At 39.5% G+C, this 286,263-nt stretch overlaps 6 protein-coding genes across 33 annotated transcripts; 3 read left to right on the top strand and 3 right to left on the bottom strand.

The window, feature by feature from the left end:
• Positions 1–22,195: 22,195 nt before the first annotated feature.
• LOC114462057 (gastrula zinc finger protein XlCGF8.2DB-like) lies at positions 22,196–56,517 on the top strand. Of its 8 annotated transcripts, XM_028444652.1 has the most exons (7): positions 22,196–22,431; positions 22,528–22,732; positions 23,508–23,604; positions 24,317–24,368; positions 28,131–28,196; positions 45,360–45,417; positions 53,712–56,517. In XM_028444652.1, the coding sequence occupies exons 5-7, from the start codon at positions 28,146–28,148 to the stop codon at positions 55,832–55,834; spliced, it is 2,232 nt and encodes a 743-aa protein (XP_028300453.1). In that variant the 5' UTR covers positions 22,196–22,431; positions 22,528–22,732; positions 23,508–23,604; positions 24,317–24,368; positions 28,131–28,145; the 3' UTR covers positions 55,835–56,517. The 8 variants fall into 8 exon arrangements, with proteins under 8 accessions (XP_028300453.1, XP_028300451.1, XP_028300452.1 ...); XM_028444650.1 differs by lacking the exon at positions 22,528–22,732; XM_028444651.1 differs by lacking the exon at positions 24,317–24,368.
• Positions 35,255–39,421, top strand: LOC114462060 (zinc finger protein 28 homolog). 2 transcript variants are annotated; one of them, XM_028444663.1, is made up of 4 exons: positions 35,255–35,298; positions 35,416–35,736; positions 36,756–36,810; positions 37,068–39,421. In XM_028444663.1, exons 2-4 carry the CDS (start codon positions 35,557–35,559, stop codon positions 38,183–38,185), a joined length of 1,353 nt encoding a protein of 450 aa, XP_028300464.1. In that variant the 5' UTR covers positions 35,255–35,298; positions 35,416–35,556; the 3' UTR covers positions 38,186–39,421. The 2 variants fall into 2 exon arrangements, with proteins under 2 accessions (XP_028300464.1, XP_028300463.1); XM_028444662.1 differs by having other exon boundaries at positions 37,056–39,419.
• Positions 56,518–96,115: 39,598 nt separating the features above from the next.
• Positions 96,116–125,412, top strand: cherp (calcium homeostasis endoplasmic reticulum protein). The gene is made up of 20 exons (XM_028444635.1): positions 96,116–96,286; positions 98,808–98,981; positions 104,885–104,923; positions 105,278–105,450; positions 106,604–106,741; positions 109,991–110,142; positions 111,154–111,265; positions 115,063–115,152; positions 115,284–115,470; positions 118,138–118,301; positions 118,873–119,145; positions 119,613–119,808; positions 120,602–120,843; positions 120,910–121,043; positions 123,379–123,465; positions 123,928–124,068; positions 124,150–124,257; positions 124,341–124,444; positions 124,525–124,710; positions 125,210–125,412. Exons 1-20 carry the CDS (start codon positions 96,262–96,264, stop codon positions 125,245–125,247), a joined length of 2,763 nt encoding a protein of 920 aa, XP_028300436.1. The 5' UTR covers positions 96,116–96,261; the 3' UTR covers positions 125,248–125,412.
• Positions 125,413–129,399: 3,987 nt separating this feature from the next.
• tdrd5 (tudor domain containing 5) lies at positions 129,400–171,911 on the bottom strand. Of its 4 annotated transcripts, none has more exons than XM_028444637.1 (18): positions 171,781–171,911; positions 169,181–169,451; positions 168,791–169,002; positions 166,971–167,274; positions 166,742–166,896; positions 166,548–166,631; positions 165,690–165,746; positions 165,149–165,308; positions 162,197–162,387; positions 161,760–161,977; positions 161,466–161,675; positions 161,308–161,374; positions 159,744–159,938; positions 154,008–154,145; positions 143,715–143,774; positions 143,371–143,553; positions 143,082–143,285; positions 129,400–129,679 (listed from the first exon to the last, which is right to left on the bottom strand). In XM_028444637.1, the coding sequence occupies exons 2-17, from the start codon at positions 169,407–169,409 to the stop codon at positions 143,103–143,105; spliced, it is 2,646 nt and encodes an 881-aa protein (XP_028300438.1). In that variant the 5' UTR covers positions 169,410–169,451; positions 171,781–171,911; the 3' UTR covers positions 129,400–129,679; positions 143,082–143,102. The 4 variants fall into 4 exon arrangements, with proteins under 4 accessions (XP_028300438.1, XP_028300437.1, XP_028300439.1 ...); XM_028444636.1 differs by having other exon boundaries at positions 143,108–143,285; XM_028444638.1 differs by lacking the exon at positions 154,008–154,145 and having other exon boundaries at positions 143,108–143,285.
• Positions 171,912–175,684: 3,773 nt separating this feature from the next.
• On the bottom strand, positions 175,685–194,025 carry axdnd1 (axonemal dynein light chain domain containing 1). Of its 3 annotated transcripts, none has more exons than XM_028444616.1 (25): positions 193,830–194,025; positions 192,641–192,777; positions 192,299–192,402; positions 192,116–192,206; positions 189,618–189,703; positions 189,447–189,503; positions 189,199–189,307; positions 187,175–187,296; positions 186,870–187,010; positions 186,606–186,710; positions 186,306–186,426; positions 185,908–186,009; positions 185,639–185,805; positions 185,480–185,549; positions 182,941–183,175; positions 182,652–182,874; positions 181,705–181,798; positions 181,360–181,547; positions 181,140–181,230; positions 180,923–181,063; positions 180,553–180,579; positions 180,078–180,179; positions 179,886–179,977; positions 176,336–176,475; positions 175,685–176,227 (listed from the first exon to the last, which is right to left on the bottom strand). In XM_028444616.1, exons 1-25 carry the CDS (start codon positions 193,897–193,899, stop codon positions 176,112–176,114), a joined length of 2,931 nt encoding a protein of 976 aa, XP_028300417.1. In that variant the 5' UTR covers positions 193,900–194,025; the 3' UTR covers positions 175,685–176,111. The 3 variants fall into 3 exon arrangements, with proteins under 3 accessions (XP_028300417.1, XP_028300419.1, XP_028300420.1); XM_028444618.1 differs by having other exon boundaries at positions 192,641–192,768; XM_028444619.1 differs by lacking the exons at positions 192,299–192,402; positions 192,641–192,777; positions 193,830–194,025 and adding an exon at positions 190,487–190,522 and having other exon boundaries at positions 192,116–192,171.
• A 116-nt stretch (positions 194,026–194,141) lies between these two features.
• On the bottom strand, positions 194,142–278,707 carry LOC114462050 (epidermal growth factor receptor substrate 15-like 1). 15 transcript variants are annotated; one of them, XR_003673907.1, is made up of 28 exons: positions 278,566–278,688; positions 270,641–270,682; positions 270,464–270,553; positions 268,621–268,668; positions 268,381–268,476; positions 268,207–268,272; positions 261,625–261,750; positions 254,687–254,746; positions 253,307–253,549; positions 245,486–245,643; positions 245,129–245,285; positions 242,798–242,860; positions 236,720–236,805; positions 233,625–233,657; positions 233,187–233,259; positions 230,023–230,184; positions 229,733–229,930; positions 225,796–225,975; positions 218,597–218,702; positions 217,163–217,213; positions 213,807–213,943; positions 213,350–213,416; positions 209,767–209,915; positions 206,549–206,642; positions 200,764–200,922; positions 199,654–199,670; positions 196,939–197,143; positions 194,142–194,157 (listed from the first exon to the last, which is right to left on the bottom strand). XR_003673907.1 is itself a non-coding variant. In XM_028444628.1 (27 exons), the coding sequence occupies exons 1-27, from the start codon at positions 278,665–278,667 to the stop codon at positions 196,997–196,999; spliced, it is 2,835 nt and encodes a 944-aa protein (XP_028300429.1). In that variant the 5' UTR covers positions 278,668–278,707; the 3' UTR covers positions 195,807–196,996. The 15 variants fall into 15 exon arrangements, 14 of the variants coding, with proteins under 14 accessions (XP_028300429.1, XP_028300434.1, XP_028300421.1 ...); XM_028444628.1 differs by lacking the exon at positions 194,142–194,157 and having other exon boundaries at positions 195,807–197,143; positions 278,641–278,707; XM_028444633.1 differs by lacking the exon at positions 194,142–194,157 and having other exon boundaries at positions 195,807–197,143; positions 213,350–213,413; positions 225,811–225,975; positions 278,641–278,707.
• Positions 278,708–286,263: the final 7,556 nt, after the last annotated feature.

The raw sequence follows: 286,263 nt of genomic DNA, 5'->3' as shown, positions 1-286,263 counted from the left end.
TGTTTGATTTGTATTCAATACACTTTGATAACAGTTACTGCATGTTGTTAATTGATTCCTATTAAAAACCCTTATTTTGAGTGATCTAATTCCTAAACATGCAGAAAGAACTAACATTTAAAAAAACATATTAGGCAAAAAGTGTGATTTTAACTATTGTTTTACATAAGAATCATAGATATCTCTGTTAGCTTGTAGAGTAAAAATACACCTACTCTTTGTAGATGACATGGGAAGTTGAAGACAGATGGGGTCGCACCATCTCTAAGCCTGACAACCTGACCCGTACTGTCAAAATGATGAAGTATGAAGTGCTCACTACAGAGCACTGATGAATTAGTAGAAACTAAACCCTCCCATCTTAAAACAACTTCCCATTGTCTTCTCAAGCCTGTATTACTGGGAAACCTTCAAAATGTGAAGAAAAAAACAGAAAGATACAATGAGAGTAGCAGTTCCCCCTTTTACACAGATAACATTAGTTACGATGACACAATATTATAAATGGTAAAATACCCAACAGTATTGTTCAATCTTACTTGTGAAAGGTAATCTGACGAGACTTGGTTTCAATACTGTGCTGGTTATTGCAACCAAATGCTGCACAACACCGGCATAGTTGCTCTCTCGTGCTAGCGTAGAGTGAGGAGACCTCTCCAATATGGCAGCAACATTTGATGCGTTCCAGCACATCATGAGGGGTCTACATATATAATGTCTATGTGAGAAGCTGCTCTACATCTTTAAAGCTGATTATTGGCAGTCAAACTCCTTTAGATCATGTGTGTGTGTGAGCAGGTGTGGAGCGCCTGGAGAAGTTTGAGTGCATTTGGAAGTGGTTTTTAAACATTTTCTCTGGGATCTTTTCACTTTCTGGTGCTTCCAATGAAAAAAGTAAGGGGAGTTTAATTCATCAGAAGAGCCAAAATAAAGTTGTTGTTTTTTAGTAGTGAGGGATATTTCGCATGAGAAGTGTGACATTCCATTGTTCCTTTGTGTTACTTTGGGAGTTGCTGATTCAACACCCTGATTTACAGTACCTGATAAGCCAAAGGGCAGTTTTGAACGTCAGCCAGCCAATCGCCAACATGCTGGAGTTTGGGTGTGAAAAACCCAAGAAGTTACCTGTAGTGCTGGAAGTTGGTATTGAGGCTTTCTAGAGCCTGCAAACTGGCAGCATTGAGAGCAGCATGCTTTCCTCAGCCCAGAATTTTCCCAGCTTCCTACCACCTGCATGTGTGTAGGGGCTGGTTGGTTGTAAGATTTTACTTGTGTCTAACTCGATTAGAAATTAGAAATACCCTTGTCATATTTCCTTGAAGCTGATCATCAAAGAGCTGGGAATTGGTGCTGTGACCCAGATGGCTGACTTCCAAAGATTGCTGACATTTAGGATTTGCTGAATTGAGGTTTTTTTTTTTTTTCACTTTTGAGGACAAGATGGCTGACTCTGAGGATTGTCTCTCTTTTTGGGACAAGATCAAAAACAGCGACATGCTCCAGAGGCTCATTTAACTCGAGACAATAGTGCGAAGAATAGAAGAGAAGGTAACTGGACATTCTTGATTTCATGGAACTGAAACTACTGTGCCACTGTTTGGAAACAGTGAAGAAAACGGAGTGAGCTCTTCATTAAACAGCTCAGATGATTGTGTTCACAATGAGAGGCTACGAGATGTGAGACCTGCTTGGAACACGCTTGGATCTGTACCAAGGACAGTTGAGAGACTTACAGGGAGACCACAGTGTGCTGAGATCAGTAGCTGCTGACCCTCACTCTCTCCTCAACAAAGAAGAGCTTCGGATTCAACTAACTTTTCTGCACAGACACAGGAGTAGAGTTCTGTGAAAGGAAGAAGACTCACAGAACCACAAGCCCGGTTCCATGTAGAATTGGAAAATAGATTTGCTCCATTGGTGAATGCACAAAAGTTTTTTTCTTAATGAGAAGAGGAACACAAGCTCACAGCACAGCGAGGACAAAGAGAACATCTAGAAAACAAAAGCTGCATGGTAAGCCAAAGAGGAAACTGGACACTTTTATCATTGGAGCTGTGACTGTAAAAAATGCTCCGAAAATGTTTGGCAAAAATGTGAAAGTGATCTGCTTACAGAATGACATGGTATCAAACTTGGCTGACAAGATATTGCGCATTGTGGAGGAAAATTTCCCGGATGTGAGGAATGTTGGGATTCATTTTGGAATAAATGATGTCAGGAATGAGCAGTCAGAGGTGTTGAAACAGAATTTCATGCGTTTGTTGAAAATTGTGAGCGGTTTACAGAAAAAAAGTGTATATCAGTGGTCTAATTCCTCCAGTCCACCAAGAAGACCTGATATTCTCAAGAATGTATGTCTGCTGCATGTGCTGAGCATTCACTGAGTTTTGTAGAAAACTTGAATGTGTTCTGGGGTTGCTGACACCTTTTTAAAGCAAATGGGCTGTGTCTGAATAAGAATGGAGGGAAACTTCTCAAATCGAACCTGTTCTACTTAACAAATGGCTCTGTGAGTGCTGATGAAGACAAAAGAGAGCATGCAACACATGAGGACAAACAGAAAACTACAAAGTTGGAAGACAACATGGAGAAACAGCTGCCTTCAAAGGAGAAGAAGAATGTGGATTGTGGGGAACACAAGGAGCTTGTCCCACCTCACATCTCTGAGGGTGACCAAACCCCCTTCTCTGAAATTGCATCACCTGCACCAAGTGTCCCACTCTCAGCTGAATCTAAAACCTTGGATTTTGTTGACCGGAAAGGAGAAATGGTTCTTGATGAGATTTTTTTGCCTCATCAAGAACCAGTCTAGGTTTATATCCAGACAAGTGCGCACCGATCATGGTGTTTGCTCGTTCACTGTTTTAGCATAAGTCTACGGAGGGCCCACGGTGTCCACCATGTTGTAAACAAAGCTCTGAGCTGCTACGGGAAGCAAGAAGGTCAAATGTCATTGAGCTGCTGAACTCCTTTAAAACTTTTTAACTTGGTTTTATTTTGTGAACCTTCGCATTTTATATGCCAATTTTCTTTTTAATTTCCTAGTCACTGTGTTTTTTGACACTTAAAATAAATGTATTTTATGTAGATTATATTAAGAATTGGGGAAAAGGTCCCTATAAAGGTTGCTATATTTCTCACAGAAACATGGCTGTTTGTTCCATTCGTTCCAGATGAGGCGGTTAGCATTGAGGGGCTAACACTGTTTTGGTCAGACAGGAGCAGTGAGCTAGTCTCATGTCACTGTAGAACTACTGACTATAAAATGCAGACATGGTTCTCCCTGATTTGTTATAAGTTTTTGAAGTCTATAAAACTCCAAATGTTTTTCACGGTCTGACCGATTGGTACAGCCAAAAACATGGCAATATTTCACCTCGAAATTCGGGATTTGCTTGTGTATGACGCGGTTGATGGCGCGCCATGAAAACCCTCTATTATCTGCAATAGTCAACTGCTCACTTCTGGGGAACGATTTGAGGCTCCATGAAAAAAAAAAAACGAACCATTGGAGTGAACGGAGTTGTCGCTACTCTCTCTAAACAGTTCTGGGAGGAACTATTCGGACGCAGCCGATACAGAGAATATAAGTACCCAGTGAGGTGAGGAACACACATTGGAGGAATGCAGTGAAGACGTGCAGCTAAAATGCAGCAACTGTGGAGGAGAGTATCGAGTTATGGACAGAAAATGTGAAATAAGAAAGAAAGCAGAGGAAGTGGAGAAAGTAAAAATGTTTAATGACATCAGCTATGCTGAAGCAGTGAAAAGAGAACAGAAGAAAAAAAAGAAGAGAGGTAATGGGAAAGATTGTAACAGTAGCAGACAGTGCTGGAGCAGAGAGAGGAGAAGGTAAAAACTAACAATAGTGATCAATCAGAGAAAGGAGGATATCAGTAGAACATTCCTTTGGATAGGTTTACCAAGATGGCAACCAGAGTGCATGGCTTGTAAGCGCTTTCCTACCTGAAAGCATTATTCTGTGAACAAAGTTGATTTCTTACAATATTATCACCTGAGAACTTTGGTACATCAAGGAACCATGTCAAAGACCACCAGAAACAAAAACCAAAATGATCCAGAAACCGTCAAAGAGCTGAACGTACATAAGAAGGAAGGCACCGACACAGCGTTTGGCACGGCCGATTTACTCAAAGAACTGAGAGCTTTCCGCACAGAAACATCTTTAGTAATGTTTAGTAATTTGGGCTATGAAACGCACAAAATGCTAACACTTTCAAACTTATAGATACTGTAGGCTATTTGAAATGGAAAAATAAACAATGTATAATTATATTATATTTAAAACAAATAATCAAAATATCAATTCCCCTTGGGTTAGGCACTGCCTACCTTGCCTACCCTGACGGCACGTCACTGGTGATGATTCACGTTGCATGTGCAAAAGCAGTTGAAAGAAAAATGCAAGGATTTGGAAAGTCACTCAAGAAGAAAAAGCATAAGGATTTATTCAGTGCCGGAGATAAAGTGAGGGAAATAACATGATTGAATTTGTGGCGAAACTGATTCGGTAGAAACTGGATGTCACCATTCAGCTCCACGTTGAGCATGTGTAAACGGCGTCAGACCGAGGGGAATCTGAGTGGCCACATGTGATACACAGGCTGGAGAGCACTGTGGACCTGTAGGTGAATCGAGAGAGACGTGGATTATAGTCTTGATCGAGTCAGCGCCATTTTAATTCTGAGAATAAATCATGCACATGCACACAGAACACCAGCGCCAAAACAAGGGCAGAATCCTCGTCCCCGCTCAAAAGTGTTTCCAGAGTTATGTCACAAAATAAAATGAGAATTGCAAAAGTTTCTATGCAAACATAAATAAAATTGATGAATAATTGAATACGTTGAAATATCAGTTTAATGTCATCGCTTTTTCTGAGACTTGGTTAGATATGGAAAAGGCTGCGGATGTAGGTTTAAATGGTTATAAATTGTTTCATGTTTATTTATTCATAAGGATCCCCAATAGCTGCAGCTTAGCTGCAGCTACTCTTCCTGGGGTCCACCGAAAAACATTTTACATACAAAAAAAAAAATCACACTTCAAGCAAACAAAAACAATATAAAACAGTCAAAGTACAACAAAAAAACACAATCAATGTTATTCTCATTACCGCTACCTCCTTCCCAACCAACCGCCCAACCAACCACCTCACCCTACAAGTCCGTAAACATTTGAAGAACAAAATAGGCCACACAAACACAGGGTACACAGATGGACAACAACCCCACTATATACACACAAACCAAACCCAGACCACCCCTTAACCCAACAGATGCAGTTTAACAAGTCTTTTGAATTTATCCACATTTAAAGTGAGTTTGATTTGACCAGGCAGTAAAATCCAGTCTTTCATACCCCTAAAAATTACAGTTTTTTATGGCATTTGTTCTAGAAGTTGGTAGTGCAAAATTTCCCATCACTGCATGTCTGGTCATATATCCATGATTATCCGTGCTAAAATAAAGATTCCTGAACAAAATAAAATGTGATCTAGTGACAACAATATTTCTGGTGAAAATGATTAATGAATACAAAAGTCTGTCTTTGACAAATAACCAGTTTAGACTTTTATGCATTGTGATAATATTTGTCCTGTAGTTGCATTTAAGTACTGTACGAGCAGCTTTATTTTGCATAAGTTGTGCAAGGCGCGATAATATTAATGCTTTGATAGCCGAATTCATTGTACTACACCTTAAATACCTCATATGTCTAATCATAATCAATATACCCCTACCCATTTTTGCAATAATATTGTCTCTATGTTTTTTCCATAATAATTTTGAGTCTACCATTACACCCAGCAGCTTGGTCTCATGTACTCGATTTACTGTAATGTCATTAATTTGAATGTTTAATACAGGATTTTTATAAATAGTGCAACTGGAGCCAATAATCATACAGTTTGTCTTTGCTGTATTTAGCACTAACTTATTTGATGTTACCCAGTCAATTTTTGGTCCAGTATTTAAAACAGCTTCTAATTCATTGTGTATGTGTGCTGATGTGTATATGGTGGAATCATCAGCATACATCACTACATTAGCTTTATCTATAATATATGGCAAATCATTTGTGAAAATTGTGAACAATAATGGACCAAGGCAACTCCCTTGTGGCACTCCACATGTTACGTTTCTGATGCTAGAGAAGCTGCCATTAAAAAACACTGTCTGTGTTCTGTTGGATAGATAGCTAAAAAACCAGGTAAGTGCTGATTGCTCAAAGTCGTAGCAGGCAAGTTTTTCTAACAAGTCATGGTCAATTATATCAAAAGCAGCAGAGAAATCAAGAAACACTGTGCAAACTATATTCTGTTTTTCAATCTCTCTAAGCCAATCATCAGTTTCTTATTTTTTGTTAATGGAATCATTTTGGCCTGTTTCCATGCTTGTGGACATGTACTGCAAGTAAAACTGAGGGTATATGGGTTAAAACAGGAGCAATAAAGTCTGATGCCCAATGTCAAGGCCATCAACACCCGGGGGTTTTTCTTTACAGGATTTCAGGTATTCTTTTACCTTATTAGTACTTGCTTTCTCTAATTTGAACCTGATGTTTTTATTTTTCATAATTTTATTTTCTATGGATGAATAAGATTTGATATTACTTAGATTAGGCATATTTTCTCTTAATTGATCTAGTTTGCGTATAAAATAATCATTGATATAATTAGCAATGTCTACAGGCTTTGTTATAAATGTATTATCTACCTCAAGAAAGGATGGATTAATTTTGTTATTCTTACCCGTCAGCTGATTTAAAAAGTTCCATAGTTTTTTACTATCATTTCCTGCCTTCTGAACTCGATCTTCAAAATAAATGTTCTTTTTCTTTTTATTAAGTTTGGTGACAGAGTTCCTCATTTTACGAAAGAGGTTCCAGTCAGATTCCCGTCTTTTTCATTTGAGTCTTTAATTTCGTCATCTAACCAGGGTATGACTTTATTTTTTACAGTAAATTTCTTCAGCGGAGCATGACTTTCAACCAAAGTCAGGAATAAATTATTAAATCTTGAAAGTGCAATTATGGGATTGTGAATAGATAGTACCTCAGCCAAAGGAATGGCTTTCACATCATCAACAAATTTCTCATTATTAAACATTTTATATGACCTTTTAAATATTACTGTGGGTCCAGGTCTACCCACCATAGTGGTAATTACAATTATGATCAGATTATAATCACTGCAGCCAATGGGAACAGAAATTGCTTTGCTGCACCGCTAAGGCGAGTTGGTGAAAATGTGATCAATACATGTTGAAGTTCTAAGACCGTTATTGTTAACATATATTCTTGATGGTTCATTAATAACCTGAGTGAATCCACATGTGGTAGTGGCAGTAAACAACTTGTTTTTCAAATGGCAGTTATGAGCGAACCAGTCAATGTTAAAATCACCCGTAAAGTAAATATTCTGACCCACAGCAGTATTGTTATCTAACATCAGAATCAGAATCAGAATCAGCTTTATTGACCAGGTACAGTTTAGAACAATACGAGGAATTTGACTTGGTAGTTGCAGCGAAAGAATACACATCAACACACCGGAGCAGCCGTTTGCGGCGCCCACATATTTAGGTGAAAAAGGGATCAACAACAGGAGGAGAGGAGGGGTGAGGGGAAAAAAAACTGCCAGTTTGAAACTGATTTCCCTAAACAGAGAAAGCAGTGTGAAACCAGGAAAAAAAACCACCTCTGCAAACATAAATGTAAGCATGACACAGTCAAACAACTCGAGACAAGGCATGTGGGAAGGGTTGGGTGGGAGGTTGGCTGGGGGAGGGGGTCAGGTGGGAAGAGCAGCAGGATTCCAACCGTTTTGGGGACATGGGCGTGCTGCCAATGGGCGCTGCAACCACGCCTCCATGCAGCTGCGAATGGGAGGTGGGGAAAGATGGCCAACGAGGCATTTGAAGTTGAAGACCTGTAGCTGCGTTACTGACAACCAGATGACGTGTGGAAAAGTTCAGCATCAACAGTTCCAGGTGGGAATGTAGGGAAGGAGCGGGGGGAGGGAGTGGGGGTAAGTATGTGTTGTGATGTGATTGTAGTCATAAAAGATAAGAGCGCCAATAAATTTTTGTGTCATCATATCTTTAAGTTCAGAGATTACTTAGGAGTGCTGGAGTGAGGACGGATGATAAGCTTGTCGTGTCTGAGATAGGCGATGTCGCCTCTCTCGCGTGCCGCTTTCAGTTTTGGCATTAGTTCTTTTCTTTTCAAGGGCACAGCGTCAGTGTAGTCTTCATTAATAAATATTATTGTGCCTTTAAGGTTCTTTGCTTGCTTCAAAATTGCAGCTTTGTCCTTGAAATGCATTAATTTGACGACAATAGATCACAGTCTGTCTACAGAAACTCCTGGTTGGCCTGTGCAGCATACACGCTCCACCTCCATCTCCCCTTGTAGATTCACCAGGGGATTCAGGTATTCTACAATTACAATGTTATTTCGTCTCGTTTGACCTTCTAGGTAGTCTTGTTTATCAAGGATGACCTGTAGACTCTGACACACTTTCAGAGATCTTGAAATGTTCAGACAGTTTGGCTTGAGTGGTGGTAGCTCCAGCTGTAGCCTGGCCTGGTGGTGGTAGCTCCAGCTGTAGCCTGGCCTGGTGGTGGTAGCTCTAGCTGTAGCCTAGTCTAGTGGTGGTAGCGCCAGCTGTAGCCTGGCCTGGTAGTGGTAGCTCCAGCTGTAGCCTGGCCTGGTGGTGGTAGCTCTAGCTGTAGCCTAGTCTAGTGGTGGTAGCTCCAGCTGTAGCCTGGCCTGGTGGTGGTAGCTCTAGCTGTAGCCTAGTCTAGTGGTGGTAGCGCCAGCTGTAGCCTGGCCTGGTGGTGGTAGCTCCAGCTGTAGCCTGGCCTGGTGGTGGTAGCTCCAGCTGTAGCCTGGCCTGGTGGTGGTAGCTCTAGCTGTAGCCTAGTCTAGTGGTGGTAGCTCCAGCTGTAGCCTGGCCTGGTGGTGGTAGCTCTAGCTGTAGCCTGGCCTGGTGGTGGTAGCTCTAGCTGTAGCCTAGTCTAGTGGTGGTAGCTCCAGCTGTAGCCTAGCCTGGTGGTGGTAGCTCCAGCTGTAGCCTAGCCTGGTGGTGGTAGCTCTAGCTGTAGCCTGGCCTGGTGGTGGTAGCTCTAGCTGTAGCCTAGTCTAGTGGTGGTAGCTCCAGCTGTAGCCTAGCCTGGTGGTGGTAGCTAGCTGCTCACTGCTGCTCGACCAGAGAAAAGAGCTGGCGGTGTAGCATTGTGCATTGACCAAACACCTAAATTTAAAATGGTGGATCATTTGTCTTTTGCAATTGAAGGCCATATGGAATGTGTACCTGTAGAAATCAAAGTGAGATGAAACAAAATGTGATTATTGTCTGTGTCTACAAAGCTCCAGGCTCAAATATTGAATAATTTAAAGAGAAGTTTACTGGATTAATTGATTGTAACTCACCAAACAAAACAATGCTGTTATGTGGCGACTTTAATATTGATTTTATAAATCCACACAATCAATTATTTCTTGAACGAAGTGCACAGTAGATGCTTGTTTCCAGCAATAATCCAGCCCACCAGAGTGTCATGCACTGCTGCGACACTAACTGACAATATCTTTTTTAATGATATTAATACCATCCTTCATAGCCATTTATTAGTAACAGATCTCAGTGACCACTTGCCTATTTTCATTGTTTGTAGAGTAAAGTCAATAAAAGAACAGAAGTACTAATGATAAACCTAAATGCATGCGAACAAGAACAGAGGAGGAAATAAACTCATTTAGAAATTACCTATGCAACCAAGATTGGGGAAAGGTGTATGTGCCAGATGTAAATGAGTCTTGCAATGAATTTGTAAACACTTTTGTAAATCCCTATAATAAATCCAACCATGGAGAACCCCTAAGCTACAAAGATCATGTCAAAAGAAAAATAAAATGTACAGAGTACATGAAATACAGAACCCAAATTCTTGACACTAAATACAAAACTTACAAAAATAAGTTAACAACCATATTGAGATGGGCAGAGAAAGACTATTACAAAAATAAATTGGAAGACAATAAGAACAATTTAAAAGAAACCTAAATAAGGTAATGATACCAAATGCCCAATCACAGAAGCTACCACAATATTTTATGCACAATGGCAAATAATTAAATAATGATGTTGATATAGCTAATGAGTTTAATTCCTTTTTTGTGAATGTGGGAGCCAACATTGCAAACAGATCAGACAAACATAACCCTGCTCCTCACCCTGACCCTGACCCCAAGCCCAACTAAACAATCATAAATGACAGTGCCGATAGTGGAGGGAGTAAGATTCTACAATGGACCTTAACAAAATCACATAAAGTGAGATTTTCACCATTGTACAAAAATGTAAAAATAAGTCTTCAGTGGACTGTGATAGGCTAGACATGATTACAGTAAAAAAAAAAGACAATAGACCGTGTCCTCACTCCTCTGACATACATTTTTAAACTTTCTTTCAGCACTGACATTTTCCCTCAAAAAATGAAAACTGCCAAAATAATACCATTATTCAAAAAAGGCGATGATCATGTATTTAATAACTATAGATCAGTGTCATTACTGTCTCAGTTTTCCAAAATCATAGAGAAATGATTCACACAGAAACTGGACTCATTTTTAGAGACAAATCATTTACTTTTTCAACACCAGTATGGATTCAGATCAAATAGATCAACTTCTCTTGCACTTACTCATTTAACAGATGAAATATTAGCAGGAATTGATAAAAGACAATATATAGTTCGTATTTTTTTAGATTTACAGAAAGCATTTGATATTGTAAATCATAAACTAATGTTGGCAAAACTAAATAATTATGGTATAAGAGGGCAGGTGTATAAATGGTTGGAAAACTATCTAAACAACAAATAACAATATGTTCAAATAAACAATCAGAAATCTGAGTGTAAAGCAATAATATCGGGAATTCCACAAGGTTCAGTAATTGGGCCAAAACTTTCCATTTTATTTATCAATGACATCTATGAGATTACCAAAAACATGGATTTTCTTTCATTTGCAGATGACACTACCGTGTACAAAACCAGATCTGATCCAGAATCACTAATCAATGATATGGGAACTGAAATTACAGATTTAAAAACATGGTTTGACAGGAATGATCTGTATTTAAATTGGAAAAAAAACAAAATGTATGATTTTTGGGACAAAAAAGCATGGGGATCAGAAAGAGATTACCATCGGATCATTTATACCATCATTTATACTAATCACAGATGAAACCAGCAGGACGAAAGGAAACTTTTGTGTACCATTTGCTTGCACTTCACTAAAACAGAGAGGTTTTGTTGTCACTGGGATCAGGTTGTGGAACTCATTGGATGACAATTTAAAAACATGTCATACTGTTGTTCAAATTAAACGTATAGGGGTGGGCGATATGGGAAAAATATCATCCATCCATCCATCCATTTTCATACCCGCTTATTCCCGTTTATCAGGGTCGCGGGGGGTCTGCCGGTGCCAATCTCCGGCTGGAAAAATATCATATCACAATTTTTTCTTTGTGAAATCACGATCACGATTTTTTTTATTCAAATCATTTAGACTATTTTAAAGTTATTTACCAATAAAACAAACCAAATCACCTACTTAAAATAATCACCCTAAACAGAAAAAAGGAATAAAAGATAATTTAGAACAAGGTTTTTTTAAATTGTATGTAAGCAATTCATCAAACTGGTTTCTAGTACAATTAACATCAAACAAAAAGGCTGACAAGTTATTTTAGTCACACACAGTCTTTTTACTTTGTTTAACTAAAGTAATGTAGCATTAGCATCACTTGCTACATAACAAGGCATCATATCAGTCTAGTGATTTCTATTTGTTATTGAGGTAACACTCATATTAATAAAATCCTATTTTAAACAGTGTTTGAACGCCTCATTTCACACAGTTTATACAATCATATCCTTTACAAGATAAAACGTTACTGTTTTGGTTACATTAGACCAGTATTCATATCTCTATACTTTTCCTCAAAATGGCAATAGGTGATATAAACTCCATTTATTTATTTCAATAGTTTTACAAGAAAAACAATAATGGGTCAACATCAGTGGAGAAAAATGTCACAAAGACCCTTTTATTAATCACTAGCAGCACAATAACAACATTTAGTATCACTTTTGACTTTTTCCTTCATTAAGGCTGAAATGTGATTCAATTATGTCGTGTTGCTTTTTTCAGGGCAGCTCTGAGTTGATGAAAGTAGTTTTTAAAGTAAATCACATTCAGGACACTGTCTCTTTAAGAATATGGAAACAGCGTACTTCTGCCCCGTTTAAGCGCTTAATAATCTGTAATGTCTGTAACGCTGACATGCTGACTAGCAAATGGTGTGATTTGGCAGAGAAAAAAAAACTTTGGATGTTCTGTGTATGGATCACAGACATATGACGCAGATACGGCACCGTGAGGGTTAAAATCTGAACTACAGACAATTCTACGATCTCTGTGATTTGGGAGATCGTTGTAATCCTTAACGCTCTAATATCGTCAGATCGCACACCCTTAAACGTATGTATAAAAAGTTGTTGATTGAAAACTACAGACATCTGTAAATGAAACAGTACAAGATAATCATTAATATTGCTTAATTAATATATCATTATCATTAATATTGCTTAATATTCACATACTGTAACACACAGTTATACTATCAAGCAATCCTTAACATACACAAAGTGGCTAACAATGTAAGCTAAAACAGAAACCTTTGAGGAAAAGCTAATAATAAAAGTTACATTCTCCTTAGCACTAGCTTAACAAACACGTTCATAAACACATCCAAACACATTGTGAAAGTAAATGCCTTGTTCTCACTCCAGCTTAAAAGTATATACACGAGTTATAACCCTGAGAAAACGCCATTCATTTGCCGAGTTTCTTTGCCTCTGTCAATATTCCGTCTAAAGTGCGCGCCACAAACTAAAACCGAAAGTACTATATACTTTCTGTGTTCTGAGATGGATGAGTGGATTCCTTTAATAACAGAGTTCTGATGTACAGCTGCTGCGAGAGGTTCAACAAATATTGCAAAAAGCAAAGGTGAGAGTGGGCAACCTTGTCTCGTTCCCCTCTGCAGTGTGAAGCTTTGGGATGTTATTTTGTTTGTGGTTACTGAGGCCTTAGGTTTAGAGTATAGGGTGGAGATCCATTGTATGAATGAATCTCCAAAGCCAAATTTGCCAAGGACAGCAAGGAGGAATGACCAGTTGACTCTATCGAATGCTTTTTCTGCGTCTAGTGACAAGATTATTGTTTTCCTTTTTAGAATTCTGTGCCATGTTGATCAAATTAAACAGCCTTCTAACATTGTCTGTGGAGTGTCTATTTTTAATAAATCCTGTCTGGTCTTGGTATATAATTGACTGTACGACTTTCTCTAACCTGGAAGTGAGTGCTTTGGAAATAATTTTTATGCCTGTGTTAATAAGTGAGATGGGACGATAACTTGAGGGTAACATGGGGTTTTTGTCTGGTTTAAGTAGTAATTTAATGTTTGCTGTATTCATGTGACCTCCTACATAACCTTTATTTTTAATCTCTGTTACTACTCTGAAAAAGAGCGGAGCCAGCATTGACCAGAAGTGTTTTAGGAATTCAGCAGGGAACCCATCTGGACCTGGTGCTTTGCCTGTTGACATGCTATCCAAAGCATTTTGTAGTTCTTGTAAGGTTAATGGTGAGTCTAAGGTGGTTTTCTGATCTATAGTGAGCTGTGGTAGGTTTAAGTTATTGAGGAAGGTTTTCATATCATCAGGGTCAGGGTTTAAGTTTGATGAGTATAGGTTTTGATAGTAATCATGAAAAACCTTATTAATGTCCTGAGGTAAGTTTAAAGTTTGACCTGAATTATCAGAAATTGCTGCTATGAAATAGTTTTCTTTGTTGTGTTTAAGCTGATTTGCTAAATATTTGATTTATTGTTGTAGTCAAAGTTTTTGTACCGTAATTGCTGTAAAATAAAATCCGTTTTTTTAGATCAAATTATGTCCAGATTAAGTTTTGTATTTTGGAGTTTTTTCCATAAAAGTTCAGACGGGTTAGCTGCGTATTCTTCCATAAGTTTCTTAATTTTTTCTTCAATCGTTTTTTCTGCTATCTGTTCCTGTTTTTTCTTATAAGAAGAGTATGATATAATCTTCCCTCTGATGACAGCCTTGCCGGTTTCCCAGAGTAAGGACGGTGACACTTCCAGATAATCGTTTGTTAATAGAAAGTCCTCCCATTCTTTTCTTATCATTTTACCAAATTCACTGTCATTAAGTAATGAAGTATTAGTACTTCAGTAGTAATATATATATAATATAATTAAATATCTAGGCTTAAATATATCACCAAACCTAAATGAATTAATTAAACTGAACCTAGACCCTCTGTTGGATAAAGTCACAGAAGACCTGCGGAGATGGAACAATCTCCCCATCTCACTCCTTGGCAGAATAGCCTCAGTTAAAATGAAAATCTTACCTAAAATAAACTATCTGTTCTCTATGATCCCACTGAAACCACCAACGCAATGGTTCAAAAGATTAGATTCTGCAATTACAAAATTCTATGCTAGGAATAAAAAACCCAAAATAAGCCTTTCAACTCTTCAAAAAAATAAAAGCGAGGGAGGGTTGGAAGCCCCTAATTTCACGCATTATTACCTAGCAAACCAAATTCTATATTTAACAGAATGGCTAAAACCAAAAGAATACCACAACACCTGGCTAGAAATAGAATAGCTAGACTGCAAACATATTAAACTCTCTGATCTCCCTTTATCACTGTGACCCTCAAACGTCATAACTGCTTTAAAAACCCACTGATTGCCTCCACCCTGACTGCGTGGTGGAAAGCCCTGGACAATACAAATGTTCAATTAAAAACTAGTATGCTGTCTCCAATCTGGCACAACCCTGACTTTAGAAACAGAAAAACACCGCTCTATCTAAAAACATGGGAAGATAGCGGAATTATTCATCTCCAAGACCTCTTCGAAAATGATAAGCTCAGGACATATAACAATCTAACCCAAACATTTAATATAAATAAAAGTAATTTTCTTCAATACCTACAAGTAACAGAGACAATTAAGAAAAATACGGCAATAGATTTAATCACCTTGCAACCTCCAGAACTGGCCATATATATAAAAAATATCTCAACAAAAACAAAAAAACTCTCAAAAAAATACAGAGCACTCTTGAACACAAACTCTAATCACTTACCAATCGCTAAATGGGAAGCTGAACTCTCAATCACCACGAACACCGATTTCTGGACAGAAATTTGTTGCAATACCTTTAAGATGACTAAAAACACAAATCTTCAGCTAATTCAATACAAGGTCCTCCACAGATCCCACATTACCCAACAGAAAATGTATAAAATGGGCTTCTCCCCAACAGACATCTGATCTCAGTGCACCCAGGGAACAGCTGTTTCCTATTTACATGCCGTATGGCTTTGTTCGCCAATTCAACAGTTTTGGTTCCTAATCACTGAAAAACTGTCCTCCATTTTGGACTACAGGATTCCTCTATCTCCAAATCTATGTCTGTTAGGAGACCTGACTATGCTTGATATTCCAGCAAACCAATCACAATCCATCCTTGCGGCACTTGCCATAGCAAAAAAAACAATATTAGTGAATTGGAAAGATAAAAAATCCTTAAACATAAACCAATGGCGAAATCTCCTCATAGAATTTATTTCCATGGAAAATATGTCTGCTCTCAGAAAAAATAAAATAACCTGCTTTGAGGAGCGTTGGACTCCTTTTCTAATTGCATTGAATCTTGATTTTTCATTTTTAGCCTGATGATCTAGCCTGCAAGCAACTGCCAGCACCACTCTTTACTAACACACTGATCTAACTGTAGTCCTGGACCTCCATGGGCTTGTGGGGTGGCCTTGACCTGGGTGGCTTGGGTGGGTTGCTGGGGTGTTTTGGGTGCCTCTGTGGGGGCGTGCGTCCCTTTCGGGTGCTCTTGTGGTCCCTGGGCGGTTGGGTGTTGCTCTCCTGCCCCCTTCGTGCACATCTGGGTGGCCCTTGGTGCCGGGGGCCTGCGTGTCTCTCTGCCACTCTTTCCTCTTGCTCTCTGTCCCCCTGTCTCGTCCTCCCTCCCTCCTTCGCTCGGCGCCGGCTCTCCTGTTGGGTTTGGCGTGGGTGGCTCCTGTCGGCCCGGGGTGCTGGTGGGGGGGCTGTGGCCTTCGCTGGTGGGGGGCGGGCATTGCTGCGCTGGGTGGGTGGCTCGGGGGTTGGCTCGTCTGGGGGCCTGGGGTGGTGGGGTTCGTGGCTTCGGGACGGGGGGGTCCGGGATAGGGGTGGCGCGGGGGGCGGCTGTTCTTGGGGGCGGCACTTGCGTCCTGGGTTGTCGGGTGGCGGAGTGGTGCGGTGGGTTGCTCCGCCGGCCGGTCTGGGCGCCTTGGCCTGGTTCCCTGGGGCGCGCCTTCACTGAGCGTGCCGCTGGCGCGGTGGGCCGGGCCGCCCCCTCCCCCTCCTCCTCGGGGGCTCACTTGGGGGACCGCGGGGGCCGGCTTGTGTGGCTTCAGGGGGAGGGAAGGGTGAGAGAGAGGTCATTTAGGCTAGAGAGGGACCGGAGAGGGTCCCATTCCTCTCTCAAACACTCCCTCTATGTCTGCTTCTTCCCTTGTGTGTTTGCTCCTGTACTCCTTCTGGCTTTTGTCTTGCAGGTCCGTGGGATCCTTAGTGTGGAGTTACAGAGTCTCAGCGGCTCTGTCTCCACCCTCTCCTCTGCACACACCCAACACAGCATAACGTGGATGGCTGTTCATCATAGGAATGGGATCCACACAAGGTTCCTGCTGCTTAACAGAAGGTTTTCCTTGCCGCCATGATGAATTCATGTTGGGTGTGGGATACATATGTATGTGTATATACGTATATATGCATATGTGCATATGTATCCATAAAATGAAGAGTCCGTCCTTAAGACTGCTCTACTGTAAAGTGCCTTGAGATACCATTGGTTATGATTTGGCGCTATACAAATAAAGATTGATTGATTGATTGATTGAGTTGTGGGGCCTCGCCCACGCTGGGGCCTCCCCTGGGCCGTGCTAGGTGGGTGTGTGTGGGGATGCGGCCGGTGGCTCCTGTCCTGGTGGATCCGCGTCGGGGTGGTTGGTCTGCTGGCTGGAGGCGCCGGGCCCTGTGGGTGCCATGTCTGGGCGGGGGTGCCCCGGGGGTGGGTCTCTGGGTTTGGCGTCTCGGGGTGCGCCCTCCCACCATCTGCCCGGGGACGGGCTGCGGTTCAGCGAGGTGCCGCGCTGCCTTGGGCGGGGTGGGGCTGTTGGCTGGGGCCTGCCGTCCTCCGGGCTGTGCTGGCGTCGAGGGTGTCTCATGTCGGCGCGGGGGTGATTGGGGGTGGTCTCCGTGGGTGGGGGGGGCTCTGCTGGCAAGATTGATGTGGAGTTGCGGTGCCTGGCTGGGGGTTCGCCTACCTATCGGTCCGTGGCTGGCGGGGTGGCCCTGCTTGGGTGGTTGGTGGCGTCGGGGGGGCCGGGGCCGCCCACCTGTGGAGGGTGCTATGTCGTGGTGTCGTGCGGGCCTGCGCTGGCCCTGGTGTGGGAGCCGGCCTCTCTCCTGCGCGGTCGCCGCCTGCTTTGGCGGGGCGGGCCGCTCTGGGCCGGCTGGCGGCGGGGGTCGCCTCCTGGACTGCTGGGGGATGTGGCTGGTGCCTGGCTCCGCCTGGGGGGGGGGGTCCCGCCGTGCTCCGTATGGCCGCCGCGGTTCGGGGGGGTGCCGCTGGGGGTCTCCGGTTGTGCCGCTCGGCGCGTCTCTGCCGTGTGCCGTGTGCTCGTCTGCGCCGTCTGCCCTCTCCGGTGGCCCGCCGTGCGGACGGGCCGGGCTCCTACCAGACAGGCCTCCTACATGGACACTTCACATCGCTCACTCCCAGCTGGTCTGGCTCACCCACTTGTTGCACCACACTCACATACCCAACCCTTGGGGGGCTGGATGGTGGGGCTGGGGGTGGAGGGGGCCGCCGCCTGCGCTACTAAGTAGTGGCGCGGGGGCGGCACTCCCAATTTTAATTACACCTCAACACACCACCCCCCGGAGGGTGGGACCACCACTTCCACCCTCCGGAGCTATTGCACCACATACACATATATACACATAGGCTGGATGGGGAGCACCGCCTGCGCCGGGGTTGGGGCGGGGTTGCTTGGCCCTCCGGGGTGGTGCTCTTTGCTGGGGGGCGGCTCTAGCTGTTCCGGGGGTTGAGGTCGGTATCGGCCACTTGGTAGGTCTGTCCTGCTATCTGCGGGCTGGCGGGTGGGTGGGTTCTGCGCCTTTGGCTGGGGGCCGCTGCTCCGCATCGGTTGTGTGCCGTTGGGGTCCCTCTCTCCTGTGGTGGCGGCCGCCGGTCGCTCTTGCGCCTGGGGGGGCATTGCCCCGTGGCCTGCGCTGTCCGGTGGGGGGCGGGACCTGGGCGGCTGTCTTTGTGCCGTCTGGGGCTGCGCGGTCTTGCTGGGTTGTGGCCTGTTCCTGGGCTGGGGGGTGGGGGGGTGCTCCGCACGGAGGTCTGGCCCGGGGGCTCGCCCTTGGGGGTTCCCTGTCCTGCGGTGGTGCCCTTTGGGTCCGGCGGGTCTGGCCGGCTGGCTGGGCCGGTCCTGGCGGGGGTCTGCCGGGGCGGGTGGTACGGGCCGCGCCCTACCATACCTGCGGGTGTGGCTGGGCCCCTGGGGGGGGGCGATCTGGCGCGCTCTGGGGTGCCTGGTCGGTGCGCCTGGGGGCCGGCGGGGCGGCTTGCAGCATCCCCTTGGTTCCCTCGGCGACTATGGGCGTGGTTGTCGTCCCTGGGGGCGCTGCTCTCGGTGCTGCTTCCGTTTTGGGTCCTTTTGGCCTGGAGTCCGGACCCTGCTGGCTCTGGGCCCACCGGTGGGCGCCCGCCGGCTGCCCGTTTCGCGCGGCCCTGGCCGTCTGCTGGGCGGAGGCCTTGGCTCCTCTGCTGGGGTCTCGGGCGGGGGGCTCTCTGGGCCCTTCCCTCGGGGGGTTGGGTGCTTGGGTGTGGGTGGGTGGGGGGGGCTGGATGCTGGCGGGGGGCCTTGGGGTTGGGGGTTGGGGTCGGTGGGGGGGATGCGCTGGGTGCTCGGCTGCTTGGGGCTTCCTCGGATGTGTGTATGGGGGGCGGTGGCTGCCTCTCGGCCTGGGATCTTGGGGGCATCTGGGGGGTTGCCTGGGGCTCCCTGGCCTCCGCTCTTTCTGCTGGCCTGGCTGCGCCCAGGGCAGTTCCTGGGCTCGCAGTAGTGGTTTTTTTTTTTCTTTTCTTTTTTTTTTTTTTTTCTGGTATACGATGCACTGGCACGCCTTGGGATGTGGGATAAAACTCATACTGGGCTTAACCTTAGACACGTTAATCCCAAATACCTGCTTTAGGTACTACCATTCACTCGTTCCCCCTGTCCACAGCCACCACCATTATAGCTAAGCTTCACACTTATCACCATACTGGCTGGATTACACAACATAATAAGCACAATATATTCTACAACCTCACATCTCACCCTCACTGCAAAACAGTCTATTCTTCCCCACCTTTTCTATTCCCTGCCTTGAGTCTCTTCTCCCTGCTCTCCCTTTTTATATCCTCCCTATAATAAAAGATTTCTTACCCTTCCTTAGGGAGGGCTGGTGATGGTCACAATTAAGCAATAAAATAAATCAATGTATTTTATTGCAATAACAAAATATGCATTGCTGTCTCATAATAATTGCACTTCCTGTGGTGTTGACCTTTGACAGCATGTGCAGACAAGTAAAAAAAAGAAAAAAAAAAAAACGAAAGTACTTCAAAATAGAAGCATTGCGCTATAGAGTTAGCAGTAATGTGCATCAAACTTACAGGAAGTGGTTGTTTAAAGTAACAGATAATTCAGAAGTTGTTTACAACTTGGACATTCTTTTGTTTAACAAAAAGGGACATGTATAATAAGACTTCAACATGCTTCTATTCTGACATGTGAAAAGTACTGACTGTCAATTATAATGGTGATATTGTGAACAGAATTAGATAGAAGAATGAATTTGATTTGATTGATTGATTGATTGATTGATTAAGGTAAATCCTTTTTATTGCGTATGTTATCAAATGCACACATCAGTAATAATTGTGAAAAGGGCAGAGAACTTATTGATTATGAAGGAGCTGTCATTGGACAACTCCAGAGGGGTATTCCATAAAGTGGGTTATGTTCAAACTGAGTATGTTGGGGCTCAAATGAGGGAAACTGAGTATCCCATTCCTAAACGCGAGGTATGTTCTGCTCTGAGTATGTTACCATGGCAACATTGTCCGTGAACTAAACCTGGTCGCTGGCAGGTTTTATCAAAGAAACCCTGGGTTTCTACTTGGCTCCACCCACCTGAACATCGTTTCTGAACACTTTTCCCTGAAACACATTAGTGACATCACACACCACAGACGTGCTCACGTCATTACTAATGTTGTGTTGCTTTATGTTTTTTTTTTTTTTTTTTTTTTTGGGGGGGGGGGGGGGGTTATGCAAACTGTAGTTTTCTTTATAACATTGTGGATGTAGATCATTAATTGAGGTTGATCTGTATTAAAACATCTACTGACGTCTGTAGTAAAGTTCCCTGAATACAAACCTGTGGATAATATAAAGGAGGAGATGATCATTTAAATGAATCCACTTTTGAGGCTCGATTGTTGTTTAATACTGTCATACAGTTTGATCTATAAATCAGTGAATTATGACACCGCTCTAGGAAGCGATGGGTTGTGGGTTCGCGTCCCGCTCCAGTATTTTCTTATGACATATTTTTTGGATGTCGAAATGACTCTGGCAACAATATTACATTAAAAATCAATATAAATGATGCGATATGAAGCGGCAGTCACTGTCTTTAATATCCAGTATAACAGGAGGGCTCTCTATGCAGCCATCCTATGCTGCTGCCACGTCTCCTCAAACACACTTCATTCATATTATTCACCGCTCGTCACATCACTGAAAAGATAAAGTGATGAAGGGACCAAAAAGCGTGACTAATCACAGGTGATTTAAGCCACTATAGTCACTGAAGTGGCGTTCAGTATGAACGCACATTTAGAACAGGCTCATATTCTTCAAACACCACCTTATTTCACCCATCAGAATGAATAAATCACTCTCTTCCGGTGGTTGCCATGGCAGCTTGAGTAATCTCTGATCCATTGATGATGGCTTTTTTTTTTTATCACGGACATGCATGAAACTAACCCAAGGTTTACATACTCAGGGTTGATTGACCCACTTCATACCAGCTGTAATGGAATCAGATACCCAGAGTTGACCCAGAGTTAATGGATAGAGGAAGGGGTTATTTACTTTAGTCATTTTTATTTTTTATTTTTTACAAGTTAGTTCAGGGATCTGCAACCTTTACTTTCTAAGAAGCCATTTTGCCTCATCTCACCTGGATTAAAGTCCTCCTGGAGCCGGAAAAAAAACCTTCTCAATGAAGACAATACAGTGAATGAAATTCTATACAGTCAAAATGACATAGAATAATGTTTGATTTCATGATTTGATTTATATTAATCATGTAAATGGCAACTTAAAAACAGATTAAAATAAAATAAAAATAAATTAACATCAAGAAATAACAACTAAACAGTATCTTGCATCTTCAAATTCTTACACATCTCAGTTTACATGAACACAATGTTATATAAAGAAGATTATTTTTAGTTCATGTATTTAAAGGGCCACAAAAAGTAACTTGAAGTTTGATAACACATGATCATGTGATCAACACATGCTAATTTCTCATTTCTTGCCACACATAAAACATGCATATTTAACCTGCACATTGGTGGTTAAATGAATCTGTCCCCACACAATTAAAATCTCTATTTTCTTCCAGAAAAGTGTTTTTGTTGGTTTAGTTATTTACCAGGGATTTAAAACTTAAGGTTAGCCACAGGTGCAGGAAAGTTGATGGTCTGTAGATGTTGCAGGAAGTGAAGTAGGAAGGTGCTGAGTCATTGGATAATGTGATTTATTTTAGGTTCACAAATTGTTATATCTTGATTTTATTTGTCATTAATCAATAATAGCCTCTGTAGGAAAATAACAACTCTTTATTTCAATAGGTTTTTTTAAAGCTATAGGGAGCCATTGCAAAAGAGTCAAAGAGCCACATGAGGCTCCAGAGCCGCAGGTTGCAGACCCCTGCGTTAGTTGGTCCTCTTACGCCTGACTCACACATGATCCAGTGGGTGGCGGTAATACAACGCTAAGGATGTCAATCGCCAAAAGAGAAAAAAGAAGAAGAAACTCCAAAGAAGAAGAAGGAGGAAAAAGCAGTTGAAGAAGAATGAGGAGGAGAAGAAGGTGAGAAGCTGCTCTCCTTCTTTGAAACCTTTCGAAACTCCTTTAGGAGAACATCTGCACCGTTTTTACCTTCGTAACACTGACTGTTCCACTCAGCCCAGCCTCAGGGTAACACGGTCACCAGTTGAACCGTAACACCAGCTCAGCACCACAGATGCCTCGGTACTGTGTAGCACAGGGGTGTCTTCTTGGTTTTCTATGTGTCCCTGCTCCAACACTTCTGGAATCCTGAAGCAGCTTTGCAGAAAGTCTGTCAACGAGCTACTCAGCTATGTTTGAGCTGGGACATATTGAAAACCCGGTGGGTATACTTCCGGTGTTATAGATTAAGTGGCGACCATTTTAACTGGCGTCCGACATCGTTAGCGTGGTCAGTTTCTACTACAACCATCGACATATAATTTAGGATAGATTGTCTTTTTTTAATGATATTTAAAATAATTAATATAGATATAGGCAGCAAAGGGGCCAATATTAAATATATATAAATATCCACACAATACAATACAGAATGTCAAGACAAACAACCAATACAGTGTTGTAGTGGACACTCTAGTATCACTCTGATAAGTTTTGAGATTTTACTGTAGAATATTGAAATAATCTTTATCTTTGGTTAAAAGTGACAAAGAATGCCCACTTAGAATAATACTGTGCGTGTTCAAAAATGTATATAAAATCAAAGACATAATTTCAAGACAAACAACCACTACAGTGTTGTAGTGTACACTCCCTAGTATCACTGTAACGTTTCATGTTTTTTTTTGTTGTTTTTTTTACTGTAGAACATAAAAATTATTATGTTATAATGACAAAATCCTTACTTTAAGAAATACTGTATATGTCAAAAATGAATATAAAATCAAAGACAAAATGTGAAAACAAACAACCACTACAGTGTTGTAGTGGAGACACATTAGTATCACTGTAATAAGTTTAATATTTCTGTAGAATATTAAAATATTCTGACCAAAAATGCCCACTTAGAATAATACTGTATGTGTTCAAAATAGGTTAGGGTTAGAGAGAGAGTTGCGACAACTTTGTTTACGCCAATGGACTTTTTTTTTTTACAGCTATGGCGGTTCATGGAGCCACGCAATAGTTCCCGGAATTGCAGCACAATGGAGCAAGAATGGAGTAGACCGTTTGTTTGTGATGCACTTTTGAACAGTAAGTCATTTAAATAATCAGAATGAATATCATTGTTATTATTATTATCAGCATATTTATGCCCAATAACGTGTGCATTAAAACTAGTAGATTAAGGGATCATTAGCAGATAACAGATATGTTAACGTTTCGAGATAAAGTTAGCAACACACAGCCTTAACCACAAGGTTCAATTTTTATTAATGCCATTTCATCCAACCATGTGGAATTAGAGAAAATATTCTTAAATGTGATTTATTTTTCTGTAGTAAATTAAATTAATTAATTAATAATAATAGATTATTAATAATAATAATCTGTGGGATATTGTAAAGAGGAAGAACTGAAGGCCACTATCAGAGCAACCTGGGCTCTCTCCATGCCATGCTGCATTGCTGCAGTAATTCAGGCAAAAGTAGCCTCGACTAAGTATTGAATGCTGTACATACTCATACTTTTTATATTCATACTTTTCAGCGACTTTTTGTCATATTTGCTAAAGCTGTCACTGTGTAAGGACAGCTTTACATCAAACTAGTAGTTTGTGTGAAAAAACAGGCTCATTGAGTCCCCCCTGCTGCTCCTGCAGCCTTTGGCTGATTGCCAGAATGCACCGTGACTGAGCAAAAAAAAAAAACAATCAGAGCTAGGATTGTGTTTGATGGACTGTCTGACAGCTGTTGCTCACAGTCCCCGCCCCCTTCCCGGTGCTGGAGCGCCGTCTTTTTTACAGTGTATGGTCTGGAGGAGTAGAAGATGGAATTAGCAACTTTTCTGCTTGAAAGGTAGTTACTGCTGCTTGATTTAAATCATGTTTGATTTGTAATTGTTACACTAGAACTCTGTGGTGCACGTGTTGTTCGTATGCACGCAGCAGCCTCCGTGTGCACTGCTGTGATACTGTGTTGTTGCTGCTGAGGTGTGTGCACATTGAGAGAGAGAAGCGCTGCAGTAACATGCTTTTAACAGAGCATGTTATATTACTGTGATGTTGCTGTCAGACTAATGCTAGCTTGTTAGCTCCTCTGAGGGAGGGACTTTGGAAAGTTTGGAGGCAGGGCAAGAGAGCAGTGGGGAGGGAGGGGGAGAGAGGGATCTGAAAGTCGCGGACTGCACCTTTAAGTAATATTCGCATTTTTTGAGATACTGAATTTGGGATTTTCATTAGTTGTCAGTAATAATCATCAAAATTAAAATAAATAAATATTTGAAATATATCAGTCTGTGTGTAATGAATGAATATAATATCCAAGTTTCACTTTTTGAATGGAATTACTGAAATAAATCAACTTTTTCATGACAGTCTAATTTTATGACTAGCACCTGTTTGTGCAGGTGCAAAGTAAAACAGCATGTGCGATTTCCCTGGTTTAATCCTATGTGACATGCACATGATAAATTGATAAATAAAGTTTGTACCAATGCAGCGGTTTAGGTAGAGTTTGATTAAAGTCAAACAACATTTGTACATATAAAACTATTTATTTAGTATTTAACATTTCTTAGTGCAGGGGTGATTATAGGAGAAAAAGACTAAAGTGGAACATCAGCTGTTTTTTAATAAATGTGTGTGTGTAGACGGCCCTCTCCCCTCTCCGGTCTAACCCTCCATCCGATGTAACCCACATTGATTCTGCAGTGATTTCAAAATGAAACGAAAATTTTAAAACGTAATCACCAAATAAGTCCAAAATAACAGATGTACACACTCAGGCTATGTGGAAGCTGTTAAAAAAAATGCAGGTCAGTGAGAAATTTGATCCACAAATACGCATACAAAACTTTCTTGCTTTTATAGACAGATAAGGATACTTTGAATGGTACTTTAGATTGAAATCGCACTGGTGCAGGTTTAATCTTGTTGTTTTTTTCAGCCATCTTTGTCCGCCAAAAGGGAAATCACAGCTGCTGCAAATCTTCCATGTGTTTGCAATCACTTGTTGGTGTATTACCACCACCCAATGGTCGTTCAGTGTGAAAAATACAATAAGAAAAAAATGGATTCTGGGAAGCAGGAAATCAGCGCGCAAAAAATCTCAATAAATCATAAAATCGATTTTTTTTTTTTTCCCCTTACTGTTCATATAGATCTAAGCAACATAAGTTACTGTTCATAAAGATCTATGCTACATATATTCCTGGTTATATATATAGTCTTAAATTTCCATTGCTATGTGGATGACACACAGCTCTATTTGTCAGTGAAATCAGATGAAACAAATCACTTATTAAAACTCCAAACTTGTCTTAAAACATTACATCCTGGATGAGCCGTAACTTTTTCCTAACCAGGATAAAACCGAAGTGATTTTATTTGGCCCAAAACATCTCAGAGAGAAATTATCAGAGCAAATAGTGTCTCTGGATGGCATTACTCTGTCACCCAGCACCACTGTAAAAAACATAGGCGTTAACTTTGATACTGGCTTATCCTTTAATTCTCATATTAAGCTAATCTTAAGGACAGCCTTCTTTCACCTCCATAATGTCTCCAAAATCAGGAATATCTTAGCTCAGAGTGGTGCTGAAAAACTAATCCATGCATTTGTTACATCTAGACTAGATTATTGTAACTCCCTAGTTTCACGAAGTCCCAATAACTTACTTAAAAAAAAAAAGTCTACAGTTAATTAAAAATGCTGCTGCCAGAATACTAACTGGAACAAACAATAGATGGCATATTTCTCCAGTATTGGCTTCCTGTAAAATCTAGAATAGTGTTTAAAATCCTCCTGTTAGCCAACAAAGCTCTGCATGTCATGGTCAAGCTCCTGTATATCTTAGAGACCTGTTAGTGCCCTATCGTCCGGGCAGAACACACCGCTCTCAGTTTGCTGGCCTTCTGGAAGTTCCTAACGTGTCTAGAAGTAGAACAGGAGGAAGAGCTTTCAGCTTCCAGGCCCCTCACCTTTGGAATGAGCTCCTAGTCTCAGTACGGGAGGCTGCTACCCTCTCCACCTTTAAGGCTAAACTCAAAACCTACTGTACTGAAGCGTATACCGTATAATAACATTAATTTAACCGCTAGAGCGGACATGGGCTCATCCGTAAACGGTCGCATTTACAGTCCTTGGAGTCGCTGTAAATAAACGGGAAGAGATTCAAATTCTGATGTAGCTGATTATGATTTACAGTCCACATAAACAGGACTGAATCATCCCCTAACCGCTAGAGCGGACATGGGCTCTTCTGTAAATGGTCGCATTTACTGGTTCAATAAATGGGAAGAGATTCAAATTCTGGTGTAGTTGGTTATGATTTAAAGTTTGCATAAACAGAACTGAATCACAACTAGTCTGGGACACTCTGATGTTCTATTTCTCTATCCTGTTCTATTGGTTCTTCTGTTCACTAACCCCAACCAGTAGACGCAGATGTCTGCCACCTCTGAACCTGGTTCTAACGGAGATTTCTTCCTGTTAAAAGGGAGTTGTTTATTCCCTCTGTTGCTAAGTGCTTGTTCATGTGGTTCTTTTTGGGTTTTTTCTTTCTTATTTTGAAATTTATATTTTGATAAGCACATTGAGATGACTTTGTTGTAATTTGTGCTTTACAAATAAAGTTGAATTGAAATATATAGGAGATAACGATGAAATATCAATTAAAATGTATTTAATGCCTAAACATGATTCTATGTCCAGCCAGCAACAGCTGTTTAAGTGAGTGCTGGCTGCAAAAAAAACACAAGAACATGGATTATTGCAATATTTGATACGTGGGTTACGTAACTAGATCCACTGTCTCTGGCGCCGCAGGCACACTACGCACCTGTGTGTGTTTGACGTGCTGGTTTCCCCTTGCGCTTATCTGATGTTGACAGCTGTCTGTTAATAAAAGCAGGCTTACCACTAAAACAAATGTAAATATGTAATTTGTATGAGGGAAAAAAAGGTTTTAATTGTCTTTTTTCATGTTGGGCTCTGATAAAAATACCTAATGTCTGTCAGACCTGTTGGGTTCTGGTCAAAGCTTGAAGGTTCATATCATAAGTGGTTTGTGTTTAAAAGCAAATCGGCACCACTAAAAGCCAAAACAAAATATTTGTCTCCCTCTTTCTTTTTCCTTGTCCTCCTTCACCTGCCCATTCATTCTCCGGCTCCACTGCACAAAAACCTTGAGACAAATGTGGCTCATATTAGAGCCACAAACCATTCCCACTGGAGTCTGATACAGGTCACATTTGAAATATTCATTAAATGTGAACAAACAAACAAAAATCGCTGTCACTTGGCGCTGTTAGACACACGCGTTTGTGAACACACCCTGAGCCTTAGGTCATATTTTTTAATTAGTCATGGTATTACCGTATACCGCGGTAAAATAGGCAGGCGGTATAACGGTATCAAAATTTGGATATCGCCCAAGCCTATATGTTTCTACTCAAATAGATCTATGCTATATATGTTCTGTTCATAAACATCTATGCTCTATCACATGTGTTGGTGATTTCAGTTGCCCATCCCTGATCTATCCTGACATGTCTACAGTGAGCTTTTGATTTCATGTTGACCTTTTATGTAAACCTTCTTTTCTTTGAATAATTGCAGTTGATAAAGGAGATCATGACTGAGCAAAGCCAGGAGGCAAAGCAGACTGACAGAGAACCTGAGGAGGTAGCATCACAGATCTATGACCATGTTTACTGCACACTTCTCTAACCTACATATTTCTAGCTGCTCACACTCATCAATAACTGATTAAATATATTTACTGTTTCCCAGAAACTGGAAATAAAAGCTTTGTTCCAGAACAAGAGGATTCCAGCCAACGTCCTGTGTGGTAATTAAGTTTACTTTTTTTTTTTTAGATGGATCTTAAATGACTTGAATATTTGCTCTTCATCTGTTCATATTGTGCTGTGGGCCAACACTACAGTGATAAACACATGAGAACTTCCACAGCTCCACAACTGAATATCTACACTTTAATACGTTTCTACAGACATTGTCAATGTCAACATGTTCTGAATGTCTGTAACACCTACTGTTGTATCACAGTATTATGTTGTTGTTTTTTTTGGTATCAATTTTTTTAATTAATTTTCAAACAACCACCAAAAACACACACTAGCATAAACATACACAAGTCCAGGGCAACAAGAACACTACATGATGAAACACACAATCTGCACTCAAACAAAAATTAAACTTAAAGAAGGATGACTTAAGTTCTTTAATTGCACTGTCCCACATATTGGTGGTGCCCACCTTAGCACCTTGCATCCGCGCCGTGGAGAGCTCCAGGTAAGCAATGTCAATAAATGTCATGACCCACTGTCGACGAGACAGCAAGTGAGGGGGCTTCCACCTTGTGGCAACCATCGTTTTGGCAGCCGTAAGTCCCACCAAAAGGACTCTTTGGTTCGCCCTGTTCAGTCCAAGCTGAGAAAAGTCATTCAGAAGAAGGACCAGGGGTGAGCAGGGAGCCAGGCACGACAAGAGGAGAGACAGATTGCCAGCCACCATCTCCCAAAACCGAGCAACCCCTGGTCACTCCCAAACTATGTGGAAGTAGGTCCCCACAACGCCACCATGGCACAAAGTGCAGGTCAGATCCGGCTTACACTTCATGGAAAATAGTCTACGTGGTGTCAAGTACGTCCTATGTAAAAAGTTCAGATGTATCTGTTGGTGATCTGGGTTTTTTGAGGAACAGAGTACAGTGTCCCACAGAGTGTGCCAGTTAAAGTCCACAGGAAAATTTGAAATATCTGACCTCCATCTCGGCTCTAAGAGCAATGGTACATAAGTCTGTCCCAAAAAGTGAAAGTACATTTTAGAAATTACACTTTTTAATCCACATGTACATCTACAAACTTGAACAAGGGATGTGGCTTTAAAGGGGACTGCCAAGGTACTCCGTATGTTTTCATGGCGGTTCTTAATTGTAAATAAAAGAAAAAAGATGATTGCTGTAAATTAAACTGGATGCAGAAGTCCTCAAATGATTGAATAGCCCTGCCACTAAACATATCTCCTAGGGGACATATTCCTTTTTCATACCAATGTTTACATTGAGATTGCCTAACAGTACATCTGTTAATAAGACTGTCAAAGTTGTTAAAAATAGGGGAGTAAGGATTCCATTTAGCTGTGTGACCACATTTTTTCAGCAGAACGCCAGACTGCAATGCGATAGAATCGGACCGAAGTGGATACGGCATTTACTAGGTGGAGTGTTTGAAAATAATACCTCAGTCAAACCCAATGGATGCACTATTGCTTCATCTAAAGATCGCCAGGCCACATCAACTGACCTATCAAACCATGCAAATGGTTTGATAGGTCATAATAGGGTTAGGATATAATCCTAACCCTATTATATCACTGGGCTTTCGTACAAAAGCCCAGTGATATAATTTGAAGTTTGGAAGTGACAGTCCGCCTGCAGCTCTGTTACGTTGCACTGTGGACAGTTTAAGGCGTGGCCGTTTGCCCTTCCAGATAAATTTCTTGATGGCACTGTCCTTATAGCGTGTTGGAGGTGGAAGTGGGATCATAAAACTGAGAAAATTTATGAGGGGTAACAAGTTCATCTTAACTTTTGAAACATGAGAACGAAGAGAATTTGGTAGTGAAGACCACCTCTCAAGGTCAGCCAAAGTTTTAGACAAAGCACCGTCATAATTAGTTTTAACGATAGATTGCAAAGATGAGATTTCAATTCCAAGGTACTTAAACTGTTTCACAATCGGAATTCCAGCAGGGAGAGCAGAGTTCCTCATAGCCTCATTAGACTTATCCCAATTAATCTTGTAACCAGATATGTCACTAAAGCTATTAAGTATTGATAACAAATTAGGGATTGACTGAACATCCCCCACATACAAAAGAACGTCATCTGCGTATAAGGAAATGTGATGTTTTGTGCCGTTCATTTCAATTGGAGTGACTTTATCAGACAGACGGATAACATGAGCCAGGGGCTCCAAAGATAGCGCAAACAAAAGAGGGCTAAGAGGACATCCCTGTCTAGAGCCTGTGGCAATAGCAAAGGGTGAGGAAGACTTACCATTTCTGATGGATTATTATAAAGGACCTGGACCATTTTTAAGAAATTTGTACCAATGCCAAAACATTTTATTAAAGACCACGGGTACTGCCACTCCAGCCTGTCAAAAGCCTTCATGGCATCAAGTGAAAAAACCCCTCCTGGTAATTTAGTTGTTGAGGTGCCGTCAATTTATGCAGTAACCTCCTCATATTGTCAGCAGCAGTCCTTGAATTTATAAAACCTGTTTGGTCGCAATTTACAAATTTTGTCAGAAAAGGCTGGAGTCTGCGGGCTAATAATTTAGTAAAGATTTTCAGATCAGCGTTCAACAGAGAGAGGGGCCTATAACTGGAGCATTCCTGTAGGTCCTTATCTTTTTTGAGTAATGATGAAATTATTGCAACATTAACGTCTCCTAAAAAGGATCCAGTCTCTAGGGATGCCTGAATCATGTCAAACAACAAAGAACCAAGATGGTCCCAAAAAGCTGCAAAAAATTCAGGTGGGATCCCGTCAGCGCCAGGAGATTTACCCCTAACCCTTCCTGAATCGCTTCTCTAAGTTCAATCAGCGTAATGGGACAATTAAGTTTAATGAAATCATCTTCCGATAGCTTGGGTAGATGAACAGCATCTAAAAAGTTTGGCACACATATTTGGTGTGTGCCAACTCTGAACTATATAATATGGAATAAAAATAAGGAAAAACAGTTAACACTTGGTTCAACCAAAACTTGTCCATTAGTATCTTAAACAGAGGAGATATCAGATAATTGCTCATCAGCGTTAAGCTTAAGAGCAAATAAATGGCTTGGTCAAGCCCTATTAAAATAATAGCATTGTCTTGTTTTATGTATTAAAAATTCTGTACGATGCTTAAGAATATCGTTGATTTCCTTCTTCACCAAATCATACTGTATTGAGAGTTTTTCATCAAAAGGTTGCAGTAAATTATCAAACACTTTCAGTTAGCTTTGCAGTATATGCAGTCTAGACGGCCTGGATTTTTTGACATGTGAAGCATATCGAGTAGTATTGCTGCAAATATAACATTTAGTTGCCTCCCACAATATTCTGGCATCATCGACAGAGCCCTTATTAATGATCACAAATTCATTCAATTCTGAAATGAATTGAGATTTAAAATTGTCTTTATCTAGTAAAGTGGTATTGAAGTGCCAGCGAGGAGCACATAGAGGGAAAAATGTCAATGAGGCATCCACAATCACCGCTTTGTGGTCAGAAAGGGTAACAATATTATGAGAAACTTTAGAAATTAAATGGTGTGTAAATGGTCCCCCATTTACACACCATTGTTCAATGTAAATGATTTATTCCCACAATAAAAAAGCAACCACAACCAAAATTACTCCAAAAACACATAAAACAAAAAAAATAAACAAAACTGATCGGAAAATATACACGATGACAACAAAATCCAACAAACCTTTTTTCATTTTCTGTAAAGGAGAATCTGCTCATGGACTGCTGCTCCAGGATCATCTCCACATAAAGAAGGAAGAACCATGGGAAAGTTTGGTGGTAATGCAGGAGACGGATAACACGGCTGTTGCTGTGAAGAGTGAAGATGAAGAGGAGGAAGCTCAGTGTTCTCTGCTACACTGGAGACAAAGTAAGGAGAACATCAAAGGAGAACCTGCAACCTGCACCTCAGCTAAAGTCATTAAAGTAGAACCAAATGGAGACATCAGTGAAGGTCCAGATGCAGCAAACACTTGTACACAACCAGACACTGATGGAGAGGAAACAGACTGCTCTGACACTGAAGACAGTGAGGATTGGAGGGAACCTTTGTCCCAGTCTGAAGCTCAGAGTGAACACATGGACATGAGCTGTGAGAGCTTTCAAACATCTGAGGTTAGGACTGAGAAGAACACCAAAAGAAAATCACAGAACACAGGGAAACGCTTTGGTTGTGATGTGTGTGGAGAACGATTTAGCACCAGATCTAATCTGAAAGTCCACATGAGAATTCACACAGGAGAGAAACCTTTTAGTTGTGATGTTTGTGGTAAACAATTTAGCACCAGATCTAATCTGAAGGTCCACATGAGAATTCACACAGGAGAGAAACCCTATGGTTGTGATGTTTGTGGTCAAAAGTTTACTTGTAAGTCGAGTCTCTCTATGCACTCCAGAATTCACACAGGAGAGAAACCTTTTGGTTGTGTCGTGTGTGGGAAACGATTTAGCAACAGAACACATCTGAAGATGCACACGAGAATTCACACAGGAGAGAAACCTTTTAGTTGTGATGTTTGTGGTAAAGAATTTAATAGCAAAGCTGATCAGAATCGACACACGAAAATCCACACTGGAGAAAAACCTTTCGGTTGTGATGTTTGTGGTAAAGAATTTAATAGCAAGTCGGACCTGAAGCGACACATGAAAATCCACAAAGTAGAGAAACCCTTTGATTGTGATGTTTGTGGAAAGAGATGCAGCCACAGTAAGGATCTCAAAAGCTAAAGCAGCTTCATTCTGTTGGCACCACTATTTTAATTTAGATATTTAAAATTCTAACTATTTTTTTTTTTTTAATTTAATTATCCGTATGAATAAATAAAATAAACAAAACCAAGTGTGTATAAAACAGGCAAATGTGATGAACTGGGTTGTTTTGGTCCTAAATGGCTTTGAATAGTTTCAGTGCTGGGGAATGCAAACACTAAGCTGTGATATGGATTATCCTATGACTCTGTAAATCACAGACTGAGCTGCAGTGTCTCTTTGCTTGTGGGGGCTGAAATCCATACATTTGTATTTGTAATCAAATATTTGTTTCAGCATTTTTAAGCTTGTTGTTTAACATATATTGTTGATTATTTGAATGTGTGTCCATTTCTAATAAACCTGCCTTTTTTCAAGTGCTGGACCTATGTGTTGTGTGTGGATGTTAATGGAGCAGTAAATGTGTGTGTTATGATGGTTCCTGTAAACCCAGTTTGAATGAGTCCACTATTTCTAATTGTAAATGCATGTTATTTTTAAACAGTTTTTTTTTTTTTTTTTTTTTTTTTATTATTATTAGGTGGCGGTTTTGAAATAAGCCCCTGTATGTTTTCTTTCTGCACATATTGAATGTATTTTTGCTGTACCTTTTCTCTTCTTTTTTAAATGTTTGTTTTCTTTAAATTACATGCAAAATTGATAAAACTCGCATTAAACAGGAGGACATGTTGGAGGACTCAGAGGACAGACTGACTGTGGTGGGACTGGGAATATGACGCTTCCTGGGCTGATTCAGAGAATATCAGGACCTGGATAATGTAGAAAGTAAACAGATCCAGAAGAGGGCGGTAGAGCAACAATAAGGTTGTAAGCAGCAGATAAACTCTAAAGAAGAAGAATGAGGAGGAGGAGATGGTGTTTGCGGATGATGGAGCATTATGGAAAAGAGGGAAAAATATTTGCCATATGACTAACAATGTAAGAGGCCATGAATATTGTTGAAAGTGGTCTTATTCATGGGGATTTAGGTTTTCTGTGGAGAAAACTAAAGCAATGTGTTTTACAAGGAAAAAGATTTGATGCAAATATGAAGATATATGGACAAGATGGGGAACAAGTGAAGGAGTTTAAGTTTTTGGGAATGTGGTGGAGCTTTCAGGACTTCTGGAATATGGCAGTGTTGGTAGAGGAACGGTTGAGAACAATATATAGCTCACTCACATCAGTGTTTACGGATGGTTCGAAGGATCCTAACTTAGGAAGTACAGCGTTTGCATTTGTGATTCCAGCTCTTCAAGTAGCAGTGAAAAGGAAGGCCGCAGACCATTTGGCAGTTTTTACAGTGGAGATGTTGGCAATTTTATCAGCGTTACAGTGGATAGAAGAATCACAAGTGAAAGAAATAATTATATGTTCTGACTCGAGCTCTGATCTAATGGCAATTCAAAATTTTAAGTCTTCAAGTAGACAGGATTTGGTGAATGATATTTATGAAAACTTGTACAGACTTCATAGGAGAGGTTTCAAGATTTTACCTTTATGGATTCCAGCACATAGAGGGATAAGCGGTAATGAAGCAGCGGATAAATGACCAAAACAAGCACTTACTTCAAATGACTCTTGTATGGACATACCTTTTAGTAGGACAGAGGCTAAGTCATTTATTAAAATGAATATCATGGCAGGCGTGTTGGGACTCATCAAACACAGGGAGACATTTATACGCTATACAGAGCACAGTGGGTTCTAGGAGGTGCACCACTGGAGGTAACAAGGAAGAGAGGATCTTTACTAGATTCAGAATAGGACAAACGAGGCTGAATAAAACTTTACATCTCATCAAAAAGCATGATACAGGATTGTGTCAACGACCAAGAGAATGTGGAGCATGTTCTCCTAAGATGTAGAAGATATGCAAGACAAAGACAAATTATGCTTCAGGATTTACATCGTCAGTGGATGGAGATTAATGTGGGTAATGTTTTGAATAAAGGGTAATCAAATTCCTGAATTGGGAATTGGGAATTGGGAAGAATATAGTGGGGTTTTTTTTTTTTTTTAAGATTCTGTTATTAAGAATAAGGATAATTATTATGAGTTAAGAAAAGGATAAATCTCTAAATCTCTGGTTCATACTCCGATACAGTAGGTGGCGGAAAATGCATCTTTATCTGATGAGTGCCACCCGCTAATAAACCACATAAGAAGAAGAAGAAGAACTCCAAAGACGAAGAAGAATGAGGAGGAGAAGGTGAGAAGCTGTTTTCTGTCTGTAAAGCTGATTATTGTCGGTCAAACCTCCTTTAGGAGAACATCTGCACTGTTTTTATCTTCCTAACACTGACCGTTCTACTCAACCCATCCTCAGGGTAGCACGGTCACCAGTTGAACCGTAACACCAGCTCAGCACCACAGATGCCTCGGTACTGTGTAGCAGCTCACTGTACGAGGACTTCCAGGGACGGAGTTTCCTTCTTCACCTTTCCTCGGGATCTCAAACTGTGGCGGAATGGGTTCTGCAAGTCCCACGAAACACTCGGTGCTCTGCACTGGCCATTTCACTGAGGATTGTTTCCAAGCTACTGCTGGACTCAAACGGACTTTCAGCACAGATACACATCGACCACGAGTTAGAAAAGAACACGATATCCCGACCATCATGTGCCATGACACAGCAGCTGTTAGCAAGGTATGTTATAATCTAGATAGATGGTACTGTTCATATAGATTTGTACTCGATATGTTACTGTAAACATAGATCTATTAGAGTTTTGCCACTCACATTTTTCTTAAACTCAAAACTCCAAATGCTAATACAGAAAGTGCTTTTCCAACAAAAAATAAACTTTCCTTTCACCTTAAAAATAGGGTTGGCAATTTTCAAAAGCTAGTATGATTTTAAATGCAGCCTCCCTGATGGCTCCGCCTTTACCCACTCGCCCCTCCCCCTTGTGGTCCGTCTCACTCACATGCATGCGCACAGCTGCTGCAGCTCATCGCTTGTATTGTGTAGAAAATTCGTTGTCTCATGTCTCATTCAGCAGTAAGTAAACAATAAACTTTATCATTATATATGTTAAAAATGTGACCAGAAACTCTGTTTTAACTCAGCGGTGACGCGCTTTCAGTGTGAGCTCGTGCATGGGTCGAGAACGAGCAGGGAGACAGAGAGACGTGATTGGTTACAAAAAAAACGATTTGTTTTTTTCATTGGTCGAAGTTATTACAGATTTACAGCTGCTACAGTTGACAGATTGTTGTGTTGTACGTCGACGTACAACACAACAACGAGTTTTTTGAAAGAAAAAATGTGAGCAAGAAGAACAGAAGTAGTTGAGAGCATCATACTTAGTGGCAAACCGCATTGCTAAGGCTAAGAAACCTTTCATGATCGGAGAAGAACTGATCATGCCTGCCGCCAAGGATATTTGCCGTGAACTTTTAGGAGAAGCTGCAGTAAAAAAAAAAAAAAAAGGTAGCACAGGTGCCTCTTTCAGCTGACCAGGTGCATTGAGGACATAGCAGAGGACACACACACACACACCATAACATCACTGCTAACACTATATTTATATTGTACATGTATTTTCTGTTCTTGTTGGTCCTGTTTTATTCATGTGTATGCTTATCTTTTGCTGCTGTAACAAACCTAATTTCCTCACATAAGAAAGCACTGACTCATTTTATCTTTATCTTACTGCTTTTCAGGAACAAGAAATAAAAGCCCTCTTCCAGAGCAAGAAGATTCCAGCCAACGGTTTTGGTAACCCAATTTAGTTTTATTTTGAAATTTTAGAGTTTAAAAAAAAAAGAACAAGAGTTCAGGCAAATAATTAGTGACGAAAAATGACAGAAATTGTGTGACTATGAACAGAGGGAAATGAGCAGCCCACGTATATATTGGGGAGTGTCATTAATGTGTGTGTTTTGTTGTGTTAATGTAGATCTTAGTCTAATGATGTGAATAATGAGTGTAGAGATGTCTCTGATGGTCCTGGTTGTGTTTAGGAATGCCTGCAGATGTTCTTGATGGTGTTTCCTTTCAACATGGACTGCAGCTCCAAGATCATCTCCACATAAAGGAGGAAGAGGAAGAACCATGGGAAAGTCTAGAGGCAAAGCAGGAGACGGATATCACGGCTGTTACTGTGAAGAGCGAAAATGAAGAGGAGGAAGCTCAGTGTTCTCTGCTACACTGGAGACAAAATGAAAACATCAAAGGAGAACCTGCAACCTGCAGTTCAGCTGAACTCATGAAAGTAGAACCAAATGGAGACATCAGTGAAGACCCAGAAGCAGCAAACACTTATACACAACCAGACACTGATGGAGAGGAAACAGACTGCTCTGACACTGAAGACAGTGAGGATTGGAGGGAACCTTTGTCCCAGTCTGAAGCTCAGAGTGAACACATGGACATGAGCTGTGAGAGCTTTCAAACATCTGAGGTTAGGACTGAGAAGAACACCAAAGGCAAATCACAGAACACAGAGAAACGCTTTGGTTGTGATGTGTGTGAGAAACGATTTATTAGCAGATCTGATCTGGAGGTCCACATGAGAATCCACACAGGAGAGAAACCCTTTGGTTGTGATGTTTGTGGTAAACAGTTTAGCAGAAGATCTAATCTGAAGAGCCATGCAAGAATTCACACAGGAGAGAAACCCTATGGTTGTGGTGTTTGTGGTCAAAGGTTTACTTGTAAGTCGAGTCTTTCTGTGCACTCCAGAATTCACACAGGAGAGAAACCTTTTGCTTGTGTCATGTGTGGGAAACGATTTAGCAATGGAACACATCTGAAGATCCACACCAGAATTCACACAGGAGAGAAACCTTTTAGTTGTGATGTTTGTGGTAAAGAATTTAATAGCAAGTCTGATCAGAATCGACACATGAAAATCCACACTGGAGAGAAACCTTTTGGTTGTGATTTCTGTCAGAGACCATTTTCTTGCAGGTCGCATCTAAAGATGCACATGTTAATTCATACAGGGGAGAAACCCTATGTTTGTCATGTTTGTCAGAAAAGATTTATTCAAAAGACTGACCTGAATCGACACATGAGAATTCACACTAGAGCAGTGGTCACCAAACTTGCAGACCCACAAACTAAACAGGAGTTATTAATTAAAAGTTAATGTAGCGCTTCTACATTTAGCCTGTGCAGCTATTGCAGTCTTTACGGTAGCGTTCTAGCCGACAAGGAAACGCTCTAACCAATCACATACAAGTTCTCCATCCTACGTGGCACAGCTAAACCAATCAGGTTTTTGTATTATCGTTGAAGATCAGAGACGTTTAGGAGAGTATCACACGAGAAAGCGGAAAAAGATTGGATAGCTTTTATTGTCATTGTACAAGACAAGTCATACAATGATATTGTAGCAGCTTGGAATAGTGTTAAGATACATTAAAAAAAATTAAATAATCAAATCTTACTAAATTAAAAGTACATAAATATTTACTCGCAGTGAAAGTGCTACAGAGTGCAATAGTGCAATGACTGTTTATTTCCTTAGTCTGTGTTAGAGTTGGGGTGTGGTGACAGCTTGCGGGAAGAAGCTGTTTCTGAGGAAGAAAGAAAGTTTTGGAGTTATGGAGAAAAAGTAAAGCAAACAGACAACCGAGCTTTGGATGTAAAGTTTGTGGTAAAACTTGTGGTTCCAAGAAATTTCTAGAAGCCTGTACTACGTAGCTGGATTTCCTTGTTTTGCTCCAACTTCCAGGAATTGTTCCGTGTGTGCTGTATTATGACGCTGGCTAACTTCTTACTCGGCTAAATCACAGTGGTAACTAAGGCTGAAGTTCAAGGCTCAAAAGTATTAGAGCAACCGAAAACTAAATTCTTCATAAGCATCAATATGGTTTTCGTAAAAATCACAACACTTATATGGCCTTATTTTATTTAAAGAACTATGTTACCTCTGAATTTAGATACGAATGAATTAGTTTGCAGTATTTTTCTTGATTTGTTGAAATTATTTGGTTCTGTTAATCATCACATTCATCTTGCAAAAATATGGTTTTCAGGGAATGTCCTTTCCCATTAGATCTCTAAAGCTAAGCAGGTGTGGGCCTGGTTAGTAGTTGGATGGGAGACCACTGAGAATTCCAGGTGCCACAGTGAGGGACAGTCCCTCCAGTGGTATCTGTCATTGTGTCCTTTGGTAAGACACTTCACCCACATTGCCTAGTATGAATGTGTTGGTGGTGGTCGGAGGGGCTGATGGCGCACTATGGCAGCCTTGCTTCCGTCAGTCTGCCCCAGGGCAGCTGTAGCTAAATTAATAGTTTACCACCATAAGTGTGGAGTGAAAGAATAATCCCTTAATTTTGTAAAGTGACTTTGAGTGTCTAAAAAAATGCTGTATAAAATGGATGTATTATTATTATTATTAAATGGTTACCAAATCATATTAGTAATATATCTGTTTGTTTGCATTAACAGTTGCAATTCTGCCAGGGCAGTAATTCGTTGTGGTTTCTCACAGGGATCCATATTAGGACCATTATTATTTTTCATTTATCTAATGTTTCACAAGCTCTAATTTCAATATTTTTTGCTGATGATACAACTTTAGTTATATCTAAACTCAAATACTCTTATAAACCAAGCCAACGTGGAATTGTCTGCATTTGATACATGATTTAAGTGAAACAAGCTATCTCTTAACATTTAAAAAAAAGTAACTATTATTTTTAGTGGTAAAGATAGTTTTTCTAACCACTTTTAAAAATTTTATTTCTTTTCAGTTAACTCGTCTCATCCACCAGATTTCCTGGTGTCGTTGATGTGAACTTGAGTTGGAAAGAGCCAGTGTTCTGGGTAATTCGGAAGATTAACAAATCACTTGGTATAATAAGAAAGGTAAATAGTTAGCTGACTTCAAAATGTATCCATACACTATATTGTAGTTTAATTTATCCTTACATTCCATACTGTAACATAGTTTGAACAAACACTTACCCATCTACTTTAAACTACATTTAAATGTAAAGTAGATTGGTAAGTGCTTGAATTGTAGCTTCTTCAAAGTCACTGACATAATTGCTACTTTATTTGATTCACTTAATATTCATATTTATAATGTAAATCAAATTTGTACTTTTATGCATAAAATCCAGTTTAATCAAAGCTCAATACCTGCGCATTTTATATTTTATTTAAAGATTAATTCACAGGTTCATCTTTACTGCACTCGGACAGACTGGCTGTGGTGGTGGGACTGGGAAGGAGACGCTTACTGGGCTGATACAGAGAACATGGACCTGGATAATGTAGGAGGTAAACAATGAAATTGGGAAAAGTATGCGAGTATCTGATTATGTATCTACTGAGCTTTAGCCATTTGGTGGGCTTTAGATTGGATTGAGCGAAATAAACCTGAGATGTCATAAAATTATTCTGATTCAATGACTGCCTGACAGGCACATTCTGACTGTTCCTCTGGGGCTAGGGCAGATTCTGTGTTGCCTTCGCCGGATAGAGTTGATGGGGTCTAGTATTGGGTTTTCCATCTCATTCAGGTATTGTGGGGAATGAAGATGCTGATCTGCTAGCCAAGGAGGCTCTTCTCGAGACGGAAATGGACTATGTGGTCCGTTTGGGGAAGGCTGAGTATTTTTAAAACTACTAAGTATCAACAATGGCAAAGGCAGTGGGAGAATGAGACTAGAGGGAGGCACTAGTTTAAGTGTCAACCATGTGTGCAGGGCAGTAGACTCCTGTGGTCAACATGCTGATTAAATCAAGTTAAAAAAAAAAAAAAAAAGAATAAGACTGGGGCATTGTGGGCTTGCTGCATATTTAAATCAAATGGACAAGCATCCAGATGGGCTATGTCAGTGTGGTCAGCTTGAGACTATTTCACATGTTTTATTTTCCTGTGTCCATTACTCTGTTGTTGTTATTTAAAGAACTTTCAACCCTTGGGCTTCGAGTGTTTTCAATAAAAGCAATGTTTTCGCCGAGAGAAAATATTCGCGTTTAGTAGATAAGGCAGTGGTCTCTCTACCAACCTTTATTTTAGAATCTAAAGTGGAGTAATTCTATTGAACTGAAGAGGGCAGCATTGCGCTTCTTTTAATGTACAGCCTGCCGGAAACCATTAGGAGGAGGAAAGAGCTGTTGAAGAAGAATGACGAGGAGGAGGAGAAGGTGAGAAGCTGCTCTCCGTCTTTAAAGCTGACTGTTGTCGGTCAAACCTCCTTTAGGAGAACATCTGCACCGTTTCTTTCCACTCAACGCAGCCTCAGGCTGACACGGTCACCAGTTGAACCGTAACACCAGCGGTACTGTGTAGAACGGGTGTTCAAACGCGGTCCTCGAGGACTGGTAGTCATCCATGTTTTTAATTTGTACCTGCTCCAACATTTCTGAAATCCTGAAGCATTTTTGCAGAAAGTCTGTTAACGAGTGTGTGTGAGCTGAGCCATATTGAAAACCTGGTGGACTTCTGGTGTTACAGATTAAGTGGCGACTATTTTAACTGGCCACTGACTTCTGTTAGCGTGGCTAACTATGTGTGCTCTGAGTTTTAAAAAAAAAAAAAACTATTACATGTTATAGGACAGTTATTGCATATTTTAGTACTTATTTAATGAAAAAAAAAAAATCACTAAAATGTTATAAAAGCACATTTGTTGAAACTAAGTGTTGTAGTATAATCAAGAAGAGTTCAACTATGTGTGCTGTAATTTTTATGACTACCACTTTCCTCTGTGAAGTTATTGGTTTTTATTTATTTTTTTAATCTTTTTCCGGTGTTGTAATTTGCAGACGGTCCCTGCTTATTCCAGCCACAGTCGGCTCCGCGTAGAGGCCAATATAAATGACCAAGAGCGGAGAACGGCTCGTTTTGAAGAAAATCCGCTTGTAGCGTTCAGTCCACCTTGCTGTGATTGCAACGAGGTCTCGGTTTTGTAAAAGCAATGTTCCGTTGATGAGTTATTTGTCCGGAAAAGCTGAATCTGTAAATACCTTTATCTAAGTGTGAAGTAGTGGCGCATGCACTTTTTAAATAACCATAACTTGCTCATTTTTTTAAACCGATTCTTAAACGGTTTAATTTGTTGTAAAAGTCAGATGTGTCATAACACGGCACATATGGATAGTTATGTTACACTTCCTGTCAAAAGTTTGGGATCACCTACTTATTTCCCCATTGGACTTCAGATAGATGCAATAAAAACACACACACACACTATTTATGTCGAGTCAATATTTGAGCTACTAAAACTCAGTGTACAGAATGGCAACATGAGATATATGTATACTTTTATAAAATGAGTATTACCAATGCAATAAAATAATTGTAATTATTACATGTTTAGGTGAAACAATTAAATTAAAAAAAAGTATTATATTAGTAATATTTTATAAATGTGACATTTATTTGAAATAAAAAATACAACATGCAGCAAAGATTTCTTTTTGCTGCATGTTTTTAAGAAGTTAAATCTCAGTAATCTCAGCCTTACAACTTTGCTCCACGATTGAGTCATTCTTTGAAGAGAAAAGCTGCAATTTTAACTTGTTCAAACATCCAGAATTGTAGACACGTTATTACAGTTGATCTGGACCAAAACAAAGTAATAGTTCTGGAATGTGAAGGCACCACGCTGAAGTTTGTCTCCACAGATTGTTTAAAAAGGGTTGTTAGAGTAATTTGTGAACAAAAAGAGTCATGGGGATAGCTGCTTCTTCTCTCACTTTATGACAGCTTGTGCAGTGGCAGAGCGTCTGGTGTCAGTCTTTATCACGGGTAGAGGGTGCTGCCAGAGTAGCGCCGTAGACAAAGTTATTCGAGGTACTTTTCTCACCAGTTTTGCTGGAGCTCTGATTCCAATCTGCCTCTGGGTGGGGGCGGAGGAAGCAGCGGCACCGTATTGATACTAGTGAGACACTCAGTTGTGTAAGGTTTAGCAGCACAGCATTCTGGTCAAGTTTACCATCTTTCTACGTTGTCAGGATTTTTGGGAGGTGCACTTAGGGTTACGGGGGAGGGTGTTTGCACCTACGGTGGGGGATTTTACATAGAACCTTAAATAAGTCATTTTTTATTTATAAAGTGCTTTTTACAGACAAAATCACCAAGTGCTGTACAGAGCTGTGGTGAAAATACAAGTGCAACATCATAATAGAATAATAAAACATGGGTGCATATACTGTACATCATAGGAGCAGCATCATAAAAAAGATAATAAAATTAAAATCCAGGTAGCTAAAAGCTTTTCTGAAAAGTGAGGTCTTCAACAGTTTTTTAAAAGTGTCCACACAGTTCAGTTTAAGAATTTGTTACAGTCATCCTGTGTGTGTGCGTGTGTACAGGCACATGGGAGGGTGAGGGTGCAACAAGATTTTCAGTAGTATTGAATAAGACCTTGGGGTTTCTCTTATTTTGCAAAACAAGATTAGTAAAATAAGCAGAGCGTGGGCGCTTTATTATTTCATTTAGCTCTATTATTTTCTTTGAGATGGAGTCTATGCACCTCTAGTTTAGTGGTTTTCCACAACCGTTCCACTTTCCGGCAGCTTCTCCTAAAGCTAAAAATAGTTTAATTCATCCATGGACAAGGTTTCTTATTAGAGCCTGGAGTATTTTTAGCTGGTGCTACTGTGTCCAAAGCAGTCAAACAGTGGCTATTGAAGTTTGTCATAAATGTGTTAACATCATCACTACTAGAAAAGGTAGTTTGGTCAAAAGAGGGAGAAAACCCATTGATTGTTGCTTCATTAAGAATGCATCTCCGTTTTTTCACATGAGAAGTAGTCCATACCAGTGTGAGTGACAGATGAAATGCAATACAGCAGTGGTCGCTTATTTGTAAGTCTTCAATACTGAGTTGGTCAATTTTTAAACCAAAAGAAAAAAACAAACCTAAAGTCTGACCTTAAGTGTGTGTTGGACCTGACACATGTTGCACAAAGTGGAAAGTGTCCATAAGAGACATCAGCTCAGCTGCCATAGGACGAGGAGTTATCAACATGCAGATTAAAATCACCAGCTCTCCATCTTAACAATAGATGACAAACTCTGAGAATTTATCTAAAAGAAAACGAGCAGGACCAGGAGTTTGATAGATTAAAACACAGTAAAAAGAGTGTTCATTTCCAACCGAAATAAGGCTTTATGCTACATGCGTTCCTGTTCATATCGATATATGCTACATATGTTATCGTTCATATAGATCTATGCTACATATGTTACTGTTAATGTAGATCTACTAGTACAGTGCCCGTCGGAAGTATGCATTCATGTGGGAGCATAAGGGGTATATTTGCGGGTCCAATTTTCCTGGTTTAATTCTATGGGACATGTGCATGACTTCATCATCACTTTTATATTTTTTTTGTTTGGTGTATTTTCTTGTAACATATGTTTTTTGGAGTCATGTGTATTTATGTATCTTTCTGTTGTCTTTTTGTGCATAAATGTTTGCTGTTTTTTTTTTTTATTTAAATTTTTTTTTGTAATGTATGTTTTTTGGGGTCATGTGTATTTTTGTATCTTTCTGTTGTGTTTTTGTGCATTTTTTTGTACAATTATTGTTTTGTTGCCATTGTAGTGTAAGTCAGGAGTCATTTTGTGTATTTTTTGTGTAAATATTTAGTTTTATGTATTTTTAGTATAAATATTTAGTTTTGTGTATTTTGAGCCATTTTCATATTTTTGTTGTATTTTTCTGTAATGTATGTTTTTTGGGGTCATGTGTATTCTTGTATCTTTCTGTTGTCTTTTTGTGAATTTTTTTGTATAATTATTATTTTTTCTTGCCATTATAGTGTGATTCTGGAGTAATTTTGTGTATTTTAGTTTGTTTTTTGGTGTAGTTTTGTGCATTTCTGTTGTCATTTTAGTAGATATATGCTACATATGTTCCTGTTCATATAGCCCTATGCTACGTGCATTCCTGTTCAAAGAATTCTATGCTACATACGAACCTGTTCATATAGAACTATGCTACATATGTTACTGTTCATATAGATCTATGCTACATACTTTCCTGTTCATATACATCACATGTGTAGGTGATTACAGTTGCCTGTCCCTGATCTATCCTAACAGGTCTACAGTGAGCTTTTGATTCCATGTTGACCTTCAGTTTAAATCTTTTTCTCTGTGATTAATTGCAGTTGATAAAGGAGATCATGACTGAGCAAAGCCAGGAGACAAAGCAGACTGACAGAGAACCTGAGGAGGTAACATCACAGATCTATGACCATGTTTACTGCAGACTTCTCTAACCTACATATTTCTCCAGCTGCTCACGCTCATCATTAACTGATTAAATATATTTACTGTTTCCCAGAAACTGGAAATTAAAGCTTTGTTCCAGACCAAGAGGATTCCAGCCATCATCCTGTGTGGTAATAAGTTTATTTTTATTTTGAAATGAATCTGAAATGACTTGTAACACAACATTGTTCAAATCTTTGCTCTTCACCTGTTCATATTGTGCTGTGGGCCAACACTGCAGTAATAAACACATGAGAACTTCCACAGATCCACAACTGAACATCTACACTTTAATATGTCTATACAGACATTTTGAACATGTTCTGATTTTCAGTAACATCTACTGTTGTATCACAGTAACATGTTATTATAAATAACGGAAGTCCTACATCTGTTGAATATTTGTTTTATTTATATATAAAATAAGATGCTTGAGATAATAATCAAATACCGGTAATAAATGGAAGTTTGTGAAGTGGGGAGCAGTGTGCAGCTATGTATATACGGTGGGAAGAGCGTATAAAAAGTACAATAAGGTTTGAAATAAAAGATATGAGCTAGTTTTAATAGTAGGAAAAAGTAGACTACATAAAGTTGTCAAATCACCACATTGGGCTTTACAGGAGCGATCGTGTACAGGACCGAGTGTGGTACATGGGAGTGGACAGTGCGGTGCATCAGTCTGGTTCCAGTAAAAACTGACCATTAAAAGCTATAATTGGACTGATATACAGATGTGGGGCGTTGAGGAGGAGACTTCATGTGGAGATGGAAACTTGTCCATTGAAACTGATCAGAATATGCAGAAATCTCTGTTAACTGGAGTATAGCAGCCTGCCTACCTGCCCATTCTGATTGGCTGAGTCATTTTAGGGGAACCTTATAAGCCAATACAGCTGCTGGGGTCTCGGGCGGGGGGCTCTCTGGGCCCTCCCCTCGGGGGTTGGGTGTTTGGGTGTGGGGGGGCGGGATGCTGGCAGGGGGCCTTGGGGTGCTCGGCTGCTTGGGGCTTCCTCGGATGTGTGTGTGGGGGGCGGTGGCTGTCTCTCAGCCTGGGATCTTGGGGGCGTCTGGGGGGTTGCTCGGCCGTGGGGGGTGGCCTGGGGCTCCCTGGCCCCCACTCTTTCTGCTGGCCTGGCTGCATCTGCGGGCCCGGGGCAGTTCCTGGGTTTGCGGTAGCGTTTTTTTGCACATATACTGGTATACGATGCACTGGCACGCCTTGCGATGTGGGATAAAACTCATACTGGGCTTAACTTTAGACACGTTAATCCCAAATACCTGCTTTAGGTACTACCACTCACTCATTCCCCCTGTCCACAGCCACCACCATTATAGCTAAGCTTCACACTTGTCACTATACTGGCTTGATTACACAACATAATAAGCACAATATATTTTACAACTTCACATCTCACCCTCACTGTAAAACAATCTATTTTCCCCACCCTTTGTATTTCCTACCTTGAGTCTCTCCTCCCTGCTCCCTTTCCTCTCCCCCTCCCTCTCCACTTTGGTGTTATGCTGCGTTCACACCAAACGCGGTTTCTGCGGCACAAGCGAACAGATTACATGCAAAGTCAATGGTTTAGACGCGCTGGGAGGCGAATTATTCGCCGGTGGGGCGGCGCGGACTGTTTCGCGCGTGGAACGCGAAGGCTGCGGCAAGCGCACTCCCGATTTTCGCGTTATTCGCCGTTCGCTTGAGTTGAAAATATTGAACTCCAGCGGCTGTTTCGTGTGACGCGCAGGCGCGAAAGCCAATCAGAGTCCTTGTTGGCAATGACGTCAGGCAGGCAACACGGAAACCAGTATTTTCACCCGTTCAACCATTGAGGAGAAGCTAATCGTAGCGGTGTGTGACCACCGGGAGCTGTATGACACGGCCTGTTATTTTAACCGGGACCAGGACAAGGAAGGATTTGGTGTGGAGGAGAATCAGCGAGGAGGTGGAGCAGCAGGTAAATGTTCTCTCTGTAGTTTTCATCTTTGAAAGTCGGCAGTGAGTGAGGATAGCATTAGCTAATGATAGCATTAGCCGCTAACACCAGCTATTTTCACTTATGGGTTATGAGAGGAAAAAAAAGTCAGGAGAACCGTAGTGGGTCAGCTGCAGGAACATCCAAACTGTGGAAATACCCTGTGGTCATGTGCTTCATCGACCCCTTTGTTTCACCGCGAGAGACAAGCAGCAACATGGGGTAGAGGGTTGAGGAAGACAGGACCGCAGAGTATGGTCACCCATCAGAGACTGGAGGTTTGTTTATCAGTGCAGACATATAGAAATATATACCAGGTTAATATTCAGGCCTTTATGCATCACAGGGCTTCTTCTAGCTGTAGCTGTTTGATGCTCTTTTGGGGGATTCCTGTCAGAAGACCATTACAATAGTCCAGTCTGCTGGAGATAAAAGCATGGACCAGTTTCTCCTGATCTTTCTGAGTCATTAAACCTTTCACTCTGGAGATGTTCTTTAGGTGGTAGAAGCTGTTTTTGTGATAGATTTGATCTGACTGCTGAATGTAAGATCTGAGTCAATCAGAACACCAAGGTTTTTGACTTGGTTTTTAGCTTTTAACGATCAAGAGTCAAGGTACTTGCTGACAGCAGTCCTCTTTTCCTTGTTACCAAAGACAATCACCTCCATCTTGTCATGGTTTAGTTGAAGGAAGTTTTCACTCATCCAGCAGTTTACTTTTTCTAAACAGTCATACAACACCTCAATAAGACCATAGTCATCTGGGTTCAGTGATAGATATAGTTGTGTCATCTGCGTAGCTCTGATAATCAACTTGACAATCAATCTTACAGTTCTGTAAAATTTGTCCTAAAGGAAGCTTATAAAGGCTAAACAGAAGGGATCCAAGAACAGAGCCCTGAGGAACCCCACAGGACATTGGTAATCTGTCAGATTCAAAGTTTCCAATGCTTACAAAATAACTTCGCTCCTCCAAGTAGGATTTAAACTATTGCATTACTTTTCCAATAAGTCCAACCCATGTTTGCAATCTTTGCAACAAAATTGTATGATCTACAGTGTCAAATGCAGCACTTAGATCCAATAGAATGAGAACAGATACTTTTCCTGAATCAGTGTTCAACCTTATGTCATTGATTACATTGATAAGAGCAGTTCCTGTGCTGTGATGAGAATGAAAGCCTGACTGAATTGTAGCAAATATTTTGCTAAATGTTAAGAATTGACTCAGTTGGTTGAAGACCACTTTCTTAATTATCTTGGCCATGAATGGAAGTTTGCTGATTGTTCTATAGTTAGCCAGTATAGAGGCATCCAGTGTTCTCTTTTTTAACAGAGGTTTCACAGCAGCTATGTTCAGGGATTTTGGTACGGTGCCTGATTGGAATGAGCAGTTAATTATTAGACACAAATCAGTGACATTTGACTTTACAACAGTTTTAAAGAAGTTTGAGGGTATTGTGTCAAGGCAACACGTTGATGGATTTAGCTGCTGAACAGTTTCTTCTATTGTTTTTGGGTTCACTGTAATAAACTTAACTGTGGTTGACTCATCCCTCTGTGGTTGAAGCTGTTCAAGCTTTTTGTTATTTTGCTGGTTTGTTCTGATATTTGAGCTTATTGATTGTTTTTTTTCATTGCATTTTCCAGCTGACAATAATTCAGGGCCTAGCTGATCTGGGGGGATTGTGAGCTTTTCAATTCCCTAGATGCCATCAACTCAGTTTGACAGCCCAGGTGGAGTCCTCAGCCAGTGACTCAAATTCACATCTCTCTGAGTACCCTGGGTGTTGAGGTGGCTACAAACCCTCTGCAGCCTACTTCCACTGGACAAACCTTCACTTTCCAGTGGTAGCTGCGATCTCGGTTGGGAAGCGTAGCTTCTGCACCAAGTCTGCCAGCATCTGATAAAGCATTTATCACCATTTTCTTACAGTACAAATACTGGTTTGTCATTATAAAATGACATTTCCTTCATAAAATTCAAACGTGTAATTGCATAACAACATACGCATTACAGGCCAATAAACTTCAGGCATCCTGTTTAATACGGTTAATGGAGTTTATTATTGGTAAAAAAAAAAAAAAAAAAGAATTTCTCCGCTGTAAACATGCGCTGAAATCCTGCAAGATTATGTACCACGAGATTTGACGCGTCCATCTGTTTTTGACATGCTTGCTAAAGCTAGACGAATCCATCAGATTTGGTGGAGCCATTTCAGCAGTAGAGGAAGCTAGAGGAGTGGCTCTGCCCTCATCAACTTAAAAGGAGGCTGTAATGAGCGTCAGGTGTGGTGCTGGAGAACATACGGTTTTTACCGTGCGGAATGGGAACATCGTGTGGAGTGTACTGTTTTTTCATACCCTGCAATAATTACATAATCCTGGTTTTTTCTCATCTCATCTGCTAATCATCTGCAATAAATGGATTGACACCTCCGACCGGACTTCATCGCCTTTGGTACTTCATTTTTTATATTTTGGTTACAGTAACATCCACACTTCAAAGCACGCGTAAGCCAACAACAACAGCGCTACTACAAGTTTTATAGGTAAAAAATGTTTGATATTGTCCAAAAACATGTGGGTGGGGGTTGAAGCCTGGTATATGCTTCTGCGTCAAAACCTACACCAGGGGTCCCCAATCCTGGTCCTCAAGGGCCACTATCCAGCATGTTTTAGATCAACACATCTGATTGAAATGACCAAGATCGTTATCAGGCTTCTGCAGTGCTTGATGATGAGTTCATCATTTGAATCAGGTGTGTTGGAAGAGGGAAACATCTAAAACATGCTGGATAGTGGCCCTTGAGGACCAGGATTGGGGACCCCTGACCTACACCGTCAACGTGACTCAGAGGTTAGCCAACTGTAGGGTTGGGCATAGTTTGGATTTGAATGATTTCAATTCTCAATTTCGATTCCTGTTCTTAACTATTCTCGATTCCGATTCCTTGAGTTGTGCAGGTAAACAGGTCACAGATTTCACAGGATATGTTTTTCATTTGAAAAAGCCTTTACACAGGCCATTTTTATTAATTCACTGAGTTGATATAGTTTAATTTGGTTGCTGTAATATAACTAGGGTATTCAATTACAAAGGTCCCCAACTGTAACTGTAAAAATGAAACTTGCTGAAATAACACTACAAACAAGTTGGCAGCAGTCTATAAAACAAAGAGCTGCAGCCCAAGTAAATGTGAAACTAAATAAAACAAACTCGTACCCTCGAGCAGTCATGTGACAAATCAATCAGCAGTTGTTGTTGAGAAAGATTAAGTTAATTTTGGTCGTTCTGCGCTTGCGCGACTTGCGTTGATGACGTGCTGGTGGTGACATAATCCAAGATAGCGGCAGCCCGGACTCCAGCTGACATTATTTATTAAGAGCCTTAAAAGACATGGTTATAATGAAAAGAGTGGATGGGGGGTGGTGTGTAGCTCAGTGGGTCGAGCGCCCGCCCCATGTACGGAGGCTGTAGTTCCTCACCTGCAGCCGGTCCAGGCTCGATTCCCGGCCTGGGACCCTTTGCTGCGTGTCATTCCCTGCTCTCTCTGATCCCCTTCCTGTCAAGCAACTGTCATATAAAGGCCACTAGAGCCCAAAAAATCCTTTAAAAAAAAAAAAAAAAAAAAAGAATGGATGGACAGAAGCATAAACATGCAGACTTTCACCCGGACACACACGGACATATTAAACACACACAGACCTCGGTAAACGCAGTAAACGGTACAGGCTTCACCGGACGGCTGGCACTTGGACCCGGAGGCGGAGTAAATACGTCCCCGTACTGCATGTACAGGCTGTAATTTCACCAATTTTATTGTTAGAGCAACTATTTGTTCCTGGTGATAGTTTTCCGGAGTTTTACTGGGCTTTTTACCTGTGATTAGTTCATATCTCCCTACTGAAACCGCAGCCAGACAAACTCACTCACTCACTCACACACACACACACACACACACACACACACACACACACACACACACACACAGAGACTACAGTCGCGTAACCAAACAGAGCAAGCCGCGGAAACAAACTCCTGTGGGCATTTAAGAATAAAAAAAAAAAGAATCGAAATGCAAACATCTTGGTTACGATTTCAAACCAGACATTAGGAACCAGTTCATATTTGGAACTGGTTCCCAGTGCCCAACCCCAGCCAACTGTATTTCTGCGTTGAGAGTGTCACGGCAAATTTGCGGTTGACCTCATTTGGAGACATGATTTATTGCTCTGGTTGAGTGATGGAGTCCAGGCGAGGCATTGATGATTTTATAAAAAAAAAAGGTTTATTATAAAACTAAGTAAAAAGGAGTACAAAGATGGACAAAATTAGTGACCGCCCCGGGCGGACGTCCGATGATCAAGTAGCACAGTTCTAACTCATCACGTATATTCCCCCTCAGTCCCCCTCCCTCCTCCCCCCAAGAGATAAAGAGGACAGAGGAGGTGAAAGAAGAGGGTGAAAAGAGACAGTTTCTTCTTTAGGTCAAAACAACCAGTTCTCTGGTATCTCCTGATTGTCGTGAGTGTTGGAGGTGTGTGCGTGTATGGTGTTTGTGTGTATGAATGGATGTGTATGTGTGACTATGTGAGTGTGTGTAGGCATGTGAGTGTGTCATGCTTTTGTGTCTGAGGGATAAGATGTGTTTTGGGAAGCTGACCTCGAGAAGAGAGCAGAAAACATGAGACAGCAGAAATGAAAAGTCTCAACTTAAAGCCTTAAAAAGAATAAGGTCTATGAGTAAATATGTTAATAAACATAACTAACAATTTTGCCTTGATAAGAGAATGCATCGCTATGCGATTGGCCACCATGCTGCTCGGCTAGGGGGTTGTGTGTGTGTGTGTGCTTACAGAGGAGCATTAAAAAGCCCTTGTTTACCTCCCGAGCACAGAAAACAATGTTTTATGTTTTTAAGCACCTCAAAATATAATTTACTGTATTTTTGGATTAGTACTTACCTACTGTTCCTAACTATGTATGGATTGTTGAATTAGGCTTGGATGGTATCCAAAATTTGATATTGTTATACCGCCTCTCTATTTTACTGCGGTATACGGTAATACCGTAACTAATTAAAAATATGACGTAAGGCTCGGGTTGCGTTCACACCAAACGCGTGTGTGTCTTTGTGTGTGAGTGGTGTCTCAGAGCCGAGTGACAGTGATTTTTTTGTTTGTTTGTTCACGTTACTATTTAAAATGTGACCTGTATCAGACTCCAGTGGGAATGGTTTGTGGCTCTATGACCCATGTCTACATTGTTGTGTTTGTCTCAAAGTTTGTGTGCAGTGGTGCCAGAGAATGAATGAGCAGGTGGAGGACAAGGACAAAGAGAAAAAAATATAACTTTTTTAGCCATTTAAGAACTGAACCTTCAAGCTTTGACCAGAACTCGACAAAGCAAAAGTGAAACCTACAGGTCCGACAGACATTAGGTATTTATATCAGAGCCCGGCCTGAAACCGACAATTAAAACCTATTCTTTTCCTCATACAAATTTCAGATTTACGTTTGTTTTAGTGGTAAGCCTGCTTTTATTAACAGACAGCTGTCAACATCGGTTCAGCGCAGGGGGAAACCAGCATGTCAAACAAACACAGGTGCAGTGTGCCCGCGGCGCCAGAGACAGTGGATCTATTTACATAATCCATGTATCAAATATAAGGATAATGCATGTTCTTGTGCAGAAAAAGGATTGATTCACAGACATTGGACACAGACATGAAAACAACGGTTTCAAAATGTGCGCTTTTTTTAATTATAAACATATGTAACATGCAAACAACGTTCAAAAGTCTATCAAACTCACTGTCGACCAAGGGGCCCCCGACATAGAGCGGATAGGGAACAGCAAGGTAACCTGGTCCACATGTGCTGCAGCCATGAAAGGAAATAATAAAACTCCTGCACTTTCTGTCTTTCTTTGTTCTCTCTTTGACTCAATCAGCTTTTGAAACGACTCTCTATCGCTCCGCAAAAACTTGATACACGGCGATGTTGACTGGAAAAGGTAACGACCGGGGCTGAGGTTTGGAGCGAACCAATCACAGCCCTTACTTACTGCGTCACCTCTAGGCGCACGTCGGCTTACGGCGAGGGGGTCTACGTTGACTTAAAGTGCTGTGTGCAGCTACGACTTCGATTTGACGCGGAACGATATATCAGCCTTTAGTCTGTCATAGAGATATTTCCATTCCAAAGGTTGAAGTCTGTCATATCATGAGAGTTCGTAGCAACATTTCCTTCTTTTTGCCCGTCTGTTTACTTTGAACAAGTGTGTAAATGTGACATTTCCCAAGACAACTACAAAATAATTCAAAACTGTAGAAAAAATAGCCAAAACCAAACAAATGACTCCAAAAATATGCAAAACTCATAGGAAATTATACACAATGACAACAAAATCAATCAAACCCCTTTTTTTGTTTCCTGTAAAGGAGAATCTGCTCATCAACTGCAGCTCCAGGATCATCTCCACATAAAGAAGGAAGAGCCATGGGAAAGTCTGGAGGTAAAGCAGGAGACGGATATCATGGCTGTTACTGTGAAGAGTGAAGATGAAGAGGAGGAAGCTCAGTGTTCTCTGCTACACTGGAGACAAAATGAAAACATCAAAGGAGAACCTGCAACCTGCAGTTCAGCTGAACTCATGAAAGTAGAACCAAATGTAGACATCGGTGAAGACCCAGAAGCAGCAAACTCTTGTACACAACCAGACACTGATGGAGAGGAAACGGACTGCTCTGACACTGAAGACAGTGAGGATTGGAGGGAACCTTTGTCCCAGTCTGAAGCTCAGAGTGAACACATGGACAGGAGCTGTGAGAGCTTTCAAACATCCGGGGTAAGGACTGAGAAGAACAACAAAGGAAAATCACTGAACACAGAGAAACGCTTTGGTTGTGATGTGTGTAGGGAACGATTTAACAGTAGAACTAATCTAAAGATCCACAAGAGAATTCACACAGGAGAGAAACCCTTTGGTTGTGATGTTTGCGGTAAAGAATTTAATCGCAATTATGATCGGAATCGGCACATGAGAATTCACACTAAAGAGAAACCTGTTGGTTGTGATGTTTGTCAGAAACGGTTTTCTCAAAATAGGCATTTGAAGGATCATATGAGAATCCACACAGAAGAGAACATGAGACTGTGCGCAGAAAGCAGCAGTACTGATCTAAAGATTCACACAAGAATCTACACAGGTGAGAAACCCTTTGGTTGTGATCTTTGTGGTCAAAGTTTTAGGTATATGAGAAGTTTGTCTAATCACATGAGTGACCACCTGGGTGAGAAAGCTTATAAATGTGATGTTTGTGAAAAAGGATTTAATTTCAAGTCTGAATTGCATCGACACATGAAAATCCACACTGGAGAGAAACCTTTTGGTTGTAATGTTTGTCACAGACGGTTTCCGCAGAGCTTGCATCTGAAGAAGCACATGTTAATCCACACAAGAGATAAACCCTATATCTGTGATGTTTGTGATAAACCATTTACTCATAAGAGAAGTCTTTCTGTGCACTTGAGAATCCACACAGGAGAGAAACGCTTTGTTTGTGACATGTGTGGGAAAGGATTCAGTGACAGAACAAATCTAAAGATCCACATGAGAGTTCACACAGGAGAGAAACCTTTTAGTTGTGATGTTTGTAACAAAGGGTTCACTCATAAGCGGAGTCTTTTTGTACATATGAGAATTCACACGGGAGAGAAACCTTTTAGTTGTAATGTTTGTGGACAAAAATTTAATCATGAGACAAGTCTTTCTGTGCACTTGAGTTACCACACAGGAGAGAAACCTTTTAGTTGTGATGTTTGTGGTCAAAAATTTAGTTATAAGAGAAGTTTTTTCATACACATGAGTTACCACAAAGGAGAGAAACCTTTTCATTGTGATGTTTGTGGCAAAGGATTCACTCATAAAACAAGTCTTTCCGTGCACTCGAGAATCCACACAGGTGAGAAACCTTTTGTTTGTGATGTTTGTGGTCAAAGATTTACTTATAAGACGAGTCTTCCTGAGCACATGAGAATGCACACGGGAGAGAAACCTTTTGGTTGTGATGTTTGTAGTAAAGGATTTTGCCGCAAGTCTGAACTGAAGCGACACATGAGAATCCACAGGGGAGATAAACCCTTTGGTTGTGATGTTTGTGGCCAAAGTTTTACTCATAAGGAAACTCTTTCCAATCATATGAGTGGCCACACAGGAGAGAAAGCCTATAGATGTAATGTTTGTGAAAAAGGATTTAATCGCAATTCTGAACTAAAGCTACACATGAAAATCCACACTGGAGAGAAACCTTTTGGTTGTGATGTTTGTCAGAGACGGTTCTCTCAGAGGTCGAATCTGAAGAAGCACATATTAACTCACACAGGTGAGAAACCCTATATTTGTGATGTTTGTCAGAAAAGATTTACTATAAATACTAACCTGAATCGACACATGAAAATTCACACTAAAGCAGGGGTCACCAAACGGCAGAACCCGGTCCAGATCCGGACCCACAGGGGGCACCATGCAGACCGGGAACGACAGACTGACCAGGAGTTATGAATAAAAACTTGGAGAGCTTCTATATTTAGTCTGCGGAGCTAATGGTCTTTACTGCAGCATTCTAGCCAACAAGGAAATGCTCTAACCAATCGCATGCAAGTTCTCATCCCACGTGACACACCAAACCAATCAGATTTGTGTATTAATGTTGGTAAACAATGCCACTCAGCGCAGAGGCAGATGGGAGTATCATACGAAAAAAAGGAAGATCACATGAGTGAGAAAAAGTAAAAGATCAGATGACGAAACTAGAGGAAGAGCTAGGCTCAGACGATGGCGTTTTGAATACCCCTGCACTAGAGAGAAACCCTTTGGATGTGATGTTTGTAGTAAAACTTGTAATTCCGAGAAACTTACAGGGCCTGTACTACGAAGCTGGATAAGTATATCCTAATATCTCTCCGTTAGCGGACTTTACTTAATCAAACCATTTCTGTCAGAGAGCCCCCGTCCTATGGATATAAGCAGGATATAAATACATTCACTTAAAGGGGCAGTATTCTGAAAAATTCACCTTATAATTGTTTTGCAAGTTAGATTTTTATGAGTCATAAGGCGGAAATTCCTCCTCCTCCTGACAATCATGGCTCATCCTACCTTATATAAGAATGTGAGCTCCTCCCTCTCAAACTACTTCACAAGTAAAACAAACATAGCAAAGGCAGGGCATCATTACTGCGGTTTAATATAGAATGTATTTTCTACTTTGTTATATGTAAAGCTACATACACAAAATTAGTTACAGTATCTGCTTTTAACCCCTCCCTGAGGAGCAGTGGGCAGCCACGGTGTAACGCCCAAGGTACAGTTAGGGTTAATATAAGGGACTGATCAACATCCCACATTGATGAACCAGTGAGATTAGAACCAGTGACCCTCCGATTACAAACCCACTCCCTTAACCACGAGACTACCACTGTCCTTTATTCACAGTTAATATGGTTACGTTTAGTATATAGATAATCTGAAGCGCAGTGTCAGCGCTCACAATCATTTTCACTTTTAGCAGCCGTTATATCGCACTGTCTCTCCTTGGACAGGATCTGACATGTTTGTCACCCAATGCGACGCAGCGGTAGGACAAAATGAGTGATTATCACCTTATATTGACTATTCCTGTGGTCAGAAGAGGAGAAGAAAGCGACTTGGCAGCTCGGTGACTGTTTGAAACAGCTGACTGTTAATTATGTACTGCTGCTGCACCACACACACCGTGAAGCAGTGTTTTTTGGACTCACATTCAAAACAGCCGCTTAAATATCCATGTGTTTTACTGTAATGTGCAGTTCTTTGGCTGAAAACAGTAACAAGAGTGTGGATAGCAAAAGACAATCGCTTGGGTATCCACCCTCTCCAAGAACGAGGCGTAGAGTCAGTGTCTACAGACACTCCTACTCGCGTGTGTGTTTATATATATATATATATACATGTACACATGAAGGCCCAGGGGAGTGGTAGTCTAGTGGTTTAGGAAGAGGGCTTGTAATCACAGGGTCAACCGGTTTGAATCTCACCCATGCCACCTTTGTGGGATGTTGAGCAAGTCTCTTCACCCCAATCCAACTGCTCACTAGGCGCCTGCAATTGGCAGCCCACTGCCACCCTTCGGGAAAATAAGTAAAAATGCAGAGAAGATTTTCACTACAGTGATTAATAAAGGTTACATCATTATTATTATAAAAAACAGCCTGTTTTTTGGAGTGGTCTGAAATTGACTTTTCAGAGGGCTAAAACTCTGGAAAACAGACGAGTTTGGGGGAAAAAAACAACTCAAATACTGAAATGGAGATGTGTGAAAAATAGCATGAAACTGGACCTTTAACCGAGATTATTTCAGCCACAATACGTGGATGCTCCTGTGACGGGTGGAGATTGTAGCTTCAGACCAACCACAGTCACGGAGAAACTGTTGAGCAACTTACATCACAATTGAGAAATAAATCTTTAAAAATATGAAGAATTAAAATACATAATTCAGACCAAAAACAACACTATTGCTGCAGAAAAAGCAGGAAGGAAAGAACACAGGCAGGAAGCTGCTGACTGTTAATGCGTAAAAGCATTAAATTGTACAATATTAATCCATCAGAAGATAAACGGACAGCGCTCTGATCAGCCAGTTTCACTTTATTAAGGCACAGATGCATTTCTATATTCAGGTAGTCCTGAATTTATCACACACACTGGGATGAGAGCACTTTTATTTCACTGTATTATGTCCTGTATGCTAAGACTGTCAGGAGGCAGGACTTTTGTACTCGCTCAGATCTTATTCACTTCATACACTGGTCCCGACCAGGTTAGGTGTTCAGCCTAAGTTACCATGGGGATTTAGTACCGTAAGAAGTTAGCCAGCGTCATTGCCACCCGTAGTCTCTTTAGCGCCCTAGGAGAGATTTTCTTTTGGCGCCCGATTGCTAGGATGCGCATCGTTAACCGGTTTTGTTTGGGAACAGGTTCTTAGTCAAACAGTTCTTTCGAATCGCTAACAAAAATCCCTTATGATTCTGTTATCGATTCTTCCCGGCTTGCGCCGCCATTGTAAACAAACACCCCACTCGCAATGACGTCACACACAAAGCTGCTGCAGTGGTGAGCTGAGCTGCTGCATTTCACAACGAAGGATGACACCTCGGGGATCCTCACCTGTAATTCCTGCAAGAGGGATCTGTGCACCAAAGGTGGTAACAACAAATATGTCCAACATTTGGCCACACAACACGCCATTATACTCAAGCAATGCCTTGTCTTTGACGCACTTAGCAGCACCAATGCTAGCACAACAGGTCAAATTAAACAACTCTCTGCTGCTGGCTCTACGCTGCACTAACTCCATTGACTCCTTTAAAATGCAGCTAAGGACACTTTTATACAGACAAGCTTTGAATTAACCTTTTTTATTAACTTGGTGTTAACATTGTATTTTCTTTTTCCTTATTTTGAAGGACTGTCTTGTATCTTTGTAAATACTTATGTTCCTGCTAAGTATTGATTTTTTTAAAAAAAACCTTTTCTGCATTTTCCCTAAAATGTGCAGGTACGTCTTCACAGAAATTTTGTCACTGTTTGTTGAAGGAACCAATATATTGTTTACTGGAATATTGCACTATACTGGTGTCACTGGTAAGAAAGACCCTATTTTTTATTCACAGAAAGCACTATTGGAGATACTTATTTGTTTACATTGGTATGTTGACACTTATTTACAGAAATGTTGCACTAAAATTGTATCACTGTTCATAGGACACTTTTTCAATGTATTGTCTTTCAGAGATATAAAATAAAATAAAAAAATTTCACTTAATCTTTTTTTTCTTGTTATGTCAGATTATCGTAGATTGATTTCTGACCAATATATTGATAATTGCAGTATCGTCATATCGTGAGATAATTGTTATCGAGAGCTTTGTATCGCGTATCGTATCGTGAGGTAACCAGAGGTTCGCACCCCAAGTTGTGTTTTTGTGCGTTTTTTGTATAATTGTTTTTTTGTTGCCATTGCAGTTTAGAACGGCCCAGAAAAAAATCCAGCTCGACCCAACCCGGGCCCGCGGGCATAAAGTCCGACCCGAAACAAAGAAATAAGCAAAAATTGTATCGTCTCATATTTTGTATATTGGGATAAAAGTGTTTATATACTATAGAATTGTATTATTATTAATAAAAATTATGAAATCCATAATACCACTCATTGTGTGTGTGTGTGCACTGAATAATCAAACTTGTTTCTATTAAGAAATGAAATTAATATATTTATGCTGTGGCAATCGATGCGGAGGCACAAGACACTGACAACTGGTCACTTTTCACACACACCCAAGACTGCAGGTGGTGCTATTTATTGAAACCCTTCTTTACTCGCACAGTGCGCAGAGTCACTGCTGCGCACACAGACCTGACACACGGTGCAAGCACAACGCACCTTCTTCATTACATAACATGAAGACACAACTTATATTTAACAGCCACTTCAGAACATGGCTAACAAACTGCACAATTCCACTCTAAAGTGCTAAACAGAACACCACTGTGCACTCCCACAATCCTTTGCAGACGGCTTCCCCTCCATGGCTGCCACAATACATTTACCAATATGTCATAGCCTACCACGCTCTTTTAGCATGAAAGTTTTCAATGTTGACACTTGAAAGCGTCCTTTATCATGTTACACCTGCTTAAGGATTAGCAATACAAAAAAACAGTCAAATAGGTAGGGAAATAGAATCTTTATTATTAAAACCAGTTCACAAAGATCAATAAGCCTCACCATACCAGACTCCCAGTTCAACTCTCAATTATGACAACAGGATTGGGGGGGATATGGTTTCACAACACCAACACACTGCAATTCAAATATTCCTCTCAAAGAGTTTACACACTTGAATATGCACGGCACACTTACACCCTTAAGGCCCTATCTGAATGCCTGACTGAGAGCTTACCGGGTATTGGTGACAAGGGGGAGCACAAGTTCAAATAAAACGAAATGTTGATAAAACGCTCTGACCTTACCCTCACTTTTCATGTACACCTGGACCTGGCTCTGCCAACGAACTCTTGAGGTCATCTCTATGTGAGAGTCAGCAGCAGAGTCTGAGTAAACAGACTTATCTCAACGAACACTTTCACTCCCCCTACATCACTACATATCCTATATTTGTCACTGTCTCCTCTGGCTCCAACCCTCCTCCCTCCCCGCGGTTGGTCAGTAGGAGGTGCGCCACAAGGGCAGCGCCACACTGTGGCTGACCTGCGAACTACCTATCCTAAAGACCCATCCCCTGTGCTAACGTGCTGGTGTATTGAATTGAATGTTCTGTTTGTGGGTTTCTGTCGCAATGTTGCTGAAGAGTTTTTTTTCATGATCCCAAACTCTGCCCCTCTCTACAAGGGCCTAGTTTGGTTTTTGCCTTTTTTATCTCTTCTTCCTCCCCATCGTTGTTATCCAATTTCTCATCTGAATAAGGGGCGCTGCCCTTGTGGCGAACCACAGTTCTCACACTCCTGTGCTCCCATGTTATGATTGTCTTTTCATGTTTTCTTGGACGGGATGAAACTGAAATGTAATTTCGTTGCTCTGTAACATGTGCAATGACAAATAAACTCAACGCAACTCAAAACAAAAAAATGAATAAAGAGAAGATGAAAATAGGAACTAGCCGGCCCCACGAGCAAAACCCAGCTATTTGCCCTTAACCGGCTCACGTGTCAGGGCGGACTAGAACAATAATAAATAATAATAAACAAAACAAACAAATTATTCTCAGCAAGCACAGCGTATGGACCCCGATGCTCTGCAAGGAAAACATTAATAACCATAAAAACACTTTAATCCAAAAAACATTAAAACATATCAATAAAAGATGAACTACAAACAAACTTTAAAATACCTGGTCCGTCGGTAGTCTACCAACAACCAGCTGTGTTTAACTTGTTATGGCAAAAATTGTTAGTTATGTTTATAAATACATTTACTCATGTATCTTATTCCTTTAAGCCTTAAGTTGTAACTTTCATTGTGCCTCCTGCTCTACTTTTAGCTGGGTCAGGTCATCTTCCCAAAACACATGAATCATCAAGGCCAGACACAGAGGCATCCTCTATTATCACACATACTCACATAATCACACATACACACCCAATACACATCCATTCATACACACAAGCACCATACACGCACACACCTCCAGCACAGCTGACAATCAGGAGATACCAGAGAACTGGTTGTTTTGACCTAAGAAGAAACTGTCTCTTTTTACCCTCTTCTTTCACCTCCTCCTCGCTGTCCTCTTTATCTCCTGGGGGGAGGAGGGAGGGGGACTGAGGGGGAATATACGTGATGAGTTAGAACTGTGGGCCACTCTATCATCGGACGTCCGGCCGGACGGTCAATAATTTGTCCCACTTTGTACTCTTTTTATTTAATTTTATAATAAATCTTTCTTATAAAATCATCAATGCTTCGACTGGACTCCATCATTCAACCAGAGCAATAAATCATGTCTCCAAATAAGGTCAACCGCAAATTTGCCGTGACAAACTCAAGCAGGGAACAAGCAGGGAAGCACATCTGAAATAATAAAGATGGTAAATGTCATGTGCTAGACACTAACACAACATACCATATACACACCAAACAGAATTTCCTACCAGCTTTTCCTGCACCTTCTGCATGCTCATGTGGAAAAAGGTGTGCAACTGCCCTATTCCACTGTCCTCATACCAATAGCTGAACAACCTGAGTTCTTCCTGCAGGTCACCATTTGCAGCAGTCTTGATTAGAGCACCTGCCACATTCCACAACCCAGTAGCTGGAATACCTGTGTTCCTCCTGCAGGTCACTATTTGTAGTGTTCTTAAATAGTGCACCTACCTAACACCTGTCACATCCATAACTAAATCTCTGTCATTTGTAACAAACTAAACTGTGTGAAAATCGGGTAAAAAATTGCGGAATTATGATAATTATTTTAATTGGGGATACACTTTCCTCAGTAGAAATAAATGCAGGCCGGGCGCATTAGAGACCTGTCCAAGATGGTGGCCGAGTGTCAGTCTATGGCTGCGTCCGAATGGTCCCTCCTATCTCCTTTTCCTATCCACTTTTCCATAACCCCATGGATGACGTCACAGGGTTAAGGAAAGGTGTTGGGAGAAGAGTAAGGAAAAGGCCATTACGTTTGTTTTGACATTCAGACGCACTTCAACGAGGTGACGTAACAATCTGACGGCTGCGAAGGTTAGTGACGTCTGCGTGGTGAAAAAACTGCAATTTCCAAAAATGGACTAAAAGCTCATTTATAACACTTTATGCTGATATAATCTGAAAAATCACACATTCTGAAAGTAAATCAAAGGAAAAGTGGTTACCAGGCTATGAGGAACAAAAGTGAAACTACAGTAAAAGAACGTCACATTGAGAATGGTTGCTAACATTCACCTTCCACTCACGAATATGAACTGTCTCTGATCCTTTTTCTTGAGCCACAGAGTGTCTGTTTTAATCTGATAATAAATCTTACATATAATAAGTACCGGCAACCCCACTGGCATGTTACTGGTACTGCTGTGCATTGTGCGCATCAAAACTGGAATCGCCTACTACTCTTTAACATCTTCATAAATGATTCCTTACCCCTGTAGCACCGAAAGAATATTACTTAAATATCTGTAAAAGTCACGTTTTTCTATTAGCTCTGTCTGCTGTCTACTTTTAACATCTTTTTTTTAATTTATTTTTTTTACAAAAACACGGTGGGCTGGCGGTGGGCTTCTCTACCACCACTGGTGTTTGACTTTGTATGCACGAAACAGACGTTGTGTTTGTTTGTTAATTGTGTTATTTGTGTGTTTGGTCTGCAGTGAGATTGAAATATTTCAGTTAACTTTTTGTTCAATACTTACATTTAGAGTGTTTACCTGTGTTCTCTGTTTGCTTTACTGGAATTTAAAAGCACTTTACGATTTTACTTGACTTTTGACATGTAATGATTGCATGTTACAAAAATAAAAGCAGGAATTGCAACATTTTTTTTGTCTTTTCAGTTTAAATTGAGGTTTGGAACCATCTTGTGTAACTTTCAATCAACAGGAATGGCAAATAAAATATAGGTGTATACGCACCAAAGTGTTTTTGTTTTACCAAAAAAATTTTGCATGCGCCACGCACTATGGGCCCCATATCCTGATTTTGCTTTGGGCCCCCAAATGACCTGGCCCCGCCCTGAGTATTATTATATAAGCTTTCTATTTTTCTTCACATTAATCCAGAAGTTTCCAACCTTTTTCGGGTCGTGACCCTATTTTGATATCACAAATGTTTTCTAGAATTAATTTTAGATGATGTTTCTGAAAGTGTTACAAATACAGAGTAGCTAGGATTAGTAACACAGTAACAAGTGCGCCATCTCATATTTTAATTCTGCATTTTACTTAAACTAGATTTATATTTGAGAAAATTCAAGTATAGGATACAGTTATTTGATATTTAATGTGTGTGATGTGTATTTGAAAAACAATATATATATATATATATATATATAATTTTAATCCGTTTTTACCTACTTTTTTTTTTTTAACACCAATTTCAGGCTGACCCCACATGGGGTTCTGACCCCAAGGTTGAAAAAAGTTGCAATAACCTAATGACTCCATATCCATTGCTTGTATTTGAGTGGTTTATTGAATATTGTGTTTGTGACATACTTTTGCTACAATTTAAGTTGTGGCTGGTAATTTTTTATTTATTTATTTTTTGGGGAGGTGGGTATAACTAACACAGAGACAAAGCAAACGTGTACAAAGGTTAATAAAAGGTAAATATAGAATGATTATAATCATGGTGACACTCTGGCTACTTATTGAAGAGTTGGTGGCAGCCACATTTAGTCTTCAAAATCCTTTCTTTTTTTTTTTTAATAACTTTATTTCCAATTAAGATTGACATGCAAAAGCACTTTTCCAGCATTTAAATGCGCGAGAGTGGACGTAGTTAATTTCATTTTAAATAATATATTGCTTCAAAAAGATGTGAGTGTTTTAAAGCTCAACTCTGAAGAATTGAGTAAGCAGTTGCTTTCCCTCATTTCACGTTATCTCCCTTTCTTTGGGTTTTTGGCCTAGTTTTCCGTTCTTGAGGAAGGACATGTTGCTGTGTATCTGCTCCACTGCACATACACTGTTCAGACACATGTGGGTCGTACCATTTGTACTGTTTTAAAGGGGGCGTTAGGGTCCTGATGCAGCATCAATATTTTTCCAATATAAATAATCTAAAAATGTTTAAAATGCATCTTTGTACATATATATAAAAGCAGACTTCTGAGGGCCCCTCCCTGCCTTGGGCCCTGGGTACTCAGTACACTTTACACCCCCAGTCCGACGCCCCTGGTAGTATTAGTAGTAGTCGGCTAGCTAGCTTCCTGTAGCTCAGTGTGCGCGTGTGATCGAGTGAACATGGGTTCTTCAGGGTCTCTGAGAGAGTTTATCATTGACAAACTAAGCGCTACTGCTACAGAAATATTCGCCGTGTTTCAACAAACTATTGTCAAGTACGAGGAGGAGATTGACCGACAGCGAAGACTGTTAGAGACACACACACACGGTCAGTGACTCACTAACACACACACACATCAGCGGCGGCTCCAGTGTTCATTTCCACCGGTGTCATGTAGGGATGGGCGATATTGACAAAAAAATTATCCCGATAATTTCTGGTATTTATCACGATAATGATAAAACTCACAATAAATATAAAAAAAATAATAAAAAAATTCACAACTTTGTGTAAACAGGTTCCTTACATACACAAATAAATGTGAATACATCAACATTAGACAGTGAAAAAGGCTACAATAGCTGCTGACTCAAAGAGTTCATGAGCTGATATTTTATGGAATATATTTGTGCATGTGGGTCACTATTAGTGTTGTATGTAATTTGTTTTCCTCATTTGAAATAAAATTATTTTTTTTAAAAAAATGCACATGAAAAGCAAAAATAACTCCATTAGGGTTTTTACTGCTGATGAATCTTGTTTCATTTATCTGATGATGAGTTACATAAAGTTTTGGTTGATAAATAACTCTGATTTCCTGTAATTAAACCAGATCAAGCTGATGATTTAATCATTCAGTATATTTTGGTGTAATAATCTCAATAGTTACATTAGTCTAATGGGACCAGCTTTGTCTGTGAACACATGAAATATAATTAAAAAACATCGCGTTTCACAAATTGGGACGGATTAATATTGACAATAGTATTTATGCTAACATTTATTTCACACGTGTGACATGTTTAGCTTTTATCCTTCCATAGTAATGTGTTAAATCTGACCATAAACAAGTCGGTGGCTCTCTGTGACTTTATGACAGTAAGACGTGTTCTTTTTTCTTGGTCTATTCCTTATTTGGAGTGGTTAGCATTAGCTCTTAGCCGAGTCTGTGTGTCGGTGTGTTAGCTTAGCATAGTTAGGTTTAGTTGAGTTTCCAGTTCATAGTTGTTGCTACAGGTTCGTCTCTGTCCCCGTGTTTGTGGAACTTTGGGTGGATCTGATGGAGGAACTTGAATCGGTTACTTTGTTGGATGGTTGTCGGGTTTTAACCAAGTAGCGGTCCATGATGTATCGCAGCACGGCAGCTTCTGGTAGCTGAGACGAGCACCTCACACACACAGACAGACGGCGGTGTGTGAAGGGGGCCGTGCACGTCAGAGCTTCTATAAACAACGTTCCGCTCTAGAGAATACTAAGTTGACAACAAATGGGCAGTTTTGGCCCGTTGAACACGTTTTTTTGGGGGGCTAAATTGAGGCCCGTGGCCCTCGCTAATTTCCGACATGGGAATTTATCGTTTATATTGTAGGATGACAAATTCTTACCGGTGAGAATGTTTTTGACAATAAATCATAAACGATAAAATATCGCACATTCCTAGTGTCATGGTCTGAGTTTACCTCTGTACTGAGATTATAACCCTAACATAATCCAATAAACAAAAAAAACATGTCCGTTCCAACAAAAACGACATTTTTTTTAATCAAAAATAAATGTTTCCGGTTATGCGAATATACAATCTCAGTACGATGTGTACTCAGACCATGACACCGGGTCCGGTGCTCTGCCGATCGGCTCTGTCCCAGCTGCGACAGTCCGGAGCCCTCCGGCAGAGATACGCAGGACTTCTATTTCTGGCAGATGCTGGAGCATGACACAACAACTCAGCACAGAGCGAATACAGTGAAACAGGAAGTTAAGCACTTACTAAACATTAAAACATCCAGTTACTTTTCAAAATAAGACTTCAGATCATATTTCATCATATTATTGCTTATCTGTTGGCTGTAGCTAGGACAACAACAACAACTAAAGGTGAACTTTATGTTTTGCTACCTTAAAACATGTAACAAACAAAAAAGCTGTGAAACAAAATAATGTAATAGATACTTATATGTCTGAAAAGTGTTAATGTGTTTCCCTGTCACCCCTTTATCATTATTTATCTATCTTTATCAATTTATGTTTTTTCTCTTTTTATTACTTTTTTAAATTATATTTGTCATTCAATCTATTTCCCTGGCTCTATTAACCACATAAATGCCCGTCTGTATCTGTACTTGTTTGTGACTATTGCTGCGCTTTATTATTATATATGTCATTGTAATTCACTATTTAAAAAAGAAAAAAAGTTTATAACACTTCCTTTAACTGCTTTCTCACGTGGTTATGTAAGTATCGCGAGAACTCATCGGTCTCGTGACAACAACCGGACTGCACCGTGGGGCACTCAAAACGCAACCGGTGGGGAATGGCGGACAGTGGAACAGAGCCAGATCGGACATGTGGCGCAGCGGAAACTAATCCATTGGAAACCCCGGGTTATCCTAGGAAACACTGATGCATCTTTTAGCAAAGGAGATGAGATAATGCTGACCCACAATTCCTTGCGGCGACAACATTTAAAGGGAAACTCACACCCGAGCACTTACGGAAACTCATGAAGATCGACAAGTAACGGAGATCATGTAAGTTGCCAATGCAATGATATACCTTGAACAACGTTAAATAAACAATCTAAAACCCATATCATATTATATGTAAGACATATCAGATTATAACTGACATAAAACAGACACTCTGTGGTTCAAGAAAAAGGGATCAGAGACATTCTATCCACAATATGTTTTATTCAACATAATTCATATTTCTGAGTGGAAGGTGAGTGTGAGCAACCATTCTCAACATGACGTTCTTTTAGTTTCATTTTTGTTCCTCGTAGCCTCTTTTCCTTTGATTTAAATTCAAACCGTGTGATTTTTTTTTAAAAGATTATATCAGTGGAAAGTTAAAAATGTGTTTTTAGTTTTTTCATCACGACAGACGTCACTAACCTTCGCAGCCGTCAGATTGTTACGTCACCTTACAAAAATGGAACTATCTGCCGTTGTCTTTAGCAGGTAGAATACAAATAATTAAAATGAATGTACTACCGAGATATTTATATGTTTTTCAATGCCTCCTGGTGTTTCTTCCGAAATCATTTTTCACAGCCATAAATGGTATTATTTCATCATTCATCTGCGCTAATAAACGTTCAAGGGCAAATCGAACACTGCTCTGCAGGGATAGATCAATTGGGGGGCTGGGGCTACCCAATGTTATTGGCTACTATTGGGCAGCCACTATGACCAAGATTATAGCATGGTTCACTAGCCCTCACCTCAAGTGGTGCCGAAGTGAGACCGTCTCATGTTCCTCATCTCTGCTGGCTTTGGCTTGCAGTACCTTGCCCCTCACGCTGTCAGATTTCACTTCTAATCCAGTTGTTGTTGGAAGTCTTAAAATTTGGGCACAAATACGGCATCACCTTGGATGGCTCACTGTCCCTCTAGCATCTCCTATTTGCAATAATCATCTCTTTATTCCAGCGAAGACTGACTCACGATTTGCCACCTTAGAAAAGAAGGGATGATGTAATTTGGGGGACCTGTACATGGATGGTGTGTTTGCAAGATTTAATCAATTAATATCTACTCTTAACCTACATAAATCAGACTTCTTCCGGTACTTTCAACTGCGGAACTTTGCAAACACTACATCATTCCCACAGAATCCAACACCCAGTGGAATAGACTTGATTTTTAAGGCTAAAACCTTAACAAAAGGACATGTTTCATTCTTTTATAAATTACTCTCTCCTATGAGCGAATCTATTAATAAAATCAAGGTACACTGGGAGTCAGAACTACAACTTAATTTCTCTGAGGATTTCTGGGAGGGGGCCTTGAGGGCTGTTAACTCGTCGTCCAGTTGTGCCAGACTCTCTCTCATACAATTTAAGGTCCTGCATAGATTACATTATAGCAAGGAGAAACTTTCAACGCTCTATCCAGACACAGTTGACCAAAATTGCAATAGATGTTCACAAACCACATGCAATCTCACTCATATGTTTTGTATCTCCAGATGACCTTCGTACTACAAATATTCAAAACAATGTCATAGCCTTTGCCTCCCTTATTGCTCGTAGAAGAATCCTCTTGTTATGGAAGTCTTCCCAACCACCATCAGTCAAAGTTCGGTTACGCGACATTCTCTCTCTTCTTAAACTTGAAATGATCAAGTTCTCCCTTAGAGGCTCATCTAATAGATTCTACTCCCACTGGAGACCATTTCTCTCCTATTCGGATGGGCTACCAGCTACGGAAGTCTGTTTGTAAGCACCCACTGTGGGCTCATATGTGAGCACCACTTCTCTTTGTGTCGGTCCACTGGCAGCAGATGACCCCCCCATAACGTATTCATTATAAAATAAGCCAGCATGGCGGTTCCGCATCAGCAACCGGGGAGTGGGCAGCCATTGATATTCATTCTGTACTGTTGATGACAGCTATTCAGGCAGGTATGAGGATGCGCACATGCATGGTTCATGTGTTAAGATGTGTAGCTGCACATGTGCACTTAAATATGTGTGGACATGTGTATATGTGGGGGTGTATGTGCTGTGTAGAGGTAAGTGTATATATGTGTATGTGTATATACTTTTGTACGCAAATGTATATTTCTATCAACACCTTTCGTTAACCCCATAACGTCATTCACAGGGTTATGGAAAAGTGGATAGGAAAGGAGATAGGAGGGACTATTCGGACGCAGCCTTAGTTACAGAAGACAAATAATGCAGTGTTCCCTCAAACGTCTCTCAGTTCTTCCAACACTCAGAAATAATGGAGTTTTACAGCGGACAGACGGATATCTCCACTGAGCCTCCGAGAGGCAGCTGCTAACATGGAGAAAGTAGCACAGCTACTCCGTGCACTGGCAGGGAGGGGGAGGGAGGGGAAGCAGAGTGTACTTTTTGCTCATTGGCCGAATCACCTTGTGTTGGATTTATGTTTTTAGTCTACAAATTAGTTTTATTATGTATTTAATCTTTTTCAAATGATAGGTAAATTATGGTAGTCAAACATAAAAAAATATAAATAAACCACAGAATTTTTTAGGGGGTGCTATGGGTATCCTAGGGGTGCTTCAGTGCGATTGCAGGACCCATGTAGCGTTCCCAAAAACAAGTGGTTATCCGGTGTGCACATATCGGATAGAAAAACCCAGTGTATAAACGAAAGAAAACCTCAAAGCATTAAGTCTCTAGATGCTTATTACTAGGGATGTAACGATTCACTCAACTCCCGATACGATTCGATTCACGATACTGGGTTCATGATACGATTCTCTCACGATTTATTTTACAAAATGGGAATGTAGAGAAATATTCCTTTATTTTTTGGGGGAAAAAAAATGGAAAATACTGTACTATTTTCCTTTTATATTTAACTGTAAAAAGAATCCATTGATAAACTATTCAAAACAATGCAATTTAACTAAAAATAAATCTTGAATGAAATAAATAAAGGAATAATACAAATGAAGAAGCCTATTAATTTAAATTCTTGTTCTATAGTAAACAATGCAAAAATACATAATAGTTCCTTTTCTTTTTAAAAGTGCAACTGAAAATGTATTTTGTGCCGTAACAATTGAACTTTTAAAAAAAAAAAAAAACAGCAGACCAGCAGAGGGCGCTGGTAACCCAGTGGTCGGTTGGCATGCACATATCCTTGCAGTGAAGAAGAGAAGCTATGCTAGCAGACGGAGCTAATAGAAAAACGTGACTTTTACAGATATTCACGTAATATTACAGATATTCTTTCAGTGCTAAAGGGGTAAAGAATCATTTATGAACATGTTTAAGAGTAGATGGCAGCCTGAAAGAAAGTAGTAGCAGATGGTGCCCGCCGCCTACACTTTTAGACGAGAAGGATATATAGCGCCCTCTGCTGTTTAAAAAAAGTACTGTGATTAAATTTTCAGAGCATTGATGTGAACCGTGATATCTATGAATTGATTTTTAACTGCCTTACGATTAATCGTTACATCCCTACTTATAACTACTTGTTATGAACGGGCAGGTAGGCGGTCTGCTGTACTCCTGTTAGCGCAGGTTTCTGTGTATTTCCACGTATTCTGATCTGTTTCAACAGATGAGTTTCCATCTCTACATTAAGTCTCCTCCTCACTGTCCTACATCTGCATATCAGTCAATTTACAGCTTTTTATGGTCACTTTTTACTGGATCCAGATTCCAGGCTGAGATAGTGCTCCGTTTGCTCCCGTGCACCATCGCCTCAGCAGTCCACCGGTTGTTTTGCACCGAGCCTGTGCGCATGCACCTAATTTAGTATCAATACATGACACGAAATGGGTCTATATAACCCCCGTATAAATCTGCATGATGGGTGGCTGCCCATACTCTGTGCGCCTCTGGGCACAAGTCCAGCGCCCCTGAGCCGTGGTTGAGGCCCGGATCCCTTAAGTCCCACTCCTATCCGGGCCCCTCTGTTTCCCCTTTCGTTCACTGCTTGATTTTAAGAAAATAAAATCAAAATATCTCATGTGTTTAGAAAACAGCAAACTGACAGTCTTCATGATGACAAGGACATTGTGTGTGCATGTGTGTTCAGATAACGTCTGTCAGCCGGTCAGCTTCAGTCTGAAATGGTTGGAACCTGAACCTCCACAAGAGGGAGGGACACTGCTGCTCAAACAGGAACCTGCAGAAGATGAGAATCTGCAACCTCTACCAGCATCTGAAAACTCTGCTCCTGCTCCAACATTCAGCGTCTGCTCCGATGTTTACATGCTGAATCAGTGCTGGAAACCCACCATCATCTTACACAGAATAGGTATGTTACCCGATGCTAACACATTTTGGGCGAAATTTTTGAGTAAAGTTGGCCCGGTGGAAATGTGCCTTTAGTTCATCTGGATCAAGAATAGTTTGTGAAGGTGTCAGATCTCATCAGCTCATCTCATTTCAGCTTTTTATCTCTTTAGGAGAATAGATTCACTCAGAAATCACAAAGAGTTTCTGACTTAGTTATATTGTGGTGGTCGGTTTCCCTGGGGGAGTACATGTGCCACAAAAAAACAAGAAGTTAGAAATAAACTTTACTTAAAATAAATACATTTAAATAACAAAATAAAAAATATACTTAAAGATTAACTAAACCCCTGCTTTCTGCTGACCTGCCACAAGGAAGGAAATTTTAAAAATGTTTCGATTGTGGGCGTTACTGCTGTAGCAGTAAGACACTCCCACTCAGGCAGCTGTTCAGAGACAGACGGTAATACACACTATGAAGTGTCTGTACACACACACACACACATAGTGAGTTCACAGCTGAGATGTGTCACTACAACCACAGGCACACACAATCACAACGTAAAGCTCACACACAGCCCTACAGCCCTGCTCTCCCACCTCATCACGCACACAGCAATAAGAAGCACACACAAGTCCGCGTACACGCAGAAACAGACGGAAATGCACACATGATGTCTATAAATACACACAGCTTGATGAACCCTCTGATTGTTGAATAAATAAATGAGGTAACTTAACTGCCCAAACAGCAGCACCAGCTTGACACGTTTATGCATATGTTGAGTTTCCAGCTACATTTATATAGACACAGGTTAATATAACATAGGTTTGAGCTGTTCAGACGTCTGGACTTGTTTACCCACATATTTGTACTGAGGGGTCTTTATGAAAACTAGGGATTTACTGAAATGGAAATTCTTGGCCGAAACCAAAAACGACAAAACCAAAACACAGAAAAAAATGATTAAGTCATTTATTAGTCCCATTGCATTTGTGGCTCTGAATGTTACTAACTGAACTATAATTAAAACCTTACTATTGCACAATTGAATATTAATGCTTCAAAAAATGAAAACATTTAAAAAATGAAATTATTTATTTAGCACTTACATTCCAACAATATACAATATAAAATAAAATACTAAATATGATTAATTTGACCAGTTAACGTATACATTAAATAATAATGTACAGGCCTACAACTGGCTGTGCCGCTGAAAGAGTCAATCATCAGTCGTGATGAAGTCCAGAGAGTCTCTGATGCGTGGTCAGGGTTTTTTTGAAGCCATGCATCAACATGACAAACTGGAACTTGAGCGTAACTTTAATTGTTTACGCTCTGTCTCAACCGACAGTCGCTCTGCTGACACATTGACCGGTTTACTGACAAGCGTGCCCAGGCTGAACATGGTGTTTGGTCATATTTGGTCATCACAACATCCTGTTTATGCTTCGTTGTTTCGGTGGGAAAAGTGTTTCGGTCAAAAATAGATTTTTGATATTTTGATGAGAAACAGGCCAAGGTATTGACGCTTCATCTGGCCTCAAGAAAGGCCTATGAAGCAGATGCTTCTACCCTCACAAATATTCTTAATGAAATACTTTACAAATTATTTCAACTGGGATCAGACTAATGGATAACTGCCATGTTATGAGAAGAAAGAAGTCTGGGGTGAAGACAAAAATAAGAGAACAGAACTCATCTCTACTGATTAGTGGAGATACAGTTCACATGGTGTCAAATGCAGCCAAGGTCCTATTGTCTCCTTTTAAGGATTATGTGGAGGACTTCAGCTGGAAGGTCTATTGTGACTTTGAAAAGTTCCCGAATCAGAAAGAACTATTTTCCGAACTTCAGTCCTTGCTTCACATGGAACCAAAAAGTCTTGTCCGCCCCATCAACACCAGATTCCTCCAGAAGCTGGATGTGTGCAACAGACTGCAGGAGCTCATTGATCCTCTCATTGTGCACTACTACAGCATCCTGTCTCCAAAGGGCAAGAACAAGTACTGGTAAATAAATAAACAGTTTTTTTTGTATCATATTACAATTTGAATGATAAAAGATGTTAACTTTGGTGTAGGGCTGTGCGGTATACCGATTTGTACTGAATACCGGTATATATTTTTGTCGTGATACGAATTTTTAATATTTTCATACCGGTGTATTTGATTACACAACTTTCAGAACGCCGTGTTTCAAACTGGACCCTTTTCAACGTTGCACTTCTAAATAGGAAGGTAAACAGTAGCGCTCTGGTGTTAGTTGCGGTGTAAATGGATAAGAAAGACACAATTGAAAGATCTGAAACTGCATGTGAGCATGTGCCTGCGTGCGCAAGCCTCTGCTACACTCACGGACACAAAGGCACGATTTGCTTAGCATTTCGGCAGTAATACACAAAAAAGAGAACAAAGGATTGCAATTTGTACTTCCTATAATATGGAAATAAGTTCTGGTGGAGGTGCAAACAAAACGCTACCTTTTTCACCTTAAGAAACCACCACACCACTGAGTATGCAGCATTTGAAGCTAGAAATCAAGCTAATGCTAAAGTTAAGGTAGCGTAGCAAAGAGCCATTGGGCTTCTGTTGCAAACTTGTATTACTACTAGTGTGGAATTATTCTACAATATTCACTCATCATGACAGTAAAATAAACCATCCTAAGTCAATCTACTGCAGTAGTACTCTCTCTCTCTTGTCTTTATCTTTATTTTTCTTTAGCCTCTATCCTTTATCTCTTGTCCATATATTTATTCATTATTAGGAAGCCAAGCCTGCGGGGCCACGGAACCTCGTATGTAAGCATATGCGGTTCCTAGGAACCGCATATGCTTACATAACCATAGGGTGCTAGGAACCCTATGGTAATCATAAGGATTTTTATTATTATTATTATTATGATTCCCCCGGTAAAAGTGGTGCTGCAGGCTAAATCGTGCAAGGTAGGGCGATGCCCTTTGGGGGGTGGGTCAAGCCCCCCCCCCCGCGTACCTTGGACGCAAAAACTCACATGTCCGCCAGCAGGTGGCGCTGTAACCGAGGTCAACAGGTTTTGGCCTATAACTCCCACATCGTTTGTTGCGCATTCAAAAACTTCATATCCACAGATTCCTTGAATAGCAGTGAATCACCTGGGCTAGGCCACGCCCATTTCCGCCTAAACTTTGGCGAGCAAAATCGCAAAAACTTGAAAACCTACTTTTTTGAACTCCTCCTTGGGGTTTTGTCCAATCAGCATGAAACTTGGCCCGTAGAGTCTTCCGTTGGACCTGATCTAAAGTTATCAAAATTATTTTGTTCGGGTAAAATATGCGCAAAATATTAATGAGTAAAATTTTCTAGCTAGCTATAAAAACGCAAACTGGTGCATATCTCAGTCAAAATAAATGCTAACAACACCAAATCTGAGATCCTTGGTTGGCATGTGACTGTGAGGGTATGCGCCAAATTTGTATAGTGTAGTCCACTAGGGGGCGCTACAAATAAATATTTATATTTCTTAAATGACAAGACCAATTTTTACCACATTTGGTGGGTATGATCTTGGGTCCCTTCTGAGGCGATATCTCAAAGTTATTTGGGATTGGTCACAAAAACAGCTTCTTTCCCTCTGCCACCATCCACATGAACACACCCCAAGTCACCCACTGAATCCCCCCCCCACCTGATCACCACCTCCATGATGACATTATCTGCTGCACTGTATATATATATATATATATATATATATATTTATATTTATCCTATTTATCCTTTATTCTCTATCTATCCTTTATTTATCCCTCATCCTTTATATTTATCATTATTTTTATTATTGTTGTTGCTGGGTTGTTCTTTGTTTTTTTTATTTTATTTTATTTTTTTTGTTTGTTTTGTGCACCAACTACCAAGACAAATTCCTTGTACTGTCCTTAAAACTGTACATGGCCATTAAAAACATTTCTGATTCTGATTCTGATAAAATTTATATCCACGTTCCCTACATAGATTCGCATCTTCTGACATAGGCCACGCCCACTCCACAGCACACTCTTTGTAAGTCACTACATATCAAAAATCTTCTTTTTCGAATTCCTCTTTGGGGTTTTGTCCAATCAGCGTGAAACTTGGCACGTTGAGTCTTCAATTGGACCTGATATAAAGTTCAGCAAAAAAATTTGTTCGGGCAAAATATGCGCAAAATATTAACGAGTAAAGTTTTCTCGCCAGCTATAAAAATGCGAACTGTTGCATATCTCGGTCAAAATAATTGTTAACAACACCAAATCTGAGATCCTTGGTTGGCATGTGACTGTGAGGATAAGAGCCAAATTTGAATAAATTAGGCATCTAGGGGGCACTGCATTTATGAGAAATATATATCTCCTAAATGGCACAACCGATTTCTACCAAATTTGGTGGGTATGACCTTGGGTTGCTCCTGGGACCTTCTTGAAGTTAATCGCGAATGGTCAAAATGGGCGTGGCTTATTACTACATAACATATAAATAAACAAACCTTTATTTCAGCTGAAGTATTTTGGTAAGGGCTGTGAAATTTACAGGGTAATTATAGAAGAGCACACAGGTCACCCATTCCAAAAAGTGCACTATAATGTGTGCAAACGCATTTTGGCCTGTAACTTTTACATTTTAAATCACATCTCCCAAAACTTCATATCCACCTGTTCACAGCAAATGGCACGTTGGCCTGTGTCCTGACGCTCGCCACGAGCCCGTCATCCTTCATGACGTACTTCCACGGGCTCCGCGAAACCTGGGGGCCGAGTCGTGTGGGAAGGCTTGGCCCCCTTTCATAACTGCTTGCAGTTCTAGTTATTATTATTGCTGCTGGCTTGTGTTTTTGTTTCTTTGTTCCGCAAACCAACTACCAAGTCAAATTCCATGTGCTGTTTTTTTTTTTAACTGTACTCGGCAAAATAAATCATTCTGATTCTCAATCAGAAAAAAATGCTGTGAATGCCTGATTATGCATGAAAAAAAACCCATCATGTACCGTGAAACAGTTAGAATTTAGAAAAATACTGTGATATACATTTTTGGTCATACCAGCCCTACTTTGGTGTGAGAATATGTTATGTATTTAGTTTTATTACTCTATTCTTCATGATGTATTACAAAGAAAGTAATTCAGTCTGAAAATTATTCATAACATATATGCTTTTATATTACCCAGGGTGCTCTTGAGTGAAGTGACAAAAAAGTATCACCTTACCCCAGAAGAGAAAGCCAGAATGGGTGTTCTGCAACAGGCGTTAGATCGGCTTGCATTGATGCTGATGCCAACAACAATCGAAAAACAAGCATCTGTGTCCTCCTCTGGGAATATGAGAAGCTCACCATCTTGATAGAGCTTTACGGGGTAAGATTTTGACTGTTCATATTTTCTTAAAGGGGAGGTATGATGTAAAAAATTACTTTATAATGGTTTTGCGGCAGTGATATACTGTACATCCCTTTAGCCTCATTTAGAAGGCCAAAGTTGAAAAAGTTCTGTTTCCTAACTTCCTTGTTCCACATTTTGTAAAAAGTCAGCTCCAAACAGGCAAGTTAGATTTTGCACGTCACCTGCCGGAAACTCCGCCTCCTGACAATCCTCTGTCCTCCTACATGGACATAATATACGCCACCTGGAATGTGAGCTCCTCCCTCACAAACTATCTTACACTGCGGTTTATTATAGAATGTATGTTGTACTTTATTGCCATATATGTAAATGCAGACTGCACTACTGGACGCCCAAACTGCACTACTTTGGTGCCCTTGGCGACTATGGGCGTGGTTGTCGTCCCTGGGGGCGCTGCTCTCGGTGCTGCTTCCGTTCCGGGTCCTTCTGGCCTGGGGTCCGGACCCTGCTGGCTCCGGGCCCACCGGCGGGCGCCCGCTGGCTGCCCGTTCCGCGCGGCTCTGGCCGTCTGCTGGGCGGGGGCCTTGGCTCCTCTGCTGGGGTCTCGGGCGGGGGGCTCTCTGGGCCCTTCCCTCGGGGGGTTGGGTGCTTGGGTGTGGGTGGGTGGGGGGGGCTGGATGCTGGCGGGGGGCCTTGGGGTTGGGGGTTGGGGTCAGTGGGGGGATGCGCTGGGTGTTCGGCTGCTTGGGGCTTCCTCGGATGTGTGTGTGTGGGGGCGGTGCCTCTCGGCCTGGGATCTTGGGGGCATCTGGGGGGTTGCTCGGCCGCGGGGGGGTTGCCTGGGGCTCCCTGGCCTCCGCTCTTCCTGCTGGCCTGGCTGCATCTGCGGGCCCAGGGCAGTTCCTGGGCTTGCAGTAGCGGTTTTTTTTTTTTTTTTGCACATATGCTATTCTTCTATTCTTCCCCACCTTTTCTATTTCCTGTCTTGAGTCTCTCCTCCCTGCTCCCTTTCCCCTCCCCTTCCCCCTCCCCCTCCACTTAGGTGTAACACTGCTCTCCCTTTTTATATCCTCCCTATAATAAAAGATTTCTTACCCTTCCTTAGGGAGGGCTGGTGATGGTCACAATTAAGCAATAAAATAAATCAATGTATTTTATTGCAATAACAAAATATGCGTTGCACTTCTTCAACCCCATGTGTTTTTATTATTTTTTTACAAATACTACAGTCTGTATAATATGATGAAACAATAAAACAATGAACACGTATATGATTTGTGTCATACAAATAAACACTTGAGTTGCTTCCAGTCGGTCGCCAGTTAACCTGGTCACCACTTAAACTATAACACCGGCTCTGCAGACATGTACTGTTTGGACGAATGAGAGCGGCAACTGGAATGGAGGGGGTCTCACTTTGTTTGTGAATGAGATGGCATAACCCATGGTACATCTCTATCAAGGTGCAGTTTTGTAGTAAGGATATTGATGTGTGTGTCCCTGTGGAGGAAGAGGATGTTCAGCCGCTGAGAGGCTGAAGGTCCACCTTCACATCATAAAACCGTGTTTTTCTAACTCAAAATCACAGTAGCTGCATAAATAGCCATATGTGTTATTGTAATGTGCAGTTTTTTGGCTGAAAACAGTAAGAAGAGTGTGTGCATAGCAAAAATATAATCACTAGCGATCAGCTATTGTGTGCGGAGTCAGAGTCTACAGACACACCTACTCATGTTTTTATTTAGTATTTATTTGGTCTGTGTTTGTTTGGTCAGTGTCAGGTCAATGTGACAGTTGGCTGCTGTGACAGTTAGCAGCTAACTATCACAGCAGTTAACTGTCACAGCGGCTGTTAGGGTCAACTGTGGGATATTGAGTCCCTTCACCCCTAACTGCTCCCCAAGCACTGCAAAAATGGCTGCCCACTGCTCCTCAAGGATGGCTTAAATGCAGAGGACAAATTTCATTCTGTAATAGAATACAGAATATGACCAATAAAGGCGAAAGCCCCCGATTTCATCTTTAATTTAATCTTGTTATAGTTAGCTGCTGTGATAGTTAGCTGTTGTTATAGTTAGCTGCTGTGATCGTTAGTCACTGTTATTGTAAGCTGCTGGGGACGATGGAGCCTTGAGTACCGCAAGATGGCTGCATCTGCAAACACATCTACAGCTTGTGGAGACGCTGCTCCTCACCTGCCATCAGAGAAAGACATTTTGCTACTAAATGCCAACAAAGAAATTACTAAACTATGGGAAGAGATTCATCGCCTTTCTAATGAGCTAAAAAAGAAAGCTGTATTACTCACCAAATATACAGGCACGGTTGTACAGCAGTCAGTAGCGCTGTCATCCTTCCTCCATAATATTCCATGTGACAACACAGTTCCCTGGGAGAATCCGGGTCCAGGACTGTCTTGTTGCACCCCACATCTGCCATCGTGGGCTGATGTTGTTGTCCGCGGACATAGACGACAGAATAAGAAGGAAAATGGCATCCTTCCTTTTATGCTTACTCTCCACAATCGTTTTGAAGCTCTCTCATTTGAAAACGGGGACAAACTCAGTTCAATTAAGCCGACCGAAACCACCAAAAAAACTCCTCCACCACCGCCTGGATTAAATTCCCACCAGCCTAAAACTTCCTCTGTAGCCCGTCAAAACCTCCTCAAAGCTGCAGTCCAGAGGCATGCTACTGCAGCACCACTTCAATGCCAGCTGATGATGGAGGATCACATCAGAGACCCTCGTGCCGTTAGAAGCTGAGCCACTTTAACGCCAACCGGAGCCAATAACAGAGACTTTCCCGCAGCTTTTGCAACCCGAGCACCACGCTCCCACACAGACGCCCCAACTCCAGTCAACTCTGAGGACGGAAACTCCTCCCGAGCCAGCTGTGATCCACCTGCTTGACGTTCCCCGCAAGTATAACAGGCGCAACACTCACTCCAAACACACTCTTCCCACAAGCTACCCTTATTATTGGTGATTCAATAACAAGGTGCTACAGGCGCTACAGTTCACACTATCTTAAACAAACTTAATCAAATTTTGCCCACGCTGCCAGCAACTCACTAAAATAGTGTTGCATGTAGGGACGAACGATACCATCCGACGTGAATCGATACGGACCAGGAACGAGTTTAACCTTCTCTTTAACTCTAAAAAGTACTCTGGTCTTTGGAGACAGCAGACGTGTTTTCGTTTGCTCCGATAACACGACCTTGGCTACAGCTGGGTACAGCTGAACAGCCTGAACAGCCTGAAAAACTGGGCCCAAGACTGAAGGAAAATGGTGAAAAAACCGCAGGGAGGCCCTTCAGAACCCAATTCGGGTTTGGAAGAGGTCAAGGAGATGATACGCGAGGGTCTACAAAACCTATCTGCCGAGATAAAGTCGTTGGAAAAGACACTGGAAAACTCACTGGAAAGACTACAAAGCGAAACAAAGGTACTGAAAGAAAAGAATGAAAGAAATGCTGAAGAGATAAAATTGTTGAACGCGAGGGTTGAACAGCTGGAACAAAAGGAAAGAGAGAAAGATGTCATCATCACAGGCCTAAAGATAAAACCCAGGAGTGACGAAGAAACAAAATCGATTGAACAACAGGTCATTGACTTCCTGAAGTCGAAGGACATTGTCCTGAACCCTGACAACATCAACTCCTGCCATCTCCTGCCAAAGAGAAATGATACCAGAGCTGTAAAAATAACCTTCACGAATATAAAATTCAAAGGAGAAATACTCAAGCAAAGAAATAAACTCAAGGGAACGAAGGTGTACATCAATGAAAACCTGACGAAACAAAATGCAAGCATTGCATGGAAAGCACGCCAAATAAAAAAAGAAGGAAAGATTATGAAGACTTGGTCAAAAAACTGCAGGATTTACATCCAGGAAGAAGAGGACGGAAAACCAGTTCTCGTCAAAACGATGGACAACTTGGGAAAATACGAAGGATCCACCTAAACAACAACACTACTGATGGTAATCATGGATATGGACCCAGATCTATATAAACACTGGAAACAAAACTCAGACTGTGATTATTTTACGGAGACCGATTTAAATGTGAAACCAAGAGTAAAAAAGGTCTGTCATTTATTCATTTCAATTGCTAGGTGGTGGGGTGAGTAAGGATTACATTAAATTTAAATTCAAAGTGTTTATTGTCATATGTGCAGTTAGAAACACGTTTTTTTTTTTTTTTATACAATGAAATTACTGCCTTGCTTATGAGCTGGGATATAATAATGTGTTTATACAAGTTAAATCTAACAGTGGAAAATACAACACTGCCAATAAAACTAACAACAGCAGTTAGAAACACGCTTATGAACTAAGATATATTACATTAAAATACTGCCTTGCTTGTGAACTGGGATGTAGTGATGTGTTTATACAAGTTGGATCTGATCCCATCATCAGACAGTCGAGGATACAACACTGCCAATGGAACTAACAACAGCTGGATTACCCTTGATGTAGAGACAAAACAAGGTGACATTGTGGATGAAAAGGGAAAAACCTTCCAAACACCTTCGAAAGAGGAACTATTCTTGAACTGGAGGAATGCTAACAACGTCTGGCAGGGAACAAGGCCAATACAAACAAAGATAGAGGACAACACTGACTACAGATGGACGTTCAGAAGAAATCAAGAATGTTTGACCAGAGAGACATGTAAACCCATGTAAATTTGCGATGGTAAAACAGGGGACGGGACCCGGATAAGCAAACTGCTTCTCTCGTCTCCTTTTTCGGCATGTACAAAAAAAGAAAAAAAAAAAAAAAAAAAAAAAGTGAATGTAACCATGTCGGAAATAAACTGAATAAATAAAAAAATAAATAAAAAAAAAATTCAGTGCCAGCCATTTTCAGATTTTCTACCCCCCTCAGTGCCAGCTGTTTTTGAGCATTTTGACTGATTTTAAAGACTCACAGAATATTTTCTACTATGACTATCTGAAATCTGACACCAGATTCTGAAAGATTAAAGCCTCTACTTTCATCAAAAAAAGAATTTGTTTCTGGCTCGTTCTGGCTTCTTTTGTAATCAGCCGTTGAATAGAGCAAGTTTTAAGTAAAAAGCTGAGAAAAACAGCATTTTTCTAAAAAAAAAAAACTCTGTCAGTGACTTTAAAGCTATTTTTTTGCTTTAGTGACAACTAACATCTGAACATTGTTTCCTTATATAAAACAAAAAAAAAAAAAACACTGAGACCGGGCTTTTGATAGCAAAATTATTATTTTTCTATCTGGGTCAGAGTTGAATTAATTTCGTACTGTATTTTGGCGTTCCTTCAAGTTTCTCTCCCGTCAGTCTGTACACACGGAACTTCCTCTTCCTCCCGGACATGCAGAGTGTCACTGCTTGCCCTGTTTTGTTATATCGTTTTTTCTCACCATCGCCACACTATCCATGAGTTCCACACATGCTCTGGTCGAGTGTGCGCTGCTGGGAACATCAACTCTTGTACGTAGCGCCATTTTCTGTCTTGTAAATGCCTTTCCTCCTCTCCCTCTTAGCTCTGCTGAGCATGGATGATCTCTCATCCAAAGGTGCGCTGCTACCTCCTATATGTCACCTATTATTTTGCTATCTGGCTCGCAGGCTGGGGGTATTTTGTACCCCACCCTCCTCCCAACATGCAGCGATGACCCATTCGGCCCGATTAGTTGATGGTTTTTTCTCACCATCGCAACATTATCAATAATCTATGTCCATACATGTTCTGTGTTGGTATGTGGAGCTGTGAGCTGCTGGATACGTCACAATATCACTCCGTAGCGCCATAATCTCACTCGTTCCTGCTTCTTCCTCCTTTGCTGGGTAGCCATCAGTGGCTAATCTCTCATCTAAAGGTGTACTGCTGCAATCTTCAGGGCACAGTTGGTCACTACAACACTCCACAGTTTAGATATTGATGAGGGACCTCCGCCAGGGTGTTTTCCAGTAATCCCCGTGAAAAAACGCAAATGACGAGTTATCTCGTCAATGGCACTGAGCGTTTGGATTTGAAATGAGTTATTTCGTCAGTGGTACTGAGTGAGTAATAATCTTAAGGCATGTGGGAAATCAATATTCATTTCTGGCCTTCTTCATACATTAAATAGGGGTATAGAACAATCCTTTCACATTTATTTATAACTTTGACCTTTTTGAAAACGTGAAGATCTATTAAAAAAACGGTGTGCACTCTAATTTACACGGAGCACAAATGCTAAAATTAAATCTACAGTCTGTGATTCACAACTCCACAAGCACATGACTAGCTGAGAATAAACCGGCAGTTACAACAAACACTTCCATAGATAAGCCCTTTACTCAGAACACAGAGCAATTATACTCCATAAACACTGTGCTGAGCAGTACAGAGCAAGATGCAACACAAACTAAAGCCCCCAATAGAGGAGTAAACCATAACATAAACCATAAAAAACATTAAATGTAGACTATTACCTATCAGATCGCTTTCGTCTAAATCCCTCTTAGTGAGTGATCTTATAATTGACCATCAATTAGGTGTATTATGCCTCATGGAGACTTGGCTCAAAAATGATTTTATTGCTCTTAATGAAGCCAGCCCTCCCATTTATGGTAATCACCATATTCCCTGTGAGAGTGGTCGGGGAGGAGGAGTGGCAGCAGTTAACCCAAGAACCGAGTTTCTCTCTGAATTTTCTGACTTTCTCACTGATCTGGTGATGAGCACCGATAAAGCTATCATAGAAGGTGACTTTAACATTCATGTTGATGATGAAAATGGCTTAAATAAATTATTTACCTCACTATTAGATTAAATCGGCTTTACACAAATTGTAAACAAACCAACTGGTTATTTTAATCATGCCCTGGACCTTGTTCTAACATATTGACCACCTGACAATATATCCTCAAAATCCTATTTTTTCAGATCAGTTCCTGTTATTCTTAGAATTCAAAATATCAGCCTGCTTAAATTCGGAGAGAAGAGTACTCTATAGTAGATCACTGTCTGAAAAAGTTGTAGCTAGATTTAAAGATTTAGTACCATCACTGCTTACCTCTGATCCGTATGATATTGCAACAGAGAGTAGCTATCAATGTCTAACGACAGAGAAAATAGATCATCTTTTCAACAGTGCAATGTTGTCACTGCACACAGCTCTGGATGCTGTTGCTCCGCTTAAAAAGAAGATGATATGTCATAAAAGGTTGCTCCCTGGTATAATTCTGAATTGCGTCTTTTAAAACAGGTATCGCGAAAATTGGCTCTCTTCAAACATGGTAGAAGTTCATATTGCTTGGAGAAAGAACTTCCTATTACTCAACTTCAATAGAGGAAAACAAAAATAATCCTTGGTTTCTATTCAGCACTGTAGCCAGGCTCACCAAAAGCCACTGCCCTCTATTCCTGTCAACCTGAGCAGTGATTACTTCATCAGCTTCTTTACTGATAAAATTCTAACAATTAGAAACTAAGCTAATGTCCCCCCTGCAGGAGTACTCAATAATTTCTTAAACAAAGCAGCTCCTGAAATTACCCCAACATGCAGTTTTTATTTACATAGTTTCACTCCAATTGGTTTATCTGAACTGACCTCAATAGTGCTTCTAAACCAACAACCTGTCTTTTAGATCCAATCCCAACTCCACTATTTAAAGATGTTATTCCACTAATTAGCACTAATATGGTGAACTGGATTGACACATCTCTAGCAACAGGTTATGTACCACAGGCCTTTAAAACCGCTGTAATCAAACCTCTCCTTAAAAAACCTACCCTCGATCCAAGTGACTTGTCCAATTATAGGCCAATATCCAATCTCCCGTTTGTTTCCAAAATTTTTGAAAAAGTCATTGCAGGTCAACTATGTGATTACCTACTTTACAATTATACGAGAGCTTTCAGTCTGGCTAAAGTCCATCACAGCACAGAGACTGCCAAAGTAAAAGTAACCAATGATTTCCTCTTAGCCTCAGACAAAGTGTTGATCTCTGTTCTGATTCTCTTGGATCTCAGTGCAGCCTTCGATACAGTGGATCATCATTTATTACTGCACAGACTGGAAAGCGTTTTTGGGTATAAAGAAACAGCGCTGGGTTGGTTTAAATCCTACCTATCAGAGAGAACCCACTTTGTTCATGTTAATAATATATCCTCAGCGCATGCCAGAGTTAATCATGGAGTTCCACAAGGTTTTAGGACCAATACTCTTTATATTATATATGCTTCCACTAGGTACCATTATCAAAGAACATGATATAAATTTCCATTGCTATACGGTTGATACACAGCTTTATTTGTCAAATAAATCAGATGAAACTCATCAGTAATTAAAACTCCAGGCTTGTCTTAAAGACATCACATCTTGGATGAGCTGTAACTTTCTCCTTCTAAGCCAGGACAAAACTGAAGTGATTTTATTTGGCCCAAAACACCTCAGAGAAAAATTATCAGAGCAAATAGTGTCTCTGGATGACATTACTCTGTCACCCAGCACCACAGTAAAAAACTTAAGCGTTTTCTTTTATACTGCCTTATCCTTTAATTCTCATATTAAACAGATCTCAAGGACAGCTTTCTTCACCTCTGTAATATCTCTAAAATCAGGAATATCTTTGCCCAGAGTGATGCTGAAAAAGTAATCCATGCATTTGTCGCATGCATTGCATTTTTCTGCAGTCAGTGCGTTCTCCTCGCCCTTCTCTCTCTGCTCTGTTTCAGGTGTCGTGAAGCTGATGATGGCAGTTCCTGATCTGTGGTTCACAACTCAACTAGTCTGGGACACTCTGATGTTCTATCTCTCTATCTTGTTCTGTTTGTCCTTCTGTCCACTAACCCCAACCAGTCGAGGCAGATGGCTGCCACTTCTGAACCTGGTTCTGCTGGAGATTTCTTCCTGTTAAAAGGGAGTTGTTTCTTCCCACTGTCGCTAAATGCTTGTTCATGGGTATCTTGTTGGGTTTTTTCTTTCTTATGAATTTTATATTTTGATAAGTACATTGAGATGACTTTGTTGTAAATTGTGCTATACAAATAAAGTTGAATTGAATTGAAAAAGTTTCTGGAAATGCCAACAATTTGTGATATTAAAAAAATGGGGTCACAACCCAAAAACGTTGGGAACCACTGATGTAATGTCACAATGTAGCCCTACAGTGAAATTCTTCTCTTAATTTCCCCTATCCTGTTGAGGAATAATTTATAATAATAATAATAATAATAATAATAATAATAACAACAATAATAAAATAATATTTTGTAACTATGGGTAGTTTTACAATGGCTAATGTGTAGTTTGTGGCAATGCATAGAGGCTACTGACTGCTGGTTGATTTTATATTCTAGTTTCCAATTTTTATTTTTTATTGATATACCCCCTATGACAGTTCAGGTACCCCTGGTGGTACCCGTACCCCACTTTGGGAAGCTAGGATCTGGAATAATAAAATAACAATTGTTGAATTAAACATTTCTTTATAATGTCATTACAGAAGATTTATGTAGTTATTTTGCTAATGTCATTAGTTTTGGTAGCAGCTACCACATTTAATTGAAGCAAACAAGAAAATGTAGTCACAAAACAGTCACTGAACAACATGCTTTATTAACATTTTAAAACGCATATACTGTTTTTGTTCTTACTATGTTATGTTGTCTTTTCAGGAGTGCTTCCTACATTCCAGGGTTACCTGAAGAAGCTGCAGAATGAAAAGCCAATGGTTCATGCGCTGTATGCACATATGGTAGTCCTTGTGAGGGATTTACTGTCAAGGTTGGTCAAACCAGCCCACATCCCTTTGAGTGTGAAAGATCTACTGGCTTTGGACATAACAAAGATCTACAATATCTCAACAAGAGGCTCTATGTGGGAAGGTTTTGCTATCATGCTTTAAATAAGGCAAGAATTGATATAAAACCATGGGTACCAACTGTTTACAGCAGACTCGGAGAGGGCTATATAAAATCGGCACAATTCCTCCTCAAGAACCTTCCCTTAAACAATAAAGTGATAATGTCTTTGTCAGCAATGTCCCCCTCACTTAAACTCCATGAAACGGTGGAAGATCACTTTAGCACAGAGTTTGCAAAATGTTGTGAATGCAGAGGAACTTGGACAGCTTGCAGAAGAAGTCCGGGCCTACCAGAATGACGCTGATCTGATAGAAAAGGCCCAGAGTTTTAATGAGAACACTGCACGTAGATGTGGAGTGATGGCTGAAGGAGAGTTGAAATTCCCTATTATGGAAAAGTTGGTTAAAGCACTCCTGTCTGTTCACAGGGCCCTTTTGTTGAATGGTCATGTAACATTATGGATGACATAGTTGAAAGCCACAGGGCCCGTCTTAGCATTGAGACCTATGAGGCTTCAGCAATCATCAAGTCACATATAAAGGCAAAAGGAGAAACATGAGCTAATCATCAGATAAATGCTCCAATGAGAAGAAAGTGTCTTTCTTTCGCCGAATACAAAATGTATCTACATCAAAGAAAAGATAAATTTGTGAAGCAAAGAGAGAAACTGAAAGAAGCTGCAAGGGTTCTTTCCACCATTAAGGTTAGGAAGGTTAACAAAACATTTGGCTCAGGCCCTGTCCCAGTTTCCACCTGTCCTGTTGCTAGGGGTTCATCCAAGGCATCCTCCAAGTCTTCTGCCTATGCCAAAACCTCCTCTGCTCCCACCAAAACATATGCACCCACAACAAACCCACCAGCACTGCTCCACCCAAAGCCAGCACAACTCCACCCAATGCCAGAAGCTCTGCTCCACCCAAAACCAGAAGCTCTGTTTCACCCAAAGCCACCAGCACAAAGGAGCACATGACGGTAGTTTTGTGTTGGTTAATGGTGCACTAATTGCTGCGATAATTAAGTTAAATATGGATTCTTTAGTAAGTGAAGTTGGCAAGTCAGATCCATAACTTTGGGATAAGGATTGGCTCTAAGGGCTGGGTCAGTCGGGCTGGGCTTGAGCCGCAGCTACAGTCTATGGGCTGGAGGAGCAGCCACCACCGCCGTACTCTTCTCCCTGCTGCCGGAGATCCGGTGCTGGGCCCTTCTCGCTGCATCGGTGGCGCTTCCCCCCTACTCCCTGGCCTCGACGCTATTCTCAGCCCCCTTCTCCGGGGGTCGAAGTGGACCGGCAACCCGGCGTTCAATAAAAAAATCACAAGAAGATGTAACTGTCTGTCATTTCAGTGTAAATTAGCCACACAATACACCAGTTTCCTTTGATAGCTTCTACTTAAATGTGTGAGAAAGAAAAAAAAAAAACTTCACACTTGTCTTACATACATTTTCCAATTACATTTCCTCCTTTTGTACTGACATTTTTCATTTAAAACAGACCCATTAAGCGGACATGTTATGATGGAATATCAAAAATGTCCATATAACATCATTACACGAATTACATGTGAATTATTTTGGCTGAAGAAATTTCAGTTAATTTATTATTACATTTTTTTGCTTTGAACCCTGAACTAACTACATACATCTAGAAAAGTGCCTAGTATGTTTTATGAATTATGAAAATAAAGCAAAAATGCATTGCTGACACCTAGTGACTGGGAGTTTACGTGCTATGCTAATGTTAGTGACATAAAATGTGTTTTTTTCAATTAAAAAAAATAATTTGGATGATTTTTGGATCGATACGATAATCGCGTGGTAAATGGACTAAATGGTAAATGGACTTGATTTTATATAGCGCTTTATCACCACACTGAAGCAGTCTCAAAGCGCTTTACATATCAGCTCATTCACCCAATCACTCTCACATTCACACACCAGTGGGACAGGACTCCCATGCAAGGTGCTAGTCGACCACTGGGAGCAACTTAGGGTTCAGTGTCTTGCCCAAGGACACTTCGACACATAGTCAGGTACTGGGATCGAACCCCCAACCTCTCGATCAGAAGACGACCCACTACCACCCGAGCCACGGTCGCCCGTGGTGAAATATCGCAATATATCACCTTATAGATTTTTTCTTGAACCCCTAGGCGAGCTTCATTTATCATGTGTTCACTCAATTGAATGCACTCTTGCATTGAGCAGGTGCAGTAGTCAGCTTTGCTAACGCCAGGCTATGAAATGAGACTACTGGGGTTAGAGTAAAATAAAATGTATTTCAGTACCTATGAATCTATTTTGGAAAATTAAATTGATTTAATAGTTTATTTTACTCAGCTCTATTCTTCATCTCACAGTCTACAGTAGTCTTCCTCCTCCCACTCTACACAAGGTTGATGGCATTCTTCTACTCTGTCTCCTCAGATCTCCCGCAGCAACACGTCGGTCAGGATGAAGAAGAACTTGCTGAAGTTCAACAGGAACAGGAGCAGCTTGTACTGAACCAAGAGTCTGACTCTGTTCTGGTAGCAGAAATTAAATCAGAAGCAAACGGTGAGCCAGTCCTCCAAAACAAAAATTATCTTCCTGAATATCACCAACAGGAACACATCAGTCAAGAGGACACACACTGTAATCAGGAAGAACATGAACTTGCTCAAATCCAAGAGAAGCAGAAGGACTTTTTCACCTCTCAGGAACAGGAGCAGCTTTTACCAAAATACGACTCCCACACTGTTCTGCTAACTGCTAAAGAGAAGCAAAGTGAACTAGGTCAATCAGAAGCAGACGGTGAGCCAGTCCTCCAAAACAAGGATTCTCCTGAATATCCCCAACAGGAGGACGAGGAGTTCAACCAACAACATCACCTTACCGATGAGACTAAGTCATTTACATCACAGGAAGATCGTTTACTAAGCAGCGCCTCTGAACAAGCTCCAACCTTCACTTTCCAGTTTGATGAGACGCAGCATTCCTCACATAAATGTCAGCCAAGCTTCAGACATGAAGCCCCTTCAGTCGACCAACCAAGTGAAGCTCACAAACAGAGACACCAACAATCAGGATCTGTGAAACACATGGAGCAGAAGTCCAACAACAGACGTAACCTTGACACTAAGACCAAAAGCTTTAGAAGTAAAGATTCTCCTGTTGGACAACAAAGTGGCAACAAGGATGACATGAGAATTCTATCAAGTGAGAAATCACATTCTTGTGAAATATGTGCGAAAAGCTTTTATAGCAAGAGTGATCTAAAGCGTCACATAAGAACTCACACAGGTGAGAAACCACATTCTTGTGAAATATGTGGGAAATGCTTCAGTCTACTATCGACACTGGTAGATCACATAAATTACCACAAAAAGATTAAAAAGCATTCATGTGAAACATGTGGGAAATGTTTTGTTACAAAAAGAGAGCTAATGCAACACAAGAGAATTCATACAGGTGAGAAACCATTTTCTTGTGAAACTTGTGGGACTAGGTTTATTAAACAGAGTATTCTAAAGCGTCATATGAGAACTCACACAGGTGAGAGGCCATATTCATGTGAAATATGTCACACAAGTTATGCCTTAAAACAAACACGAAACCGTCACATGAGAACACACAGGTGAGAAGCCATATTCTTGCAAAAATGTGCATTAGAGTTGTAGATGCTCTGATAATTACATTAAAAAGATATTAAAACACTTTAGTTGTGTTCATTTTAATTAGCTGCAGATTAGGATGTGTGCGATCTGACGATATTAAATTGTTAAGGATTAAAACATGACGACGATCTGCCAAATTGCAGCGATAGTAGAACCGTCTGTAAAGCACATTCTATAATATGGAGCTTTTTATCCCTCGTGGTACCTTGTCTGTGTGCGCAAACAGCACATACAAAGGTTTTTTCTTTGCCAAATCACATCATTTACTATTCGGGCTCAAGTTAGTACTACAGAAACACAGAAGAATCACAGCTCACACTGCTGAGCTGCTTTCTCTGCGTTAGCTGCTGCCTGTCGGAGGCTCAATGCAGATGTCCGTCTGTCCTCTAAAACTCCATCAGTTCTAAGTGTTGGAAACACTGAAAAACAATTGAGGAAGCACTGCATTCACTAAGATAGCAGTAATTATTAGTGCACAAGCAGAACGGGTGCAGACTGCCCCTATTTAAATGAGCGTTTAATGTGGAGATGTCAATGCGCACAAGCACACTAACATTTGAGGAAGTTAAATTCGAAGCAGATGGACTTCTCTATCTGCTGCTCAAACATTGAATAATGTAGAAAACTAAACAAACAAAAAGGTTTTGTTTTGGGTTTTCCCCTAATATAATGTGGGTGCTTCGTCAAGACCTGTAACTTTGCTCTGATCAGTCCAAATAGTCTGCATTATTTGAAGATGATCTACTGGCCATAATCCAGTACGTCTGAGCATTGCTGTGTCATGCTCACTCTCACATGTGAACATTGAATCATCAGTGATCACCATTGCATAAATTACGTATCTGATTCCCTGATTCTGCCCTGACATTGACACAACACTTTGATAGTCAAAACATGGAGAGAAAGACACAGACTGGAGCAGTGCGCCGAAGCTACATGGTCGTATCCATATATCCACCTCTGCACACAGCGACCGTCTGCTCCGCAGGCACCAGGTCCATACGTCCAGTTTTTTTTCTCTCTCACACACACAACTGGAGCCTTTTTTCCATCTCCGCTGTGTTTTCTGTCAACAGCGTGTCTGCACCTGCTTCTCAGTTGTACTATTTTTCCGTACTATTTTTCATGAATGGCATTTCGTCCCCTGCATTATTTATTCACATTTTCTCCTCCCATATTTTTGCTCCCCCTGGGAGATCCGCCAACAATTCGTATTCATTCTATTCGCTAAATAGAATGAGGGCGCATTCTGAAACGCTGAAGACGTGCAGTTCTGATTTCCTGTGCTTTGTTCTCCTTATTAGCGCGTGGAGTGACTTTTGCACACGTTTTAATACCACTAAATCTTTTGGTTTAGTTACTCCATTGGAACCAAGAACATGTTTTTATTCTGTGTTCTTAACAATGTGTTACCTTGTTAGAAATAATTTTTTCTAAAGTCTGTTTAATATATCATTGTGTACTAATGAAATACCATCTATCTGGAAAACTTCCCGTATTAATTAAGTGTGGTTACAAACTTAATCCGAATAATTATAGACCAATTTCAATTATTTGTTTCATTGCCAAAGTATTTGAAAAAATATCTACAATCAATTATCACATTACATTGATATGTATAACATTCTTTCTCAACATCAATTTGGTTTCAGATTTAATTATTCTACAACTGCTCTCGTGAAATTCACCAGCAACGTTTTTTCCAGCCTTTCATCATGGGAAGCTTACTGGTGCAATATCTATTGATCTTACTAAAGCTCTTCTCTTGGATAAACTCCATAAAATTGGTCTTTCTCGTCATGCTCTGCTGTGGTTTAACATTATCTTCACAACAGAAAACAATGTGTGATTTTCAGAGGATGTAAATCTGATGTGCTCAACAAAAAGGGGTGTGCCTCAAGGCTCAACTTTAGGACCACTTTTATTTTCTATTTTTATCAATGATCATTCACTCATTCTTTTTGATTGTTTTATGCAATTATATGCAGATGATACTATTATATACACATCCAAAGCCTCCTGAATGACACTAATTCAGGAGGTCTTGCAAACTGATTTGAACTCTCTACAGATTTGGTTGTCTGCAAACAAATTGCTGCTAAATAAAACAAAAACTAACGCAATGCTTTTTGGTGTGAAAAAGAAACTTAAGTCAAAAGAATAAATCATATCGAGGTCCAGTTTTGGTCATAACAGATTAGGGAAACATCCATATGGGAAGTGTGACTTTAGTGGAGAATAAAAGACCACATAATAATCAGCCAGAATAAGAAAATAAACTGGGACTTGAGCCTGTTTATAAAACCTTCAACACACACACAGGTGGAGATGATGATAAGGATGGTTTTATTTTTCAGGCCAAAAATGAAAGGATAGCGAGTGGTAGAGCAACAACTTTAAACAAGCATATTAAAGACTAGGCAAAAAAGAGACAGAGCTTCAGAAACAAAGAATAGTGGATAAATCCCCTCCCTGATTATTTTGTGCACTTTACTTATTTATTTTATTTATTGGTTTATTTGACAATGGCCATGCAAAATAAATAGTCAAGCCAGAGTTAGCTATAAAGCTAATGTTCATCGTCCCTAGGCAGGACGATGTAAAATAATATAAAATACACATGATAAAAACAAACATACTAGCATTTAAAACATACATATTCAGCAACAGTCCGTCACTAAAAACAACACATTCATCATTACAACTCATTGTCCTAGGATTAATGTATACAGAATATTATCCAGTGATCACATGATTGTTTTTTTTTCTTGAGCCATGATTTCAGTTTTTAAAAAAAACAAAACACGTGCACGTCTGGGTGGCCATTGGGGCTGGGGGCCTGCGTGTTTCTCTGCCACTCCACTTGTGCTAGCATTAGCATTGCGCTAGCATTAGTATTGTGTTAGCATTAGCATTGCGCTAGTATTAGCATTGACGGAGCATTAACATTAGCCTAGTATTAGCAATAGCCTTGCATTAGAAAAGCTATAGCATGCGATGTTTACACAGCAGTATGTGTAAAAATCCCAGTTTGAAGGGAAAACCCAGTTAAACCAGTTAGAAGTCCAGTTCACACAGTAGTGTGTTTAGAAATCCCAATCCAGTATAATTAGTTAAACGTCTTATCATTCTAAAGTGCATCACAAACAAGTGAGGATTTTTGGTTGTTTTAACCTAAGATAATTTTAATATTCTGCAGAAAAAATTCATAAAACTTAGCACAGTGCTACTAGCCAGTGTCAACTACAACACTGTAGTGGTTGTTTGTTTTTACATTTTGTCTTTTGATTTTATATTCATCATTTTTTAATATATACAGTATTTCTTAAAGTAAGGATTTTTTTGTCATTTTGATGTAAGATTATTTTAATTTTCTACAGTAAAATCTCATAAAACTTATCACAGTGATACTAGAGTGTACACTATAACAGGGGTTCTCAACTGGTCTCATTTTGCCAAGGTCATTAAATCGTGACCCTTTTTTTTTAGAATTCAACCAACCAAATTTAGTTTTTCAAAAAAAGCTGTTGAAAACACACATGTATAATCTTTCTTTTTAAGACAAATCTATTAATTTTCCTGTGCAACATGCATTTTACAGCATGCCTGTCAAAAGGAAAGTTTCTTTCAAAATAAAATACAAGTAAAACATGCATTATTAAGTATTTATTTTTGACCAGCTGTCTGCGACCCACCCAGTACAGATGCGCGACCCACTTTTGGGTCCCGACCCACCAGTTGAGAATCGCTGCACTATAACACTGTATTGGTTGTTTGTCTTGACATCCTCTATTTGATTGTGTGTGTGTATATACATATATATATACACACACACTATCAAATATACAATATTATATATATAATATTGTCCCCTTTTCTGCCTATATCTATATTAATTATGCGTTACCGCAGTTTGATACCCTCTCTCTTTACGTCTGAACAACTTTTGTATTTTCATAAGCAGATAATTTCTATTTGCTCTATACATTATTTGAGCTGTGGAATATTGTACAAGATCATTTAATTTTAATATTTTTTACTGCACGGATATTGAGTTAGTGTGTTAAATATATGATCTTATTTTAATGTTCATCATCTGGTAAGTGTGAAAAAGTTGTAAATGTACTTCGTAATTTGGCTGGCAGTGACTGGGGAGCAGATAGGTCAACTCTGATTATGATTTATAGAGCAATGATAAGATCTGCATTAGATTATGGTTGTTTTGTATTTGGAGCTGCGGCAAAAACTGTGTTACAAAAGCTGGACAGAGTTCAAGCAAAAGCCTTAAGAGTGTGCAGTGGAGCTTTTAGAACCACACCCATACCTGCACTGTTGGTTGAAATGGGGGAAACATCTTTAAAAATTAGAAGGCAGAAGCTGGGGCTCCAGTACTGGGCCAGACTAGCAGGACTGCAGCATAAATCCGCGGCCAACTGCCTCTTGGAGGATTGTTGGGAGTTTGCAAAAAGGGAGGGAAAAGCGCATTTTCTGAGACATATTTGTCAGCTGGCTGGTAACGTGGGTTTGGAGAATGGGAGTGTTGCTGAGCTAATGTGGTCCCCTGTCCCATTCTGGCTTTTGCCAGAGCCGGACGTTCAATTGGGCATGCTGGGGCTGGATAAGAGTTTTGTTTGTGGCCAAGTAAATGAATTTGTGGCTCTAAATAAAGAAACGGCCTGTCACATTTTTACAGATGGGTCTAAGGATCCGAGATCAGGAAAAGCCGGTCTTGGAGTCTACATTATGAATTATGAAATTGGGAAAAGTATGCGTGTATCTGATTATATATCTGTGTTCACGACTGAGTTGTTAGCCATTAGGTGGGCTTTAGATTGGATTGAACGAAATAAACCTGAGATGTCGTATATATATTCGGATTCCATGGCTGCCTTACAGGCAATTTCTGACCATCCCTCTGGGGCTAGGATAGATACTGTGGTAGAGATTTTGTGTTGCCTCCACCGGATAGAGTTGATGGGGTCTAGTATTGTTTTTTCCTGGATCCCATCTCATGCAGGTATTGTGGGGAATGAAGCTGCTGATAGGCTAGCAAAGAAGGCTCTTCTCGAGACGGAAATTGAATATGTGGTCCGATTGGGGACGGCTGAGTGTGTCAGTGTTTTCAAAGCTACTGTGTATCAGCATTGGCAAAGGGAGTGGGAGAATGAGTCTAGAGGGAGGCATTATTTTAAGTGTCAACCTTGTGTGCAGGGCACTAGACTCCTGTGGGCAATTTGCCGATCAAATCAAGTTAAGATAACCAGATTAAGACTGGGGCATTGTGGACTAGCTGCATATTTAAATCGAATAGGCAAACATCCGGATGGATTATGTCAGTGTGGTCAACTTGAGACTATTTCCCACGTTCTATTGGCCTGTGGATGTTATTCTGCTGAAAGGGGAACATTATTTAAAGAACTTTCAACTCTTGGGCTGACAGTGTTTTCAATAAAGTCAATATTTGCATCAAGAACAGAGTCGATTTTAATAGATAAGGCAGTCGTGCGATATCTCCAATCTTCCAACCTCTATTTGAGAATCTAAAATGGAGTGACTCTAAGTGAACAGAAGAGGGCAGCATTACGCTTCTTTTAGTGTACAGCCTGCCGGAAACCATTAGAAGAAGAAGAAGAAGAAGAAGAAGAAGAAGAAGAAGAAGAAGAAGAATGTTCATCATCGTCCAGTAGACGGAGCTCATGCTCTCTCTGGTACCGGTGTGTAGATGAAGTGTTTCCGGTTCACAGGAAGTGCTCCCTCTGGCTGTCGTTTCAGATTGTTCCGTTTCTCCCGCTCCCGGTCCAGGTTTCTGGCTTATTGGTGAACACCGAGGCTCGTCCCGTCGTCCTCACAGCGGGACATGGAGGTTCCTGTCGCCCCTGAAGGTAAAGCTGCGCTCGGTTACAGACACGGAGTCCGGGTCGAGGCTCCCGCTGCTTCCTTTCAACACACCGTCATGAAAGACTCCAAAGGCACCACGAACGCATGCATCCACTAGTCCAACGTGTCCGCTGCTAGTCTGACCTCCTACTCTTGGCGTGTTTATACTGGTTCTGACTAAAAATGAATAAATTCCAGTACCGTCAGATAGGCCGGTGTTTATCTGATTCTGTGACTGAAGGGGGCGACATTTCTCTAGCTCAGTGTGATTATGATAAAACAGTAACACTGAAAAAAAAACAGCAAATGTAAGTTTATTTAATTTAGCTGTAAGCGCATTAACGCTCTACAGAAGACATAGGCAACTGGCGGCTCGGGGGTCACATGCGGCCCTCGATCTAATTCTGTGCGGACCCTCAGACAAATCCACCAAGAAATTGGAAGTAATATGAAGCCCAGGGCCAACATTATACACAAAATAACACCAAAAACACACAAAACAAAAACAAAATGCACAGAACATCAATAAAAATACACAGAGCCACAACAAAAATTAGGGATTGTAATGATTCACTCAACTCCCGATACAATTCAATTCACGATACTGGGGTCACGATACGATTCTCTCACGATTTATTTTACAAAATGGGACTGTAGACAATTTTTTTTGGGAAAAAAAACTAGAAAATACTGTACTATTTTTCTTTTATTTTCATTGTCAAAAGAATTCCTTGATAAACTATTCAAACCAATGCAATTTAACTAAAAATAAATCTTGAATGAAATAAATAAAGGAATAATACAAATGAAAATGAAGCCTATTAATTTAGATTCTGGTTCTATAATAAACAATGCAAAACTGCATAATAGTTCTTTTTCTTTTAAAAGTGCAACTGAAAATGTATTTTGTGCCTTAACAATTGGACTTAAAAAAATAAAATAAAACCGTGATTGCACTGAATTACGTCATATTTGTTTGGACCAGCAGAGGGCGCTGGTAACACAGTGGTCGGTTGGCATGCAGATATCTTGCAGTGAAGGGATAAAATGTGCACTACAGAAAGTTCTACGATCTCCTTGATTTGTCATGTTTTCATCCTTCACGATCTAATATGGTCAGATCGCACACCCTTAGTTAATTCCAATAAATAATTCAGATCAAAATTTTAAAACAACAAACAAAACAAACTTGAAATGCTTTGTTATGGAATTGTTTATCCCTCTATTGAATTGTTGTTCTGCTTGCATTTTGTCTGTCCTAAATGAATACATTTATGAATATATTTTGGGATCAGTTATAATAATTGTAGTCGCGTAATTTATAATAATTACAATGTTTGCGTGATTACATTGCTGTTATAATCATTAGGAGTGTGACGATATCTCGATACGGCTATATATTGCAATATTATTTTTTAGCACGATGGATTATCGATAGACTCGCACTAACTATTGATTAAAAAATATATATATATATATTTTTTTTTATTTTATTTTTCAAATAAATGTGCAGATACGTCTTCACAGAAATTTTGTCACTGTTTGTTGAAGGAACCAATATATTGTTTACTGGAATATTGCACTATAATGGTGTCACTGGTAAGAAAGACCCTATTTTTTGTTTACAGAAATCATTATTGGAGATAGTTATTGATTTTCATTGGTATGTTGACACTTATTTACAGAAATGTTGCACTAAAATAGTGTCACTGTTCATAGGACACTTTTTCAATTTATTGTCTTTCAGAGATATAAAATAAAAATAGTATTTTTTCACTTAATCTTTTTTTTCTTGTTATGTCAGATTATCGTAGATTGATTTCTGACCAATATATTGATATATCGTCATATCGTGAGATAATTGTTATCGTGAGCTTTGTATCGCGTATCGCGAGGTACCCAGGGGTTCTCACCCTCATAACATTATTGAATTGTAATTGAGTTTGGATAATTGACTTTGTAATTGTAATTATGATTTTACAGAGTAACAGTTACTGTGAATGTAAATTATGTTTTGCACAAAGAGTTTATGGTTACTGTTAAATTCCAACTCTTGTCCCTAGTTTGGCTTTTACATTAGATATTATTGTCAATGCACTAAAATATAATTGTAAAGATGATAAAACAGCATCATACCTGCATAATAAACCACATACAATCATCACAACGCTTTATGAATTAAAGTTAGTAAAATTATAATGGCACTTTAGTAATTGAGAATGTAATTGTAAATGTCTTTCAGGTGGAAAATAAGTTGTACTTTATTTGTAATTGGAAAAATGCTTGTTATCATAAACATAGTCAAATTCTATTTGAACACAGATAATTGAAAAGGTAATTGTAATTAAAAAATTTAACTGAGCCCAACCATGAATATTCTAAAAGTCCTGATTTTGAATTCCATGGAAATTTATCAGAAATGTTCCACCCCTTTGCTACTCTATCCACAACTTTTCACCTTAGTGTGTTCCTTAGTTTTCTAATCCCTCATCCTGATGTGTGTTTTTGTCTTTGTCGCTGGTGCAGATGTGGAGCTGAGGAATGTCATCGACAAGCTGGCTCAGTTTGTTGCTCGGAATGGTCCGGAGTTTGAAAAAATGACAATGGAGAAACAGAAGGACAACCCAAAGTTCTCCTTTCTGTTTGGTGGTGATTACTTCAGCTACTACAAGTGCAGGCTAGCAATGGAGCAACAGCCACGTATGTAATAACTAATAACCATCAGAATATATTGGTGTGATACTGAACCATTTAATCCTTGTGCACCCCTTTAAATTTACATACATGTGAACACCTTGTGTACACAAATGATCCGTGCAATAAAAATGTACTCCATGATTTTTTTTTGCTTTCACCGCATCAGATTTTTTCAACTACTTCAGACCTATCCATAGATATAAAATGTATTAGAAATGTTAAAAACTCCATATAAATATAAAAGGGTTTCTTGTCAGAACCTCTAATTCTTTCAGCAAAAAAACACTCATGCAAGATTTCCAAAAATGAGGGACAAAGTGAAATATTTGAGATGAAAATATTACAGCCTTGACTGTGTCATTAATTGATGGCAGAATTTAATTTAATGCATTATTATTTTTGGCACAAGGACAGTTTTAAAGAAAAGAAATACAATTGTACACCTATATTTTGCAAGATAAGAAATCCAGGCCTTCACTGAATTTTTTCCAAACCTTTATGCGGTGGTTGGTTCAGGGTCATTACACTTGAAACATATTTTCCCTTTATTTTGAAGGTAGAGGCTTAGATCTATTAGGTATTAATTGAAAAAGCATTATGATATGTCATGATTACGGTACATGAAAAATATGTCATTAAAATGGGAGTCAATATGGTCACAACGTTACTAAGTGTCAGTATGATGCAGATCTCCTTTTCTATACACTTCCAATACACAGGACTTTGGAATTAAGCAAATAAAAATGTAAAAATAATAGTGTCAAACTTTCATACAGCTAGCCTTTAAAATGACCAAAATATTGAGAGCCAAACAAATAAAAACAGCCAAAATGTCACTTTTGGTCACAAAGATGCCCCGAGGGTGAAAAATGCTAACTCCTGTGTACATGAGCTAGTTATGTGAAATGTAGCACATCTTTGTGTATAAAATGGAACTTGCAGTTGTTCTAATTCCAACTGTCCACATAAAAAGATTTGTCCGAGTTATTTTAAAGAGGAATAATGTGTCATTAGATTTTAGACTGGTTGGGTGATAGAAGAGCAGAGGTGAATAAAGATGTACGTCTTAATTATTAGTGAAGATGCCTCCTGCATCCTTACTATTGTTATCCGGTTTTTATTCTTTCCGTCACAGAATTTTAGCATCCTTCAACTCCTTCAGTGTTTCACCGATTTTGACAATTAAGATATCAAAACGTGTCAAAAGTTCAGCACGGGGCTGCTAATGTTAATGGTAGCAAATATTAATGCTATGCTAATGCTAGCTAGTGCTAATGTTAAATCTAGTTTAATGTTAAATCTAGTTTAATGTTAAATCTAGTTTAATGTTAATGCTAAGCTAATGTTAATGCTAATGGTAGTAAATGCTGCTGTTAGGCTAATGCTGCTGTTAGGCTAATGCTGCTGTTAGGCAAATACTCATGCTCGGTAAATGCTAATGCTAAGCTAATGTTAGCTAGTGGTATTGCTAGGTTAATAGGTTAATATTAGGCTAATGTTAATGTTAATGCTAGTGCTAATGATAAATCTAGTTTAATGCCAATGTTAATGCTCGGCTAATGCAGTGTTCAATGATGCGGGCCAGCACCTGCATCCCCACTTGTATTTTCTTCAGGAAATGCATTTATTGTAGTTCATGGCTGCACTATACTATGACATCACAGACTTGTCTGTGCGTCATCCTGAAGTTTATGCTAGAAGAAGTTTGTTATGTTAAGGTTTTTCTTAAGTTCAGACAAATTTTTCAAGAAATGTACTCAGATCTCCATTTTAGAGCAGCGTGAATGTTATTAAGTAAAGTACATTTTATTGGAGCTGTGCAGGAAATACATTTTCTACCCCTTGAGCTGAAAATGTTCTGCATAATTCCAGTAGTTCTGTACACCAGCATGTCAGATTTAAAATGAAGTCATCTGTTTATTCCAAGGTGTTTTTCATCCAGTTACTGGTTATAATTTTAAGTGTAAGACCAGTGTTGGGATCACTTATAATTGTAATTGCGTAATTGATAATTAATTACAGTTATGACGTAGTTATAATTGTAGTCGTAATTGAAAAAATCTGTTGCTGCTATAATCACAATTGAATTGTAATTGAGTTCAGATAATTGACTTTGGAAGTTCTATAAAAATTAATTCACAATTTAATTAAACGCAAACCAGTTCTGTGGTTGACACATACGTAGTTAATTATTAAAATCTGTTTCATAACAACATTTCTCACTACCCGTTAGTTCTTTAACGTATTTATCTTTTTTTTTTTTTTTTAAACAATATTGAAATCCACTTCAAAAATATTAATACTAATATTGTCATTAATTATGAAGCCTAACAAGGTAACCAAGAGATGAGAAACTAATTACCGGTAGATGAATAATGTTTTTTGTCAAACTGACCTGTTATCATAAGAGATGCTAACAGGAAGCTAAAGTTATTTATTTCAGGCTCGGTAATTGTGATTAATTAAATTTTGCCTTTGATAATTGAGAAAGTAATTGTAATTGGCTTTCAGGGGGTAAATAACAATTGAAATTTTAAATTTAATTTAAAAAATGCAGGTAACTGTAATCATAATTGAGTTATAATTGCACATGGATAATTAAAGATGTAATTGTAAGTGAAAAATGTAATTGACCCCAACCCTGTGTAAAACCCTCACCATCTTTTTACTTGAAAATACCAATAATATTGTGTTGAGAATTTGAACATGTTTTTATTACTTATTCATAATGTGTAGAATGTTATATTACTCAGAGAACAACATTTAATATTATTTATTTAATATTAACAAATGGGTTACAGATATTTTAACCTTAAACATACAAATATTCTCCAATTGAATAAAATTAAATAAAATGAAGTAAAAATGAATTAGAAAACCCAGAAAATTAACCATAATAAATCTAATAGAATCATAAAAGTCGATTTTTAAATTGCAAAAATAACCACTAGTTTACCTTAAACACATTGAATGAAAAAAAATAATTAGAAAACCTGGGGAAAAAACATCAATAAATCCAATAAAAACACATGGTATTTATATTGGTAAATGGTAAATGGACTTGATTTTATATCGCGCTTTATCACCACACTGAAGCAGTCTCAAAGCGCTTTACATATCAGCTCATTCACCCAATCACTCTCACATTCACACACCAGTGGGACAGGACTGCCATGCAAGGCGCTAGTCGACCACTGGGAGCAACTTAGGGTTCAATGTCTTGCCCAAGGATACTTCGACACAGTCAGGTACTGGGATCGAACCCCCAACCTCTCGATCAGAAGACGACCCACTACCACCTGAGCCACGGTCGCCCTATTGATGTGCTTCTATTGGAGATTTTAGCTGCAGGCAAATACAACCCGATACTTTTTTTAAAAAAGTTGCTGATATGGGACTTGTATTAATATCAATATTGGATCAGGATGCTCATGATTGTTTAATTTCTATAATGGCATCTGCCTGCTTCTGTTTACTCTGCTTCCTTCTACATTGGGTCATTAATTACTCATCTTTATTCATTGGACAAATATCCCAGATTAACTGTTAAGACCAGACAAAATACACAAAATTACATCAATAACACACAAAAATAACAAAAATACACAATTTGTTATCTCACATCAGTCATGCTAACATTAACCTGTGCCTCCCCTGACTGCTTGTGCCTCTTGGTGACTTTTTGTTTTATTTCATGAACTTGTCTTTTAATATCTGATAATTGTCTCTTATCAAATACTGTTTATTTTTTAATATGTACAGTGAAGAAAATAAGTATTTGAACACCCTGCTATTTTGCAAGTTCTCCCACTTAGAAATCATGGAGGGGTCTGGAATTTTCATGGAAGGTGCATGTCCACTGTATGAGAGATAACCTAAAAAGAAAAATCCAGAAATCACAATCTATGATTTTTTTTACAATTTATTCGTGTGATACAGCTGAAAATAAGTATTTGAACACCAACGTTAATATTTGGTAGAGTAGCCTTTGTTTGCAATTACAGAGGTCAAACGTTTCCTGTAGTTCTTCTCCAGGTTTGCACAGACTGCAGGAGGGATTTTGGCCCACTCCTCCACACTGATCTTCTCTAGATCAGTCAGCTTTCTGGGCTGTCGCTGAGTAACATGGACTTTCAGCTCCCTCCAAAGATTTTCAATTGGATTTAGGTCTGGAAACTGGCTAGGCCACTCCAGAACCTTGATATGCTTCTTACGAAGCCACTCCTTGGTTTTCCTGGCTGTGTGCTTTGGGTCATTGTCATGTTGGAAGATCCAGCCACGACTCATCTTCAATGATCTGACTGAGGGAAGGAGGTTTTTGGCCAATATCTCACAATACATGGCTGCAGTCATCCTCTCCTTAATACAGTACAGTCACCCTGTCCCATGAGCAGAAAAACACCCCCAAAGCATGATGCTACCACCCCCATGCTTCACAGTAGGGATGGTGTTCTTGGGATGGAACGCATCATTCTTCTTCCTCCAAACACGCATAGTGGAATTATGACCAAAAAGGTCAATCTTGGTCTCATCTGACCACATAACTTTCTCCCATGACTCCTCTGGGTCATCCAAATGGTCATTGGCAAACTTAAGACGGTCCTTAACATGTGCTGGTTTAAGTAGGGGAACCTTCCGTGCCATGCATGATTTCAAACCATGACGTCTTAGTGTATTACCAACAATGACCATAGAAACAGTGGTCCCAGCTCTTTTCAGGTCATTGACCATGTACTGCCGTGTAGTCCTGGGCTGATTCCTCACCTTTCTTAGCATCATTGAGACCCCACGAGGTGATATCTTGCATGGGGCTCCACTCCGATTGAGATTGTCCGTCATGTTTAGCTTTTTCCATTTTCTAATGATTTCTCCAACAGTGGACCTTTTTTCACCAAGCTGCTTTGCAATTTCTCCGCAGCCCTTTCCAGCCTTGTGGAGTTGTACAATTTTGTCTCTGGTGTCTTTGGACAGCTCTTTGCTCTTAGCCATGCTGACTGTTTGGGTCTTACTGATTGTATGGGGTGGACAGGTGTCTTTATGCAGCTAACGACCTCACACAGGTGCATCTGATTCAGGATAATACAGTGGAGTGGAGGACGACTTTTAAAGGCGGACTAACAGGTCTTTGAGGGTCAGAATTCTAGCTGATAGACACGTGTTCAAATACTTATTTTCAGCTGTATCATGCGAATAAATTGTTAAAAAATCATAGATTGTGATTTCTGGATTTTTCTTTTTAGGTTATCTCTCATACAGTGGACATGCACCTTCCATGAAAATTCCAGACCCCTCCATGATTTCTAAGTGGGAGAACTTGCAAAATAGCAGAGTGTTCAAATACTTATTTTCTTCACTGTAAATGGAGGTGTGATATTTTATTATGTAGTTAAAATTTTCACCGCATATTTCCTTTAATTTGTATTCTGTCCAGCGACTACAGATGAAAAATAGCGTTGTGGCTAAATCTGGTACATTTTCTATATGGCTATTAATGTACACTGTCCATGTTAAATAAACCAATAAATAAATAATAAACAAAAACAAATCAAAATGACATAGAAAACACACAACATGACGAAAAACTGACACAACCTAAAAAAAAAACTAAGACCAAAAAAAAAAGACAAAACCCTTTTTCTTCCCTGTGTTTATGCTCTGGTCATTTTTAATAAATGCTAACATGAATATTGATCACGTGGCCCTCGGATCAGATTAAATCACATTTGTGGCCCCCTCTGCAATAGATTTGCCCATCCCTGGTTTAGCCCAAACTTTTTAAACTATTTATTGTGACGTTAGGATCTCACTGTTATTCTTCTTTGGTTCAAGCAGAGTAATAATATTCCTGCTCGTCCTTTTATTGATCTTGAAATGTCTTTAAAGTTTGCTTCTCTCCCCCCTCTCAGATCCCTCTGCCCACGGTGCGGAAGAGTGTAAATCTGCAGGTATTTATTCCAGCGCAAATTTCTCAGGTCAATGATGATTTTAAGGTGGATATTAATAAACGATCCTTCCTACGTGCACCTGCTTGCAAAACCCCTCCTTTGTGTTATTCTGAGACGCGCTCAGTCCTGAATAATCCCAGACCTTCATCCAGCATGTAACCAACCAAGCTCATCCCCATCAGGAAGGCCTTAGAATGATGGCGTTAGTGCTCATGGTTGTGCTTTGCTCCTGGGACGTTGTTCAGTTCCTGGGATCAGTTTCAGTGTCTGTGTAGTAGTTTTCTTTGTGAGGATGTGGTATTTATTTCTTCTGCTTCAGACACATTGTCCTAATGAATGCTCTCCTATTTGCAGACGTGTTTAACCCAGGCAGTAAAGATGTAGTTGATATCCCTCCGCCTTCAATGCCACTGCTCGCTCCTCCTCCTCCGATCCCTCCGCCCGGGGCTCCTCCCATCGATGAACTGATTCAGCAGAGCCAGTGGAATCTACAGCAGCAGGAACAGCATCTGCACAGCCTCCGACAGGTGACCTGACACTATTTAACCTCTTCAACTCCAACGGACCCGCCGGCGGGGTTAGCTCCATCTTCCGTGACTCTCACGGGTCTAAATGTTGTAAAGAATGAATGAAACCACACATTCTATACCTCTCAGTAATCCTAAGAAACTCAGTTAAAACTGGAGCCAACCCACAATCAGAACAAAAGACTACAGCACACACACCAGGCCATTATGTTCAAAGAGGGAAAAGTCGACAACTCTGCAAACTCAGCCTTTTTCCACTGCTGTGAATCAAAAAATAAACACAGAGCTCTATAGCAAGAGCCTACGTAAAACTACAGGCTGAGCCAAATCCACTGATATACAGTTCAGGTGTGTTAGGTACCAAAACATTACCATAAAATCAGAAAATACACAGCAGAAAGTCAGCAATGATGACAAAAGATGTCTTACCTTTGTTGTTGCTTTTCAGAAGTTGCATAACACTCGTTCATTTGATAAAGCCTCATTGTGTAGTCACACAGATATCGCCATTGCACACATCTGAGAACTTCTCAGTCGACAAATCCGTCCAATAGCACTCGTGTAAAATGGCCAGCTCCCCTTTTACCCAGCGCTGATTGGCCAGGGCTAAAGCCCACCCCCGTAGTGTTTGATACCACCAATTTCTACAGGCTCTGAGTTTTACAACACAGTGTCAAACATTCAACATTGATTAATCAAAGCATTGCTGAACTACACACAAGGTTAACGGCATCAAAGAGTGGAACCAATAATAGCATTTTGCATGGCACCACAGAGACCTGAATGAAAATGGATGTGTTTATTTCAAGCCAAATTGCAACATCTTGTGGTCAAACATAAGACTAACATTAATTTGACTGACAAATTACAGTTACAAACTTGTTTCTAAACTTGTGGATTTAAGACATGGGTCAGAACTGACCTGTTATAATTAAAGATGCTAACACAAGAGAGAGGTTAACTTTTGCGAGGTTTTTTTTTTCAGGCTCAGTAATTGTAAATAATTATATTTGACTATCAGGGGTAAAATAATAACTCATTTTATTGTAATTGGAAAAAATGCTGGTTACCGTAATTGTAATTGAACATGGGTAATTGAAAATGTAATTATAACTGAAAAATGTAATTGGCCCCAACTCCGGTGTGTGTGTAGGAACAAGTGACAGCAGCCATCAATCTGGCCATGGAGCAGCAGACACAGAAGATGCTTCTGGAAACTCAGCTGGACATCACTGAGTTTGACAACCTGCTGCAGCCCATCATCGACACGTGCACCAAAGATGCCATTTCTGTGAGTCTGACGCAGCTTGTAGTGCACACACCCCGCTACGAGCTTTGATCCTCACCATGTCACCCTTTCTCAATTAAATTCACAACAGCTTTATTGGCATGAAAAACAACTTTACATTGCCAAAGTAAGTGTCACATAGAATGACGTACAGACCAAAACAATAAATATTAAAAAAACAGCTACATTTGTGATGTGCAAAACTATGAAATAAAATTAAAAAAATAGGGTTTCTCTAACTTTTTTGTTCCACTTTTTTGTATTAAAATACAAAAATATTGAAACGGTAACACTTAAACAGTTTGATTGAAATATATTTTTATAAAATCACAATGAAGAAAAATATTTTGGAAATGCAAATCACCGAACACAGGTTCACATTTAATCAAAGACCCACAATAAAACCCACATATAGTGGGTCCAGTCAGTAGCACACAGAGCGTTTCAGTGTTTGTTGCTCATTTTGTTCTTTAAAGAACTTCAATAGCTTCCACACACACAGATTGTCTGAAAATGCTGATTATTAAATATACCTGGTCGGATTGGTGTGAGAGGGTGTGTGAGTGGCTTTAGGCTGGAGGAGGGAGTTCTTCTACTGGTTATTAGAGGTTGTAAATGAACAGATTAGTGTGCTAGCGCCCCCTCAAACTGAGGCCAAAAGCTGAATTGTATGGAATCAGAACAGTATCATAATGAATGAACTGTTGCAGGGTTTTTCACAAATGATCTGTTTCACAAATATATATTTGTTTTGCAGTTGTATTTCAGATTCACAAATGCACACGATCTGTTTCACAAATATTATTTTGAGGCACACTTAGAGCTATAGAGCAAATGTCCTACTGTATTAATGTGCATAATAAATATGGAAGAATGGGGAGAGAAACGTCTGTCAGTTTCATTTTTAACCAGAAAGAAATAATCCAAGAAACCTCACCTCTGAAATTATTTTAAGGCATTAAATGTCTCACAGAGAATCAATATGAGGAAACTATATATTCTTGTATGAACAAAATATATAACCTTGATGTGGTGTACACATTGCTGTTAATATGCATTGATAGAAATTAAAAAGAAAGCAAAAGTACACTTCAAAATGTGTTTTTAATCAACAATTCTGAAAGAACACCATGTACATTAACATAATACCTCAATTTTAAACAAACTATTTACTTCAATATTATAATACTTACATAATAAACAAACTAGTATAAACAACTATTCACAACGTGGTTCCTGCCATGCAAAGAGTGCAGCCCATCCAGCCCAATCAAAAACCTAATTAAATTTTTCCAAATTTAGTGTTACCGGATGATAATCAAGAAGTTTATAACTTTGAAATTTAACGTTCCCTAAATTCTGGTGGCACTTTTTGCAGGATAGGAAGCAGGTCTCTCAAAAACATCTCATCCTCAGTCAGAGCTGGTGGTGAGGAGGAGGTCTCCTGAAGGTCTGTAGGATAAGCTGCTCCACCTCTCTTGGAGAGCCTTGGCTGGACCTCCTCTTTGCTCTTTTTCCTCAAAAAAAAAAAAAAAAAAAAAAAATAATAATAATATATATATATATATTAATAGCTTATCAAGTCACTGTTTCTTAAATAAAATCATAGATTTATTTTAATTAAACATTAAATTAGGTAATGATCAACATTGTCATCACTGATATACCAAGCATTAATAGATACATTTTATTTATAACAGAATGCAAAACAACTTCTGTCATGTTCATATCAGATGGTTTGGCTGCACTTGTTTCTGCAGGAGATGCTGCTGTAGCACCATCATCATCACCATCTCCTGCTCCGTGAGCACTATCTGTTCCCCCTCCCTGTCCTTCTCCATCACTCATTTGATTGTTTACCTCTGAGTGACAGCAAACAATATATGAAACACATTACTATACATTTTAAATCATTATACTAGATTTAGATCCCCCACTAGAAGAAGTGGTGCATAAAGGCCTGAATATTAACCTGGTATATATTTCTATATGTCTGCACTGATAAACAAACCTCCAGTCTCTGATGGTTGACCATACTCTGCGGTCCTGTCTTCCTCAACCTTCTACCCCATGTTGCTGCTTGTCTCTCGCGGTGAAACAAAGGGGTCAATGAAGGACATGACCACAGGGTATTTCCACCTTTTGGATGTTCCTGCAGCTAACCCATTATGGTTCTCCTGACTTTTTTTTTCCTCTCATAAGCCATCAGTGAAAAAAGCTGGTGTTAGCGGCTAATGCTATCCTCGCTCACTGCCGACTTTCAAAGATGAAAACTACAGAGAGAACATTTACCTGCTGCTCCCACCTCCTCGCTGATTCTCCTCCACACCAAATCCTTCCTGGTCCCGGTTAAAATAACAGGCCATGTCATACAGCTCCCGGTGGTCACACACCGCTACAATTAGCTTCTCCTTCGCGTGTGCGGCAAAAAACGCGTTTGGTGTAAAGCATAGTACAGATTGAGGATGACTCGGTCTCTCAATGCTGTCTTTTCTGTCCGCCATTGTAGCGCGTGCGCGTCTTGTTTGAACACTGCGCATGCGCAAATATCAGAGCTCTGCAATTGTATGAAGCCATATGATTGGCTGAAAGCAAACACATCTGATTGGCTGATGAATCTGTCAATCAGTTTTATCAGCCAATGGTGACGTTCGTTGACCCGCGGCGTCAGGGCAGTCTCAAAGTTCACCGCAGAGATTTCACTCACAAAGAGGTTTCACAGCACAGAAGCGGTTTGTAAATGCACATTCAGCAATTTGCATTATCTGTGGATTTATATTACAAGTGTGCCTCAAAATAATATTTGTGAAATGGATCGTGTGCATTTGTGAAACAGATCACGTGCATTTGTGAAAAACCCTGCAAAAGTTCATTCATTATGATACTGTTCTGATTCCATAGAGTTGTTAGGTTTCATTTTTAGTATATGCAACAGTGCCGTTCTCAATCATTTATGAAGACATGCGGCCCACGTGCGCGATCCACACAAAATGCCTTCGCGTTTGTGCACCCCTGCTTTATCTGTATACACACGTCCAGTTGTACAAGTACATTCATATATATACACACAGTACATGTACACAAACACTTATGTATATATACACAGTACATGTACACAAACACTTATGTATATATACATAGTACATGTACACAAACATTTATGTATATATTCATACATGCATGGACAGACTATCTATATATACATGAATGTATAAATATATACATAATTGTAGATTTGTCTTTTTCTCTCAGGCTGGAAAGAACTGGATGTTCACCAATGCTAAGAGTCCTCAGCACTGCGAACTGATGACATCACACCTGCGCAATCGCATCACCGCTGACGAAGCGCACTTCGAGCTGCGGCTGCACCTCATCTATCTGACCAATGATGTCCTCCATCACTGGTACTCGCATGCAGATCCCGTCACCATGACAACATTGCAAAGAGTAATAAACACAAATGAAGAATAACACGTGTATTTGTGAGCCAGTTTGGCATAAAGAGAAATAAACGTGGTAGTATAGAATTATCTTTACACAAGTGACAAGTAACGAAGTACAAATATTTGTATACTAGTAAAGTAGTTTTTTCTGGTATCTGTTCTTAACTTGAGTATTAATTTTTTTGCTGACTTTTTACATTTACTCCTTGCTTCCTAAACAAATCTGTACTTTTCTATTCCTTACATTTTAAAAATGAGCTTGTTACTTTTAAGACCTTGGAAGATGACGTCACAACGTAAAAAGACGAAAATCAACAACCGCGACTCATGGCGGATGCAGTGCGTTTTTTGCAAGCCATAAAATCATGAGATTCTGAGATTCAAGGACATTTCATTTACAAATTTGATCTATGAGTGCTAAATTATCCAGATGTTCATAAAGGGAAACAGATTTTATTTATTTCCATGTACCAGTTTTGTACAAGTTCTTAAAAATGTTAAACTCAATGCTGTTCTGGGTTTAATTGAGCGTTTGCTCTTTTTTTTTTTTGACATTTTATTTCCAAATGTTATTTATTATGAATGTTAAATTCTCAGGTGTTCAAAGGTAACAGATTTCACTTGTTTCCATGTTCTTAAAAAAATAGGATAGGGAATTTGCTGGTTCAAAAACCGCTTATTCAACAATAAAACACAGCTTTTTTACCTTTAGTCGCATGTACTTTTTTACTTTTACTCAAGTAAGAGAGCAACTTTAATACATTTACCGGAGTCATTTTTTATTCAAATATCTCTACTTTCACTTGAGTACTGAAGACTAGTACTTTAGCCACCTCTGCACAGCACGAATATGAAGCAGCAGCTCATTGTGAACATTCAGGCCTTATTGTATAGAACATTTAGAAAATGTTTAATCTTTCCTCCCTCAGTCATGGTGAATGTGCTTTATTATTAATTGTTTTGTTTTTTTAGCCAGCGAAAGCAGCAGAAGGATCTGCTGGCAGCGCTTCAGAAAGTGGTCGTTCCTATTTACTGCACCAGCTTTCTGGCTGTAGAGGAAGAAAAACAGCAAAAGATCACACGGGTAAACTACACTGAACAGAGCCAGATGTGTGCATATATATTATTGTGGAGTGGAAGGATTGTGATACATGTCTAATGTGCTTCACGCAGGGTTGGTATCACTGACATTTTTAAATTACAATTACGCCTTAAATTATTCATATTCAGTCACAACTGAATTACAATTATGGGGTCCCACATTTTTTCCAATTACAATATATTTTTTTTCTCTGAAACAATTTCCATTATGTCCTCAATTACTAAATTTCAATTACAATTATTCACAATTACTGCACGTTTAGGGCTTTATTCTCCCATGTGCGTAATTCCAAAAAGCCACGCAACTGCGCTGTTTTTGGCTGTGTGCTGATCTCCCCCTGTCACTACGCGCCTTCATCCCAGTTACGCACTGTGGGTGGAGCGGCCCTGAAATGTGGGTGTTCATTAAAATCTGGCTTTACGCGCATTCTCCGGTGTGCGTAAGTCCTTTTCCTCTTACACACTTCTAACCCCGGAATAATTGCAGCGCCCCGATAAGGTGAAACATTATATTGCACTAGAAATATGGACTTAGTTACATTTGAAGCCGCACAGACTTGTGCGTCGCGCAGCAGCAGCTGTGATCACTCAGCTGCTGCTGTGCGATTAATTAAAACTCTGACAAAACTGTGTATTATGGAAGCCATTAGTTCTGTTTCATTGCAAACATCTCTCTGTATTAAAGCAGGATGCTCTGCGGCCATGTTATTTCCTCATATCTCTAGCGCATCTATCTCGGTCACGCTTTACAGTGATGATGATGATGATGATGATGATCAAGGAAAGAGATTTTAACTGTGACTCAGTCACACTGCAATACTCTGATCAATAATCTGATCAAATCAACCTGTTACTTTGTTTATCAATGAAGGAGTTTCAAATTAAAAGTGAACTATATCATTTTCACGGATTTCAATGACATTTACAAGCATTGGGAAAACTTCAGGTTCTGTGATTTCTAGACAGCCCAAAAAAATGACATCATTCCTTTCCTTCAACTCGCCTTCTTTCACACATACGCACTTTTGGTGTACCTTACGTGTGGTGGGCGTGCCAGCAGCCTGGATCGTAGAATACACATAGGAAAGAGGCGCTTAACTGCAGGCGCTCAAAAAAGTGCTTAAGTCCAGACGGGAGAATAGACCCCTTAATAAATAAGCCCATAAAACTTAACCGTCCTCCTGTGTTAGTTTTCTGTTAGCATCTCTTATGATAATGAGTCAGGTTGACCCATGTCTTAAATCAGCTGTAAAATGCACTAAAAAAGTATTATCTGTCTTTTAATTTGGTTTTTATCTCTTGGTTACCTTGTTAGACTTCCTTAGCCATTGTAATATGGGTATTCATGTATTTGATATGGGCGTCTGTGCCTTTTTTGTGTCAGTTTACCCCCTAGAATTTATTTTTTAAATGGTAAAATGATCCTAAAGAGAACTGACAGGTAAACTTAATTTTTAACATATTTTAATAATTAACTATATATGTGTATAAGTCATTGAACTGTAACATGGTTCCACAGGTTTATATTTAGTTAAATTAAGCATATTTTTTTCAATTACAATTATGTCATACATGTGAATAATGACAAATTACAATTACTAGTACAGTGCCCATCGGAAGTATGCATTCATGTGGGAGTTGTCAATTATGGTCAAATGAGTATGTTTGAAGGTTGGATGTACAAAGTGGTGTACATACTCGGTTCTCTTTAGTGTTATAAAGGGGTAAATTTGCGGGTGTAAAATAAAAAAACGTGCGTGATTTCCCTGGTTTAATTGTACGGGACATGTGCATGATAAATGTTTTTGTTGTTTTTTTTTAACTCATTTTTATATTATATTTTATTTTGTTTGGTGTATTTTTCTGTAATATATGTTGCTGGAGTCAGTATTTTTGTGCATTTCTTTTGTGTAGTTTTGTGCATTTCTGTTGTCATTTTGTGTATAAATATTTAGTTTTCTGTATTTTGAGTCATTTTCATATTTTTGTTGTTTGGTGTATTTTTCTGTAATGTATGTTTTTTGGAGTCATGTGTATTATTTTTATCTTTCAGTTGTCTTTTAGTGCATTTTTTGTATAATTGTGTGATTCTGGAGTCATTTTGTGTATTTTTGCATCTTTTTTGGTGTTAATTTTCATATTTTTATTCTGTTGTCGTTTTGTGTACTTTTTGTTTACATGTTTATTTTTTTGTTTTATTTTACTGTTAATTGTAAATACCTTATGTGTGGTGAGCGTGTGTGTGTGTGTGCTCCCATGAAATGTTTGAGCCGCTGACAACCAAACTCCATAGCCATTGTAGCGCCAATCAGAAAAACAACAAAACTGCACAAAACAAAGCGTAAAGCTCCAAACTACATGAGTGGGTAAGTAAATTAAAGTATTATCTACAATTTGGCTGTCTTTTTTTTTTTTCAAACAAAAATCATTGTTTACCTCCGAAACGAGTATAACTTTCATGCGCGGCACAACAGGCAATCTGCAGTTTTCCAGATGGAGTATTGAATGGGTTGAGTTCAATACTCGCAATAAGCGTGTTAGTGAGCAATTACATGGACAGTTTTATGGTTTAAACAATGGGAAACTTGTCTGCAAAAGACTCACCAGTGGCTGACGGTTTCAAATGACCTATTCAGAGCGCTCCTGTGTTTGAGACAAAAGGAAGTGGAGTCTGTGACCCGTGATTTAAAGGACATTTGGATCACGGGACTAATTTTAAATGAACATGAAATATTAAATAACCATGAAATATTAACTTAAATGACTCTAAGCAGTACATTTTTAATATTGACCTTTTTTAAACCCAAACAAACTGCGACACAGTGATGTCATGAACCTGGAACCAGAAGTACCGCGCTCATTACCGAGATTGCCGTAATCTTTAAATTAACGTTATGAACGTTTTGCTACACCAAATTACTCCAAAATAATGGATGCACACACTCGTGGTATTTGGAACACGTTGACTAAGTTTCAGGTCGAACTCATACCATGTCGGGGAGATATTCACTCCACAAACATACAGACTTTTTTGCATTATAGATAGAAGATAATTGACCCCAACCCTGGCTTCAGGTGACATTTATTCATCCCTAAAAAAATATCGGTGCATGTGTGGCTTTAGGCTAAGAATGGAAACTTTATCAAAGCGGGGGCCACAAAAATGTGATTGTATCTGATCCGAGGTCCACATTATCAACATTTATGTTAGCATTAGAATACTGATTGATCTGAGCATTAATTAATACAGGGGATTTGTCTTTGTGGTTTTGTTGTTTTGTCAATTTGTAGTCATTTTGTGTGTTTTTGGCTTGGTCAATATGTGTTTTATTTATTTTTTTGTTCTTGGTGTAATTTTGTGTATTTTTTTGTCATTTGCTGAATTTATGTTGTCAGTTTGTGTGTTTTTTTGGGGTCAGTTTCTGTATTTTTGTTGTTTTTTGTATTTTCTTTTCATTTTGTGTAATTTTGTTAACGCTTGTGTGTCTTTGGAGCTATTTTGTAATGTGTTGTTTTTTGTGTTTTCATAGTCATTTTGTTTAAGTGGTTGTTGTGTCTGTTGTCATTTTGTGTATTTTTGGAATTTTTTGTGTACATTTTGCTGTCGATTTGTGTTTTGGGAGTCAATTTGTGTATTATGTTGGGCTATATATTCCTTCCAACTTCTTGAAATACAATTTTTGGGGATTGGTTTGTCGCCAGTTGCCTATGTCTGCTTTAGGCTTTGATGCAGTTGATTAAGTTGAGAAAGTGAAACTTTTCCTCCCTGTCCTGCTCCAGCTGCTGCAGCTCTGGGAGAAGAATGGTTATTTTGATGATGAAACCATTCAGCAGCTCCAGAATCCAGCATTGGGCCTGGGCCAGTACCAGGTGAGGGGACACTTCCTGTTGCGTTAGCGTATAACTCCTCTGAAGAGAAACAAGGCCAATGGCTTCTTTTCATGGTGTTTCCCAGAGAGCAGCACACAGTCACACCCTCCTCCTTCTCCTCCTCCTTTCAGGCTTCTTTGATAACAGAATACGCAGCAGTGGTTCAGCCCATCCAGTTGGCCTTTCAGCAGCAGATTCAGACGTTAAAGACTCAGCATGAAGAGTTCATCAGCACATTGAATCAGACTCAGCCTCCTGTAGCACAGCTGTCTTCTCCTGCTGAACCCGACAATGCTCCACCAATCACCACAAAGGCTGGTAAGAAGCACCAAGAACACATGCATTTTTTAAAGGAACATTTGGTAACACGTTATTTGAAGGGGTATACATAAGGCTGACATTACGCTGTCATTATTATGACATGTCATTGGCATGAATAAGGTGTCAAGGAGGCCGTCATTAAGTGTCATTTGCTAAATTATGACACCTTTGGAGCTACGTTGGCATTTCTTTGGAAAACATTGTCATGACAACTTGTCAATAACTCACAGTGCGAGCCATTTTCAAAATTTCTACCCACTCAGTGCCAGCCATTTTAGAGCATTTTGACTAATTTTTAAAGACCCACAGAATATTTTGTCCTATGACAATCTGACATCTGAAACCAGAGAATCTGAGAGTCTCTACTTTCATCAGAAAAAAGAGGTTTTTTTTTTTTTAGCTTGTTTTGTTCTTCCGTAATCAGCAGTTGAATAGAGGCAAGTTTCACACAAATCGTCAGTTTGTGACAAAAAGCTGAGAAAAAATCTATAGTGACTTTGTTGCTTGTTTGTTTTTGCTTTAGGGACACCTCAACATTGTTTTCATTCTATAAAACTACAAAAACAAGACCAGGCTTTTGATGGCAACATTATTATTTTGTCATCTAGGTCAGAGTTGAATGGATTTCTTACTGTATTTTGGCATTCCTCCAAGTCTCTCCCCCGTCATTCTCCACAAATGCAACTTCCTTCTCATCCCTGACATGGCTTGCCCTGTTATTTCGATCGTTTTACCTCACCATCGTGACACTCTCAATAGTCCACTTTGTTCCACACATGCTCTGGTCGAGTGTGAGCTGGTGGGAGCTTCAGCATCAACTCTCGTGCCATTTTCTGTCTGGTAAACTCCTTTCCTCTCCCTCTGAGCTCTGCACATCACGGGTGATCTCTCATCCAAAGGTGCGCTGCTGCCGCCTACATGTCACCAGTTGGTCACTACATCATTGTACAAGTTAGATATTCACCGGAGAGCTCCTAGCAACCCCAGCCGAAAAACACAATTCACATCTCCACGTTACTGAACCAATTCTCGTCTATAGACGTGAATGGCACTCAATAAGTTAAGAGCGTACAAAATGACCACACAATTGTCTTTGTCATGACTAGTGGGTGTGCACTGTATCTGTTCCCACTCAACATTCTTGAAGCCAAAATATGGTGCTTAGGGGCACTGCCATCCTGCAAATTTGACGTAATTTGGAGCCAGAGTCTGTGCAGTAGGGTCCGGAGCCGTGCATCCATGACATATCCACTTGGGTATGTGTCCTTTGGACACGCTGGTTCGTGCTGTACTAATTGCCTCGTCGTGAAGATTTTGTACTTACATAACTACACACTTATACACACTCACAACATGTTCCACACACAGTTCATCTCATTCATCTTTGTTCGTCTTCCCTGTCTGTCTTCCTCTCTTTGTTTTATGAGCTCTCTTTATGATTTTATTCTTTGATTTTATGATCTTATTATTCGAATATGTATCCTGCATTTTTATTCAATATTTAGTAGACTAGCATTCTCCTAGATTAGTGATTTCACTTTATTACATATAATCCTCACTTTTATTAGCCTAGTAATGCATTTTATCATGATTTAATTATCCCATTTCAATTGATATTTTGACTGTGTTAATTGTTGACTTTTGAATAAAAGGTTAAACATAATCTTTGATTCCTCTGATTCATTAAAGCTGTGATTATGGTGTAGATGTTGCTGTTAGAATTCACTTTTCCCTGGTTTCACATTGATGAGTTTAGTCTAAAACTTAGACATATTTCTCCTGTTAAAAGGAGTGGCACCCTGCAAAATTGTAAGTAATATTAATAATCATAATTAATTTTCTTAGTTATATAACCCATTAATAATAACTCATCCTACTACAATAGTATCTGGCCTGCTTAGGGCAGAGTGACCAGAACTGACCAGGAGAGATTATGTATCACATATCCCTCATAAAGGAGAGTTTTAGGATAAGACGTGTGTCTGCAGAATGGAAAGCCAACATTTCAGGTTCAGGAACACGGTGAGTGATGAATCAATCCATCCATTCCGTGATCTGACCAGAGGTGAAAGTAATGGATTACATTTACTCATGTTACTGTAATTGAGTTGTTTTATGGGTACTTGTACATTGAGTATATTTCTTAATTAGTAATTTTACTTGTCCTTGAGTACTTTTTAAAATCAGTAAATTAATTTGTTACATTTCTACACCCAACTGTTAGAGTTTTTTTTTTTTTTAAATGATCAACGGACATAGCCTACCAATCAGATTTAACGTAATGTACGGTGCCAAAACAGCATTGAATGCTGGTTATTTTCTCAGTTTTAGAGTTCATAAATGTATTTATACTTAAATTGCAATGAATGAATTGGTGTTATTTTATTCAAAAAATAAATGTAGTTTGACAAACTTTTATATGAAAAATATATTAAGTTCTAATTGAGGTAGATTTGGTCTCTTTCTTGACATGAGATGTTTACTGTATGTAAGGGAACCGTGGCAAGATTTATTACCAAAAATAAATGTGGGGGATGAAAATAAATAGTAACTTTTACTGTGAGTACTATATAATTGAGCTACTCTTTACTTGTATTTTATGTATGACTTACTTGTACTTGACCATGACTCTAACGTCACTGTCACTATTCATTTCCTGCACAGCAGAGGGACCACAGCCCATATCGGGGCGCGCCCCCGCTGAGTTTGATGGACCTCCATCCAGACCACAAGAGTCCAACAACTCCACTGGATCTTCAGATTTACCCCCCAGCAAGCCTGCCTGGTTTGAACAACAGCACATCGGCCCATGGAACCCCAACCAGCCGGTAACAGCCTCCTCATCATCTGCACACAGATACATACTAAAGTTCATCATCTCACTTCTTCATTGAACTCATTCCACAACTCTACAATTCCATGTGATACAAACACACTTTTCAGTACTCCGTAGTCTTCACTCTTCAGTGTAGAATCACGTTCCCCCACAATTGAAGAGTGGAAAAACATAGAAAACTAGAATATTAGTATTTCCAGAAGAAAATACAAGTGAGGATGCAGGGGCTGGCCCACATCGCACTGCATTAGCGTAGCATTAGCAATAATTTTAGCCTAGCGCAGGGGTCTGCAACTTGCGGCTCTGAGCCAGATGTGGCAGTTCTATTACTGGACATTTGTAAAATAAGTGCAGTATATTGTCTTCAGTTGTTTTGCTAAAAGCACAAATGTTGCTTATCTCAGAAAACTTTGAAATGTAAGAAATAGTGGGATAGATATGATTTATTATTTTATATTGCATTTCCTTTATCTTGTTTGGAATAAAAAATCGACCTATCAACATATTTGGATCCCAGGAAAGGGACACTTCTCATTAACTGTGTGCTTTTTATCCCTCCTCAGCCTCCGTTTGACCCAAACCAGCCCCCCCCTCCGTGCCCTCCGTGGAACAGCCATGAAGGCCTGTGGAACGAGCAGAGGGACCCGGGGAATTGGAGCGGGGGTCCTCCCAGGGAAGGAGGCCACTGGAGTGGACCAGGGGGCTCCGAGCCAGGTCCGCCTGGTCCTCCTGGTCCCCCGTCCTGGAACTCGTACGACCAGCAGCCCCCCTGGGGAAACCAGCCTGAGCAGCCGCCCTGGGGTCAAAGGGAGCATCCGTTCCCTCCTCGTATGCAGGCACGTGTTCTTATGGTGGTTCCTCTGAATCAGTGTACTGTTTGTTCTTTCTTTATTAGGTTTTAAAACCAAATAGTCTGATTATTTAGTTTTACTAATTGAAAACCAAAACAGAAACAACAACAAACAAAAAAGATACGCAGCTTTTTCTGTTTTAAAATAAAATTTTGTTTCGTTTGTGAGATATTTGGATATTTACAGAAAAAGTCCTCCCCCGTCTATGGGTCCACTCTGTGTGATGAGCTTAAAACATGAAATTCTCGTCCTAGTTTTCCCGTAAATATCCAAATATCACACAAACGGAACAAGATTTCATTTTCAAACAGAAAAATGCTGCGTTTTTTTTTTTTGAATTTTTCTTCGTTTTTGTTTTTGTTTTAAGTCCTTAAAAAAATAACCACACGAACAGTACACAGATTCTTCTGTCAGCGTCTGTGCTCTGTTCTAAGTGTGTTTGATTTCCACAGAGACCTCCACACTTCAGAGGACCTTTCCCTCCCCACCAGCAACCTCCACCTTTTAACCAGCCCCCTCCCCCCCCTCATGCCTTTGGCCGATTCCCCCCACACTTCATGCAGGATGACTTCCCTCCCCGTCACCCCTACGACAGGCCTCCGTTCACGCCACACCGCTTTGAGTATGCTCAGGGAGACTTCCCTGGAGGTGGGTCAGAGGTGCTTTGATCCACTGCTCACTACTGATTGGCTCAGAGTTTCACTGTAGCAGCTTCTGTCAGGGTTGGGCTCAATATATATATATATAATTGTAATTGCTAATTAATTACAATTATGGCGTAATTATATTGTAATTGTAATTCAAATTCAAATTGTTGCTGTCGTAAATTGTAATTAAGTTTTGATAATTGACTTTGTAATTGGAATTGCCATGAAAATTTTATAAAAATTGTCAATTATAATTTAACGCAAAACTGGGGAACCATACAGTTCTACATATATGTAGTTAAAAATTTTTGAAACAACATATCAAGCTTTCCCACATTTTATATATATATATATACATTTAGGGGTAAACTGACAGAAAAAAGGCTCAGATGCCCACACCAAAAATATTAAAACTTAATATTTCATTGATTAGGAAGCCTCACAAGGTAACCAATAGATAGGAAAGAAATTAGATAATAAATATGTTTTTAGTGTGTTTTACAGCTGATTTAGGACTCGTTATCATAAGAGATGCTAACACAAGAAGGTGGTTAACTTTTGCTAGGTTTTTTATTTCAGGCTCAGTAATTGTGATTAATTGTAGTTGAAATTTAGTAATTGGGAATGTAATTGTAATTGACTTTCTGAGGACAAAAAAGAATCATAATTTAATTGTAATTGGAAAAAATGCTTGTCAATGTAATCATAATTCAATTGTAATTGAACATGGTTAATTGAAAACGTAATTGTAACTGAAAAATGTAATTGATTCCAACCCTGCCTTCTCTCCACAGATCTTCCTGCTCCGCCTCCTCACCATCACCCCAATCAGAGACTTCCTCCCCCAGGCATGGGAGGCGACCATCCTCCATGGGGGGGAGGCCAGCACCCAGATTTTGGCCCCCCTCCTCATGGTTTCAATGGCCACTCCCCTCAAGTGCGCCACCGACCGCATCCAATCCAAGACGACCCCAGTTTGGTGCCCAACGTTCCGTACTTTGATCTGCCTGCTGGGCTCATGGCTCCTCTGGTCAAAGTAAGTTGGCTAACTTCACTGTAGACAGTGTAGCATGCATGCTAACGTCTTTTTCCAAATGAACAGCTTGAAGACTGTGAATATAAACCTCTGGACCCCAAAGACATCAGGCTTCCACCTCCCATGCCTCCCAGTGATCGGCTACTGGCTGCTGTGGAAGCTTTTTACAGCCCCCCCTCCCACGACCGACCCAGAAACAGGTGAAGTCAGACCAACAATGGTCGCACACTGCAGAGGGTTGTTGTAATTAAGGATGCATCGAAATGAAAATTCTTATCTGAAACACCGAAAGAAATAATTATGCAAATTATTATTCCCATAGCATTTTAGGGCTGCAACTAACGACTATTTTAATAGTCGACTAATCATCGATTATTGAAACGATTAAGTGACTAATCGGATGACAAATCGTACATTTATTTTCTCTGTTGCTACAATCTTTTAAATTTGGCTTGGTGCAAATATGACAAATAAACACAATAAATAAATAAATAAAACAATTCCCAACTTAGTGTAAACAGGTTCCTTACAAACACAACATAAATTGAATGCATCAACACTAGAATCTGCTGTAATAGCATTTACACACTAAAAAGTTTGTGCATATTGTTCATTCTATTAGTGTTATTGTATATAATGAATTTATTTCCTCATTATTAATTAAATTATTTTCTAAAAAGCACAACTCCGTGCACTGGGAAGGAGAGGATGTTAGTAGAGCATATTTTTGCGCCGATTGAGCTTTAACTCTTTGGTGTTTCTGTAATTTGGCAGAGAAAAAAAAACCTTTGAACTTGCTGTGTGTGGGCACTGACACATGGTACAGGCATGGCACCGCGAGGGATAAAATGTTCACTACAGACGGTTCTACGATCTCCGTGATTTGGGAGATTATCATGTTTTAATCCTTCAAGATCTAATATCGTCAGTTCACATACCCTTAAGTCAGATGTTTTCGGTGGCCAGAATTTTGGTGCATCACTAGTTGTAATAAATATCAGGCTGCAGCTATCGATTCTTTTTGGGATCGATCAATCGGATAATTCTTTTTTTTGCGTTTTTAAGCAACCAAAACAAATAATGCATAACGAAAATGACGTTGGCTTTTATTTCTCAAAAAAAACATTTGACTCCAAAACTAAACCCATTTATTGCAATTTAACCATGTAGTGTTAAGTGCCAGTGTTAACAATTTAATAACAATACAGTTAAGTCGGCTAACTAACAAACATTATATAATTTCTGGGGTGAGCCTATTTGCTATGGTAACCTGGAAACCTGTGTGTATGTGTTTTTTTAGCAGCTGGGAAAATGTATTTATCTCAGGCTTAATAAAGTATTTCTATTCTATATCATATTATTGTGTTGCTGACATTATTAGAATTGTCACAGTGATGATCAGAGACGGTGTTTAAAATCCACAACACTTCAGAGCACAGGCAGTGATACTGCTATTTTTCTCAAATGAAAAGCTTTTAAAGCCTTAAATTTGGCTACATCAAATTTAATACCTTATTTTTTTAAGGATTTAAAGACTGTCTACCCTGGTTTGTGTGTACACACGTGCCGTGCAGGCTTCCGATCACTCCACTGACGGACACCGTTGGTATGAAGCGCCGCTGGGTGTAGCTATAACTGTTTGATTTACCTAAATCTAAGATTGCCTGGCGGTCGTGTACTATTTTAGAGTAATTACGCTGCAGGTTCACTGAGAAATTATTAGAACTAATGAGTTATCTGCTGTTTTATATCCGTTGCTAATGCTAATCTCTGCAGCTGACAAGCGCACAGCCAAATACACATGCATATGTCAATATATTAAGGCTGGAAAACACATTCATTTTCATTTATTGTTTAGTTAATTTATTTATTTATTGATTATCGGCCCAGTCATAAATTAGCACTACATTACCTTCTTTCAGCGATGCTTGTTGAAATAGCATGTGGATGAATTGAAGTCGTACTGTTGTGTATGCCAGGTATTGTTTGCTGTAAACACATGATAGCACCTTGTTTTCATCATTTCTGAGGATGTAATGATCCCAGACTTTAGACGTTTTCTGGCGCCAACTAAATGCAGAATGTTTGTCGCGCATTGATGACGCGCTAGTGGTATGCGGTCCCTACGGGTATAGTGCGTGTCATAGAAATGTAACGATGCTTCAAGGCACAATTTTCACCTTCAGGAATTTTTGTAATCGAGTAACTCAATTACTCATTTCAGCCCTAAATAAATCTGTGCCAAATCAGCCCCTCTTCTAGTTGAGGGATTTTCTTTGTGCAGAACGTCACACATTACATACTGCTAAGATCCAGTGCCACCACATGGTTCCAGCCACTCACTGCAGTACGAGCAAAGGCCTGTTGAGTCACCACATGTGGACCAATGGAAGCTCCCTGCCTACTGAGCTAACACTGTGCAGAGATAGAAAGACTGAATCTGACCAATCAGGAGGAGGAAGCTTGTGCTGTTGTCATGTTGTCCTCCATGCTGGATGATGAGTCAGCGTTTTCTGTTTGCTTTGCTGTGAGCAGTGAAGGCTGGGAGCAGAACGGCCTATACGAGTTCTTCAGGGCAAAGATGAGAGCCAGGAGGAAAAAGGGACAGGACAAACGGATCAGGTGAGCCAGATGTAGCACTCATGCTAAGGTTAGCTTCCATACGCATTGCTAACATTAGCTTCCACGCTCATGTTAACGTTTGCTTCCACACTCATTGGTAACGTCAGCTTCCTTGCTCATGCTAATGTTTGCTTTCACGGTAATTACTAACGTTAGCTTCCACCCTCATGCTGACGTTAGCCTCTACGCTCATTGCTAACATTAGCTTCCTCGCTGAATGCTAACATTGGGTTCCACACTCATTGCTAACGTCAGCTTCCTCGCTCATGCTAATGTTAATTTTCACGGTAATTACTAATGTTAGCTTCCACACTCACTCCCAATGTTAGCTTCCACGCTCATGCTAACATTAGCTTCTTCCACACTTATTCCTAACGTTAGCTTCCACACTTATTCCTAACGTTAGTTTCCACGCTCATGCTAATGTTAGCGTCAATGCTCCAACTGTGATGTGTGTCTCAGCGCCCGTGGAGGAAGTCGGTCCAGGAGCCGCTCTCACAGCAGAGGAAGGTCTTCTTCTCGATCCAGGTCTCGTTCTTCCAAGTCGTCCAGGTCTCGGTCTGGCTCGTCCGGCTCCCGCAGCCGCTCCTACTCAAGGTCCAGGTGTGTGAACATGCAGCCCAGCAGCAGTGTGTGATGTTGGTGTTAAAGCATTCATACAAACCGTTTCTCCCTCATGGTTAGGTCCAGAAGTCGCTCCAGGTCGTCGCGTAGTGGCTCACGCTCACGGTCTAGATCATGTTCACCAACCAAGCGCCGCGGTGGGCCCAAGTCCAGGAGCCCCTCTCCTCTGTAAGTCCTCAGACCACAGGTTGAAGGCTCTGGAGCTTCTGTGTTTGAGATGATGATGAAAATATTGAGTTCCTCTCCAACAGTTCCTCAGTAGCACCAGGACCAACTGCTGTGTCCACATCCAAGCAGCCTCCAGACAGTCGACTGGGAGAGGAGAACAAGGGCCACCAGCTGCTCATGAAGATGGGTACGACTAAGCCCCCCGCCACGCTCACGCACATCCAGCTCCAGTTTTCCACCGTAAACGTTGTGTGTTGTGGCTCAAAGGTTGGAGCGGTTCTGGAGGTCTGGGAGCCAAAGAACAGGGCATCGAGGATCCCATTAAAGGAGGCGACATCAGGGACAAGTGGGACCAGTACAAAGGTGTGGGCGTCTCACTGGACGACCCGTACGAGAACTATCGCAGAAACAAGAGCTACAACTTTGTCGCTCGCATGAAAGCAAGAGAACAAGGTACAAAGACATAGATTTAAAACCACTCATGCCAGGGTTGGGGTCAGTTACATTTTTCCATTACAATTACATCTTCAATTACCGATGTTCAATTACGATTACAGTGACCATCATTTTTTTCCAATAAATTACCATTATTTTTATCCTCAAAGTCAATTACAATTAAATTCTCAATTACTAAAGTTCAATGACTGCTAATCACAATTACTGAGCCTTTTTTGTGTCAGTATGCCCCTCGATTTACATTTTTTTTAAATGGTAAAATGTGGGAAAGTGAGATTTGAAACATACAGTATTTTATTAATTAACTACATATAAGTAGAAATGTACATGAACTGTAACATGGTTCCCCACTTTTGCATTAAATTACAATTTGTATATATTTCCTGCAAAGTCAATTACCTGAACTCAATTGCAGTTCAATTATTCCATAATTGTAATTAACTATCAATTACACACACAGACACACACTAAGCCTCCTCTTGTTTTTCCTCCTCAGTGGGACGAGACCCTCAGGAAGCTGCACCACCAGAGTGACCTGTTCCTCCATCACTTCCTCCATTTGTATCCACAGTTGTGAACCAGAGGACAGAACTAGATCACAACGTCATAGAAACGCAGTAGAATCATCTATAAGTCCAGCTTTGTATTTTTCCAGTGGCTTAAATTCCAGTTGTCCAATTAAAACCATTCTTTCTCTCATTGTTGTGTTTAATTTCACTTCTTTCATCTTTAGGACTAAAGCTTATTCAAACTGCTCCAATGCTATTGGTTGGTTGAAAAAAAGTGTTTTAATGACCCTTTAGAATGCCTTCAACTGTGACATGGTGCAGCTGTTAAACCACAGAGAGATACAGTACGTGAGTATGCTCTCAATGGACCAGCGATAGAAGACTATCAGCAACTTCCTCTTCAAGTTGCTTTCTTCACAATCCCTGAGGTGTTGGTACTCTGTTTGAGATCTACATCCATGCGCACAGTGGCTATATTAAGGCATCAAAATGGGCAAAAAAAATTGAAACGCCTCAAAATGAAGGAAAGGGTTTATCATCAAAATGGTCGAAAACTTTCAAATGCCTCGAAATGGCGGTAAGGCATAAAAAAGGGCGAACATTTTTTTCAAATGCCTGAAAATGGAGGTATCTCAACAGGCGGCCCCTCCATACATGGCAACCCTCGATGGGGGAGGGTGTTAAAAGTAGATGAGGTGTATCTCTGCCAACCTTTCATCCGGCCATTATTTTCCGGCGTGCAAGGGAACGGCAGTTCCGTGGGCCGTGCTGGTTGGGGCTGTACACGAGGCACGAGCACTGAGCAGGATGAGTACTATCTGGGTCCTTGCAGCTGGACCGTGTGGCGTTGACAGACAAGGGCTCAGGTAGCATGCCAAGAGTGACAGGGCTTTGTTCATGGGCAGGAGGCCATGGTTGAGCAGTTACTGGTAGGAGAGGTACATGGCACAAGCAGAGCTGCTCACGTACACCATGGATTGGCAGGATGTCCAGATCTGGGATGGAGTGTGGCTGATTTTCTTCACCAGCTATCACTTGTCTTGGCACGAGGGCCTGAGGACAGTTGCAACCGATTAGCAGGCCAATATCACAGCTTTGGTGAGGAGCAATCTCATCTGCAGTGTTCTCAAGATGAGCCCATGCCTTTGCAGTCTCTGATGTGGGGATGTGGTCTCTGTTCGCAGGGATGAATTCTCTGGAGTAGGTCGCTGGCATAGGGATCAAATTGTCTGAGTAGGACCCTCTTCCTTGAAGATCAGTCAGTTTCTGGCAGGGCAGAACTGTGCTTCTTGAAGCAAGAGTGGAGAGTTTCAGCTGAACTGATTCACCTTTCGTGTTTGAGTGCCTTTACAGTCTCATCAAGGATAAAGGTAGTGTCGCTCTGTGTATCGAGAATTGCATACACAAGAACTTCACGATTTGGCTTAGTAGTGGCAGACACCCATACTGGAATTATTGTGGACGTATGAGTACCAATAACCTTCTGAGTGACTGAGATGTTGCTTCACGTAATGTACTTGGTCTTTTCCCTTGACTGATCACGATTCTGTATCACCCCAGACCTTGTTTGCATCCTCTCCTCCTTGGTGCGGTTGTCATGCAGGCAAGTTGGATGTCGTTTCTCACACGTTTTGCAGATGCTTCTGTCACCACAGTCCTTGGAGCGATGGCCAGACTTCAGACAGCCAAAGCACGACCTCTTCTCTTGAATGAACTTGACTCTTTCTGTGGTTGTCTTTTTCACAAACTTACGACATTCTTGGAGATCGTGACCTGCTTTCTCACAGAAGATACAACTTGCAGCGTTTGACTCATCTGAGCTGGTTGCTAAGACCTTTGCTCCTGGACTTCTGATCTTTGAAAACTTGCTCTTCTCTCCTTTACTTGGTTTCAGAGCATGGAATTGGATTGCAGGCAATTTTGGCTTTATGTGTGAGAAACTTAAACTGGCTGAAGCTTGGGAATGTGTGACTTTCTTCTTCCACTTCTGTGACCTTCCGGTTCCATCTTGAAGTCAAAAAGTCTGTAACGAGAATCAGAAAATCCTCGCTAAAGTTCAAGTTATTAAGTACATCAAGACCTCTGATTTGAGAGATAGCGGACTCACAGCTGCGAAGGAAGTCAGCAAATTCTTGTAGTTCCAGACTGCCTTTGGTGCTTATCTTAGGCCATGCATCGGTCTTGTCTCTGAAGGCCTTGGCGATGAGGAATGGATTGCCATATTGCTCTTCTAAGATGTTCCATGGTAAACTGACTCAGTACCTAGGATGAAGTAGCTCCACTCACGTACTTTAGAAGATAGTAAATCCTTTCATCAGCTGGTATATTCTTTCTGTCAATCAGTATCTGGAAAGACACTTCCAGTCGTTAAATCTCAGTGGGTCACCATTGAACATTGTTGGTTCCGGTACTGGAATGAGACAGGCACTGATTGACTCTGCAAATACTCTGATCAGAGCTGCTGTATTGTCCTCTTCCTTTGGTTGTGCTACAGCTTGTGGTGGAGAATGGTGTTGCAGTGGGCTAAATGTCATGCTTAGCTCCATGCTTGACTTTGCCTTTGACCTTTCTAGAGCAGCTAAATTATTTCTTCATCTTTACTCTGTTCAGATGTTCGACTTGAATGTTCACTTTCTTCATATACTCTCTGCCAAGCTTTGGCAGCCTTCGGCTTCTTGATTGTCTCTAGTCGTTCTAATTCTCTGCATTTGGCTTCAAGCACTCTTTGTTTCTCATTTAGTTACTTTGGAGCATTGTCCACTCAGTGTCTATTTGGCTTCTTTAGTGACAACCTTCCACTTCTCATAGCACACTGAAATGACGAGCAACCTTTCTTACTTGCTCATCGTGCAGTTTCTGACCCTTTTCCGTTAACTTGCGGACTCTTTGTGGCTCTTGGGAGTAAGCAGGGTTATCAACTATTACGCATTCAGATGCTGATGGGACCATGTCTGTGCAGTACAGCTTATCTTAATCAGCACGTTCTGTGACAGTCACTCGTGGCTGCATGTCCGTGTGGCTCTGCTGGGCATCCGCATCTGCACACATTCTTTCACTCTGACATCATACTTGGATACTGTGGTTCACTGCTTTCTTTGTTGTATTCAGGGGAAAAGTCTTCTCACTGCTCTCTGCTGCTGTTTTCAGGAGTGTTGAGTTCTCACTGTACCTCCCTCGAGGTGTAGTTATAGACGACAGCACAATTGTTCTTCGTGGCTACTGATCTGGGTTTATTAAACTCCAACTCCAAAACCGTGAGAACTAGAGACAAATAAATACAACTAAACACAAATCACTTAAACTTAATAACTAAACAATACACAAATTGCACCTAAACATAAATTTCTTATCAATGCCTATGAAATATGCTATATCAAGTATGTACAAGCACAAACTAATATTTACACATCTCTCAACTATATATATATATATATATATATATATAAATAAATAAAATGAAACCTTCACAACTATATTCATAAATTAAATGTCCCAAGAAAAATACAACTAACTCTTGTCCGTCCACCCACTTAACATGTCCCTCCGGAAACAATCGCCGACATGCAGTTCCACCCAAATAAAAATTAAGGATTTGAAAAAACTAATAATACTACACTGCTAATGTGATGCAGTTACACAGAGCATCAGCCTCTTCTACACACACACACCAAAATGGTATACAACACAGTCTGTGTGTTCTTTTTGTATTTTGTAATACGACTATGATCAACAAAGAATGCATGCATGATCAATCGTAGATTAAAAATAGCATTTCATTCTTTTTAAAGCAGGAGTGTGTACGTTATGTATGTTAATGCTCTGTGCTGTGTATGAGTGTGATGAGGACCTGCACTGATTAGCAGCTTTTTAATTGGCTGAGTCAGCAAAAGTCAGGAAGCCCAGCAGTGATCCAGGACTCATTAGTACCGTAGAATGAGCACATTTAAGTCACTGAGCTAAGTCACCTCAATTCCTCTGTTGTCTGTAAACATAATCATGTTAAAGCTGCACCAAACTCATTCTTTTTTTGTTAGATTTATTTTTATTGTGTTCACACACTAACACATTCATATTAGGAAATCATTCAGAATACCACACAAAATATTGGTTTTTTTGCATTAAATAAAATGTATTTACTAAAACAAAGTTACAAACATATATTGCTTTGTCCCTTTATGATCATAAGAACATATTTGTTTTACTTTATTACATATAGAACAATGGTAAGAACATAAAACCAACAATACAAGTGAGCTATATAAAGAACTGTAGCTCATTTAAGTTCAAATTAAACTGAACCAAAAATACAATAAACCAAATCAATATTAAAAATCTCTTATCTAAAGCAAACTTTGCTAACCTTTTTGAAAACCACATTCATCAGTAAGAAAATCTGCCTCCAAACACAGGAAACATGTCTGAAGACCGTCGTCGGCAGAGGGCAGAGAAGGCCCCACCTTGAAAAAAAATAAAAGATAAAACTTATTCTTTGTGATGACAAACATTTCATAGAAAACATCTTTTTATATATATATCAGTGGCGGATGCTTTAAGACTACAAGGGAACCTCAGCTTCCCCTAAAATCAGTGGTCAAATATGTAGTGTGGTGTGTACATTTCATTGACTAAATATATGACAGAACACATGTATGTTTAGTTCAGAATCAGCTTCTTATAACAGGAAACTGACAGTGACAGCGTGACGTTCTTCATTCATTACCGCAGCGTCACAGTGTTAATAAACAGTGGTGAAGTTCAGCTTCAATTGACTTCAATGGGACAGGATTTAGGGGTTGATCCACTGCAGTCAAACTAGACGCTCATTGGATAAATGCTCGGTTATGACGCACTTAGTCCCGCCCATCGGACGCCGGGCTTCACAGGAGGTCTATGGAGCAGTGGGCTGGATCTGTCCGTTCCGGACGCTGGAATAATGGATGATGATTGGATGATCTGTCTCAGGCTAATTCAATTTTGATTGACAGCGAAATGAGCCAATCAGAGAGTATGACGTTGTAAGCACACAGGCGGGTTTTTCAAATATTTCAGTCCGTTGCTCTGTGTTGACACGGAGACTTTGCTGATCCTCTCATAGCGAATTAACTTCTGACAAACCTAGTGTCTGTTTTTGGTGTTTGTGGAGACTGTTACTGCTTGTGTTGTGAGACTTTTGACCAAACACTCACACTCCAGCGCGTGCGTGTGTGATAATCTACAAATAGTTGTTGACAACAAAATGTGAATTCTACTAGAATTCACATTTAAATAAACAGATAAATTTTCTGAAGTAGGCAGAAAATGAGCTTCCCCTGCATGAAAGACCAGCAGCCGCCACTGATATATATATATATATTTAAAAAAAACTATTGCAACAGAACGCTCAAACCTCTGCCAAGAAGAAAATCTCCTCTTTGTTATATTGTCAGTTATCTAAATCAATCATCCTCATGGTACCATGATCATTCACACTTTAAAGGTTCGGAAGAAAATTCTCCATTGTTAATGATACAGTAGGTCCTAATGTATGGTTTGGAACATGGCGATGAAAAACAACCCAGATCTGATCCGGATGAAAACCGGCATATTTATTAAAGATTGGTTAAATATAAACAGATCAAATTTTGAAATTTTGCCAATGATGAGAAAAAGGGACTTTTTGATTTTTGAAACTAATCCAGAATCTTCCATAGACTAAGGTCTATCCTTGGGTAAAATTTTGTCATAATCCGGTAAGTTTTTTTGGACATAATTCCAGTGGTGGTTCTGACATGAATTAATCCCTGAGCAGGAAACCTTAATAACCCCCACCAACACATCCAAACCAAAATACCAACAACTGGGCCAAAATGAAATGCAATTATTTATTATGGTTTTCTTTCTTCTTCACAAAATATAATAACAAGCAGTGTAATGTCAGGCTTGTGTAGCTTAGTAAGTAATCTTTATTTATAGACCACTTTTCACAGGTAAAAACCACAAAGTGCTGTACACAAATTTCAGTATCATCCCATCTAAAGAGAACATGGAAAAATAGTAAAAAATAACATGGGAGACAAGAACGGGAGAACTGTGGGTCGCCAAAAACATTGGAGACGCCCTGTATTTATATGAAAAAAGGGAAAAAACATAAGGAGAGGTGAGAGGGAAAAAAATGTTCTTCTTTTGGGAATTCAGTTGATAATCAAATAACACTAGTAGACTGTTATAGAATTCATTTTCAATTTAAGTTTAACATTTCTAATTATAAACATTCAAGAAAATTATATACAAAACAAGTCAAAAAGTATTTTAAAAAGTAGAGCAATTTAAAGCTTGTAAACTCTGTATAGCTTAGTGTACTGTCATAAAAGATTAAATAAATATAACAATAAAATAAATCATCACTGGAATAAAAACAATTCTTATAACAGTAAAATTAAACGAAAAAATTAAAAGGTGTTTTGTACACAACTACAGACTACAACTAAAAATCAACCCAAAAATACACCCTAAATTGGGGTTTGGTGCTTTGTTTAAACTAAAAATGTACCCGTCTTGCCTTGGTGCGGGCAAAGTCATGACTCGTCCTCGTGTTAGTTTTTCACCTATGGTGTGATTTACACTCATCACTGCCAAACTACTTGCCCTTTATTATTATTTAGCCATAAATGTTTATTTAAATGAATAATAGTTAAATAACTACAATAATAATTTGGACACATTTGATGACAATTTATCTGATTATTTGTTAAATAATAATTACATTTATTTTTTTATCTGGCTGCATCCGTGTGAGTGCGTATGGATGACCTTATTTTGGACGGCTGAGCGCTTTGTCACGTCCCACAGAGTGCACTTCTCTCTCTCTCTCTCTCGCTCCGCGGGTGAGGAGACGATGCACGCTCACGCAACTTTCCTGTGGGTAATGCAACGGTGAATGTACCAAGTATAAACACCAATGTGTTCCTTTGGAGTGCGCATGGTCCGTGAACGAAGCCAGGCATAACGAGTCCTTCACTGAGTGCGTGCTCACATTGAGGGCAGCAGTAAAAAGGAAGAACGTGCTGAGCTCAGCAATAGAGCGTACAAGCTCATCAGGATCAGCATGGAGGGACCAGAACTGATGGACTACGATGCCAGGACAGATATTCAGCTGTGGTTCACCCAGGACAGGGGTCTGCAACCTGCAGTTCTGGAGCCTATTGTGGCTCTTTGACTCTTTTGCAATGGCTCCCTATAGCTTTGAAAAAAAAAAAAACTATTGAAATAGTTATTTTTTTTACAGAAGCTATTAATAATTAATGACAAATAAAATCAAGATATAACAATTTGTGAACCTAAAATAAATCACATTGTGCAATGACTCAGCACCTTCCTACTTCACCTCCTACAACATCTACAGACCATCACCTGTCCTGCACCTGTGGCTAACCTTAAGTTTTAAATCCCTGGTAAGAAACTCAACCAACAAAAACACTTTTCTGGAAGAAAATAGAGATTTTAATTGTGTGGGAACAGATTCATTTACCCGCCAATGTACAGGTTAAATATGCATGTTTTATGTCTGGCAAGAAATGAGCAATTAACATGTGTTGATCACATGATCGTGTTATCAAATTCAAGTTACATTTTGTAGACTTTCAAATACATTAAATAAAAAACATCTTTATATAACATTGTGTTCATGTAAACTGAGATGTGTAAGAATTTGAAGATGCAAGATACTGTTTTCTTAATGTAAATTTATTTTATTTTATTTTAAACTGTTTTTAAGTTGCCATTTACATGATCAATAAAAATCAAGTCAAATTAAATTAAACTTTATTTTATTTTTTTTAACTGTATAGAATTTAATTCACTGTATTGTCTTCATTGAGAAGGTATTTTTTTGGCTCCAGGAGGACTTTAATCCAGGTGAGATGAGGTTAAATGGTTCCTTATAGAGTAAAGGTTGCAGACCCCTGACCAGGGGAAGAGGGTTAGGAGACCCCACAATAAGAGCTGGACCCTCTGAATTTAATTCCATGGGGTGAAGCAATGTAGATGCTAAGTTGGTTATGCTACTGTTAGCTTAATTCAAGTACAGCATTTCTGCAAAATAAAAAATAAAAAATTTAATTATTTTGTTACATCTGTTAAGAAATGACCTGTTATTTCAGCCACTGCTTGAAAACTTAATATTGACACTAAAACATTAAAACATTTTGCAAATATATCTCGAGTCACTGTCAATCTTTACTTCAACTATGGTACGCCAGCTACGTCAACTATTAATCAACTTGTATGGCTTGAAAAAAAAAAGTGTGTGACCAAATTCTGTGCTGGTGCAACCAACCGGTAAAGTTAGTGAAGAGCTGTTTCATCTTCAACCATTAATGACTATCATATTTAGGATGCTGTTAGTACTTTAGCCATTTGGGGAGTGCACGAACCTCTCCTCATTGTTGTCGTTTCTATGGCTTCTTTCTGGTGACGGATGGGGATACGTTAATCTATTTTTGACATGTTTTGTTTACTTTGATAATATGTTCGACTGTCTGCGGTTGCAGGACCGTTATGTTATAGCTGGGGACCATTTTAACTAGTGACCAATGAGTCCCACGTGGGGTTTATCAAATTGTCTAATCAAACCCACAAATAAATAGTTTAGTCATTACATTTGGTGGCAGTCTCGAGCCCTGTAATGTGGCCGTGCTGTGTTGGGCCAATACAAAAATGCTATTTAAAATAATCATAGCTTTAATCACACAAACATTATTGCCTTTATTGTAAGTTCCCAAATTTTCAAATGAGAAATGCATAGTTCAGAGTTGCCTTTGTTGCAGCATCAGTGTCGTAAACGGAGATGTTGAGGTTTTTTTTGCTTATTTTCACTGGCCCTTCCACTTTTTTGGGGGCCTACCCACAATCAAAATCCTGGCACCACTATGATTAGTACTTGAAAACTAAGTATGAACTATGAACCTAAAAGCACAAATAATTCAATTTACCTTGAAGAGATATCGTTATGATCATTTAAATCCATGCCATTTTTACCTAACTACTTATTTTAGGACTTCAACTATACAGCAACATCTCATTTAATCTGATTCACGTCCATCAGTGTTTTAATCTGGATTTGTAGAGTGGAGGAGAGCGCTTAGCTAATTCCAATGTTAACAAAGATGGCAAGATAAACGTGCTTTAATCTCTTCCTTATATGTACTGTGAGGCTTTTATTGCCGTTACACAAGCTTAGAGAGAAAAACTTTGGCAATTATAGAACTTCTATAAAGGCAATAAACAGTGTGAGATTTTCACCCGCAGACGCAAGACAAGCACAAAAACCACTCCGGTGAGCTCGTGCTCTCCGGGAAGCTCTCCTGTTATAAACAACACGGACATTGCTAGCATGGCTAGCCATTGAAGAAGTGCTATCAGAGCTCAGGTCACTGCGGTCTGACTTTGGAGGAAGACTTGATGGCATCAATCAGAGATTAACGAGCATGTCAACTACTCTCACAACACTAGAGGGTAAACTAATTGCCACGAACCAGGACGTTACAGCCAACACTGACCGAGTCGAACAGGCTGAGGCCCGCATTGCTATGACCGAGGAGAGACAGCAGAAGACTGATACAGCCCTACAATCAGCTTTAAAGCAAATCGCTTTCCTGGAGGCAAAAACAGAAGATCTTGAGAATAGGGGCCGGAGAAAAAAAATCTGCGAATCGTTTTCCGGGAAAAACAGCAGATCCTTCACGAGGCGCAAATAAAAAAAAAAAATCACGTTTGCGCAGGATCTCGGAGAGGATTTCACCCGGTCATAAAAGGCTTCATTGACATTAATGCTTTCCGCGGATTTCAGTACAATCCATGCAAGCTCAGGAACCTGCACGGAGGCAAGATGCACCTATTTTCCACACCGCAAGAAGCTGAGGATTTCTACAAGCAGCTCCCATCTACAACTGAGGACACTCGCCCCTCGGGATGAGCAAGCTGTACAGTGTGCTGTAATACAAGATTGGTGAAAAAAAAGCACTTTGAATAACTCTCACGTGAAACAGGTTACATATTTTTTATATTGATCTAATTTAACGACCCTTTGTTCTAAATTCTAATGTTGGCAGTTACATTTGAACAATTTAGTTCTATTTCATAAGGGTAACAAGTAAATACAATCGTGAAATGAACATGGTGGATGGTTACTGATTTGAGAAGAATTGGGGTCATGTTGACTAGCTGCTCCTCAGAGTTGTGGATCAGCGTCCCTACTAACCACTATGTTCTGGGAGGGTGGGTGTGCATTCAGTGGATGAAGTGCAGGGTTTCAAGGGAATGTTCAGTAGTTCAAGATTGTTCATATGTGTTGGTATGGATGTGTTTGTGTGCCTGTGTGAGTTTGCACTTTAATGATATTAATTATAACCCCTCTCAACTGGATCTGCTTGTCGATAGCTCTGCTAGTCTACTAAAATCCACCTTGGACTCAATTGCCCCATTGAGGGAAAAAACTATTAAACGTCAGAGGAAAGCTCCGTGGTTTAGCTCTGAAACTCACACACTCAAACAAACAACCCGTAAATTAGAGAGAATGTGGCGCTCCAATAAAACAGAGGAGTCACGAATACTCTGGCAAGAAAGCCATAGTAAATACATGACAGCCTTACGACATAGTCGATCTACATACTACTCCTCACTAATTGAAGAAAATAAAAATAATCCGAGGTACCTTTTCAGCACTGTAGCCAGGCTAACACAAAGTCAGAGCTCTATTGAGCCCATGATTCCTCTAGCCCTCAGCTGTGAGGACTTTATGACATTTTTTAACGATAAAATTCACAAGATTAGAGATAAAATTAGCCACTCCCTGCCTTCACCTGGGCCTGCTGTACCATTAAATGTAAATAGGCCTAACCTAAACTGTTTCACACATATAGGACTTCAGGAACTTAACTATTATTTCATCCTCCAAACCATCGACCTGCCTTTCAGATCCGATCCCAACTAAGCTGTTTAAAGAAGTTGTTCCCCTGGTCTGCCCATCTTTGTTGGAGACAATAAATATATCCCTATCAATAGGCTACGTGCCACAGTCCTTTAAAGTAGCTGTAATCAAACCCCTTCTCAAAAAACCTACTCTTGATTCCAGCACTTTAGCAAACTACAGGCCTATATCTAATCTTCCTTTTATTTCAAATATTCTTGAGAAAGTTGTGGCGGCTCAGCTCTGTGACTTCCTTCAAAACAACAGCCTGTTCGAGGACTTCCAGTCAGGTTTTAGAGCTCAACACAGCACAGAGACTGCTTTAGTTAAAGTAACTAATGATCTACTCTGGGCTTCAGATGAAGGACGACTCTCAGTGCTGGTTTTATTAGATCTTAGTGCAGCTTTTGACACTATAGATCACTATATTCTACTAGAGAGATTAGAGGAATTACTTGGAATCACAGGGACTGCCCTAAACTGGTTTAAGTCCTACCTATCTGATAGGTACCAGTTTGTACACGTGAATAATAAGTCTTCTGTGTACACTAAAGTAAGCTACGGGGTTCCTCAGGGCTCTGTGCTAGGTCCAATCCTCTTCTGTATCTATATGATCCCCCTTGGTAATGTTATGAGAAAATACTCTGTTAACTTTCACTGCTATGCTGATGATACCCAACTGTATGTATCAATGAAGCCAGGTGAGACAAATCAGCTATCTAAACTTGAGGCCTGTCTAAAGGACATTAGGGCCTAAATGGACCAAAATTTTCTTCTTCTTAACTCAGACAAGACTGAGGTCATTGTACTGGGCCCACGACACCTTAGAGAAACCTATGCTAGCCTAACTGCCCTAGATGGTATTACTCTAGCACGAAGCACAACTGTTAGAAACCTTGGGGTTCTATTTGATCAGGATTTATCCTTCAACTCACATAAAACAAACTTCAAGAACTGCCTTCTTTCATCTCCGTAACATTGCTAAAATCAGATCTATCCTGTCTCAGGGCGACGCCGAAAAGCTAGTCCTTGCTTTTGTTACCTCTCGACTGGATTATTGTAATTCTCTTTTAGCAGGCTGCCCGAGCAAGTCGCTTAAGACACTTCAGCTGGTTCAAAATGCTGCAGCACGTGTACTGACTAAAACTAGGAGAAGAGATCACATTACTCCTGTATTAGCCTCTCTGCATTGGCTTCCCGTAAAATATAGAATAGAATTCAAGATTCTTCTTCTCACTTATAAAGCCCTAAATGGACAGGCACCAGTCTAGCTCAAGGAGCTTGTAGTGCCATACAATCCCCCCAGAACACTACGCTCTCATAATGCTGGCCTACTCGTTGTTCCATTTGTCTCTAAAAGTAGTATAGGAGGAAGAGCTTTCAGTTATCAGGCCCCACTTCTCTGGAACCATCTACCAACCACGGTTCGGGGGGCAGACACCCTCTCTACCTTTAAGGTTAGGCTCAAAAACATTCCTTTTTGGTAAAGCTTTTAGTTAGGAACCAGCTCATAGCTCATAGTTAAGATGCAATAGGCATAGACTGCCGGGGGGGTCTGGCATGCTCGGTTGGAGAGGGCGTTAAGAGAGAGGTCATTTAGGTTAGAGAGGGACCGGAGAGGGTCCCATTCCTCTCTCTAACACTCCCTCTATGTCTGCTTCTTCCCTTGTGTGTTTGCTCCTGTACTCCTTCTGGCTTTTGTCTTGCAGGTCAGTGGGATCCTCAGTGTGGAGTTACAGAGTCTCAACAACTCTGTCTCCACCCTCTCCTCTGCACACACCCAACACAGCATAACGTGGATGGCTGTTCATCATAGGAATGGGATCCACACAAGGTTCCTGCTGCGTAACAGAAGGTTTTCCTTGCCGCCATGATGAATTCATGTTGGGTGTGGGATACATATGTATGTGTATATACGTATATATGCATATGTGTGTATCCATAAAATGAAGAGTCCGTACTTAAGACTGCTCTACTGTAAAGTGTCTTGAGATACCATTGGTTATGATTTGGCGCTATACAAATAAAAGATTGATTGATTGATTTATCTATTAATGGTTAACTCTTGGCTTTAATGCTCCTTAAGTTCATAATCAGAATACATGGAAAGGACAACATAGGAAAGTAATTTTAACATTACTATAACAAGTTGGAATGTCAGGGGAATGAGGAAATTGGTAAAAGTTAAAATAGTATTGACTAGATTAAAATATTTAAATTCAAAGATTGTTTTTATACAAGAATCACACATGACAACACCAGATATTCAAATCCTAACTAAAAGAGCCAGGTCAGGTATTTCAGGCTCCTTTCACCGGTCATGCCAGAGGGGTCGTAATTTTGATCCACAAATCGGTGCCATTTCAAAAAACCAAAATCATCTTGGACCCAGGTGGGAGATATCTTATTGTACAAGGTATTATTCTGTCACAAAAAAATTAATTTGATTAATGTATATGGCCCCAATGATGAGTCCCCATCCTTTTTTGAAAAACTCTTTTTGACTCTATCTGCCCTAGATGGCATATATATTATGGGAGGAGACTTTAATTGCACCTTGAACACTTGACAGATCTTCTCACACTGACAATACACATACCAAAACTAGAAAAATAATGCATAATTATATAAAAGATCTTAGGTTGCAAGACATATGGAGGGATAAAAATCCAACTAAAAAACCATATTCATGTTTTTCAAGTAGCCATAAAAGCCACTCACGAATAGATTAATTTCTAACATCCATAGAACTACAAGTGAAAGAATGTTGTACAGTAGCATTGTAATGAGTGACCATGCTCCAGTCTCCATTAAAGTTCATTTGGATAAAGTTGAACAGGGTCCAAAAAGGTGGAGATTGCAGACTTTTTTGTTGAAAGACAAGGTTTTTATCAAGCTTATCAAAAAATGTATAGACAATTATTTTGAGTTTAATAAAGATGAAACTTCAGCTAGTATCAGATGGGAAGCTTTTAAAGCCTATATAAGAGGAGAAATTATCAGTTACACGAGTACCCAAAATAAAAAATACAACCAGGAAATTCTATTAATAGAACAACAAATTATGACATTGGAAAATGATATTTATAGTAGTAACAACTTAGAAAAAATGAATAATTTAATTAATATGAGAGCTAAATATGATAAATTGATGACTGACAAAGTTGCAAAAAGTTTGTTGTGGGTAAAACAAACATTTTATGATCAAGGAGAGAAGGCAGGCAAGTTGTTAACCTGGAGAATTAAAAAGATGCAAGCAGATAGAACGATCCTTAGTATAAAATCAGATGTTGATAAACTGACCTCCGACCCATCAGAGATAAATAAAAGTTTTAGAGAATTCTATAAAAAACTATATGAATCAGAGTGTCATGGAAATGAAGAAATTCAAAATGCATTTCTTGATAAATTACAGTTCCAAACATTACCTGAGGAGGATAAAGAGACACTTGATAACCCACTAACAACAAAAGATAAATTGGAAGCTATAGGAAATATGAAAAGCGGCAAAGCCCCAGGACCTGATGGGCTGCCCGTTGAATTTTATAAGGTATTTAAAAACAAGATTGCCCAACCACTTCTTGACATGTTTAAAGAATCGTACGAAACCAGAACTCTCCCAGAATCCTCAAAATTAGCTACAATTACTCTGATATTAAAACCTAATAAGCCCCAAGATGAGTGCTCATCATATAGGGGGATCAGTCTTATGGGATGTGATATGAAAATATTATGTAAAATCCTGGCAAAACGATTAGAAAAACTTATACCAAAATTAATAGTAGACGACCAACAAGGTTTCATTCAAAAGAGACAAGGCTATCATAATATTAGACGTGTTCTAAATATACTGTATGAGAAACAAAATGCAAGGGATACAGCAATGCTGGCTGTAGATGCATGCCAAGCATTTGACAGGATTGAGTGAGCTCATCTTCTGAAACCATGCTTCAAAGATACGGGCTAGGAGAGGAATTTATCAAATGGATCGAGTTGCTATACACAAACCCTACCTCTCAAGTTTTAACTAACAGTAACGTCTCAAATCCTTTCAATTTACAACGCTCCACAAGACAAGGGTGCCCGCTCTCCCCAATTCTATTTACTCTGGCCATGGAACCTTTAGCCATTGCAGTGAGAACTCAGATGGGACTATCGGGGGTATTTATTGGGGGGAAAAATCATCTTATATCTTTATTTGCCAATGACATTTTTTCTGACAGACCTAAAAAATACCATCCCTAACCTGGTGAACTTAAATGAAAAATTTGGAATGTTTTCTGGATATAAAATTAACAACAGTAAATCTATACTTGTGTTTCTTAATGAAGACACAGATGGATTTAACTACTTAGGCATCAACATTACTCCAGATTTGAACAAAATAGTTGCTACTAATTATGACCCTCTGGTAGACAAGGTTACAGAAACTTTAAATCGTTGGTCAAACTTACCCATCTCCATGATAGGACAAATAAATATTCTGAAGATGTCAATTTTACCCAAATTCTTGTATCACTTCCAGACACTCCCCCTGCCATTACCACAAACATTCTTTGATAACCTAAACAAAACATTCAGTAATTTTATATGGAACAATAAGAAAACGAGGCTTCGGTTTAAATTACTGTACTTGCCCTATGAAAGAGGGGGGCTCCAACTCCCAAACCTTAGATGGTATTACATGGCTGCCCAGTTAACATCAGCTTCACATTATTTTTGCACAAACTCACCTCCAGCTTGGATGACTATTGAACAACAATCCATTCCAGATTTGCCTCTTAATAGTTATATTTATTCAGCCAATTTAAAAACTCTTAAAAAACAGACTAAGAATCCCTTTTTAAAAAACACTATTATCGTGTGGCACAATGCACATAAACATATTAATGACCCTTTATCATTATCCCGATTCACTCCCTTGTGTAATAATGAACACTTCACACCTGGTAAACAGGATGGAGGATTTAAACTATGGAAGGTGAAGGGTGTTCAAACGGTTAAAGATTTATATGAGGATGGATTACTGCTTACGTTTGGTGAATTGTGTCATAAGTTCCAAATTCCTAGAAAGCATTTCTTCAAATACCTACAACCAAAACGTTTTCTCTCATCCAAATCTGAAGACATTTTACATATTCCCAATCTATCACTAATAGAAGAAATGTCTCTCAACAAGCGTGAACAAAAAGGTTTGATGTCAAAATATTATAATTTAATCAGGTCTAATTCACCAGATTCAACAATAGATAAATTAAATGCTTGGAGAAATGACATACATGAATATATAGATGAAACAGATTGGAATGAAGCTTGTTTGAGGGCTCAAAAAGAAACAATTAATACACGACTAAAGGTACTCCAACACAAATGGTTGACAAGGGTCTATATAACACCTGAAATACTTCATCACATGTCCAGCGATATTCCAGACACATGTACTAAACGTTGAGATCACAAAGGGACACTTGTACATTGTGTATGGGAATGTACAGATATACTACAATTCTGGAATGATGTGCTCAAATGTCTATCAGAAGTTTTTAAAGTGAAGATTCCCCTTTCAGCCAAGCTTTGCATACTAGGAATATACCCAGGAGATTTTGCAAGAAAGCAAAAGAAATTACTGGACTTTGGGTTATTGCATGCCAGGAGAGTTATTGCCCTAAACTGGAAGAGGATGGAAGCTCCTTCAATTCAACAACGGAAAAAAGAACTTTCAGAATGCATTGGACTAGAAAGACTAACATATATCGCAAAAGGAAAACAAAGGGACTTTGAAAAATTATGGGAACCTTACATGACCATTATAGCAAAATAAGTGTTTTTTATATATATATATATATATATATATATATATATATATATAATTCTCTCTTCTCTCTCTCCTCACTATGGCATGGGTTACAGTGTACAACAATGTATAATATCTTTACGTGCAAGCTTCACTAAGCGTGAGTGTGTGTGTGGATGGATGTATGGTTGTCTTATTATTATTATTTTTCCTTTGTTTTTCAAATCCCATGGTTTATGTCAGCATGACCATTTTGGTAATTGTATTTAAAATGGAAAACTAGTAAACATATTTTGAAAAAAGAAAAACAATGATATTTTAATTTTGCCAATGATCAGGGATGAGTTGGTCTTTTAATTTTTTTAACAAATCCAGAATCATCATATTGATCCGAATCCCCTACATAATTTAAAGGAATCTTCCATGGCCTAAGGCATAGAAAGGCAACTTCCATCACAGCGGGGGCCAAAAAATGTGATTGTCTGATCCGAGGGCCACATTATCAACAATTATGTCAGAATTTAGAAGAATGACTCATTCTGAGCATTAATAGAAGCTTGAAAACCCACATTTCCTGTGTTTTAAAATTCATTTTGTTGAATTTCCCATCAATATGGCAAATTTTTGTGGTCTCTTTAAAGTCAATGTGTGTCTTTGAAGACTTTTTGTGTATATTGTTGTTAGTGTAGTCACTGTGTGTGTTTAAGTGGTCACTTAGTGTGTCTTTGTTGTCATCTTTGTGTTTTATGAATAATGTTTTGTAATGTTTATCTTTTTGTTGTTACTTTTTGTACTTTTCTTAACACGTTTTCTGTTTCTGGAGTTTTGTGTATTATGTTGATCTTCGTATAACTTCCAACTTCATGAATTACAATTCTGTTTTGGGGCCGCACAAAAGTAAACCGAGGGCCGCATGTGGTCACCGGGCCGCCAGTTGCCTATGACTGGCCTAAGGTCTTATCTATGTTTAAAGTTATGTCAAAATCTGTTCTTTACTAGTGACATAATCATGTTAATAGACAGACAAATGAATAAACTGAAAATAAACCCAGTAGCTTCTACCAAGCTTTAGACCATAAGGACAAACTGCATCGCATTGGCTTCAACTTCTCCCACCTACTGATTCATGAATGCAAGGTTTCTAACCTTGGTTGCAGTCTTGGATTTGGTCCATCGGAGGCTTGAAGAGGTTCAACATGCTCAGGATCAAAGGTGGTTTGAAGATGGCTGTGGCAATAGGATCATCATGCACTTCTGTCATTGTTTGGCAAGTGGAAGATGAATTAAGGATCACAGGTGTTGGTGGAGGAGTCGGGGTTTGAGTCTAAAGCAAGAATGAACATCATCAGTAAGTCATCAGGCAAAAGTGATTTTCACACAATAAAAATCTTTCTATTTTGTCCCCTTGCCTCGTCAGAGTTATAGTGACCCGGGCTGGTCTCAGACTGGATCAGATCTGGAGGAGCGAGAGGACTGAAGCTCACGGATGTTAAAGAGCTGAATGATGAATTACAAGTCAAATCAGAGCCCAATTCATCAAAGGTAAAATTTTTGTCATTTCTCAGAACGTTGAAGGAGCCATGGTCCGGATGCTGAAAACAAAACCAGGACCAGCGCATTGAAACATTTAATCAGTAGTTAAACAGCACATTTCACCCTCCCCAAACATTCCAGAAAAACGTCACTCCATACACAACCTTAAAGCAGCACTAGTTTCAAACAAATAAATATGACTGTGGAGGAAGGATCTTACCTGAGGGATAAGCTCATGGTTATCAATGAGCATCAGACCGGGCATATCATCTTCATAATCCTGAAATGTATTGGCAAGAGAAGAAGGAAATCACATTAAGCTTGTGTTAAAAATTAAAACACTTTGAGGGGCGCTGTCGAGCGAACAATGGAGGAGGTTGTGTTTTGCAGAGCGGAGCAGAACAATATTTTAAAAAGTGTATTATAGGGCACAGTATAACTAAGAAAGTTCCAGTCTGGGCTTGTTTGAAGTTGCTAACTCGATATAAAAAGCAGAAATGGCTGGAAAACCATCCAGAGGAAAGCAAACAACTCTTTTGCAAACGAGGCCTACTACTCCGAGTCAGCCTGCGGCCTCTACTAGCAAAGACTGCCCAGGTGAGGCGGACTCAGCGGCGACTACTTCCTTGATCGACACGGAGGCCGTCAAACGCGAGCTTCTGTCCTCTCTGCGGAAAAATTTGATACACTCCTAAAAAAGAGTGTCCGGAGTGCTTTGGAAAGCGAGATGGCAATTGTGAGGGCCGATATCAATGCAGCCAGACCGACCTAAGGGTATACAAGGAGACTATTACAACCGAGTTGTCGTCGCTGGGCGTTACGGTGAAAGGAGTGGAGGAAAGCCTGTCTACGTGCATGGATGATATTACGCAGCTGCCTCACCGCAGTGGCTTATACCTTGGGAAGTAAATGTGAGGATTTGGAGGCGAGGTCAAGGAGAAATAATATCAGACTGGTGGGGGTTCCTGAAAATCGGGTGTGTTCTATATCCTCAGTTTCTGCACTGCTCAAACAAGCGTTTGAATTGGAGGAGGCGCCGCTGCTGGACAGGGCGCACTGCTCCCTCCCAGTTTCTGGATGGGGGAGCCCTCCGCGCGTCATCGTGGCCCGCTTCCACTATTTCCAAGACTGTGCAAACATTCTTCGTCTTGCACGGGAAAAGCAACGAATTAAGATGAATGGGACGACGGTCTCAGTATTTCCGAACAACACCGCCAAAACAGCCTAAGCCCGTGCAGCATTCAATGATGTCAGACGGCAGCTCCGTGGGATCGCGGGGGTGTGCTTTGACATCCTCTATCCAGCCCGGCTCAGGATCACCCATAACAACGAGGAAAAAACGTTCTTCACTCCAGATGAGGCCCAGAGATACATAACTCAGAACATTACATGACCCTGAACAGGTGACAAAAAACTGAATGATGGTGAACAACAAACAAAAGGCTTAGGGTTCTTAGATATAACAATATCACAGATTTCAACATTACCTGAGTTTATTCAAATCTTTAAAAAGAAAGATGCAATGCTCTTAAAATTAAGGATTTTTTTTCTTATCTTATTATATATCTATATCTTATTATTATTATTTTTTTTTTTACAAAGTTTTACTCAGTATTTGACTAATCTTATTTTACATAGAGCATGTTTAAAATCCATATCGCCCATTCTGGCTTTCAGAATCACTTAATAAGTGCCTTTCTTTTCTGAAATTTGTTCTGCTTTGTTGGCCAAGTTTCGTGTGTTCGTTCACCCCGTGCACTTTAGTGTAGTTTTTTTTTTGCTGATGGTAGAAGTGTCGGTGCGATTGGTTCCTGGGAGATCAGCACATTTGGGGACTCATGTCACTGTTTTTTTTTTTTTTTTGGTTTTCTATGTATTTATTCATTTCTTTTGCTCCTTTTCTATTTTAAAGGCTCTGGATTTGCTTGGTTTGCATGAGTAGACCAAATTCAAGCTTTTCGGGCTCCACTCGTTTTATTAGCTGGAATGTGAAAGGATTGCACCATTGGCGTTCCAAGCATTTTTTGATTCTCTTACGATTCCTAAAATAAGTACCGAAGATCAGTCTAAAATGGATTCCAAAATATCAAGCGAAGAAATTATGCAAGCCATAAACTCCATGCAAAATGGTAAAGCTCCTGGGCCAGATGGGCTGCCTGTTGAATTCTACAAGACCTTTTCTGCCAAATTGTCCCCTCTTCTATGTTAACGTTTTGAAGAAATATTCTCCAGTAAAAAAATACCATACACCATGACCCAAGCAATTATCACAGTTTTGCCCAAAAAAAGAAAAGATCCTTCTGAGTGTGGCTCTTACCGGCCACACTACTTTGCTGTGATTATAAAATTCTTAGTAAGTATTGGCTCACCGTTTTGAAACAGTGATCCCTAAGATAATCAATCCAGACCAGTCGGGTTTTATACCCGGAAGACAATCGTTCTACAACATGCGCCGTCTGTTTAATATACTGTACTCCTCCCACTCCACCCAACAGCCTGAGGTTGTAATCTCTCAAGATGCTGAAAAAGCATTTGACCAGGTGGAGTGGGAATACCTATTTAATACTCTTGACAGGTTTGGATTTGGCCCCAATGTAATCTCTTGGATAAAAACTATATACTCTTCGCCATTGGCCTCAGTATGCACTAATTCTGTTACTTCTGGCTATTTTAGGTTGCACCGGGGAACGAGACAGGGTTGTTGTCTGTCGCCGTTCCTTTTTGATTTGGCCATTGAACCTTTAGCTAATGCCTTAAGAACGGATGATGGGGTCAGTGGAGTGTCAAGACAAGATGCAATACATAAGGTATCTCTCTATGCAGATGACCTTTTAATATATTTATCAAACCCTATTCAGTCGCTTCCAATACACATTGATATACTAGAATCATAGTAAAATATCAGGATACAAATTAAGTTTTTCTAAAAGCACCCTTTTTCCTATTAATTGTTTGGCAGTGGCGATGGACTTCACCTCTTTTCCTTTCAAACGAGCCGAGGATTTTACTTATTTGGGAATCGAAATTTCGCGTACATATAAAGATCTCTATCAACTCAACTTTAAGACCTTATTAGAACGCACCAAACAAGATCTAATACGATAGTAAACATTGCCCATTTCACTAGCTGGGAGAGTAAACTCAGTTAAGATGACAGTCCTTCCCCGCTTTTTGATGTTTTTTCGAATGATTCCTTTTTTTTTTTTTGAGATTGATACTCTAATTTCTTTGTTTGTGTGGGGCAAAACAGTTCCCAGAATGAGAAAGTTTCTGGAGGTACCAAAGCAGGCAGGGGGCCTGGGCCTGCCCAGTTTTATTCACTATTATTGGGCCTCCAACATAAGCAAGATATTATATTGGATTTCCACGTGGCGTGATGGCCAAGGTCCTGTCTGAGCCAAAATGGAATTAAATGGCAACTCAGCAATTTCCCCTATTTCATTATTAAGCTCTTCTCTTCCTGTGGTTTTGCATCCTCCGGTCCTCAATCCTGTTCTAAAACATTTCCCTCTAAAACAATCATAGGATGAGACCTTACGCTATGCCTTTGACCAAGTGATAGTGATTGATGGTCAGGTGGTGCGTCCTGACGCAGCGTGCACAGTCCCACATTTTGCGATAATCAGGGACTGGTTGCACAGAGTGAGCCGTGACGCTCAAACTGATGGAGAAAATATGTGGTTATTGACACTAAAAAGCCGTCGGAAAGTAGTTTTTCTGATGGCTCACTATAACCAAATGGCCGGTCGCATAGTGTATGATAAAACACTTGACAGGGTATGGCCCGGTTTTATTGGCCAGGCATTCAGGAAGATGTGCGCCGCTGGTGTGCATCCTGTACTGATTGTCAGTTGGTAAACCCTCCGGCCATTCCAAAAGTGCCTTTGCGCCACCTACCATTAATAGAGGTCCCATTCGACGTATAGGAATTAACCTCATCGGGCCATTTCACCAAAGCGCACAGGGCTATTGCTTAGTAGATTTTGCAATGCGATATCCCGAAGCAGTGCTGCTGCGCACCATCTCTGCAAAAAGCGTGGCACAGGCACTGTTTAAGGTCATCTCCCGGGTTGGAAATTTTAACCGACCAGGGCAAGTCGTTCATGTCACGCACACTGAAGGAAATGTACACATTGAGAATCAAATCTATTCGGACCAGTGTGTATCGCCCATATATTAATGGTCGTGTGGAGCATCTGAATAAGACTTTGAAAAACACGATCTGTAAGTTCATCAGTGACGATGAGCGTAATTGGTATCACTGGTTCAACCCTCTGTTATTCGCAGTGGGAGGTTTCCCAGGCCTCCACAGGATTTCCTCCCTTTGAACTGCCATGATGGGTTCTGGACATGTTAAAGGAAAACTAGGATGAAGGTCCAAGTCCCAGTAAAAATGAAATTCAATATGTATTGGACCTGAGAGCAAAACTCTACACCTTGGGTCACTTATCATGGAGAACTTGCTCCAGGCTCAGTAGCGTCAGAAGCCCCTACATGACAATTTGCACAGGGAGAGAAAGTGCTTGTATTACTCCCTACGTCTAATTCTAAATTACTGGCCAAGTGGCAAGGGCCCTTTGTGGTCACAAGGCAAGTAGGTGATGTAGATTATGAGGTTGAGCGCTCGGACAGAGGCGGAGCTCTGCTGATTTACCACCTTAGCCTCCTGAAATTATGGCGTGAGGCTGAGCCTGTTAATCTTGTTTCGGCAAATAAAGAGAAAGATAAGCTGGGTCCGGAGGTAACTAAAGATAACAATCAGACCTCCCTTCCCCTTAAATGACCATCTCAGAAAACAGATGTGTGTAAACTACAGGCAGAGTTTGCAGATATGTTCTCCCCCCTGCCCGGATGCACAACACTCATTGAGCGTAAAAATAGAGATGCACCCTGGGGTAAAGATACGTTCTCGGCCCTATAGGCTTCCAGAGCACAAACGTAAAATAGTGCATGATAAATTGGCTGCAATGTTGGAAATGGGAGTAATAGAAGAGTCCCATAGCGCATGGAGCAGCCCAATTGTTCTTGAAGCCAAGAAGGGTGAGTCCGTGCGTTTCTGTGTAGACTATTACAAGGTGAATGAAGTGTCACATTTTGATGCATATCCTATGCCCTGGGTCGACAAACTCCTAGACCGGCTGGGGACAACTCGTTTTTTTACGACACTGGATTTAACCAAGGGCTATTGGATAATTCCCTTATCTCAAGAGTCTAAGGAAAAGTCGGCTTTCTCCACTCCGTACGGGTTGTTCGGGGCTCCAGCCACATTCCAACACTTGATGGACAAAGTGCTGCGCCCGCACACTGGTTACGCTGCAGCATATCTCGATGAGGTCATAATTTATGGTGACGGCTGGGCTGAGCATATGCGCCGCGTGAGACAGTTGTGTTGGGCGCCCTGAGGTGGGCGGGCTCAAGCCCAACCCAAAAAAGTGTGCGGTTGGACGGAGGGAGGTACAGGATTTGGGGTACCACTTGGGTGGTGAACAGGTGCGGCCTAAGATAGATAAAACCCCAGTGATTGCGGCCTGTCCGCGGCCCCAGTCCAAAAAAGAAGTGAGGTGTTTCTTTTTTTTTGGGATGGCAAGTTACTATCAACGCTTTATTCCGGACTTTGCAGACCTGACTGTCCCCCTCACTGACCTCACGCACAGAAGTTTGCCGGTTGGGTTATGTGGGGTGTGTGTATGCAGACTGGGAGGGGCAAGAAAAGTGGTGCGTGGAAATGGCTCTTGTGGATAGTTGAACGCAGGTAAGGCGGTGCGTTGTAATCATTCTACCTGTATCTAAATGCAGTTAGCAGTCGGGACCGGGAGAGATGCCTCACTATGGGATGCACACTCCCTGCAGCCTTCAAAAGCATTTTTTTCACCTGCCAAGCCCTGGTTGGCAGGTAGGACCTGCTCAACCACCAGGGACACCCTATAAGAGGGAGGGTGGATGTGCAGTTCCTTATTCAAACACCTCTTCTCTCTCTCATGCACATCTCATGTTTTTTTACCAGGTTAACTGTCTACAGGCGGATCTTCGACTTCCAGTCGATGGACGCTGGTAAGTACAAACGCATTGCGTGGACCACAACATGTCGAGAAGTAGCCAGCGCTTACTTTGCTCTGCTTGGTTAAGTGTTGCGCCGTTCACTGGTAAGTGAACATCAGAGCCCCAACTCCGAATGTCGGCTCTCCTCCAATGCTGTCGCTTTGGTGCACATTGGTCCTCGAGTGGCTCTCATTCCGGTGACCGCCCTGCTCCGAGCTCTGCACCGAGTCAGGTCCAGAGCTCCCAGGCATCAGCACAACAGCTGTAGTCTCAAACCCACTGCCCTCAAAGCCTCCAGGCTCCTCAGCACGTCGGTCCTCTCCCCGGCACTCACGATAGTGAATAGCCTGGGCCAAAGAAGGCTCGAGCCAAACGCAGTCCTCGACGTCTTTGACGTTCCAGCACACGTTGGCCTGCATCCCTGCTAGCATGCCAGCCGCCTCATGGTAGCTTCAAAGCTAACCCTCCTGCTCTCCTGTCTGGGTCAGCGCAGCGATGATATAATGATCCAGTCATTAGAGATAAAGTGCGCGGTTATAAGATGTCCACACATCGCATGTCACTGCTATCCTACCCACTTTCTGCTGACTTCTGTTTTGGTCTGGTTATAAAGCTTCGGGATGGCCGTATCAGTAAAGTACCGTAGAGAAGGGATGGTATATCTCGGCTCTGAAGTATGCAGCAGCGAACAAAAGCCCTGGTTTTCCACGACCGAGTAAGGACGTAAATCCTTAGCAATCGACTTGTTAATCCACTTTACCTTTTCCAAAGAGGGTGGAAGCTTTGTTGTGACTTGTTCAATTGTTCTCTGGTTAGCAGAAGTACTTTTAGCCACAGCAGCAGCCGATTTTGCCTCCTCCTCCGGGTGAGGAGGAGGAGGCAATAGGTCTTCTCATGTTCGTTGTGTTCGCAAAGTACTTAATTTTAGTGTAACAGAGCTTACATACAGCGTTGCTCTTGCCCAGTTCACTTCCACCGTGGACATTAAAGAAACATCAGATTTTAAACTGCACGGGGCTGGTCTTAACTCCCGCATGTCCATGCTTCCTTGTTGTGGTGCTCTCTTTAAAGTGTCCTTCTGGAAATGCGCTTCCCGTCACAGTTCCACGGCCTTTTTGTTCAGACTTTTAAACGGCCTCTAAAATTTTGATTTTCAATTACTGGAAATCAAAAAATCAATTCAGAATCGTCCACCTCCGAATCTAGATGCATCTAAGAATCGATTTTTTCTCCCACATCTATTGGATAGTGTTGAATTTATTATTTTTATTTGTCGTAATTTGCCCCAGCCAAATTTAAAAGACTAGTACAGTGCCCGTCGGAAGTAAGTATTCATATAGTGGGAGCAGCGTAAGTAGAGTCGTCAATTATGGCCAAATGAGTATGTGTTTGAAGGTTGGATGCACAAACAAATGTACATACTCTGTACTATTATAAAAAAAGATATTTGCGGGTGCAAAAAAAACAGTGTGGGCAATTTCCCTGCTTTAATTCTATGGGACATGCGCATATTGATAAAAGACCAATGTTTGCTGGACTTAAGCAAATAGATAATAGATGTCGGAGCATCCCCTGTCCTTAGAACCTCCTTTGGCAAGGAAAAACTAAAAAAACCCAATGACAATATTAATTACACACGAGCATGTCATGTACATCCCCAAAGTGTGCATTAGGTTATAAACACATGGTAAAAATATCAGCGTTTATAATGATTTTGTTTTTGCGGAGAAATGTGCATGTCGCTGTTCGCTTTGAGCACAGCTGCTGCCATTGTCCGCCAATACCTTCCGGGGACTACTTGAGTCTATTTCAAACTTCCATTGTCGCAACTTTCTCTCTAAACACCTGTGTGCTAGCGGCATGTATATCCAATGTGCGCATTAGGTTATACACATGTGGTAAAAATATCAGCGTTTATAATAATGTTGTAATGCATTTGGGCTAGGTGGATAACTGCTGCTACAATAGCGGCACCAGAAGACTGTTCTTTTAAAGGAGCCTGGATTGTGAAAGAATAAATGAGGCAATAATGCAATTTGAGTGTGTGTATTAACAGAAATATTTGCAAAAATGGATTATCCATATTAAATATGGATAAACATGAATATGAACAGTTCAAACGTTCAGTTCATATCCTTTTAATCCAAAGAGAGGTTTGTGCACAGCGATAGGTGTGAGACTTTGTCCTACCAGTTTGATGATCTCGCTCACCATGACAGTTGAGATGCATGGAGCAAAATCCATGAGAAGAAACATTAAAGTTACTCCAAAAATAAAAAAAAACTGACCTAAAAGGCCAAAAATTACACAAGTATTGCATTTGAAATGACCAAGTCAGTATAAAAAATAAAATCAATGTATGCATAAACATACATACTAAATACAAATGCCTTAATTAATTAATAGTCATTAACTCATTCACTGCCAGCCAACCCCATATTGCCAGGCGTTTTAGATGATTTTCACTGATCTTTCAAGACCCACAGAATATTTTGTACTATGACAATCTGAAATTAGATTCTGAAAGATTAGACACTATCTGGAAGAAAATTGTGTTAATAGCTTGTTTTGTTCTTCTGTAATCAGCAGTTGAATAGAGGCAAGTTTCACACAAATTGCCAGTTTGAGGTAAAAAGCTGAGAAAAAAAGCTTTTTTCTGAAAAAACCTATTAGTGACTTTGAAGCAATTTTTTTTTTTGCTTTAGGGACACCTCAACATTGGTTTACTTCTATAACACTACAAAAACAACACTGAGACCAGGCTTTTGATGGCAAAATTATTATTTTGCTATCTGGGTCAGAATTTAATTGTTTGCTTACTGTATTTTGGCCGTCCTTCAAGTCTCTCTCCCCATCATTCTCCCCACACACAACTTCCTCCTTCTTCCGTGTAAACGCTTGCCCCATTTTTTTTTTATCGTTTTCTCTCACCATCGCGACACTCAATAATCCACTTAGTTCTACACATGCGCTGCTGTGAGCTGCTGGGAATTACAGCATCAACTCTCGTAGCATCATTTTCTGTCTTGTAAACTCTTTTCCTCTTTCTCTGAGCTCTGCTCATCAGTTCGATATTCACGGGAGACCTTTGTCACACTGTCTCCTAGCAACCCCAGCTGAAAAGCACAATTGACGTTTTTAGACGTCATTGGCAGTCAATGTTACTAAACCAATTGATGTCTTTAGTCATCTTTGGCAGTGAATGAGTTAATAAATCAAAATTACAATATTAATCAAGACACCTCAGTACCATGTTATTATTCACAGTCAAAATCAAAGTTAAAGCATTACTAAGTTGCTTTTTCACCTTAATAATTCCTTCTCATAGTCCCTGTGAGGGTAATACAAGTGTTTATGGGGTGATTGGGGCATCTTTCATCTCCCCCTGCTATCTCTGGCCAGAAAACAGCACTTGTAACTTTCCCTGCCTCTGACCCGGTGGCTAGACGTACAGCTTTACGGCAGTCCAATACAAACTAATGCTAGATTATGACCAGCCCCGTGGCTGCACACGGTTGTCTACAAATTAACTTCTCTCAAACTGATATCGTGGCAAAGTAAGCAAAAAAGGAAGAAAAGACCTTTGTCTGAGGAACAAAGCAACTCCATGCAGTGACGGCTCATCAGCAATCATACACCGCGACAACAGTGCGTGATTGCGCAACAGTCACACACACACACAGTCGCAACACAGCGCTCCATCAGGCAGCACACACAGAAATCTATCTCTCTATCATATGAGTGATCAGAATGATTCAGTGTGAGCAAGAACGATTTAACGGTAACAATTTTATTGTTCCACCTGGTCTGTGACGGAGCTCAATTTTGTGGCGACATGAAGCTTATAAAACCGTGAAAAATCCACAATTTAGCCGCATTATTGTTTAAGTCGCAGGGTTCAAAGCATGAGAAAAAAGTGGCGACTTTTAGTCCGGAAATTACTGTATTTCTGCTTTAAAGTCAAAGTGCACTTTTTAATTTCAAACTGTTCGACAGTTTCAGGTCGAACAGACAGCATCGGGGAGAAATTTTCTCCACAAATATGCAGAACATCTTTGCTTTTATAGATAAATTGTAGCAACATAGAGCAAATAAATGTACGATTTATCATCCTATTAGTCGGTTAATTGTTTCAATAATCAATGACAAGTCGACTATTAAAATAGTTGTTAGTTGCAGCCCCAGACTCTACTCCATCGCACTAGCAATGAGATGGCAGTGAGCAAAAGCAACCAATAAATAATGTAAATTCAGTACACTAATTAAAATGAAATATCTGTTAAGAAAATAACTAAGCTTTCACTTTTTTCTTGTTGTATGCTTGTCAATCACTGAAGCCTCTGAGTTCCATGGATTTTACCCCTTGGCCAGTTTGCACTTTTTTATTTATGTTAATTTATTTTTACTTTTAAATGTGACCAGCAATGGCTTGTTTTAAGGTTCACTAGGATTTAACTTAAGTGAAAATTGTTACCTCGGAATCGGACCCAACTGATGATTGAAGAGCATCTGCTGGTTCAAAGGATGAAGTCGGAGTCTGTACCTGTACCTCTGGCAGATCAACCATTTTTGTTCCCAGGTAAAGACTCACAGGTGTTACCTGAGCACAGATCTTACAAACAGAGCCAGAAAGTCAATTAATGACTGACCGTGAAATAAAAATGCTCTAGATTAGGGGAGTCAAATACAGACCACTTTGTTCTCAAGTGGGCCACATGAAAGCAATTTCAACATTAATGTGCAATAGTTTACACTTCCAGGTTTACAGTAAATTATATATAAAGTGTGTAAAACAACAATACCCAGGTAATAAAGTAACAGATAACAGTTGCTGCAGGATCTTCACTAAAATTTCCTTGATTTTGTGACACATTTTTAGGGATGCACCGAAATGAAAATTTGTGGCCGAAGCCAAATAAAATATAAACGCTTGGCCGAATATCAAATTTATGCATTTTTTTTTAATAGTGTATAAATGTTTTTTTTTTTTTTAAAGAAAGTAAATGTTTATTGAATATTCTGACATTTTTTTTAAAATATTACAGTAGCTTTTGCTTTTCAAATAACAAAGTTTTTCATTTATATTAGGCCTTCAAACAAAACAAAAAATGCATTCCAAAAAAAATTTAGGTGCATTAAAGTGGATAAACCCACAACAAAATAATTATTGTGTTTCTGGCACAAGTCTGCTTAGCCACAGTAAATTAATAAAGTAAACCTAGGGTCCCAAATTCTATTTTTTCCACTTTAATTTTTTAAATTCCATTTTTTTTTTAAAAGAAATAAATATTTATCATTTTTTAAATAAATTATTAGTTTAAGATAAAGATGTATGAGAGCAGCATGAATGTCACCTGATTTCTTCTCAGGGATCACTAATTTACTGAATCTAATCAGGTTTATTGATTAAGTTTTGATCAACTTAGTTTAAATTAATCTAATTTAAATTATCCTGATGACATCATTCCAGACCGTAATGATTAAACAAAACTAAATGGACACAAGGAACCATCAGTTATTTCACCACTAGAGTCAGAACATTTGACAGTATCAGAAGTTATTAATCTACGATGTTAAGACTCTCCAAGCCCTGGCATCGATGGTCTCGTCAACAACAACAGAACAACTTGTCCCATGGATTATTCTGTAGCTCTGATTACTGTAGATGTTGTTCGAATGTAACATTCTAATAACGTTGCTCCAACTAACTTCTTTTGTAAACCAGTAGATCCCACTGAAACGGTTGTACTTGAGGTAGCTTGCTCACTGTGAATGTGCACCTACGAGGCACTGACAAAAGGCTGGAATAAAAAGAACTAAAGGACAACACGGACTGAGTTATTCTTAGTTAGCCAGGCATAACAGTTCGAACACTGGGCAGGGAAAGATGAATAAACCTGATCACATTCTCACGGAGCACCACTTCGCTACACAAAAAACGGACTGAGCTTTACAGGCACATCAAAGTTAAACAGGCACTGTGACTGTATTTAGGAGTCGATGATCTGTGTTGTTTAATGCAGCCAGGACAGATGGCGTTTCATGCTGATTCTGTCCATTTCTGCGTTTAACCATTTTCATTGGTCAATTCCGTGATTCCGTCTGCAATTTCTTTAACGCGAATGTGCCTGTATGTCAATGCTTAAAAAATCTGTCGTCAGACACCGAGTCACTGCATGTTGTTTGATTGCGTCATATGCTACTATTCGGCCTTGGTTTTAACTCACTCCAGGGCTCTACACTAACTTCTCCAGTGGTGGCACTGGTGCGACTTATTTTTTCGGTTGGTTGCACCAGCACAGAAATTGGTCGTTTTTTTTTTTTTTTTCCAAGCCATGTATGCTGATGAATAGTTGACTTAACTGGCGTACTGTAGTTGAAGTAAAGATTCAGATATATTTGCAAAATGTTTCAATGTTTTTGCATCAATATTAAGTTTTCAAGCAGTGGCTGAAATAAAATTTCTTTTATATAATTTTAAAAGACAAAACTAAAATGTTTTATATAACAGCAAAGCATAACAAATTACATGTATTCTGTTTTTTTATTTTGCAGAAATGCTGTACTTGAATTAAGGTAATAGTAGCATAACCAACAAGCATCTACATTGCTTCACCCCATGGAATTAAGGGTCCAGCTCTGATAGTGGGGTCTTTTCAGTCCTAACCCTCTTCCCCTGGTCATTGGTCTGCAACCTTTACTCTACAAGGAACCATTTAACCTCATCTCACCTGGATTAAAGTTCTCCCAAAACTGAAAAAAACCTTCTCAATAAAGGCAATACAGTGAATTATAATCTATACAGTTAAAATGATATAGAATAATGTTTGATTTAATTTTAATTGATCAAGTAAATGGAAACTTAAAAACAGTTTAAAATAAAATAAATCAAATCAAGAAATACAACAGTATCTTGCATCTTCAAATTTTTACACATCTCAGTTTACATGAAGACAAAGTTACATAAAGAATTTTTTTTTAGTTAATGTATTTGAAAGTCTACAAAAAGTAACTTGAATTTGATAACACATGATCATGTGATCAACACATGTTAATTGCTCATTTCTAGCCACACAAAAACCATGCGTATTTAACCTGTACATTGGTGGGTAAATGAATCTGTTCCCACACAATTAAAATCTCTAGTTTCTTCCAGAATAGTGTTGTTGTTGGTTTAGTTTCTTACCAGGGATTTAAAACTTAAGGTTAGCCACAGGTGCAGGACAGGTGATGGTCTGTAGATGTTGCAGGAGATGAAGTAGGAAGGTGGCACAAAATGATTTATTTTTAGTTTGATTTTATTTATCATTAATCATTAATAACCTCTGTAAAAAAAAAACCAACTATTTCAATATTTTTTTTAAATCAATAGGGAGCCATTGCATAAGAGTAAAAGAGTCACATGATGCTCCAGAGCCGCAGCTGAACATCTGGCATGGCATCATCGTCCATTAGTTCTGGCCCCTCCATGCTGATTCATATGCGCACAGATGCGACCAGACGTAATGTTAACTCGCAGACACTGAAAAAATAGTCGCATATGTGACCAATTTGGTCACAGTCTCGAGCCCTGCACTCCACCGAAGGCGGCTTTTTTTTTTTTTTTTTTTTTTTTTCCAGAATATTCAGTGCATCCCTACAAATGTTAATTTTTTTGGGGGGTAGTATTATAAAATAACTTCAGGATAATAACAGGATTGAGAGTTCTTTCAACAATTTGAGATAAAAATGTCAACCATCCTGTAATATAATTGGAAAACTGTGTGCCCTGATAATACTGTTGTGTTTCATTGAATTTGTGTAATTGAAGGGGCTGGAGGAAACATTGGACGCACTAAAGCAGTGTTTCTCAAATGGGGGTACGTAATGGCACTATAGGGGTACTTGAGAGAGAGAAAGGAAAATCAACAAATGAAAGCATTAAAAATATTTAGCGTTAATGTTAATTTTTAGTTAAAAATAAGACTAAATATTACTAGCAACTCACAAAACAACAACAAAAACACAAAATAAGACAAAAAATATACCGATTAATGAAAAGAACTACAAAATAATCAAAATTACACCAAAAACACGGACATGAAGAGAGAGAAATTCCGATTACTAGCAAAACACAATATGACAAAGATAGACTAAATGAGAACAATAAACATGATCACTCCAAAATATACACAAATAACAAAAAACATATAAAACAATATAAGAAACAAACACTGAAAACACACACACAAAGAGAATAATTTAAATACAATAAACACAAAAACATTCAAAATAGAACAAAAATATACTGAATAATAAAAAGAACTGACAAACAACAACAAAATAAACACAAAATGAATTAGAAATTATCTTGATTAGAACATGAACTGAGAATACAAGGGTCAGTCTTGGTCCCACATGACTGTAAATGATAAAAACTACAGAAATCAATCTTTTCAGGAGGCACTAAATACAGTTTCATTGCACTTACAGTGGGGCAAAAAAGTATTTAGTCAGCCACCAATTGTGCAAGCACTCCCACTTAAAAAGATGAGAGAAGCCTGTAATTTTCATCATAGATATACCTCAACTATGAGACAAAATGAGAAAAAAAATCCAGAAAAATCACAATGTCGGATTTTTAATGAATTAATTGGTAAATTGCTCAGTAAAATATGTATTTGGTCACCTCCAAACAAGCAAGATTTCTGGCTCTCACAGACCTTTAACTTCTTCTTTAAGAGGCTCCTCTGTTCTCCACTCATTACCTGTATAAAAGACACCTGTTCACATCAAATAGTCACACTCCAAACTCCACTATGGCCAAGACCAAAGAGCTGTCAAAGGACACCAGAAAAAAAATTGTAGACCTGCACCAGGCGGGGAAGACTGAATCTGCAATAGGTAAGCAGCTTGGTGTGAAGAAATCAACTGTGGGAGCAATTATTAGAAAATGGAAGACATAAAAGACCACTGATAATCTCCCTCGATCTGTGGCTCCACGCAAGATCTCACCCTGTGGGGTCAAAATGATCACAAGAACGATGAGCAAAAATCCCAGAACCACATGGGGGGACCTAGTGAATGACCTGCAGAGAGCTGGGGCCAAAGTAACAAAGGCTACCATCAGTAACACGCTACGCCGCCAGGGACTCAAATCCTGCAGTTCCAGACATGTCCCCCTGCTTAAGCCAGTACATGTACGGGCCCGTCTGAAGTTTGCTAGAGAACATTTGAATGATCCAGAAAAGGATTGGGTGAATGTCATATGGTCAGATGAAACTACAATAGAACTTTTTGGTAAAAACTCAACTTGTCGTGTTTGGAGAAGAAAGAACACCATACCTACTGTAAAGCATGGGGGTGGTAACATCATGCTTTGGAGATGCTTCTCTGCAAAGGGACCAGGACAACTGATCCGTGTAAAGGAAAGAATGAATGGGGCCATGTATCGTGAAATTTTGAGTGAAAACCTCCATCAGTAAGGGCATTGAAGATGAAACGTGGCTGGGTCTTTAGCCATGACAATGATCCCAAACACACCGCCCGGGCAACAAAGGAGTGGCTTTGTAAGAAGCATTTCAAGGTCCTGGTGTGGCCTAGCCAGTCTCCAGATCTCAACCCCATAGAAAATCTTTGGAGGGAGTTGATAGTCCGTGTTGCCCAGCGACAGCCCCAAGCATCACTACTCTAGAGGAGATCTGCATGGAGGAAAGGGCCAAAATACCAGCAACAGTGGGCGAAAACCTTGTGAAGACTTACAGAAAACGTTTGACTTCTGTCATTGCCAACAAATGGTACATTACAAAGTATTGAGATGAACTTTTGTTATTGACCAAATACATATTTTCCACCATACATTGCAAATAATTAAAATTCCTACAATGCGATTTGCTGGATTTTTTTCTCATTTTGTCTCTCATAGTTGAGGTATACCTATGATGAAAATTACAGGCCTCTCATCTTTTTAAGTGGGAGAACTTGCACAATTGGTGGCTGACAAAATACTTTTTTGCCACACTGTATTTACAAAGTAAGACTTAAAATGTGTATTATCACTCATTCATTCCATCATTATGCTCTAAAGATGTTTTTTCACAGAATTCTGAGTAAAACATTGTAATTGGACAAAGGGGGACCTTGGCTTCAGAAAAAAGAAAAAGGGGATATTTGAGCCAAATTTTGGGAACCACTGCTGTAAAGGGCCAGATTTGTAAATAAATTAACTCACTTCTGCAGCAGAACTGCTGGCCAAACCATGGCCTTGACTCAGGAGGACAGAGTGGATATAGACGTCCTCGTCGGTTTGTGTGTTACACAGGTAGAGCTGCAGCACATCTCCAACGTAACAATCCAAAGCACCGACCAGAGCACGATCACAGCACAGTTTTTGGAAAGAGGCTGTAGCTGCTGAGGTCCATTTACCCTATAGGAAAAAAACGCATGGACGCAGGTTTATAGAATATAACACTTTGGCTCCATCTACAAGGGAATATTTAAGGGCGTGCAATCTGACGATAGAAAATTGTGAAAGATTAAAACATGATGACAATCTACCAAATCACGGAGATTGTAGAAAAGTCTGTAGTGTACATTTTATCCCTTGCGGTGCTGTGTCTGTGCCATATGTCTGTGGACATGCATAGTACATTCACAGATTTTTTTTTGTGCCGCTAGTGATTCATAAATTAGTCTTTGTGGCATTTTTCTCCATGACCCATTATTGTTTTTCCTGTAAAAGTATATTGAACAAATTTAATAAATGGAGTTTATATCACCAATCACAATTTTGAGGAAAAATACTGAGATATGGTTTTTGGTCCATATCACCCAGGCCTAATGTAACCAAAGCAGTAAAGGATATGATTGTCCAAACTGTGGGAAATGAGGGGTTCAAAAAACTGCTTAGAGTAGGATTTTATTAACATGAGTGTGTTACCTCAAAAACAAATCAAAATCATATGATATGCTGCCTTCTTATGTAGCAAGTGCTGCTAATGCTAAACCACTTTAGAAGTGGAACAAACTACCAGTAGAGCTGAAGTCAGCATCCAATGTGAACAATTTTAAAATCACAGTTAAAGGCACTCTTTCTCTACTGCATATGATTGAGAGGGAGATTTTTGGTCATGTTGCTGTTGATGTTTGTTGATGATATTAAATGTTTTTACTGATGATTTTAAATATTTTGTTGCATACTTTAATGTTCTTATTGATTTGAAGCTGTTGTCTGTTGCACTTTTTGATCATGTAAAGCACATTGAGTTGCCTTGTGTATGGAATGTGCTATACAAATAAATCTGCCTTGCCTTTAGTTACACAAAGTAAAAAGACTGAGAGCCTTTTTGTTTGATGTTAATTGTACTTGGAACCAGTATGATAAATTGCTTACAGAATTTTAAGTGTTTGAAAAGTACCCCGACTTAAATGATCTTTTATCCTTTTTTCCCATTTAGTGTGATGATTTTAAGTAGGTGAATTGGTTTGTCTTACCAATAAATAACTAATCTAAATGATCTGAATGAAAATAAATTGCAATTTTTTTTTTCCACATCGCCCACCCCTAGGAGTATTCTACTTATTTATTCTCCTTTCTCAAATCCAGATGAGGAATTGTGTAACTGGAAGTTTTGTAATTAGGATATAAGACATACATTTATTAAAGTACAATAACTGCAATACCATAAAAAAGAGAACATCAGTATGATCGCCATCAGCTCAATAACAAGAAGTTGACATCAATAAAGGATCTGATTCAATAAGTCTCATGAAACTTGTTTACACAATATACTCACAGTGGTGGGTGCAATCCCAGCGAGTGATGATGGAATGGCTTGTGCAGGAAGAGCTGCATAAATGGATCTGAAGAACAGAAACAAAGCAAAAATCACACCCTTTAAATGTTGACCAACTCTGTGTTGTTTGACTGCTTGAATGTTGTTGGGATGCTTACTTGAGGAACTTGAGGTTGGCACTCTTCACAGCAGCCATATTGCCATAGTCAACATAGTACACCTCAACCTCAGTGGGTGTGATAATCTGGTGGATTATGACTCGATAGAACCACATCCCTCCAGGTGACACGCAGCAGACCTGACCCTGCCGGATGTACTGCTCAGGTAGGCGGTAACGCTCCGACAGTTTGGGACACTTGTAACATTGTCTAAGAAACAACAGGGAACATTTCAAAAGTTAAGTTGACACAGGTCAAAGGCTAGTCTTCGGATGAACCTCTGCACACAACAACCTCATGTGAATCATCATGTTCTCCAAAGCGCGAGACTCTTCTGTCTCACTTAGACGGACATAAAAATGACCAGGTGACTCCACCCATTCCACCAGGACCATGGCCAGTTCTCGAGGAGGCCGGCGCGTTGGAGGTTTGAGACGTTGACACTGCAGAGCATCCAGAGGCACAGCAGGGCTGCTGCAGTGCACCTGGATCACATTGTACTTCTCCGGAATCTATGCAAGGACACATTCAGATACAATAGTCAGCGGAATACTTTCTAACTCCTACATTTAAAACAGCTTGGCAGGCAGTGAGACAATGTTAAAGAGCTTTTAATCAACATTATCAATAATTGTTCCCCAAAAAACCCCCGTGGTCTATTTTTCTCATACAAAGTGCCTTAAACATTAAGCCCACAGCTAAAATAAAAGGATTCAAATACATTTTCCAACCTCTTCTTTAAACTGGATAATGTGATTGATCTCCAACTCATCATTCTTCGACAAATCACCATTATCACTACTGTCAAGATCCTCCACACTTGATTCCTGTTGTGTTTCCCAAGGTGACTCCCCAGAGATCAGGTAATTGATCCTCATCTCAGACTTTACACCAGAGTTGAAATCAAGGCTCTCCTCTACGTCTGTTAACAACAAAAAATAAATGTCATGTTCACCATTAAGTCTTAAAAAATCCACAGTGTGAGTTGCATCATGGAACATAGGAGCATGCTCAGAAATTGTAGAATTTAACTGGGCAGCAAAAAAGAAAATCTATTAAAGTTCAGTATTGAAGTACTTACTATACCAACTACAGCGCTAAACCATCATTGGCTTCAGGTGATTAAAACGGGATGATATCGAAACCATAGATGTATGCAATAATTGTTTGAAATAGATTTCTCTAAGTCGAACAATTTTAGTTTTTGTTTAAATGATAATGAATGAGATCATACTGATGTAAGTGATAAAGTAAGCATGTACAGTACTAGAGAAAATACAGAATGAAACATATACAGTAGTTATGCATCGTCAAATGGAACTCTTATAGTAACTGAAATTAAATCGAATTGTGAGACCAGCGATGACAGCACTGACCTTTGAAGGGGACATATGCTAAATCCACTTTTTTAGCCCTTAAATGCATTTTGTTGTATATTTAGTGTGTTTAGAAGTACAGAAAAGTTCAAATTAGTCTCTTCAGGTGCTCAGTTGATATCTTTATATTCTGTTTTGGTCATATTTTTCAACCTGTTTCGATTTTTCGATTCTCTATTACGTTTTTTGAACAATGACGTCACAGTATTTGCAGCGGAACTGTCAAATTAGGACATCGACTCCAGGCCCAACACTTCAAGCAATCCGCCATTTTTATTTCTCGCTTTTATTTTGTAGTCCAAGCTCAAGGATGCCGAAGTTACGAGAGGATAAGTCAAAATGTTTGGTTGTTGGATGTAGTAACCCACACGCTTCATTACACCATCTCCCAGCATCAGAACCTTTTCGAAGTGACTGGTTGAGTTTTATTTTTCACAGAAATGTACCCACATCTGTGGGTAAGGTCATTTTTGTGTAAGCGAAGCACTTCAAGGATGACTGCTTCAGCAAACTCCGCCAGTATAAAGAAGGATTTGCCGAAAGACTTCGTCTGATTGAGGGTTCAATTCCTTCTACCTTTGGAGACGACGAACAGAGCACTTTGGTAAGCTGTAAATAACGCTAGCAGTGTGATAAGACGTCCCTGTCATTGTTTTGTTAGCATTAGCAGTTGCACCGTCTTCATATGTTAGCGCTGTGTGCTCGTTTTAGATCCTTGATGATATGGCCTACGTGATTTAATTTAAGTCTAAAGTGTTGTTGTATGATGTAATTTGGGGGACCTGTACATGGATGGTGTGTTTGCAAGATTTAATCAATTAATCTCTACTCTTAATCTACATAAATCAGACTTCTTCCGGTACTTTCAACTGCGGAACTTTGCAAAAACGCACACTACATCATTCCCACAGACTCCAACACCCAGTGGAATAGACTTGATTTTTAAGGCTAAAACATTAACAAAAGGCCATGTTTCATTCTTTTATAAATTACTCTCTCCTATGAGCGAATCTATCAATAAAATCAAGGTACACTGGGAGTCAGAACTACAACTTAATTTCTCTGAGGATTTCTGGGAGGGGGCCTTGAGGGCTGTTAACTCGTCGTCCAGTTGTGCCAGACTCTCTCTCATACAATTTAAGGTCCTGCATAAATTACATTATAGCAAGGAGAAACTTTCAACGCTCTATCCAGACACAGTTGACCAAAATTGCAATAGATGTTCTCAAACCCCATGCAATCTCACTCATATGTTTTGGTCATGTCCTAAACTGTCCACATTTTGGCAACTATTCTTTAAAACAATTTCAGATGTTTTGAACATTAATATACTTCCTACCCCACATATTGCCATTTTCGGCAAACCTCCAGATGACCTTCGTACTACGAATATTCAAAACAATGTCATAGCCTTTGCGTCCCTTATTGCTCGTAGAAGAATCCTCTTGTTATGGAAGTCTTCCCAAACACCTTCAGTCAAAGTTTGGTTACGCGAAATTCTCTCTCTTCTTAAACTTGAAATGATCAAGTTCTCCCTTAGAGGCTCATCTAATAGATTCTACTCCCATTGGAGACCATTGCTCTCCTATTTGGATGGGCTCCCAGCTACGGAAGTCTGTTTGTAAGCACCCACTGTGGGCTCGTGAGCACCACTTCTCTCTGTGTCGGTCCACTGGCGGCAGATGACCCCCCCACAACATATTCATTATAAAATATGCCAGCATGGCGGTTCCGCATCAACAACCAGGGAGTGGGCAGCCATTGATATTCATTCTGTACTGTTGTTGACAGCTATTCAGGCAGGTATGAGGATGCGCACATGCATGGTTCATGTGTAGATGTGTAGCTGCACATGTGCACTTAAATATGTGTGGACATGTGTACATGTGGGGGTGTATGTGCTGTGCAGAGGTAAGTGTATATATGTGTATGTACTTTTTCATATCTATTTTGTAGTCATATTTGCACGGTAATTATTTAAGAGGCTCAGGGGTTTGGGGTGAGGGGAGGGCGGGGCTTTCTTTGTTTTGTTTGGATCAAGTTTTTGTCTTTTTTGTCCAAATTGTTCAATTGTATAAAAAGAAAAGAAATTGTACGCTTTTGTATACAGTTATATCTGTGACTTGCATTTCATAAATAAAATTATAAAAAAAAATAAATAAATAAAAAGTTTTCCATAAGAAAATAAAAGTTGACAATCAAAGTTGAAGGAATTGGATAAACAATATAAGTGACAAATTCAACTCCAGGCACACCAACAAAAATAGGGTTTGGAAATTATTACTATTGTGTTGTGTGCAAACCAACCAATTTGTGCGACGTTGTTTTGTATGTCCGTGATGGTCCAGTCTTGTCTACCGTCGTTCTCGGATGGTTTCAGGTGAAAAATGTCATTCATGGCCCCAACAAGTTCAGTGGTGCTGACAAAGCCACTTTGGACCAAAGGCAAGTCTTCACCAAAAAGCCTCTGAGGAGTCAAACAGTTACTTTTTTAATCAAACAAGACCGTAGATCCAACACAATAAATATTATAAGCGATTCTCAACTGGTGGGTCAGGTCCCAAAAGTGGGTGGGTAAGACAGCTGGTCAAAAATAAATACTTAATGTCTTTCATATCGGACTTGTCTTTTATTTTGAAAAAAACTTTTCTTTTGACAGGCATGCTGTGAATTGCATGTTGCACAGAAAAATATATAGATTTATGTTTTTAAAAAGGTTGGTTGAATTATACAAAAAAAAAAGGGTGAGACGAGTTAAGAACCCCTGATATAAACTATAAACATATAACATGTAAAACATCATGTTTTGTTTATGTTATCAAACTTCAAAAGAAAACACTAAAACCACCTGATACGCAGAGGGAAGCTCGTGAACTGATAATCCATCCATTGACTGACCAACAACCTGCAAAGAGTAAACGTGTAAATAAAAAAATATATGAAAACATCTATTAAAACACTTAAAGAAATTTGTGACAACTGAAGTACTTATACCTGTTTGCATGTCTATTAGGCATTTGAACGTTTGCATTACATAAAGAATCATTTTAAACCAGGAATGTCAAACTCATTTTAGTTCAGGGGCTATATATGGAGCAGTTTGATCTAAAGTGGGCCACAGATTTTATGTGGGAATACGAATGATTTAAATTGTACCGTAGTTTACACTTTTCTATATACAAAAAATACAAAACATGTAAGAAACTGACCATATCCAAGCAATAAGTGACAGATATCAGTCCCAACAGGATCTTCACTTTAAATTTCCTAGATTTTCTGACCAATTTCTGTTTAATTACGGGAAATATTATGCAATAATTTGAGGAAAATGTAAGGATTTTGTAGGAATTTTGAGTTTTCCAACAGTTTAACATTAAAATGACTAATCATGAGATATAAGCACCAGGAGTGTTGAGTTTCATTCAAACAATGATTCATGTTTTCTCTGTCATTTTTACTTTCTCCTGCAGGCCGAATTAGAAGCGCCAAAGGGCCGGATTTGGCCTCCGGGCCATGAGTTTGACACCAGTGTTGTAAACTCAGGGCTAGGACACTGACATTTTTTACACAACATGTCCTAAAAGCATACAAGACAAGAAACCTGCCATGACAGTGATGGTGTGCTGTCAGTAAATACTTTGAAGAAAGAAAAAAAAGAATTGTGACTGACACAAATGTTTAACAGACTAAAGCTGTGACGTCTGACCTGTCGAAGCTTGTTCTTCAGCTCTTGACTGATAGTCCCAGCTACTCCATTCTCCATGATTTGTTGACGGAGCTCCTCATCCAACTGATGAAGAAATTAAAAAACAAAATCATACATAACAATTAAACACAAAGCTTTTTATTGTTTTGATGTCAAGTATCTGAATGCCAAGATATTGACTGTATTTAACAAACCTTGAAGATGCGCTGTTTTAAGTCAATATCCTCATACTGGGGCAGAGCTGTGGCTTCAATCTGTTCTGGCTTTCTGTTACATGTTGACTCACTCATAACTGGATCCCATGATTTCTCAGTAAAAGACCCATTGGAAATGTTTAGTGGAGATTTAGCTGTAGAGCACAATGATGATGAATAAAACACTGCTTTCTGAAACAAAGCAAAAGGGAAACTCTTGAGAACCCACCTGGACTGTTTGTTTGTGCCTCAGCGTTGGTGCATGGCACATTGAAGACAGACTTTTCCGTTGGTATTCCTGGTTCAATCAACTTAAGCTTTCTCTTTGGGGGATAGGAAGTACACACCGGCCTGGGCAACATATGCTTCCTCAGGCTGAGAACTGAGCCAAACCTGCCTTGGTGGATGAAGATCATGTCGGCTGCTGCATTGAGCATCTCTCCAGTGGAGAAAAAGCCATAGCTTTGGACACGTAATGGTTGGCCATAGCAGCGCAGGTAAGACGTCTCAAGGTCAGACAACCTAATTGGACCCTGAGAGCAACATCACATCATCAAATTAAACCTGATCAAAGTACAACGACCACAACATGTGCTTATGTCATTGGATGGTGACAGAAATTCAGTTATTAGGGTCTTAGATTTTCCATAATCACGGAAAATGGAATAGGGCCCCGACATGACAAGGAAATACATAGCATTAGGGCTGGGCGATACGGACCAAAACTTATATCTTAATATTTTTTCTCAAATTAGCGATATATGATATAAATCTCGATATTTTTAACATACTCAGTAGAGTTGTGCCATAATATCGATACGTTATATTGCAACATTTCGTCGTGTAGTAAGTTATCAATACACTGGTGCCGAATATTGATTTTTATTTATTATTTTATTTCACAAATTAAGTACTAAGCACAAGTTAAATGTTCTCAGGTTTACAAAGAACAAATTGATATTAGTATTAGCACTGAAATGTGCAGTCTGCATTGCAGGTATAAGTTGGTAAGTATAAGGTAAAATGCGTGACCAGGTTTTCATAAACCACCCAGTTGTTTATATTATAATGCACTGACTGAAATGTTTATTTTTCACATGCAGTGAAATTTTCCAGTTTCCATGAAACAAGTTCATTCTGCTTGTTAAGCAGAGAAGTTTATAATACTAGGACTGAAATTAGTATTTTCTGCATTTATTTTGTGTTTAATGATTTAAAGTTAATTTGCACAAACATTAACGTTTTTTTAGTGAAGCATTATTTTGTATCAGTCTTCCCTTAAAGACTTAAATATAACACAAGGACAATAGACTAGTTGTGGTCAGTGTGTGTTAACAAGAGCCACTGTGCAGTGTACAGTAGTCCCTCGTTTATCGCGGGGGTCACGTTCTAAAAATAACCTACAATAGGCAAAATCCACGAAGTAGTCTGCTTTATTTTTTACAATTATTATACATGTTTTAAGGCTGTAAAACCCCTCACCACACACTTTATACACTTTTCTCAGACAGGAATTAACATTTCTCTCTTGTTTAAACACTCTCAAAGTTCAAACATTCATAGACTTTAAAACATAAACCTGTTTTCAAACATACAGCACTTCAGAGTCACACTGCTAGCAATTGTACATTTAATCAACGTGAACCTTGTCCAAACTGCTAGAGCGTCTGCTGCTTGTAGCATAGCATCTTTGATGTTTATTGCACCACACACGATCTCAAATGTCTCTATTCTATACTTTCACTTTCTCAAATATAAATCTAGTTAAAATATAATGCAGTATAAAATATATGAGGTTGTGCATCTTGTTATTTTGTGTGCTTTTGTACAGTAAAACAAATATGTTATGCCTGGGGTTCACACGAAATTTGTGACATGAAAATGGGGTCATGACCCAAAAAAGGTAATCAATATCGGGAAAGATGATGAAACGGACAAAAAGCGCAAATGTTTAACACACATGACACAAACTTGACGCATAAATAGTTAAATCCAAACGGAATATAGGACATTTTGAACTGTAACATCGGAGGTCCTACGTTGCCTTACTTGTGAGAGCAAGATACGAAGCTGTGATCTCAGATTTGCAGGGAGGGATGGAGGAGCCCGACCCCGTCTGGGAAGGAGCACAACTTGAGGTATCTGGTAGAACTGGCTCGAGTACGTGTTTGGACATCTGCTGGCCGGCTTTTTGCACTTCTTTGCACAACGCTGTCTTGCTACGAGCTTTTCTATGCTCCGAGTGGACTCATCACCAACACCTATAGCAAAGCAGGGCCACAAGTAAGTTTTTATAGGTGCACAGACACAGAAGTGAAGAAGCCCCCCCAAAAAAACAACAAAAAACAAAACAAAACAACCTCCATCCATTTTCAGACCCACTTATTCCTGTTTGACAGTGTCGCGGGGCAAAACAACAACCGGAGAAAGTGTATTTACCTTTTAAAAGGATGCTCCCATCTGCCTCGAAGTGAAGTGAAACAATGTCTGGCACCTGTTTTACCATATCCATAATGTTTTTGAAGCCAAGCTGTTTCAAAGGCATTGGACATCCAAACATGTTGACGTAGTCTTTCCTGAGCTGGTCAGGAGCCAGTCCAATCTTAGAAGAGATGAGCAAAGTGCGAACATCTTTCTTCAAGGACGCCAAAGTCTCTTCCTGGTTCATCTTGCTCGATTGCGCCTAGCGGCAGCAGTGGTTGAAAACAACCTAGAAATATACAATAAACGTAAGTAGAAATACAGTCATCAACTTTAAAGAGGAACTATATCCCTGGTTCCCTCGGGGGGAATTTAAAAAAAGTGCCTTAATTATGGGCGGGGCTCCTGGAGCAGTTAAAGCAGTACAGAGAGAGTGCCGGGATGTACATGCTGACCGCACACAGAGCCGTTTAGAGAGAGTTGCGACCTATTTGGTGTTGCAAAACGTTTATTTTTCATGGTACTTACGGGTCCGTTTTTTCCCCTCTCAATAACCTGTGATTACGTGCTTGTGTATGTGTGAGAGAACCCACGGAGGAGAGACACACATACATCTCAAAACATGCCCTCACCACACATAAGGTATTTATAATAAAAATTTACCAAATGAGTAGAATGAAAAAAAAAACTGAAGAAAATGAATACGAAACGTACACAAAACTACAAGAGAAATGCACAAAAATATACCAAAAGGCTCCAAAAAACACACATCACAGAAAAACACACCAAACAAAAAATATACATAAAAATGTAAAAATAACTAACATTTATCACGCGCATGTCCCATAGAATTAAACCTGGGAAATTGCACACGCTATTTTACTTTGCACCCACAAATAAACCCCTTTATAACACCACAGAGTATGTACACCTCTTTGTACATCCAACTTTCAAACACATACTCATTAGGCCATAATTGACAACTCTAGTTAAGCTCCCACAATATGAATACATACTTCTGACGGGAACTGTACTAGTCTATTTAATAGTATTAAGGGCGGTCAAGTTAAATGCATGTTATACAATCATGTAGTACTAATTATGGATACATTAGACATTGGGTGAGTTCAGGGCCCGTGGATCCAAACTAGCTTTGGGTTTTCTTATTTGCATATACAAATAATATCCATTCAATTTATTTTAAAATTAAATTAGCTCTTGGTTAATCTATAGGAAGTGTCTCCTGGTATTTAATACATATCCATATACCGGCATTCTATCCGTACTAAAGATGACGTTACCGGAAGTAGTTTAGGGTTAGGGTTACGTTTAGTTAGTCCGTAATGTAGTTAGGGTTACGGTTAGGGTTAGTCAGTCAACGTATTAATACAAATGGAAGTACAAGTGCATGAATAAATAAAATAAATAAATAGCGTCTCATTGGCCAGTTTAGGTCACATAGCGCACCTATCACGTGACCTAAACTGGGCAATGAGAGGCATTGCGTACGGATAGAATGCCGGTGTCATATACTGAGTGTGCATCGTACTGCATTTATATATGCGCATGCGCGCACTACTGGAAAATTAATTTTTACGGGGGGAAAAAAATTCCTTTTTGTTCGTTTTCAAAGTGAACGGACACGTGTTTTAGTCGTTTATTATTTTTATGTTAGGGTTATAATAATCTCTACGGAGGTAAACTCAGACCGTGACACTGATATATAGATACGTGTTACGTATTGATAGCCACTGCCTAATCTATATTACTTAAGGCAGACATAGGCAACTGGTGACCCGAGGGGCCACGTCTAATTTTATGCTGCCCCTAAAGTAACTATACAAAATGACAGAAAAATACACAAAACAAGAGCATTAGAAAATACAAAGAATTACAACATTACAGAAAAATACACAATCCAAAAACACACAAACCCACTACAAAGATGAACAAAACAGTAATACACAAAATAATCAGGAAAATTTACAAAATTACAGAAAATTACAACAAAAGTACACAACAGGACAAAAAAAAAAAAAAAAAAAAAAAAAGAAATTACTATGCAAACCCACGATATTAACAAACAAGCTAAATGATAACAGAATTACACAAAAAATACTCAAAAATGGCAGCACAAATACACAATATGACTCCAAAACACATATTTTACAGGAAAATCACACAAAATGACTACATAAATGTACAAATTGCCTCACAACGAGCAAGATAACAGAATGACAGAAAACCACAAATATTACAATTAAAACACTATGTTCTTTCCTGTATTAATGCTCAGATCACTCATTCTAAATGCTGACATGTTGATTATGTGGCCCTCAGATCAAACACACACGTTTTTGAAGCCCGGCTGTGATAAAAGTTGCCAAACCTCTGACCTAAGGCCTCTACATTGACAAAACTGTCCCATTGTTTGTTTTTAATGGTCTTAAATCACATGATATTTATTTAACATCATTAGCAGCACCACGAGGAGGCTATGCTCAAATCAGCTCAATTAGCCTCAGGTTAGCCTCGACGTTGAGAAATACACGGTTGCTCACCTTTATTCTTGTACTAAAAAGTAATTCACACTCAATGTAGATAATAAAAAGATTTACCTGTGATAACAAAGAGTCCAAAATGACCTGTAGTTCTTGGTTCAAAGGCCTATAACCAAAAGAAATGACACCTGTCCCCTCACACATGCAGCTGCTGCTGCAACAGGAAAAGTCCGTGTGTCCGACGGGCCGTAAACACAACTATTTTTTTATTTATTTGAAACTTAAAGATAAATAAATAAATAAATAAATAAAATAAATAAATAAACAGCTCCAGCGTATCTTCTAAATCAAAATAACTCGCGCCATTAATATTCATTACATCAGCAACAAAAAGGTGTTTACATCGTAAGAGAATTATTGTAAAAAGGAAAAAAGTAAATTAAACCAATTAAAATGATTAATCGTTCAAAAAAAAGAAAGAAGCAAGTTGCATGTTGTTGTTTTTAGCTCTTACAAAATATAATCAAGTTCAGTCTTGATTCAATTTTTATTATTGTATCTACTTTTCAATTTATTCGTCATTTTTAAAATTTTTTTTTTTTTTTAATGAAAGTAGGCAACATTTCATTATACGGAGCCCGCCAGGGGACATCACGAGGAAAATAATTATTGCGTTATTTCGCAATAATTATTTTCCTCGTGATGTCCCCTGGCGGGCTCCGTATCATTAGACTTGAGGACAATACATTTTAGTTGACGATAAATAGAGTCAATAATGGGTCCCACTTTTACCTTTTATACCGGTCCAGATATAAGAATAACATTACAATTGTAAAACTAAATATAATATTAAGATGCTCGAAGTTTTACCACCACTACCATCATCACTAGTACTACTATTGATTATTATTGTTTTTATATAAAGGTAATATTGTAGATCAGCATTTCCTAAGCTGACATTGCACATTTTAGCAAAGACTACAACTCCCTAAATGACACAATCAGGCTTGAAAGAAAACATTCCATGCTGTATAAAAAAGTATATATTAATATACTTTATAATATATATTTATGAATAAACCTGGATAGTGAACTTATAATGAATATTGTTGAACTGAAAATATTCAACCATGCATTCATTTTCTTTAACATGAATCTACAGGATGATCTGTTAGAGTGTGTGTTAAACTCAAGGCCTGGGGCCCAAATCCAGCCCTTTAGAGCATCTAATTCGGCCTGCAGGAGAAAATAAAAATGACGTTTAAAAAAACGTGTATCAGTGTGTAAATTACAAAATAACTCAGTTGTAGATATCTCAGTCCCTCCAAATACACATACAGTAAGCATTTCCCATGCGTATATCACATGATGTCAGTCATTTCTTAATTTTTTTTTATTTACAAATCTTGTCAACTTTCTCAAATTAATCCAATAAATTAAATAACAATTGTTCATAATATGGAGGATAATCTAAGTGAATTTAAGTTTAAGGTCCCTTAATTCTTGGACATGTATATACTTTATATGTCACTTATAGCTGGAAGTGCAAAGTAGGGCAAAATAATGTTCCAACCTGAAGAATTTCTCTGAGTCCAGTGGACAGCAGCATCACTGACTCCAGCCTGAGTTAACAGTGGGAAACACCAGTCAGGATGGAGAAGTCTTCTGATATTCAACCCATTCAATTTCTACCAGAATATTTAGGATGAATGGTCTTTACTTTGTTGCCTGCAATCACCTATTGTACAAAGACATATATACAGTATATAGCAAAGAAATGTAATAGTAATATCACATATTTTTTTCATGTTCGATGTAATTTATTACAATTACAATTATTTATTGATTTGAATTATTTATTGAAATCAGTGTGTTTGTGTACAGTAAGAAATCATGTCCATGAAGCATTTAGTTCACACTATGTAACATCTGGATGTCACACAGATTGTGAGGGAACATGAGAGAGCTGTTGTTTTCAGACTGGGTCACTTACTGCGTGGCAAACCTCAGGGACCAGGTCAGTCTCTCTATTTATTTCGCTTTCATCCATTTCAAAAAGTGATTACAAATAAATTTGAACAGTTAGGGTTAGTATTGAGAATATATGAGAAAACAATCATGGTATATCAATAGACTGTCACCTAAAATTAACAGATTATTGAAAAATAACATAAGAAAAGGAGATTTCTAATTCCAACAATCGCCTGCTGCACAGGTTTGGGTTGAAACCCATTCGTCCAAAGTCCAGACTAGGAACAATCAGGGACTCAGGGACTATGAACCTTTCCTTCAAATCAAAGTTAGATTATAACTGCTGCTCAGCAATAGTCGGGGCCAGGCCATTTCAGGCAAAACAAGAACGCAGCTGTTAACGTGTTTAAGCAGATTTCAAACTAATGTAAAAAAAAAATTTAGACAAAGAATAAAACAAAACAAAAAAAAAAACATGTAATGCACCTAAACAGCATAGAGGTGTTGGTCATTTGTTTTTAACAATGACTTATTGGCACAAAAAAAATGCAATTTTTGCAATGACTCAAATTGTTTGCATTATAGCAAATATCAAAATGCTGTAAAAAATTTGTTTTTTTAAATAAAATCATTATTATTATTATTATTATTATTATTAAGTGCACGTTATCAATATATTTAACAAGTGTGTTTACAATACTGTTTTCAAACATTTTGATGCACTGCAGGCTCAATTTCTGATAAATCAAAAATCTGTGTGAAAGGTTTGTGTAGCAAGTAGCAAGTTTGGTGTCAATTGCATGAAAACTGTGGGTCGAGATTGGTTTTTGCACATTTTGAGAAAAAAGAGTGATAGACTTCCTAATTTGCAATTTTCTTCAGTATTGGCGTTACATTTTTGGTGAAAGTTGCAATTCTGTAGGTCATAGTGTTGATTTGTTGTTCCACCTCCCATTTCTTGAAGTGAGTCACAAAGTTGACATTCGGCTGAAGATGTTGAAGGTTCCCAGCACATATGTTGACCCATTATTGTCGTTTTTAACCTCTTTTCACCATATTTCTGGCCAATTTAACCACTTTCACAATTTATCATGCCCATTATTTGCCAGTTTAAAGTAATTGTTCCTACTTTTTAAATTGCATTGCCACCCCTCCCCCATTTCTGCTGCTTTTAACCCAATATTTTTTTTTTTTACCACTTTTTCTGTCTATTTTTGGACAATTAATCTAAAACACCATTTGTACCATTTGTGTTGACTTTTAACCCATTTTATTTCTGATTAAACCAAGGATTTACTTCTTTAAAATGAATATATACTATGGCACAAATAATAATAATAATAATAATAATAATAAACTTCCTGGATAGTAGTGGATATTATTCAGGTGAATAAATGTGGTTATCACAGATTCATAGAACACCACATTTTGCTGACTGTATGGATGTAATCTTTAAATACACATTTGGAAAACATATTTTAATATTTTCATTTATCAGAAATGTTTTATTTAATGCATTCAGTAAAAAATGAATAAACTATAAAACATACATAGCTCTAATATATATTTTTGGAACTCTCAATTCATGAAAAAAGAGAGCTACCCCATGGCTGTTCTTGCACTTTTATTGTTGTATTGTGTTAATTAGGCAATATGTGTGTTTTTAGCGACTCGCTTCTTAGTGTCAATTGTTTCCCTTTGAACTTTTACTGTGTTAATTTATTTTGGTGTTTGTTGTTGCTTTCTCTGGTGCATACTGGTGTATTTTTGCACAAGTATTCCAATGTATTTTTTTTTCACTGCAAATGGCAAATAAATTGAACTTGATATCACATAAGTTTATTTGTGTGTTGAAGTTTCCATTTGGTAGTAGTACTCGCTACAACCACATTTGGACAAAGAAAAGAAAACTATACAGCATTTTCACTCAAAGGGAATCAAGTTAAACAAAAACCTTCGCCAAGCGCCAAATCTCGTCTTTGACAGATATTGGAAAAAATCTGGATCAGTGATCATGATCCAATAATGATTCACACTTTAAAGGCTCTAAGACATTTATATCCACATTAATAACGATACAGTAGGTTTAAATGTATGGGCACCCCAATTTCTTCTGAAAAATTACAATGAAATCTTCAATTCAGATCAAATCTGGATGAAACTGTGGAGTAATTGAGGAACCATCCTGGCATAATTGAGTCAAATTTCATAAATATCGATCAATTTTAAAATTTCACCATTTTGAAAATGATCCAGAATCAGTATATTAATCGAGATCCAGGCCATAGATAACCAACAAACAATCAAATAAATAAACGCCAGTGAATATAAACTAAAAACAACACAGCAACCTACTCATGTTGTAAATGTTCATTATTGAAGTGCTACGGTTGGTAAATCTTTCCATTCATAGTGTGAGCCCGAATCAAAATGAACATATGCTGATACATACAGGATTTTGATATTTTAGGATCAGATCAGCGTTTCTTGGTCCTTTTGGTGCTGCTCGTAGGTTTGCTTTCTGCTGAGCTTTTCTTTTGTATAGCTGGAGATTTCACCGTTGGTGTGGGGGACGTTTCTGTTTTCTCCATTCCTGAAATGCAGACGGAGGGGAAAATTGTGTTCCTCTATAGCTTCAAATACCAAGTTAATAATTTTATGCTTCAGCTGTTGGTGTTAAAATCAGCTGATGTGGACCTACCTTCATCACGTTGTGCCTGTAATCTGGGATGATCCTCTAGTTGTTTCTCTAAGTCCTGAATCTTGCCCAGTGCTTCCTGCAGTTCCTCCTCAGCTTTCAGAGCTCGCTGTTCTGCAGTTTTTAATCGCATCTCAGAATCTCTGAAAGTCAACAGAAGAATGTTTTATCCTGATGGCAGAACCTATGATAAATTGAACCGATTAATGTACAACTTGGTTCACTTTGGTCTTAGGCCTACCATCTTTATAGATGTTCTACGTTTTTCTTTTGTCCCCTTGTGATGAACAATTGAATTTATAACGATATATATAACAATTTTTCTATAATGATAAATATAATATGTTAATATGAGCTATTTAATCTACAATGATAAGTGTAACATTTTTTATAATGATAAATACAATATATTAGTTTTATAAAATAGATACCCATCTTTAAAATAGCTAAACATATCTTTATTGCCAAATGCTTGCCTGTCTATGTATGTTTTTACAGCTCCCACAAGGGGGCACCCAAAGCTTGCTACGAAGAACCCTACAAGAAAATACCCCCAGGGATGCCCGAGAGGGGGGGAGGATGACCATCCCAACCAGATGGAATTACTGGTTATGACCCAAGCAAATGGACAACAAATTACGAGCGCAGTCTGCATATGCGGCAAGGTCTGCAAGAACTCGAGAGGCCTGAAGATCCACCAGACTCGGATGGCCTGCCTCGGGAGGGAACAAGTGAAGCGAAGTTCAGGAACAGCAGCTGATGCAATAGTCTTTGTTGTGCCTGCTGCAGAACCTGGTCAGACGAAGGAGGAGCCAGGTCGCACACAGCAAGGAGTGGACCAAGCTGGATGAGGACGTGGACAAAACCCTGGATTGCATTTCAAAGAGTGATGCTGACCGGAAACTCCAAACCATGTGCTACCTCATAATGTGCATAGGAACTGAGCGTTTTGGAGTGGAACAGAAGCAAAGGGTTAAAAACCCAGCAAAACTCAATTGGCGGGAAGTCAAGATAAGCCAGTTGAGGCAAGAACTCAAATCCTTGAGACGCCAGTTTAAGGCAGCCAAGGAAGAGGAGAGACACTAACATCGTGAGGAAGAAGCTCATCACGTTGAGGAGGTCCGAATGTCACAGAAGGAGGGGAAAGGACAGGGCTTGGAAGCGAATTGCCTTCTTTGGCAAACCCTTTGCCTTCACTAAGTGGCCACCCCGCTTTCCCTATAGAAGAGATCGACCATCATCTCAATGCCACCTTCAGTGACACATCAAGATATCAAGGGCTTGGCCCTTCTGAGGCACTGGTGACACCTCCAGAACCAGAATCCCAATTCATCAGTGAAGAGCCCACCCTGGCAGAGGTAAAGGGAGTTGTGAAAACTGCAAAATCTAGTTCTGTTCCCGGCCCAAGTGGTGTACCCTACAAGGTCTACAAGCAGTGTCCACGGCTCCTCGAGCGTCTGTGGAAGATCTTGAAGGTGATATGGTGGAGAGGGAAAGTCGCCACACAGTGGAGACACGCCGAAGGCATCTGGATCCCGAAGGAAGAAAACTCCAGCTACATCGAGCAGTTTCGTATAATCTCGCTGCTCAGCGTTGAAAGCAAAATTTTCTTTAAGATTTTCTTTAAAAGCCGGGGCAAAATCTTTGACAGCTCCCTGAAGGATGCAACGGCTTTGCAGCAGATAAAGAGCTACCTGACTTCTTGGCTCACAGCCATCGATAAATCTGGTCTTCCAGGAAAGTTTAAGGCCTGGATGTACCAGCACGGAGTCCTACCTAGAATACTCTGGCCTCTGTTAATCTACGAGGTACCAATGACAACGGTAGAGGTACTAAAGAAGACCATCAACAAGTTTTTAAGAAAATGGTTGGGGCTCCCTCGGTCCTTGAGCAGCATTGCCTTTTATGGCCAATCCACCAAGCAGCATTTCCCTCACTGTGGACTCTCGGAAGAATTAAAAGTTACCCGCTCTAGAGAGGTAATGATGTACAGGGACTCCGCAGATGTCAAGGTTGCCTCAGCAGGAATTGTTGTTAAGACTGGGAGGAAGTGGCAGGCACAAGAAGCCGTAAGCAGAGCGGAGGCACAAGACCTTGGTGGGTACCGTGGCAATGGGGAGGGCAGGCCTTGGTAGCTTTTCTAAGCCACGCTACGACGGGGCCCGCGGCAAAGAGAAGCGCCAATTGGTCCAAGACGAGATCCGTGCAGAGCTCGAGGAAGAACGTTACAGCAAGATGGTCAGCATGTCCAAACAAGGGGCGTGGACAAGGTGGGAGCATGCAGAAGCTCGCAAACTCACCTGGGCAGAGCTCTGAAGAGCTGAACCTCTGCGAACAAAATTACTCATTCAGTCTGTATGCGACATCCTCCCAAGCCCGGCCAACCTGCACACCTGCGGACTAGCTGACACTCTGGAGTGCAAACTGTGCCAGAGGAGGGGCACCTTAGAGCACATCCTGAGCTGTTGCCCAAAGGCTCTAGGGGAGGGACAGTATCGCTGGCGCCATGACCAAGTTTTAAAATCCCTGGCTGATTCCATCTGCATAGCGATATAAAACAGCAAGTCCCAGGTCGCCTCGAAGCAATCAATCACCTTCATCAGAGCAGGACAGAAAGCAAACTACCAGCCGAGCTCCTCAGGAGGGTTCCTCGCCACCGCTCTTGACTGGCAGCTCCAAGTTGACCTGGGAAGGAAACTCAAGTTCCCGGCAAATATCGTTACCACTTCACTCCGCCCAGACATGGTGTTAACATCTGATTCAACCAAGCAAGTGGTGCTACTGGAGCTGACGGTCCCCTGGGAGGACCGAATTGACGAAGCTAGTGAGCGAAGGAGGGCCAAATACTGTGAGCTCATCACAGAGTGCTGGAGAAATGGCTGGAGAGCCCGCTGTGAACCAGTCAAAATCGGGCGCAGGGGTTTTTCAGGTCACTCACTACAGCGAGTGTTCAAACTCCTAGGCATTAGAGGACAGCAGTTGAGAAAAGCCACCAAGAACATCCTTGAGGCCACAGAAAAGGCCTCCAGATGGCTGTGGATCCGTAGGGGGGGATCCGTGGTGCATCACTTGGACACAGGCTGGGGTCTGATCACCCCCGGCTGAATCGCCCAGGCGAGGGTGTCTGATGATTAAAGTCCTGAAACACCCTATGACCCCAGGTTAATCAGTGATGACATGTCCAAGTATCACCGTGAGGTGTAGTTGAGTTCATAGCATAAGCACCTATTTTTACTTGTTTTAATCATGTCCTGATGAAGACAGTGAGTTAAAACGCATTGATATGACATCTCTGTATTAAATAAAGCATTTTACACCTCAAGAGTGCCTCAGATCGTCAATAGTTTTGGCTGCTGCTGATACTTTGTACTGTTCTTTCTTCAAACAAAGATGGTTTTGTTTGGGTTTTGAAATGTTTCAGTGTCTGTGAACTCAAAGTAATAGGTTTCAGTCTACAAGGTGTCGGATCATTGCAAGCGGAGAAGCAAAGAAGATGGATGATTAGATGGTATAGTATAAATTATCCTAAAAACAACATGTATAAAAACATTACAGTAGTTCTTGCTGCAACAGTCCCACTGTGGTCAGATCCCTGAAGGCTTTCTGGGCTTCTTCAGTAGCTGGAGATACAACCAGGTCATCGGTCTGTTTAACAGAAAGACGGTCAAAATAACAGAAAGGCATATAATTCAATTCACACAACAAATAAACTAATATTAGGCCAGGTCAGATTTAAATGTCGTACCCCTTTCAGTGAGACTTTGGTGCCATCCAACTTTCTTTCTGTGATGCTTCCATCTGAGCTTATCTGCTTCACAGTGATGTTCTCAGGAACCATCAGCGCCACCTAGAGGACAAAGACAATGTAACTGTATGCCCTTTTTCTCATAGAAAAAGGATGCAGTTCTAATTCTCCAATATATTTGTTAATATCCCAAGCCTGCATTCATATTGGTAAATGTAATGCATAAAGAATATGTTTATTTTACCATTCAATTGAGAATCAAATCTCGTGTATGATTGCAACTTGTCAAGATGCTGCGTATGATGCAAGTAAACAACTGAAGAGTCATATACATCACATGTGAATTTTACAGTGTATAAATGCAGGGGTGGATAAAGTACTTTTGGGAGTTTTAAGAAAAACAGCTTTTCATTCATTTTAATTCCTCTACAGACTACAATTCTGCATTTCCAGAGAACTTTAATGTTTAACAAACCTCCTGTGTTTCATGGTCTGTTGTTCTCTGTGAAAAAACAATCAAAAACAACAAAACTGGTATTCATTATCACCAAAGACTACAATATAACATCAGACATATTAAGATTTTAATCAAAACAAATTCAAAGACAGAAAACAAACCAATGACAGACTACCGGTAGTTTAAAAATATTTTTTTCATGAATGAGATAAAATCGGCACTAATTTACGTGACCATCGAGGGACTTATCTTAGATTTAAATACTACGTTACCAATGTATCATTCAACTCTTTGTGTACAAGGAGACTCCAACAGAGAAAAACAATCAGAGATGGTCAAAATAATATATAAAATCCAGATACACTTATAATTGAAGCCGATCCGTTACCTGAGCCTCTATTGTTGCGTTCGTGGAACAGAGAATGTGATCAGTGTTGGATATGTGCTCAGGCTGTGTGACGGGCACCTCTACAGGCACAACACCTGAGAGGAGCAACAAACTGATCTCCACCCAGTCAGCACACTCCGTCTGTGAAAAACGTTCACATTTTTTTAATCCGAACAGCATTAATTACTATTTTACTTAATCTCTTAGAATTGTTTACCTGTAGTTTTTCACACTCGTTTATCACATTTTTGCGGTCATCATCACCAAGGTTCAGGAAAACCTGCTCCTCAAAAATCAGAGCGCAGGAGCTAAAAAAAGGAAATTTTTAGTTGGTTATTCAAACTGTAATGAGTGAATAAGTACATAAATATTTCAGACAGCATCATGACAAGAAAGATGACAGATCAGAGCGCAAATTTTGTTAAGTTTTGTGTTACCTGGAGATGTACTGGGAACAGTTGTCCAGTTTTTTGCAAAGCACTTTAGCCCTCTCCCTCAGACTCTGCAGTGGGACCTGGTTGATGTCGTGGGGCTGCAGTTCGTGGTCATGATCTTTGAGGTCAGGGATCATGAGCAACAACAGGTCCAACATCCAGCGAGTCAGAGCCATGTGGACAGCATTGACCTGACAAGAGAAGAAACAACCAAATTCAACACTTTTCTGTGATGAATTCCAAAACAGCCACATAAATACAGACTTGAAATACATTTTCTACATAATTTATGACTGAGCATCAAATTCTACATTTTGCAACTGACCAGTGGAGTAGGCTCGTGCCTACCTCCTCACGGAGTCTCTGGCGCTCTTCCACAGTAAAGTTAGACAGGCGGGTTTTGAATTCCCTAACTTTGTCTAAAGCTTTTTCAGCCTCAAAACTGTAGGATAACAGAGCACATCATATAAATCATTAGAATTACTTACATATATTAAAGTCCGAGAAAAGGAGAAATAAATGTGTGTTATGAGTTTGTCACACAACAGAAACATGTGTCATTGACCACTGAGCCAAATTTGAAAGATGAAAAAAATCACTAAGTATATAAAATTAGGTCTCAAAGTCATGGAAAAACTTTTCTCTCTGCTCTGAGATGCTGGGGGCATGTCAGTTAGAGGCGCTGGAACCACGCCCACGCGTGGGAAGGGCGCCGCCTCCAATGTACTATGTCTATGGGAGAGAACAGTGTGAAAGCGGCTTCAGCGTTGATAAAGTGCTTGGATCGGGTCAAACGAGGTGTCAGTGGAAAGGTCTGTTCCGCTCGAGTCCGAATATGTGCATCTCTCCCGGATAGAGCCAGAACTCTGTCTGCTAGAGGCGAAACATACAGTCGCGGTGCAAAAAGCAGTGCTCATTTCATGAAAAATGTGGCACCAGCGGACGCATTTTATTCTGAATATGTGGTTTGTTTTCGGCTAGGGGCCGAATTGCGCCTGCTGGAGGCCGCGGAAGTTTGGTGTGCTTCAGCAGCAGGGTCGGGTTTATGCTAATGAGGGCTCCATTATGTAACACGGCTATTATTTCTGACACGCCCATTAAATCCTGAACACAGAAATCTGAAGCAGTTTGTGAAGCCTAGCTTCACAATTACATTATAAATGGTTGAATGACTTTTTACATGTTTTAAGGATTACATTTATGACCTAATTAATGTGTTTATAAGAAAATGGCTGAATTTGCTTTACACAGACTTTAAAAACAAAATCATTGATCCCACATAAATGAGAACTTACAACACGTCCTGCTTGCTTTTATCTATTTGTCCTACACTCTGCTCTTCTCTGATGGTGAGGTGCTGTAAAGCCTCTTCAGACAAACTCTGCCAATCTTGCAAAGCTTTTTCCAGCTTTTCAGAAACAGATAGAGACATTTCCTCTGTCTGTTCAATCACTGCATCAAGTGTAAAAACCCAAGACTCGATTAACCCAGCAAGCCTTGTGATGTTTCCATGGATCCCTGAGACAGAACAGCTGATATTAGTTCATTGAAACACTAAAGAGGAGAATGTGTAGGAGTGCTCACCACTCTCCCCGTTAACTTGAGTGTCTAGTTGTTTGAAAAGCTTTGATACGTCATCGTCTAGCTCTTTCAGGAGCTGATGACCTTCAGGAAGGTCACCACCAGGTGAAGAATGTCGGGTGAAAAGCCGACTGCTAATTTTCAGCCATTCTTCCAGAATACTGTGAAGTTGGCGCAGCGTCTGCAGGGAGTAAAACTGACTCTCACCTTGGTAGAACTCACACTGAAGAGATAAAATCTGTAAAAAAAACACAAAAAATAGATGACAACATGGGATCTATATGAGGGAATATACATATACATACAAACAATCAACACATGGAGCAGACGTTTAATCGCTATTACAGGGTGCTGGGCCACAGGCTGAATCTACACTGCTCTTATTGACACACCATCATCAAAATAACACTAAAAATATTTACATCAGTGATGCACATTATTATCAGCATTTATTAGTTTTGCATTTTGTCAAATCAAGTATCAAACATTCTGCTAATATATCACATGCTACATGTATGGCTCCTGTATGCAGCTTTCTCTATATCAGTGGTTCCCCCCACCATCCTGACAAATAACACATTTTCAAATGTATTGAACAAACAGGGAACAAGTAACATCATATTTCAAAATAAATCAAAGTAAATTATACTAATCACCTGCATAAAACTAATGTAAAAGTGCAACAGTCAAAAATACAGGAAATAACCAAACGTTGTTTACAATCTGTGCCAAAAAGCTTCAGAAGACAAAAGAATTAAATTCGTTTTTTAAAGTCAACTATTACTGTTCGCTCCATGTAAAGTAGATGTAAACCATTATTTTTACAATTTCCACATTACATTTTGATCCAGGTCTATATCTAATGAAGTCAGATCATTTAATGACGTTTTAATTTCTGCTACTTTTTACGTTGCCATTATTACTTTCTTTGGGCAACTGTGGATCAGTGGTAGAGTGGTTCGTCCAATAGCCGAAGGGTTAGGGCAGGGCTATTCAACTGGAGGCTCAAAACCGCTCCATTCCTCGAACACAACTGGCCCGTGGCCCACCTATCTATAGTTAGTGAATTAATTGTTTAATGTCCGCCAAAAACGGTATACACGCGGCTTTGTGACACTTCACAGCACTTTACAACACTTCTAGCACTTTGTGACGTTTTCCGGCACTGCTGTTTACAACGCATATGGAAAAGCGCTTCAGATAAACAGCAGGCATGGCACATTCAAAGGAAAAGCGATGGAAAGTTCACACCAAAAATAGACAGTTCAATAAAGACTGGACTGATGAGATTGCTCACATAACAAAAGCGGAGGGAAATCCCATGTGCCTGCTATGTTATGATATCTGCTCAATGAAAAAGGAATACAATGTCCGACGACACTTCAACTTTGACAACGACTATCCACCGGGTTCAGATGCTCGGCAAACAAAACTGAAAACACTTGCTTTTAACTACCAACAAAGCTCGACAATCTTCTCCTGCACTTGCACTCTGCAGCAGAAGGCAACCATAGCATGGATACTCACAAAAAAAAAAGTCATTTACCGAGGTGGAAACTGTGAAAGAATGCATAATTGCTTCTGTTGATGAGGTGGTAATGGACAACAAAGTGAAACAACTGGTAATATTTTTTTATCTTCAATTTCTTGCACAAAAATCCAGCAGGTACTGTGATTAATATTTAATTCAACTTGTAGCTGCTTACGTTTTTTATTACTTGTACATAAAGCCAGCAAGTGCTGATACTGTTATTTAAACCAGAAGCTGGTCATGTTTGTGAGTTGTTCGAGTTAAACGTGATGCTAGTTATGTCATTGCTGTTGTTTTTTCAATTTCTTGTACAAAAAGCCAGAAGGTGCCGTTACTTAATGTAATGAAACCAGAAATTGGTCATGTTTTTCAGTTTATTTATTTCTTGCACTTTTCAATCAGCAGATGCTGTGATTTAATTCAACTTGAAGCTGCTTGTTTTTTTATGACTTGCACAAAAATCCAACTGGTGCTGTTTATAGAACTTAATGTGATGGTGTTTTGTGTCAGTTCACTTTTTTATTGTATTGTTCTGAAACTTGGTACTGTCCATAAGTTGACTTGGTTATTTGCTTTCTTAGTTAAAACTCTGTGGAGACTACAGATGGAAAATAGCTGAAATTTGCTAAATCTGGCATATTTTACATATTGTTACATCCTGTAAAATGCATTGTCCCTTCCAGATGAAAACAATAAAATAATAGGCTTTGCTTCCTTGATCAACCCATAGACAACATCATATACGTAGACACCTTATTGCCCGTGTATCAGCATTGATTGTCGACCAAATGAGTTGTAAATTATAGGCATTTGGGACTGTGACTGTAAGCGCCAAGAGAGAAAATATCAACTCTCGATAGAACAATCACTTCTCATGACATGACGTATATATTAGTGATCTGGTTCAAAGGTGCTTAGCAGATGGGATTTGGTCAAAAACAACACTGTGACAATTAAAACACATACAGTCACTACACAAAACCAGGAATAAGATACACATGCAATATTTACCTTTGACCACTGTTGCAAGTCAGCATGAATCTGCGCTACCATTCCTTTGTCATATTTGGGATCGGGGCCTCTAAAAATTGAAGGCAGCATTGTCGTAATATTGAAAATGCAAATGTTTTCATTTTTATTTCAAATATTGTATTCAAAAGTGCTGCTTACTTCTTGTTTGTGGTGTAGACTGAAAGCCACTTTCCAATGCCCTGCTGGATGCTTTGGATCTGTCCACTCTGGGCCTCCTCAGCGTTCCTCAGCCTAGACATTAAATCAGTCAGCTGCCTTCCCCATGAGTCACAGAGTTCAAGAACCACATTCAAATCTTTTGTATCCTGCAAGAAAAAAGCCACTTTCACAATTTAAAACGCCAGTGATGCGGCATTATTTATGACTGATGATATTTAGCATTGTAAACAGTAAAAGCTTTGGTTTACCTTCGAAACAAGGTAAAGGACGCAGTGCTCTGCTGTTTTGAACCAGTTTTGCTCACTGAGGTGCAAACGACTGACCAGCTGCAGCTTCTTTCTGTTGATCACCTGAACAATACAATACTGTTACTTTTACTGATCAATCAGAATCAGAAGTACTTTATTTATCCTAGAGGGAAATGACTTATGTCACAGAGCCTCGACAAATGTTACAAATGAAAAGAATAAACACTAAAGAAAGAAAGAAAGAAAGAAAGAAAGAAAGAAAGACATAATTAAGTAAGAATTAAATAATACAAGTTCATTAAACTAAATATGAGGATAGAGTGTTGTTTCAAGAGCTACTGTTGGGTTTCCACTGTTATTGTGTCTATAAGCTATTAAAAGGAACAAAAGTGACAAACCTTGCGGGCGAGGCAGAAAGTCAGCTCAACCCAGTCGTCTCGCTCCTCCGTCCTTTGGACCAGCTGAGCCTCAAGTCGCGACCTTTGCATCTCATACAGCTCATGGTAACCCTGGACCACACTGAGAGCAGTGCAAAGATTGGTTGAGAGGTCAGTTATTTGGTAATGATTCATTAAATATATCCAATTGAACTTTTTGCACAACATTGACAAACAATATGTTTTATGGTCTCTTGAATTAATTGTATCCGTTAATCTCATGTTGGATTGTATCTTGTTAGATTTGTATCATAGACTGACTTTGAGTTACAGTGAGTCTGCTTGAGAGAGTCAGCCAGCTGTCGATGAGCGTGCTCGGCCTGCTGGGAAACAAAGGCATCATGGTCTTTGATTTTTGACAATTCCCTGTGAAGACAAACAAATGTACACTGGAATAAAAACATGCACACACCTAATTCTTTCATATGCAACCATCCCTTCAAGTATCCTTCTTTTTTCTTGCAACATTGATCTATTCTCACCTGGCTGAGCTACTACTGATCGGGCTCACCCAAACTTACGTACATGCTAAGCTGCTGAATAGACGTCTTGATCCGCTGGATTTCGTCTGTGAGATGGCGATCCAGAGTTCGCTGCGCCACTACTTCTGTGTGCAAAGCCTTTAGACGGTGTGGGATTTGACTGAGCAGGGACTGGTAGTTCTTCCTGGACAAAAAGTAGAAACTAAAGGTGAGCATCTACAAAGTCACACCTTAAAATGAGGAAAAGTCTCCACAAATATTGAAATTCTCCCAAGCTCTCTGTCATGCTTGCCTCGCAATTACATCAATATAGCAATTTTCATGCTACTGAATCACCTATTGAGTTACCTGAGTTTGGCGAGGAGTTGTCCTCTCTCAACGCAGCCAACGCTCACTTGTCGAATCAGTTCATGGAAAACAATGTTGTAGATGTTTTGCTCGACCTTCACCAGCTCAAGTAAACCCTCAAGCTACGGGACAAGAAAGAGCCATGATTTACATTTTCACAAAGCTCTAATACTGTAACTGCTGAACATGTTGAGGCTAAACCTTATGCCAGACATGGGCAACATGAAGCCCTCAGCCTAGTTTTGTATGGACAACAAAGAAAATGGGAAAACATGACACAGCAGAAATACACAACATGACTCGGAAAAACAAACAAAATTATATAAACAACATACAAAAGAACAACACAAATACAAGAATGACAGAAAAATATACAATACAAGACGAAAAATAAACAAAATAGAAGAAAAATATACAAAACAACAGCAGAAATACACAAAATAAAATTGCATAAACATACATAAAAGGAAAACCAAAATACACAAAATAAGAACAAAAATGCAAAGAATGACATACAGAAACTTTGCACATAACTAACAAAATTACAATAAAAAACATCAAACAAAAACTAAAATATACAAACTGTGGCCCTCAATTCAGAGAATCACATCTTTGTGGCCCCCTTCATGATAAAACTTGTCCATCTCTGCCTTCTCTAAGTTGCACCTGATGTATTTTTTTCTACATTATACTTTTAATCCACAAACAAAGTTCATAAACTCAAATTGTGAGTCACCTAATAATAGAAATCCATTATGAATGAAGGTCAGGATGTTTCACACCCACAACCAAAGCTGGCATAAAACACATTCACTGCCTTTTCTCCTTTTGCAAAACAAGTGAATGTATTTGAAGGGCTACAAAAAATAACTTGATCATGTAAGTCAACACATGTTAATTGCTAATTTCTTGCAACATATTAAGCATGCATATTAAGCCAGCATGTTGGCAGTTAAATAAAACATTCCCCACACAAAAAAAATCTCAATTTTCTTCCAGAATAGTTGTTTTCTAGGTTTTTTTTTTATTTATTTATTTATTTATTCAGTTTATTTCCGACATGGTTACATTCACTTTTTTTTTTTTTTTTTTTACATTTTTTTTTTCTTTTTTTGTACATGCCGAAAAAGGAGACGAGAGAAGCAGTTTGCTTATCCGGGTCCCGTCCCCTGTTTTACCATCGCAAATTTACATGGGTTTACATGTCTCTCTGGTCAAACATTCTTGAGTTCTTCTGAACCGTCCTTTTTTGTGTATTCTCATCTGTAGTCAGTGTTGTCCTCCTCCTCTATCTTTGTTCGTGTTGGCCTTGTTCCCTGCCAGACGTTGTTAGCATTCCTCCAGTTCAAGAATAGTTCCTCTTTCGAAGGTGTTTGGAAGGTTTTTCCCTTTTCATCCATAATGTCACCACTCGGGAATGTCTCTTTTGGACACACAAGTTTGCAGCTTGTTTTGTCTCTACATCAAGGGTAATCCAGCTGTTGTTAGTTCTATTGGCAGTGTTGTATTTTCCACTGTCTGATGATGGGATCAGATCCAACTTGTATAAACACATTATTATATCCTAGTTCACAAGCAAGTTAGTTATCTAAACATGGAAACAGAAACGTTGATGGTCTGTAGAGGTTGCAGGAGGTTGAGTAGGAAGGTGGCAGAGTTATTGTGATTTTAGGTTAACAAATGGTTTAACCCTAACCCTAACCCTAACCCCATTTTATATAAAGTTAATGTCATCAAAACCCTCTGCAAGAAATAATTCATTATTTTAAATGTATATTTTATAACTATAGGGAGCCATTGTAAAAGAGTCAAAGAGCCACATGTGGCTCCAGAGCCACAGGTTGCAGACCCCTGAACTAAACTAAAGGTAAGGAACATTTCTGATCATTGGTTCATACAGTCAGGGTAAATGTTGGGTCTGTTGTTGTTCCTATGTAACAGTTGCACATGTTTTACACACTTGTTGGTACATAAACTGGTTAAGGCACACAGACTAGAGTTTCATTCTCTATCTGGCCACCTACTTGGGAGAGCTCAGTCAGCTCTTCGTTCTGCTGATTCACTCCTGCCTTCTCCAGCATGTCATCCATCATCCTCGACAGCTGGACCGCCTCCAGCCGACCACTGGGTCTCCTGGACACAGAAAATCCATGTCAATATTCAATGCTGTCCCTTACCAACACTCCCTTTCCTTTTAAATATGGAGTACCAGTACTGCACCTAGTACCAAACTAAAAAAATTAACTAGATGAAATAACATCTGTGGACTCACAGTGATGGAAGGACTCGCAGCTTCTTCTCATTATCCTTCAGCTGTACCGTGAATGCACTGAGGAAAAGGAGAAGACGTAGTAGAAATGAAAGATAGGCTCAGATTATTTTACATAGCTAACATTAAGCTGCAGAAGAAAAGCTCCATCAGCAATTATTGAGACAGACTTACTCTTCATAAAATTCAAGGTTCTGTATCCCTTTGTTTTTCACTATGCGATATTCCTCTGGGACTAGTCTCTCCAAGATGCTTTTATTCTGAAAAACAGTAAAACAACAATCCAGAGCGGTTTAGAGAGTTACGACATCTCCGTTCACACCAATGGACCGTTTTTTTTTTTACAGCAATGGAGCTAGAGTGGAGTAGACAATTTGTGATGCACTTTTAAACGGTAAGACGTTTAAATAATCATATTGAATATTTTTATTATTTTGATCAGCGTATCTAAACCCATTCAAGTGTGCAATAAATTATAATTGTATAACAATTGTATATACACATACATATGATGGTGTACTGTATAAATATTGTAAATCAAAGCTTTATATTTATTGATGACAGATTATCAAAAATCCCAGTTATGCCACAATTTCTACAGTCTACATGAATCAAGCATTTTGAACTTCTGTAGTCTCTCTCTCTAAACAGCTCTGCAACAATCTATATACTTTGCACAAGTAAATGATTGACAATATGTGTAATAGTAATGTAAAAAAGCCAATACTGGTATACATATTCATAATCAAATTGAAGATATCGTCACTTGAGAAGTTTGGTTTGAAGTTTTTCTTAGATTTTCTATTAATGTATTTGTGTCCATGTCTTCTACTGTTTAAATTTGTGCACATTTAAAAAAAAGAATTTATTTACAACAACATGTTTATACCATAGATATAAGAACCCAGTCATCTCATGGCATACAACGTAAGGAATGCTTTATTGGAAGGAAAATTACAAATCCAAAAGCTTTGAGCAAGAAAATGATAAGATGAAGTAAAACAATGCTATTTCATCAAGAAGCCTCCGTTAGAACAACTCACACTGTGAGGTGGAGGAAATCTGCCTCAACTGCTGAGCTGAAAGTAAGAAGAAAATGGAAAAAAGGTAGCCAGATGTAAACCAGATGTAAACCAGAAACCACTTGCTCAAAAAGTGCAACAGCGAGAGATGACGAATAAGGACGTATAGCGTATAGAGGGATGGACGGGGAGAATAGTTAACGGCTTAATCGACTGAAAACAGAAAAGTTGGTCAGTGCACAAGAGTAGATTCCCATGCAGCCGCTGACCTTTAGCATCATTAGCATGAATGAAAAATAGTTTGTGTCTGTAGCTTTGGCTATTTTATACGTTACAACACAAGATGTCAGACTATGCTACTTTAAGTTCAATTTCATTAAGTCTTAAAATTATAAAATAATGTTGACAGCAATATAACATATCATTAGGTACATTGTAAAAGTTTATTTAATATTTCATTTAACATGTAAAATGAGTAATTAACTTATTAATGGTCCCATGACATGACACTTGAATTGGATGTGAAAGTGTGCAAATACCCACGAGAGGGAAAGAGTCAGGATACAAAGTACGGTGATGAAAATGTTATTTTTCTGCCTTAATAGAGTCTATTCTATGACTGGTCAAGTAGGGGCACACAGTGATATTATTTTCACTTTGTTTATGTCTTGTTGTACATTTGACATATGTAATTTGTAACCGAATCTGCATAGTTGACAACATAGCTCGTGTTGTTGCATAGTTCCACAATAGTTTTCTACTGCTGTGAAGAAATAAATGCTTGTGAACATGAGTACGAGGCAGGGTTGGGGTCAATTACATTTTTCACTTACAATTACATTTTTAATTACCGGTGTTCAATTACAAATCTATTTCGATTACAGCGACTGGCAAATAAAGATTAAATTACAATTATTTTTTATCCTCAGAAAGTCAATTACAATTACATTCTCGATTATTAAAGTTCAATTACAATTAATCACATTTACTGAACCTGAAATAAATAACCTAATAATGTTAACCTTCTTCTCGTGTTAGCTTTCTGTTAGCATCTCTTATGATAACGGGTCCTAAATCAGCTGTAAAATACACTAAAAACAAGTATCTATCATCTAATTTATTTCCTATCTATTGGTTACCTTGTTAAGCTTCCTAATCAATGAAAATATAGTTTTTAATATTATTGTCGTAGCGTCTGACCTTTTTTTGTGTCAGTATAGCCCTAGATTTCAATTCTTTTTAAATGGTAAAATGTGTGAAAGCTTGATATAAAACATATAACTACATATGTGTAGAACTGTACATAGAACTGTAACATGGTTCCCCAGTTTTGCGTTATATTAGAATTGACCATTTTTATGCAGTTTTCATGGCAATTACAATTACAAAGTCAATATAGATACACCATGATTGTAATTAATTATCAATTATACGATTACAATTATAATTAATCCCAACCTTATTACGAGGCATAAATCTTTTTTGAGCAGACCAGGAGGAGCGACAGTGGCACTTAATCAAGGCCTGATAGTTGAAACTTCCCTTTATAGAGAAAATGATGGATAAAAGAATGAAGGAAGGGATGGATGATGGATGGATGGATGGACGGATGGAATGACGGATGGATGGAGTGATGGATGGATGGCTCACCTGTGTGTCACTGATGTTATTTTTCAGTGGTGGGAGATGAGGTGTTGTCTTCCTTTCAGCAACCATAGTATCACACAGGAAGGAAATATCCCTGCGCGCACACACACACACACACACACACACTTCTTAGATGATAGTTTAAATCCTATACTTAATGTTGGTGTGTGTGTGTAATCTCTTAACCTTCCAGCTCCAGTCAAGGACGTTGGCTGCTCTAAGAAATATTTGTATTTCTTGCGTCCCAGAGAATGATGCCAGACGGCATCTGGTCGTCGGACTCCAAAGTCCTGTGCATAGTGACAGCAACTTCAAAATAATAGTCAGTAGGACCTTAGAATGTTTATAAAACACTTTTCCTCTTTTTAGACCTCTATTCACCATAAATGTATGTACAATCACTAAAACCCATCCAATGCTGTCTCTAATGTCTTCATCTGCAGAATGTATTTCCTTGCAGAAAAATATTGTAATAGAATGAATGATGAATGCAAAAGCACTGAGTAGATATGAATGGTGTGTTGGTACCTGACAGGTCCGATGGTGGGCGGACTGTCCGAGTCCATTCTTACTGCACACACTGGAGCTCAGGCTGACCAGAAGTTCTTGGGGAATAATGTGGTCATTGTTCCAGGAGGAATGTGTTGTTTTGCTTTCTGCTGGAACTTAAACATGTTCTTCAGTTACTTTACAAATGAATAACACAGAAAACTGTCTCAATTCTCCCACTGCACCAGGTGTAAGGGTCACAAATCAAATAGCTTTTAACATCAGACGTTTGTTTTCTGTAGTTTGCAGTTAATGATAAAGAATACTGATGGCTCTATGATGTGACAACACTGAGAGTGATAAGGTATTTATCACAATATAAAAACGTCACATGACCTACTGTCCATGGTACGCGTGGTATTGCAATATCACAAGACATGCTAATGTTTAAAACATGTCTATATATTATAAATCTGGGTTGTGTAAACTGTTCTAGTTTGAAGTTTTATAAATGTTGTACAAAGTTTATGAATGTCATTATGAGTCTGACGACATGACATGTTTTTTTTAGACTGGCATGAACTTTCTGTCTCTGAGTAGCACTTTAAATAGGAAAATATTGTCTTATTTATGTTTTTGTTGAATATATTTTTGATATTTCCATGGAGTTGAAAAAGTGATGCTCAGAGTAAGTATGTAAGTATGCCGAGTTTTAAAGATAAAAGCATGGTTGTTTTTCAAGTGTATTTATTGGAGTCTTTTTCCCCCTTTCCTAAATATCTTCCTATACTTCAGTGGTTCCCAGCTTTTTTTGGGTCGTGACCCCATTCTGATATCAAGAATTTCTAGCAACCCTTAAGGACTTTTTTCTTTCTTTCTAGAATTACTTTTTGATTGTGTTATTAAAAATACAGAGTAGTCAGGATAAGTGATGAAAACACTGCTCTACTTTTTCATTATCGTGAACACATTTGTGTATCGTATTGAGAACTCTCTGTCTAACTCTAACCTCACAAAACCAATATTATAAGTAGAATCTTTAAGACATGGCGTTCATCCAGGAATAACTTGTCCCAGTGTCCCTGTTTGTCTGTGCGGGTCCACTGTCGGACTACCGGAAGACCAGGACCAGGACCAGGACCAGGACCAGGACCAGGACCAGGACCAGGACCAGGACCAGGACCAGGACCAGGACCAGGACCCGCCATGTTCGTCAGGCCTTTCTCACCTCTGAGGTCCGACGCTCGCTCCAGCTTCGACGCACCCGGGGCTGAACTGGCTCTGACCGGCTCAGACATGCTGGACTCACGTCGGTTGTGTTAAATTAAATTTACTGCAGCACCTTTCAGGGTCACGTGGGACAGAAACTGGAGTTTTACGTTCATTCTTTTCCACCAACTTCAGATACAACTTCCTGGTCTCGTTGCCAGGGCAACGCGTTCTTTTCCCCAATGGCGACGAAATGTAACTACATCTAAAATACACCAACTAAAACTAACGATGGTACTTTATGCATGAGTGCATTATATATATATATATATGTGTGTGTGTGTGTGCAGGGGCGTAGCACCACATTTTGGGCCCTGAGTACTAACCAGGTTGTTGGGCCCTTACTGTAAGTTATATGTACACTATACTAGTATCTAGTATTCTTACTTTATTATATAAGCTTTCTTTTTTCTTCACAATAACCTAACGACTCCATATCCTTTGCTGTTATTTTACAAACCTGTTCTACTATATTTTAGTGGTTTATTGAATATTGTGGTTGTGACATAATTCTGCTACAATTTAGTGTGCGTGTGTATATATAATTTTTTTTAATCTGGTTAATAAAAGGTAAGTATAGACACTGGCCACCTTCTTAAGATTTTGTGACAGAAAATTGTAGTCTTCAAAAGCATTTTTTAAAGTTATTTTATTTCCAATTAAGATTTGATGTTCCAGCATTTAAATGCGTGAGTGCACGTGGTTAATTTAAATTAAAATAATATATTGCCCAAAGAACATATTTTAAAGCTGACCTCTGAATAATTGAATAAACAGTTGATTTCCCTCATTTCACATTCTCTCCCTCTCCTTTATTTCTTTGTATTTTTTTACAACCTGGTTTTCCATTCTTGAGGAAAGACATGGTTTCCTGCTGCTGTCCATCTCCCGCTCATTGCCAGAGAAGCACATGTGGGTTGTACCATTTGCACTGTTTTAAAGGGGTGGTAGCTAGGGCCCTGATGCAGAAGAAACAATTCTTTTTAGTGCCAAACTGTGCTTAACGACCAGCTTATATTCACACAGGGCCCTTTTCATTCCAATATAAATAATCTAAAAATGTTTAAAATGCATTTTCGTACATATATAAAACAGACTTCTGACGTCTTTTATGTGGAAATGGAGGAAAGTGGATTATCTTCTGCTTTGCTGAGAGTCTGAAAAACAAACTCAATAGAATTCAAATAAATGGAGAAATCTTGACCTTCTCCGTCTTCACCTGTGGACTTCCTCTGGCTTTGGGTTATATTCTAACCAGGGATGTGGTCAATTATAATTGTAATTTTGTAATTGATGATTAACTACAATTATGGCCTGACTATATTGTAATTTTAAAAACATGTTGTCGTAATTGTAATTAAGTTTAGATAGTTGACTTTGTAATTGCCATGAAAATTCTATAAAAAAAAATGTTAATTATAATTTAACGCAAATCTAGGGAACCATGTTACAGTTCTACACATATGTAGTTAACATTTATTAAAATATGTCTCAAATCAAGCTTTCCCACATTTTACCATTTAAAAAAAATTTAAATCAAGGGGTAAACTGACACACACACAAAAAATGCCCACACCATAAATATTTGAACCAATATTTTCATTGATTAGGAAGTTTAATAAGGTAACCAATAGATAGGCAATACATTAAATGATCGATATATGTTTTTAGTCTGATTTAGGACCTGCTATCATAAGAGATGCTAGCAGAAAGCTAACACAAGAGGAAGGTTAACTTTTATTAGGTTATTTATTTCAGGCTCAGTAATTGTGATTAATTGTAATTGACTTTGAAGATAAAAAATTATTGTAATAAAATTGTAATTGGAAAAATGCTGATAACTGTAATTGTAATTGAACATGGATAATTGAATATGTTATTGTAATTGACACCAACCCTAAACTCTAACCATAAAAAAAACTGAGGACTGAAGTGATTACATTGTTGTCGTTTTATTTACATTGTTGACAATGTCACAGCTTGTTGCTAACAGATGTTTTGCACTGTGTTAATGTTACACTAACCTGTAAAAGTAGGAAACCTGAATTCTTCAGTAAATGTGCATAGTTCACCGAGGTTTCAGTCGTTCAAACACTTCCTTCCTACAATTCTCTTTAAAACCAATCACATGAATGGGCTTCGTTGACACAGCAGGACTGCACACGCTCCACCTGTCAGTGGGGGCGGAGCCTATGGGCACACCATCAGCTGTACATGGTTCATTAGAAGATGGAGTGAGGACATTAAAACATAAATAATCAGAATAAAAAACAATAAGATCACATATTGCACAGAGGAGACATAGTGAGTGACCTTCACACCTACAGACACGCCCACAGCAGAAAAACAGGAAGTCCAGCGGTTGCTAGCAGCTAACAGCTAGCAGTTCTTAGCAGCTTCATTACAGAACACAGTAGCAGTGAGGCTGAGGGGCAGGAAGTACCAGCCAATCAACACTCAGCATTGTCTCCAGGCCGATGAACACATGAGCACATGAGAGAGGGCGTGCTTGTGCGTGTACGGCTCACGCACGGCTCACGTCCAGCTGCAGCTCAAAGCCTGATGAGCTTTTTGTGGTGGATTGTAAACAAAACACAAAAAAAAAACTACAAATGACTTTAAATAAATGTAAATAAACTCAGTTTTCTCCTCGTCTCTTTCTTTGACTCCCATTGGTTGGATGTTGAGTGGCATCACAACATAAAGTTAGTGGATTCCATCCAGAGGGCAGACACGTACTTACTGCCACATTTAACAACAGATTGTAGACGTTGGAAGGATCGTCACATTAGATTAAAGACAGGAGCATATGGCCTGGATCTGTCTGTGGACTCATCATTGAGTCTGAACGTAAACATGTTAAACAATGAGTTAACACTAGTGCACGGTTATGCTGTTTAACACTGTAATGATCATCAGCAGGGAGTCTGCAGCAGCTTCCAACCAGAGTCACATCATATACACACATTTGATCCTGATTGGTCAGCAGTCACAGTCAGAGTGAGACTGGTCCAAAAACCATCAAATCTACACAGTTGGTCTCCATGACGCCAGCAACCTTCAGTCCGTGTGTGTGTGTGTGTGTGTGTGTGTGTGTGTGTGTGTGTGTGTGTGCGCGTTTCCACGTCATGCGTTGGACATCTCAGCCTTACTGAGGGCAATGGCCAGCTCCAGATCTTCCTGTTCCTGCTGACGGAGCCGTTTCAGCCTCTCTCTCTCAGCTCGCTCACTTTCCCTCTTCGCCCACTCCAGCTGCTGAGCCTCGTTACCAAACCACACACACACACACACACACACACACACACACACACACACACACACACACACACACACACACACACACACACACACACACACACACACACACACACACGACAAAGAAACACGTGAAAAGTTCTTACGCTCTCCATGATTTACCTGTAAACCAAGAGTTACAAACTGAAAAAGGTGATCTTTGCATCACCCTCGGGTACCAAACCTGTAACTTCTGCTTATCTCATTCAGTTTAAAGCCTAATTGTATGAACCTTGGCCAGGAGTTTTCTTTTGTTGTCATGTTCATAATTCCATTATCACTTTTATTGCAAGATGCATAGAACAGGAGATATAAAATGTACCGACACTCTTTGAGTTCGGGACCAATTTGGTCCCATTGACTCTCATTATAACCATATATATTGAATATACTATTATCCTGACATATAAAAGTGGTTTTCCCAAAAATACCTAATAAATCTAAGCCTCTATCTTCAAAATACAGGAAAACGGGTTTTAGGTGGTACCATGGTCAGCAGAGCTGTATAGAGTTTCAATGAAGGACAGTTATTCTTACACTTGAAAATGTATGACAATAAAAAGCTGAAAACCATAAAAATAGTCTTGATGTGTTGGGATACACATAAAAGAGTAGTGTGAATGTGGTTGAGAATATATTCTGTGTATGTGTGTTAAGGGTAATGTTGTGGTACATAGAGTGTAGGTTTTTTCAATGAATGCTCATAGCTCTAAAAGTAATAATAATGAAATCTATCACAAAAACATCTTCTACCACCTAAAGAACATCTCCAGAGTGAAAGGTTTAATGACTTAGAAAGATTACGAGAAACTGGTCCATTCTTTTATCTCCATCAGACTGGACTATTGTAATGGTCTTCTGACAGGAATCCCCCAAAAGAGCATCAAACATCTACAGCTGGTTCAGAACGCTGCAGCTCGGGTCTTAACCAGAACAAAGAGGTCAGAACACATTACTCCAGTTTTAAAGTCTTTACACTGGCTACCAGTCAGCCTCAGAATAGACTTTAAAGTTCTGCTGCTGGTGTATAAATCTGTGAATGGGTTTGGTCCAGAATACATCAGTGAGTTTTTAGTCAGGTATGAACCCAGCAGGTCTCCCAGGTCTATGAACACAGGTCAGATAGTGGAGCCCAGAGCCCACAGTAAACATGGTGATGCTGCTTTTAGTTGTTATGCTGCAAAGAAGTGGAACAAACTGCAACAGAGCTGAAGTCAGCATCACATGTGAACATTTTAGATCAAAGTTAAAGGCAATTGCTCTCTCTACAGCGTATGATTGAGAGGGAGATTTTTGGTCATGTTGTTGATGTAATGTGTTTGTTGATGATTTTAAATGTCTTTACTGATCATTCCAGTGTTCTTATTGATTTTTGAACTCATGAATGTGTTTTGTTGCACTTTTTCCACATGTAAACCACACTGAGTTGCCTTTGTGTATGAAATGTGCTACACAAATACATTTGCCTTGCCTTCCCTTGCCAAGCACGGACAGCGGTCCTTTGGACGATGTTCATTAATCGTATTGTATCTTATAGCACTACATAGGTTCTGCAGCTGGACCCTCTTGATGATGTTTTATTTGTTTTCTATTTTCTATTATTTGGAGATTGATAAAAGTATACATCAATATTCCCCTGATGGTCTGAACTAAAAGTGTCAGCGGCCATTGGGACTCATCTCACATACAGAGGAATGGAAATCTCAAACAATAAATGACTTTAGAAAGACACTTTGTTATACATCAATCTTTCGATCTGCCATAATATTGTAATTTAAATGAAAATACCTCAAGCTGAGGGCGTTTCTCCACAATTTTTAGGTGAGATTAAAAAGAGATTAATTAGAATAATTAATCACAGAGCATAATTTTTAATCGCACAATATTTTGAATCTCTAGACAGCACTAGTTGTTGTTGATGTATCGTGTTTGTTGATGATTTTAAATGTTTTTACTGCTGATTTTAATGTTCTTATTGATTTTGAAGCTGTTGAATGTTTTCTGTTGCACTTTTTGATCATGTAAAGTACATTGTGTATGAAATGTGCTATAAAAATACATTTGCTTTGCCTTGCCTAATTCCCCAAAATCAAAGATCCTATCAATTATTGACCTACTCAAGGCTGTAATAACTTCATATCAAATGTTCTATTTTGCACCTATTTAAAAAAATTATAATGCATATTTAGCGTTTTTGTCATTGAAAAAAAAATTATTTTTATGAAAGAAAGGGCAAAAAACATTAAAAAAAAAAATACAGAAATATAATGAAGGTCTTGAGTCGTTGAAAAGATCTGATGTGAAAAAAGTGGGAAAAAATATTTATATACAACATTTTTTTGACAGTTTTATGAAGGGTACCGTTTTGGTACCTAAGCTCAAAGAATGAAACTTTTTTTAAAGGTGCCCCGAGGGTTAAACTTGCTCATGTTGCTGTGTAACATGGAGCCCTGTTGTGTGTGTATGTGTGTGTGTGTGGTGACTCTTACCTTGACTTTGTCAGGCCCTGTCAGAAATAAATACAGAACACTGAGGTTAGAAAGCTACTTATTGTCATTATTAAATAATTCATACACCACACAATATTTTACATGGGAAAATACACTAAGGCTGGGCAATAAAAGACTAATACATATCATGATAGAAATGTGATCAAAATCAATATGTGCAATAGAATGCTCAATAATTTCACTTAACTACATTAAAAAAATCTAGAAAAAATAATATATATGTATATTGTTCCATATTTCAGAAAGTCTTAAAGCCTGAGAAGGTGATTTTTTCTGCAGTGAAACCATGTTGAAATGTTATTAAGATCCATCGATCCATCTATTTTCTTCCGCCTATCCACCTTGACCTGTTCTCTAGCACCACCATCAGACCAGACTTTTAAATTAGAATTAATTTATCTTGAATAATTTTCCAAATCTTCTCAATTTTACTGACAACATTAATGACCACAAGATTTTGAACCCTATTGGTTGTGGTGATGAAATGACCTTTCCTGCACCGCCACTATCAGGTCAAAGTTTCAGTTTTAGAGGTAGTGTATCTTGAAAATGTTTCATCCAAATCTTTTCTGATTAGGGGTGCACATTCATGACTCTCATAAAATGAACCATATTGAATGATGTTGGGAACCCTCCTTTCCTCTCAAAAACACATTTATTCACTTATTTTTATGTAACACATTTGGGGTTATTCACTATCAAGTCCTCTGTCTCAGACATCCTCCTTTACATCACTTTCACTGTGAAAGAGCTGTTCCATGTCATGTATCAACTCAAAAGTATTAAGGTGTGGATATTTAAGGTCACACAGGGGTCACACACAGACAGACAAGTTTTACACAGCTAAAACAGCTTGTGGTCAAATTGACCCCAGAAGAACATCAATGCGTGCAATATGTGTTCAGCACATTGACAAAATATCATCATGAAGATTTTATACTTAATTAATTGTACCCATCAAATTAGGAAAAGTCATGAAATGATTGATGAACACTGAATGGGGTCAAATTGACCCAAAGGATAATAGGGGGGTTAAAGTGACACAAAGTTGTGAGTGAATGTTAGTACTTTGTTACTTTGAATGTTTACTTTGAGCCGAGGATGAGATGAAAGGATCTTTGCCACTGAACGGATCTCCAGGAGGTTTTTTAGTCTGAAAAGGATCCGGAGCATCGCTGCTGAACGGCTGGAAGGGATCACATGTTTGAGGGTCTGCAGTGCACGTCACACTCACGGGGGTTGTCTTTCCTGCACAACAAAAAGACCAACATCAGGACAGTGTTTACCTTAACAAATCAAGCTGATATTCAGTAATGAAAGCTACAAACAATGCTCGGTTTGTGCGCAATATTTAATTCAACATGGTAATTTTGACTTCCACTCAGTATCAGTTTTGGATTTGTTGAAAATGATAAAAATGAAGTCAAAACACTTGTATCCATCCATCTATAGCACATGTGTCAAACTCAAGGCCCTGGGGCCAAATCCGACCCTTTAGAGTAGAGGTCAGTGACGTGCAGTCAGGGTAGGCAAGGTAGGCAGTGCCTACCCAGGGTGAATTGATATCTTGATTATTTGTTTTAATTATAATATAATTATAAATTATTTATTTTTCAATTTCCGATAGCCTACAGTACCTATACGTTTGAAAGTATCAGCATTTTGCGCGTTTCATAGCCCAAATGAGTAAACATCGCTATTTCCTGGTACGGCAGAGACACTGCACAGTCTCACTCCGCTGTAAGGCAGGAGGAGGCCACACCCCCTCCCAAAAGCACATTGCTAATATGTCTCTGTTTCCATAGCGTGTTTTTGTGTGTTTGCGCATGCGCAGTCAGTTCCCCAAGATGAAAACCATTTATGTCCAAAGGTAGCTCTCTACCCACGCTATGCTAAATGCTATACGTAAGTACATTAGTGAATTGATAGCACGTGGCTGCTGCTACGTTCTCTAGCTAGTGGGCGGGGGCGCTAGAGACGATAAAGAAACTTTCTTTTGAGGAAAAACGACAGCTTTTAAAGGATGGGAGACCAACACCTGAGCTACCAGACCTTCAGCAAAGGTAAGGTCAGAACATTGTTCGTATTTTCTACAGTGAAAGGAAGAATTGGCTTTGTGGATGTGCCTCACTGAGGCTGTTCCGAGTTGTTGTTGTTGTCATTTTCTCCATGTTTCTGTGTTTCCAACACAAACAACGGATGTGCTGCCGTGTCATGAAATATATCTGTATGGAGGCTATATAAAATAATTGTTTATGTTTCTTTAATGGTGTTTTACGATGTTGATTTTGTTAGATGGCTAAATGCTTGTTCATGTGGATCTTGTTGGGTTTTTTCTTTCTTATTATGAATTTTATATTTTGATAAGCGCATTGAGATGACTTTGTTGTAAATTGCGCTATACAAATAAAGTTGAATTGAATTGAATTAACACTTGCCAGCAGAAACATATGGAATTATCATTGGTGTTGACATTGGTGGTCTTGATTTGCAAAGCCCTGCCTACCCAACCCTAGTCACTGGTAGAGGTAGGCAACTTTTATCACAGCCGGTCCAAAAAATGTGTTTGTTTTAATCAGAGGGCCACGTTATCAACATTCATGTCAGCATTTAGAATAATAATAATTTTGTGTGTTTTTCTGTCATTCTGTGTATGTTTATTGTTGTCTTGCTCAATATGAGGCATTTTGTGCATTTCTGTAGTCCCTTTGTGTATTTTTTTGTAAAGTATATGTTTTTTGGAGTGATATTGTGTATTTATGCTGTCATTTTGCATTTTTTGAAGTAATTTTTGTGTATTTTTGTTCATTTCGCTTGTTTGTTACAACTGTGAGTTTACTGAGTAATTTTTTTTGTGTACTTTTGTCCTCATTTTCTGTAATTATGTATATTTTTGTGTATTACGGGTATTGTTTTGTTCATTTTTAGAGTAGTTTTGTGTGTTTTTGGAGTATTTTCTTTTTTTTTTTTTATACTTTATTTTTTATTTCCTTTTTTACATACAAAAGTGAAAAACACAAAAAAAAAGCAAAAGCAAACAAAAACAGAAAAAGAACATGTTGCATTGCCGTGTCTCTACAGTTTGATCTGATGTTAGTGTCAGTGTGATAGTCTTTATCCTGTCGATGTGTGTACAGTCCATTTCTCCCATTTTTCCAGACATTTTTCTTAATTTTTCATTTTTCTTAACTTATGGGTCAAAAGCTCCATGATGTGAATCTCTTTCACCATTTTGAGCCAGTCATCTTGTGTTGGTGGGTCTGGTTTGTACCATTTTCTCGTAATTGCTTTTTTACAAGCTGCTAACAAAATTTTAAACAAATATCTGTCCTCTTTTAACACATTTCCTGTCATTCTGCCAAAGTACAGTAATAAACATGAGTTGGGTATGTCATAGTTCAGAATTCTGACAATAAACAAATGAACATCCTCCCAAAATTTTACAATTTTAGGGCAAAGCCAAAAGACATGAGAATGGTCTACATTTGTTGCCCCGCACTTTCTCCAACATGGTTGTGGTACTGACAGGTATTTGTGTTGGATTTTAGGTGTGATAAAAAATCTAATTATATTCTTCCAACAAAATAGCCTCCATGCACGTGATGATGTGCTTGACTGTTGTGTTCTCCAAATGTCTAGCCATTCATCTTCAGAGATATTCACCCCCAGCTCTCCCTCCCATTTACGTTTAACATATGAAGTTGTATTCCCTCTTGTCTCCAATAGATTTTGATACAATGTAGATATTATTCTATATTTCTTTGTATTGTATATTCCAATTATGGTTCTGATTATTCCATTATTATCCAAATTTATATTATGCTTTATTTCTTTGTCAAAGTAGTCCCTTATTTGTAGATACCTGTAGTGATCCTGATTGTTTAAATTATATTTTTCTTTAATCTCCTGAAAACTCATAAAATTCCCATTTTTAATTAGCGTACACATGGCTGTTATTCCACTTGAAATCCATTGCTTAAATGTCTGGTCATGAGAACTGGGGATGAAACGCCTATCATAGGCTATCCATTGGATTAATCTCAGCTCTTTCTCCAATCTATATTTTTTAACTAACTTAAACCACATTTTTAAAGTAAATTGGGTGATAGTGTCCACATGTTTAATCATACTTAGTGCTTCTTCCCGGTCTCCAATAAGGCCCCCGATTTCTCTTCCTTGTACAAATTTCTCTAAATTTTTCCATTTTGCTACATAATTTTCATCACACCAACAAATTACAGGTCTAATTTGTGCTGCATGAAAATATTCTTTGAGGTTTGGCAGCGACATTCCTCCCTTATCTTTCCCTATCTGTAGCGTTTTGAATTTTATTCTTGGTCTGTGACCATTCCATATATACCTTGAAATTGTTTTGTCCCATAGTCTGAATTGTTTCTCAGGTATCTCCATAGGTAGCGACTGAAATAGGTAGAGGAAGCGAGGCAGAATATTCATTTTTATGGTCTCTATTCGTGAACCAATGTCTAACGGAAGAACAGCCCACCTATCTATATCATTTCTAATATGTTTATCCACTTTGTTATAGTTTGCTTCGTACATTTCGTCGATTCTTCGTGTTAGAGTGACACCAAGATATTCCATTTTTGTTGCATTCCAATCCAAATTGTATTTTAATTGTATGTGTTCAGAGGGGTGATAATTGAATGCTAAAATTTGCGTTTTAGTTAGATTTAACTTATATCCTGAGCAGAAGCCAAACGTTTCAAGCTGGTTGATTAATATGGGAATACACGTGTCTGGTTCCTCCAAAAAACAGATCACGTCGTCTGCAAAAAGTCCAATAGTGTGTACTTCTCGCCCAATCTTTATCCCTTTAAGACCTGTATTCTGTCTGATTGCTTGAGCTAAAGGCTCTATGAAAATTGCAAACAAGGTCGGTGATAAGCAACAACCCTGCCTGGTGGACCGTTCTAAAGTTATGCACACAGTCAGGCTACCGTTTATTCTTATCCTTGCAGTCGGTCTTTGGTAAAGTGCTTTAATACATTTAACAGCTTTGTCATTGAGTCCAAATTGTTTCAGAGTCAGGTAAAGAAAATTCCAATTAACACAATCAAATGCCTTTTCCGCATCCAGGCTTACTAAGGCTGCATTGATATTTTGATTCTGGATATGATCAATAATGTGCAAAGTTTTCCTAATGTTGTCATGGGTTTGGCGTCCTTTAATAAAGCCTGTCTGGTCTTCCTCTATTATGTCGCTAATAAAATGGTCATATCTTTTTGAAATTATAGAAGTGTACAATTTATAGTCAACGTTGAGTAGCGATATAGGTCTGTAATCTGAACAAGTCTCGCTGTAATTTTTCTTAGGGATCATTGTTATTATTGCTTCCTTCCAGGATGGTGGAATTTCACCATATTCAAGTGTATAATTAAATGATAATTCAAGTAGTGGGATAAGTTGTTCGCTAAATGTTCGGTACCACTCAGATGGTAGGCCATCACTGCCGGGAGATTTACCTAATTTTAGTTTATTTACTGCCTTTAGAATTTCTTCTCTTGTAATGGCTGATGTCAAGAGATCATTCTGATTTTTCCCAATTGCTGGTAAGTCAAGTTTCTCAAGAAAAGCTTTCATTTGGTCTGTATCAGCAGATGAGGGCTGGCTATACAAGTCTCTATAATAGTTCATAAATGTAGTTTCAATGTCCTTGGGTTCATTGATAATCTGATTTGTGTTTATATCTCTTATCTTATGAATTGTCCTGTCTGCTTGTTGTTTTTTTAGTCTTTTTGCCAATAGTTTGGTTGCCCTCGGCCCCACTTCATAGTAAGATTGTTTCAGAAATCGTGTCTTCTTTTCAATTTCTGTAACTAGTAGTCTATCTATATTATCTCTGTTTTTGGAGTATTTTCTGTTGTCTCTAATTGTATTCCTGCAATAATGTAATTCTTTGTATTATGTACAGACCAAGACCAAGAGCCGCATGTGGCCCCGGGCCAGTTTGACACCCCTGGTCTACAGGACTCCGCATCCCACAATGAATTGAATGGAACTTTTCCAACAATGTCAACAAAAGAGTGTTTACAGTGGAGATCAAAGCGAACTTTGGATCAATTTCAACCCCTTACATCTTTTTTATGGGCGAATGTTTTTTTTTTTTTAAAGCTATTGATCTATGAGGCCTACACATGTCTTAATAATAATAAAACATTGTCCTTAGCAGCTACAGTATAAGAGTACATTACAATATCTATAGGTTTTTCTCATTCATTGGAGTAACGTGAAAGAAAACCATTGTCTTTTCCCTGAAACAAGAATTTGACTGCATATTTGAAATACCAACACAAAAAGCCTGTCAGGATGTTTACTGCTGAAATCCATTACAGTACAGATGCTACTCGTGAGGATGTTCATCTAATTGTATTTTCTGTACTTGCTTATCCTTAGTGTACAGAATAAAAGGAGCTTCACCCAGTGGGACTCAAACCCATGTTCTAGAACATTTCACTTCATTATCATTGAAATGTAATTTCCTATTTAAACTGAAAACAATAGACCTTTGGAAAAGTTAGTCACCAAAGTGCTACCACTTGGAAGTCCTTTCAAAATAAAGTAAAGTTAAAAACCTCTGGTCTAGGGACACAAATAAAAAGAGCTAAATTAAGCTCAATTGCAAGTGGAGTGTGTGTGGCTGCTGTACATAATTTACTAAAAAAGGTGGAATTATATCATTATAATGTATTCATAATTTAATGCCTATTGCCTATTTCTTTTCAAGGTAAAAGTTACAACAACAAGAAAAAATCTGAATGTGAGCAGGAGAAAGACATTATGTGAGGCTCACGTTTTTACAGAAGCGACCCCGCAGTAAATCTGGCTCGAGCTGTTCACACTATGATCTACTCACCACTGGGAGGTTTGGGTCTGGGAGGAATGGTTTTTTTGGGAGGCAGGGCAGGTGTGTCACTCTTCCTGTTGAATGGGTCATCAACAAAGGCCGTCTGACAGACAGCAGGAGAGAAGACAATAAAAAAAAAACAGTAATGTCAGAATTCTCATCAGGAGTTTTTCACAGCATGTGTGTGTGTGTCGGGGGGGGGGGTTAAATGTATAAACATATGATAGCCAAATTTTGTTAAGTAAACTTTAAAGAGTAACTAAACTCCTGCTTTCTGCTGACCTGCCACTAGGAGGGAAATTCAAAAAATGCCCACTCTTTCAGCCCACACTGCTGTGTGCAGAGACAGATGGGAATACGCACGCACACACACACAAGCTGAGATGTGTCACTACAACCACAGGCACACATAATCATGATAATAAGCTCATACAGCCTTACAGAGAGCACTCAGGGGCAAACAACCCTGCTCTACCACAACCTCGCGCACATAGCAATAAGTCGGACACACACAGGCAGAGACAGACGGGAATACACTCATAGCATAGATGTGTCTGTAAATACACACATAGCTTGATGAACCCTCTGATTAGAGCAGAATCTGCTCTTTATAGAAACACAGATTCAAAAAACATCATCACACACAGAGGACAGTGGACTTCCTCTTAGGCTGTCAATCGATTCTTACTGAGGGCTGTGATTAGAGGAAACCCTCCTCCCTCCTTTCAGTTTTAATAGGAACGCAGGGTAATCCAAAGAATTTGTCACAACCAATAGCAAAATTCAAATGTAATAGCCGGCATTCAACCCAGTAACTCTGACATTTTACAGCTAAATAGGCAAAAAGAAAATACTTTTACTAAAACGCAAAGAGTAGGACTCGGATTAATAAACAGCACTACTTAATACTCAAATACATATAGTCAGCAAAAAAAAAGTGGGTTTGGGGTTTAGTTACTCTTCAAATTTTCTTTATCTTTTTTATTTTTTTGTTACTGCCTTACTTTAAAGCCAAAAGTTATTTGTTGAATTGATGAAGGTGATGATGAATGTAGTTATAGAGTTACTCATGCTTGGTATACTGTAGGTCCTGCACTAATAAATACTCACACACACTGTATAGACAAGAAATAACATTTTATTCAAAAGACTGATTCAAAGACGCGCTTTTCAAATTTTTATGAGGTATTATGTGGAACCCGCAGTAATATTGGGACTCTTATGGACGTGCCCCCCAAACTCATTAATTCAATATTTTTCTTTTGTTTTATTTAGTTGATTGTTTTTGTTTAGATTATGAAGCACACTGTTTATATTGGACGATGATTATGGTTACAAAGCAGAGGATAAACTCACTAGAGCTTTAATTGGGCCGAAAAAAGAAGACCCGACCCGGCGTGAGCCCAACAGAACACGGCCCGTACCTGTTCGACCCCAATGAAGCCGATGTCTCTTTAAGCCTGAACACGTTTCAACCCGACTGTATTCACATCGAGTGTGCGCATGTAGAATGATCTGATGCGAGTTATAAACATGACGGTAAAGACAGGAGCATCCGAGCAAATCGCCTGAATTAAATAGATAGTGCGGCTGATGTATGTGTTTCTCTGTTATACAAATTAAAAAGAGTTAAAACAACCCAATGCGCACCTGGAATTCCCTTTTTTGTCCATGTGTGTCACAATTATTATGATGGTACCGATTAAAAAAGGAAAAAAACAAAAGAAAAGCTCCCTACACTGGTTAAAACACACCTTAGGGGGCGACACCACAGCGTAGGGGGTCAAAATTAAACTACAGAACCCCTATGCCAGGGGTGCCAGACTCCAGTAATCCAGGGCCGGGTTTCTAAGACTTTTAGATGTGTCCCTGCTCTAACACACCTGGTTGAAACCAATGATTTCATTAAACTCTGCAGAAGCATGATAACAAGCCATTCAGTTGATTTAGGTGTGTTGGAGCTGGAAGACATCTAAAAGTCTCAGGAATCCACACCGCGAGGTGGAGTCCGACACCCCTGCCCTACGCTCAACAGTACTGGCCAGAACCGTGAACGTGTTCAGCTGTTTTACACTCCGTGGTGTCCAATGATGGAAGAGATGCTTCTCCTGAACAAATGCATTGACCTACTGCGTCATTCCTCTGCTTAACCCGACTGTTAACATGTGCTTTGTTTACACTGTGGTCCACGTTTAACTTTAGAGATACATCTTTTTTCTTCTTCTCTGGAGCAAAGTCAGTTGCTGGGCCTGGTGTGTCATGGGTTTTGTATTTTGTCTTGAAAAAAAAAAAAAACTTACGTATTTTACAAATACACCATGCATTGGAAACATATAGCATGTTTTACACATAAAAACATCCTTCAATTACAAAAACAATATATTTTCTTAGAAAGTTTACTGGCATTTGTGTGTGAATCTGTAAGGTGGAAAATTAGTGCCAAGTCATGTAACAGTTTTTCATTGTTGTAGAATAGTTTTGTATCTGGTTTATTAGTATTTGAAGGATATTTTCTGCAATTGTATGTGAAAAACATGTTGTATTTGTTTAACAGGTATGTTTCTTATGTACAAAACAAAATGTGAAATTGTGAATGATGTTTTGTGTTTGCAAACCACACTAAGTGAGTGAGTGAGGTGCTTTAGATGACAGAATTTAAGACAAATACAACGTAACATCATCAGTGAAGGTTGTATCAGATACAGTTGACATGCAAAGAATACTTGAATTAGCAAGTTTGGATGAACTACGACAGGGCCCGTGGAACGTCTTCGCACCGAATAGGACATACCACGTCCCCGAGAATTCAGTCAAATGACTCTTCCACCGAGTAAAAAAAAGGTCTTAGAGAGACTCTTAACATCCGCTCCCTGGCGCCCCCGTGACGCGTACGGGGTAATGGGCTCCAATTATGCATTGGTATGTCCAATGATTCAGTACCACCAACCATCGTAATATTTGACTTGCAAAATAATGAGAAATCAACTATCGTTTTCTTTTCTTTTGGGGCTCGAGGCTCCCCTCGGCCCCAAATCAAAAATCGGGCTCCGAGCATCAATGCGTACACATCCATAGATTATACCTACCAAATTTCAGCCTGTTTTGTTCACGAGTAACAGAGGAGTAGCGATTTTAACTCGTGTAAAGAAGAAGAAGAAGAAGAAGAAGAAGAAGAAGAAAGTGAGGATGTTTTGAGTCCGGTAGTCCGGCCTAAAAACATGCTGTACCTTCTGATACTCTGGCATCCAGCTGGAGCGTCCTTCAAAAACCTCTCTGGGTTTGGACATGATGCTGAAATCTGCAAAGCCGGCCGAGCTGCTGCTGTTGCTGCTGTTAAATGAGCTGCTGCCGAATGGGTCCAAAGTTCCAAAAAGGTCTGAGAAATGGAAATATATTACTTTTAACAGCTTCAGAGACATTTCTTTTTTCAAGACATTTAGTAAATATTTCTAACCTTTAAAAAGTGTCACAATCAACAACCTCCACCTGATAAATACAGGTGACTGTACAGAGTAACATCTAACACCTTCAAGAATAAAAGCTGAAGAAAACATAGTGTTAAAAATAACATTAATTATAGTAATATTATTAATAATATTAATAATATTAGTAATATTAATAATAGTAATAATAATAATAATGTGACATTGATCTTTATTTCATTTTCACATCAAATGTGCTGCTTCACACACAGCAGAGCGGCTAATGCTGCTGGAAATGATTAGTAGAAACGCAGTGGTAATAAGATGATTTTTAAACAAAATATTTTATTATTATATTTATTCACATGTGGGTGAAAAAAAGAGCAGCCCACTTGTCCCTTTAAACAGTGTTTAATTAAACACACACAATCTTATGTCATATTTTCTTAATGTTGGAGACATTAAATCAGACATAGGCAACTGGCGGCCCGGGGGCAACTTTGCGGCCATCGGTCTAATTTTGTGCGGCCCCCAAAACAAAAAGTCTCCAGAAACACAGAAATATGACAGCAAAATGTACAAAATGTCAACAAAAGTACACAAAATGATGACAAAGACATGCTAAACAACCACTTAAACACAAAGGGGGTATGCTACGATTCTAGATGACCTCTTATCGCGCTAACTTCCGGGATTTAATTAGTGTGTGCTGTCCTACAAAGCTTTCTAGGGCTTAATCATTATGGCAATTAAAGCTGAACAGCTAACCTGGTCCCAACCAGGTTTGGCTCTGGCTTAGATGTTAGCGAGTCCTAAAGCCCCGCCTCCTGACCAATCAGATATCTTAGAAAAAGATCCTGGTTGGTGCGAATCTGACAGCTGAGTTTAGGAAAGAAGATTATTAATTAGAAATGTAATCCTTTCATTTACCGTGACATCCTTTAGGAAAGATATAGATTTATATCTAATGGACTGATTTACAGTCAGCTGTTGAAGCCTGTGTCTCGATCCGTGTGCACGGACGGCTGAAGTCATTAATAATTATTTAATTAATTATTTACTACGCTGGGGCTGACATTATCAGCAGGAACATGCATAATGTGCTCTAATTCCAGTGTGTGTGATAGAGGTCTACTTGAATAGAAACACGTGTGTGCTGTAATAAAGTTTAACTGCAGAGCACTGTCCTTTTATCATCCAATGGATTAATATAAATAATCTCACGCTGTTGCACATTAACAGTGTCAGCAGCTTCCTGCCCGAGTTCTTTCATTCCTGCCTTTTCTGTAATAAAAGGATTATCTTTGGTCTGAATTATTGATTTTAATTATTCATCATTTTAAACTTCCGCAACCTGGTTGATAACATGTTATGAAGTGGATCAGATCTGAGCAAAGCTGCTGTGCGCTGCACTAATTCACTGTGGCTCTTCGCTGTCATCATGGACTTATGTTAACTATATTTGTTTAAGATCATAAGCTGTTCCTCCATTGTGAAGACGCTCAGTCTGCCAGTTTTCTCCATTGATTGGTCAGATGCTGCAATCTCCACCCCTTTCATGTACACGCGCACGTAGCGAGGCTGTAAACACTTGGCTTCAATTAGAGTGTTGTGATCATAGGTGATCGACGGTTGTAAAACAGCTCCTGTCTGACAGGGAATGTTTGGTTAGTTGAAGCTAATGGAGATTAATCCAATCTAGATTCATAACATAGGCCCTAAATGACTACAAAAACAACAACATATACAAAATCACTTCAAAGACACACAAAATGCCATTGAAAATGCACAAAATAACAGAAAAATACACAAAATAACAAGACCACAAAACATACATCAAAAACACATAATGACTCCAAAAACACAAGAAGGCAACAACAATTCATCATATTGACAAGTTAATAGACAAAATGAATTCGAAAACACACAAAATGTCTAGAAAACCCACACAAAATGACTACAAAGACAGAACCCTTTGTTCTTTCCTGTATTAATGCTCTGATTGGTTATTATTCTAAATGCTATGAATGTTGATAATGTGGTCCTCGGATCAGACAATCACATTTTTGTGGCCCCCGCTCTGATAAAACCTGCCTATCTCTGCATTAAATGTTAAGTTATTTAAATAATAAAATGTGCTTAAATGTGATAATTGTTAATTTCTTCAATCATATTTTAGGACCCCAAATGTGCTATTTGCATTGAATGTTTGTGACTAACTTGGGCACGTGTAAGCGTTCCATTGTTTCATTCATTCATAAACTCAATCAGCTGTTTCACACAGAGTAGCTGCTCCGCTCCTCCTGCTTCTATATGATGAGTCGACCAATGAAATATCACAGAGTCTCAGTCACAGACTGAAGCAAAGGAGAAGAAAAGTGCACCAGCAGCCTGTGAGTCTGTGTGAAACAGCTGATAGCTTTTATGAAGAACACTCATCATTTATACAATTATATACATGCAATACAAGGATAAACCACCATGGGACAGTAATTAACTCAGCAGAGGTCTTTCCAGTAACTCTACAAGATAGTCATTTATGACAAAAGACACACGTGGTTTTAGATTGAAAAGATTAGGGTAAGAAAAGCATGAACATTTTCACTGAAACATTAAAAGGAAGAGTTACTGGGTTGATGAAGTGTGATATTAGTATATAATTCATAATCTCTGTTTTAGTAAAACCATGTTGAAAAAGGTTTATCAGATTTGATACAGCAGGTATACGAGGTCATGTTATTCTAAATCAGTCAATTGTCACTTCATTGTATTTCATGTATTTCACATATCATCAAGCAACAAAAAGTAATTTTTCAAGTAAACTAAATAAATGTTTAAATTGCATAATTTGGTAACCAACATGTGAAACAGACAGATGTAAGCACTGTCTAGGACACCTTTCCAATGTGTGCTGTGAGAAATGCTGAGTCATCTCTATCTGAACAAGGACACCTCCATGCAAAATAAAAAGTGTATAATCCACAAAATTAGGAAAAATAAATGAAATCATGAAAATAGCACTAAAAATGTTCTTATGTTGGTACATGTTGGTTATTTATCATTTTTGTTGGTAAAAAACAAAACAAAAACAAATAAACTATATTTGAGCATTGAGACCGGACGTATCAAATACTGTATGATAGGAATTAATTAGATTTTTTTGTTGTTGTTCATAGACACCATAAAAGGCTCCAGTTACAAAACATTGAATTTTTCTGTCAATTATTTAATAATAAAGGATTTACAGGGTTAAGAAGAATTTCATTCAGGCAGCTTAAATGTTTTAGCCATTACTCAAAGAAACTAATAATAATCATCATTTGGTCAACAACGTGTTTTGTTCTGTTGTTTATTAGTTGATGATGTCAGCAGAATAAAGGAGCCATACCTGGTGCTTTAGGTTTCTGGTAGCTTGAGGAGGAGAATGGGTCACTGCTTTGGAGGTGAGCGGCCTGCTACACAAAGAAGAAAAAAAGCTTAACAGTGATCAGGATTGGGGTCAATTACATTTTCAATTACCCATGTTCAATTACAATTACAGTGACCAGCAGTTTCTCCAATTACATTTTCAATTACCCATGTTCAATTACAATTACAGTGACCAGCAGTTTTTCCAATTACATTTAAAACAATGTTTATCCTCAGAAAGTCAATTATAATTACGTTCTCAATTACTAAAGTTAAATTACAATTAATCACAATTACTTTTCTTACTTAATTGTGCATAGTGTGTGTTGTCCCTGCTTTCACATCAAAAGCATGTATACACATGAGAAAGAACAAACCCATGTTGTGGTTTTTAAAGAAAAGCAGGTGGTCAAACCCTAACCCTAGAAAGTTTGTACCTTGGAGGGTAACGTGGCACTTCTACTGAAGGGGTCCGGCCCAGAGAAAGGGTCCAATTTAGATGTTTTTTTAAAAAAATCTTCAGAGGAAGCCTTGAATGGATCTGTTTCTTTGAACGGGTCTCCTCCAAAAGGATCTGCAGCAAAGACAAACAACAATTTCATCTCATGATGAACGGATGCTAAATATTAATTAATTAATTCATTGTTTGTTTTGACAGCAAATTTAGTTTTAGTTATAGTCTTTTGACTAAAATGTAACATAGTTTTTATCAAATTTAGTCATCAGGACTATTTCAGTTATAGTTTAGTTTTAGACAACTAATTGACATTAAAGCTGCTGTATGTAGAATCCTCTCTCCGCTTTGTTTTGAAACCAAAACTGAAACTTAGCCTCCCATACCGATATATTTTCTAAACACTCTTAGTGACTTTTTCTCAATAAAGACGAGTGACATTTCTGGTGTTTTAGAGACTCTGACATGAACGCACGTATCACTCTGTAGTTACTGCCCTGAACAGAGGTTGCTGCCGTCAGCTCATTCCCACAAGAGAGCTCACACAGTCGGCTGTGATCCTTCCGACTGATGCTCTGAGCGGACTGAAAACCATCAATCTGCATCCAGACTGTAAAATAAATTAACCTTGAATAAGATTATCTTAGGTTTACATGCAATTTATCCCATCTCTTATCACTCTCTCTCTCTCTCTCTGAAACAAGTGTGTGTGTGCGGCGGACCCTGTCCATGAGGACACAAAGCGGCCCATTCCTTCCGAGTATGTTTTTGCCTTTAAACTGTTGCTACTCCACATCGGTCTGCCTTTTTCTGCTTGATTTGCCGTGTAACTGTTGTGTCTAACACTACAATAGAGACTTCTGCTGGAACGTCCATCATTACACTTTTACTACTGATGATACCTGAATGTGCCTGACTTCAGTCGAGCAGCCAATAGTAATGCCAAAAATGGCTCATGGAGCGCACGTGTTTGTAGAAATATCGCTGATTGGCTGAAAACGTCACGCTCCTGGGTTTATAAACTTAATTTACAGAGCCAGGAGAAGGAGAACACATTCACTGTCCACTCAGAACACATTGGATTATAATATGTTCAAAGATGTTTATATATTTTTGAACAAATTATGCCAAAAACAAACTTACAAACTGCAACCTTATTATTTTAGGGCTCTATTCTCCCATGTGCGTAAGTCCAAAAAGCCGAGCAGCGGCGCTGTGTGCTATTCTCCCCCTGTACTTAAGTCAGTTGCTGTGCGCCTTCACCCCAGTTACACTCTGTGGGTGGAGCAGCCCTGAAATGTGGGTGTTCCCATTCAAATCTGGCTTTACGCACATTCTCCGGTGTGCGTAAGTCCTTTTCCTCTTACACGCTTCTAACAATGGAATAAGTGCAGCGCCCCGATAAGGTGAAACAGTATATTGCACTAGAAATAAGGACTTAGTAACATTTGAAGCCACACGGACTCGTGCGTCACTCAGCTGCTGCTGTGTGATTAATTAAAACTCTGACAGAAGCAGACTTCTGTCCACGTTGGTCACAGTGATTCAACTATTTTCATACTATGTCCAACGTAAAGTCATAGTTTGATCCACTACAGATTGAAACAAGCTGTCATATGCGGATGAGGAAGGAGCAGAAACTGTTCCCACACATATCTTAATGAGGCTCAGCTCAGGTCGCTTTAAACTATTTATGTGTAAAACTGTGTATTATGGAAGCCAATAGTTCTGTTTCATTGCAAACATCCCTCTGTATTAAAGCAGGACGCTGCAGCCACGTTATTTCCTCATATCTCCAGAGCATCTAACTCGGTCACGCTTTACAGCAATGATGATGACGATGATGATGATGATGAAGGAGAGAGATTTTAACTGTGACTCAGTCACACTGCAATAATCTGATCAAATCAAATTGTTACATTGTTTATCAACAAAGGCTTTTCAAATTAAAAGTGAACTTTATCATTTTCATGGATATCAATGACATTTACAAGCATTGGGAAAACTCCAGGTTCTGTGATGTCTAGACAGCCCCAAAAAAATGACATCACCGCCTCTTTTCCTTCAGCCCGCCTTCATTCACAAATACGCACTTTTTGGCTCCTTACGCGTGGTGGGGGTGTCAGCAGCCTGGACCAAAGAATACGCATTGGAGAGAAGCACGTGACTGCAGGTGCGCAAAAAAACGCTTAAGTCCAGACGGGAGAATAGACCCCATAGTGAACTAAAATATAAAGCAGATTAGTTTATGGGTGAAACATTCATTAGGGGCACATTTGGGATGTTGGAAATCATGGAACTCAAAGGTTGCAGTAGCTCACTTAATTTCCCATGTCAGTAAGGGGGGGTCCTGTGCTGTATGAGTAGCATAGCAGCTGTGCTGAATTTTTCCTAATGTTTGTTTAACATGGGGTTGAATGATGAAGGTCTTTCTACTCCAGTACCTTTTTGTGGTAACGGAGTGGAGTGGACAACATGAAAGTCAGTCACAGTCCTCACACACTGAGGTACAACTTCATGGTTCCTGTTCTAATACCTTATGTCCTTCATTGACTTTTTAAAAATTGACATCAAAAAGTTGATGATAACGGAGTAGAAAGTGAAAAGCATTCCCACCTTATTTCCCAGTTAAAATGGAAAAAAAAAACTTGACATGTTGTGCACAGCTCCAGTGTCATAGCTACAGTATAGGGGTTACACAAACCTTAGTTCACCTTTTAGTTCAAAGAGTGAGACACTGACTCATTAAGTAATGAAGTGGAACAAGTTTTCTGTGACACTAACTAAAATGACTTTTTTTTTCCAAATCCTGAGTGTGGAATGACATTCAAGTTTTTGTGCATCAAACATACAGTGATAATAGACAATAAAATGGCTTACACTGTATGCTTAGGTAGCATGAAATTAAATTTGCTAAATTCATTTTGCAATGACGGGACCCAGAGTTGTGACATGGCAAAAAGTGCTGAAAATCGTCAATTGAACCTGTATTACGAAATAATCTTTTCTCCCCGTCATTCAGACCTGTAGTAAAGTTACTTTGACTCAAAATCTTTGTAAAATTTGCGTTTAGATAATTTACTCTTTAAAATGATGAAAAATATGGTACAATTTTCTAAAAATGAGATTGTTACACGTGTGTGTATGTGTAATTTAGTGAACAAACTCTCAAACAAAGCCACTGATAAAAGGACTGAGAGGGCAGCATTCAAAGTCAATGTGATCGGAATATATCTGTAATATCTCTGTGGGATTAAATTATTAGTGACCATTGACAAAAATAGTAAAAAATAAAGAAGTAATTATAAAAAAAAACAATACATTTACTCAAGTAAATACCTGTGGATGCTGACGGCGGCTTAGTAAAAGGATCATTTTGAAATGGATCACCTAAAAGAGGAAAGAAGCCAAAAGCAAGAAGCAAACAGGAAATGAAAGGAAGGAAAAGAAAACAAGAGTCAGAAAGCAATTTCAACTGAAGAAAGAAATAAACAAACGGAGAGCAAAAAGTCTGACGACAGACAAGAAACGAATGAATGAAAAAATCAAATGCAAACAACAAAACCCCTTTTCAAATTCAAAATTTCCATTTTTCACCCAAAAAAAAGGTTTTCACCTCAGATAATAACAATAATAATAATAACAATAATAATAATAATAATAATAATAATAATACCGTAACATTGAAAATTAATTAGCTCCTGTGTCTGAACCAGTCAGTAAAGAAGGAGAAACTGTGGACCAGGCTCAAAGGCACTAAGGCAGTGAAAACAACTGCTCCATCAAGCAGACAAGTAACTGGAGCTTGACTGCTTTGTTTGTTCATTCAGGTTCTCATAAAATAATAATAAAATGTGATGGTCACATGACGCATGTAATCTCCGGGCTACCAGTTGCCCACGTCTGGTCTATAGCAAAAAAGGTGACCATGATGTCTTATGGTTGGTTTTTGTTTTTGTTCTTGTAATACAGCAAGAACGAGCCATTGTGACAAACCCACCTTGCATCAAAGTGCAGCGTTTTGTAGCGCCGCAGCTGATTTTCCTCTTCATTTGGGATTTTTGTAGTTTCTTTCCACATTTTTTTAATATATTATATATTAATCTTTAAAACAAACAACACAAGGACAAGTTTGAAACATTGTGGTGGAGGAGACAAATAAGCGAATCTAGTGATTCCGAGATGGAATCATGCCAGGTCACTGGTTCTAATCTATCCTGGGCCATCATCACTGTGGGATGTTGAGAGAGTTTCTGAACCCTAACTGCTTGTGTTGTACATTGCTTTGGATAAAAGAGTCTGATAAATTAAATTGTAATCTAGTTTATGGCAAACATTATCTGACAAAAGCTCAAGTATTTTACACAATCTTTTTATAAAGCCTGCAATTTTAGTCGAATCTAGGTAGCCGTTAAGAAGAGAGCAAACTACAATGCAAGGGTTAAGACTTGGGAAGTAATTAAAAATTTAGAAAAAAATAGAGCAAGAAAAAAAAAAAAGACAATTTATTGTCAGCGATAAATAGAGAAAAGTTTTTTTTTTTTTTTAATCCCTATAGATTTCAATCAAAATAAAAGACTCCAAAATTGGAAAAACAAGGCAAAGGGGTATACGGAGAGAAAAGTGTTTTAAGTAAGTCATGTCAGAGACATCTTATTTTACTGTGGGTTTTTTTTCTTAATGTGAGTCAACGTGACTGTGTAAGATGTCCTTGAACCTTTCATAAATAAAGAAAAAAAAGAAAAAAGAAAGTTGAGAGAAAGTTTTAAAAACCTTTAAAGGGGTCGCTCTTGAAGGGGTCTTCAGAGTGGAATGGGTCTGTGTGCAGCTCTCTTTGTTGGCTGTTAAAAACTGCAGGTTTCACCTTGAACGGATCTTCCTGTGAAGACAAAACAAACAGTGCAAAGGTTTCCAAACTGCTAAGGCATCCACAGAGCTGCCAAGCATCACCCTTTGAGTGTGACAGTCATGCAATTTGACCCATTGTCACACCACACTTGACATTTCTCACGCTTAAATTTCCCCATTCAATACTGTATTTTTTCACGATAATAAACTTTGGTCCTCGCCTGCTTTCCGTAGTTCGAATAACTCTGACTGACTGACCGAGATAACCAATCTCAGTCGTCCTCGTCATAGCGGCTGCCTCTACTGTCCTCCTGGCTTCTTACTGCAGAGTCCACGCTAACTGCATAATAATTCCTGGATGTAATTTTCTTTTGTGTGTAGAAGTCAAACGTGTTTCATTTGTTTTGGAAGACAAAGTTGTGTTTTACATATACTGTATTGTTGAATTCTTGTTTTATTGTAATTATAAATGGTTCAGTTTCAGTTAAAAATGAGATGCAGAGATTGAGGAGGCGGAGCCTCTGGCCTATGAGACTGAACAGAAAGTGAAGGTGGGAGGAAGGAAACCAAAATGGCTCCTGAAGAATGCAACTAAAACCTGCAGCACAGCAGGTCAGTGGGAATATTTGAGCTGGTTTGAACCAAACACTTTGTTCGAGTATTTTTTGAAGATTTTCCCTTTTTCTGTTGTTGGAAGAACAGACAACTGCAAATAAATGTAAAAAAGAAAAAATGATTGAAAAGTACACAGACTTAAATAATCTTTTATCCTTTTTTCCCCCAATTAGGACTATGATGTTAAACTGTCTGTATAATCTAAATGAAAAAATGTGATCGTGATTTTACAAAGAAAAAAATTGTGTTATGATTCTTTTCTTCCATATCGCCCACCCCTAATTAATGTCTCAGACTCTAAATCACTTTAGGCAACACCCCATTGCCAATGTGTCACTTTGTAGCTAAGTTGCATGGCTAGCTATAAGCAGGGGTGGACATACTGTAAGTGGTGCTTTATGTGACACGAGGAACAAGGTGTTTAATTTCACACAGAAACCCCATGACTGAGGTGAGGGAACGAGTGAAAACAGAATAAAAGTGGGTCACATTCTGATGTGAAGCACAGTTCCAGAGCAGAGTGTAGATCTAAACATTTCATATCCCACAGGCTCCACAAATAATAGTATATTTTCAGAGAATTTGTGTGATATTTAATGTTAGCTCCAGAGATCTGAGGAGCTGAAAGCACCAGCTCTTAATAGGAAACTAAAAATCACATCAATAATAGATCAGTTGTGCAGAATATGAGCCGATGCTTTAAGAATGACTTCAAAATGTCACGGAAGCTCCATTAAGTTTTACTTTGGTGTTTTCACACCGGACTGAATGTGAACCACAACTGAAGCTTGTGCAGAAGGTTGGCTGTTGTCACACAGAAATGTGGTGCAGAATATGAAGTAAAAAACCCACTGTAACAGACAGAAATAGGTCATCCAGCTTTTGATTGGCATGCTAACAGCAGAGAGCAACTGGAAGTAATGCAAGCTAAGTAAACAAAGTGATCACAGACTGAACCAGGCTCTACACCCACATCTACTGCTGGTTTAGAGAGAGGAAGAGTCATAAGGACAGTGATGATGATGATGACGACGACGACGACGACGACGACGACGACGACGACGACGACGACGACGACATTCTCTCGGTAGGATAAATAGGACCTGGGGCCTCATTTATAAAACTGTAAGATCACTTCAGCTGGCGTACGCTAAGACCCTCTACGTGGTAGAGGGTCGTCTTCTGATCGAGAGGTTGGGGGTTCGATCCCAGTACCTGACTATGTGTCGAAGTGTCCTTGGGCAAGACACTGAACCCTAAGTTGCTCCCAGTGGTCGCCTTGCATGGCAGTCCTGTCCCACTGGTGTGTAAATGTGAGAGTGATTGGGTGAATGAGCTGATATGTAAAGCGCTTTGAGATTGCTTCAGTGTGGTGATAAAGCGCTATATAAAATCAAGTCCAAGTCCAAATCCATTTATAAAAGAGGGAGCATGCCTATCCTAATTTTATAAATCCCAACCTGCTCTAAAGTTGTCGTACGTGAGAAAACACCTTGCTCCACCAATACATTGCCTATAAAAGGTCAGGTGAAATATTCACCAATACAAAATTCACGATGGATCGATGGGGAAAACGAGCGAATAAAACAGATTTCACGCAATGCGAGGTGGAGGTATTCATTGTTGAGGTGGACACACACAGGAGAGAGTAATTTGGTGACAGTGCGCATTGTGAATGATTGAAGGGCAGAAGAATGTTGCATTGTCTCAGAGCGTCAGACTGTGACTGAGGTAAAAAATAAATAGACATAAAAGCGATGGAAGAACGTCTGATCAACAGGTGGAGGAAAGAGCACCGGAGCTCAGCCTCACAGACCAAAAGCTGGAGGATCATTGGTGAACCCAACTGTGCTGTAAGGGGACACAGATGCACTATATGTGCCAGAAACATGGGATTAAATTGTATTTCCTTGTTTCAAATAATAAAAATGAACATGTAGTAAAACGCCTTTGGAGCGTAATTCCCAATAGTTTAATTTCAAGTAAAACAAAACCAGGGTGTGTACTGGGTGAGTGGTGCTGTGGCTGGGCTGAGTGAGGCCAGGGGCTCCACAGCACCTCATCCTCACCGGGGGGTGGGGTGGGTCCTGCCTATAAATCTCGCTGGTCTCTGTAGATCAGCTCCCTCCAGAGTCTCCCGTGCACCTCGTCCTCCAGCAGTGCCAGATAAGCCACTGAGCGTCTTTACGCATTGTGAGTGCGTTCCTTTTTATAACAGCTGCAGGTTTTGCAGCCAATTGATCAGCAGTATATGTAGGCGCACACAAATTTATTCACTTTCTGGGGCGTCAGTGTAATTGTTCAGATTAGTCATGATCTATGATGTGAGTTTGCACCTGCCTGTGGGTCATACTATTTTCAGAGCTGAAAACAGTCACCGCAAACAGTTCCAGATTTGATGAATTGCATTGCGCCCACTGCATTAATTTATTTGCATTTCTTGCTCCCATTTTTTTGCTCCCCTTATGAGATCATTTACATTTACAAATACCACAACACATTTACAAATTATTACAACACTTTTACAAATGACCAAACCAAATAGTTAGTTAGTTTTACGAATGCTGATAAATGGGTCCGCTGGAGGTCCCGGAAAGTCAGTGTTTTCCCTCTGTCACTGCCAATCCGCCTTGAACACAGAGTATTTTATTTTGAAAATAGTCCCCCCCCACTTTTCTGTTGTGAGTTCACACAAAACATTAATAAATGACCGCAATACATTAACAAATTACTGCAACACTTTATTAACAAAATAACAAATATAGAAACACAATATATATTAACAAATATAGAAACACTTTTACAATTACAATGTGCCTTTGTAGATCTATCTCAACATTTGTAAAAAAGTGTTTTACTATTTGTATTTTTTTTTAGATGATTATGTATATTTGTTTTCAAAATTGTAACTTTGTTGTGGCATTTGTAAAAGTGTTGCAATAACTTGTAAAAATGTTGCAATAATTTTTAAAAGTGTTGTGGTATTTGTAAGTGTGTTTTGCACTTCTCAGCCACCAGAGATCCGCCTACTTTACATATTCATCAGAGGGAAACGTGCTAAATAGATTGTGGGCGCATTGTGACGCGCTGAAGATGCGCAGTCCTGATTCTCTGGGGTATGTACCACTTATTAGTGCGTGAAGTGACGTTTGCACATGTTTTAATACCCCTAAACCTTTAGTTAGTCTGCCTCATCATCTCGCCAAGTTTGTTTTTTAAAAATCCCTAATGTTGCTTACGAATGGCTTAAGCTTTCTGTTTTATGTACGTTGCGTTTATAAATCAGGCCACTGGTCTGAATGTAATTTCATTTGGTTTATATATATATATATATATTTATTTGTGTATCTATTTTTCAGCCATTTCATTAGATTTCATCTAAAAGTTATTCTTAGAATCCTCTGATAGTGATTTACTCATAAACAAATGCTGAGGTAGAAATTGCAGCTCGTAAGTTTGTTTTTGACTCATATTTTCCTTTGGTGCAGGAGTCCATGCTGATTCCAGAACATGAGTACAGAGAGGACACATGATTCATTGCCTTAGACCATGGGTGTTTAACTCTGGCCCGCGGGCCAAATTTGGCCCGCCGTGTAATTTCATTTGGCCCTTGAGGCAATATCAAATTAACATTAGAGCTGGCCCGCCGGTATTATACAGCGGCGGTGCCGCTGTAACACCGCATTCACCGCTAATACTACAAATCCCATAATGCTCTGCTGTTGTTTTGGCGCGCCAGCCGTGCTCTCTCCTCTGTGTCAGTAGCGATCCGTGTTCTTGCGCAACGCTTCGGCTGAAAGCCGGCCGGCTCACCCCGCCTCCCCGTGCCTCTCTTCCAGACGTGCTGCGGCCTCATACTACAACTGTCAGTGTCAATGTGTTACCCCTACCAAAAATGGCGAAAAGGAAGGGAGAAAACAGAACTTTTCTGGACAGGTGGGAGACAGAATATCTGTTTATATATGTAAAAGACAGACCTGTTTGTCTCGTTTGTGGAGCCAACGTGTCGGTAACTAAGGAGTACAACATTAGGCGACACTATGAAACGAAACACCAGGACACGTACAAGGACCTGGACACGACTCAAAGGAGCCAGAAAGTAGAGGAGATGAAAAGAGGTTTGGTTTCACAACAGAATATGTTCAAAAAAGCCACAGCACAAAATGAGGCTGCTGTAAAGGCGAGTTATATCGTGGCAGAAGAAATCGCCAAATCAACCCGACCCTTTAATGAGGGAGAGTTTGTTAAAAAGTGCATGCTGAAAGTTTGTGACCAAGTGTGCCCAGAGAAAAAGCAGGCCTTTTCAAACGTAAGCCTGAGCAGGAACACAATAGCTGAGCGCACATGTGATCTTGCCACCAATCTGCATGACCAGCTGATGGAAAAGGGAAAAGATTTTGTTTCTTTTTCCCTTGCTGTGGACGAGAGCACTGACCCGTCTGATACTGCGCAGCTGTCAGTCTTCATCCGCGGTGTCGACTCAAATCTGTGTGTTACGGAGGAGCTTTTGGGATTTAAATCCATGCATGGCACAACCACAGGGAAGGAAATCTTTGAGGAGGTTTGCAAATGTGTAACTGAAATAAACCTGCCGTGGGATAAACTCGTGGGATTAACCACTGATGGTGCACCAGCGATGAGTGGTAAAAAGAATGGACTGGTGGGCAGGATTCGTGAAAAGATGCGGTAAGAGAACTGTGCAGGTGAGTTATCTGTTTATCACTGCATCATACATCAAGAGTCACTGTGTACTAAAGCCCTAAAGATGGAACATGTTATGACCACAGTAACACAAGTTGTTAACTTTATAAGAGCCAAAGGTCTGAATCACCGCCAGTTTAAGTCTTTTCTGGACGAGTTTGGTTCGGAACACACAGACGTGTCGTATCACACAGAGGTGAGATGGTTAAGCCGCGGAAAAGTACTGAACAGATTTTTCGAGCTGCGTGAAGAAATATGTCAGTTTCTGCAAAGCAAAGGGAAGGACACAGCAGAGCTCCGGGAGCAAAAGTTTCCATGTGAGCTGGCGTTTCTGTGTGACATCTCAAGCCATCTTGATGCGCTGAACCTGCAGCTACAGGGGCGGGGCCGCATCATCACAGATATGTACTCGTCAGTGAGAGCTTTTAAAACTAAACTCTGCCTGTGGGAGAATCAGCTGCTGCAAGGAAACCTTGGCCATTTCCCCTGCTGCCAAACCATAAAAACGCAGATCTCTACCGCCGTGTGCGCACAGTTTGCTGAAAAACTCGGCGCTGAGTTTAGCCGGCGATTTGGCGACTTTGATCGTCAGAAATGTAGATTTGAACTGCTTAGTAATCCCTTCACAGTTGATGTGGAAAAAGCACCAACTAACCTCCAAATGGAGCTGATTGAACTCCAGTGTGATGACACGCTGAAGTCAAAGTATGATGTTGTTGGCGCCGCACAGTTTCCACAATTCATCCCTGACACAATGCCTCAGCTCCGCACCCAAGCTGCTCAATTGCTCTCCATGTTCGGCAGCACTTATCTATGTGAGCAACTTTTCTCCTCAATGAAGATGACGAAAACGTCTCACAGGATACGTCTGACTGATGAACACCTTCGTTCGATAATGAAGGTTGCCTCAGCTCAAAGCCTGAACCCCGACATTAAAGAACTAGAATCCAAGAAAAGATGCCAGGTATCTGGCTTGGGCACATCAGATTAGATCAGTGTAAAAAGGCCTGAATGGTTGATTTATTCATTGTTGTTTTATTTTCAAATTTATTAGCCTGTGGAAAAAGTTAATGTTGATATTTACCTCAGAAATAGAAAAGAGGCATTCAATTTTTTATTTAAATTTTATTTAATATGCCATTGATGTTTTTTTCTTTGTTTTTTGAAAGTTGATTTTGCACTATTAAGTTATATAAGCGTTGCTTGTTCCATATTCAGTGTTAAAGCAAATCAGTGTAGCAAACTGAGCAATAATTAACGTTTTATTCATGCACTTTCTCTTGCTACTTCAAGGCTTGAATGTTTGATTCATTCATTATTGTTATTTTATTTTCAAATTTATTATTAGCCTGTGGAAAAAGTTTATTTTGATATTTACCTCAGAAGGCTGCAAATAGAAAAGAGGCATTCAATTTTTATTAAAATTTTATTTGATGTGCCATTGATATTTTTTAATTATTATTATTATTATTTGAAACTCGATTTTGCATGTCACTATAAAGTTATATAAGCCTTGCTTGTTCAATATTCAATGCAAAACTTGTTTGGGTCCCTATTAAAAGGTTAATTTGTTCAACCTTGGCCCGCGGCTTTGTTCAGTTTTAAATTTTGGCCCACTCTGTATTTGAGTTTGACACCCCTGCCTTAGACAGTATATAAGATATTAGCTTAGCACAGAAATCAGCCACTATATTATATATAATTGACAAAAGTACGAGGTGAAGAGTTTGTTCTCTTGGTCACGCCATAAACAAAGTGAAGCAGACTGAGTGACCTGAGAAGCTCTGCAGGAGAAAAGAGGTCCTGACCTGTGTGTCTCTCACCATGGCTGAGAAGCTCCCCTGCTCCTTATCACTGAAGCCTTCGCTCATGTCAGCCAGGTTTGTCATGCTGCCTCCATGGGTTCCATTCAGGTTGCTGTTGTACTGCTCAATGCTCTTTGATACTTCCTGCTGACTGTCCTGAATCTGTGACAACTTGCTGCGAGCCTGAAGAAGAAGAAGAAGCACACAATGATTAAATACAAAGTCACACCTATGGACTTCATGTACAGTAAAGTGTCTGTTCTAACTGTTAATACACATACATTATAATTATAACAATGCTGGGCCTGTTAACTGTTAATGAGTTAAACTAAGTTTCTGACATGCGAGCATGCTAACAGACAGCTGCTGCAATTAGGGTTGGGGTCAGTTATAATTTCGATTTCAATTACCCATTACAATTCAATTATGATTACAGTGACCGGCATTTTTTCCAATTCCAATTAAATTACAGTTATTTTGCCCCTGAAAGTCAATTACAATTACAGTACAATCTCAATTACAATTAATCACAATTACTGAGTCTAAAATAAATAACCTCGTAAAAGTTAACCTTTGTTGTGGCGGTTTTGAATGGAGTGAGACTGAGTCAAGTTTTAGGGTTGCTGGTCAGATGCGGACACAGGGTTTATTTGGTCAAAGGGTTTTAGAAGCAGACCGGTCTGGGATTCAAAGGTTTCTGTGTGTGTGTACCAATGAATCTGTCATTGTTCTGTGCTCTCAGGGTTTTGTATGTTGCTGATAGTGCTAGTCATAACAATGACTCAGCCGCCGAGAAGAGACCTTGGTAAATATTATCAGTACGATAGTATCTGGCCTGCTTAGAGCAGTTTGACCAGAACTGACCAGGAGAGATTCTGCAATCACATATCAACCTTCTTAGCTTTCTGTTAGCATCTCTAATGATAACAGGTCAGTTTTGTTCCATGTCTTAAATCAGCTGTAAAATACAGTAAAAACAAATATATATCATCTAATTTCTTTCCTATCTATTGGTTACCTTGTTAGGCTTCCTAATCAATGAAAAAAAGGTTTTCTCTCAGTTTACCCCTCGATAAAATTTTGTTTTGAATGGTAAAATATGAGAAAGCTTGATAGAAAACATATTTTAGTAATTGTTACTACATATGTGTAGAACTGTACTTAGAACTGTAACATGGTTCCTCATTTTTGTGTTAAATTATAATTGACAATTTATATAATAATTTTATATTATTATAATTTTCATGGTAATTACAATTCCAAAGTCAAATAACTAAACTCAATTACAATTGAACTACAATTATGACAGTATCAGATTTTTAAAATTACAACTACACCATAATTGCAATTGATTATCAATTATGCAATTACAATTATAATTGTCCCCAAACCTGGCTGCAATGCTAGCAGGTCAAACAACACTGGGAGGATGAAGTCGCATCAACAACAGAGATAAAAGGGTGTCGGGGGCCGGAATAGGGGGCCACATCCCGGCGGGGCGGTCTGGCTTGGCCCTTGGAGGGGGCCCTGGCTTTAAAAAAAAAAAAAACTGAAGCTCGTGGCGCGGGCGGCATCAGTGAAGGGTGATCTGGGGCGCCGTGGGGGGCTAGGTTGGGGTGCCTGGGGGCCGGCGGGGAGACTCCCAGCGGCCCCCTGGTGCCTTATGCGGCTTGGGGTGTGGTCGTCCTCCCTGGGCGGGCTGCTCCTGGTGCTGCATCCGTTCCGGGTCCTTCTGGCCTGGGGTCGGGCCCCTGCTGGCTCTGGGCTCGCCGGCGGGTGCCCACTGGCTGCCTGTTCGGCGCGGTTCTGGTCGTCTGCTGGGCGTGGGCTTCGGCTCCTCCGCTGGGGCCTCGGGCAGGGAGTTCTCTGGGCCCTCCCCTCGGGGGGTTGGGCGCGGGGGTGGGGTGGGGGGGTGGGGGGGTCGATGGGGTGGGGGGTCTGGGGGTTGGGGGTGGGATCGGTGGCGTGGTGCGCTGGGTCCTTGGCTCCTTGGGGCTTTCTCGGGTGTGTATGGGGGGGCGATGGCTGCCTCTCGGCTTGGGATCTTGGGGGCGTTCGGGGGACTGCTTGGCCGTGGGGTGGTCGCCGGGGGCCCTTAGGCTGCCTGCTCTTGCTGCTGGCCTGACTGCTTCTTCGGGCCCGGGGGCGGCTCTTGGGTTTTGCAGTGACGGTACTTGGAAATACATTTGTCATGGATGCACTGGCCTTGGGCTGTGGGATAACACTCATACTGGGCTCAACCTTAGACACGTTGTTCCCAAATACCTGTTTTATGGAATTTCCACTCACCTCTTCCTCTGTTCACAGCCACCACCATTATTCCTAAACCACACACTGGTCACCAAACTGGCTTGACAACACAACAATAAACACAATATACACAACCACAATTTCACATCGCATCACTTAAAACTATTCCCCACCCATTCCATATCCTATCTTGTATCCCTCTTCCCTGTTAACTTCCCCACCCCCCTCCAACCCCTCACCTTGGTGTAACACTGCCCTCTCTTTTTTACATCCTCCCTTTAATAAAGTATTTCTTACCCTTCCCTAGGGAGGGCTGGTGACGGTCACAATTATGCAATGAAATAAATAAATTTATTTAATTGCAATAATAAAATATGCATTGCTGTCAAAAGATTGCACTTCTTGTAGTGTTAACCTTCGACAGCATGTGCAGACAAGGTAAAAATAAAAAAAAAAATAAAAAAAATAAAAAAAAAAAACAAAAAAAAACAACAGAGATAAAAAGTGCGTTATTCAGTAGCTGATATGATGTGCTGTGATCGTTAATCAGTCTACACCAACACATGATCGTTACATAAGTGTACGGTTCTGTTGAGCTACAGTGTTAAATAATCCCATAATACTCCACTGAAGGTTAATAAAACTCCTCTAAGCAATATAACTTTATATTATTAGTATATTATAAAGTATAGCTTTAATTCAGAATAAAACGTAAATCCTCTTTAAACTGACAATGTAAACATATAAGAATGCTCGCCCTGTCGCGATGATGCACTGTTGACGACATAATCTAAGATGGCCGCCCAAAGCAAGTATTGGACTGGTGCCAAGACTATTTATTTAATAAGAGCATTAGAAGACATAGATATAATAGAGTGGATGGACGGAAGCATAGACATGCAGACATTCATGGACATATTAAACACACACGGACATCAGCAAACGCAACAGGGGGACATCGGGGGACATGAAGCCCTGCACCAGGACACAGAGCTTCACTAATGATGTGTGGGTCGTTGGAAAATTCTCTTTCCACTCAAAGTCCTGTAGAGTGGAGGTAGAACAGCCATTGCATGAACTGCTGGCTCTGATTGACCAAAGTACAGTCTTCTCCTGCTCAGCGGACATAAGTGACACCGTATGTTATTGTCGAGCTGCTGCTTCAAAACTACAATCAAAATAAAAGTGAAAATAGTTCTTATGTAGTCTTCTATGTTGTAAGATCATGTAGCAGATCCCGATAAATCTGCTTTTATTGGTAAATAAGGAGATTTTGCACATCATCAGAAACTAAGGCAATAGTTTAATACTACGACTGATACTCTGGACCTTTAATTAACCATTATTTCTAGGTTTTAGTCTATAACTGCTTGATTTAGAATTTAAAAATACTAGTTTTACGTTTATAAAATATAGTTCTACTACTTCAGGTTTTTTTTCTTTCTTTATTTCTTTCTTTTTTCTTTCTTCTCTTTGTCTGCACATGCTGTCAAAGGTCAACACTACAACAAGTGCAATCTTTACTGCTTCAGGTATAAAGTCAGCATCATCCCACATACTGCACTTATATTCATGTTGTATTACATTCTGAACAAAACTGGACATTATAAACTACTTTTAAAGTAGTTTATAATGCACAAAATGAAGCATTTAATATCGAGTTAATTAAAAACTGTAACCGCTGACACACCTGGTTGATCTCATCCTGGGTGGCTTTCAGAGACTTGATGATGGTCTCTAGTTGGATTTTGCCAGCAGCAAGACTCTGCTCCAGCTGGTTCTCTTCCTGTTGCAACCGTCCCAAGTCAGCCTTTGCCCTGCTCAGCTCCTCCTCCTGGTTCTGCAGGTCCGACTCCTGGGAGTGGATCTGGGTTTGAAGAGTCGAGATCTAGAGGTCCAGAGGAATGTCATGTTGAGACCTCAACCTGGGTCGAGCTATTATTTACTTGTTCTTAAGTTCGTTGGCCATGAGTTTCTTACCATCTGAGACTCTTCTTGACACTTTATTCGAATTTCGTTTAGCATGTCCTCCAGTTTGTATTTTTGTTGGTCCATCTCCTCCAGGCGCTCCTGGGCATCCTGTTTTTGAGCCTCTAGCTCCTGCAGGCTACTCGTCTCTCTGTCCAGGTCATTTTGCATGTCCTGAGTAAAAAGAAACAAAATCCAAACAGAATGCATTAGAGGAAGTTATGGTAGTTGCTTCAGTTTTATTGCATTTAAACAAACTACTACTCCCATTAAAAAAATGAAAAGATTCGCTTAATGAAATAATAAGATTGTAATTGTGTTTCCTTGAATGAGCCGAGCAGAGCTTCTGATACATACTTTACCGTAGACTAAAGACCAGGGGCGACCACATGTTGGGTTGTTGGTTATTGAAAACGACATTTCTAATCAACTAAGGCTGTTTTGAAGGACTTTCCAGGTTTTTTTTTCTGTGGTCTTAATAGTCTTGTTGCCAAACCCAGACTTTCATGTGAACCTAGCAGAAAACAAAACAAAAAAAAACTCCCTATGCAAATTATGACTGATTCTGGTAGAGTAAGTTCCATTGAATCGGAATCTGTTCATGCCAAGCTGGCATCATTGACGGTTTTCAAAAATTCAAGATGGCGTCCAAGACGTTCGCTGAAAATACCTACATCTGAAATTGGTCCTAATTTGGTCAATTTTTGACCCACTTTGTTGTGCAAAATATCAAATATAGGGGTTCTCAAGGTCAAGTTATTCATTTATGACAATAAAAAAGTTGTAGGAATTAAATATACTGGGATTGTTGGACTTCCTGGTTGGAAATTGTGTCCTTATGCTCTTAAATAATAAAACCCTGTTGCAATGCACATGTGTGTACCAAAATTGCTTATGACTGAAGATAACTCAATAAAATAATTACCTACAACCTTGTGGTCATCACAAATGAATTCCTTGACCTTGAAAACCCTGTATTTGATATGTTACACAACATAATCGGTTTAGAATTGACCAAATTAGGACCAATAATAGGTTTTGGTATTTTCAGCGGCCATTTTGGACACCATCTAGAACTTCTCAAAACCCTTAACGATGCCAGCTTGGTACCATCTAGATTCTGATTTTGTGGAACCTATCCTAACAGAATCAGTCATAAATGTTTAGGGGGGTCTTTTTGCAAAGTTCACACCGTGGTTGCTGGACTATAAACTTTTGATCAGCTGATGAACAGCCTATTTCAGTTATGTTGTTGTTTTCAATAAATTGCCTGCTCAAATTTTCTTCTTCTTTTTGCAATTTGAAACTCTACTTAGAACCTCCTTAAGATCAAACAGTGCAAAATGCAAACTATTGCAATTTTGTAACAGGTCTTAAGATTTTGATGAGGAGCGTATCAATCTGCTCTACAAAGTTACGTCCCGAGTTGACTCCGACTTGCTGCCGGAGTCAAATTACTAATCACTAATGGACTGCATTAGTAAATGTGTGGGCCTGTGAATGTCTCCTGATTGTGTGTATTAGCCTAATGAGGGACTGAAAGCCTGTCCAGAGCTTTGTTTATCATCCTGAGTAGATAAGGTTTGAAATACTAATATTTTTACATGATTCTTTTCTGCTCCTTTATACACTAAATGGAAAATTAGATGAAGAGAAGGGCTTCATGATATCTTGACCACTGAAGACTCTGTCCACAACAAAAGCTTCAGACGAGATTACTAGACCCAATTACTCTCCAATAGCAGAAAGCTACATTGGCCCAGAAAATGAACACGGTGGTAATGCATGACATCCACAGCCACAATTAAGGAGAACTGATATCAGTTTATAAACGTTTTCTGCTTCAACAACCATAAAATATAAAGTGTAAAATATTTGATCTTGTGGATATTGGGCTCTATTCTCCCAGTCAGAAAAGCTGCACAGCGGCACTGTTTTTGGCTGTGCGTTATTCTCCCTCCTGTATCAGGAGTTTCTGAGAGGACGTCTCGATGTCCCACCCTAAACAGCTTCACTTCCTCCCACTGCCTCTCCCAATCTACCAGAAGCCACACATCTACTTTTCTGCACGCGCATTGCGGAACATAACGAGGTCGCATTGGGTCGCATTGATATATGTCTATGGGTCAGGCAAGAGCCAAAATTATACTTACCTGTTTGCTGCTGTGACGCGCTGCCTTGTTTCTGTGCACAGTTTCGCAATCACTTTGATTGACAGTCTCAAAAACACAAAGTCAAAGCCTATTGGCTGGGTGCAGTCGGCGATCGTTTCCAATTGTATAGGGTCTATAGGTATATGAATGACCACCGGCACTAGACCATAGTAAAAGACTAGTTAGGTATTTTTTTATATTTAAAAAAAATCATACATAAACATAGATTTCTCAGAAACTCCGGATATCAGCTTTAATGTCAACGTCAGATCAGCGCACGGGTAACAAGCAAAAGTGAAACAAACGGGTGCAGTGAATGCATGAGACCCATTGGATCTATTTACATAATCCATGCATCAAAGATAAGGATAATCCATGTTATTGTTTCAATGGTGTATTCCTTTAAAATTGTCCTCTGCTTCATTCTCCATTCAGCGTGGATCAGCTGTGTCAGCTGCAGCAGGAAAGGAAGAATACTGTGCGCAAACTACACTATGTGACCCAACATGAACACAAGTTCTAAATATCTGTCCGAACTCGACCCGTCCGGTGTCATCAGGTCCCTTCAGGGTTCGGTCGGGTGTCCATCCTCTATCCACAGTATCAGCTCCGGTGATAAACAGTTGATGCTCCCGCGGCGGCTTGGCTGATGGCTGAGTCAGTTACACTAACCATCATAGTGTTCCTATGAGTCCTAGATCCTGCCCTCTGCTTCTTTAAATGAAGTAATAAAGTAAAGGTAACATTTTTTTATTTTGTATTAATTAGGAAAGCAGTGCTGCTTATTAAGCGTGACAGCATAAGTATCGTTCAAGCATTTTGTCCTGTTTTCCTCATTCACCCAGTCATGGTGCGATGCCATTAGTGTTATTGCTGTCTGTAACACTCAGAGCCGTGGACAATTCTATATCATTCTACCATGTGATAGATCAGCCACTGTCTCCATAACAAACAGTGAATGAAAGCTACGATCCATCTCAGCGGCGTGAGATTAACAGGCTGTAGGACGTAGGACAAACTTACCTGCACCTCCACACTCTTATGTCTCACAGCCTCCTCCGTCTCCCTGATGTCTTGCTCCAATGTGTACTTCTCCCTGACGCACATGCACACACACAAAAACATTCATACCAGGAGTGAACAAAACCACAGGAGCGAAGCTGTGAAAGCAGAAGTAATACACTTCAGGTGCCAAGTCACTTGTCAGAGTAGCATGAAAGGGGTTGTGGAACTCATGTCCATATTAATGCTGTCTCCTGTATTTAATACACTCTTCAAAGATTTTTACTTGAATTTTTTTCAGGTTTTTTTTGCAAGAGGAATACAAATCTTTGTATTTAGTTTTTCCTTTCATTTCCTCTATTCTAGAAAAGTGCATTGGACAGCAGAGGAAAGCACAGTCTTTAGGTTCCCTTCATTGGGACGTGATGCATTTGACAAGGAATTCATGAGTGCATTTACCTGAGAATATTCCACTGGGTAAAGGCAAGAGTGCTGACGCAGCATGAAGAATAAGTAGTGAACAAACAAAAAATTTATAAAAACACACTTTAAAAGAAGAGTGTATGAATGACTGGATGGATGGATTCACAACATCTGAGGCGGCATTATTTTCAGCCCATCTTAAAGCGGGGGAAATTATTTCTTCAACTGACACATCGCAATGCAACCACGGATGATTTTCATCATCATAAGCTTTTAATTTTCATGTGCTGCATACATCCACAATCATGGTGGGTGGAAGGAGGCTGCAACACGTGGTGCATTAGTTGCTCCTCTTCTGCCACTCTACGCACATCCTCAAATGTTAATAGCACTTCATATCACCTCACATCCTCCTGGGGGGTCACTGCTGGTCCTCTTATCCTGTGTGGTCGGTGTAGCAGGCTCCTAGCTTCCTGCGTTAGCGGCGGCCCTAGCCAGGGTTGGGGTCAATTATAATTGTAATCGCGTAATTGATAATTAATTACAATTATGGCGTAATTATAATTGCAAGTGTAATTTTAAAAAACTGTTGCTGTCATGCTTGTAATTATGTTGTAATTTAGTTTAGATAATTCACTACAATTGCCATGAAAATTCAATAAAAATTGTCAATTATAATTTGACGCAAAACTGGGGAACCATGTTACAGTTCTATGCAACTACACATATGTCGTTAACAATTATTAAAACATGTTTCATATCAAGCTTTCTCACATTTTACCAACATCATTTCATTAATTTAAAATTAGATGATATTTGTTTGTTTGTTTTAAGCATATTTTACAGTTGATTTAAGACATGGGGTCAAACTGATCTGTTATCATAAGAAATGTTAACAAAAAGCTAACACAAAAGGAAGGTTAACTTTTATTAGGTTATTTATTTCAGGCTCAGTAATTGAGAGCAAAATTGTATTTGACTTTCTGAGGATGAGAAATCATTGTAATTTAATTGTAATTGGAAAAAATGCTGGTCACCGTAATTGAATTGTAATTGAACATGGATAATTGAAAAGGTAATTGTGACAAAAAAATGTAACTGACCCCAACCCTGGCCCTAACTGGGGTCAGACGCTTGAATGGCGTCCCTTGGGCGTGTTGTTGTGCTTTGCTGGATCTTCCTCAGTGTTGTTGGCGCTGCCGGTCCTGGATGGGTCACATTTCCTGGGCTGAGTGTGACCCGGCCCTGCCCTGTGGCCCTGCTGGCCCCTCTGCTGATATCGGGCCCTTTCACTGACGTGCACCGGCTGGCGTGACACTGGTTTCCCTTTGGGCGGTGCCTCAGTTCCTCCCTGGTTGGCAGGGTGGCGAACATGAGGGCTGGGGCCGCCTGCCTGGCTGGTGTCATGGGTTCTGGGTGAAGATCTAGCCTCTGATAGAAGCTAATTTGTTGTGTAGCCAGAGGCTTGTTTGGGGCTCTTGTTGTGACTAGGGGTGGGACGATAAGTTCACGATACAATGATAGACAATGGGCTAACAATAACGATACAATATTTTTGCAAAGGGAAAAAAAACTAAAGAAACTTCAGTAATCATCAGTCTTTGTTTGTCATCTGGCTTTTTCTAGAGTTTTGTCCAGAAACCTCTAACCGAACATAAGGACAAGGTTTGTCTTATGAAAACAACTAGTATTTATTCAATACTCATTTAAAGCAGTGTTAGACTGGAAAAAGCAATCAGGGAAGAATGTTACTACACTTTAGCAGTGACCGCAGTAAAAGATAAAGGCAATACAACATTTATGAACCCTTTGGAATTCACTGGATTTCTCCATAAAATGCTCATACAATGGAATCTGATTTTCATGTACATCTCAACAATAGACAAACAGTCTTTCGAAATCAATACCTCACAATTAATTTTTTTTTTTTTTGGTTAATGTTTCTGAAAAAGTATTTGAGTAGCTCCTGGAGAAGTAATGAACTTCAGAGTTATGAGTCAGCTGAGTCCACTGCCCGATGAGACAAGACTGAAGATTTTTTAAGAGTTATGAAAACAAAAAAGCATGTGAACCCAATGCTTTGTGTGGAAATAAAAAGGCACAGCACCAGCCAGCAAGAAAACCATCACCAGGAAATGGTTCAAAGAAGATCCTCCCACCATTGAGGAATGGATAGAAATCATCCATGAGATTTATGTGATGGAGAAGATATCCTCATCCCTCAGAACTGAAAAAAACAAATTTTACCAGGTCTGGAGCAAATGGACTGAGTAAGTGAAACCGATCAGATCTGATTTCTTTTTATTTAACTTGTGCTTTTTGTAAATCATCTCTACATTTGTGTGAGAGAATGTGTTGGCATGAGTAGGTGCGCTGCCCAGTTATGCTCTGTTTCTTATTGTGTTCAACTATAATATTGTACAATATGTAAAAAATGTTTTAGAAAAACACGCAAAAAAAACAGATCATGTATGTCATTCAGTCATTCTCATGAATCCTCTGATTTACTCACAAACAAATGTAAAAATTGCTACTTTTGACTTAACAGGTTGTTGACATATGGTCATGTGACTTGAACTTTGGAAAAGTTATGCGCATTTAATGAGATTTAGAGTCTCGTAGAAAAATGTAAACTGTGCTAAAGCGGAAAAGTTTCTTTAAGAAGTGTTTTTACTTCAGTTTTATGAAAATTTCTGGTGTTTCTTCACCAGACAGTGATTCACTTTACGTCATTTTTGTCTTGCTTTGTATATTATGTATATGTTCCCGTATCCGTGAAAACAGCAGAAATGTGACTTTGATAGAGTTTTTGGGGTCACTGGCATCAGTAGTCGATGGAAACTTTTGAATGAAACTTGGGCACAGTACAAAAACATGAGTTATGTGGCTCAACAGTTTTAAACAGTTTAAATATTGTGTTCAATAAAAAGGTATGGTTAGTTTGTGAGTTATTATTTTAAGAAGATTGTGTTTGTCTATTGTTGATTCAAGCAGAAAACCAGGTGATTCCAAAGGGTTCACATACTGTTTCATTCTGTTAAGCTTTTAATTGCTCATTGTTCTATGATTGTATCTGTTTAATCAATGGTGCCTGTCCTGTTGCTTAGGGGCTGCCACTGACAGTTTGTTACCTCTGTAGCTGGGCTATCTCCTGGCTCATGTCATCCAGCTCCTTGATACCTGTGAACTCTCCCGATCCCACTGAACTGGAGCTGTCCTGTGAAGGTAAAGAGGGAAATGTGTGAGTAAGACAAGGTTTTTTGCAGCTGCGCTATACAAGCCAAGATAGGTCAGATATAAGGCAAGGTGAAGGGGGGTGGGGGGAAGAGGTCATGAACAGAATTCACTGGGTGGGCAATGGCATGTGTGTGGGAGGGGCGTCACCATCACTGACACACTGCAACTTGAGGAAAGATTCAATTATTTTAAAGATCACCGAAGGATACAGAAATCTGCATCAAATGGTTTAGAAAGAGTTAAATACAGGTGGAAATGAAAATATGACAAGATACATGGGGTACCTGTCTGGTCCTGTACTGGTCAGGTCCACAACATCAATCGTGCTTCATGTTTTACCAATAAACAAAAGGCATCCATACATTTAAAAAACAACACCTTAAAGCTGCAGTATGTAGACTCGTGAAACTTGTACAGAAACAACCACACTCCCCCCTCCCCTCCCTGTTTCGAAATCGTCCCTTACCGTTATTCTAAATGCTACAACTGTGGAGCTCTTAGCAGCTTTTTTCTCAATAGAGTAGTGACAAATGTAGGGACTTTATCTGGTGTTACTGGATACTTTTCTGGTGTTTTAGAGACTTTGACATGAATGCACGTATCACTCTGTTGTTGCTATCCTCTGCTGGCGTGCCTTTATCCTTTGCTTCATAACGTCAGTCTTCCTTTGCCATGTAACTGTTGTGCCTAACGTCGCGATGGGGACTTCTGCCGCTGGAATGTCCACCATTGGACTTTACTACAGAGGATGCGAACGCCCATCGACTTTAGTCGGGCAGCTAATAGTAACACCCTAAAACAGCTCATGGAGCACTATGTAAAAAGATCTCCGATTGGCTGAAAGGTTGCGCCAGGCTCCTGGATTTTGAAAAGTTTTATACAGGGCCAAGAGAAGGAGCAGAGGTCCCATTTCATCTCAGAACCTTAGAGCACTTTGAATCACAATATACTCAAAGGTGATGATGGATTTTTGACCAAATGAAGCAAAAAAAAAAAAAAAAAAAACACTTACATACTGCAGCTTTAAGTCTACTTTTCAGAACAATTTCATTCCTTGCAGCAGAATAAATGGAAGCAGCCATTTTTGGCCCGAATGTGACGTAGCTGCATTGATGCGGGGTAATCTAGTGCAAGTAAACAAATATTTTCTGTAGTTTGACAAGTAAAAATCATATTCTAGTGATTCTCGGGAGGAAAATGTACGTGACGGTGGATCCAAAGCAGCTAATGAGAACTGACATAGAGCGTTCCTGTTCTAAAGAGTGTGGAGTCATAGCGAACAGCTGAGAAGGCTGCGTTGAAGCTACACCAAATGTGCAGGGATGTGTTTTACACAAACGCTCCCTGGAAATGACCTTCATTGACTAAAATTGCTCCTGGAGCAGTTGAGAGACGCCCAGTTTGTAACAACAGCCCCCGTCAGTCAATCGACAGTTGCTAGTTTTTATAGAAGAGGCGGGGCCAACAGTGCTGGTTCTCAGCCAATAGCAAAATTTAATAGTAATAGCTGGCATTCAACCCATAGTCACTCTTACAGTTTGACAACAAAATACACAAAAATGTAAATACTTTGAATAAAATCACAAATTACAAATGTATTTACAACATGAGCAGTTAGGGTTCAGGGACTTTCCCAAGATCACACAGAAATGAGTCAAAACGACATGAGACGTGAACAAGAATTGATTAACAAGTAGGAATGTCACAGTATTGACAATATGTTACCATGATATTACAAGTGCCTCGATATCATCGTGGTTATGTGACGGTATAAAATAATGAGCTATTGCACTAAAAACAAGTTTGAATAACCTGTGCATGATTCAGCAGCTTTAAGTCAGAGGTGTGGACACATTTTGATTTCACTGCATCAAGAAACCATAATGGAGAAAAGGTGGAGAATATGCAAACACTGCAAGTGTACCCAGTGGCAGCTGGCTAATAGAGGGTGCTAGGGCGCAGCCCCACCATGTTCGTTTGAGTAAGACATGAATTTTTTTTTTATAAAACTTAATAATGAATTAAAAATGTTATGAAACTAATTTGTATCTGTATTTAGATAATCAAAATAAAAACTATATGGATAATGATGAGTAAATATGTTTGGTTCCTCTGTGTCTGACTGGTGACGTGTTCCCACCCTAAGGCACACTAATCTTTACCATTAACTCTCGTTAAAAGTTGTACATGCGCAGTAACTCCCCTTCAATACGAGTCAATGGAGTGTGTCTGGACAGTTGATTGCAGCGCTGCTCACATAACACCACCCTCCTGCCATGGGAGGGGTTGACATCACAGTCGTCAGTCATAAAGTGTGGCTGATTGACAGGTGAAGCTGCGGGAGTTGTAGATTTACCTCCTTTGTCAAAATTCAGGATCATGACCCAGCATGGATAAAGACAGGTACGACCCATTTAAAGCACTTTTCAGAAAAAGCAAAGTAACATGAACAAATAAGGAACAAACTACTGGTAAATTTGATGATTTCAAATCTTGACTATGTCTATATTTTGTAAACTAGGTCTTGTTCATTTACCACTTCATTTGTCACCCCTGTTTTTTATTTAATTACTTGTTAAACTAACTAAAACTAATAAAAAATTAAAATAAAGTAAAATCTGAAAAACTAAATAAACTAACAAAATAAATTAAATTTCAAAATGTATAATAACCAAGACACACACTCACTCACTCCATTGAATATGCATTTGTTCTTGCTTGTTCATGGGCTCTGTGGCAATACATGTGTTTAGTTTGAAACCAGTTCTGTGACTGCAACTTTCCTTACTTATTTATTCAAAGCTGCACAAATCCTGTCTTTGGTGTATGTCTGTTTTGGAGTTGCAGCCCCATCTGGAGAAAAATACACCAGCAGCCACTGGGTGTACAGTGTGATACTCCTGGAAATTCGAGCACTATGAGAAGTCACTTAAGATCCCAGGATCCCGAAAAGTTTAAGGATTGTGTCAAACAAACAATCCAGTCTGGTCTAAAAACTCTAAAGGAAGCATTTGTAACCAAACTACCTCAGAACAACTCAATAAATAACAAGAGACAAAGTCAGAGATTACTCCTAACCTTAAATGTTGACTTGTTCATCTTTCTCTAGGAAAACCTAAAATAAATCGAAACACAGAATAAGGCAGTTTGCACCGCTTTGATTTCCTTGGCTGTTATTTTAAATTATTATTTAATTCATTATTACTAGGCTGTTTCTTTAAGAGTGTTCCTGACTTCATTAGAATTATTGCACTTTAGCAAAAAAATCTGTATCTGTCAGTAGGCAGTATTCAGTTTATAATGTCATAAATCTAAAAGTATGACAATAAGTAGTGATTATATACTGTGATTATACCAAACCGTGAGATATAGGTATCATTACATTCCTATTAACATCACTACTTCATATCAAATACATTTGTTTTCTTAAGAGCAAATGTGGTTTTAAGGTTAAATTACTCTTTAAGTTGCATTAAAATAATATTTTTTTTTATAGTTGCTGCTTTTGCTACCGACCTCCCGTATGACTGCCTCTCACACAAACTCCACTCTGCACCACCTTAGTCTCTCCATCAAACGCCATGCCCCGCCCACTCTCACCCAGTAACAGACTGGCAGAGAATTTCATTTGGAGGAACTGGTTAAGGAGAACAAGCTCAATTGCTCAGTTATTTGGAGATAATGAGGATTTTAAACATCAGGTGTGCAGACCAGTGCAGGAACAGGGCGTGTGGGCTTGTGTGGCATTTACACAAGAATTGCTTTTATAGGAACACTTAAGTTTGTTGAGAAATAAATTTTGTGTTTTTTTTCATTGTAAATCGCCTGTTTGAGAAGAGAAAAATAGAGATGTGATTTTTGGTTCATACTGTATCACTCAGCCCACTGACCCCCAGTTTCCACTAGATGCGGCTCCTCTGCATTACGTCACAGCAGCTGATAGGTTTCCACTTTAGTCTATGTGTTCATTTCCACTGGGTCCGCTGCGCTGCGTGTCTGCTCCTTTCCAGATGCGGTAGTCCGGTGCCCTGCGCCAGATATACACAGGGCTTCTATTTCTAGCAGACACCGGAGCACGACGCATCAATCAGTACAGAGCGAATGAAGCTAAACAGGAAATTAAGCACATACTCTGCAATAAAATATCGGGTTACTTTTAAAAAAAAAAAAACACTTCAGATTATATTTCAAGTAAATACATCACCAAAACGCCATAATGTGTAAAAAAAAATTCACATGCACTATATAGATTCCTTTCATACTGTAACTGTACTGTAAACTGCAGCAACTTTGATTTAGTTCATGTTTTACTGGTGCAGTTTTATCTCTTCTCTGTTGGTTGTTGATAAAAAATGTGTCTATAACAAAACCAGAGTCCAACCTTCTTGTACTCCTTCGTTAGGAACACTGACCTGTTTATCTGTTTATTATTGTGTTTAGAACACATACATTTAACTGCGTTCTCATGCAATTATATAAATATTGTGAGAACTGCTCTGTCTAGTGACGTCACAGTCGTTCAACCGGAGCGCACCGTGGCGCACTCAAAACGCAACCGGTGTTAATTACCGGACGGCGGACAGCGCTGAAATACCGGATCGGTGCTGTGGCTCAGTGGAGACATATCCAGTGGAAACCCCGGGTCAGTGCCTGTGGCTGCTAGATTTATGGCCACCATTACCTGACTGAACCTCTGACAACATACAGTTAACGCTGACTACAGGTACCCTTCAATGCAGTGATTTGGAATCTTCCCACATGTGAGAAAACAAGTCACTGGACTGGAGTGCAATAATGGGAAAACCAGCAAATGCTTCACAGTAAAGAGCTTTCCACTGAAAGCATTAATAGGTCAAAAGACTGCAACCTATTTCACCTACTTAAAGCCTTAGAGAGGAGGAAGAGGAAGAGGAAGAAGAGAGTGGAAGCATCAGCTGCACAAAAGTTAAAATGTGAGAAAAGAACAATAATAAGATGGAAATGTGGAACGCAGGTGTGTCCATCCGTGTGTGTGTGTGTGTGTGTGTGTGTGTGTGTGTGTGTGGTGCAGGGTTGGGGTCAATTATAACTGTAATCACATAACTGATAATTAACTACAATTCTGACATAATTGGAATTGGAATTGAAAAAATATGTTTCTGTTGTAATCATAATTGACATGGAAATTATATAAAAACTGTCAATAACAATTGAATTAAATGCAAACCTGGTGAACTGTGTTACAGTTCTATGGCTTTTACACATATGTAGTCAACAATTATTAAAATGTGTTTTAGATAAACTTTTCCCACTACCTGTTAATTCTCTTCAGGATCATTTTACCATTAAAAAAAAAAATTAAATCGAGGGCTATTCTGACAGAAAAAAAGTCTCAGACGACCACATCAAAAATATTAATACCAATATTCTCATTGATAAGGAAGCCTAACAAGGTAGCCAAGAGATGAGAAACAAATCAGATGATAGATAATATTTTTTTTGTATTTTACAGCTGATTTAAGACATGGATAAAAACTGACCTGTTATCATAAGCGATGCTAACAGAAAGCTAACACAAGAGGAAGGGTAAGTTTTATGGGCTTATTTGTTAAGGACTCAGTATTTGTGATTAACTGTAATTGAACTTTAGGAATTGAGAACATAATTGTAATTTACTTTCAGGAGAAAAATGATAATTGTAATTTTAGTTGTAATTAGAAAAAATATCACTGTAAGCTAGGGTTGCATATGTTTAAACTTTCTGCCAATTCATGTCTTTTTATCCTGACTATTTATTCTAAACTATTTTTTTTTTCAGATCTTTGAGTCTGACCACATATTTGTTGTGTGGAAAAGGATTGTGATTAAGGATCAGAGTGACGATCATTAAAATTGAAGTGGTCCGCAAATGTCCACAAAACGGTCCATGGTCCAATGGTTGAGGACCACTGATTTTAAACAAACACAGCTGTCAATAGGTGTGAAGTACTCACCCGCCTCATCTCTGACAGGGCAGCCATCTCTGAGCCCACAGGGGTCATGTATCCTGGCACAGTCTGTACACACACGCACACGCACACACGTGTCAGACTTCCAACACAAATGAATGAAACAGTTTTTTTCCACATGAAAAAATTATCTTATTGGCTGGTGTCATCGTGGGCTTAGTGAGAATAATATTGGTACTTTAACCAGCAAAAAAATATATATATGTATTCATATATGAATATATTTCACATTAGCATTTTATTTATGTTACAAGCAAAATATTCCATGAACAAAAGTAAAATGAAATCATACTGATTTCATTATGAAATGGTTTTCTAATTTATTCTGTTCCTAAAATGTATTTCAAAACCAATCAGGACAAAACAAAAAGGAAAAAGTAAATAAAATTAATGAATCAACAGGGATTTTAATAAAAAGCTGCAACTTCACTCGACTTTGCCAATTACGAATGATCTAGAACAGGGGTTCTCAACTGGGACCCATCTTTTCGCCACGGTCATTAAATCACGATCCACTTTTTCTTAGAATTCAACCAACCAAATTTAGTTTTCAAAACATAGTGTAACTGTTGAAAACATACATATGTAATATTTTTTTAAAACATAAATCTATATATTTAGATCTATATGCATATACATGCATTTCACAGCATGCCTGTCAAAAGATAAGTTTTTTTCAAAATAAAAGACAAGTCCAATATGAGAGACTTTAAGTATTTATTTATTTTTGACCAGTTGTTCGCGACCCACCCAGTACAGGTCCGCGACCCACTTTAGGGTCTCGACCCACCAGTTGAGAATCGCTGATCAAGAACACAGACCACAACAAGTCCCAATTTAAATCTTTTATTCTTTATTCAGTTGTACTGAGGCAGAAGTGTCAAACTCATTTTAGTTCAGGGGCCAAATATGGACCAGTTTAATCTTAAGTGGGCCATAGATTTTAGGTGTGGAAAAAAAGAACAACTTTAATAGTATCGTGCCCTAGTTTTCATTGAGTCAATTCACTTAAAAAATAATTAATTTTGTTCCCAATTTTTGTGTATTTTGAAGAATTTTGTGGAAGTATTTGTGACAAACTGCAAGATTTATAGAAACATTGAGAGTTCTTTCCACAATTTGCAAATGAAAAATTATTGCATTCATGTGATATAAACAAAGGACAAATGCAAGCCTGTACAAATATTGTAGAGTTGATGAATTTCAGATATCTACAACTGGATTATTTGGTCATTTACACAATAATTCATGCTTTCTCTTGTCATTTTTACTTTCTGCTGCGGGCCACATTGGATGCTCTAAAGCAGTGGTTCTCAAACTTTTTTGGCTCTATTACCCCCTTTCTCTAACTTTTGATTCCTAGTCCCCCCTTAGTGCGACTAGAACATCTTGCTCAAAATTCTATGATAAAATAACTTTAGAGCAAAATGATAGAAAGAATGAAGACATATTTAAATAATTTTTTAAATAAGTGGAATTAAACAGTATTTAGTATTTATAATAATTAATATCGTTTAAATCATTTACGGTCATTTCCTGCATGGTGTGGAACCAAGTCTGACTTTTGTATTTTCACGCCATGTTCTAATCAATATCATTTCCATCATCATGTTGTGTGTTTTTGGTGTCATTTTGTGGTTGTTTGTCTGTTCTTTTTATTATTCAGTATATATTTCTCTTATTTTTTGTGTTTTTTTCTTTGTTGTTGAAATTATTTAAATTATTCTCTCTCTGTGCATGTATTTGATGTCGTTTGGTTGTTACTTATGTTTTATATATTTCTGTTATTTTTGTGTAATTTGTAGTGATCTTTTGTATTTTCTCTCATTTGTTCTCATTTTGTGTGTTCCTTGTAATGATAAGTATTTTTCTCTCATCATCTCTTTTTGGTTTCATTTTGTGTACTTTTTATTGTTCAGTATTTTTCTCTCATTTTGTGTTTTTGTTGTCATTTTGTGTGTTGCTGGTAATATTTAGTATGATTATAATTTTTAACAAAAAATAAACATCATAAAACCCCCTATTGTTAATACCTCTCTCTCTCTCCCCCTGCAGTGCCATTGCGTACCCCCATTTTAGAACACTGCTCTAATGGGTCCCCCGGGCCTTGAGTTTGACAAATATGTACTGAAGCACATAATGGTTAAGTGGTCAGTGTCAATCAATGGCATTTCCTGATGAGAGCTTCAATTTAACACAATTCTGTTCCATGGCAAACATTTACTGAAACCCTTTTCAGTAAAATAGACAGAAAAATTACAAACTTCAGCTTTTCATCTGCAATTTAAAACAGAGATAAATGTGTGGGGAACGTACGGGGACTGGAGTGCCTCGTTCAGAAGGTGGGATCATGTCAGCGCTCAAGGTCTGAGGGGGGTCCATGCCTTTGCTGACTTTCTGTTGAATGAGATGCATTGCAAGTGCAAACTGCTCCCTGGTCAGCTTCCCCATCTGCTTTGTATCTGCCAAAGCCCTACGGGAGCAGTCAGTCAAAAACAAATACATTTAACAGATTAAATGGAGGGCAAAGGATGTGAGGTTGTAGAAGCTTGTGTGCAGGCCTATCATTTATACATAGACAATAATGGATATGAATAAGTAATGAAAATGAGGAAGCTTCAAACAGAACCACCATTGTACAGGAGAATATACATAAATATATACTGTATATACCATATATGTGCAAGAACGTTTTGAGAGAGTCCAGAATGCATAAAGATGTCCTTGACTTCCAGCCCACTGACAAATCCATCCAGGTCAGCATCAGTCTTCAGGAAGATGTCGTCATAGCGACTACGGTCCGCCACAGGAACCACCCAGTTTGTAGAATGCTGAGACAGACCAGACAAAAACCCCATGTTACCCTCAAGCTAGCGTCCCATTTCACTTATTAACACAGACCTAAAAAATATTTCCAAAGCACTTACCTCTAGGTTAGAGAAAGTAGTACAGTCAATTATATACCAAGACCAGACAGGATTCATTAAAAATAGACACTCCACAGACAATGTTAGAAGACTGTTTAATTTTATCAACATGGCACAGAACTCTAAAAAGGAAAACAATAATCTTGTCACTAGACGCAGAAAAAGCATTCGATAGAGTCAACTGGTCGTTCCTCCTTGCTGTCCTTGGCAAATTTGGCTTTAGAGAATCATTCATACAATGGATCTCCACCCTATACTCTAAACCTAAGGCCTCAGTAACAACAAACAAAATAACATCCCAAAGCTTCACACTGCAGAGGAGAACCAGACAAATTTGCCCACTCTCACCTTTGCTTTTTGCAATATTCGTTGAACCTCTCGCAGCAGCTGTACATCAGAACTCTGTTATTAAAGGAATCCACTCATCCCTCTCAGAACACAAAATAAATATTTATGTGGATAATATATTATTCTATTTGGAAGAACCTCAATCCTCATTAGAAGAAGTATTTAAACTATTAAACAGCTTCTCTAAACTATGAGACTATTCCATTAACTGGTCAAAATCATCAATCCTCCCTTTAACAAAAAATTCATGGAACCCAGTAAGCCAAAACCCATAACACCCCTCTCCCACAAATACAATTAAATATCTAGGCTTAAATATATCACCAAACTTAAATTAATTAATTAAACTGAACCTGGATCCGCTGTTGGATAATGTCACAGATGATCTGCGAAGATGGAACAATCTCCCCATCTCACTCCTTGGCAGAAGAGCTTCAGTTCTCTATGATCCCGCTGAAACCACCAACGCAATGGTTCCAAAGATTAGATTCTGCATTTACAAAATTCTATGCGAGGAATAAAAACCTAAAATAAGCCTTTCAACCCTCCAAAAAAATAAAAGCGAGGGTGGTTTAGAAGCCCCTAACTTCATGCATTATTATTTCGCAAACCAAATATTATACTTAACAGAAAGGCTAAAACCAAAAAAATATTTCAACACCTGGCTAGAAATAGAACAGCTAGACTGCAAACATATTAAACTCTCTGATCTCCCTTTTATCACTACGACCCTCAAATGTCACAACTGTTTTAAAAACCCACTGATTGCCTCCACCCTGACTGCATGGTGGAAAGCTTTGGACATCACGAATATTCAATTAAAAACTAGCATGTTGTCTCCAATCTGGCACAACCCCGACTTTAGAATTAAAAAAAACACTGCTCTATCTGAAGACATGGGAAGAACGTGGAATCACTCATCTCCAAGACCTCTTTGATAATAACAAGCTCATGACATATAACAATCTAACTCAAACATTCAATATGAATAAAAGTAATTTTTTACAGTACTTACAAGTAACAGAAACAACACTTCTGTAGATCCAATTACCTTACAACCTCCAGAACTGGCTATATATATATGAATAAAATCTCAACAAAATAAAAAAAAACTCTCAAAAATATACAAAGCACTCTTGAACACTAACTCTAATCACTTACCAATCGCTAAATGGGAGGCTCAACTTTCAATCACCACGAACACCGATTTCTGGACAGAAATTTGTTATAATACTTTTAAGATGACAAAAAACACCAACCTATAGCTAATTCAATACAAAGTCCTCCACAGATCTCAAATTACCCAACAGAAAATGTATAAAATGGGCTTCTCCCCAACAACCATCTGCTCTCAGTGCACCCAGGGAACTATTGATTCTTATTTACATGCCTTATGGCTCTGTACCCCAGTTCAACAGTTTTGGCCTCTAATTACTAAAAAACTGTCCTCCATTTTGGACTGCAGGATTCCGCTCTCTCCAGATCTATGTCTGATAGGAGACCTGACGAAGCTTGATCTTCCTGCAAACCAATCACAATCCATCCTCGTGACACTCACCATAGCAAAAAAAAACAATATTAGTGAATTGTAAAGATAAAAAATCCTTAAACATAAACCAATGGCAAAATCTCCTAATAGAATATATTTCCATGGAAAAGATGTCAGTTCTCAGAAAAAAGAAAATAACCTGCTTTGAGGAGCGCTGGACTCCTTTTTTAACTGCATTTAATCTCGATTTCTTAGCCTAATGATCTAGCCTGCAAGCGAACTGCCAGCACCACTCTTTACAAACACACTAATCAAACTGTAGACCTGGATCTCCCTGAGCTTGTGGGGTGGCCTGGGTGGCTTGCTTGGGTGTCTGGGTGCCTCTTCGCGGGCGTGCATTCCTTTTGGATGTCCTCCGGACCCTGGTCTGTTTGATTTTGCTCTCCTGCCCCCTCCGTACACGTCTGGGAGGCCTGTGGGGCTGGCGACCTGCATGTTTTTCTGCCGCTCTTTCCCCTTGCTCTCTGTCCCCCTGTCCCGTTCTACCCTCCTCCGCCTGCTCTCCTGCTGGGTTGGGGGCTCCTGTCGGCCCGGGGTACTGGTGGGGGGGCTGTGGCTTTCGCCTGGGGGGCGGGCAGGGCTGCGTCGGGTGGGTTAGCTTGGGGGTGGGCCCGTCGGGGGGCCTGGGGTGGTGAGGTTTGTGGCTCCTGGCCGGGGGGGGTCTAAGGTAGGGGTGGCTACTGCTCGGGGGCGGCGCCTACATCCTGGGTCGCTGGGTGCTGCCGTGGGTCGCTCTGCCTGCCTGTCTGGGCGCCTCGGCTTTGTTCCCTTGAGCGCACTGTCGCCGTGGATATCGCTAGTGCTGGCGTCTGTAGCGGTGTTGGGGCAGGGTTGCTTGGTGCTTCGAGATGATGCTGTTTGCTGGGGGGCGGCGCTAGCCGTTCCGGCTGCCTGGTAGGTCTGTCCTGCTATCTGTAGATCGGTGGGTGGGTCCGCGGCATCCTTAGTTGGGGACTGTTGTTCTGCACTTGGTGGGTGCCATTGGAGTGCCTCCTTCCTGCAGTGGCGGCCGCCGTTCACTCACGCGCCAGTGGGTGGCATTGGCTTGCGCTGTCCGGTGGGGCGTGGGCTACTGTCCTCGCGCCGTCTGGGGCTGTGCGGTCCTGCTTGACTGTGGCCGGTTTGTGGGCTGGGTTGGGGGTGGGGGGTGCTCCCCGGGGGGCTTCGCCCAGGGTCTCACCCTAGGGGGTTCCCGGTCCCGGGGGGGTGCTCGTGGGGACCGGCGGGCTTGCCCAGTCCTGGCGGGGGTCTTCCGGGGTAGGTGGTGCGGGCCGCGCTCCTGCATACCAGTGGGTGCGCCGTGGGGTGGCCCCTGCTTGGGAGGTACCCAAAGTACCGCCTCTGGTTTGCGTGCACCGCATGCCGGTGTGGCGGTCTGGCTGGGCCCTTGGGGGTGGGTGGGGCGGCGGGGGGACTTTAGCAATAACTGAGGCGCATCGCGCTAGCGGTGTCAAAAAAAGGGTGACCTGGGGCGCTCTGGGGGGCTGGGTTGTCGGTGGGGGGCCTTGGGGTTGGGGGCGGTGGCGGGGTGCGCCGGCTCCTCTGCTTCTAGGTGCTTTCTCGGGTGTGTATGTGGGGGGCTGTGGCTGCCTCTCGGTTTGGTGTCTTGGGGGCGTTTGGGGGGCTGCTCGGCCTGGGCTCCCTGGCCCCCGCTCTTTCTGCTATTCTGGCTGCGTCCTCAAGTCCGGGGCAGCGCTTGGGTTTACAGTGGCAGTATCTTGCAAATACATCGGTCTACGATGCACTAGCATGCCTTGGACTGTGGGCTTAACTTTAGACACGTTGATCCCAAATACCTGTTTCAGGTATTACCACTCACTCCTTCCCTCTGCCCACAGCCACCACCATTATAGTTAAGCCTCACGCCTACAACTTCACATCTCACTCTCACTTTACAGTAATCAACTCCTCCCCACCCTTCCATTTCTCTACCTTGAATCGCTCCTCCCTGCTCTCTTCCCCCTCCACCTCCCCCCCACCCCGTCACCTAGGTGTAACACTGCCCTCTCTTTTCATATTCTCCCTTTAATAAAATGTTTCTTACCCTTCTTTAGAGAGGGCTGGTGATGGTCACAATTATGCAATAAAGTAATGCAATTTATTTAATTGCAATAACAAAAAAAAATGCATTGCTGTCTAAAAAAGATTGCACTTCTTGTAGTGTTGACCTTTGAGAGCATGTGCAAACAAAAAAAAAAGAAAAAAAAAAGAATGCTGAGACAGACACAAGTGGACGTTATTTGATATAAAGCAACAGACAAACAAAAAGAGAGTTAAAATTATTGCTTTTTGTTTCCTTCAGTCATAGTTTGCCAGACAAAGACTGTAGTTAGCCTGTAAACATAAATCATGTCCTTTTAGGAACTCTGGGCCTTTTCCTGATAATTAAGACCAAAAATCCCTTGGGTGCGTTGGAATAGTCCCTCCTATCTCCTTTCCTATCCACTTTTCCTTAGGCCCTGGAAGTGTTTAAAGCTCCTGAACTAATCTCACTGGTCTTCTTGAGAATGCTTGCATGCACATCGGTAACTGTTTGTGACTGTTCTTCATAGAGACTGGTAACAAGTCTCTATGGAGAACACTTGTTCTGACAAAATAATGTCAGGACTTTATCTTGTGTTATTGGAGATTTTGATTTTTTAGAGACATGAAAGCACGTATCACTCACTAATGTGAGGACAGTATGAGACTCACAGTCACAGCTGCTCCTCATACACAAGCAGCCGCTCCTCCACCTCCTGTTCCCAGCTGATCAGAGCAGACACACTCTCTACACCTTATTTATTGTTTCTCTTAGTTTTACAAGCCATTTATTCCATCTGTTATCACTCTCTGACTCGAAGCGGACTGTGCACAGACTGAAAGCCGCACACACAGAGTCAGAGGAACCTCCGCAGACTCTGTTGAACACATTTGTGCCTTTATTCAGTTGCTTCGCCACCTCGGTCTTCCTTTCTCCTCTTGATTTGCCATGTAACCACTTTGCCAAAAACCAAGTTAGAGACTTCAGCTTGAATATAAAGCCGTGGGACTGTCCTTACTCTCACAACGTGAACGCTAGGGATGCAACGGTACAGTTTTCCCACGATTCGGTAAGCATCACGATCATCCGCGAGCGGGGGTAGTGCGGCAAAGAAATTATCAATGAATCTTGGTTCAGGTTGGGGCGGGTAATTTTTTTAACTGAAAGTATAGGTACCTGCTATTTTACGACTGTCCGTGAATGTATCGCAGCTGTGAGCCTGAGCCAGCCACGGCCAATCAGCGCTGGCTCAGGCTCACATCATGCAGCAATAACTTTTTTCTTTACACAAACTGAACTCTACGTTGGACATTGTGACGCCGTTGGGTTGGGTTGGGGTGGGTTCTGAAAATAGAGGCAGTAGCTCAGGGCCGTGTGGGTAAGATTTTGTCATACATGCGGGGCCCCGCAGGTTGGAAAAATCCTGGCCCGTGCATCACTAATGCACGCTCACAGTGTCCACGTCCCAGACTGTACATGCAGCTCGACAGACTGTCTCCAGTCTGACACACATGCAGCAGGATCCACGCCAGCTCCCGAGCTGGCTGCGGACTGTTCTCGGCACCACTCCAGTCAAAAGGCTGTAGAATGCTGGTGAAACGTAGATGGTTGGTGAGGAGTCGTACAAACGCGCAGCAGAATGTAGGTTAACAGGTTCCTCCTGCCGCAAACACAATGTTCTGACAGCGGAGGAAGTTTCCCAGGAACAAATAGGAAATTCAGGGACGTTTTGATTAGGGATGTAATGATTAATCGTAAGGCAGTTAAAAATCGATTCATAGGTACCACGGTTCACATCGATACTGTGAATATTTAATCGCAGTACTTTTTTAAATAGCAGAGGTGATTACTATTACAACAACACATCATCAGTAGGGTAAAACTAACCTGTCTCACGACGGTCTAATCCCAGCTCACGTTCCCCTTATCTATCCTTCTCTTGTCCAGAAGCCTAGGTGGCAGGCGGAATCTGCTACTACTTTCTTTCTGGCCGCCTTCTACTCTTAAACATGTTTATAAATGATTTCTTACCCCTTTAGCACCGAAAGAATATTTGTAATATTATGTGAATATCTGTAAGAGTCACGTTTTTCTATTAGCTCTGTCTGCTAGCGCATAGCATCTCTTCTTCACTGCAAGAATTTCTGCATGCCAAAAAATAAAGGAATATTTTTCAGTCATTTGTCTACAGTCCCATTTTGTAAAATAAATCATGAGAGAATCGTATCGTGAACCCAGTATGTGAATCAAATCGTATCGGGAGTTGAGTGAATCATTACATCCCTAGTTTTGATTGGCTCTGAAGGCAGCATGAGCAGCGCATGGCACTGAGCCTGAACAATGTGCTGTTGAGGGGATCACACAGCATGCGTGGCTGCACAACATTTTGAAAAAGTTGTATGATGGGGAAACGTACCAAAAATACCGTTGTTTGCCATTGTGAATTGAACCGAACAGGGCATTTTGAACAGTTCGGTAAAATACCGAAAATTGTTGCATCCTTCGTTGACTTTTGACGAGCAGCTAAAGCAGCCAATAGTGATGCTTAAAACAGCTCATGGGCTTGCCCTGTTGGTAGAAAGATCTCTGATTGGCTGAAGTCCAGCGTCACGCTCCTGGATTTCTAAATCTCATTTACAGAGCCAGGTGAAGGAGCAGAGATTCACTGTCCACTCAGAACACTTTGGATTACAATACACTGAAAGATTATTATGGATTTTTGACCAAATAACACCAAAAGAAAATTACATATTGCAGCTTTAAGTGGCGGCTATGATAAAAAGCTTTCTAATTCTCTAAAAGCTAAGGAAAGAAGGCTCAATGCTTCCTTTCTAACCTCCTTTAGCCTAGGAAACACACATACACCAAAGGAGACCAGATCATGCTGCCCCACAATTCCTTGCGGCGACAACATTTAAAGGGATACTCTCATCCGAGTGTTCACAAAAACTCACGATGACTGAAAAGAGACGCATTTCACGTCAGTTACCAATGCAATAATATGCCTTGAACAACTTTAAATATTTTAAAACCCATATCCGAACTGAATGTTATGCGGATATTGTAAAACTAACACATTAAGTTAACTTTTTGTGCAGCCCATTCTCAGTTTATATTTGTTATTTACAGTTGATTTCTGAGTGAAAGGTGTGTGTGAGTAACCATTCTCAATGTGACGTTCTTTTAGTTTCACTTTTTTTCATCGTAGCCTCGTAGCCTTCCGACAAAAGTAAAGATTTTTGAAAAATCTGTTTTGTGGACATCAGTAAATGGAGTTTTAAGTTTCTTAACATTACCATCATTGACAGAGTTACTTTGTCCTCATATAGAGGGACAGGCACCTATAATGCCATCACTGGTCAATGTGGTTAAAAAAGTTGCTGCACCTTGTACTATTTGGCTGGGAAGCTTGCTCTGATAGGATAGAATAGGTTTGACTTTTTGATCTGGCATGCTTATAACCAAAGCACTTTTATGCGGTTTTGTGTGGATGGAATTTTATTTAAAAACAATGAAGTGTGTACGTAACTTTATTTGTAAAGCGGACGGGGTGGATATCCGTTTATAAAAATACACAGCTACGTGTGTACAAGGTAAAAAGAACACAAGCATCATCATCGGAACATACAATAAGCAGGGAGGAGTACCTGCCCGGCCTTGATGGTGTGTTTGGGTGACAGACTGCCGGTGCTGTTGAGGGAGTTCATGCTGCCGTGGGAGGGAGTGGAGCGTAGGGAGTCTTTGGGAGGTGGAGGACTGGCTGGAATCCCTGGCACAGAGCTGCTCATGGAGCCCATGTTCTTCTTCTTCTTGGATGGAGGAATGAGGGCCGAGGGGAGCAGTGCAGGGACAGGTTCCTTTTCCAAGGCCCGATACACCAGATGCATGGCCTAGGACCAAATTCTACCGTTAATACAGACTACATTCACAGTAATGGAGCATGATCCATGGCACAGGTTCAAAACATCCAAAGAACCATTTCTAGTTATTTTATTATGCACTGATAATTCCAGGCTGTTGCTTCCAGGCTTTGGAACGATCTTCTACTCTCTCTGCGTTCAATTGACTCTGTTGACACCTTCAAAAGCCAACTTAAGACTTTATTTATTCAAGCTTTTATTTAGCTAATCTTGGAATGCTATGATTTTATGTTGTATTGGCATTTTATATTGTGTGTACTTTTTATTTTAAACTGTGTTGTGAAGCACTTTGTGGCTTTTGTCTGTGAAAGGTGCTATAGAAATAAATGTTACAAATTATAGTTTAGGGACTTAAGCTCTTGAGCATTACAATCTCACATTTGCTGCTTTTAGCAAGTGTCTTGACCCGCTGGACACCGTTTATCATGGTGCACTGAGATTTATCACTATCGTTGTTCCCTGTTGGGAACCTGGCTCTATCATTATGCAGACAAATTCACTGGCTTGGTCCTTGGTTGTTCTACCTACAAGGCAATTCTTGTTTTGCTGCCCCCCTACCTTTGTAGTTATGTGACCCAAAAACCCAGAAGTAACTAGTCTGTACTCTAAAGATTTGTTTTTACTCACGGTTGCGACTGTCCATACTGAACTGTGCTAAAAAGCCTTCATGTGTTCTGCTCCATGTTTGCAGAAAGACTTTAAACTCATAGAGTTGGTCTCAATGGGAGAGTTTAGGGCCCGTTTACAGCACATTGTCACAAAAACTTTACCATGTTCTTGTTTTAGCAAATTTATTTTTAACTACTTGGTAGCTTTTACAGTTTTATCTTCCATAAGCTCTTATCCTGTGACTGTACTTTTTACTGTTTTTAACGTACTTGTCGTCTGTGTTATTTATTTAACTTAACATTTTAGCATTAATTAGACACTGAACTTGTTGTATGTACTGCTGCTTAACTTAATCAGGACACACTTATAAAAGAGATTATTAACCTCAATGTGGTTCTTCTGACTAAATAAAGGCTAATGAAAATGAAGGGATGAAATTTCACATTAACCTAAACTTCAAAGTTGAAGAATAAAATCAAAAACAAAAAAACAACTTACAACAGCAAACTCATCTTTGTCCAGATGACCATCTTTATCGATATCACTCAGGTCCCAAACCTGATGGCAGGAAACAAACAGGTGGGTAATAGGATCAACAACTCGTTCTTCTCCTTCCACCTTCTCTATCTCATCCTCTCTTAATGCCCCATAAACTCCCTCTCCCTTGTTCCCCCTCTCTTTTCACATCTTTCACTAATAAAGTTTAGCTTATCTTTCCTGAGGGAGGGCTGGTGTTGGTCACAACTAAGCAATATAATAAATTGTTTTGTTTAGTTTAGTTTTTTTTTCAATAATAAAACATGCATCGCTGACACAAAGCATTGCACCATGTAGTGTTACTTTTGACAACATGAGCAGACAAAAGCAAAAAAAAGACTGAGCAACTTGTTTCTTTGAGATGTTGAAGACACTGACGGTGACTTTGTGGTTTTACTACATGTGCCTGCTGCTGGTGTGTAGTCATGAAGACTGATTCAATTACATCCAGTCGTGCTAAGGAAGGTTTTTGTCGGTGAGCACATACCTCCCAGCCAAGAGGGAAGTGACCCAACAGCTAGAAGTACATGAGTTTGCTGTTCTCTGGTGGTAAGGCTTGGTCACCAGTGAGTGAGTGAGTGAGTGAGGTTCAAAAGAGTCTCCATGGTAACAATTTCTGAGTGTTGTTGAGGATATATGTACATACTGTATGTGTTAGAGGTGGGAGCTAAAATCGATTCTTAGATGCATCGAGATTCGGAGGTGGACGATTCTGAATCAATTCTTTAATTTCCAGTAATGGAAAATCTAAATTTTAGAGGCCGTTTAAAAGTCTGAACAAAAAGGCCGCGGAACTGTGGCGTGCAGCTCGTTTCCAGAGGGACACTTTAAAGAGAGCACCACAACAAGGAAGCATAGACGTGCGGGAGTTAAGACCAGCCCCGTGTAGCTTAAAATCTGATGTTTCTTTAATGTCCACGGTGGAAATGAACTGGACAAGAGCCACGCTGCATGTAAGCTCTGTTACACTAAAATTAAGTCATTTGGGAACACAACAAACATGAGAAGTCATATAGCACGCTTTCACCAGTAGGAGGCGGCAAAGTCGGCTGCTGCTGTGGCTAAAAGTACTTCTGCTAACCAGAGAACAATCGAACAAGTCACAACAAAGCTTCCACCCTCTTTGGAAAAGGTAAAGTAGATTAACAAGTCGATTGCAACATTTATTGCTAAAGATTTACGTCCTTACTCGGTCGTGGAAAACCAGGGCCTTCGTTCGCTGCTGCATACTTGGAGTTGAAATATACCATCCCGAAGCTTTACAACCAACCAAAACAGAAGTCATAGGGTAGGATAGCAGTGACATGTGATGCGCGGACATCTTATAACCGCACACTTTATCTCTAATGACTGGAAACTGTCATACATCATTTTTTTTTTTCAATTGAAGTTATGTTACAAGGAAGGCTGCTACTACCTTTTTTTCAAAGGATTATGAATGGTAGTGTATCTCTTTTTTTTTTCTAACTACAAATAATATATATTTTTATACAGTGCGTAGACACAGTGAATACAACAGATATTTTGTGACTAAAACATGCATCAAAATACTTTAATAATCGATTTAGAAATGAATCAAAGCCCCTTGAATCGTAATCGAATCGAATCGTGAGGTGCCTAAAGATTCCCACCTCTAGTATGTGTATTGCATGAATCAGGAGAACTGGGACAATTCACCCACGAGTTCAACCTAGCAAAATTAAAATTGCATTGGTTTACTACCAATGCAATTTTAAGAAGAAAGAATGTGTTTATTCTGTTCAAACGATTTGTTTTCAATAGAAATGAAACCACCTGGATGATGATAATGTCCTATAGATGGAAAGTGGACAGAGGCCTATAAAGAAGCTGGATTAACATTCTTTTTGTCACATGGCTGCATTTACTCTACTGTACAGTTGGGCAAAAAAGTATTTAGTCAGCCACTAATTGTGCAAGTACTCCTACTTAAAAAGATATACCTCAACTATGAGAGACAAAATGAGAAAAAAATCCAGAAAATCACATTGTAGGATTTTTAACGAATTCATTGGTAAATCCCTCAGTAAAATAAGTATTTGGTCACCTACAAACAAGCAAGATTTCTGACTCTCACAGACCTGTAACTTCTTCTTTAAGAGGCTCCTCTGTCCTCCACTCGTTACCTGTATTAATGACACCTGTTTGAATTCGTTATCAGTGTTTAAGTATAAAAGACACCTGTCCATAACCTCAAACAGTCACACTCCAAAAACCAAAGAGCTGTCAAAGGACACCAGAAACAAAATTGTAGACCTGCACCAGGCGGGGAAGACTGAATCTGGAATAGGTAAGCAGCTTGGTGTGAAGAAATCAACTGTGGGAGCAATTAGTAGAAAATGGAAGACATACAAGACCACTGATAATCTCCCTCAATCTGGGGCTGCATGGAAGATCTCACCCTGTGGGGTCAAAATGATCACAAGAACGATGAGCAAAAGTCCCAGAACCACATGGGGGGACCTAGTGAATGACCTGCAGAGAGCAGGGACTAAAGTAACAAAGGCTACCATCAGTAACACACTACGCCGCCAGGGATTCAAATCCTGCAGTTCCAGACATGTCCCCCTGCTTAAAGGTGCAGTCTGCAACTCTTATAAAAGTGACTTTTTGACATATTTACTAAAGCTGTCACTATTAAGGACAGCTTTACATCAAACTAGTAGTTTGTGTGAAAAAAAAAACAGATTCCTCCTCCTGCAAAAAGAACCAATCAGAGCCAGGATTGTGTTTGATGGACAGTCTGACAGCTCACAGGCCCCGCCCCTTTCCCGGGCTGGAGCGCCATCTTTTTTTACAGTGTATGGTCTGGAGGAGTAGAACATGGAATTGGTGCCTTTTCTGCTTGAAAGGTAATTACTGCTGCTTGATTTACATTATGTTTGATTTGTAATTGTTACACTAGAACTATGTGGTGCATGTGTTTGTGTGTGCGTGCAGCAGCCTCCGTTTGGGTGCTGTAAGTGACACTGTGTTGTTGCTGCTGCTAGGATGGTGTACTGTGTGCACATAGAGAGAGAGAAGCGCTGCAGTAATATGCTTTTAACAGAGCATGTTATATTACTGTGATGTTGCTGTCGGACTAACATTAGCTTGTTAGCTCCTCTGAGGGAGAGACTGGGCAGGGCAAGAGAGCAGCGGGGAGGGAGGGGGAGAGAGGGATCTGAGAGTTGTGGACTGCACCTTTAAGCCAGTACATGTACGGGCCCATCTGAAGTTTGCTAGAGAACATTTGAATGATCCAGAAAAGGATTGGGTGAATGTCATCAGGTCAGATGAAACCAAAATAGAACTTTTTGGTAAATACTAAACTCGTGTTTAGAGGAGAAAGAACACCATACCTATTGTAAAGCATGGGGGTGGTAACATCATGCTTTGGGGATGTTTATTTGCAAAGGGACCAGGACGACTGATCCGTGTAAAGGAAAGAATGAATGGGGCCATGTATCGTAAGATTTTGAGTGAAAACCTCCTTTCATCAGCAAGGGCATTGAAGATGAAACGTGGCTGGGTCTTTCAGCATGATAATGATTCCAAACACACCGCCTGTGCAACAAAGGAGTGGCTTCGTAAGAAGCATTTCAAGGTCCTGGAGTGGCCTAGCCAGTCTCCAGATCTCAACCCCATGAAAGTCCGTGTTGCCCAGCGACAGCCCCAAAACATCACTGCTCTAGGGGAGATCTGCATGGAGGAATGGGCCAAAATATCAGCAACAGTGTGTGAAAAACTTGTGAAGACTTACAGAAAATGTTTGACTTCTGTCATTGACAACAAAGGGTACATTACAAAGTATTGAGATGAACTTTTGCTATTGACCAAATACATATTTTTCACCATAATTTGCAAATAAATTCATTAAGATTCATCTAGATTTTTTTCTCATTTTGTCTCTCATAGTTGAGGTATACCTATGATGAAAATTAAATTAAAATTTTATTTAATTATTTAATAAAAAATAAATCTTTTTAAGTGGGTGAACTTGCACAATTGGTGGCTGACTAAATATTTTTTTGCCCCACTGTATGTATCCTTAGTCATCCTCAGTCTAAATAAGATCAGTTTATAATCAAACCCAGGGTTTTGTCACTCTGTATTTCTCCACAGGATATGTTCACTGCTCACCTTTCTGGTCTGCTGTCCCTTTGACCTTGGACTAAGTAAATCATGTGTGCACCTGGCACATACTTCAAACTGACAATAGTAATTATTAAAAACCTGAACAATTTCTACAACATAATTGAAACTTCTGCAGCTGTCAGGGTGTTTGAGTTGACTATCTCTAGTTTAAAAGCTCCTTCTCCACTTAACTAAATATACAACAGGATTTAGACCAGGGCTCACAGTTGAGCTCATTCTTACTGTGATTTATTGTGTTCTTTCTCCAGATAAGGAGGACAGTGATTGGCTTGACTCCATTTTTGCTGTAGTTTGTTCCCAGTAATATCACTTCACTACACCAGACATTAAATTCCGGCCTAATTCAGATCTTTCTGCGTAAACCCCCAAATTAACATCCACCATTGTATCAGTGAAAATCCCAGAAATGTTTTGGGGGCAAACAAAAAATCACAGTAAGGATAAAATAAAAACTTTCTGTTTGGAGTAAATGCTGTTTGATTCATAGATCTATGAGGCCTGCACTATGATTTAAAAAAAGTGAAGTACTGTTACTTTGATGAAATTTGACTTAAGTAGAAGTAAAATTACTGGTGTAAAAATCTACTCGAGTAAAAGTAAAAAGTAGATCACTTAAAGGTCCCATGTCATGTTATTTTTCACCCATCTCCATTTGTTCTAAGAATCTCAGAAACATAGTATTTGAAGTTTATTTTTTTAAACTCGCCTGTTTTCCAGAGTTTTAGCCTCTGAAAAGTCACTTTCTGAGCAACTCTACAAACAGGCTGACTTGCGGCCTACTTATGCATATTCATGAGTGGGCGTGTCTATAGACAGGACAATGGCTTCCTCCTCCGCGCACGGTGACGTAGGGCCACAGGACAGCCCACCCTCCTCCCACCCACTCCATAGCCGAGCTCATGCTGCTTTATAAACACGAAACAGAGCGTGGGAGCGGGGCGTTTTTGGGCTCGCCCTGCAGTAAGAAAGGAGCAAATCACCCTCTAACTAACAACTGAGGGAATCAATGAAACAAACACTTGGGGCATGAGTATGAAGCCCAAATAGCACTTTTAAGATGTTTAAATCACAGAAAAGTCAATTTAGCTTAACATGGACCCTTTAAAAGGTACTCAGAGTAAAAGTTACATAGTTACTTTTCTTTGAGGGGGGCATCTCTCCCATGCAATAAAAAAGTACAAAAACGTGTATAAAGATCAAACTAGGTTCTTTTTTTCCATTATTATTAAAGAACAAACACCATTTCAAAATAATGTGCATGAGAACAAGATGTGGTGTGGCTAACCTGGGTAAATGAAATAAAATAAATGTCAAGGATGTCAATTCGATGAGGTAAGTGCTTGTGTCAATATATCCAATGTGTCAGAGCATCCAATAAATCATTTTCCAGTAAGAGAACAATTCCTGTCTTTAGGAATCTCTGAAAGCAACAAATGAGTACAGTATGTTATGTAAAGTCTATAAAATGTTCTAGGTGGAATGTCAAAAACTTTGTATGCATTTAAAACAAACTGTCTAATGAACTGATTACATTGATTATGCATAAATTATGCATAAACATCAAAGAAAACATTTACAAAATGCTAATAAAATTATGAGAGGTAATAGTGCTTGTGTTAGTGCAGACATTTTCAAGTAACAGAACCATTCTTCATGGACCTTATTTATAAACGCTGCATACCTAAAAAAGAATGACGTACGACATTTATAAGCAACGTTTGGGACTTATTAAAACCTGGCGAGATAATGTGCTCACCTCCACGGCAGCTCTGACCCTGTCGTACGCACAAAATCATGAAAAAGAGGAAACTCCGCCCCCAACAGGAGAAGGATAAAATTAATGACAGCTCTGTGAAATTGATACATTTGTGTGAATTAATCGAACATTGCACATTTCACAACACATATCATACTGTTTATGAAGGATATATTTGCCAAAATTGAAGGAGGAACATTTTTTACTAATGCCCCAGAGTGACGTGCGCGCGCCTACAAATACAGTTAAAATCACATAAACACCTGTAGCTGTTATAAAAAGGACCCCCCCCCGTGAGGACATAGTGCTGCAGGAGGGCAGAAGAGGCTGCGGTGGGGGGGGAGGACAAAGTGGTGTGGAGCCCCCTGCCTCACTCACCAGTAAACACCTGGGGACTGATGAAAAATATGGTTTTACTTGAAATTAAATATTGCAATTTATGTAACGGAAACAGGCGCGGGACGAGCATTTATTTTACTCTGCAACGGAATCTATTTCCAATGTAGCAAAGTACTGTTACATGAAACTAAATTTACTTAAGTAAAAGTTAAAAAATACAGATTTTAGAAAGTACTTTAAAAAGTTTAAGTACACAAAAAAGCTGCTCAATTACAGTAACGAGAGTGAATGTAATTGGTTACTTTCCACCCCTGGTGGTAGCCTTATTTATTGAATGGGTACTAACACACTTGTGTTGCAATGTGATTGAAGCAGTTAAATTAATGACCATCCAGTAGAAAACTGACAGTAAAAGTGGGACATCCATGTGATTGGTCAATAACCTGCCGTGGGTTTGAGTCTTTAAGCAACAATCAGATGTTGCTCTACAATTCTAAAACTGAAAACCGATTCCTTCAAAAGAAAATGGGTAATCAGTGTCAACTATGGTTTAACCAAACTGATCTCTAATTATGGAACAAAGAAAAACGTCAAACACAAAACCAAAAAGTCTGACTCACTCTGATTTATGTAATAAATAAATAAATACCTTCCCAAGGACATCCAGAGGTAGCTTTGAGTTGATGAGGACTGGTTTGACCTTGTCTCCTGACAGCAGGCCGTTGACTGGAACCAGACTTTCAAAAATACCATCAAATTTATTTTTCTCCTCCGGCTGCAACACAAACACACAAATGCCTCAGTTTGACAGTACAGTGGAGACCAGCAGTGTCACAGATGCTTACACTGTTGTTACAAACTGCTTCCATAGAAAGCCAACCATTCTGAAAAGACTAAGAGCAGATTTGAATCAGTTTGTGCTTATGCTAAAACAATGTCGGACTCCGTAATTTTCTCTGGTCCCTTACCAAATCTGACCAGTGATGACATGTATAGCCGCATGTCATCATTTAACCGCTGGCTATCGAGGTGGTGTCCAGAAAACGAGGTGGGCTTCATTGATAATTGGAGATCCTTCTGGGGAAAACCGAACCTGATAGGAAGAGATGGCATCCATCCTACTTTGGAGGGAGCATCTCTACTATCAGAAAACATGGCACAGTCACTGTTATGACATCTCATGAATGAGACCATGTTACAGAGGCGGAGTCCTCCACGCCCCTCTGCGCTTGCCTTAGGACAGTTTCCCTCCCATTGCTATTATGATAGCTGTGTTCATCGCCATGACAACTGTTGTGATGGTGATGAATATTATTTTATGGAGACGGTGTCTGTCCCCCGACCCATATTTCACAATGATTTTAACATAAAATCAAATAAAAGAGCTATCAATTATAAAAATCTGAAAAAAATTAAAATCTCAAATCTAGAAACACCAAAACATAAAACCATTAGATGTGCTCTATTAAATATTAGATCACTGAGATCCAAATCTCTACTAGTAAATGACCTTATCTCAGAAAATAACTTTGATTTATTCTGTTTAACTGAAACATGGCTGTATCAAGATGAATATGTTAGTTTAAATGAAGCCACTCCTCCCAGTCATTTAAATACTCATATGCCACGAGACATAGGCCGTGGAGGTGGTGTAGCAGCTATTTATCATTCCTCTCTCCTAATCTATCCTAAACCAAAGGCCAATTACACTTCCTTTGAAAGCCTGGTTCTAAATTTATCTCATACCAAATCAAAAACCTGCCAGCCAGTCTTATTTGCGATAATTTACCGTCCTCCAGGCCCTTATTCTGAATTTCTATCAGAATTCTCTGAGTTTATATCAAACTTAGTCCTCAGTTCTGATAAAATACTGATAGTAGGAGATTTTAATATCCATGTGGACAAAGATAGTGATAGCCTGAGCTCAGCCTTTATGTCCCTAATAGACTCAGTTGGCTTTTCTCAAACTATTAATGAAGCTACTCATCGTTTAAATCATACTCTTGATCTTGTTCTAACATATGGCCTTGATATTAATGAACTAAAAGTCTACCCTGAAAATCCTCTGCTATCAGATCACTTAACATTATCCTAGAGGATCTCGCACTGTGCAATAAAATAGTTACGAGTAGAAATCTGTCCAACAGTGCTGTGGCTAAATTTAAAGAGGCCATTCCTGCTGCCTTAAACTCAGTGCACCATCCAATAAATAACTATGATATTAATTATAGCCCCTCTCAACTGGATCTGCTTGTCGATAGCTCTGCTAGTCTACTAAAATCCACCTTGGACTCAATTGCCCCATTGAGGGAAAAAACTATTAAAGGTCAGAAGACAGCTCCGTGGTTTAGCTCTGAAACTCACACACTCAAACAAACAACCCGTAAATTAGAGAGAATGTAGCGCTCCAATAAAACAGAGGAGTCACGAATACTCTGGCAAGAAAGCCATAGTAAATACATGACAGCCTTACGACATAGTGGATCTACATACTATTCCTCACTAATTGAAGAAAATAAAAATAATCCGAGGTACCTTTTCAGCACTGTAGCCAGGTTAACACAAAGTCAGAGCTCTATTGAGCCCATGATTCCTCTAGCCCTCAGCTGTGAGGACTTTATGACATTTTTTAACGATAAAATTCATAAGATTAGAGATAAAATTAGCCACTCCCTGCCTTCACCTGGGCCTGCTGTACCATTAAATGTAAATAGGCCTAACCTAAACTGTTTCACACATATAGGACTTCAGGAACTTAACTCTATTATTTCATCCTCCAAACCATCGACCTGCCTTTCAGATCCGATTCCAACTAAGCTGTTTAAAGAAGTTATTCCCCTAGTCTGCCCATCTTTGTTGGAGACAATAAATATATCCCTATCAATAGGCTACGTGCCACAGTCCTTTAAAGTAGCTGTAATCAAACCCCTTCTCAAAAAACCTACTCTTGATTCCAGCACTTTAGCAAACTACAGGCCTATATCTAATCTTCCTTTTATTTCAAAGACTCTTGAGAAAGTTGTGGCGGCTCAGCTCTGTGAATTTCTTCAAAACAACAGCCTGTTCGAGGACTTCCAGTCAGGTTTTTGAGCTCAACACAGCACAGAGACTGCTTTAGTTAAAGTAACTAATGATCTACTCTGGGCTTCAGATGAAGGACGACTCTCAGTGCTGGTTTTATTAGATCTTAGTGCAGCTTTTGACACTATAGATCACTATATTCTACTAGAGAGATTAGAGAAATTACTTGGAATCACAGGGACTGCCCTAAACTGGTTTAAGTCCTACCTATCTGATAGGTACCAGTTTGTACACGTGAATAATAGGTAATAGGTAAGCTACGGGGTTCCTCAGGGCTCTGTGCTAGGTCCAATCCTCTTCTGTATCTATATGCTCCCCCTTGGTAATGTTATGAGAAAATACTCTGTTAACTTTCACTGCTATGCTGATGATACCCAACTGTATGTATCAATGAAGCCAGGTGAGACAAATCAGCTATCTAAACTTGAGGTCTGTCTAAAGGACATTAGGGCCTGGATGGACCAAAATTTTCTTCTTCTCAACTCAGACAAGACTGAGGTCATTGTACTGGGCCCACGACACCTTAGAGAAACCTATGCTAGCCTAACTGCCCTAGATGGCATTACTCTGGCACAAAGCACAACTGTTACAAATCTTGGGGTTCTATTTGATCAGGATTTATCCTTCAACTCTCTCATAAAACAAACTTCAAGAACTGCCTTCTTTCATCTCCGTAACATTGCTAAAATCAGATCTATCCTGTCTCAGGGCGACGCCGAAAAACTAGTCCATGCTTTTGTTACCTCTAGACTGGATTATTGTAATTCTCTTTTAGCAGGCTGCCCGAGCAAGTCGCTTAAGACACTTCAGCTGGTTCAAAATGCTGCAGCACGTGTACTGACTAAAACTAGGAGAAGAGATCACATTACTCCTGTATTAGCCTCTCTGCATTGGCTTCCCATAAAATATAGAATAGAATTCAAGATTCTTCTTCTCACTTATAAAGCCCTAAATGGACAGGCACCAGTCTATCTCAAGGAGCTTGTAGTGCCATATAATCCCCCCAGAACACTACGCTCTCAAAATGCTGGACTACTCGTTGTTCCATTTGTCTCTAAAAGTAGTATAGGAGGAAGAGCTTTCAGTTATCAGGCCGCACTTCTCTGGAACCATCTACCAACCACGGTTCGGGGGGCAGACACCCTCTCTACCTTTAAGGTTAGGCTCAAAACATTCCTCTTTGGTAAAGCTTTTAGTTAGGAACCAGCTCATAGCTCATAATTAAGATGCAATAGGCATAGACTGCCGGGGGGGGTCTGGCATGCTCGGTTGGAGAGGGCGTTAAGAGAGAGGTCATTTAGGCTAGAGAGGGACCGGAGAGGGTCCCATTCCTCTCTCAAACACTCCCTCTATGTCTGCTTCTTCCCTTGTGTGTTTGCTCCTGTACTCCTTCTGGCTTTTGTCTTGCAGGTCCGTGGGATCCTCAGTGTGGAGTTACAGAGCCTCAGCGGCTCTGTCTCCACCCTCTCCTCTGCACACACCCAACACAGCATAACGTGGATGGCTGTTCATCATAGGAATGGGATCCACACAAGGTTCCTGCTGCTTAACAGAAGGTTTTCCTTGCCGCCATGATGAATTCATGTTGGGTGTGGGATACATATGTATGTGTATATACGTATATATGCATATGTGTGTATCCATAAAATGAAGAGTCCGTCCTTAAGACTGTTCTACTGTAAAGTGCCTTGAGATACCATTGGTTATGATTTGGCGCTATACAAATAAAGATTGATTGAGATTGATTGATTTAGACCAGCCCCGTTTAGTCCACTTTATATCAACTCCAATAGGCTGCTTTGTTAGGCCAGGTCTAAACTCACCTTCAGACCGAGGCCGACTAAACAAGCAAAATCTGCTCAATAGGTTTGTTGACAGTCAAGTGACTCAAGCGTAGGAAAAGTTTTGCGCGTTGCATTGCGGGATTGGGAATCCTGTAGATTCGATAAGAATAAGCTAAATCTGTGCAGACAGAGGAACTAGAATCTATTTTATTTTTATGAAATGCCTCACGTTATCACGTAAAAATTACAATACAAGGTCAGACTGCAATGCTCAAAATAACATTTGTGATATTAAAGAAGTGTTTTTACTGTGATTTTTCATGTTTTGTCACCAGACGAGGAGGACAGTAGGGGTGGGATGATAGGATAGACGATAATGGGTTTGCAACACTAGAACACTATAGAACCGTTTTATTTTTTTCCAAATTCCATTTAATTTTTTCCCAAATTCCGTGTTTTCCACTTTAATTTTTTAAAATTCTGTTTTTCTAAAAATATCAATCTTTTTTTCAGAAAATATTAGTTTTTAACTCCTGTGAGGAAACAAAATAAAAGCTAATTAAAAAACAAACAAAAACGTATGTCAAAAATAAAGTAACATACAAAAAAAGGTAGATATAAGTTGCGATCTGGCGCCCTCTGGGGTGCTCGGTCGGTGCACCTGGGGCCGGCGGGGCGATTTGCAGCGTCCCCTTTGTGCCCTATGGGCGTGGTCGTCATCCCTGGGTGGGCTGCTCTTGGTGCTGCTTCCGTTTCGGGTCCTTCTGGCCTGGGGTCAGGCGGCTGCCCATTCGGCGCGGCTCTGGCCGTCTGCTGGGCATGGGTCTTGGCTACTCTGCTGGGGTTTCGGGCAGGGGGCTCTCTGGGCCCTCCCCTCACGGGGTTGGGTGCTGGGGTTGGTGGCGGGATGCGCTGGGTGCTCGGGCCCTTGGGGCTTTCTCAGATGTGTGTGTGGGGGGCGGTGGCTGCTTCTTGGCCAGGGACCTCGGGGGCATCTGGGGGGCTACTCTGCCGTGGGGGGGTGGCCTGGGGCTCCTTAGCTCCCACTCTTTCTTCTGGCGTGGCTGCATCTCCAGGCCCGGGGCGGCTCCTGGGTTTGCAGTAGCGGTTTTTGCACATACCCTGGTCTACGATGCACTGGCACGCCTTGGGATGTGTACACAGCATAATAAGCACAACATGTTCTACTTCACATCTCACTCTCACTGTAAAATAATCTATTCTTCCCCACCCTTTCTATTTCCTGCCTTGAGTCTCTCCCCCTTTTAATTATTCATGTAATATAAAAATGTATAAGAACAGCATTAATGTCACCCAATTTCCCCTCAGGAATCAATGGTTTACTGAATCTGAGCAGGTTTATGATTTAAGTTTTAATAAACTTAATTTAAATTAACCTAATTTAATGATGACATAATTTCAGACCGTAATGATTCCACAAAGAGCGAATCAAACAGACGAATCCTAGAGCGATTGTTCCCACAGGCGGCTGAAGAACCACCAGTTGTGCATCCAGACTGCAAAATAAATAGTCTGTTCTCTCCACCTTGGATATGCTTCTCTTAGTTTTTACACACGATTTTTGGCATTTGTTCTCACTCGCTCTCTGAAACCAGTATGTGGGGCGGACCCACTGTAGTCACAGAGGTCGGCAAGGACTCAAAGTGGACCTCCGAGTAGTCCATTCCACCAGAGTAGGTTTGTCTTTTAGACTGTTGCTTCTCCATATCGGTCTTCCTTTTTCCTCTTGCTTTGCCGTGCAACCACTATGCCCAATGCCGCTATGGGGACTTTTGTCGAGCAGCCAATAGTAACACTTCACAAGAGTTCAGGGGGCATTCTGTTTGTAAAAAGATCTCTAATTAGTTGAAAAGTCACTTCATGCTCCTGGATTTCTAAAGCTCTTATATAGAGCCAAGTGCAGCTGCAAAATTACAGTGTCCACTCTTGAATTACAATATGATCAAAGGTGATTATGGATTTTTGACCAAAGGAAGCCAAAGAAGACTTAAATACTGCAGCTTTAAGCGCTCGCTTTGACCCATTGTCGGAAGTCTCTACTCTAGTAATGCCCCTTCAAGTGGTTAGTTCAAGCAACTGCACCAAAGACTGTTTAGAGCAGATCAGAAGTTGCGCTTCGAACGCAAATCGAGCCAAAACAAGATGATAAAATTATCACCTGTCCTCCGCCTATTCATACTGAGTCCGAAAAAAAACAAAAAAAAAAACAAGTAAACCGGTGTGAAAGCAGCCTAAAGGTGCATTTACATCTGTCCCAAAAAATTTAAATATCCAAGAACTCTGGACTGGCCTGAAAGTGTCGTAACTCAACATGTTTTTGCCTTTGTGTGTGTGTGTGCGCGTACCCTTACAGCCCAGTGGAACTCTCCAGGTGTAGAGGATGGACACAAGGATGGACTGCTGGTGTCTTTCTAAAATCAGACAAGCCAAATAGCATCACATTGTTGGTGCTTGGAACTTTTATTGTAAGACTGACAATGAAGATGATGATGATGATGATGATGATGTCAGGCACTTACAAACTTGGGAGGCGGGACTGTCAGGCTGAGGCTGGATAGGGAGACTTCCTGACCACTCTGTGCACAGGCCACCAAGCGGAGGGCCACGTAAAACCCCTGTAAGAGACACGACGGGCGCCATGAGAGCATCTTTAAGTCTGCTTACAGAAATATAAACTTATTCCTCATGAGCACGTGTATGAGCTTGTGTTGGTCTAAAACACACACACACACACACAGGCACCGTTCTCTCTTTCTAACCTGTTTGTCGAGGTAACCTTTGCCATCAGGATCAGCCAAATCCCAAATCTGAAAAGCAACACACACACACGCGCACGCACACGCACACACACACACACACACACACACACACACACACACACACACACACACACACAGAGAGAGAGAGAGAGAGTAATTGAGCATTGAGCTGCTTTTATAGGTACTTGTACTGTGAGTATATTTCTAAGTCAGTAATTTTACTTGAACTTAAAGGTATTGTGGACGAGGAAGACCGGGCTTGTGTACGAGAGAGCGCAACAAGTGCTGCGGATGTGAAGAGGGCGTTTCTTTTCTAAACTTTGGGAAAATCATCCTCTATACCTTTAAGTACATTTTTAAAAAATTAAAAGTAATTCATGACATTTTTACACTCAACCGTTAATAAGTAAATTATTATAATTTTGTTTTAAAATGATCAACTGACATTGTGAAACATCACATCATAGCTGATAAACCAGATTAAACATAATGCACCATGCTAAAACAGCACTATTTTTTATTTTTAATTGAATTTATTGGTGTTATTTTATATATATATATATATATATATATATATATATAAAAGAATTGCACATTTTGTCAAACCTTTTATTTTATAGATGCATTTGTGGAAAATGAATTAAGTGCAAATTGTGCAAGATTTCACCTCTTCTATTTTACATTTATACATGAGATGTTTACTGTATGCAAGGGAACGGTGGCAAGATTTATTACCAGGAATGAACTTGGGGGTGAAAGTAACTAGTAACTTTTACTTTAATTACTATTTAATTGAGCTCCTTTTTACTTGTACTTTAGTATTTTATGTACAACTTACTTGTGTACAATTTCAATCAAGTAATAGTACTTCTACTTGAGTAGAATGTATCCAGGGCCGGCCCGTGGCATAGGCAGTATAGGCCATCATAGGGGGAGCCAATTTCTAAAAAAAAATCGAATTAAACAAATTTGTGCGGAATTTACTCTATTTAAAAAAATATATGAATACAGTATATATCTATTTCTAATCACATCATGCATATCCTATGACTTGGTTTGCTTGATAGACTAACCAGTGGGTGAACATTTTTTTTTTCCCCTTCAGATTCACTGAGGAAATGTGACGATGTCATCAATGACTTCGCTGGCAGGAAAACAGGAGAATAAACGTGTAAGGCTGGACTGAAGGATGATTGGTATGGGGCTTTTTTAGCTTGTGTTGGTTAAAGCTGCTTCATAAATCACCACCAGAAAATGACACTTTTTATACTAAATAGCTCATTTGTGCAATACCTCTACAAACTGAAATTGTTTAAGTTGATGTGTGTTTATTACTGCAATTTCACAAATGTTATCTGGAAGTTTTGCATCTTTTCACAAAATGTGAATGTCAATAGTAAAACATTTTAGTTATAAGTATTTAGATTAAAAAGCTGACTTGATGAGCCAACCCACCACTATCTACTATATCTATCTTTTATTTGTATCTTGTTTTTGTGCAATGCTTTACTCTAATAATATTATAATTAGTATTTTGAACCTGTTGCTAAGATATGTAAAATTGGCTTTTATTTACTTGTTTATGTTCTTTTATATGTGTATGTGAAACCCTTTTATCAAAATTAAATAAAATGTCAAAAAAGTTATTTTTCTCACGTTTTCTCCTTATCTTTGTGGGAATGGTGAAGACCACTATGCAAGTGTTAGAAAATATTCTGATAATAAGAAAATTATTAATTACTTAAAAAACACCACATAAGGGGATGCCAAAGAGGCTAGGGACGGCACTGGATATATTAATACTATACACACACGCACACTAACAAGCTGTGGAGGTTCCTACCTTTCCCAGTGTAACATCAGGAAGTCCAGACTTCTTGAGGAAGAGGGCGGCCTCTGTGGGCCCCACCCTGCCTGTGTTCCCTGCATCCACCTTAAAGCGCGCACACACACACACACACATACACACTGTGAGCCACAGACTGAAAACTCACTAATGGTTCTGCTGTTCTTATCTCACCTGTCTGTATAAGTTCTCATAAACCGGGTTCCCACTTGACAGCTGTGGTGGAAGTCAAATTAGACAATTAGCAATAAAATAACATTTCTTATGAAACATGCATCATAGACAATAGATCAGATGGACAAACATTTTCAATTTCTCAACGTTAGGCACAGACCAGGGGCGTCAATTAGAACCGTTGCAAACGCCCAAAACAACACTTTCCACACAAAGCGTATGATATATAAAAATAAACATAGCATGAGAATGTGCGCACTGGTACGATAACTCTGAACCTGAAACATGGACACTTTGGAGAAACGACGATGCCAATGGTGAGGTGGTGAATTGAAGCCAGATTCATCTCAGACATTTAATGTGTTCACATATCAGAGTTATAAACCCACCTAATCATACCCAAGCCGGCTGTGTTATACATGTGAACAGAGAGCCATTCAGTCATGTATTAAAGGTCCAGTATTATGCAATATTTCACACATCTCCATTTGTTCTAGGAACTCCAACAACATAGTATTTGAGGTTTATTTTCCCAAACTTGCCTGTTTTTCGGAGTTTTAGCCCTCAGAAAAGTCACTTTTATGACGCTTCTAAAAACAGGCTGTTTTGGAGCCACAGGAATAGTCCATTTAAGGTGATAATCATTTGTTTTGTCCAACTGCTGCGTCGCATTGAGTCATGTTTTTTTTTTTTAAAGGATTTTTTTGGCTCTAGTGGCCTTTATATGACAGTTGCTTGACAGGAAGGGGGTCAGAGAGAGCAGGGAATGACACGCAGGAAGGGGTCCCAGGCCGGGAATCGAACCTGGACCCGCTGCAGGTGAGGAGCTTTAGCCTCTGTACATGGGGCGGGCGCTCTACCCACTGAGCTAAACACCGCCCCACGTCAGATCATGTTAAAGGTGACACGAGGCGATATGACGGCTAATAAAAATGAAAGTGATTGTGAACACTCACACTGCAATTTGGATTATATATATATACTGGATTATCTATATACTGGAATATATATATATATATATATATATATATATATATATATACTGAACATAAATATATTATCTGTGGATAAAGGTACTAGTGGTTAAGGGTGCAGGCTTGTAATCATAGGCTCACTGGTTCTAATCTCTCTGGTCTATCACTGTGGGATGTTGATCAGTCCCATATAAACCCTAACTGCTCCCTGGATGCTACACCGTGGCTGCTTACTGCTCCTCAGGGAGGCGTTTAATGCAGATAACTAATTTTGTGTATGTAGCTTTACATACTTGACAATAAAGTATGAAATGGAGGTGGGAGAAAAAATCAATTCTTAGATGCATCGAGATTCGGGGGTGGACAATTCTGAATCGATTCTTTAATTTCCAGTAATGGAAAATCTAAATTTTAGAGGCCGTTTAAAAGTCTGAACAAAAAGGCTGCGGAACTGTGGCGTGCAGCTCGTTTCCAAAGGGACACTTTAAAGAGAGCACCACAACAAGGAAGCATAGACGTGCGGGAGTTAAGACCAGCCCCGTGTAGCTTAAAATCTGATGTTTCTTTAATGTCCACGGTGGAAATGAACTGGACAAGAGCCACGCTGCATGTAAGCTCTGTTACACTAAAATTAAGTCATTTGGGAACACAACAAACATGAGAAGCCATATAGCACGCTTTCACCAGTAGGAGGCGGCAAAGTCGGCTGCTGCTGTGGCTAAAAGTACTTCTGCTAACCAGAGAACAATCGAACAAGTCACAACAAAGCTTCCACCCTCTTTGGAAAAGGTAAAGTAGATTAACAAGTCGATTGCAACATTTATTGCTAAAGATTTACGTCCTTACTCGGTCGTGGAAAACCAGAGCCTTCGCTCGCTGCTGCATACTTGGAGTTGAGATATACCATCCCTTCTTCACGTGACTTTACTGATTCGGCCATCCCGAAGCTTTACAACCAACCAAAACAGAAGTTATTAGCATCGCTGCAGAAAGCAGGTAGGATAGCAGTGACATGTGATGCGTGGACATCTTATAACCGTGCACTTTATCTCTAATGACTGGAAGCTAAAGTCATACCTCATTTTTTTTTTTTTTTTTTCAATGGAAGTTATGTTACAAGGAAGGCTGCTACTACCTTTGTTTCAGTTCACATACTTCTTCCATTAGTGTAATAAAGGATTATGAATGGTAATGTATCTCTTTTTTTCTAACTACAAATAATATATATTTTTATACAGTGCGTGGACACAGTGAATACAACAGATATTTTGTGAATAAAACATGCATCAAAATACTTTAATAATCGATTTAGAATCGAATCTAAGACCCTTGAATCGCAATCGAACCGAATCATGAGGTGCCTAAAGATTCCCACCCCTAGTATGAAATACATTCTATATTTACCTGCAGTGTTTGTTTTACCTGTGAGGTAGTGTGAGAGGGAGGAGCTCACAATCTCACATTCTTATCGGGTAGGAGGAGCCAAGATTGTCAGGAGGAAGAGTTTCCACCTTATGACGTATCATTGGGGGTAAAATCAAACTCCCAGTTTGGAGCTGACTTTTTACAAAATGTGGAATAACAATAACTTTGGCCCTCTGAATGAGGCTAAAGGAATGTATATCACTGTAGAAAACCATTATAAAGTTATTTTATACTGCCCCTTTAAATGTTATTAAGGCGAGTGTGCATATAATCCACAATCGGACAAACTTGGCACACTTTGGTGTCAACACATGATCCATGCGTCCTGACCCACAGCAGTGTCTGCAATTGAAGACGTAATTGTAATTGAAAAATGTAATTGAAACCCCAACCCTGTCCCCGCCCCCTCCACATTAGACTACTGAAACAGTATCTACGGCTCATCATACAAAGTCCTCAATAAATGCTCACACACACCACCCCTGTCCTCCTGAACCTCCACTGACTCCCCATCACACATAGTTCAAAATGATTCTCCTCACTTACAAAGCACTTAACAACCCCCCCTCCCACCACCACCTCTCAGACATGATCCACCACCACACTTCCTGCAACCACTGCTCATCTGATGGAAATCTCCTCTCACCGTCTACACAAACTCAAGGCCCGGGGCCATATCTGGCCCTTTAGATCATTAAGGCTACAACGACGACTCAATAAAATCAATAAAAATCCACTATTAAAAATGTTATCAACAAATTTAATTATCGATTCGTTGCATTGTGTGATTTATATGTCACTGATCCTGATGCAGAGCCGTTTGATTCACCTGCAGACCTTTGTAAATGTTTGTGTACGAGTGTTTCTGTGTGCGTGAGTGTTAGTGTGTGCGCATGCAGGAGCGTTTGTGTGTGTGCGCATGCAGGAGCGTTTGTGTGTGAGCGCATGCAGGAGTGTTTGTGTGTGATCGCGCTAGTGTGTGTGCCCAGGAGTGTTTGTGTGAGCGCACGAGTGTTTGTGTGTGCGTCCAAGAGTGTTTGTGTCTCTGCGCCCACGAATGTTTGTATGTGTGCACGAGCCAATGAGTGTTTTTGTGTGTGCACCAACAAGTGTTTGCATGCACTTTGCATTTTATTGCAAATTGTGGAAATACATAATTTTATTCTAAATTACAAAAAAATGGTCACAAAAATGTACGGATTTATTAAGTGTTGATCTTACAGGAACTGATATCCATCACTTGTTGCTTGGATATTGTCAGCGCCTTTTAAACTGTATATATCAGTTATACGTGGAAGTGAAAACTAACTAATCTGCGGCCACTTGAGCTCACACTGCACCGAACAAAAATGAGTTTGACTCCCCTGGCCTACACGGACCAAGAAACAAACCTGCAGAGACAGACTAGACAAGAGCCTTGTTCATTGCTGCCCCCTCCCTCTGGAACTCACTCCTAAACTCCATCAAACATGGTACTGACCTCCTGACATTAAAATACCGGTTCAAAACACACCTGTGTTGTTTTTATTGCTTTTTACGTTCTTGTCTTATATGTTATGACTCTGATGTTGCATATTTGGTAGAGTGGCCGGGTTGTCCAGTGATCGAAGGGTTGGGGGTTCAAATCCCGTTCTAACCGAGTCAATGTCGTTGAGTCCTTGGGCAAGGCACTTTACCCACATTGCCTTGTATGAGTGAGTATGAATTGTGCATGTATGTTGGTGGTGGTCAGAGGGGCCGTAGGTGCGAAATGGCAGCCACGCCTCTGTCAGTCTGCCCCAGGGCAGCTGTGGCTACATTGTAGCTTACGACCACTGGTGTGAATGAATAATGATTTCTGTAACATGCTTTGAGTCTCCTCGAAGAAAGCACTACATAAATCCAAACCATTATTATTATATTTGTAAAGTGTCTTTAAGCACCTGTGAAAGCGCTTTCTAAATAAAATTTATTATATATTTTTTTACAATTCTTTGTTCATAGATTATAATATAATCACCCTTTTTTGCTTTACATAAAGACATTTCAGAACAAATTTATTTTTAACTTTCAAATTATGTGAAATGTATCAGTTTTAATTAGTTATAGAATTTTAAATTATGTATCATTGGGAAAATTCCTTTAGCTTTAAACTAAAATGCTAGCAACACGTGAATATTAGATAATTTGATTTGTAATGATTCATATACATTTTCTATTAATTTATAATAAGGTCACCAGAATCTTTTATTAAATCCACTCTCTTTATTTTTAGCCAAACTGGGGTGAATGGATTAAAGTCTTAACAGCTGCAGACACACAATAGAGATGAGGTGAGTGTGCCGACACCTATAAACTAAGGTCAACTAAATATTTACATACTGTGGTAAGTTTTGATGGTAAAAACAATCTTTTCACAAGCTTCAAAGGCCTGAAAGCAGCCAAGCTGTTTGATCAACAATGGTTTAAAATGTTCCTTTAATAGTGCTATAATCAGTTAATAGGGATCAGCGTGGAGGAGTTTGATCTCAATCCTGTGGTGAAATTCTGGTTGACTTCTTAAAGAGCCAACACACAAAAGCAGATGGACAACTCAATCAATTGTTCAATTTATGATGATCGATTCATTACATTCTTCCAATTGTAATACCAAGGTGAGTCCTGGTGATAATTCAGTTACACTGTACATGACTGAAGGTGCTGTGAGGTGTTACTCAACAGAGACGTCACAGTATTCAGTAGCTCACTGAGGTTACATAGAAGATTATTATACTATTTTTAATGTAATGCACTATTTTTATTATTCTGTTTTTATTGTAAAGTGTCCTTGGGTGAACTGAAAGGTTCTTTTAAAATAAAATGAATTATTATTGTTATTATTAATCAGTGCACCCTCTGTGCTTTGGTTATTCTGGTTTAAAACCAAATCAAAATAACAAATAAATGGTGAAACTAAAACAGAAATACAGAAAAATCATAAACTAGACAAGCATCGTTTTTCTATTTTAAGATTCAATCTTCTGTTAGTGTGATATTTGGATATTTACGGGAAAACAAGAGCTTCATGTTTTAATCTAACCACACAGAGGGGACCCAGACTGGGGCGTACTTTTACTCTCTTACTTTTAATCTTTAATTTTACTCTGCTGTGTTTAATAAAAACGATCTTGTTGTCGTTCCTCACACCGATGGCAAAGAGACGTAATGTGTGTGTTGATGGTGTTTCATTAAAGAGTTATTAATGCTGGAAGTCCGAATCTGTGAATATCGTTCCAACTTTAGAAATCGTGTTACGGTCCAAATAGTATCCAGATAAACTGGTGACTGACTATCGAAGGTGAGCCTGGTGTGAGGAACAATAGATGTTGGAACTTTTTAGACACATTTGACACTTTTGCAAAAACAAATAAGGCTTTTTTGAGGGCAGTAAAGAATATCTATTTTGCATGTTTTAATATCGCTAGCCAATAACAGCAAGTTGATCACAAAAAATGAGGAGCAACAGTAGACTCATTACATCACCTCTGGGTCCTTTAATCACATATCATGTTTTACGTAACATGCATTTTTAATTTTTTTATTTATTCATGTTTTATTTCACCAGTTCATAAGTAATGTGACTTATGCGTTGATTCTTTTTTGTCCGGGAGTAAAAGTCTGCCCCCATCTGTGGGCCCCCTCTGTGTGTTGAGATTAAAACATGAAGCTCTCGTCCATAGTTTCCCCGTAAATATCCAAATATCACAGAAAACCGCCGCTTGTCTGGTTTTTGATTTTTCTATATTTCTGTTTTGGTTTTAAGTCAATATAACAAAATAAGCACAGTTTGTTATTTTGATTTGTTTTTAAAACGGAATAACCAAAGAACGAAGGCTACACGGATTAAGATCAATAACCACGATTCATTATCTGATTAACCATTCCCACAAACAATATCCTTCCTTTGTGTTTATTTCACAAACAAAACAAATGAGAAATAAAAATGTAAATTAAGAATGTGTGAGGTGCTGCATATTTTTTGTGCCTATGGATAAATATGTTTTGTGCTTCCAAGTATTTTACTTTCGCTCCTAAAGTAGGGGTGTCAAACTCATTTTAGTTCAGTGGTCAAATACGGACCAGTTTAATCCCAAATTGGATGCAGATTATAGGCGGTAAAATGAGCAATTTTATCATTCCCGTGCCCTAGTTTGCACGTTCACAATAAAGTATGTAAGGTTCCGACAATATCCAAGCAATAAGTGACAGATATCAGTCCCTGCAGGATCTTACATTTCCTTGATTTTGTGACTATTTTTTATTTAATTTCGGAAAATGTTGGGGAATAATTTGAGTAACACTTTAGGATTTTGGAAGAATTGAGAGTATTTACAATAATTTGAGATTTGAAATAACTGTCATCATGTGATATAAGCATGGGAAAACTGTGGGACCTGAAGGAAAATGCGTAATTTCATTAAATTTGTGTTTTTGGAGGTATCGAGATACCTACAACTATATTAATTGGTAATTTACACAATGAGTCATGTTTTTGCTGTAATTTTCACTTTCTCCTGCTGGCCAAGTTTGGTCCCCCGAGTCTTGAGTTTGACACGTGTCCTAAAGTATCCACTGACACCCACAGACAGACAGACACTGACAGACAGCAACACACACGCAGTCAGACAGACAGACACACACACACACACATAGCACCCCCTTGTTATGAGTGCTAAATTCTCCAATATAACAATAGTTATAATGTACAAACAATAAAATATCACATTTGTACAATATAACTGTATTGTTTGTACAATATAATGTTTGTACAATATACTATATTCAAAGTTAACAGATTTAAATGTACCAGTATTTTATCCATCCATCCATTGTCAGACCCGCTTTGTTCTATTTCAGGGTCACGGGGTCTGTCGGTGTCTATCCAGTATTCTACAAATTCTTTAAAAATAAACTATTTGTAATATACTGGTTTAAAAACCCTGTGTTATTATTGAAGGAACATTTGTTTTACTTTTGGATATGTAATATCATATATTTTTTTCTTTTTTTTACTGTAAGGCAGCAACTTCAATACTTTTACCAGCGTCCTTTTTTATTCAAGTATCTATACTTTAACTTGAGTAGCAGTACAGAAGCCACTGACTGACAGCAAAACACACACACACACACACACACACACACACACACACACACACACACACACACACACACACACACACACACACACACACAGCTAACTAGGTTAGCCGTGTTAGCTTCCAGAATGAACGGTACCCCAGTGTCTGCACACACACACCTGCAGTAATATGTACACACGCTGTTTCCGGTGTTCATTAAGGCTATAAATGTCACACTTGTGTTACGTCAAAGTCCTTTAGCTAATTTAGCTCCGTTAGCTTCTTGGCTAGCCGTGCCCAGCTGATGCTAACCTAACCTAACGGTGCTGCGGGAGGCCTCAGATATCCAGCTGGCTGCGGCTAACAGGAGAACACCGGCTCCGGTTTAGGGAGGACATCCACCCGTACAGAATACCACAGTACCACTAACCCGGGGATGTGTAGCTGTGTCGGCTGGCTCTTTCAGTGCTGGCCCGATGGGTGTGGCGTGTTTCTGCTGCTTTACCTGGGTGAGAGATGCGAGGGCTGCCATCTTCCCTGTTGCTGCGGAAACGCTCCCTCCCTCCCTGACATCATCATCATCATCATCATCATCATCATCATCATCCTCATCCTCATCCTGCTAACGGTGCAGGCTACAGGGGATTATGGGAGTGCAGTGGATGTAAAGCTCTCGTCTTTTAAATATTACATATTCAAATAGCACTTAATCATCATCTTCATTAATCAGTAACATGAAAACATTAGTACGGAAGCATAGAGCTGCCACATAGCAAAAATATTTGGTCATTATATTGTACAAACATAATAATATATTCTACAAATAATATAAATATATTGTACAAACAATATGCTTATATTTTACCAATATGATATTTAATTTTACAAATAACATAAGTATAATATACAACATTATAATATTACGTTTGTACAATATAATATCATGTTTGTGCAATATAGTTATCCAAAATATATTTTACCCTGTGGCAGCCCTACGGTTCCGTGCTAGGCTTCTGTACATTATTTGGAAGAAAACTCATTTAAAAAAATTTAAAAAAAGAATAGAAAAAAAAAAAAAAAAAACATTGTAAGAAATAATTTACAAAATGTAGGACAGGGGGTGTCCACTATTTATATACATGAGTAGGCTAACAATAGAAAACTCAACATTTACAAAATGGTAATGATGTAAATGTAATTTATGGAGGGGTTTGGATGGTTCTCTGTTGTCATCACTTGGATCAGTGAGGGTGGAGAGGCTCACATTAATAAATAAATAAAATTCAATGAAACAATTCAAAATTTTTGCCTTTTTTCTGACTTTTCCAACATTCCATGTACCTTGTTAGTTTTTGCACATTTGTCCTATTTTAAACTTCACTTTATTATGAAATTGATCTTGGTAATTTTATCACTCTTTAAAAACAGTATCTCTATTGTCTACTGTAATTTACTGTGGAACAATCAGAATAATATACAGGTATTTAAAGTTGAAAAGGCTAAACGTACATTATAATGCTTTCACAGATTTGTGACACCTCACTGTTTGATAAATGCTATAATGTTGTTTGTCCAGCAGATGTCATCATATCTAATGTATCGCCCTGATCCTTTTTATTAGAGGTGGGATGAATGATAACGATACAATACGATACATTTATGTTGTTATGTTTTTATGTACTTGTATGTGTTTTATTGTGGCATGTTGAATCGCCCCTGGTGAGGACAAATAATGTTATAGAGTGATTTATTGATTGACATTTTTTAAAAGGCAAAAAAAGATCAAAAGAATATCAGTTGTAAAACATAAGCATGTTGATTTGTGACTAACTCGTGACATACTTGCATACTTTCTTTGAGTATGACCTTTTCAACTTGAGAAAATTATGTAAAAAAACCCAACAAAAACATAACAATCTAAGCTGAAGTTCCTCTTATCGTGCTAACTTTCCAGACTTATCCAGTGTGTGCTGTACTGTGCTGGGCGACCATGGTTCAGTGGTAGAGTGGGTTGTTGAATTACCGAAGGATTGGGGGTTAGAATCCAGCTCTATCCGAGTCATTATGGTTGTGTCCTTGAGCAAGGCACTTTACCACATTGCCTATATGAATGGGTATGAATTGTGCATTATTGTTGATGGTGCTTCAGAAGGACTGTAGGCACGAAATGACAGCCACGCTTCTATCAGTATGCCCCAGGGCAGCTGTGACTACATTGTAGCTTACCACCACCGGTATGACTGATTTGAGTAACCTTTGAGTCTCCTCGAAAAAAGCGCTATATAAATCCAAGCCATTATCATTGTTATTATTACTACGATGCTGGTTAATGTCTTACCGAGTTAAATCACCATGGCAACTTAGGCTGAACACCTAACCTGGTCAAAACCAGGTTATGAAGTGGATATGATCTGAGCGAGTACAAAAGTCCCGCCTCCTGACCAATCAGCTCTCTTGTAAAATGAGTTGCCCATTGTTAGAAGATCCTGATTGGTGCAGATCTGACAGCCGCGTTTAGGAAAGAAAGATTATTAATGGCTAAATGCAATTCTATCATTTAGCAATAACATCCTCTACAGTAGCTGATGAAGCCTATAGAGAGAGAGTGAGAGACTCAACGTATGTGTGGACGGATTAACTCATTCATTTATATTCATACATGCTGAGGCTGACGCTGACAGCATCAGCAGGAACAAAGCAATGCACTCTAATCCCAGTGTGTGTGTGATAAATTGAGGAGGACTACGAATAGAAACATGTCTGTGCTGTAATAAAGTGAAACTGATCAGTGTGCTGTCCGTTTATCATCCCATGGATTAATATTATGTATAATCTCACAATTTTACGCATTACCATGTCAGCAGATTCCAGCCTGTGTTCCTTCCTTCCTGCTTTTTCTGCAGCAACAGTGTTGTTTTTGGCCTGAATTATGGATTTTAATTCTTTATATTTTTAAAGATTTGTTCTTCAATTGCATTACACAGTTTCGCCATGATTGTGGCTCGTCTGATGCTGCAATCTCCACTCGTTTCATGGAAACGCACACGTCACTAGGCTGAAATCACCTGGCTGAAGTGAATGTGTTGATAACCAGCTTCACAGTACAGGATCTCGTTGACAGAGAATGTTTGGTTAGGTAAAGCCCGCTAACAAAGCTGGATATACTTATCCAGCTTTGTAGTACAGGCCCCTTGTGTGTAGTAGATTGTGTGGATTTTTCATTTATTTATTTATTTTTTTCCAATTTAAGTTTTTATTGACTTTTAAAACATTTATGAAACAGGGACAAAAAACAACACAACATTGACATAAAGGCTGATGCACCTACCCCCTATCCCCAAGGTAACAGCATATAAAAGGTTACAGTGAAAATAAATCTGAAAAACAAATATCTGCAATAGCAACACAAAACAATATCACTGCAAACAACACAGAGGCTTTACTCAACACTTCTATCAGCTTTAATAGAGTCCCAAAAGCCGTCCCAATCTGTGTTTCTAATTCCATTCAACTTGTTAAGCATGATCTCATATGAAGCTGTCTGCCATTGATTTGATCCAGTTGTTTAACTGAGGGCACACAGTGCTCTTCCAGTGTCTTAGAATGATCCTGTACTCAGTCATAAGGCCGACCATTTATGATTGAAAAGACTCCGTTAGAGACAATCGGCATTTGAGATCTGTCTCCCTAAAGACACAATTCTGGAGTCTGAGGGACTTCAGTCCCAGACCAGGCACTTAGAAAAGGTGTAACCAGAGAACATTCCCAAAGGCAGCGTAAATATGTCCCCACCTCATTTTTACATTTCTAACACAAATTGTCTGCCATTAATTTAATTATGTGCATTCTGGAAGGACTATGATCATATCTATGTAACAGCTTATACTGTATGAATTTACTTCTGGCCTCCTTTACATATTTGCCACTATCTGATAGAATTACTAACCATTTTTCATTTGTATGCCCTGTCTTCAGATCCCTCTGCCAAAAAAGTTTTAATGTTAGACGATTCACCACTCAAACTATAATTGAACAATTTATAAAACTTAGAAGCTGTGTGGCATCCCAATATAATCTAAAATATAATTTTTTACTGTGTCCCTAAATTTAGAAGTCAAACAATGCCTTATCTGTAAATATTTCCGAAAACATTTGCTACCTTCTAAATTAAATGTCCGGGTTAGGTCCTCATAGGACATAAATTGTCCATCATGGTAAAAATCCTGAATAGTACAAGTATCTATACTTGTACTATTCAGTATCTATACTTGTACACGCGAATGCCATTGTGCCCAAAAAACAGGCGCTTTGCCAATACAAATAACAAGGTTATTCCAGAAAGATGCATATTTGTGGATTTGTTATTTGTCTGTTCAGCCTCTAAATTGTGCTTTTGGCTGTGGATCCCCATGCTCACAAAGAGTGTTACAGAGATAAGGCTTATTAGGCACAAACCATCAGCTATCAAAGGACTTGTGCTGCCACTATACGAGAAACAAATATGTTCGCTAACCTTGTTCTACGGTGAACAGTGAACATCATATTTACCATGGACATTGTCACCTGAACTGTTTAACGTGAACATGTTAGTAATTCTATGGCCTGTGGCCCTGCTACCGTTAGCAGCAGCGCTAACTTACCAGTCTCCCGTCTCAAGTCTCATTGCTGTAGTTAAATAATAATAATAATAATAATAATAATAATAATAATAATAATAATAATAATAATAATAATAATAATAGCTTAGATTTATATCGCGCTTTTTTCAAGGAGATTCAAAGAGCGTTACAGAAACCATTATTCATTCACACTAGTCACTCATATCAGTCATAGAAGTGGTGGTAAGCTACAAAGTAGCCAGAGCTGCCCTGGCCAGCCATTTTGCACCTACAGCCCCTCTGATCACCCCCAACAATCATGCACATTTCATACCCATTCAATCAATCAATCAATCAATCAATCAATCTTTATTTGTATAGCGCCAAATCATAACCAATGGTATCTCAAGGCACTTTACAGTAGAGCAGTCTTAAGGACGGACTCTTCATTTTATGGATACACACATATGCATATATACGTATATACACATACATATGTATCCCACACCCAACATGAATTCATCATGGCGGCAAGGAAAACCTTCTGTTAAGCAGCAGGAACCTTGTGTGGATCCCATTCCTATGATGAACAGCCATCCACGTTATGCTGTGTTGGGTGTGTGCAGAGAAAAGGGTGGAGACAGAGCCGCTGAGTCTCTGTAACTCCACACTGAGGATCCCACGGACCTGCAAGACAAAAGCCAGAAGGAGTACAGGAGCAAACACACAAGGGAGTAAGCAGACATAGAGGGAGTGTTTGAAAGAGGAATGGGACCCTCTCCGGTCCCTCTCTAACCTAAATGACCTCTCTCTTAACGCCCTCTCCAACCTCTCTCCAACCGAGCATGCCAGACCCCCCCCCCCCCCCGGCAGTCTATGCCTATTGCATCTTAATTATGAGCTATGAGCTGGTTCCTAACTAAAAGCTTTATCAAAGAGGAATGTTTTGAGCCTAACCTTAAAGGTAGAGAGGGTGTCTGCCCCCCGAACCGTGGTTGGTAGATGGTTCCAGAGAAGTGGGGCCTGATAACTGAAAGCTCTTCCTCCTATACTACTTTTAGAGATGAATGGAACAACGAGTAGTCCAGGCATACATACAAGGCATACAAGGCATACAAGGCAATGTGGGTAAAGTACCTTGCCCAAGGACACAATGACAATGACTTGGATAGAGCGGGGTTTGAACCACTACCACTGAATTGCTGCTTTATGGAAAATGTTATTTTCACGTGAGCAACATAGGTTACGATAGAAAATAAGGAAATAAATCCATTTGAACAGGAAGAAACCACGAGCAGAACCAGACTCAGCAGTGGAGACCATCTGGATTCAGCATTTGGTTTCACATACAGGGAGACTGACAGCTGAGAACTCTGCTCCACATTCCACTGGGAACAGCTACTAAACCAATGCTCTAATGGGAGAACAGGATACTAACAGAGACATACTGGAGCTTTGTTAAGACCCCAGCAATGAATCTTAGTTTAAAAGTGATTCAGGAAGATTCTCAGAGCAACTCTGAGTTTGAGCGAGGAGGGACAGCAGGCAACGATTCAGAATCCATCGGAAAGCCAATAAATCCATCCATCCATTTTCTGACCCACTTGCTCCTTTTTCAGCAGAGGTAGCAAAAGTACTGGTCTTTAATACTCAAGTAAAAATGACTCAGGTAAAAGTATTAAAGTTGCTCCCTTAGTTGAGTAAAATTGAGAAAGTACAAGCTACTAAATGTACTTAAGTAAAAAAGTAAAACAAGTACCATAGCACTGGGGGTTGTCCATACGGCAACCGTACGAAGACACATTCAATAAATCTGTTTCCCTTTATGAACACCTGGAAAATTTAGCACTCATTATAGATACAATTTGTAAATAAAATGTTTAATATGAAAAAAAAGTGCAAATGCTCAATCAAACCAAGAGCAGCTTTGAGTTTAACATTGTTGCTCGTTTGCATATTTTTATATCGTGACATCATCTTCGAAGGACTTAAAAGTAACAAGCTCATTTTTAAAAGGTAAGAGGAAAGTATAGATATTTGTTTAAAAAAGTAAGTTGTACAAGTCATTTGTTGTTAAACACGGAGAATATCTCTCCTTTCTCTCTGCCTTTCTTGTCACTCTTAGGGTTATCATAAGTCCACCTCTCTCCTTCTAACAGTTTTTCACCTCAGGAGCTCTTTTAAGGCCTAAGATGCTTTGTGAATTACTTTTATCTTCCTAAGGGAAAATTCTAAGAAAAATCACAGAATTCCAAAACTTTTCTAAGAGTGACGTCACGAGGAGCTACTTTTGGCCTTAGGATGCTTTGTGAATCATTAGTTTAAAAACACTGTAAGAGCGGAACCCCTTTTAATGATAACTTATTTAGATATCATGAACAGAAAGTGCACAAACAAACATAAAGAGGAAAATATCTCCCAGAGGGAAGGCTTTATGGGGAAACCTTTTTAAAAACATTGGTTGGGCAAAGGCTTGGACATTGCCTACAAATTTTGTGTTAACCACAGCATTAAAGAAAATCATATTAAAATCCTACACAATATTTATCCATCCGATTTGTATTTCTCCAAATTTTTAGATACAGACAATAAATGCAGTTTTTGCAATATAGAATTACACATTTTGTTTATGTTGCTGTGTTAATTCAATTGGTCACTGGGCTCCAATGAAAAATTACTTAAAGCGCAGGATTAATGATATTCAATTTAATTGTAAATGTATTATTATGTACTTTGAACAAAAGAAAAACGAAGTTTATTTCATTGTAAACCTTTATTTTATATGATCGATTCTACAACCACAAGTGTGAATTCAACAAATCTTCTCTCTTCTTTGTAAGTTTTCTATGTGAATTTAAATAATATATCAAGACTTTGTACCTTATTCATACAAAAAAGCATCAATACAATACATACAATAATATTTTTGAGGTGGAACAATGACTGATTTACCTTTTATTTTATTTATTCTTTCAATTGTGTATGTATGATTTCTTTCTTGCTTGTCCCCTTTCTGTATCTTTTTATAGTGTACATCTGTTTCTGCCACCCAGTAAATATAAATTCACCATGGAAAGTCATAATCATCATTTAGTAAATTCATAGTTATAAGAAAAAAGTTATAACGATTAGATAGAAAGTCATAATTATGAGATAGAAAGTCATAATTATGAGATGGAAAGTCATAATTATTAGATAAAAAAAATCATATATATGGGATAGAAAGTCATAATTATGAGAAAACATTTTTTAATGTAAAGTTGCAAAGAAATAATTTTGCAATAAAGACGTATTTATGTACTTCCACTATTTGCTACACAATGTACCATGTGTTAAATTCTGAATAAACAGCCAGTGCAAAGGCCCCTTCAAAAAGTTTGCCTTGGGCCCCCAAAACTCCTCCGCCAGTGACGAACTCATAATTATGACTTGCCTTGGTGATTTTTATATATCTTTTTTTAGTGGCGGAAATGGCTTCCATATAAATTTATTTTATTTTATTTTTTTATTTATTCAGTTCATTTCCGACA

This window comes from Gouania willdenowi, chromosome 4 (genome assembly GCF_900634775.1).
Source record: "Gouania willdenowi chromosome 4, fGouWil2.1, whole genome shotgun sequence".
Classification (NCBI taxonomy): domain Eukaryota; kingdom Metazoa; phylum Chordata; class Actinopteri; order Blenniiformes; family Gobiesocidae; genus Gouania; species Gouania willdenowi.
Note: the sequence above shows the minus strand (reverse complement) of the source record. Positions and strands in the feature narration are given on the sequence as shown.

Coding starts and splice junctions, on each gene's coding strand:
- LOC114462057 (XM_028444653.1), top strand. CDS start 28,146: ATGACTGAGCAAAGCCAGGAGGCAAAGCAGACTGACAGAGAACCTGAG. Junction 28,197..45,359: donor CTGACAGAGAACCTGAGGAG/GTAGCATCACAG, acceptor ACTGTTTCCCAG/AAACTGGAAATTAAAGCTTT. Junction 45,418..53,711: donor TCCAGCCATCATCCTGTGTG/GTAATAAGTTTA, acceptor TTTCCTGTAAAG/GAGAATCTGCTCATCAACTG.
- LOC114462060 (XM_028444662.1), top strand. CDS start 35,557: ATGGGTTCTGCAAGTCCCACGAAACACTCGGTGCTCTGCACTGGCCAT. Junction 35,737..36,755: donor ACACAGCAGCTGTTAGCAAG/GTATGTTATAAT, acceptor ACTGCTTTTCAG/GAACAAGAAATAAAAGCCCT. Junction 36,811..37,055: donor GATTCCAGCCAACGGTTTTG/GTAACCCAATTT, acceptor GGTTGTGTTTAG/GAATGCCTGCAGATGTTCTT.
- cherp (XM_028444635.1), top strand. CDS start 96,262: ATGGAGGTTCCTGTCGCCCCTGAAG. Junction 104,924..105,277: donor GGAAGAGTGTAAATCTGCAG/GTATTTATTCCA, acceptor TCCTATTTGCAG/ACGTGTTTAACCCAGGCAGT. Junction 105,451..106,603: donor ATCTGCACAGCCTCCGACAG/GTGACCTGACAC, acceptor GTGTGTGTGTAG/GAACAAGTGACAGCAGCCAT.
- tdrd5 (XM_028444636.1), bottom strand. CDS start 169,409: ATGAACCAGGAAGAGACTTTGGCGTCCTTGAAGAAAGATGTTCGCACT. Junction 162,388..165,148: donor AAACAACGTCGCACAAATTG/GTTGGTTTGCAC, acceptor TGTTGTTAACAG/ACGTAGAGGAGAGCCTTGAT. Junction 143,554..143,714: donor ACCATGAGCTTATCCCTCAG/GTAAGATCCTTC, acceptor TTTTGTTTTCAG/CATCCGGACCATGGCTCCTT.
- axdnd1 (XM_028444616.1), bottom strand. CDS start 193,899: ATGTCTGAGCCGGTCAGAGCCAGTTCAGCCCCGGGTGCGTCGAAGCTG. Junction 192,778..193,829: donor GCGAGCGTCGGACCTCAGAG/GTGAGAAAGGCC, acceptor AACATGTTTAAG/TTCCAGCAGAAAGCAAAACA. Junction 181,064..181,139: donor ACGAGTGTGAAAAACTACAG/GTAAACAATTCT, acceptor CGTTTTTCACAG/ACGGAGTGTGCTGACTGGGT.
- LOC114462050 (XM_028444620.1), bottom strand. CDS start 278,667: ATGGCAGCCCTCGCATCTCTCACCCAGGTAAAGCAGCAGAAACACGCC. Junction 225,976..229,732: donor CCCAGGATGAGATCAACCAG/GTGTGTCAGCGG, acceptor CTTCTTCTTCAG/GCTCGCAGCAAGTTGTCACA. Junction 200,923..206,548: donor CAGACCCAAACCTCCCAGTG/GTGAGTAGATCA, acceptor TTTGTTGTGCAG/GAAAGACAACCCCCGTGAGT.